At 36.8% G+C, this 225248-nt stretch overlaps 14 protein-coding genes across 25 annotated transcripts in view; 13 read left to right on the forward strand and 1 right to left on the reverse strand.

The window, feature by feature from the left end:
• The window catches only part of LOC106169502 (uncharacterized), a 6759-nt gene extending 3506 nt beyond the window's left edge, over positions 1–3253 (forward strand). Inside the window, exon 6 of the mRNA XM_013548964.2 lies at positions 2852–3253. Coding sequence (XP_013404418.2) covers positions 2852–2938 — 87 coding nt within the window. The 3' untranslated portion in view covers positions 2939–3253. The remainder of the gene's footprint in view (positions 1–2851) is intronic.
• A 137-nt stretch (positions 3254–3390) lies between these two features.
• LOC106169499 (slowpoke-binding protein) lies at positions 3391–15150 on the reverse strand. 3 transcript variants are annotated; one of them, XM_087014976.1, is made up of 15 exons: positions 14836–15150; positions 11913–11983; positions 11590–11687; positions 11248–11325; positions 10649–10806; positions 10295–10405; positions 9747–9842; positions 9267–9459; positions 8799–8893; positions 8432–8479; positions 7803–7868; positions 7397–7461; positions 7071–7127; positions 6404–6432; positions 4859–5029 (listed from the first exon to the last, which is right to left on the reverse strand). In XM_087014976.1, the coding sequence occupies exons 1-14, from the start codon at positions 14872–14874 to the stop codon at positions 6417–6419; spliced, it is 1191 nt and encodes a 396-aa protein (XP_086871102.1). In that variant the 5' UTR covers positions 14875–15150; the 3' UTR covers positions 4859–5029; positions 6404–6416. The 3 variants fall into 3 exon arrangements, with proteins under 3 accessions (XP_086871099.1, XP_086871102.1, XP_086871100.1); XM_087014974.1 differs by having other exon boundaries at positions 4883–5029; positions 6408–6432; XM_087014973.1 differs by lacking the exon at positions 6404–6432 and having other exon boundaries at positions 3391–5029.
• A 153-nt stretch (positions 15151–15303) lies between these two features.
• Positions 15304–28940, forward strand: LOC106169500 (uncharacterized). Of its 2 annotated transcripts, none has more exons than XM_013548963.2 (4): positions 15304–15658; positions 16096–16284; positions 16913–17084; positions 28025–28940. In XM_013548963.2, coding segments are annotated over exons 1-4 (561 nt in total). In that variant the 5' UTR covers positions 15304–15460; the 3' UTR covers positions 28027–28940. The 2 variants fall into 2 exon arrangements, with proteins under 2 accessions (XP_013404417.2, XP_013404416.2); XM_013548962.2 differs by having other exon boundaries at positions 15306–15658; positions 16913–17118.
• Positions 28941–38361: 9421 nt separating this feature from the next.
• Positions 38362–77221, forward strand: LOC106169476 (uncharacterized). 3 transcript variants are annotated; one of them, XM_087014821.1, is made up of 20 exons: positions 38362–38787; positions 41024–41095; positions 49637–49708; positions 52254–52325; positions 56176–56313; positions 57620–57763; positions 59873–60016; positions 60592–60663; positions 62978–63049; positions 63269–63415; positions 63666–63887; positions 64767–64930; positions 65179–65315; positions 65519–65696; positions 67009–67290; positions 67548–67994; positions 68332–68577; positions 74696–74968; positions 75276–75374; positions 75560–77221. In XM_087014821.1, exons 1-20 carry the CDS (start codon positions 38603–38605, stop codon positions 75985–75987), a joined length of 3594 nt encoding a protein of 1197 aa, XP_086870947.1. In that variant the 5' UTR covers positions 38362–38602; the 3' UTR covers positions 75988–77221. The 3 variants fall into 3 exon arrangements, with proteins under 3 accessions (XP_086870947.1, XP_086870948.1, XP_086870949.1); XM_087014822.1 differs by lacking the exon at positions 75276–75374; XM_087014823.1 differs by lacking the exons at positions 75276–75374; positions 75560–77221 and adding an exon at positions 75215–75248.
• Positions 77222–79645: 2424 nt separating this feature from the next.
• Positions 79646–85791, forward strand: LOC106178283 (malignant fibrous histiocytoma-amplified sequence 1 homolog). Its single transcript, XM_087015934.1, has 5 exons — positions 79646–79835; positions 81375–81465; positions 81719–81760; positions 82188–85082; positions 85502–85791. The coding sequence occupies exons 4-5, from the start codon at positions 82319–82321 to the stop codon at positions 85789–85791; spliced, it is 3054 nt and encodes a 1017-aa protein (XP_086872060.1). The 5' UTR covers positions 79646–79835; positions 81375–81465; positions 81719–81760; positions 82188–82318.
• A 214-nt stretch (positions 85792–86005) lies between these two features.
• LOC147760951 (uncharacterized) lies at positions 86006–89240 on the forward strand. 2 transcript variants are annotated; one of them, XM_087015941.1, is made up of 5 exons: positions 86006–86441; positions 86833–87078; positions 87361–87630; positions 87938–88036; positions 88222–89240. In XM_087015941.1, the coding sequence occupies exons 1-5, from the start codon at positions 86006–86008 to the stop codon at positions 88647–88649; spliced, it is 1479 nt and encodes a 492-aa protein (XP_086872067.1). In that variant the 3' UTR covers positions 88650–89240. The 2 variants fall into 2 exon arrangements, with proteins under 2 accessions (XP_086872067.1, XP_086872068.1); XM_087015942.1 differs by lacking the exon at positions 87938–88036.
• A 7540-nt stretch (positions 89241–96780) lies between these two features.
• On the forward strand, positions 96781–108369 carry LOC106174055 (uncharacterized). Of its 2 annotated transcripts, XM_087015932.1 has the most exons (5): positions 96781–97005; positions 98559–98649; positions 98901–98944; positions 99373–103317; positions 108101–108369. In XM_087015932.1, exons 4-5 carry the CDS (start codon positions 99504–99506, stop codon positions 108367–108369), a joined length of 4083 nt encoding a protein of 1360 aa, XP_086872058.1. In that variant the 5' UTR covers positions 96781–97005; positions 98559–98649; positions 98901–98944; positions 99373–99503. The 2 variants fall into 2 exon arrangements, with proteins under 2 accessions (XP_086872058.1, XP_086872059.1); XM_087015933.1 differs by lacking the exon at positions 98901–98944.
• Positions 103325–108082, forward strand: LOC112042442 (zinc finger protein 862-like). The gene is made up of 8 exons (XM_087015940.1): positions 103325–104913; positions 105210–105631; positions 105850–105968; positions 106058–106278; positions 106683–106794; positions 106886–107159; positions 107363–107566; positions 107753–108082. The coding sequence occupies exons 1-8, from the start codon at positions 104685–104687 to the stop codon at positions 107873–107875; spliced, it is 1704 nt and encodes a 567-aa protein (XP_086872066.1). The 5' UTR covers positions 103325–104684; the 3' UTR covers positions 107876–108082.
• Positions 108370–108980: 611 nt separating the features above from the next.
• On the forward strand, positions 108981–117114 carry LOC147760952 (leucine-rich repeats and immunoglobulin-like domains protein 3). 2 transcript variants are annotated; one of them, XM_087015937.1, is made up of 11 exons: positions 108981–109151; positions 109400–109621; positions 110489–110652; positions 110900–111036; positions 111240–111417; positions 112727–113008; positions 113225–113671; positions 114064–114309; positions 114593–114862; positions 115170–115268; positions 115454–117114. In XM_087015937.1, exons 1-11 carry the CDS (start codon positions 109054–109056, stop codon positions 115879–115881), a joined length of 2571 nt encoding a protein of 856 aa, XP_086872063.1. In that variant the 5' UTR covers positions 108981–109053; the 3' UTR covers positions 115882–117114. The 2 variants fall into 2 exon arrangements, with proteins under 2 accessions (XP_086872063.1, XP_086872064.1); XM_087015938.1 differs by lacking the exon at positions 115170–115268.
• Positions 117115–120154: 3040 nt separating this feature from the next.
• On the forward strand, positions 120155–140854 carry LOC106164331 (uncharacterized). 2 transcript variants are annotated; one of them, XM_087015945.1, is made up of 4 exons: positions 120155–120455; positions 135629–135719; positions 136522–137319; positions 140534–140854. In XM_087015945.1, the coding sequence occupies exons 3-4, from the start codon at positions 136655–136657 to the stop codon at positions 140625–140627; spliced, it is 759 nt and encodes a 252-aa protein (XP_086872071.1). In that variant the 5' UTR covers positions 120155–120455; positions 135629–135719; positions 136522–136654; the 3' UTR covers positions 140628–140854. The 2 variants fall into 2 exon arrangements, with proteins under 2 accessions (XP_086872071.1, XP_086872072.1); XM_087015946.1 differs by lacking the exon at positions 120155–120455 and adding an exon at positions 127099–128408.
• A 9962-nt stretch (positions 140855–150816) lies between these two features.
• Positions 150817–162095, forward strand: LOC106171431 (malignant fibrous histiocytoma-amplified sequence 1 homolog). Of its 2 annotated transcripts, XM_087015936.1 has the most exons (5): positions 150820–150844; positions 151208–151313; positions 158371–158461; positions 158715–158756; positions 159184–162095. In XM_087015936.1, exon 5 carries the CDS (start codon positions 159315–159317, stop codon positions 162078–162080), a length of 2766 nt encoding a protein of 921 aa, XP_086872062.1. In that variant the 5' UTR covers positions 150820–150844; positions 151208–151313; positions 158371–158461; positions 158715–158756; positions 159184–159314; the 3' UTR covers positions 162081–162095. The 2 variants fall into 2 exon arrangements, with proteins under 2 accessions (XP_086872061.1, XP_086872062.1); XM_087015935.1 differs by having other exon boundaries at positions 150817–151313.
• Positions 151321–154799, forward strand: LOC147760953 (uncharacterized). The gene is made up of 2 exons (XM_087015948.1): positions 151321–152485; positions 154207–154799. Exons 1-2 carry the CDS (start codon positions 152402–152404, stop codon positions 154522–154524), a joined length of 402 nt encoding a protein of 133 aa, XP_086872074.1. The 5' UTR covers positions 151321–152401; the 3' UTR covers positions 154525–154799.
• Positions 162096–166509: 4414 nt separating the features above from the next.
• LOC106178284 (uncharacterized) lies at positions 166510–170905 on the forward strand. 2 transcript variants are annotated; one of them, XM_087015943.1, is made up of 5 exons: positions 166511–167457; positions 167850–168095; positions 168379–168648; positions 168956–169054; positions 169241–170905. In XM_087015943.1, the coding sequence occupies exons 1-5, from the start codon at positions 167022–167024 to the stop codon at positions 169666–169668; spliced, it is 1479 nt and encodes a 492-aa protein (XP_086872069.1). In that variant the 5' UTR covers positions 166511–167021; the 3' UTR covers positions 169669–170905. The 2 variants fall into 2 exon arrangements, with proteins under 2 accessions (XP_086872070.1, XP_086872069.1); XM_087015944.1 differs by lacking the exon at positions 168956–169054 and having other exon boundaries at positions 166510–167457.
• Positions 170906–177191: 6286 nt separating this feature from the next.
• On the forward strand, positions 177192–195890 carry LOC106164551 (malignant fibrous histiocytoma-amplified sequence 1 homolog). Its single transcript, XM_087015595.1, has 6 exons — positions 177192–177400; positions 185530–185620; positions 185874–185915; positions 186343–189003; positions 193433–193718; positions 194036–195890. Exons 4-6 carry the CDS (start codon positions 186474–186476, stop codon positions 194190–194192), a joined length of 2973 nt encoding a protein of 990 aa, XP_086871721.1. The 5' UTR covers positions 177192–177400; positions 185530–185620; positions 185874–185915; positions 186343–186473; the 3' UTR covers positions 194193–195890.
• Positions 195891–225248: the final 29358 nt, after the last annotated feature.

Raw genomic sequence — 225248 nt, forward strand, 5'->3', positions numbered from 1 at the left:
GTGTTACCCTTCGGGTCATCTTTCATCTCCGTGAATTTGGGGTCAATCGGTGCATTTTCACGGGAGTAGCGGCCATAAGATATCGAAACTGAAAACTGTCTCTAATTCGGGAACCGTTAATGCTAGACACCCATTCTTTTTTGCATTTTGTAGAGCATGTAAAGCCCAACACTGGAGGTGGTCTCCGTTTTTTTGTATTCCATACGGTTTTCGAGTTACGCTGTATCAAAAAGTACATATTGGTGGTGAAAGCAAAATGTGCAGTACGGTAATGGATAATAAATTTTGAACTCTGGAAAAATAAAACATAAGGCTTGGCAAAGCAGACAACTTGTGGTCAAAAATGACATTATTTCATCAAATTTGAACTTCTGGAACTTCAGAGAACCTCCCATTTCAAGAATTTTGACCAAAATGACCTTTTCTTTATTTTAATTAATTTTTTCTGTAGGAAATTTATGGCACATTATGGTAACTCCAAAATTATAACATTTTGTCCCTTATATCTCCAAAACTGGCAGAGATAGGTCCATAGTTACTATTGAAGTTGAATAGGAAGTCATATACTGGCAATCTAAATGTGACCTTTGAAATGACCTTTGACCTACTTTTCACCATGAACTGAACTTTGCAAATTTTGCTTCCCTTTTATCTCCAAAACTGGCAGAGATAGGTCCATAGTCTCTATTGAACTTGAATAGGAAGTCATATACTGGCAATCTAAATGTGACCTTAAAATTGACCTTTGACCTACTTTTCACCATGAACTGAACTTTGCAAATTTTGCTTCCCTTTTATCTCCAAAACTGGCAGAGATAGGTCCATAGTCTCTATTGAACTTGAATAGGAAGTCATATACTGGCAATCTAAATGTGACCTTAAAATTGACCTTTGACCTACTTTTCACCATGATTTGAACTTTGCAAATTTTGCTTCCCTTTTATCTCCAAAACTGGCAGAGATAGGTCCATAGTTTCTATTGAACTTGAATAAAAGTCATATACTGGCAATCTACATGTGACCTTAAAATTGACCTTTGACCTACTTTTCACCATGAACTGAACTTTGCAAATTTTGCTTCCCTTTTATCTCCAAAACTGGCAGAGATAGGTCCATAGTTTCTATTGAAGTTGAATAGGAAGTCATATACTGGCAATCTACATGTGACCTTAAAATTGACCTTTGACCTACTTTTCACCATGAACTGAACTTTGCAAATTTTGCTTCCCTTTTATCTCCAAAACTGGCAGAGATAGGTCCATAGTTTCTATTGAACTTGAATAGGAAGTCATATACTGGCAATCTACATGTGACCTTAAAATTGACCTTTGACCTACTTTTCACCATGAACTGAACTTTGCAAATTTTGATTCCCTTTTATTTCCAAAACTGGCAGAGATAGGTCCATAGTTACTATTGAAGTTGAATAGGAAGTCATATACTGGCAATCTTAATGTGACCTTAAAATTGACCTTTGACCTACTTTTCACCAAGAACTGAACTTTGCAAATTTTGCTTCCCTTTTATCTCCAAAGTTACGCTGTATCAAAAAGTACATATTGGTGGTGAAAGCAAAATGTGCAGTACGGTAATGGATAATAAATTTTGAACTCTGGAAAAATAAAACATAAGGCTTGGCAAAGCAGACAACTTGTGGTCAAAAATGACATTATTTCATCAAATTTGAACATCTGGAACTTCAGAGCACCTCCCATTTCAAGAATTTTGACCAAATGACCTTTTCTTTAATTTAATTAATTTTTTCTGTAGGAAATTTATGGCACATTATGGTAACTCCAAAATTATACCATTTAGTCCCTTATATCTCCAAAACTGGCAGAGATAGGTCCATAGTTACTATTGAAGTTGAATAGGAAGTCATATACTGGCAATCTAAATGTGACCTTAAAATTGACCTTTGACCTACTTTTCACCATGAACTGAACTTTGCAAATTTTGCTTCCCTTTTATCTCCAAAACTGGCAGAGATAGGTCCATAGTCTCTATTGAACTTGAATAGGAAGTCATATACTGGCAATCTACATGTGACCTTAAAATTGACTTTTGACTTACTTTTCACCATGAACTGAACTTTGCAAATTTTGATTCCCCTTTATCTCCAAAACTGGCAGAGATAGGTCCATAGTCTCTATTGAAGTTGAATAGGAAGTCATATACTGGCAATCTTAAAGTGACCTTAAAATTGACCTTTGACCTACTTTTCACCATGAACTGAACTTTGCATATTTTGCTTCCCCTTTATCTCCAAAACTGGCAGAGATAGGTCCATAGTTACTATTGAACGTGAATAGGAAGTCATATACTGGCAATCTAAGTGTGACCTTGAAATTGACCTTTGACCTACTTATTATCATGAACTGAACTCTGCTAATTTCTTTCTCTTTTAACTCCAAACCTGGCAGAGATAGGCCCATAGTTTCTATTGAAGTTGAATAGGAAGTCATATACTGGCAATTAACTGTGACCTTGGAATTGACCTTTGACCTACCTTACAATGAACTTAACTTTGATTGTACCATTTTTAGTTATATATATATTTTTTGCATATTTTGAAAATTCTTGTTGATTGCATTTTTACAGCTTGTCAAGCACAAGACTGGTGGCTATGTTCCTTATTTTGTATATGTGGGGGTCTATACGAATGCGCTTGCTCCAGCTGGTGGTACAATATTTAGAGACGGTATCGCCTCTCTGATCCTCTAGTTCCTCATTCATTTACTAAATTAGTTCAATCTTCTACTCTTTTTCTATCTCTCTTCATTAAGAATCATTTTATTTCCTCTTCCTCATTTTAATCATTTACTCATATACATGTACCTGCATTTTTCAGGCTCAAGGAAAATGCGCAGAGGCAGCAGAGCTTTACCGCAAAGCCTTCAAGTTATCACCCGATATAGAAGACTCCTTTAAGCCATAGTCACTTACAATGTACTTCATTACAACTTAATAGATGAGAATTAACTTATTACCAAGCTAGTCAGTCAGCTAGGGCCATGGGGCAGATCAAAATTGTATTTACCATTTCTGACCCTCAATAAATAAGATTCTCCTATGCCCCCCCCCCCCCTCCAAGTCAGAGTTACACCAAAGAACGTTACAAAGTGGCACCTGATCAAAGATAGAAATATAAGATATGTAACTTGTGCATTACATATTGAAGTTTATCATTTATAACTTAAGTTTTTGCTTAGTTGGCAGGGTAAAGAAAAATAAAATATACTAGGTATCTTGATCCATGCACATTGAGTTTCTTTTATTTTTTTACCCAAGGATATCAATGAGGTCTGGATACCCAGAGTGAAGTGTTCTTTTTTAAAAATTCCTGGTGGCATTGTGCAAATATTTTTATTGAAAATGTAATAATAAAGATAAAGAATAAGTGCTTTATTGGCAGGACTACTTCATTCTGTAGTGATGAATAAGAATTCATCTGATGATACAAGCACAACATTATGAAAAAGTTATACATGTAGTGATGTTTTACAGAAAGTAAATGTTATAATTACTTGCATAAAATGCTTAAATTAAAATAGTTTGGTAAACTTCATATAATTAACAATACTCATTCAAGTAACACTATAATATTAGAATTTAAGTTAAAATTCTTTGTACAATTAACAAAAATAATGGTTTATGTCAACCAATAATTTAGTTTTTACAACATAACGTTTAATCTTGGTAACAAATAAATAAAATGCTGTGTATTTTCTCATTTTCTTTATTAATGTGGTGAACAATGTTAATTCCTAATTAACAGATATATCAAGATCATGCCACTGGTAATTAACAAACATGTGCAATTGTCACCCTCCTCACCATGTAGTGACAGGGTAATCAACAGCACATACATGTAAAACAGTAAAGCACTCCAATAGTATCTGTCCTTCTTTTTATAAAAAAAAAAAACCTTTCTGCAAAATTTGTTATTTTCTTCTTGGGTATTAAAACTTAATTAAAAAGAAAAACCTTCAATCCACTTTTAAATTAGTGTTTAGGTAAGTATTACACATTGACTAAAAACAAAGTTGCTTTTAAAATTCTTCAATGTGCACAAAGAGATAAACTGTACATTCAGGTACATGTACTGGTACAAAAACTGTACCTATACAATAACATTAAGGTGCTCTGACCTGCCACCTGGTGCAGTGTATATTAACTAGTACTAGCCACTAGTTTGTCATCACATCCCAACTACTGGTATTAACTATTAAAGCAAAACATTGCAGGTAACAGTAAGCATACTGTATGTATGTTTATTGCCTAAACAAAAAAGCCGCTTTGAAGAAACACTCTTAGAAACTAAAACAAAACATTATTATTAAGGCCAGTAATATCATTACCAAATTTATGGTCTCTTAAAACTGGCATCCAGCACCATCAAAAGCATTATTCCTATAAATATGTAAAAAGTTGCATACAGAATTCTGTATTTATGTCTTCATTTATAATAATAATAATAATAAAACAAGCCCTGGCCAAAACTAACTTTCTAACAGTGTAAATTTCAAGTTCCAGTATGTTAAAACTTGAGACAGCAAAGAAATGGTGACAAATAAAAACATGAGAACTTTCAAACTTTGAAGGTTGTTCCTTCTGTCGTTTTGCACCATATTGCATCAGTTAACATATCATCAATTATCAACCCAAGCACATATTGGCTCCTTTCTTCAACCTCTGCACCTGAATCCATCTGGTTCATGGTCAGCCCAACTGGACAATGGTCATCTGAAAGGTCTACACCCTGGGGTTACTTCTATCATTGGTGACCGTTTTCCTCAGTATCATTCCTTTCCTGATGTCACCCAGTAGTGCTCCCCTCCCTCCTGAAGATGGTGCTGTGGTCTGTGTAGGTGCTGGAGGTGGTGGTGGTGGAGCTCCCCCTGGTGGCGGTGGTGGAGGAGGAGGAGGAGGCTGATGAACTGTTGCAGATGATGAGACAGTAGTTGGTGTGGGAGACTGTATAGATCTCGTTCTGGATTTTGAAGATTTTGATTCTTTCCTCATTTCCCTGAGAAGAAATGAAGGATTGGTCATAATTTTGTCCAGCTTAAGTATGTATTTCATATCCTTGGCATATACCATATATAAGCAGTCGAGCAGTTTTCAGTGTTCTAACATATTACAAATCATCTTCAAAATTAAAAAATTTTAAACATCTCCATGTAAAATATTTGAACACCCATTTGTTAAAACGTGTATTTTACCCATACCCATTTTAGTAATGTACGTATTTGTGAACTAGAGGACTTTTTCTCACCTATATTAAAAGCAAAGCAATTAAATTTTAGACTTCTGAACTAATTGAGAAACCACAAAAACATTTTCATATTTAGTGAGTCTGTACATAAATCCATCTCACCATTTGTGCAGACAAAACTTGAGTTTTTAAAATTAAAGAACATGCTGTTAGTGTCTACTAGTATATAGCATCTAATAGAAGAAGAAGAACTTGAAACCTTCTGTAAAGTAATAGTGGGATATAAAAAGAACCCAAGTAAAATTATGTGTTTTAGAGTAAAGGAAGAAGTTGATAATAAAAATCTAAATACTGTAATGCCAGTGTTAGAAAACAGTGGGTTTTATAAATAGGTATCATGCATCTCACCAGTACAAGGTGACCATTCCATATATATATGCAATACTGAAGTCAAGTCAGTTGTAAACTATGTGACAAGGGGGCACTTTGTTATGTTCAGTTTATTAGTTGAATACTGACACCATTACAAGCAGGTAAGTATACATACGTTAGATCATGGAGAAGATAATCTGACTAGTCCAATAGTGCCAAACTTTGGGCCATATGCTTTTTTTTTTTTTTTTTTTTTTGTCCCTGGTCATACAATGTCAACATAATGTCACCAAACACTATGAATTCTGAGAAAAGGGCTTTCAAAATTGTACCAAATTAAAGCCATAATTGTTTTTTTTTTAACTATTGACATTAACATGCTTCTTTCAAACCCAATTCTCACGTTTACTTTGCATAATTAATACCACATAATTATGGCATGCTTTTTATATGATTTCATAAAACTAAAAAATGAAAATAATACCAATGTCAAAAAAGTTTTCTGTGTACTTCCACATAAAATGTTCACTATAATTACAAAAAATCTTCAGTTTACTACTGGCTGAAAGAAGTGCAGCCCATACTGTTATAGCTCAAGGTTCACAGCTCTATCCCTGAAACTGCAATGATAAACTTCATTGAAAATTTCATTCTCACAGAACAAAATGCCCAAAGTATGACAATTTTTGGAAAAAGGGGGAGTAAAATCCGAGCAATTCAGCACAAAAGAGGTTAGTTTGCCACCATTATTCCACCCAGTAAGTTGAGTTATCCTATCTCTGCTACATAGTACTTGTAAATTGTTTCCTTTACCTACATGTTTGTCTTAAACAAAAGGAAGACTGAACAGAAAAGAAATGGGATTAATTTAAAAAATGCTTTCAAAAAATAATAATTATTATAACAAATAACATACAATGAAAAATAAATTTCTACAAATATTATTGTGTATTTCTCAATCAGAACAGAGATCGTCTATTCATTTTATGAACATAGTTGTCCACAGACTCTAAACACGATGCAAAAAAAATTAATGAAGACTTAAAAAAAGAACCATCATACATTATTGTCAGTACAACAGGAAAATGACCTTATTTTAAATAAGGCAAAGCAGTTTGTACATGCAGAGTGTCCAGCATCAATCCATATTAGCAACACTTACGGTAATTACTAGATCTTTTCAAGGGGGAAAAATTATCAAACTTTCAGGTACAAATTATGATAGCCACAAAAATTATATTTCTGTATAATATATGTACTGGTAGTGCATTTACTACATAGAATACAGCTATAGAGAAGCCAGCATTTCGATTCTGATGCTATTGCGAAACAGGAATGTTGTAATTTTAAGTGACTTAAAAATACAGTTAACTGTAAAATTCACAATTTTCCCCCCACTTAAAAGATCGAGTAATTACCGTAAGCAAGTTTTACATTAGTGTCTATCACAATATAGAATGTATATATCTGGAATACTTACCCTGGTTTACTGTATGGTGGCTGCTCTGCTTCACTTGATGATTTCCTCTTCAATTTTCTGTCACATTTAAAAAGGTAAAGACAATGTGTGCATTAAAACCCTAAAATATTTTCCTTAAAATAATCACTATAACTATTTTAACAAAAAAATACAATGTTAAATAATAATACTTTAAATGATAATCAGATTATGTTTATACACTACAAACTAAAAGTTTAAAACTTCTGTGGTAAAAGATGATCATTAGAGGATTGCTTGAAAAGAGAAAAACATAAAAAATTATCATTTCAAAATTGGCCTCATTTCTTAGTAAAAAATTCACTCACTTTGATGATAATTTTCCCTTCTTTACACTCTTCAGTAACGCCTTCATGTTTGATGTGAAGTGAATCTAAACATAATTACAGTCATTATATTTACTGCATCCATAAGTCATCCAGTTTTGTTACTCCTCCCCCCCATTAAAAATACAGATATGAATAAGTAAATAAATAAATAAATATTATCTTAATTAATATATAAATGAATAAATGAAATATATTTAAAAAACAATAATGAATATTAGGCAACATGGTTCTGTGCAATCCTTAACACTAAAAACAAACATATACAGTTGTCAATATATTAAAATTGTAATACATTATGAACCAAAAAGTATTCAAATATTCTTAAGGTTTAAAGATAATTTGGTATGAAGGGTTTAAATAAGAAGTGGTTAAAAGCAACTCTCACTGGAACAGGGTTGTACAGCTTCAGGGCAGGCAGGATAACAGGACTGAAAAAACTCCATTGGTTTATCTAAAATATACAGGGGAAATAATGTTAAGTTGATAAAGTTATTTCTAAAACAAACATAAATATTTTTAAAAATTTTACATCTTGTAGCCATCTAAATTTACAGTTCAGTCAAATGAGAAATAATTGATTTTTATGCTCCTGAGGAAATTCATTTGCTAGTTAACAATATTTTGTATTTATGTTATGTTATAAATCTTAGAATGATGTAACTTTTTTATAAAGACCGAGGAATTAATCAGTTATAAAACATTGGACAAAAATATTAATCTGACTGAGATATGATAAAATTAAAAAAAAACTTGGTCTTCAGTATGGTTTATTACAAATCAGCATGCAATGTCTTCTAGTACAGTGAATACCATGTTAAGCCCCTGCATACACAAATTCTTAATTCTTTTGACAGTTGAAACAATTTTTTCACCCCGAGTTTCAAAAAATAACAGAAGACTCATCTCCACTATCAGTGAGTGTGCTAGTTAGAGTCCAAAATATCTGATATACAGGGGAATTATCTCTTGTATGGAGAGAATTGTTATTTATTTATTCATTTACTTATTTCTCACCTCTTGTATGGATGGAATAGTTTCACTGTGGAATATATAGTTCAGCACCTAAAAAATATTTAATCTGTTACAAATAATAATATTTCACCACTGAGGATTCTGTATGCATGCCAGCAATAATATGCCCCCCCCCCCCCCCCCCCCCCAACTGCCTAAAGTGGCAGAGGCTGTGCAATACCTTCTCTCTGAACAATGTTCTTTTAGATGGGGAGAGCAACTGACTGAACTGCTTTCTTTTGAAAGTTACCAGCCAAAAGCATTTAAAGTTTATTTTGTCACATTTCATCCACTTGTCACAATAAAGTCTGGAAACTACTGTTTAACTTTTGACCCCGGGTCAGATAAATAGTGACCACCACCACCTTACCTCTGCCACATGAGGGGTTAGTTTGATCAGGTGTCTCGCTTCCGGAAAGGCAGTATCGAGTTCAAAACCGCGTGACATCTCATAGAATAAATGACCTGTAGGATGAAGTGTATTATTCAATAAAATGTTCAGCATCAGCCATACATACGTGATGTAAAATAACTAACCTACTCACTTTGATCAATACTTACACAATACCCAATAATACACTTTAATGTATACAACATATGCTATCAATTACACATGTGTTACAGAGTAAATCTTGTATCTAAATCATCATTACAAAACTATTGCTGGCCTCAATAGTTGTGTGAATAAATTATCAACTTTATTATCCTTGGTGGTATCTGTGATGATGTGATTGTGTTGGTTGTGACAGTCAATTGTGTTAGTTGTGACAGTCAATTGTGTTGCTACTGCTAAATTTGGAAACAGGCTGATGTGGCATGTAGCAGAACTCGTTCTTACCAAAACAAAGTGAATCAATAGAATCCCTGCTATCCCTGAGCTTCTTCTTAAGAATTGGTTCTAATTTAGATTCCAGACCAAGGAAAGCGTTTTCATATCCAGCGAGTCTACATACAGAGTTCTGGATAAACACATTTCCTGAATGCACATGTCCGTGTGAAGGAAAACCCTTCTCTGATAAGAACAACAGAGCCTGAAAAAAAAATTAAAATTTCATTTAGGTTATTATCAAAACTTTTTCAAAATAAGAAATACTTTGAATTCAGACAAAATACAAGACTTTGAAACATTTGTCAGGGTGTTAATCAATATTCATTGCCAGGTAAACTATGTGTCAGTTAAATATATATACCAGGGGGTTAAAATTTAGTCGACTGCATTCAGCAAGAGTCCCTGCAGAATGGATCGATCTACTTAGACCGATAATTTCACTGGGAATGGGCCCTTAGTTTGAAATGTATATATTCCTGATACACCTACCTCTAAAATCTGCTTCCCAAATGTCTGTAATTGCTGTAATGGTAGACCACTACTTCTGAAGTTATATTTGGAGACATATGCTTCTGAACACCGTGTCTGCAAAAATAATTATACAAATTAATACCCATTACAGTAATAACCAGATCTTTTCAATGGGCTAAAATTATCAAAATTTTAGATACATAATTTTATTACCACAAAATTACATTTCTATGTAGCATTTTCGATGCTTTTACTGCATAGAATAGAGCTATTGAGAAGACTGCTTTTTAATTTTAAGAAATTATGACTTAAATACACAGCATATGTAAAATTCACAATTTTCTCCAATTGAAAAGTTGGAGTAACTGCATAATACTATGTACATACATGCTTTTCTTTATGTATATAATATAAGTACTGTATGAAATAGGTGATATTTATCCATATTAAGTATTCAGTCCATATTACTTAATCTCCAATTTTTCTGTGTTAATCCAAAATATCATATTTCATCATCTGACATTCATAACATTCAAATATAAAACTCAAATATAAAGCTCACATACCTTGTATATTAAATCTTTTAATGATCCCTTGTTGCTATAAGGATGTATAGCTACTATCAAGTCTTGTTCAAAAACAAAGTCTATATCATGAAGGGGAAATATAAAGGGATGCTGAAAGTAATAATACAATATAACTGAGAACAGTAATATAATTCCACACTTAACAATCTTTTTTACATTCTTTAAATTTTGTCAAACACATTTCAATATTGAAAATTACATTCCTTTAGACATCTTTTAATTTAAAATAACAGCTGCACACAACAGTGTACTTTGTGTGTGTCTGCCTGTCTGTCTGCCACCCATCTACCTGTTCTTTGTCTCATCATAAGCCGTGTAAGCAACATAAGCTACCTGTATCTGTATTGCTGTCATCACCTCTGACAAAGTCTTTTTATTGGCTGCAGTAAAGAACATTGGCATTGCATTCGGTTTGGGAACCATACTCAGCACCTTCTCTGTGCGGCTTTGGACATCTTTTATCAGAAACCAGTGCTTCCCAACTCTACTTCCTGAAATATTAAAACAGCAGTACTGGTTGGTTCCAAGTAATAAACACTTGAATTATGAATTTTTAAAGAGAAAAACAGTGTTCTATGAAACTAGAAGAGGGGGCATATAGTCTTGTTGGTAGGTAAACTTCATCAGAAAATTGGACAGACTAACCCAAGTCCATCATCTGGTTAGACCTGATGATTGTGCTAGATGTGACCAATCCTGCTGTTACTCAATAATGTGTTAGGTATGATTCAAGTTGTGTTAGACATGACTTAATTGCATTAGATGTAACTCATGTAAAGTTATATGTGACTCATGCCCTGTGATGTGTAACTCAATGTTATGTTAGGTCTGACTCATGTTGTGCTGAATGTGAGATGTGACACCAATGTCTTACGTGAGACTAGATTGTGTCAGGTGAGACTTGATTGTGTCAGGTGTGAAAACAGACTGACCTATGTCTTCCATCTGGTCCACCAGCACATACTGACCAAGTGACCGTAGGTAATACTGACAATTTAACAAGGCAGCCTCTGAAGTCAATAAACAAATGAATCTTTAATAAAACAGAAATATCAAAAAAGACATAAAAGACATAATGTGTGTAATTGTGTACACTTGGTTTCACTCGACTGTCAGCAGTCAGCAGAGATCAAGGACACAATGATAGTTGGGAACTGGGTACTTCATGTGATAAATAAATAATTGAAGTTGACATTGAAAACTGATAAGATAAAAACATAAAAATGTGATCAGAATCCATTGTCTGCATATTCCCCGCCACTAATTTTACTCACCTCTGACTGCATTTTGGCGTTGTTTGCTTTCTAACTCCAGTTTTGCTGGAAGTGCGATGTCCTCGTGAAGTGCAGTGTAGTCATAGCGAGCATTATGTCTGAAAAATAAGAGATCATTGTTTTGTTAAGCACAACATTCTGGAGTTTAATAACACATATTATTATGTAGTCAACAGATGGTACCAAATATAGCATAACTCTAAACAATTGTAATTGTAAGTCCAACACAACCAACTTAATCAAAAAATTGTACATGTACGAGCACACCAACATACACACGTGCAAACACTCACAAACACATACACATAAACATATAACATTACCTGCATTTACATATACAGTAGACAACGAGGATAATGATGACAACCAACACAATCCCCACAACTACCACCACCTGAAACAGTAACAGAATATTCAACAATATATATATTTAGCACATATATTCTGTATTAAGAAAGGTATATAAATTATCCTGTAATGAAGTTGCATTGCATCAGTTGTTATTATAATTCTTCATACAGATGTTATAAAAGATAGTCACAATGATGTGTGTCAATTAAAGTGAGTTATTGTAACGCTGAGCGATCAGTTCTAATTGGTGGTTATTCTGGCAATGTGCATTATGTACCTGACCCTGTTTGGTGAATAAATATGGAGTTGAGATGAAGAAGCATATACGGGGACTCCATAAAAAAATCGCACTCTGAGCTCTTAGTTCCAAAATAGAATGTATTGTTGCAGTCATTATGTATCTAATAAGTCACTGGACCACAACAGTGTAACACTGCATCAAAAATGAATAAAAGCTTTTGAAACTAGAAAAGCACTCCTAGAGCGCAGACCTCCGCCAAGGCAGCAATTTATTATTATTATTATTATTGCTTGATTATTGATCCAGATCACCACCAAAAACTAATCACTTCTAAGTTAACCCATTTCCCACCTACCCTGAAAATTTCATCAAAATCGGTCCATAACTGTTTGAGTTATGTTGATGACAAACAAGCAGACAGAAAGAAAGACAGACAAACAGGGGTGAAAACAACTTCCTTGGGGGAGGTAAAAAGTCTATAATATCACCATGGAAGGAGTACCTGTAATCACTGAAGTTGTTTTTATTTCACTTTTTGTCATTTTTTATTTTCTGTACTCCAGAAAATACTGGAGCACAAATTAGTTAGCTTTGAAAGTACATAAAATCAAAATTGTTTATATAATTAATTTTCTTTAACCTTTTATTTTATGTTGTAGTTTTGTTTTGCACATATTTGGATTTAAACTCTAAATAATAATAATAATAATAATAATAATAATATTATTATTATTATTATTATTATTATTATTATTATTGGATAAAATTCTACTTTATGTTCAGCAAAGAGAAGTATATGAATTTTTATGATACAATCTCTTTTCTTTCGGATAAAAAAATAAATGGTGTGGCTCAGATTTGTCCAAATACTGGGTATATATCATGACTCATAAACTACAAGCATGGTGTCCATATATATTAGTGTTGACGTGATCACTTCACACTGTCTAAACCTTTGTTTTTTTTAAGTATTTCATAGTTCTATAAAGAAGTGCCTTGTTTTATCTCTTAAATATGTATGACTGATACTTCAATCAAACATCTTGAATCTAAAAAATGCACAGCTGTATAGTACACTCAGGCTTTTTTAATTTCTGTGATGGTTGGCCTAGAGTCCTGCACCTTATGTAAGTGTTCCAGGTAAGTCCATGGGTCCCTTGATAATTCTCACCTCAGTCTCTTGATAAAGCTGACCTTAAACTTTTAACATGAATGACCTTATTCACAGGTCACTGCACCCCTACAGGGGGGGGGGGGGGGAGCGGCACGTACCTGTATACTGCACACACCTATCAACATTATGCTTAAGTACTCTGAGTCACCAACACTATAGTGTTTATTATCAATATGGCCATGGTTGGCCTGAATTTTCACAACTTGCGTAAGCTGTGCAGTAAAATCAATGGGTTGTGTGTGAGTTTAATGACCTCAATTATGGGCCATAGCAGGGGCAAGGTGGGCTGGTCTCAACAGGCCTCAATTACTATACATGTTTATTCCCCTGGAGATATATACTGCATTGATGGGAGTTCACTTTAATTTCCTCATATTATGTTATATAGTGTGCAGCGTGAGTGATGTGGTCTAAACCAAATAAATTTATGCTTTCACACATATATCACACCTGGTTTGGGGGGGGGGGGGTGTGCAATCAGCAATGTTTACTGCTGACCATGCTTAAACACAAGAGGTGATTAAATCTAAAGCCAGGGCTGTAGATAGACAGTACTTCTGTTCCTAGCCAATGGTTCTGTTCATTTTGGCTAAAAAAAAAATGGATTTTCCTGGGGTTTAAATCACTTTTCCCATCCTACCAACGTGTAATAAATCCATTCCAACATTCAAAGTAATTACTCCCTGTATTTTCTTAAAAGTTGGGCTTTTTGCAATAACCTCTTTTGAAATTATAACAGAGAGAGCCGCCTATGGAGGTCAAATAGTCTGAAGACAAGCACAGCTTCCAGAATAATTGAGACAACTGCCATTTTGGTGGTAAAAAAGAATTTATATAATATTTTTATGAGTTTTTTACAATGTAATTATTTTGAAATATGGATCTCATAGGGAGATTTTTTTTAATCCATTTAAATCATAGCTGGTTTAAATCATAGTTTTGGCATTGGGGGATACGTTAACCTATTTGAAATATCTATATTTTCTAAATATTATTAACAGATATTTATAGTATATAAAAAGTACTCATGTATTGTGATAATAGTAATTATTCTGTGTATATAATTAATGCTGTTTATATTTAAATTATTAAAACATATATGTTATACCGGTTTACCGTTTTTAATATAATAATAATAAAGGTGATCCAAAACTACCATAGTACAGCATTATTTTTAATACTGTACGTGAGGTTCGAGAAGAATTTCATCAGCTGTGTTATGTCAAAAGAATGATGTGATTTTTTCTTCAGTCATCAGCTAATATTGAGATAGTTCATCAGGGAAACCATTCCCTAATGACGATGTCCTGCTAGACATCGAAATATTGGAGGTAAAAACGATCTCAATATTAGCTGTTAACTGAAGAAAAAATCACATCATTCTTGTACATGAGGTTGCAATTGCTAGTATATACTAGTAATTATTTGCAGGTTGAATATAGTGTCAAACCACTGCTCACGATCAACTGCCATCACTTACCCAAACGTTATTATTAATGAAATTCTCAAAGTCTCCCATGTTGCGGTATGTGCATTTGACGTAAACAGCGTTGACGTTACTTCCAGTTCAAACGCCGAAATTAGTGACATAAAAACACCCGTCTCTCCCAGTCGAGCGTGATCTCTCCTTTCTGTCAAGAAGACTAAAATTTCGTCCAGGATCTACATATTGTCCGGATGAGCGGCTTTGACCCGTCAAGTTTCCATGTACGAAGTGAAAAGTGAACTTTTACCCCGCGATCAGCTGAACTGACATCACATCTTCAGTCGCAACATTTGGAGCACATGATCAGTCACGTGACTCAACCAAGTTTCGTGGAACAAACTTTTGTGCAAAAAATGGTAATTGTTAGGTCTAAATGTTTTCGCAAAATATGCATAAAATTATATGTCAACAATGACATTTATATTATGTTTCATATATTGATTTTCGCCTGTAAATGTAGAAACAAAGTTAGTCTTCCTTTTAGATTGAATACAATATGTCTGCGCCCTGTAAAATTTTTTCTTATGCAACTTGCAGTGTGCAACTTGTGTAAAAGACGCTGATATTGATTGGCTGGTGTAGATATTTTTGATCTTCCGTGGTGATTTTCAGAGGCGATATGTATCGCTACCGGCGATTTCTGAGAATTGATTTGGCAGTATCTGCCGTTAAACCCTCTGTGAAATCAAAATCATTCTTGACAGCATCTTTACCAAAAGACAGTGTTGTTGACAATTTGAAACCCTTATCAAGCTGTGTATATAGCAGACGCAGCTTTTCTTCAGATGGAGGATTTCAGTCACAAACAAAATACAAGGTATGAAAAATGACCAATATTACTTTGTCTGTAACTGTGAACGAACAAGAAATGTAAATATATGAAGACGCTTAGCATGGAGTTTGGCTCTTATGCAGGAAAAGTATGTTCATGTCTGGTAGATGAGAAAAATGAATTCCTGAGCAACAGTAAACACAAAGCAAAAGCAAATTCTGTTGAGCATGTGTATACACATTAACTCATTTTCTACCTCCTTAATTTTAAAGTATACCATCTCTCTCTCTCTCTCTCTCTCTCTCTCTCTCTCGGTGGGTTGGCAAACTGGTTTTCATTATACAGCTTTGGAGGCCTTTGCTTTCATGTGTTATTACAGCTAACAAATATACATATCGGAGCCTGAATTTGGTACTACCTAGTATCTTCGTAATATTTTCACTTATACAGTACATTGCTTTATATGTTTTATTTTGTTTCAGGTGTTATATGATGGTGAGTGCCCTCTCTGCATGAAGGAAATACGTTTTCTCCAGTATATGGATAAGCGAAGACAAAATAAGCTGGACATGATAGATATATCATCCGCTGATTACAGACCAGAGGATAATGGCGGGATCTCATATGAGACTGCGATGCAGGAAATGCACGTCATTGGGCCAGATAACAAGGTTGGAATTATTATTATTGGATGATGGAGTGAGCAACTTCATGTATACTTTGTGCAGTACATATATAAGCATATACAAACGTTCAAATGCACACAATTGTACATTTAATCACTCTTCACATTGAGGGGTGCAGTTTTCTGTGCAGCTCCAGTTTGACTAATCCTGTCGTGTAATTTTGTTATGGGGTTTTTTACTCCCTTTCACATTTACATGTACACACCTACTCAAAGTTTTTAAACGTAAGAACTTGGTTTGATTTTGTAAAGGATCAAATGTGCTAGTTGAGATGGCTTTATTGCATTGTGCTAGGCTCAACAGTATCACACCTGACACAATACTGTTCACTATGTCAGTTCATTAAGGGAATTGTGATTGTGTTTTTGGATAAAGTACAACTTACTTCCAGAACAGATATCAACCACCAATTGCCTCTGAATAAAGAACCCATAGGTATTTTAAATACATCTAGAATTTAATTTTTTCTTTAGACATTTGCAGAGAAAAGTAATAAGTGCATAACGTTGACTCTAGTTTAGTAAGTACTTATTAACCAAGCCTGATTCTATCTTTTTAAGACACCATCACAATTCCAAATAAAATTCTATCAGTGATATGTGGTTGTTGTCAGGTGTATACCAGGGTGCCAGCCTTCCAGCAGATGTATGGTGCCGTGGGACTGGGCTGGGTGACCTCCTTTACTAAACTCCCAGGAATGCCGCGCCTCATGGACATTTTCTATGGATGGTTTGCTAAGAACAGGCTGCGATGGACAGGAAGGCAGGTCTGCGCCACTGGGCAATGTAAGGTTGAGAGGAGGGATAAGAAATGAAAAAGGTAAAGACTGTCTGGAAGATGTTTCTGCATGCATGTACACCTGTGTGTGTGTGTGTGTGTGTGTGCGTGCGTGCGTGTGTGCGTGCGTGCGTGCGTGAGAGTGTGTGTGTGTGTGTTTGTGAGTGTGTCTGTGGTAACTGTAGGTGTGAACCTCCCCTGCCCCTGGGACAGCAACAAAATGTTGCTGTGGATGGCATGGAAATCTCTAAAAAAATTGTTACTGATAATAAAGCAAAGCATGTGTTTGTAACTGTCAATTTTGTGTAAGTGATGTTAAAAAAATTGGTTTTGAGTAGTAGTTTAATGTATTATTTTTGCGTTTGCTTGTTTATCATTATTGGGCATTATTGAGCAAATAATGGAAAACCGAAGAAATTGTTTTACGTGATATCCTCAGCTTCAGATTGGATAAGCTACCCTATTCGCAGACTGTTTCATGCTCTTATAAATATTTGATTTTGGAATTGAAAGCACTGTTTATATCACAGCCATCAAAGAGAAGAGAATGAAATATAATGTAAGCAATAGATTTGTTGTTATTGTGGTTAAGCAGTCCCGTTGGTGCGGTGTCAGTGACCTTGTAGCATTAGTACGTCATTCAGGGGGTTCCTTTTTTGTTACATAATTGCAAAGTGAACCATAAGGTACTGTGAAATATGAAAAGAGCTGCTTTGTTTTTTTATTGACAAATCATTGAGTTTTTTACAGTGCATTGATTAGTAGGAATAAAGATATCTTCATAATTGATGAGTGGAGTGAGAGTCTAAAAACAATGGTGCTTTTGAGATAATGGTATATGTATTGTTGTCAGACTAGGACAGCTGAATATGCTGTTAAACGAAAGGTTTCTTGTATTTCACATTTATAAAAAAACTGTTAAATCAGAAAAAATAAATAGACAAGTGCTATTAAAAGTAGAAAGAGCTGCTTTGTGTTTTTATTGACAAACCGTTGAGATTTTTTTACAGTGCATTGATTGGTAAGAATAATGGACTCTTCGTAATTGCTGAGTGGAGTGAGAGTCTAAAACACATTCACACTAGCTCTGTTCTGATACTTGTCATTAATGGTGCTTTTTAGGCAATGGTGCATGTATTGAATGCCATATTAAAAGGATAACACTTATTCATTTTGGAAAAAAATGGAATTTCCAGGGGTACTCTTAATAATTTTCCCACATTTACCGATGATTAAAGTTACCTGTCTTACATAATATACCTAAATGAAGCAAAATAAAATTAGAACCAGAAGAAATATTGCTATAGTTAAACCAGTATAAGTGTGTTATGAAGTATTGAGTGAGAAACGTCCGTGGAGGCGAGTATTCCACCCCAGACACCAGCTGACCTGCGCTAGAATTATGGTCAATTGATACAGATTTTAATGAGGCGTAAGATTATATTTTGTAGAGGTGTGGGTTTGGTTGGGCTAGGTTATTGAATAGCAGCATATTTCCAATACTTATTCATTGTTTTACTGTTAATCAATGAGGATTTATTTGTCTTGATGCCAGATATTGCAGAAGTTGGATCAATATTGAGGTGTGAACACAAACACCTTCAGTGAAATATATACACTGTATCATGCTGCTTTAGCTTGCAGGAAGATATCTTGGTGATTGTGACTGCTTTGGTTGTTTGTTCTATCCATTTCAAATCCGTTGTATTTGCATCACAAAACAGAAGAAGAAATCTGTATTTTTGTCATATTAAAAATATTAATATCTTTAATGTGTTATGTAGCCAAAATATTATCGTCAAAAGAAATGTGAATGTATTAAAAGCTATGGTAAAGCATGAATATAAACATACATCTTATTTCACTGTGTGGAATGAATGTGTCATTTGTTTGTGCCCAACCACATCAAATTTTCATTGATAAAATTGGAATGTATTTTTCCTTCATGATAACTGCAAAAAAAAGTAAGCTCTTTAAGTATTCAATGTTAGAGAGTGGGTGGGTCGATCTTAAATTATTTATTTGTAGGTTTTAATGCTGCAAGCATAATTTGACAATATTTGTGTTAGAGATTTTGAGGTTATCAGACATTTCTGATTTAACCCATTTTAAAAAAGGTGGAATAGATTTTTTAAAACTCTGTTACTGATGTTTCCTCTACCTGTTAAGTGCAGACTTGCGTGTACATGTGTGCTTGTTCCTGCTTGTGGGTATGTGTTTGTATTGATGTACGTGCTTGCATGCATCTACACGCGCTTATGTATTATATAGAGATAGAAATGGACAGAGCAAGAGATGGACAGAGAGAGAGAGAGCAAGAGGGAAAGAACGAGAGAGAGAGAGAGCAAGAGAGGAAGAGAGAACAAGAGAGAGAGAGAGAGAGCAAGAGAGGGAGAGAGAAAAAACGAGAGAGGGAGGAAGAAAGAAAAAGCCAGAGAGAGAGTGGGGGGATACTATAGGGAAAGGGAGGTGTTTATTTTTTGTCAGTTATTATGAGAAGAGTTAAAAGTACCCCTGCTACGTCCATCACTAAGACAATCTCCTCACAGTTTACCTGGGTGGTCCATCTCTGACGTGACCACCCATCAAAGAACCTGTTGCGTAATAACTCCAGAAAATTAATGATGTTCCATTTTTTCTACAACATTATTTGCTGCAGTCATGACAGTGGCTTGGTTTGAAGGCATCCTGTGTGGGATTTTCCTGCCAAATCAAATACTAGTACTAATGTAGCTTTGCAGGATATGTACAAATAAAAAGTATGATTTTGGGACATTTTTTTAACAAGGATATTGAACAAAGTACAGAATATTAGTAGCACAGGGTCAGATTGTGATAAGAGCAGTCCGCTGAGGACTCACATCTCTCAAAACTATATGGTGACATGCACGTTCAGTGTTCAAAGTCTAGTTTTTTAAACAGCATCTTGATTAGCTATGACATAAAACTGAGAGTGGTGTGGAAGAGTCTGTCTGTTTTAGACTACTGTAATGACTCCCATCTTTTTGATTGGAATTTATAGATCTTTCAGGTGCAAATACAGAGTACAAAATTTTGAAATCATTAAAATTCTTTTCTGGCACATTTTTATTTGTTGCTACCAATCAATAGGAATTGTATAATTTTTTTGGAATTTATATCATTAAAAAATGCAGTATCTGTAGAATTCACAATTTTTCCCGTTGAAAAGATCAAGTGACTAGGTATGATTAAAATTTTGGCAGGTCTTTCCCACAGTTTTCCTCAGCTCCAATAAAACCTTCAACACAAATGTAGAATGTTATGTGTTCTAATCCCTACCAAAGAAAGACATGGGCATTCTAAAACATCCCCTGTGTTATTGTAAGAAACGAGGATCTGTTTCAACACACAACATAAGTTGAAAATTGTTGTTAGCATAAATGTGCAAATAATTTTATTCAGCAAAGTTGTATAACATAAGGAATCTAATACATTACTTTTCTCATTGTTTCATTTTCTTTAAAAAATGCCCCTATACAATATGTGCTTGTCATCACAACTTTCTTTAGTTACATCACTCTGGCTATGTGAGACAGGTATGTATGTTAAACATTGGTCAATTGTTCTTAAATCTCTCATAGGTCAGTATCATACAGTTGTCTTTAAGAAGAAGTCAGCTATCGGTTTTTATTTCTATATAAAGTCCATCTCTCTCGGCTCTTTATGAAATATTCCATAGATGTTGTCTGTATATATTTGTTGGTACATTTCTGTGAATTAGAGGGTCGGGGTTCATAGGTCTTTGTCTCATTAGGAAATTGCTGATGGCGGAATTTTCAGTAACTGTGTGTGAATTCAGCTGTGGAATTGCAGAAGAAAATGTGTGGAATTATGAAATCTCATAAGACACCTGACCACAATCTAGGCCTCATTCAGAAGCAATCTCTATCATTATTAACACGTCTGTACAGGAAAATGATTCATCTCAGCATACACATTTCTCGTTTCAATTAGGAGACAAACAATTACGAACTGGACAGTTTTATTGCCCGCTGTTTGCAGCAGATATTTACTTAAACTGTGAGTAATTTCTGGATGTGGAAATCATTATCTTTTTCATGCTGCTTGTTTTAGTGTGCTGAGAAAAACTGTGGTCCTTGTACAGAATATACAGATTCCTGGCCCAAAGAACGATGTAGTGGCCATGTAACCATGATGATTTGATTTTTTTAAAGAAACTAATGAGCAGATATCTGTACAGATTCGGGGCCTCAAGGTTTTTAAATACAGCCTTGTTACTTTAACATTGTTTGGAATCTGATCCTTAGATTGTTTTTACCTGTCAGGTTGATTATGCAGATTCCTGGCCCAAAGGTAGAGATGAGGGCCATGGGGAGAGGATAGTGTAAAAACATGGCCCAGGTGCTGATAGAAGGCCAAAATTTCCTTTCATGTGGTAGAAAACATGTGAGAGGAAAACTTCATGTGATTTCAATTGTTCTAAGCAGCATGGATTTATTTAGTGGTCTCAGTGAAATGGTAGTTGATAAGGTATTATATGGAATCAAAGGGAACACAATTGGAACATGATGGCATCTATATTTAGACTATTGAACATGAACAAACAATGTTTTTCTTGTACAAGAGATATTGCTTTAGAAAATTGTCGTTTGTTTTCCATTCATTTTTCTTCCTGCTGTTGGTTGTATAATTTGATATGATTTGTACATGAAAAAAAAGATTTATATTGTACAGAAAGTATTATCTCTTAAAATAAATACTTTATTGTGTCTCTTGTGTGATTCATGCACAGTTTTTGATAAGCGATATTCTGCTTTTGCTTCAAAAGTTGATCGCGTGTTTGATATTCCTTGTACTGACAAAAGATGTAGTTTTTCCAGTTAAACCTCAGCTGCTGATTTGTCCATTAGCCATTTATCAGGAGGCAAATAATTCTGGATGCAAATAAGTCTATGTCATTAATAAATAATTGTTGTATTTCTTTGAAGGAAATGTTGTTGTTTTGTTGTTCTCATTCAGAGTTTTTTTTTTTTCATGGAAAATTCTCTTTGATATATGTCACTGTTTAAAAGAGAAAGGTTATCATTGTGCAGTGTTTTGTTCAGGAAGCTGCAGGAAAGAAACAAAATTTCCAGGAGACAAATGATGAAGTATTGTTGTGAAATGGTATCAATTACTCTTGCTGAGAGCCGTATCAGGGAATCTTCTGCATTGCAACAATATCTTTTATTACATTAGAGGCCCACTGCTGCATTGATGTATCATTTATAAGGTTGATTGAATTTATTTTCATACCATACCAGTTATAAACTCTAATCACAAAGAAATTGATAGCCTTGTTATATTGTTATCTGCTCTCTTTCTAGGAGAGTTAACCCAACTTGTACTTCACAGTTTACGCATTTTGTTTTGATTAATCTTTTTCTGATTCTAAAGAGAGCAACTGAGAAGGTGGATCATCTAAACATCAAAAAGAAAAAAAATAATTTCCTTGGCAATCTTATCTAATGTTCAACTTACTAATGATATTGTTGTACTGAACTGTTGTTTGCGAGGTTGAATTTCAATTTCTTTATTTTTTTTTACCATATTTAATATATAATCACAGAATTATTTGATAAAATGGTTGTATTGCATTTGCTTACATCTGAAATGTATATCAAAGCTTATATATTTCATTGGTTTCACATTGTCTTATTTCTTATTCTGAATTAAACAAAAATAAAAACTGGAACTAAAAACATCAAATGAAAAAAAAAGATTATTAACAGTACACAATAAACCAAACAAGTTGATACTTATGAGATGAGAAAATATATTAATAACAGATAATCTGCAACTGGGAACAGGAAGAACCGAGATTAACGTAATGGTATTGATTAAGATGTGTCCAGACACAACCTAGGAAGAAAAAAAAACTTCCTCTGTTAAAAACAGATTAATAGCAAACCCCCCAGGGAAAGCTGAATAGCTTGTAGTCCCCTTGGCTCCCATCACAAGGTGCAACTGAATTCACATTTAGCACCTAGCTTTCTTCCTTCCTTTGAAGACTGTGCCATCATTTTCTCATTACCTCTCGATCAGCTGTCCGTCAGGTTTCGGAGTCCAATAACACGCGTTAATCCTCATTGCTGTTCCTCCGTCACAACTGGTACCTGCTCTGTCTTGGCACGGACAGAGGCAGGGGGGTGATTGGGGGGGGGGGCACGGATTACAGTTATACCCTATGAAACAAGACAAATGAAGATATATAGAAGAGAACTTCACTGTAATATACAGGACACAGGAATGGATTATTGCCATTTTATCTCATTTTTGTTTTCTTACAGTAATTTACTCAATCTTTTCCATGGGGGAAAATGAATTTTACAGATACTGTATTTTTTAAAGTTATAATTTCTTATTATGAAAACATAGTGTCCCCTTCCCTCCATATCTTCCATTGCCTGGGGAGCTCTCAGTCAGAATATGTGCATGGTGGCCAGGTAGTAGATGGAGGGAAGTGGATATTTTGTGGTCATGGAATTATTTGTCTGTTGGAGAAAAAAAAGGGAGAGGGGAGGCCGATATTTTACTTTTGCACAGAGTTCAGAAAAGAAATGTGTCCATCAGAGTGGAGAAATGTAGCAGAATGTGTGGCAATATAAATTTGTTTTGGTAATTTGATTGTATATGTAGTGGATTTTCCAATTGTAATGTTTTTGTCCTCTCTCCTCATATTGAAATGAAATATTTATCTACGTATCTAGGGTTGTGGAAGTTGACTGAACTGTCAAACTTATATAGAAAAATGGATAAAAGAGGATGAAAAGAGACAAGGTATAGAGGGAGAGGGGAAGGGGAGAGAGATTGTATGCAAAGATTTTGTACTTAAGTTGCAGAATTCTCTGTAGCGTGCATCACATTTTAAAAATGTTTTTTAAAAATTTCCATAAACTAATCATCTATGACTGCACAGCTGTAGCACGTGGCTGAGGTTAACGTCTGATCTATGACATTGCTTTATTTCAAGTAGAGAAAATTTGATGATTCGCATATGACAACTTTTTATAAAGAGAGAAATGTGAGAGAGATTGTAATTTTGCTACAAACTTTTTTCAGTGCTGATGTGTTTCTGTGCACAGGTAAATATTATACAGATATCTTAAAAAGGACATCAGTTATCTTTTTTTTTTTCTTAGTTGTCAAATCCATTTTTTAACTTGGCTGTGAGAAAATGAGCTAATTAAGTTTACTTCTAAGAATACATTCATAATAACATTGCATCTTTCTGAGAAAGGTCGTCACAGAGCCTGAACCACAGCCGGAGAAGCCATTATGCAATATTTCACGTTACTAAGACAACATAAAAAATTCCTGTGTTACTTCTGCTTTCTGCTGGTTGTATAAGCACATATGTAAGATATAACCAACCTTGTTTGCAATGCTGTATGAGCCAAGGTGGAGATGTGTTGTGGAGTTCCGCCACCCTGCTGAGAGAAAATGCTTTCCAGAATTTCATCTGATATCGCCTGCAGAAAACAACAGCTAGACAGATTTTTATAGTTGTACAAGTTGATTTACTATGCTTCAGAATTTGATTGGAATGTTTCTTGTTTTCTTTGAAATGATTCTAGATGGGCTTTAGATGTGCTATGAATTAATAGAGAACTGCTTTCTTAGGTCTTACTTTCAAAATAATTTTTTTTTTTGCTGCCTTAAAATTCTAGCACGTGCATTCGTGTCTGCATGTGTGTGCATACATGCATGTTTCGATGTCAATTTTTCACAATAAGTGCCTAGTAGATAACCAATTTTATTCAATAAAAATGATGCAAGAAAAGTTGTGTAAAGCATGTGCCCAGTTCCTGGGCGGGTTGGGGAGGGAGGGGGAGGGGGGTGCTGACTTGGGATAGAAAGGATGCAGAATGTATGTCAACTTCCTCTACATCAGCCCAAGTTAATTTTCTCTTTGAAAATGGGGGGAAAATGGACCCCTCAAGGTCTACCAAGAATTTAGCTGCAAATTGAGTTGTCTTAGCCTACGTAGTTAATAAATCTCTTCAACAAACAAGATGGAGGAGCATTCAGAGACCTTGCCACAAACAATGTCATCAACAGATATTCTCCTGCTATAATCAGTAGGCACATTACTAAAAGGCTGTGATATGAAATACAGCATAAATAACAAATACTGCTTTTGTGAGACTTAGTGATGCAATCTTTTACCATGAACTGTTATATAATGTAACTATGATATGATGTATATGCTGTCTGTAATACCATTTTTTCCTGACACCAGCTTTCGTCTAAATAATGATTGAAGATAGAGTTGTGTATCACATATGTCTTAGTAGTGAATATTGCATAACCCACATAGTCCTTAATACAGTGCTCAGTCTTGCTGGCGTCGTGGCCCAGCATTTCTTCCACATCTGGGTGAAGCGTGTTGTTGTTGTGGCGTGTTCACTAGGCCGCGGAACGACATAAAATTTCTTCCTTGACAGATTTGTGCAATAGCGCCACCCAAACAAGTGGAAACAAATAGTTGTCAAACCTTTCACTGGAATGAGCCGTAGAACATGCTGCAGATTTTATGACATTGACACGTGTGAAATTGTGAATATGTGTGTGTGTGTGGGGGGGGGGGGGGGGGGGCTAGTTGAAATTTGGGGGGGGGGGGAGTTTAAAGAACGGGCAGCCAGCTCTAAGAGGAGATGGTTATGGTTGCGTTAAACTAAATGATCGACATGTTTTTAAGAGAGCAATTTTATAAAAATTATGTGACCGGACAAAAATTGAGATTTATTAGCAAGGAAGCATGTATGGAAGTCTGATGTGTTTTAAGAGGTGGGGAGAGAGAGAGAGAGAGAGAGAGAGAGAGGAAAAGAGAGAGAAAAAAGAGGGAGAGAGAGAGAAGGAGTGAGTGAGGGAGAGAAAGAGGAGAGAGGGAGAGAGTGAGGGAGAGAGAGAGAGAGAGAGAGAGAGGGGAGAGGAAGAAATAAAAGTACATGTGGGTGGGTGGGGTAGAAAATTAGTATAAAATATTGCAAAATTGGTCTCCACATCTGTTTGGTGCAAAGTATATTAAATTTTAGTCGCAGCTTTTTTACCATTTCCTTAAAGATCGATGGCTTTAATTAATATATCATGTGCCTCCTATGGCTTACATATATCTAGACAGCGAAGGGGAAACTGCGCTAAGACATGCCAAATAGCATATGTTATCCAGATGCGAAGGCTGCAATTTCAATAATTAATTGAAGACTATAAAAACTGCAATTGCTGTGGTGTCATAGTTTGGCAAGCACCTACTGTTTGTTGATAGTGTTGCTATGGTAACTGGTATGTGATTGTGGATTGATATTCTATGTAAATAACCACAGGACATGCAGGGAACCCATTATTATGTAATATAAAGAACATTTTCACATTGAGCAATGTTCTATAAAGGACAAAGCTGCAAGAATAATTAAGGGAATGAAATGAGAAATATAATAAAAAAGGTGGTAGAAATATTAGCTTTTATTACTCATATGAGGTGGTGAATTTTTTATTATTTTTATTTTCTAATTTTTTTGTAATTTATTTATTTATTAGGATAAATGCAACTGCCCGTTAAATTTATATAGCAAAAATTAAAAGATATTATATGTAAATAAGTAAATATTATACATGGGTTCAGAAACTGTATGCAAAAGTCAAACTGCAGAGAGAGAGAGAGATAGTTGGAGGGTTTATTTTATATATATATATATATATATATATATATATATCAATGTTACATCAGATTTGTTCCAAGTGTCAAGATATGTTATATTAGCCATTCCTAGAAATCACAGCCCTGCTTCTGTGTGCAATATTGGACAGAGACAACAGACCCACTTCATCTTCCATATTCAACTTCCATTATTCTAAATTGTCGACTTTATTTATGTGAGGCATTCCAGTTAATGCTCCAAATGTCCAAGAAAAAAATCCGTCTTCATTATGTTTAGTTGAATATGGTGGGTATGGGACTGCTGCATTTTGCTGGATTGGGAGACGATTTTCCATCATTTTGTCATCCATAATAGACGTTAATTTGTTCTTGGTCCCATCCATCAAATCGGCTTTCCCGCCACAATGCCCATTTAGACACCTTTGGTAGGAATTAACAAAATTTGCACTATGAGAGAAAATCATCACATCCGTCAATGACGGGAGATACTTCGTTTGAAGGGCTCGCGGGGCTCGTTAGGGCGGCCATTGCAATTGATTGGTTGTGATAATAGGGAGCGGAAACTGCAGATTCTAAGAGAATTTGACCAATTAATTGTTCTCATTCTGTTGTAAGGAAGTTTAAGACTGGATGAAAAAATGTCTTGGTAGCTGGGATGAACTGAATGTATTGTTTCAGAAGACATACTTGGATACCCTTTCTTTTTAATTGCTTCCTGGAATTTTGCCCATCCCTCATAGTGATTTGACTTTTATCTGTGATGAAATAGAAATAAGATAAGACAGGAGAGAGGGGTGTCCAAAATAGGTTTTGTGTTTTTAAGATTTAATCTTTGTTTAATTTTACAATTTTTCTCCAAAGAAAAAAGAATTAATGTTGAATATTACTACTGATGTGAAGCACCAGTTGATAGGAGTGACTGGGTTAGAGTAATGTTGATTTCTTCATGATTTTAACAGTTATGTTCAAAGAATATAAATATAAAATATGAGAGAGAGAGAAAGAGAGAGAGAGAGAGAGTGGAGAATAGAAATAAAACTGGTATCAGACTCTTTAAAACACACCCAACTCCAAGACTTTTGATGTATATCCTTGTTTCCTTCATTTCCCTTTCATTAAAAAAAAATAAATAAAGAATGCATACATCTTTAAAAGGTTCAAACATTATTCACTTGCAATTTTGTTTGTTTCTTCTTCAGAAAAAAAGGTTTCTCAAAAAATTTCAACACTGTTTAATTGTAAATTTATTTTCCTCTTTTCTTTTAGAAAAATAAAGATTTCACAAGGGCCATACACAGAGGGAGAGTGTGGTGAGAAAAAAGTTCAATGTCCAGAGGCCTTTTGTGGATGCCGAACACCAGAAAATTTCACAAAACGGTGTGAAAATGAACTTATTGCCTTCAATAAATGGACATTTAGTGGGACAAAGATGGACATTAAGCCAGTACTGGACACTCAGGACAAAGATGCACACAAAGTGAGACTTGGACATTAACTCCCCACTGGTCATTAAGTCAAACTGGCCATTGAGAATGTAATGGACATTAACAGGGGTCAGTTGACACCTGTCCTGGAGCTCTGGACAGGGGCGGGGTGGGGGGGGGGAGGACAGTGTCCAAACTGGACGTGAGATTGACCATCGCTGGAGCAGATATCAGGTGACACTGGTGACGTCATGGACAGGTGGCAGGATTCAAGACAAAAATCTGGGATTGCGCTCCGAGATAATGTCAGAATTTGATGATCATTGATCTGTATTAAGAACCAAACATCAGTTAAAAGCACCTGTGTGTTTATTTTAATTTAATTTATTGTTCATAACTGTGATATACCTGAAAAACATTTAAGCCATCGCAATTAGGAAATAAATGTATAACATGTTTGAGTAATGAAAACAACAGCATAGAATTTTGAGGTGTCTTTGGACTGTGGTAAGAGTTGGTTACGGTTGACTTGTTTTTTTTTTCCTTACACTGGTGAACATGCACTCAGTTTATTGGTGTTAACTAGCCCTCCCTGCCTCTCAGTATTAACCATAATTTATGTTGTCTCTTGGCTAGGTGTGGGGCAACACTGAATGGGAAATGTTTGAAATGTTGTTTTGCTGAAAGTTATTTTTTTTTTTTTTTTTTCTGAACTCATGTAAAGACATCATGTTTCATCAAATAAATGATAAAACAAATTGTAAAAGATTTTCTTGATTTTAGGGACTGAATAAAAAAAAAGTCATGCATTCATAATGATAAATAAATGGGATAGATACACAATTTCTCTGAAAAAGTGTGTGAAACAATCCGTAGTTTTTCCTTCCTCTGTACCACTGCTTTATGGCTTTGAGTAAAATACAGAAATTCTGGTGATTACAGGAGTACGTTGGAAACAAGAGGAGGTTTGCCATTCAGTTAAGCTGGTTGCACTCAGCAAAAGTCCCCGCAGAGTTGGATTGATCTCCGTAGACGATGGTGTCTACGTGAATGGGGTCTAAGATCTCTCCCAGAGTTGAAAAGCATTCAGTGAACATTAGATATAAAATGTACTGATATAAATTTACCTCATTTGATTAAATACAACACCAATAGTACACTGAGATTGGAGGGGGGGTGAAGGGAATTCACCTTGATCCTCAGGGTATTACTCTGCTGTCCTAGACCTCAAACTGCAGGGTGTGGAAATACATGGCTCTGTTTAACCACTGATTGAATTAACAACACTTTTAAGTCACTTTTAATTGAATTTAGTTCCATTATACAAAATGATGTGCTGGCAAGACTCCAATTCTCATCATACTTCTCATTAATTGTGTTGAGTCAGTGAACTAATGTAGTATTGTTTGTTATAATTCCCCGGCTGAGGTGACAATAGATAAGGCAGTGGAGAGGATGTTTGAGGAGAAGTGGGATGAAAGATGTTCATTAAGAGTTGGGCAACAGATGGCGAAGGCAGATCAAAGAAGATCATTGGGGAGTTGGATGAAAGAGAGAGGGAGGAAGGGAAGTCAGGAGGGGGGAGGAGAGAGAGAGAGGGAGGGAAGGAGAGAGGAAGGAAGGGAAGTCAGGAGGGGGAGGAGAGAGAGAGAGGGAGGGAAGGAGAGAGGAAGGAAGGGAAGTCAGGAGGGGGAGGAGAGAGAGGAAGGGAAGGAGAGAGCCAGGGAGAAAAAGGGAGGAAGAGGGAGGGTCCAACCCACAGGCAGGGGTTGAGGTTGGAAAGCAGGGCCCTTTTGGACAGATAAAGTCTGCTCTGAGTTGAAATTTATATTTAGATTCTAAAAAATTTTTCAAGTTGGGATTTTGATCAGGTATAACAAACAACAGTGACACATAATGTAAAACATTTCATGTATTTCTTACCATGTGCACTGCAGTAGAGGGCATGTGGAAGGCTTTAACATTATTTAAATATCATTAAAATATGGTCCCTAACGATTAAATCAATAACTGATTGTTTAAAAATAAGCCTCTTGCCCACCAACACAACCATATTTGTTGAAGACAGCTCCTTCAAGGTCTTATTAAATGTAAGTGGACAGTCATTTTCTGTCTTAAAAATAGCATAGTTTGAAAATCAGTTCAGGATTTTGACGTGTGCTTTTTGTAAAGAAATATTTTGCAGGTGAGGTTCAAATTAATCACATATTTAGAAGTGACTGCTTTATTATAGTTACACCAAAATATAACCTATTCTTTGTGGCAGGTTTTCAGCAAACAACTCAGAGTATGAAAATACTTCAAGAACTGAATCATGCCAATATTGAATTCCGACTAAAGCAATAGTATTTATTAAAGGCGGAGAGAACACAAAACATCCTGGCTGACATAGAAGCACATTTTTGAAAGCACCCACTTGAAATTCTGTAATATCTTCATGGAATTGTTCACTTAATCCCTCCTTGGCCTACAAAGAGACGGCGGATCAACCTGTTGAAAGTCACCTCTGACTGTTAACAAACCCCTCGAGTGTTTTTAACACCATTCTGATAGGCTGTCGTCTGCGAAATAATTTACCCAAATGTCTGCAATCTTGTGTAAGACATTCTTATTGAGCAGGATTTTGTTTGCAGGATTCCACCTGCGTTATTGTCGAGGTAGTTGTTACTCACAAAACCACTTTGTGGTCAAACATTTCCCATTTGATTAAAAACTCTGATTAAATTGAAATATTTGGATCTCCTGAATGCTGTGGTATCTTTCTGTTTTGTTTAAAAAAGGGCACCCACATTAAGTCCAGGTGCGAGAAATTTTTGTTGATTCTTTTGAAATAAATACTAATTTATTCATTTCTGTGGCACACATCCTGCCTTGATGTTTGCTGGAGAATGTTTAACTTGTGTTTCAGACGTGAGACGAAACACTGTTTACATTGTGTCAAAAATACTAATCTATTTTATTAACGTGTCAACATTTCATTTTTGCCTGTCAACCAATAAGAGGCGTATGAGAACTCTTAGTCACTTTTGCATAAGAGCTTCAGTACCTATTTTATGATAGAGAGATTTTTCCCCATTAGATGCTAGATATCTGGAAAAAAACATAGCTTTTATTAATTTTTTCACTTCTTAAATATTTAAGAAAAGCAGTAATTTATGCTACTTATCATTTGTAAAAGCCATCCCAATAATTTCATTTGGGTGTGAAGTCGCATCTTTTTACCAGTCAATAGTAATTTTTTTGCTCATCAACACCTTAATGCCTTGCTTCCTGATGATATTAGAGACATTTTGTAAAATCCATAAAAAAACTAGAAATATGTAACAACATAAATTATTTCTGACAGTCCATCTACAAATATTATCTAGATGATATTTTAATATCCACAATCATTACAGTTACAGAGAAGTTAACAATGACAATCTGGTGGTGAAATCAAGTTTTTCATCATCAGCCATCATTAATAGTGCACCAGTACTTAGTGTGATTCTTACGGTGTCTCTCTCTCTCTAATGATGTGACATTTCTTTGTAATTTAAGGACCGTTTAGACAAGGCCTGCTTTGGGTGGACATTCATCCTGGCATTAACATGGGACTGTTTCTTCAGGCCCAGTTAAAAAGACAGGCACTGATTTAGCAAGGAGGTTCAGATAAAAAAAATAACTCAACTTGCTGAACCTAGGTGAATTTTATTTTTTAAAGATTTTTTTTTTAATTTTTGTAATTTTTTTTCACCCATTGTGGTTGAGGGGTCTGGGACCATTTGCAAATGACTCCCATGTGATACTTCTGGTATTTATGTAGTTATATTGTAGTGAGTTGGTATTATATCTAGTCTAGAGAAACATTATTGTTTACATTCTTGCCAAACTGTACATTTTAGCAAGCACGTGCTGTAGCAGAAGTTCCAATAAATATTTATTATGTTTGGCCAGAGCACAATAAAATTTCTGGCCTTAAAGTTAAGACCTCCTCTAAATGTACAATATTTTGTGAAACTTGTCTCTGTTATATTATATGGTCATCCTGTTATGGAAATTAGTCCAATTTTTGAAGTCACCTTCCTCATAAAGTATACTTGAGATAATAATGCCCTCCAGCCAACATCATCCATCTTGAAATTCCCAGGAGAAGGATGACCCATTCTGGTTGGAGGAAGAAATTAACCTCAGAAATTACCGCTTTCAATCACGCATTATTCATATTGCTGCGACTATAGATTGTTAATATTGTGCAGTTTTGGAAAGTTCCACTACCACACCTTTTCTTTAGGAAGAAAATCACAGGATGGTGACCTTGCCCAATGAAGGTAAAGATGGTCTGTTATTCAATAATAACCCACAGTAATAAAGATTTTAAGACTTTCAGTCACAGTATCAAATATGCTGAAGATATGGCATCCTTTAATAAGAAATACATTAACATTGACAAACGTTTTCTTTCTTTCTTTTTTTTTTCTTTTTTGGAAAAAGATCATCCTGTTTTCTAATAGGGGAAGATCAATGAAGGAAATGGGTTTACCACAGGAGTGAGAGACTTCAGAATAGCACTAATTACTTCAACATCTGTGGAACATGGTGTAAGCGGCAGCACTGACCAAAGAAATAAGACTCCAATAACACTTTGGGCCAACTTAATACTCATCATGAAGGCTGGAAACCCAGAGTTTTCCTGATTGAGTTAACAAATGCTTTCTGCAGGACTGCAATGACTGCAATGAGAAGAAATCTTGAGAAATACATATCTCTCTAAAAATGTTAGAAGAAAGTTAATCATGTACAGAGAATTTACGGATATCACTAATAATAAGTTTTCCGTTTTTGTTTCTTTGTGCATATGGCCATATGCTCAGGATGTCATGAATTTTAAACATTTATATATATGATTGATATTATCCAGGCATTACAATTAAATTCTTTAAATTTTGATTATCATAAAAACCACAACTTTAAATCAAAAGATGGAAATGTGGGCAAACAGAAATTTTATTTTAGAAAAGTAAAAAATTAGGCTTATATTTCCAGGTATTCAAAGTTTTCAATAAACATAGATGTGTTAATTAAAGTAATTTTATTACTTTTTTATATTTAATTTTTTATTATTTTTATTTTCTAATAGCTGCTTAGTTAAAAATATTATAAAAATGTCAAGAATTACCCTGATGGTTTTGAATATATAAAAAAATGACATTTTAATTTTTTTAATTTAGTTGTTTATTTATTTAGGGAGTGGAAGAGGAGGGAGGGAGAAGAGGCAATATTGTTTTTATTTCTTTTTAGAGAGGTGCATGGAAAAGATTTTGAAAAAGTCTGCAAAAGATCAAACCCAGGCAAAGCTGGCCTCAGAATGTGCAGGGCAGAGAGAGAAAGCAATGTCTGAAAACAAAAATGAAGCATGCACCTTCTGAAAACACTGGGCCTTCTTCCATCAAATGAAAGTCTTGCGTAAGGTTGACTTCTGCCATGACTTAATCTGCCTCATCTGTTGCATGCATTGAAGTAAATCTAGGCAAGCTGAACGAGGCTCTAACTCGTGCTCCACACAGCTCCCAATGTGGAAAGCACATGATGAACTGCAAAAAATTCTCTTTTCTGGATAAAAACAGTGTTTGTGTGGTATTTAGATAGGTGGTGCACAGCCCGTTAAGCCACCCAATGTGTGTTTTCATAAAAATATTTGGGCATTCTTGGCTTGATTGTTGATAAATGTGTAAAGAAGGTCGGCAGATAGTTTGTCCTACCAGTGTTCTCCCAGCTTGTAGAGCCATAGGAGAGAGAGAAGAAAAAAAAGAGAAATGTCACTCCAAGATGGCTAAATGACAGGAGCGTATAAGCTAGGCTCTGTTGTTCACAGCTGAAGTGAGGAAAATGGTATAACCTTTATACACAGGAAACGCGGCTCAAAAATACAGGGAGAGAGAGAGAGAGAGAGACAAGCCTGACTGAGAGGTGTGATTAGATACACATGATGCTGTCAGTGTGGCGAATTTTCTTCTTCATTTCCTTTTTTGAAGGGATTTGTTTAAGCACATTCAGTGAAACATATTTAGTATGGGACCTTTGAAATATGTCTTTGAGATGTTATGTATCTCTCTGAAGGTTTGGATCCCTCTGGATGGAAGTGGTGAAGACACTGAAAAAACTTCAAACAAGATCCAAAAGATTCAAATTTGAAGAAAAAAAATTAGTATAAAAAATAAACTTAGACACACCCCTCCCTCACTGAATATAGACACACTTAAATGTTGCATGAAGATTTTTAAAATTGGATTAAATCATGAGAAATACTCAAAAGAAATGAATATTATTATTAATAATCATACAGGTAAAAACCTAGAAAGCCCCCAAAAATTACAGACATTTTGAAAGAATATTGAAAAGAACAAGGAAAGCACGGTCCCCGCACCTAGCGCGTCCCTGCCCCGCCCACGTGTGAACTGATCTATAAATATATTAACAGCAGGCTGCTGTGTAGACCCAAACAGCAGCATTGAACTTAATGCAATCTCTCCCTACCGCATCCAGGTAACAAATTTGAAAATAAGAAACTTAATAGACACTGTGCGTCTCCGCCACCGGTTAACTGCGTGCTAAACTTTGATTAAGATGGTCCTGTGTGATCGGTTGGGGCACGGAACACCACTTACGGTCGATATAGTCAATACACACCATTATCTAATATTGTGGCGTTTTCGGTGAGATATTGCCAGCTACTTGGGAGATGACACGTATGGCGGTGGCAATTGGGCCCACAGCCGGTTATCTGCCTTCCCCTGTGTTTACTCTTTGGGATACGGGGAGTTTACTCTCCAAGATGACACAAAAGCCCGATTTAGACAAATTGTTTTCCACTCTGACAAGTACCTGACATTTCTAAAGACGAGGTACAAGTTTCCGCAGAGCATTTTTTTATTAAAGGTTCTTTAAAAATATACTCGGGGAAAGGGCCGAGAAGTAGAAGCCTGTGGAATATCTAGAGTCGGGGAAAAATCTGCGGAGGTCGGAGTTACGATTCGATCTTCGATATTTTGCCTGTGATTCTTTCGTATGTTGACATGAAAGGGGATTTCAAAGGGCGTGAGAAACGATAGAAAACTAAACCTTACACAGAACCCTACATGCATAACATTCACTGACTGTACACATCTCTATATACCAGTAGGAAAAGCTATGTCGGAGTTCTCTGTGTGTCGTCTATATTATTTGCCTTTGATGATTATACAACGTACTAACTGCTCAGTTTTCTGTATGATTGTAGTTTTTTCTTCGGATAGTCACTTTAAACACCTCTGCATAGTTATACCCCCCCCCCCCCCCGCCATAAACACACACACACACACACACGCACGCACGCACGCACGCACACGCAGCTCTCTTCCAGGAAATGAGAAATGATGACAATTTTGGGCAGATTCATACTTTTGCAAACTTCAGAACAAAAAATCAACTGATTTTTACTTTACATGGAAAATGATGCTGATACAATACAATACAATACAATACAATACAATACAATACAATAAATTTTATTTCATGTCGGTTATAAATTGAATGGAAACATTAGCTTTACAGCTATTCTCCGACTGATGACGCAGTGTGACGGAGTGCCCTGTCTTTTCTCCCTCTCCCCCTCTCTCTCTCTCTCTCTCTCCATAACCATGGTGACAGCCTGTCAAAACCAACTTGATCATAAATGAGGCATTGCTAGAATAAAATAGGCAAGTTTATTTCAATTAGAAGAAAAACTGTACAAAATGTTTGTGTTTACGAAACAAAAATCTAAAACAATCCGACCGATTCCATCATCTGAATGATCACTCATGTAAGATTTACTTTGGCAAACAAGATGTGGAATGAGAAGAGTCTTTTTCATATATTGTTTTCAATTCCCCAAATATAAATACAAGATGCCCATTCTTCATTCCATCACCTGTGTGCAATTAGCATCACATCTGCAAAAATATTTGCCAGCTACTAAGCAAAAGGCGAAAAATCTGGGAGAAGAATTCTTTCCTCTCTTTCCATCCTGTGGCTCAGAAATAAAACATAATGGAAGAAGATGGATGTAAATATCTCACCAAATGGGTTACATGCGCCAATATGGAAGCAATTGGGCAAGGCCAGCGCATAAAAATGTACGTTACGCCGAAAATCTGACATTTTCTGATTAGCTGAATAAAACGTTAGTGAAAATAAGGTGATTTCGTAAGAATTAAAGAGGTTACAAGACGACCTCTCGGTGATACTGAAACATGTTTATAGTCTTTAAAGAATATCTCACATATTAACATTCAATGCATTGGACCTTACGGTTGGGTTCGAGGCAACAGGTCTTTTTTAATAACTTCAAAGGAAATTTTCGGGAATATCAGAATTTGGAATGGGACTAAAATGGAACTGTGTGTAAGATAGGGTGGGGGTGGGGGGGGGGGGGGGTTAGGGTTCTGCACCCGTATTATTGTAATCAAGGTGATAACGAATACGCTCCGACTGATGCAAAACTTCGAGGAAGTCGTGTTTTTACACAAATAAAATCTGCGAATTTGAACCAGCGTATTTGTAGGCCTACTTTAACCAGGATTTATCTGCTTTTGACACGATTTCAACACAGTTTCCTCAGTTTCCTTTGATCAAATATGAAATTAATACATATGTATAATGAATGTGAATGTAGCTTCATCTTAGATTAGCTAATGCTTTTATAATAGGTTGTAACTTTTGTAAAAATGTACAAAAACCAATAAAGATTGATTGATGTGGGCTCATTATTGCAGTTGTCTGAATGACAACTTGTTTTGAAATTTCCACGTCCAATCTTATTAATGGACACAAAATCAGCAAGAGATGCCCGATGTCTAAACTTTTTGAGCAAAATCTTTTGTTTATATTTATTTTCTCTCTCTTTGATCATGAAGACCTTTATCCTTTTTTCCTGTTTATAAAGCGAGATATTCTTAATCTGTGCATCCCGCATTATCGATATATTGGACCATCAAAATGTTTAGTGAAAACATTCACCAAACCATACGAATATTTTCTAACAAAATCCAAGCAGCAAGAACGTTTATTTCAGACTGTGTGGACTACATGCTACATGCTGGGTCTAGGCCTACATGGAAAAAGTTTTGTAACTTTCCTCTCCTCGCTGTATCATTTTAAATCATTTTGATACAGCGAGGACATAGAATTCGGGCCTTAATTGGTGTAATTTGTAGATAAGATTTGGTATTAGAGAGTCATTGCAGTAGATAATTAGTGGGAATTTTACGATATCTCTTCCACCATGTCTAAAGCACGTCTCTTTTCTTAGAAAGCGTTACACCTGGCTATGACGTCTAAATATCCCAGCTTATTTATCTATTCACAAAAATAATTTGTATCAAAAGGTGCGAAATGTTCTCACTTGCGACTTTTTCTCCTTCGTTTACGTCTTCGAGGCGCGTAATTCGTATTTACTATATATCGCGTCTGCTTAGAAGACATTCAACCCCCTGACACCTAAAGTAAATACCTCAAAATGTTCAACATTGAATTATTTACTCTGCCCTAAGCCCTGTCAAGACTATTCCTTTGCCAATAGCCAGACAACAAAACACTGAAAAAGAATGCTTGTATTGCTCTCATAATCTCTTCCCCAGGTGTTGGAAAAGCCATGTAACTATGGCGATGACACGACGCGAGCTTGAGAGATACTTTAATAAAGATTCATGGCAAAGAAATTAAGATGTCAGCCACTGGAGAAAGACAAAAATGCAATAAAGTTTTCTGCCTCAGTGAACATATTAAAGGGACTTACTCGCTCTGAATATTGATAGCTTCGTCATTAATCTGGAAAGGGCGGGGCGAATTGTGCCGAAGTCTTGAGAACCCGGCCGAGAAATAGGCTTTCTTTGATATATTCGTTATTGCGAAGATTGAAAGTTATTTCTTCTTGAAATATTTTTTGTTGGGCGAAACAATCCACGTAATAAGTCCGCAGCTGTAAAAATGACATAATTGTTTTTCATCCATTAACCGTTAGGCCTGGGTGAAAAATTGATCTGAAACTATTTCCCTAGCTTATTTTTCATCGCCAATGCATTGAAATTAATCAACCGACTGTGTTTTACACATTTGGTTGCGCGCGGTGACCTCTGGCAGCAGGGGTCGGCCACGTGACCGCGTCAGCCAATCACAACCCGGAATTCCAATGAATAGGAATGTATTTGGAGTGCGAACGTGGGACAGAGACACAATGTTGTGATCGTTCAATTCAGACACCATCCACTCTCAAATGAGACGATAGATCAAGTCACAATGATCGCCAACGAAACTTAGAACATTATAAGTATTGTGAGATGCACAGAGGAGTTAGTATTCGACAGTGATCGGGACTAAAAGAAGAGAAAACTTCGGCCTTCACAGCAGGACTGAATTCAACATGGCGGACCAGCTAAGCCATTGGGCTTTGGCACTCATGTTGTTCTCGGCGTTATTTTGGAGTTCTATATCAGCCCAAAGTGACCCCTGTCCATCTGCTTGTGGATGTCTAGGTTCTACGGTGGATTGTAGTGATCGTGGGCTGACGGAGATTCCCCAAGATCTTCCCCAATGGGTGACTGTGTTGTAAGTAGTATTTCTGTTGTGGTTTATTATCATGGCCGATCGCTGCGTCAACTGCATACATTGGTTTACAAAGTTAGTCAGTTTTCGGTCAAAGTTGGGTATATTCTCGTCTCGTTTTCTGCTTAAGAACGTTAATTACAGCTCATAGCTGCTTAGGGTTACAGTAGCATAAAAGGTGTACAAATACATGAAGTAGCTGAATTGTTGTGATATTTTACACATTGTAAACAATCTCCGAAAACTTATCAAATATGTATTTTCATAGACGTGAATCACCTTGCAAATTCGTCATTAGAATGAAGTTAAAAAGAGTATATTTTGGTTCAGAGTTTACTTAAACTGGTCAGATAGAAGGGTTAGCTGAGAGAGAGGAATGCTGAGAAGAGTTTTACAATTAACAAACACGGCATGAAATTGATCTGAAACAGTCTTTATTGAACGGGGCAGAGAGTTCAGCTTTCACTCCTTGTGTTATAAGTGTTATGTGGATGGAATCTAAATTCAATAAATTTGTTAAGAGATATTAAGAATATGACAACTAGAGTGAAAACAGCCTTTTCAGCTGGACATTGATTATTTGATTATTTTTGATGACTGAGTTGACATATTTTCTGGAATCAGTGAAATGAAAAAGAAACAAATGTCCCAGCATTGTCTACTCTCATAGCCTTTTGGTGTCTGTATAACAAGAAAAACTGTGTTTTAGATATATATACATATTATTAAAAAAATATATATGTAAGCTTAAAAATGTAATGAAGGATGAAAAATTAGAAATGATCAGAGTTGACAGCCCAGAGAAAAAAGATGCTAAATATTCAGGAACTGAGCACTTCAGGAAGAATGTTCTCACATATTTTAATAGACCAGCTGTTCGTCTTATCCGTCTTCTGCTTTTATCAGCTTCTCTTTACTATATAGAAATTGTCTCAGGGATGAAAATGTGCAACTCCCATAAAAAAGTTCTTCTAATAAGTAAAAGAAAGAAAAAAATTTAAAGGGGATGTAACACCTGCAAGTAAATAGTTTCAGCAATATTTTTCAAGGAATATTATGTCCCTGATTATGGCGGGGTCACTGGGGCCGAGCAGGAGAAACAGCCACTCTCCAGGTGCAAAAAATAAAGGTTTCAGCTTGATTTCCCCTATGCAGCAACCATGAAAGGCTCATGGGTGATATTGTTATTGTTTTCTCACTGGTGTGGGAAGCTATTGTGTGGGGTATTCATACCAGCCAGCTGCATTGAATGGCCCCGGCTGTTGTGATACCCCAGCTCAACGCAATCCAAATGTGAGTGCCCGGGTTTGAGGGAGAGGCAGGAAACCTCTGCTCTTTTCTCTATTGGCGCTATGTTGTGTCAGCCGGAGAAGTTCTGTTTATTAAGCTGCATTCAATTCTAAGGCTCTGCCAAAAACGGCAACTACAAACATGGACTTAGGGAGAAAAATATTACATCTATTTAGCTGTGCAGCTTGGAGAATTCTGCAAAGTATTGAAGCCATGCGGCTCATCTGTACCTAGTTCCCATAGAAAAACACCATTCATCGCTTCTCTTGCTGCTCTTGCCTGGCCAACACATGATGGGTGTTTTTTATGGTTTCCTGAGGCCAGGATAGAGAGTATGTGTCTGTACCACAACATGTACAGTTCAGAATGAATCAAATGAATTATACACTGTTTGCGCACTTGAGTGTGCGTGCGTGTTTGAGAGAGAGAGAGAGAAAGAGAGAGGAGTTTCACCAGTGTTGTAAACCACCTCCATGAAACATTCATTACACACTCACAGGGCCCTGATGTAAAAAATTAACACACTGTTGTCTGTGTAGTGTAGTTATATCTTTATCCATTCTCTGGTCTCTAGAGATGTTTCATCTTGGCCAGGGAATGTGTATAATCAATGCTACTAGATGTTCCTCACTGTTCAATCCAGCCTGCAGGTGAATTGAGCAATAAATCACCACCAAATAAGTTGTTCTTCGTTAGGTCCAAATATCATCCCCAGATTGGCCATATAACTGATGCAGATGTCCTGACCCCGAGTTCTTAATAATTGAATATGCTGAAATATTCTTCTTATGGAAAATGTGAAGACGTTTTGCCTCATTTCTCACTGACAGCTTGGTTTTTTGAAAATGATTTTAATCATGTTTGGGTAATAGGTTATTTATGGTATATTCCTTTCCATGGATGAAGTCAGTTTGTGGATATGGTTTAACAATTTTTATTTTAATTTCAGGGATATTCAAGGAAACCAGTTGTCTTATATTCCACCGACTGCATTTGAAGGTTTTCCAAATTTACGTGAATTGTAAGTACTGTTGTAAACTTTAAGTTAAAATGAAAATAAATGCCAAAGCATGAGGCATGTAAGTGATTACTGACACAAAATGTTGCAGAATTTATTGAAGGAGGTTTTCATGTGTTCAAAATTAACTGTTGGGAAATATTTAATCAATGCCCCCTTTATGACTCTTATCAAAGAGAATGGTATTTGTAAGTATTCTTTAATAACTTTTTATTGAAAACACAATGTATCATTTTAACAATAGAGATTAATCCTAAAAGATGCCTTCTCTTTACGCTGGGCTATTGAAGTGTTCATTTTCCCCCCAGACCCCCTCTCTATCAAACCTTTAATGTATTCACACATTTGTGGAAATTTCAAGTGGGATTTTCTCTGTATTGGAAGTGAACATCTGCAAGTAGGCCACACTGAATTAAAACATACAAGCACAAAGATTGTTATAAACTATTTAAAAGACCAAATGTATTGAGTCATTCATAGGGAAAACTCTTTTAATGTTTTCTGGCTTTTGTTACTGGCTTAAAGTGTGTACTTTATATATCAATAAGTTGTGTGACAATTCAGTTGAAATGCTTGCCACCTTTATTGAAGTGTTTGGCGGTTGCAGTGTTCACCACTTCACTAACACCTGGGCGGCCACCAAGAACGTGCAGAACTTTGTTTATTGTTGTGGAGCTTGTTCCCACTTCCCCATGCTTATATATTGAAAGGGGTGGTGGTGGTTGGGGGTGGGGGGGGGGGGGGGGAGGGAGATGTATCTCTGATGTTCCAAAGAAAGGTACCTTATTCCTGTCCCTGGTTGTCAAGTTGTTGTCTAGATCTGTGTGCTCATTCAACAGGGCTGTTTTCTATTCTACCCGGCTGTCTGGGCTCTTTGACATGCGGGGTGCTTGGTGAGCAATAAGCGAAGAGTAATCCTACCATTGAAATGCGGGGTGTGAAAAGATTGGCAGGAATAAAGGCTTAAATGGTTGTTGTTGTCACTGAGGCAGAAGTGAGTACAAAGGGGTGCAGTAAAGCATCACTTGCCCCCCTTTTGTCCCCATGTCACAGAGGACCAGGGCTTATTAAGACCAAAATATTAATTTTTTTTCCTTCTCTTCTTCTCGCCCTCTCGCCAACATCCCCCATTGGTGTTCTTACGTCTTGGTCCTCCTCGGCTTTCTTATGTGGGTGATCTTAGAGACTACAATTACTGGATGTGATATGTGAAGGGAGGGGTCATTATTTGGCACAGTTATAGTAGGGAGGGGTTATTAGCTGGCAACCTGTACATTTCAGCAGGTGTAGAAGCATGTGGAATTATACAATGGTTGTGAAATTTGAAAAGACAGATAGATGTTATGTAAAATTGCCATGGTTACGTCATATTGTTGGGTTAATGAAGTGATGCTCTGGGTGGTTATTACTAAGATGGGAGGTTGCTCTATGAAGACCAACGCTGGTGATGACATCTTGGTGGTGGTGTAATGACTAGTGTCATTCTGGAAGACCGAGGGAAAGTACAGCTAACCAGCACTTACATGTCATTTTAACCATGGTATCATAGATTGGGCTGAAAATTTGGGAATAATTGATGCTCCTATCAGATAATGATGCCATTCCTCTCTCCCCGTGTCCCTCCCCCCATCATTATGTCAGTGCAGTGATAATTACACCTCACGGTTGTCTTTATAGCCTTAAAATAGACATTGGAGCTGGTTTACACTGTATGCTCATGTTAGGGCATTTCATTAGCTTAGAAAATGGGATTCTAGTTGTCTTTTGAAAGAACTGGCACTATGAATTGTGCACTGTGGGGCCCTATTGATAAAAAGCTTGTTTGTGTTCAACTTACTCGAAATTGTAAGTGATAGTTAAACCAGTAAAAAAAAGTATATCTATCACTTGTGGAGTATTACATTTTCATCTTATTAATTATTTATTTTGGTATAATAACACTGAAAAATGTTACCTCTCTGTCTCTTGTTGGGTTCTAGATATGATTTTCCAGGCAGGAGTCGGCCACTGCTATGTGATATGGTTACTGTGGTAGATTGACTGTGTTTGTGGCTGTGGTGTTTACAACAGTAGTGAGATATTTGGCGCCGTGAGGTGTTGCTCAACCCTCTCAATCCCAACCTGAGGATACAGTGACGTGAATGCTGATGTTAACTCTTTTCGGGAACTCGCTGCCTGTTTCCAGTTTACCACATTGTAACTGCAGTTTGTAGAGTTGACTTCTATTTTAGGCACAAGTGAATTTAAGGTGTAGAGAGTAGGGTGGATTTTGTCCTAATTAGGAAAAATGATGTTTGTTTTTTATCATAAAAATTATCATTTTGCTGCACATGGGAAATACTTCAGCTAGGTAGGAAAAGTGAGCGCAGGGTGGTTGAGTTGGAAAGAGCCGTTTAAAGGAATACTTAAGAAAGTGTCACTTCCCGCTTCTAAAGAAAAGTTACAATTAACTCCTGAGCTTGCCGTCCCTAATATAAAGGGATTATCATAAAAGAGAGTCACAACGGACAACTGCCAAGGTTCTATGAGGCGAGGTTAATAAGCAAGCTGTTACAAAAGGTCCTCCTGACAGCTGATTGTCAAAGATGATAGATTTATTTTCAATCGCTATTGATACTGTCAGCTAAGGTGGTGCCCCCTGTGGGGAGGCTTTTGACAGAGGCGAGAAAGTCACAATGAGGATTCTACCTCATAGGCCCCTATCAATTATATTCTCATCAGCCCTGTTGCTGAAACCGAGAGATGACTCCAGAGATACAAAAGAAGTGCAATTTTCATAACAACGGGGTCGCCCTCTCACCAAGAATAGCTTATGTGCCTTGAATAAATCCCAAATAATGATTCTTGCTAGCTACTTTTTTTTCAATATGTTGATTCTTGAATTTTTTTGGTCTGGATTCAAATTTTTGTCTTTGAAAAGAAGTAAAGAAAAGGTGCGTGTGATGCTGCAAAGAAAGAAAAAAGAACAATACACCCTTCAGACAAATTTATTAATTTGTTACCATTTTTGTCCAAGATTGGAATTGAAGGCATTTTCCCAATTCCATTCCTTTCTGCCTAGTCTCCCACTTCCCTCACCACATATTGAATAGAAGTTTTTTGCGGGATCATGGGCTCCAGTATTTATTGCGAAGAGGCTTACAAAGAGTTATCAGTCTCCAAATGGGAGGGCGGCTCGTGTGGTTTTCTCATGCACCGACTGATTGGTGGGCAAGAAATGTGCGAAAAAGCTCCCAGTGAACTGGTGGATTGAAGCAAACAGCTGCGAGCCCAGTGCATATATCACCTATATCAACCTACATGGCCGGGAGTTCTTATTTCTATGAAATGTTACCACATATTAATGGCTCTGATTGGTTTTTCATTCCTACTTAACCATCGGGAAGTGCTGTCCCAGCTTTAAAAAAAAAAGAAGAAAAAGAAACAAAAAAATTAAGTGGCAGGAAAAAAATGTGCTTGCAAAAAAAATAATTGGTAATTGGTTAGAAAGTGTTAGAAAGAAACATGACTGTAAAAATGACAGAGATAGAAAAAAAACTTGATTGCAAAAAAAAAAAAAAAAAAAAAAAAGTTCAGTGGCTGAAGTGCTGATGTGTATTTTGGTTGATGGAGGTGGTGTGAAGTCACCTGTAGTAGTGAAGATACATAGGAGCCTGCATTCCACTTAACCTGTCACTTCTTATTAACATGGAGGCTCCTTAAACCTTGGGATATAGTCAATGAATTTGGGGGGGGGGGGGGGGCTTTTACTTCTTATCATTGAGAAAGAGATGCACTGAATGAGTGGTATAAATTGTTTTATATAAACAGTTAAACTAGGATTTCAGTTTATAGTTAATGTCTGAATTTATCAGAGAATCACTGTTACTTCAGGATGCTTTTTTCATAGATTTTAATAGCAAACTTGGGATACGTTTTGATGTTGTTCTCAAAGGAGGAGTAATAAAATTTTTGAAAAGGGATTTAGTGAATAAAATGGACCAGGTTGGAGGGGGGGGGGGACCTTGAATGGGGTGTGGGAAAGGGGGGGTGGGGTGAGATCAACATATTGCCTTGCAGAAGGGACCTATATTTCAGGTGTTCCAGGAGAAGTTAAAAGAGACAGGTGTGCATTCTTCTAGCATAGGTGGCTACTTACTGGTTAGATTGTATTCATTTCTATGTAGCAGTCATTTCTGGATTGCAATCACATCCAGGTGCCAAGTAATAAGAGGTAGAATTGTCAGCTCACTTTAACCAGTAATAAAGCAACATTGTGACCAGGAAAGAAACATTGTATCAATTGTGACCAGGTGAGGTAATTGTCCAGTTGTCCACACCTGGACAGAGGGGACAATTAAGACTGATTGAATTTTAAACCTTAATTAAGGAAACCTGTCAGCTCCATATCACACCAGTAGTTCTTGTTATTGATTCTAATCCACAATCAGGGCCCAGTGTGGCTTGGTTAGATAACAAGTGGTGGATAGTGACCTAGGGTGTAATTACATCCATGCGGCAGGTCCTGACAGGTGTCATGTATGGCCCCAGTTGTGGATAATTGCATGTTTAACTTACCTTTTTTGAACTAGCCTAATTTGTCCAGTTTTGATTTATACAAACTTCAAGGACCAATTACAACAGTTTTTGTTTCTGTCATGACTTGAAGAAAACAGGTGCTGGTTCCGATGCCTGTGACATCAGATTACACCACATATACTCTTTGTACATGATAAAATCAAAGCACCATGTTGTGGTGGCAGCCATGTTTGTCCAGCTACCCCCCCCCCCCCCCCCCCCCGTGCTGACCTAGCTACTGGTTCCACTTCACTGATTTGAGTGATTGATTCTGAAACAACTGAACCTTTACAGGTGTGAGGTGTTAATCAATATTTAGATAATTTTTCTGTTTCAGATAGTTTGTATTATGCCTATATGATAGAGTAAAAAAATTAAAGCTTTGTCTTACTGATTTTTCCCTTTATAATTTTTTTGTGATGAGAAGATAAAAATGTTGGAATTGTTGAGAGGGAGCAGAAGGTTACAGGCGTATCTAGGAAAACAAGATTGGCTTTAACTGGAATGAAATTCAGGGTAATTCAATCACAAGTCATGTTAACATATTTTGATCTTTTAACCTGCATTGATTTTGTCTGACCTAACTCAGCACTGTTCTAGGACAAGTGATTGCTGAAAATGGGGGAAGTGTGTTGATTTATTGTTCCAGCTAATAAGGCACATCTTTATTACTTTGTAGGCAATTCATCAATTTAATTAAAACAAATGTGTTAGATAGTCTGGCATAGGGGCGCAGATAGCTAGAAATCTTGTGACCTCAAGCGGCTTATATCATACTGCTGTGGTTGAAAACAGGACTAATCTAGATAACAACTTGTCTAATAGATAATCCTATTCAAAAGGACAAATTACAAAGCTTTCTTTATGGTAAGACTTGGTTAGCTCCCATTTGTGGTCACTGGTTAACTTTAGAGTGAATCTTGTAGAAAACAGCAGAGGTAATAAAATCTATCTGTACTATCCCCCCTGTCTCTCCTGGTGGCATGCTTGGTTACCTCTCTGCCCATTACAGGGTGAGGGTAATCACTGAAATTGGTATTTAATGGTTTCATTCCTACTTAGATTCTGGTATGGAGTGAGTGGGGAAACTATTGTGTTGAGTTGAAAGTGGATGTTTTTGAGGGTTGTGGGGGTATCCCTTAGAAACTCATGGGTTTAATTAACTTAAAAGTAGCGTGCTATTTCTTCTCACCTGGTCATTTACAACTTTGAATAAATTCGGATGAACTGTGATTTAAAATTTAATTTTATAGAGGTATCAGGGCCAGATGTCAACTGTTGTCATCTGGTATATGTGTATGTATAGAAGAAATCAAAATGTGGTGGAAGACTGCATATAAATGTTTAAAAATTGAATATGAAATCCTTATATTTCTATATTAAATTAAAGAAAATATATACAAAATGGACAAAAAACTTTATTCTCTGTTTATTTGCTTCAGAATAACAAAATGTTTGGTTTTATGTCTTAGTTTTTTTATAGCTGTTTGGTCTTCTGAAAAAATAAGAAAGAAAAAAAAAAGCAATAAAATTAATTTACCTCTATAATGGGAAGAAGTGAGCAATTTCCTCCTCATGGTTTATATAATCATAAGCTGTCAACCACAAGGCACAATTCAGAGAAAAGTCTTAGGAAGTCTACATATGACTGTACTAGAACACAGATCTGTGGACTTCTATGCACCACATGTACTCAACAAAATGACCTGTAAAAAATATTTATGGTTCGTAAAGAACTTTTACATTTTAATGGAGAGGCTATGAGAAATTTCTGCAGTTCAACTTATTGAAAAGCATCATTTAATTTTAGCTAGACTACGTGAAGCATTTCAAATTTCAGATATAATTATATGAAAATATTTATAATGTTGCTGTCACTTGAGTTTGATGAGTGGCAGTTGGTCTCCATGTTGAACCTGAGTCTAAACCATTGGTTGTATAAATCATACACAATAACCCTAGATCTTAATTGTTTACCTAAATATTTATCTTGCCATGATTAATGTGTTAATATGACATTAATGGTCAATATTGTTACTAGGATTGAGATAAACTGTTAACACCCCCCCCCCTTTCTTGTCCATATTGTTCATAACTGAAGAGAAACAAGGTGGTTATGAACTCTACATAGCTGTGATTTAGTTTATGTAAGTGGTTGGTACGATAAGTGTATTCACTTTCACTATTGCATGTTTAATTGATTCTAGGCAACAAATAGACACAAATACACAAACTGTAGCTGTTTTATATTTTATTGGCCAGCAGAGATGATAAGTGAAGGGGATAAAGGAAAAAAAAATTTTGAAGGGCCCTGGAAATGGTTTATGACAGTGTTCATGGAAGCTGGTTTCAAGCAGATGAAATGTGTAGGTTTAGTTAGAGATCAAAGTTGACCAGGCTCGGGGAGTTTGATAAGAGATTAGATCTGTGTTTTTGGTGGTTTTCTGAATCAGGCAGGGCACACATTGTAATTGATAGATTTCAAGGTTTGCTGCTCAACTAATTACCAGATAGTGCTGTTCAGGGGAGGGATGTTTCTGCACAGAAAATTACACTCAACCGAAATTTTTCCCCTTGGGGATATAATGTAAAAAAAGTCGTTTGGTTACAGATGTAAATCAAGAGAGCAGAGAGTGTTTGTTACTTAAGAGACATGACATTTGACTCCTTTTTAAACACACCTGGAAGGTAAAAATCACGCTATCCCTTGAGAAACAAGTTTTTTTTTTACTGTCATTGTACAAGAGACAATAAAAAAAAACTATTTCATTTTTTTGTTGTTTGGTTTTTTGGTAAGTTCTTTATGAAACAGAGGAGAACAGGTGGCATATACTGAAATAAGACTAATATTATAACTGGTGTCAGTGACTTGTATTGATCAGACGAGGGTTGGCTGTCATTCTTTGGCAATTTTAGAACCGTGTTTGATATCCAATGATGCAGCATCACAGGTGTTCCATGCCGTGGAGTAACATATGTACTGCTGAAGGAATTGAATTTGAAAAGCTGATGAAAAGAACGTCAACCACCTGAACAACTTTGAAGGAAAATTAATGTTTAATTTGCATGTGTGGATAATTTTTATATAGAAACCTGTTGATTGGTGTTGAACACTGTACATAGATTGTAATACGGTTGACTTTGACGTTAGAAGCGATTTCATAGTTGTGTGACATGGATGCTCTGCAGGTGTTGCTCTGTAACAAAAAAGGACTTTTTCATAAATTTTTCATAATGATTGAACAAATATGGTAATAGTTGACAATATTATGGGTTTTGTATTATACCAGTCATCCTGTTAAATAATTAAGCTTCCTGCTTGCCACAATTATGAATTAAACCGAAGTAAAGGGCCAGCCATTCAAGGTAGCTGGTTTTGAAGGAAACTGAGCATTGGTTGCATAATGGGTCCATTGAAAACAAACCACAAGTTTAAAGAGGCCCAGGTGTGAAGTGAATAGAGCGCATATCTTGGTAGCCAAGACTAGAGTGTGCTGACGGAATAGAATAACCCACTTCAGCAGCTTAGTGCTTATCTCCAGGGAATCTGATTGGGGCTTGGGGGGAATAGTTAAGTTTTGATTTGTTTTCTTACGCGGAGTGATGAAATGCATACTGCTACTATGGGGCAATGGTGTGAAAACGTGACTGAGAGGGGAAAGTTTGAGTTGCTATTGGGATTGGTTCTTTTAATAGCAAAAAGGCAATGCAATAAGTTCAATAAAGCTGGGCTGATATTACTCTCTCTCCTACCTTTTCTTCCATGATTTCTCAACTGTTATTTCCTTTTCAAAAACATGAATATATTTAGCATTTGCTGAGAGATCAGGATCTGGAGGCAATACTATACATTCTTTGGGTATTTCCCTCTCTCCCTCCATCCCCCATTAATGTTTCCTATCAGTAGGACATATTATGAATAAATGTCTGAACTAAATATGAATATATTAAGAGAAATCTAAAAGAACTGTATTTTTTTTTTTTCAGGAACTTAAACAGAAATCAGCTGACCAGCGTCAATGCATCAGTATTTTCACATCTACCAGGATTGCAGGAGCTGTAAGTACAGTTCAAAATCCTCATAATTCTTTGAAAATAATTCTTAATCAGTAGATTTTTTTCATTTTTTTTCTGTGGCTGTAATACTGTTATTTATTTATTTATTTATATTTTGGGGTGTGTGTGAATGGGTTGGGCGTGGCTAGTGAAAGTGAAAGTTATTTGGACCACAAATGTCGTGAAGAATACTGTGTGGTCTGTGTGTGTGCTAGTCTCAGGAGTCAGGGAGTGCTTTCCTCTTGTAAGATTTGATCTGGATTACAGGACAGCCACCTTTGGTCATCTCCAAGAAATGAGCTAAGAGGGTGCAGTCTCTGCCTCTTGAGGGTCTTTTTTATGGCTGCTAATGTCCATCTTGCGTTTGCTCTCCTTGGCTTTGGTTTGACCCGTTACATGGCCTCACTAGCCTCATGCAATCTCAAGATTTGACTCTCTCCGACTGATGTCTTATTGGCATGTTCCAGGTGGAAAAGACTCCCCAGTGTTTGAGCAGTTTTGATTATATAATTCATTTTCTGTAACCTGTGTATTGTGCTGAAGATGGTTTTAATCTAAATTTCAGTTCTAAGAGAGTTGTGCTGTGTGTGTGTTTGTTTGAGAAAGAGAAAGAGATGAGTGACTCCATAAAAATTCGTGAAAAAAATCTGACAGGTCAAGTTCTGTTTAAATCTGCACATTTGTGTGACATGTCAGTTTAACATCATATTTGGGGGATCATTTGTGTCCCAGATAGCTTACCATATTGAGTTGGGAGGCAAGTTTTTGACCTAATTTGATGTTTTCCCGTTCTACCTTCTTTTGACTCTTTACAATTTGGATGGTATCTTGACCCCTTCTTTTGTTCAGTTTTTATATGTTAGACCACAAATAAATTACCCCTTAATTTTTTGTTTCATTGAATCAACCCCTCTCAAATGGTTGATTTTTTCCATAAAATTAATCTATTCATTTCTTATGATCGTCCAAAAAAATTCGTAATTTCGTGATAAAAGAAACCGAAACATGCAAGAAGAAAAGTGATTGATTGAAATCCTTTTCTCTCTGAATCATTTAATTAGATTGTATTCATTCAGAGGTCACGTCTTGACCTGAGCACATGGAATGGGATGTTGTTTTACCAATCAATACAAAAGTTTGGTATCATTTTGGTGGGACGCGGGGGTGAGTGGGTGCAGAAATAGGGAGAAATGTGAGTTGTGTAAACACAAAGCCCTCTGTGGGACTGAGAAACATAAATAGCATTGGTTTTATTGAACGGGGCTTAAACTGTGGGTCTTATAAAGTGTCCATCAGGCAGAAACACATTCCACTCATTTTCTTTCACTTTTAAAGTGAAAATATGCCAGAATATTGAAGTTGAAAACAAAAAGTTCTGTTTTGTATGAGGTAATTACAGCAATAATCTCCCAGACATAAATATGTGACTTGGCAACAACAGGTTAAATTCTTAGCAGACGACACTGAATGGCTGCATTTCAGTTTATTTCATGGCTGAAGAACGGAAACTTTTTCAGTTCATCTCTGTTTCTCTCCCTTTTAACATCATAAATGCTGGTGAAATTATGTCAGTGATGACTTGGTCTAGTTTTATGTTTAATTTCGAGTCAAAATTACTTAGCATTTATCTAGAAATTGTAAGACATAGATAACAGATTTGAAGCAAAAGATGGTTAACCTTGTTTGCGCATATGCTGCCAATAATATAAATTTTGAAGTTTTATGCTCAAAATAATTCTTAAATTTTCTTTTCACAGTTCATACAAAAGAAAGAAAAAAATCAAGTAATGAAAGTATAGGTAGTGTCAGCAGATGTAGTAGAAATTATGTAGTTAAATTGACACCCAACACCTTGGAGCCAAAACAATTTACGTTCATCATTTGGCTACTGTGTCCAGTGTAGGGGTCCACTATGATGTTTGTTAAGTTAGTAGGCCTGGCGTAATTAGCTACCAGTGTGGATATGGTCCAGTTCAGCTGTAGTCTGCTGGTGGAGGTGACAGTGGCTGATGACACTACTTTTGACTCCTCAGCTGCTCAAAAACAACATTTAATGGCCCTGGTCCACCTCCTCCATCATGATACTCCATAGTACTGTCCCCGCTGGCCAAACTGAGCGTTGAGAGGTAGTGTGTGAGCCGTGGAAAAATGCGCCTGTATGGTAGTTAATCAGGGATTTTGAATGTGAGGGTATAATTTTCCCCTGTTTAAAATAATTAATTTTTTGTAGTTCGTTGAATAATTGTCTAAAAAAGATTATCAAAAGGTGAAAGGTGATGTGAAAATTAAATTACTATGAAAAGTTTTTGAACATTTTTAAATATTTTGTTATTACGCAAACATTCTTGTGAGAGAGAGAGAGAGAGAGAGAGAGAGAGAGAGAGAGCTAATAGTTTTTACCATATTCATTTATTTATTGACTTTTTTTATTGCATTGCCTGAAAGCACCCTTTTCTTCTTTTGTTTCATTATGCAAGTTATAACTCAGTAAGGCATCTTATTTGGTCAAAGTTATGACTGTACTGTATTATATTTTTTCTCTTTTCAGTAAAATTGGCAATAACATGTTGACTGCTATGCCAAAACTAAGATTGAAGACTGAACTGAGGGTGTTGAATCTGTAAGTATTACTATGGAGTGTCAGTGGTAGCATTTAAACTGGGTGTCTCTGTTCTTGACTTCAACATCTGATCTGCTGCGAGTCGGAGTTCACTAAGGCCGCATTGACAACAGCAGGCTAATTAGTCCGTGGATCAAATATGGCCGACCCACTTGTTTGCTTGTCGCATAATGATTTAATATATTCAGTGTCTATAAGGGGATTAGGCAACAAGATTTTAAGTGGGTCGCCATATTTGATCTAAATACTAGTTAGTCTGCTGTGCTGAATACAGCCAAAAACTTGGTCTTGAATTTTCAAGTTCAGTTACCAGTCTAAAGTCCTGCTCCTATACAGGCCCAGGTGTGTGTGTTTTAGGTGTAAATAAGACTGTAATGTCACCAAGCCTTGTCATCCAGGTGTCACAGATACACACTGGAACATGGTAGAGGTAAACATCTCCTCCGAGAGAGTGGCTCACTATCTGATTAAACAGGTGTTAGCAAGATAGGGAGACCTGTCCCCCCCCCCCTCCCCCTCCTTCTCTCTCCCCCCTTCCTTCCAAACCCTTTAGGTTTTTGAAATTGGATTTTAAAAGTGGGACAATTGATAATGATTATGATAATTTGATAATGGAAATGTTGATGCTTATTTCTTGCTGCTTAAATAAAAAAAAATAAAATGGAATAAAAAATATCAAATTTTAGCTAAAATGGATTTTGAATGAAGTATAAGTATTTTGAAAAAAAAAATGTAGAAGGCAAATGTTAAGTCTTAATATAACATGGCGAAGAAATAAATGAATAAATGACCTGGTAACATTCTTGGAATGTTGGACTGGAGTGAAATCAAAGAAAAGTGCCGTGGATGTCCAACATGGCAGCCATGCTTGGCCTCTAGCCACTGCGCTGTGAGCAGAGTTGTGTGTGGAACATGCTAGTAGACAACCTGTCCAGAAATGAATACGACGAGGAGATGATGTACACATAGTGACAGAGTACTGTGTGTGTGTGAGTGTGTGTGTGTGAGAGAGAGAGAGAGAGAGAGAGAGAGAGCAAAGGAGTGTAATAATTCTTATCTCAAAAGGAGAGGAATGTCCTTCATAAGTTAAGAAGTTTTCAATTAAAAAAAATACATAAAATTTGAGTTAAAAAGACAGATGCACCAAAAATATATATGGAACAAAAAAGAAAATTAGACCAGACATTTTTTGTTCTTCAAAACCCGTAGCAGAGTCTCAGTTACAAAATTTCCTCCCCAAAAAACACTGCATTCACCACTCTCTGCTTGAACACTGGTGGAAATAATTAGGTCAGAGCTGTCAGCGTAGCTGTCAAATCTGTGAAACTTGAGGCGAGCAGGGAGGAAGATGACAAGTCTTCAACGCCCTGAACACCACAGCAACAAATTACATCCAGTTATTGGCAGAGAGCGTTCCTGATATCCACCCTGAGAATGGCGCAGTCCTGAGAGGAGGATATTGGTGATCCACAGGGTTGACAGGGTACCCTTGGGGTGGAAACTTGAATATTGTTGAATTGTCAAATCTTAAAAATGTGTGAGATGGGACAAATGATTGAAGTTTTAAAAAATAAGTGAATGAATGGATTAAAAAAATAAAAAAAATTAATAAAGTAAAGTAGAAAAGCAGTCAGACATTGCAACCTCTGCCACGACGAATAATTAAGTAATATTAACCATAATTTAATTGATTAATTAATTATTTAATCAACACCAAAATCCGTCCATGACTTTATGCATAATGTTGGGCACAGGCAAACAAACAAACCAACCCACAAACAGAAGGGAAAACATAACCTCTTTGTTGGAGGTAGTAAATAAAAACTGACAGCTCAGAGCTGGACCAGAAGACAGCAGAGGGAGCTTCCTGCACTCTTCTCTTCCATCCTTTCTGTCTTCTCTCACCATGCCCTTCTCTTGTTGGACCTCATCTGAAGTCAAATTTCCACGTCACTTTTTCTAACCAGCTGCAGTTTATTTCTGTCCCTTTTACAGATGTCTTTATTAACTTGACAGTGACATATCACCATAAGTTGCTGACAATTTCATGTAATAGGCTTTTATATTAAAGAAAAGAGAGGGAGCAAGTGCCTTGGCTGCTGAATGAAAAAATGACACATGAGACATAGAAGAAGAAGAGTTTTTCTTTTAGTCTTTGTTATTTTGAGGTTTGGCGCGTTTAGAGCTAGCATGCTGGTAGGGGATTAGATTGGATTGGAGTGGCATGTAAGTGGGAGGGGGTAGAAAAATGGTTTGAGTCTTTCTTCCCATCTTTTTTTCTCTCTGTGCGTGTGTGTGCGTGCGTGTGTGTGTGTGTGTGTGTGTGTGTGTGTGTGTGTGTGTGTGTGTTTGTGAGAGAGAGGGTTCCTTTTCAAAAGATAAGAAAGGGATGAGGGGAAATCTCTGAATTGCATTTCAAAAGTTGTGGAAATTATATATGGAAATGAAATAGTGATACAAAGGAAATTTTTCAAAATAATTGAGTTTGAAATTATTGAGATATCTGAAATAATTTAGACATTCAAAACACGTGAATAGTTTTAAAGAATTTACAGGGAATGACACTTATCCTATCAAAATTCACAGTGAAATATCAGGAGGCAAATTTGACAGATTGCTGACATTTAGGGTTTCATATCAAAGTGGAGGTTGACTTCTCGCAAGAAAACAAACATAATTGGACAGTCTGTGCTTTATGAAGCATGTTTCTCTATGTTATGACAACATTTCAGTAACTTTTATGCCATTTAAAAAAGGAAAACTTCTAAATTGCCGTCAAGCCTGGGATGTTTTTTTCATCACTTAAACATTTTGCTTCTAAGGTCCATGGAAAAAAAATCATAGAGGACAATAAAAGTTGAACTGGACAAAATATCAGCAAATAGCCTGCGGCAGCGGCAAATATTATAATTTCGGTCCATCACTGATGTTGGCACGGAGAGCTTGTTGCTGATAAACATATCTACAAAACTTCACCTCGCGTGTTTTCTGCCTCACTACAGCAGTGTTGATCTCTCCCCGCCGGCAGTAACAGTATCATCAGCATTCACCACACCACTGGAACTAGTAACATTAAAGTGACTGCTTCCTTCCAGCTGCAGGGGCTGAGGCCTTGTGGCTAGGGGGAGAATTCCTCTACTCCTGTCTTCATCCCTCTCCAGGGCCAGGCAGAATAAAATAAAATGCCCTTGTCAAGCATTTGTATGATTTAGAAGAGAAGGGGTAAGGGGGGGGGGGGCTTGGTGTGGCATCGCATGTTTTAAGAAAAAAGAGAAGTCTTATTTATGAATATTTAAAAGATGGGCATTATCTGCCCTGCTGTGAGGTATGAGATTTATGGTGCCAGTGGATGGATTTGTGTACAGTGATGCTAAACCAGGGTTGATTTTAACCAAAGTTTTTCTGCTGCTGTGTTAGTAGTTAAACATGTGGCTGGCCATGCATTGAGTTTGTCTTGGGGCCCCCTGCAGGTCTAATGACACGTGCTGCCCTCGCATGAGATCTGCCAATCTGTCATCTAGCGATATCTCGGAGAAATATGATCAGTCCATGATGGAATGTTAAGGCCAGGGCTTCATCATCATTAAAATATTGTTGATTTTTGTAGGGTTTTCAAGATCAACTATTTTATTGTTCACCAAAATTTCACTTTAAACTTGGGGCATGTGTATGTTTTTTGTTTTTTAGTAAAAGCCTTTTTCTCCCCTCTAAAGTCTTAAAAAGACCAAAACAATCTTTCCTTGAATTTTTTAAATTGTCAATTCGAAATCTAGTTATATATTTGATTTTACATCTTATGGATGTCAAATTGATTTTTCATTAAGTGGAACCATCTCTTCCTCTTTTTCAGAGCCTCCAACAAGATTGATGCTATAGATGGCAGTGTTCTCCAAGACCTGCCTGCCTTGGAGTCTCTGGATCTCAGCATGAACAAACTGACAGAAATCAAGTTGGGGATCTTTGAGAATAACAGTGCCATGCAGCAACTGTGAGTAGCTTCTAAAAGAGATATCTTTCTTGCTTTCTTTCTATTTTATTTCTTATTACACTTCATTTCCAAACACCTCAATTAAAAGCAGTACAAGTGATGGTGACATATAAGGAGAAAGTTACTACACATGCGGAATGTGGTGGTTGCTTTCTGAGTGCTTTTCTAGTTATGATATTTTGCTGTGGGGAAATAAGTCTCATAATATTTCATGTCTCCCTTGGAAAAACACTCTCTGTTCTTACTCGCCTCCTCCCCCCCCCCCCCCCCCCCCCCCCCCTCCCACAAACCCTATCATTTGTCTGAAGGGAGGGACCCATAAGAGAATGTTAGTACAATACTTTTACACATTGATCAATCTGGTGTGGGGATTGGGTGGATAAAAACGTGTCAAAATCTTATGTTAATAATTGGAGGGGTCAGTGAAGTCATTGACTATTGATGATTGGATGAGGGCTTAGTGGAAATTCACTGAAGCGTATCAGAGGCGAGTTAAACCCTGGTATAGATTTCTTTAGGTGACTAAAATGTCGTGTTTTCAGAGAGGACTGTGAGGTTTTTTTGGGGCTTATTGCTTATCTGGTGTACAGATTATAGTGCATTCTAATTTTCCAAGATTTTTTTTCTACCTCTACAGTTCCTGTTCTTGGAATATTATCAGTAGGAGCTGTAAGTGCCTTTTTTTTGCACATAAAGTGATGTGACATTTTAGCACCTTTAGTATTTTGACAAGAGCTAAGAGAAAGCAGAAAGTATTGATCAAGATGGGGTTTGTGCGTTGGGTGGAGTGCTTGATGCAGCTTTTGAAAAATATATTGAACAACAATGATACAAGAATAATAAATACGTGCACATTTCTAGATAATTAAAGAGTGCAGCCATTCTGTATAGAATTCCCTCATACTCTTTGAAAAAGCTTTTTTTCTGTATATCTTGTAAATTTTTCACACCTGTGGGTTTTGATAAGTATTATGTCAGTGACTTTGTGTGGCAGTTTTGTGCCACTGTTCCCACTGAACTTGTATCAGGGACACAAACACATGAAATTCTATGATTAATTGATGGAAATCTAAATGAATTGAAAAGACGTGGAAACAACAACATCTGTTCTTTACATTTTGAACAATGGATCTAGTTGGTATTTTTTTAAAAAAAACTAGACTTTGATAAAAGTTCTTTTAATTGAATGTGTATTAAAAAACTTATTATTTATTTAGAGTGAACAGCAGATCAGTCTATTCACATTGAAGATCTATTTATGAGTTCATGAAAAAGGCATCCATTTTCTTTCTTTTTTATTCTCCAGAACATTAAACAACAACAAGATCAAGGTTTTGGAGGAGCATACGTTGGACAACTTAGCCAAACTGGAAGTTCTGAAGATCAGCAGAAATCGGTTGTCTGGGTTACCCAAAGATCTCTTCCGGCAGCTGAAAAAATTGAAATTTTTGTAAGTATTGCGCTCATCAACCTCTTTTTACACTCACTGAACAGGACGAATTGCGCAATTTATTTATTTATTTATTTATTTATTTATTTATTTATTTTTGATAAACAAATCCAAGGTGTCTGGTTGAAAACTGTAGAAAGTGATTCTTTATTTGATATTTGGGAGGAGTATTCTAAAAAAAAGATTTATGAATGAATAAAAATAAATTAATTAATAAAAGATTTTTCAATAGAAAAGAGGTATTGTAATAGAGTTATGGTGAGCCTGGCTACCAAAGCACTCTCTGCTACGCGCTGCAGGTGCTGCTTGTGTAACTAATTAAATCGTGAAAAAAACTTAGCGTACCAGGCTCCCTATTGTGACAGTTGACACGAGGTACGGAGGACACTCTCTAAACAATACCCCTTTTAACAACAGAAACTGCTGGATCTGGAAAACTCAGCGACAACTGATGTGGATCTCCCACTTCATACCAGCATCGACTGAGCAAAAATGTTTTTAACAATTATGAAAGATGTTTTGACGCATGAAGAAAGAAGCTCAAATGTTATACAAATGTTTTTTCAGTTAGTCTTTGTAACCTTTGAGACTGATAAATATTATTCCGGAGAGTATTATGCAATTTTTTTTAGTGTAAAGAAATGCGATTGTAAAAAAACATGCATAGAATCAATTATGACAGTTGTCCTATTGCGCAACAACATGACTTGTCAACGTCTGTGACAAAGTCTGAGGGTGCTTGGCCGAGTGACAAAATTACTAAATTGATTCACATGACAGTAATTGGATAGTGTGGCACTAGGGGCGGACTGTGGTGACAGGTGCTGTATTGGCTGTCATACAGGGTGGGGGTGGGGCTGGGGGGGGGGGGGCGGTAAGATAACCACAGAAAGGGCCATATCTTTTCTCTAGTCTCATCTCAGCATAATGTACCTTTTTGATAGGTCAACTAAATTTTTCATGTATTCAAATGTTTGGGCATGTGTGTGTAACAGTGCTTGGTTAAAAATAAGTACAGAACATTTATTTTAGAAATATATAATAAATAAGTTAAAGACTTTGTAAAAAAAAAACATTGCATGGTGTCATTGCATGTGTGACAGTTATATTCTGTATACACTGTAACAAGAAGCCCAAACATGAGGCAGTCGTGTTCACCCTCCACGCCACCATAATGGTGTGTTTGACATGGTGCTGGCCGCCATAATGGTGTGTTTGACATGGTGCTGGCGTTGTCAAAATTTTGGTGATGGATGGGACCCTGTGTTACCTCACAAAATAGATGATCATCCATGTTAATGGGCCCTGGTGCAGTACTGCCTGCCCTTGTCATGGATACTGTGTTAGATTTCAGTGTCCCAGGTTTTCCATGCATTGTAAAGAGGAAAAAAATAATGAGAAAGTTGCTTATTATGTGGAGAGTATATATATATATATATGTAGAAATGGCCACACATCGCATGATTCAAAAATATGACTGATTTTTTTAAAGAGTTTTTAAGGATACAGAAAAAGAGAAAGAGTTTGCAAGAGAGTTATAGGACAAATAAAACTTCTGGAAAAGATATTATATTTCAACATTTACATTTTGATCCCAAGTGAATAAATTGCAACAAAGGTAAATTGCCCCTCTCCCCCCACCCACCCACACACAAACACACACACACACACACACACACACACACACACACACACACACACTGACACTAATAGCCAGTTCTCTTCATCCAAACTCAACACATTTTAAGGTGTGAAAGTATCAACAAAGTAGACTTCTGTCAAAATATTGGGCTCTTAGTTGGCATTTTGTGTATATTTTTGGTAGGGAAGAGAGTTTGTGTGTCTTCTGCCTGGAAACAGTTTCATTCTAGTATTGTTTTAGCATGAAGTCATGACATCAGTCAATACATGCATCTGCCATGGGGATTTGGAAAGTCTTCGATAATCTCTTCAATTTTTAATTTGTCTGTGATTTTTTTTTTTTTTTGTAATGATTTTGACCACTTTGAATCATCCTGAGTTGTCCAAAATTTGGATCAGTTAATGTTAAACTATTAGATAAGTTCAATCTACATGAGTAGTTATGCACGATATTCTCATATTTTCTAGGGATCTCAGCCGCAATCGGTTCACAGAGATCAATGGTCTTGCCTTCAAAGGACTAGACAACCTAATTACGCTGAAGCTCAAGAAAAACCGGCTCAAGGCCATGGCGGATGGCGCGTTTTATGGACTGCATAATATACAAAATCTGTAAGTAATGTATTGTTTACTAGTATAGGAATTTCAGGGAAAATTTGTTTTGACATGTCCTGAAAATGAAGGCGTTTTAGAATTCATTTTTGTCACTATCTTTCAGTTTTTCCTTTTAAAAATGTCTTATTTACCCATGGGACCTAAACCTGAGACCTTTGAAACATCTTGTAAATGTTAAATAGTTTGTGACATTCAAGTTAAATGATAATTTGCAGAAAGACGCGTGTTGAAATTTAGGCTCATCTTGGTTAACAGACACATACATAGTTTCAGAAAGGGTTGATAGGTGATTGCTAATGTTTCTGCTGTTATAGTTTTTGTGGAGTGATGACTAAAAGCTGCAACAACGATTTCCTGGATTTTTGGCACATTTTAACTAAGTCATGACTTAAACCTCTGTATCGAAGTGAAATTTTTCTTATTTCTAAATTAGTTTATTCTGCTTTTAATTGTAACATTAAAATTTTTTGTCAGAAATTGTGTAAAAAATACTAAATGAATAAAGATATAAAATATGTACGTTATTTTTTGTTTTTGCTTTGTATTATACAGCTGTATTTTCTGATTTTCAGATATCTTGATGCCAATAACATCAGCGTGGTCACCAAGAAGTGGCTGTATGGGCTAAACAAAGTCCAGTTGCTGTAAGTTGACTTCTTCTATCACTTCTACAGAATATTTTATAATGTACACTGAGCAAAAATATGCCCCCCCCCCCACCCTCCCCAAAGTGAATTGTTTGTGTAATGTAATGGGTGACACCAAATCAACTGCTATTAATCTGTAGCACATTCAACAACCAAATTAATTTTTAAATATTTGAAATATTGCATTGAGGGTTTATATTTTTGCTCAGTATATTTAATGAGACACACAAATATCCCACATCCCTGAGTTTTTCCCGTGGAATCTTTTCACCTGATTACTGAAATGTTTGCCTCGCATTTTGATCAGTCCTACACATGGTTTACCCTTAAGAAGGCATTCCAGAGGTTTCTGTCTCTTCATAATTGAGTTTTCTGTTAAAAGTTTTAAGAAATTCAGGCATTATTTATCCTGCCTAGTTACCGTGGGTCCCTCCTGTAATGTATTGAGTTGAAGAGGTTGGTATAATCAGACAGGGGATGAGGCTTGTTAACTCAATACGAACAACATGTTCGAGAAATTTAAAGAGATGGCTTCCCAAACCGGAACCTCATGCCACTGGGTTAGGAATATATTGTGGAACAATTGATAAAATATGGATCAAAAGGTCGTTAATTCCTGCAGGCTGCAGATATCTTGGTGGAAAATATATTCCATCGGTGATGTTGCGTAGAGTGAGAAAAAGAATTGTTTGCTTGGACTTTTTTGGGGTTCTGGAAAAAAATCAGCAGATATAGATTTATTTTGCTGGTCCCTATTTTACTGGTGTGTTTTTCACCATGGTAGGGCAGGTGTAGGTTGAATTCTACAAATGAGTGATGTCTGCACCAGAGATGCATAGTGTTGAAAAATCCTGGATTTACTTCCAGATTGTAATTAATGGCTGCCATGCAGAGTGTTGGCATGGTCTAACACGAGAATGTTGGTATTTGGCAGTTAACATCACCTAAGCCATATTTAGATAATTAGACAACAAATCCTGGAATTAACACACATCATCTTGTGTCACGGCCCGGCAGCGAGAGAGGGGATGTTTACCAATATGTCCCATCACTCGGACTTCATTTACATTCACAACACATCCTGGGTAAGGGCTGATTTCGCAAGCTAAAATAAGCATGTGGGCCCGTTTTGGCGTTTGTTTCTGGAGCACGGTGTTGATCAGCCGGGTTGTTAGTCCACTTGTATAAACAATGCCGTGTTGGTTCTAGCCAGCTTTCTCACCAGGTTTTAAATCATTACTGTCTGCAACATGTGACCTCTAGTGGTGAGACTTGCGCAATCCCAACCTGCAATATCGTGATGATATTTAGCTCAAAAGAAGTGATGGGGAAGACCCAGCCGCCTTGTAAAAAAGGGCAAGCGTAAAGGCAAATGATGCAAGTCAATCCACATGGTTGATAACATTGATACTAGTGAAGGGGAGTTGATAGGGTCGGGGGGGGGGGAGCTGGGGGTTGTCTGGGAGCAGCTGTCTCTACAGGAGTACACAAGTTCTTGACCTTGAGGATCTGAACGAGATATCGAGCTCTTTTCAGTGCTGCTCCCTGCTGGTAGAGATATTGTTATCCTAGGCTGGCATTTTAGACTTGGGCCTTCATATAAAGAAGCTACTGCCTAAATTCACTGCCCCCCCCCCCCCCCCCCCCCCCCCCCCCTCCTCCTCCTTTGCCCCCTCTCTGAAGCAGTGATTAGAACTTGAGCTACAGGTGCCCTGGTTGCTGTTCTATTGTATAACCTGGCTGTTATTGATAACTGCTATAAAGTTTGTGGGGAAACAGTCTGATTATCACAAAGGCAAAGGGGACAGTGATCTAATGAGAGTTGCATACACACACTGGGTGAATACAGATATGGCCTTTGGTTTGTGAACATGATACGGCAGGAATTAGTCTACTTGTCTTAGGGTGCATTCCCAGAGATTTAGATCGATCCATAGATTTAGATTTAGATCGACCTAACTCCCTGGGGGTTCACGCTAAATTGCAATCAGTCAGTGCACCATAGTTAATTACCCCCTTACAGCTTTTAGTAGGCGGGACAGACACTTAAGCTGGCTAAGCTGATAGTAATCTAGTGAGACTCCTCACAGGGATAGATTGATCTAAAATCTATGGGAATGAGGTCTTAAACTCATCCTTAACAGATAACTGTAATGTTAAATATGCAAAAACTGCATTAAAAACATTGTTATATATATGTTAAGAAGTTTTCTGGATATTAATTGAATTTTGAATAAATTTTACATTATATAGTTTGGAAATTTTTGATGATTATGAAAAAGAAGTATATATTCATGTTTTATTTTTCCAGATCCCTGTCCCATAATGCCATATCAAACATCAGCAAAGGCTCATGGGAATGCTGCCCTATGTTACAACAGCTGTAAGTCCACTTCAACTTCAAAACATCAACTTTTTCTTCCACCTGATCAAAGAACTAAACTTTATAACTAAACATGGATTCATAAAAGAAGATTATGATAAAGAGCACCATAACAAGTCAAACTTTTTTCTGTATAGTATTTTCCCAGTAATATTGAAAATTATTCATGTAACAAGTTATTCAGGATAGTCATTAAGGTTATAATATCTGGCCTTGCAGTGACCTGTCCAGTAACAGACTGACCACAATCGTAGAGGACAGCACTTTCCACCTCCTGCCATTACTACGCGTTCTTACGTTGACCAATAACCAGATCTCGTACATTGCGGGAGGTGCCTTCAGGAGCATGGGCAATCTGGAAGTGTTGTAAGTATCTCAGGGTATTCATACAGCTATCAGCTATTGTGAATGTGAGATGGTATCTGAAGGGAATTGAATTAAGAAAAAATAATTATCAGAATCGCATAGGTTTCAGCCCATTCAGGCATGATTTCTGTTACTGCTGTAATTTAAATTGTTAATTTTTTATCGTGCCAGGTGTTCTTTGATAAGTAGATTATTTCAAAGGAAATGAATACACGTTTGAAAATGTAATCACCAAAATTTCGATTTTCAGAGAGTTGGCTGGCAATGAGATATCCTGGACTATTGACATGAATGCAGCATTTGAAGGTTTGACCAGTTTACTGCAGTTAGATCTAAACAATAATCACATCAAGTCCATCTCTACCACCTCCTTCAGCGGCCTGGTACAGCTGCGCCATCTACAGTTGGTTAACAACAACATCACCTCCATACAGGAAGATGCATTTGCTGATCTTGTGAGCTTGGAACAGATGTAAGTTTTCAATCATATTTGTTTGTGCGTGCGTGTGTGTGAGAGAGAGAGAGAGAGAGAGAGAGAGAGAGAGAGAGAGAGAGAGAGAGAGAGAGAGAGAGAAGAGCTCCACCATCATCTTTAGGTTAAACACTAAACAGATCAAATGTTTTGTCCATCCCTTCAAAATTTGAACTCTCAGAGTCTAAAAGATGATTAAAAAAACACAACTATCTCCTCAAAAACAATAGAAAAAATACAAACAGGAAAGTTCAAGGAGAACTTCATTGTTGGGCATAAACAGTGATTCTCTGTTTACAGTACTCCAAACGTAAAGTACATTGAGTCTTCAGGTCTTCTTTTTTATTTGGACAGTGATCAAGAAAGCAGTGTATTAAATAAGCAAGCCTGTTCTTCACCTCCACTGAGACAAGAGGTTACCAGACATAAGACTGAGTCATCTTAGCTTTAGAATTGTGAAAGGATGTTTGAATTGGCTGAAAATCTCTTTATCTTTATTTTTTTGTGATTCTCAGCCTGTAGAGCACCACCTATATTAAAATGTAATGATTATGAAAATATTTTGTAAAATGGCAATTCAATAAGAACAGTAACAAACAGATTTTTTTTTTTTTTTTTTTTTTAGATTAAAAAAACACAATCTCAGAAAAAGTTAATACTCTGAAAATTGTACTTAACAAGAAATTATCTCTTCTTGGTTAAATCTTATTTTAAGATTTATGTTACATGGAATTACATATGAGTTTATAAAAAATGAAAATCACAGACTGACGATCAGTCTGGTCTTACTTACAGTGGATTTAGTCACCGTATTCTGTGCCAAAAAATAAGGTAGGAGTCAAGGTGCTGAATGACAGCTTGGTTTATTTTTACTTTCAGTAAATTCAACACCAGCACACTCCTGTGTGACTGCCAGCTAAAATGGCTGCCAATATGGCTGCAGCAGAAGCAGTTTGAGGCGATGGTCAGTGCTCGATGTGGTCATCCAAGAACACTGCAGGGCTCCAGTATACTGGACGTGAGCCAGGAGGACTTTACTTGTAGTGAGTTGAAACTCCCCAACTTCACTTCTTGGTTTTTGATCCTTCACTTAATAAAAGTCTGAAAAAAAATTAATATTTTTTGGCATTTGTTCTTTCACAACTTTAGATCTGAAAAAAATTCAAACTTCTTTTTTTAATTAAAAAAAAATTTACAACATAAAAGATCTGTGAAAGGTTTGTATTCCAATTGATGATTGAAGCAATTTCTGTATAGATCTATATTAAAAAATAGATGTTGTATATTTTAGCTGACTTTCCAAAGCCAGTGATGGTGACTGAGCCAACAGCAGTCATTGCACTGAAAGGCAACAACATGAGCTTGTCTTGTGCTGTACAGAGCAGCAGTGACTCTCCCATGAAGGCAGAGTGGAGGAAGAATAGTGTGGTGAGTAGCACTTTTATGCATAATTTTCAAAAATAAAATTCTCTTTGTAATAAGATTGTGAGTTTAAATGTTTAAGTATTTTAAAGGATTTATTTATTAATTATTTATTTACTTAATTTTACTTGTGTTTTTGACTGTATTAGGATAATACTAAGACTATCACTGATATTTTACAATTTCATAATTTGCATTTTCTTTTTCAGCCAATGCATAATGCAAATGTAGAGAACTTTGCATCGCTGAGGAACGACAACGTGATCAAGTTGACATCCATCCTCCACTTGACGCATGTCCAGGATGTGGACTCGGGCAGCTACCAGTGCATTGTTACCAACCAGTTTGGATCTGTCTTCTCCAAGAAGGCCAGAGTTAATGTATATGGTAGGTTTCAGCATGTGTTTTGGATTGGAGCTAGTAACTATTATTTGACATATGTATTGTATATATGCTTAGTTTGGGAGGAGGGAAGAATTCATTGAGCTTGTGAATGGTTGATTTTCAAAAAGGTTAATCATTTTGGCCAATGAGAAGTGATTTATTTTTTTAACATCTTAACATGGAGACAATGAAAAAACCTATTTCACCATATAAGCATATAGTTGTCTCTATGTGTTGTGCCTAAGATTGAAACTGGGATATCTGTATTGATTGAAATTTGTCTGAGATCTCAGGACGTGAGTGACAGTGGGTGTTTTTGTTTGTGTGTCTTGGAGACATACTCTGTTATTCGTATCCAGTCTGTGTGTAACAATTGGAGCAGACGGCAGACAGACATTATCAATACAGTTCAATAGGGGTCAGCACTCCCAAGATAAGCCACACAGACTTTGAGGGGTTTGCTGTGAAGTTTTGCTCTGTGTGTGCCTAGATAAATAACTTACTACCTTTATCTGCTACAATTACTTCCCCCGATACTGCCTGGTGCACCTGTATGCAGGGGTTGTGTAATAGTCTCTTTTTCTCTTCCAATTGAGGTCGAAGAAGGTTTAGAATTGTTACGCATTTTCACACTTTGCTGCCTTCCTGTTATTGATTTTCTAGTGATTATTTAGTGGCTCCATTCATCTGTACTGGTGTCAGTGTCAGTGGGTATTAGCTCGGCTAATGTGGCCACAAAAGATGTCTGGTTTATTACCAGCTGTGAGAGAGGAGAAGCACAGTGGGGACAGGAGCCTGTCTTCTCAGCCAGGGGCAGGAGTTGAGGCCCTGTGAGGGGGGGGGGGGGGAGTTGTTAATTTACCTGTTTGGATATTGTGAGACTTGGGACTAATATATAGTAATGTGGAGTAATGTAGAGTGATGAATGCTGTTTGTTTTGTCAATGAAAGATGATGTCCAAGCAAGGTGTTTCATTATGGAATTTATTGTTATTGACTGACCTTGTGCCCATCCCTTTAACAGGAAATAATAAGACCAAAATGCTTCCTGCTGCAGAAACTGATACATGGGATTTTGTCCACTAACTTGAACAAAATAAAGATAATTTTAAGAAAATATAATAGATTGCTTCTTAACAGAAAATGAAAAACCATTTCACTGCATTAATGTGTCTTATTTGATCCAGTCTACCTGGAATCTATTCATTTCTATTCATTTTCTGAAATCTATTTTTTTACATGTGAAATTTAAAAACTATGTAATTGTCCCCATATTTATACAAAAGACACTGAAGAAACTGCTTAATTTTTTCCAGTCTATCCGGTGTTCACTAAGACCCCCCTCGATGTGTCCGTTAAGGCGGGAAAAACAGCCAGACTGGAGTGTGCAGCACACGGAGAGCCACAACCAGAGGTCTTCTGGCAGAAAGATGGGGGCGAGGACTTCCCAGCTGCACGTGAACGGCGCATGATGTTTGCTAGAGAGGACGACGTGTTCTTTATCTTAAAAGTGAGCAGTTTGGACCAAGGGTTGTACAGTTGCATGGCCAGGAATGGAGCCGGAACTATCATCGCTAATGCCACGCTGACAGTGTTTGGTGGGTAGAGTTCGGTATTCAAATCTCTCTAACCATGTTTTTTTGTGAATTAAATTCAGCTCTGGACTTAATTTGTTATTAGTTACACCATTTTTTGATTTGTCATTAGTTACACCATTTTTTGATTAATCTAGGTCTAATTTGTTCATTCTTACATTTGCCTGAAGTGTTATTCTTGAAGTTAGAGTATAGCACCTACACAGAAGTTTGGGTGTATTTGGAGAACTGTAAGATTATAAGTTGTAATTCCTCTTCAGAAAACCCGTCTTTTGTCAAACCAATGGAGGACAAGCAGACTAAGGTTGGGGAGACCACTGTCCTGGAATGCCTGGCTGCAGGGAGTCCCAAACCCAAACTGACCTGGCTCAAGAACGATAAACCGCTGGGGGTGACGGAACGCCATTTCTTTACAGCCAACGACCAGTTACTGGTCATTGTCCAGACACGGCCAGAGGATGCCGGGAGGTATACGTGTGAGATGTCCAACACTCTGGGGATGGAGAGAGGGACGTCCCAGCTGACTGTTATCAATTTGGAGTCCCCCTCACCTGGAAACAATGGCGGTGGATTGGATGACGAGTCCACAACGACAGGGATTATAATAATAGCTGTGGTGTGCTGCGTGGTGGGAACGTCCTTGGTCTGGGTGATTATTATTTATCAGACCAGGAAGAGGAGTGACACATACAGCAGTACACCTACAGGTGAGAACATGTGATATGATATTCCTTTATTGTTTTATTAGATGAAGTTGTCTGTTCAGTTCTTTATCAGTATTAGGGGAAGTCACAAAAAACTTTCATTGCGAAAGTCTGAATGCACTATATTTCATTAAATTAAACTTTTTATATATTTCATATTTCATATATTTCATAAGAATAAATTCTCCTTAATATATAAAGCTCTAGGTTTTTACTAGTTCAGCAATATTTCAGTGTCACAAAAATGAGGCTTTAGGAATGCTAATGCTGCTTTTGTTGCATAACACAGCTGTTGAAATTTTTTTGCTGGATCTTTAATGAAATATTGTAATTTCTACAGATGAGACAACTTTACCCGGTGACTTGACGCCATATAATCCATCAGATGAGGAACGGGAAAGCTCAAAGTCAGACCAGTTTCTGGAGTATCAGGGACATGTGTTACCCATGTTCCAGTCACACCCCCGGTACGCCAAGGCGGAGTGTGGGCGCTCGGCAGCCATCTTCCCAAGTGATGTGGAGGATGACGATCTAAAACAGTCAGTGCCGCTGACTTGTGATGAACACCAGCCGGCTGCAGAGTCAGGTTTGTGCTAAGATGATTTTAAAAAATTTAAACTCTTTTTTACATCTTCAGAATTGTTAAAAGTTGTGAAGATAATTGTACCACCAGCGTTAGCGCTGGCGGTACACATGGTTTTAGTCCCGTCCGGTCCGTTCCGCCGGCTCCTGCGGCTCCGCCGCCATGTTACCGTTACCGCTTCTCCTCCTAGACGGTAAGGGCCCCCATACCCATCTCTTGGATTTAGGTCACCTATAATCTCAACTCGTTCCACGTAAAATTTGGGCTTTGTCGGTATTGGGGTCTAGGTGTGGCACTCATTGCAATGCACCCTTGTCCAAAAATGGCAAAATTAAATGCTAATTATCTACCCTACGGAAGGAATTATGGGAAAAATTTCTACAGACAGCTTTCCAAAAGTCATATGTGTAGATTTCAAATATGCCCTTGGATTTGACCTTTGACCTTTATTTCAAGGTCAAACGGGCAAAAATTTTCAAAAAAATGAATTTTTTTACGAAAAAAAATTTATTTGCCCTGTTATTCAGACACCACACAGACTTAACCAATAATATTATTGGAAAATGTTACCCTTCAGGTCATCTTTCATCTGTGTGAATTTGGGGTCAATCGGTGCATTTTCACGGGTGTAGCGGCCATAAGATACCGAAACTGAAAACTGTCTCTAATTCGGGAACCGTTAATGCTAGAGACCCATTCTTTTTTGCATTTTGTAGAGCATATAAAGCCCAACACTGGAGGTGGTCTCCGTTTTTTTGTATTCCATACGGTTTTCGAGTTACGCTGTATCAAAAAGTACATATTGGTGGTGAAAGCAAAAAGTGCAGTACGGTAATGGATAATAAATTTTGAACTCCGGAAAAATAAAACATAAGGCTTGGCAAAGCAGACAACTTGTGGTCAAAAATGACATTATTTCATCAAATTTGAACTTCTGGAACTTCAGAGCACCTCCCATTTCAAGAATTTTGACCAAAATGACCTTTTCTTTATTTTAATTAATTTTTTCTGTAGGAAATTTATGGCACATTAAGGTAACTCCGAAATTATAACATTTAGTCCCTTATATCTCCAAAACTGGAAGAGATAGGTCCATAGTTACTATTGAAGTTGAATAGGAAGTCATATACTGGCAATCTTACTGTGACCTTGAAATTGACCTTTGACCTACTTTTCACCATGAATTGAACTTTGCAAATTTTGCTTCCCTTTTATCTCCAAAACTGGCAGAGATAGGTCCATAGTTACTATTGAAGTTGAATAGGAAGTCATATACTGGCAATCTAAATGTGACCTTAAAATTGACCTTTGACCTACTTTTCACCATGAACTGAACTTTGCAAATTTTGCCTCCCTTTTATCTCCAAAACTGGCAGAGATAGGTCCATAGTTTCTATTGAACTTGAATAGGAAGTCATATACTGGCAATCTAAATGTGACCTTAAAATTGACCTTTGACCTACTTTTCACCATGAACTGAACTCTGCTAATTTCTTTCTCTTTTAACTCCAAACCTGGCAGAGATAGCTCCATAGTTACTATTGAAGTTGAATAGGAAGTCATATACTGGCAATCTAAATGTGACCTTAAAATTGACCTTTGACCTACTTTTCACCATGAACTGAACTTTGCAAATTTTGCCTCCCTTTTATCTCCAAAACTGGCAGAGATAGGTCCATAGTTTCTATTGAACTTGAATATGAAGTCATATACTGGCAAGCTAAATGTGACCTTAAAATTGACCTTTGACCTACTTTTCACCATGAACTGAACTTTGGAAATTTTGCTTCTCTTTTATCTCCAAAACTGGCAGAGATAGGTCCATAGTTACTATTGAAGTTGAATAGGAAGTCATATACTGGCAATCTAAATGTGACCTTAAAATTGACCTTTGACCTACTTTTCACCATGAACTGAACTCTGCTAATTTCTTTCTCTTTTAACTCCAAACCTGGCAGAGATAGGTCCATAGTTACTATTGAAGTTGAATAGGAAGTCATATACTGGCAATCTAAATGTGACCTTGAAATTGACCTTTGACCTACCATACGATGAACTTAACTTTGATTGTACTATTGAAGTTGAATAGGAAGTCATATACTGGCAATCTTACTGTGACCTTGAAATTGACCTTTGACCTACTTTTCACCATAAATTGAACTTTGCAAATTTTGCTTCCCTTTTATCTCCAAAACTGGCAGAGATAGGTCCATAGTTACTATTGAAGTTGAATTAGAAGTCATATACTAAATGTGACCTTGAAATTGACCTTTGACCTACTTTTCATCATGAACTGAACTTTGCAAATTTTGCTTCCCTTTTATCTCCAAAGTTACGCTGTATCAAAAAGTACATTTTGGTGGTTAAAGCAAAATGTGCAGTACGGTAATGGATAATAAATTTTGAACTCCGGAAAAATAAAACATAAGGCTTGGCAAAGCAGACAACTTGTGGTCAAAAATGACATTATTTCATCAAATTTGAACTTCTGGAACTTCAGAGCACCTCCCATTTCAAGAATTTTGACCAAAATGACCTTTTCTTTATTTTAATTAATTTTTTCTGTAGGAAATTTATGGCACATTAAGGTTACTCCGAAATTATAACATTTCGTCCCTTATATCTCCAAAACTGGAAGAGATAGGTCCATAGTTACTATTGAAGTTGAATAGGAAGTCATATACTGGCAATCTTACTGTGACCTTGAAATTGACCTTTGACCTACTTTTCACCATGAATTGAACTTTGCAAATTTTGCTTCCCTTTTATCTCCAAAACTGGCAGAGATAGGTCCATAGTTACTATTGAAGTTGAATAGGAAGTCATATACTGGCAATCTAAATGTGACCTTAAAATTGACCTTTGACCTACTTTTCACCATGAACTGAACTTTGCAAATTTTGCCTCCCTTTTATCTCCAAAACTGGCAGAGATAGGTCCATAGTTTCTATTGAACTTGAATATGAAGTCATATACTGGCAAGCTAAATGTGACCTTAAAATTGACCTTTGACCTACTTTTCACCATGAACTGAACTTTGGAAATTTTGCTTCCCTTTTATCTCCAAAACTGGCAGAGATAGGTCCATAGTTACTATTGAAGTTGAATAGGAAGTCATATACTGGCAATCTAAATGTGACCTTAAAATTGACCTTTGACCTACTTTTCACCATGAACTGAACTTTGCAAATTTTGCCTCCCTTTTATCTCCAAAACTGGCAGAGATAGGTCCATAGTTTCTATTGAACTTGAATATGAAGTCATATACTGGCAAGCTAAATGTGACCTTAAAATTGACCTTTGACCTACTTTTCACCATGAACTGAACTTTGGAAATTTTGCTTCTCTTTTATCTCCAAAACTGGCAGAGATAGGTCCATAGTTACTATTGAAGTTGAATAGGAAGTCATATACTGGCAATCTAAATGTGACCTTAAAATTGACCTTTGACCTACTTTTCACCATGAACTGAACTCTGCTAATTTCTTTCTCTTTTAACTCCAAACCTGGCAGAGATAGGTCCATAGTTACTATTGAAGTTGAATAGGAAGTCATATACTGGCAATCTAAATGTGACCTTGAAATTGACCTTTGACCTACCATACGATGAACTTAACTTTGATTGTACTATTGAAGTTGAATAGGAAGTCATATACTGGCAATCTTACTGTGACCTTGAAATTGACCTTTGACCTACTTTTCACCATAAATTGAACTTTGCAAATTTTGCTTTCCTTTTATCTCCAAAACTGGCAGAGATAGGTCCATAGTTACTATTGAAGTTGAATTAGAAGTCATATACTAAATGTGACCTTGAAATTGACCTTTGACCTACTTTTCATCATGAACTGAACTTTGCAAATTTTGCTTCCCTTTTATCTCCAAAGTTACGCTGTATCAAAAAGTACATTTTGGTGGTTAAAGCAAAATGTGCAGTACGGTAATGGATAATAAATTTTGAACTCCGGAAAAATAAAACATAAGGATTGGCAAAGCAGGCAACCTGTGGTCAAAAATGACATTATTTCATCAAATTTGAACATCTGGAACTTCAGAGCACCTCCCATTTCAAGAGTTTTGACCAAAATGACCTTTTCTTTATTTTAATTAATTTTTTCCGTAGGAAATTTATGGCACATTATGGTAACTCCAAAATTATAACATTTAGTCCCTTATATCTCCAAAACTGGCAGAGATAAGTCCATAGTTACTATTGAAGTTGAATAGGAAGTCATGTACTGGCAATCTTACTGTGACCTTGAAATTGACCTTTGACCTACTGTTCACCATGAACTGAACTTTGCAAAATTTGCTTCCATTTTATCTCCAAAGTTACGCTGTATCAAAAAACACATTTTGGTGGTTAAAGCAAAATGTGCAGTACGGTAATGGATAATAAATTTTGAACTCCGGAAAAATAAAACGTAAGGCTTGGCAAAGCAGGCAACTTGTGGTCAAAAATGACATTATTTCATCAAATTTGAACATCTGGAACTTCAGAGCACCTTCCATTTCAAGAATTTTGACCAAAATGACCTTTTCTTTTTTTAAATTAATTTTTTCTGTAGGAAATTTATGGCACATTATGGGAACTCCAAAATTATAACATTTAGGCTTCGTTCACATGCAATGTCTATTTTCTAAATTCTATTTTCTATTCGCAGGTTGTGATCATGGTCTGTTCCCTGAATATCCCGCGGAGTAATTACTGGCAGCGCGAGCCAGTTACTATAAGTTACTTTAAGTAACAGGCTCGCGCTGCCAGTAATTACACGGCGGGATATTCAGGGCATAGACTGTGATCATAAGATAGCGCGAATAGAAAATAGATTTTTAGAAAATAGACATTCCATGTGAACGAAGCCTTAGTCCCTTATATCTCCAAAACTGGCAGAGATAGGTCCATAGTTACTATTGAAGTTGAATAGGAAGTCATATACTGGCAACCTTACTGTGACCTTGAAATTGACCTTTGACCTACTTTTCACCATGAACTGAACTTTGGAAATTTTGCTTCCCTTTTATCTCCAAAACTGGCAGAGATAGGTCCATAGTTACTATTGAAGTTGAATAGGAAGTCATATACTGGCAATCTAAATGTGACTCTAAAATTGACCTTTGACCTACTTTTCACCATGAACTGAACTTTGCAAATTTTGCTTCCCTTTTATCTTCAAAGTTACGCTGTATCAAAAAGTACATATTGGTGGTTAAAGCAAAATGTGCAGTACAGTAATGGATAATAAATTTTGAACTCCGGAATAAGGCTTGGCAAAGCAGACAACTTGTGGTCAAAAATGACATTATTTCATCAAATTAGAACATCTGGAACTTCAGAGCACCTCCCATTTCAAGAATTTTGACCAAAATGACCTTTTCTTTATTTTAATTAATTATTTCTGTAGGAAATTTATGGCACATTATGGTAACTCCAAAATTATAACATTTAGTCTCTCATATCTCCAAAACTGGCAGAGATAGGTCCATAGTTACTTTTGAACTTGAATAGGAAGTCATATACTAGCAATCTAAGTGTGACCTTGAAATTGACCTTTGACCTACTTATAATCATGAACTGAACTCTGCTAATTTCTTTCTCTTTTAACTCCAAACCTGGCAGAGATAGGTCCATAGTTACTATTGAAGTTGAATAGGAAGTCAGATACTGGCAATTTACTGTGACCTTGAAATTGACCTTTGACCTACCATACGATGAACTTAACTTTGATTGTACCATTTTAAGTTATATATATTTTTTGCGTATTTTGAAAATTCTTGTTGATTGCATTTTTATAGCTTGTCAAGCATAAGACTGGTGGCTGTGTCCCTTATTTTGTGTATGTGGGGGTCTATACAAATGCGCTTGCTCCAGCTGGTGGTACAATATTCGGAGGCGGTATCGCCTCTCTGATCCTCTAGTTTAAACCAGATCTATCTGGTATGTTATCTGCCTCAATAAAAATTGTACAATCCTTAGGGTTAAAAACTTTTTGTGAGGTATATTCTGGGGCGAGCTGAAGTTTCAGATTAATGCCAATCTGAAGTTATACATAAAACTAAGTTAAATTAACATCATGTCATTCTGTGAAGTTATAACATATTATTTTTCTCCTTTACACAGAGCACAGTATCAACAGTTTATCTCTGCCAAGCAGTGCGTCAGACAGTAGCTCTCCCAGCACACGGAGCACCAGCAGCACTGGACTGAACTCTCTGCAAACCTTTAACCCTCATCCTAATAAACTAGCCAATCACAATGGGGTCCGAGACAGGTCACCAAGCCCAGTGGCCATGATTCATCAGCCACCGCAGTGGTTTAACGCCAGCTCCCTGCCTCACACCAGATCAACAGCAGATAGTTATCACTGCTCCAAGTCACCCACAGACAATCCAGGTATTTTTATCATTTGAATGACATTTTCTAAGCCATTACAATTGTTTATTGTCTTTGTTTATAGACGAATAACATTTTTCAAAATGTAGCAGTAAAGTTACTAGTTGAGATTAATAGAACACAGATAGGTCTGATTTAAAGAAAATAGTTTGCTCTCACTGGAAAAGCACCCTGTATTTTAATTATTTTAATTTTTATTTTGTAATTTGGAATTATATTGAATTAAACCTTGCCTCCTTGCCACAGTACTCATGTGTCCCTGGACATAATTCTCACACCACATCTTTATATTTGTGTTCAATTTCAGAGTCCCCTGCCCCCCACACTGCCTCCTTGCCACAGTACTCATGTGTCCCTGGACATAATTCTCACACCACATCTCACACATTGCCAATACCATATGAAGGTAATGCATTTATTTATTTGTTTATAATTTTAAAAATGCTCTGTTAACATTATGATTATGTGAGGTCGTCATTATTTCGTAACTTAACTGTTGACTTTGGTAGTATTTAGACAGATTTTTTTATACCTATGATGCTTGAATTGATAAAAGTTTAGTATTTATGTAAATAATGTGAATTGTTCCAGATCTGTATCCAGACTCTGAGGTTCATCCCAATCATCACTCATCCAGTGCCAGTTCTCCAAAGTCACCAAGTCACCATACCAGTAGTAATAGTAGTAGTCATCCTCAGCTCAGCCATCTCAGCTCACATCATAATATAGACTCTGGGGACATCCCCAGTGAAAACAATCACAATCACAGACACTTTGATAGTGCTGAACGCCGCCATCGCGGAAGACAAGCGCCTCCTATAGGGGGCAGGTCACAACACAGACAACATGGCGGAAGGACTTTAAGTTCTCCATCTCAACAACACCATAGACACTTATATGTGAATCCAATGGATGAAACGTTAGAAACAGCAGGGAGCATTCCAGAGGTCGGTTTGAAATCACCTTCTTCAAAACAAAAGGTGGCGCTGCCTCACAGGACAGGAGATGACAGAGTTTAGCAAACAGAGTTGTGTATGTTAAGTTCTGGAGAGGAATGCACAGTGGAAAGATGACTGGATTTATTCTTTTGAGAAATAAGTTCACAATGTGATCACAGCTATGGCAGCCATGCTGCTTAACTGTTCACTTAACATTATGCAAATCAAGAAACCCATTTCTTTGCCAAATCTCACAATTGTATAGTTATTATTATATCTTACTACTTATTAAAGTGAATTGGTTGTTTTTCTCTTTTTTTTTACCCATACAAAGTAAGGGTAAGTGGTATTACTGTAGTGCATTTCTGTTTCATGTGTTCTTTCTTCACACTTTGTGTGTGTAAGTGTATAGTGATGAATTAACTTGACAAGGTTATGTAAATATTGTACAGGTATTCCTTGTATATTATGTACAGTGTATGAATCATGCAATATAATTTTTTGTTGGTGGGAGCTAAATTTGATCTTCTAAAAGATACTATATAAGGATGTATGGTGGATGTGGCATTTCTATGAAGTAGGTCAAAAATTACCTTAGTTGTATTGTTTCATATCATGATATGTTGCATCACAAAATCCTAAGACACCAATATTTTGATTTGGCTTTGGGGGATAAAAGTTGGCATTGTTTAGCCAATTGTATAGCATAATACTTTATCTGGTACAACTTGTTGAATACTTGTTATTTATGTTATGACCAAGGTTACAAGATCTAGACATTTCTTTAATTTCCCTATTAATCACTACAATCTATGATGTAATAGATTTGTCTACCATCTAATGTGTGCGTGCGTGTTTGTGTGTGTGCGTGTGTTTGTATGGCACATGATTGCTCATATTAAACCAGTCAAACCAAAGTATTGCTCAAAGATTCAAGAATCCATAACTTCCTAAAGTTGATGCAGTTTTTCTTGTTTCGTAGAAAGCAAATTTATAGCTGGGATGTCTCGAACTGAAAATAGTTATATGGGAAACACTAATCCTCAGAGAATCTAATCTCATGACATGAGAAGTGTTTCACTTCTTATCTCTTAATATACCACATCCTGCAAAGTGGAGAAGTTAATTGGGAAGTAATTTTTTTTTTGGAAACGGACCTAGTCATATTTGACATAAACTGCACTGACATTTGATTGAGTTTTTGAGCCATCTCTTGTTCCCAATATTTGTATCCTAATTAAGAAACAGTTCACAAACCAAGATCAGAGCTACCTCAGCCATTGTAGAACAAATAAAAAAGTGAATTTGAGAAATAGATCATGTATCGTGATTTTTTTTTTAATTTGGGGGCCTCTTGATGCAACTTTTGGTGTTTAACTGACATATTTTCTAAAATCTGCACATTTTCATAGATCAGTATTATTACCAGGCTTTATTTATTAGGGTATGTTGCCATGGATACTATGAAAACACTGGTTGTCATGGATACATGGTAAACAGCACAGTCAAACTGTCCCTGTACCAGAGGTAGTGGTATCATGTTGTTCCCAAGTTGTAGTATGAAACAAATATCTCTGTTTGTAGTGGATGAATTCTTTGTTATACAATACATAGCACAGATGGAGTGGACTAGATGTATGTACTGGGAAATATAGAAGTAGAAGGAAATTATGTCAAGTTTAGGATTCATAAATTTATGAGGAAGTCTAATGCCATCTACCATGTGTTAAAAATTGATCTTGAAATATAAAGAATGTTAGATTTATGTCAGCATGTCTTGTATACATTTTGGCCAGTTGAATGAAAGTCTCAAATAATAACATTTGATAAGTTCACTTAGGAGCAGAAACATTTTGTAAACATATTTGGTAGATAACATTTTTGGTTTTAAAATGTACATTATTTAAAGAGCACGTCAGCTTAATTTTAGGGCTGATTTTCCTCTAGATTTTGTTTGGCGGTGGTCATTAACCATCATCTATCAATGTTGTCTGTCCTAAGGTGAGATAGATCTGGTTACTGGTCATAAAGTCAAGGCATGCAGCACCCAGGTTCCTCTTTCTTGCAGCTCCATTCAGGTGCTAAAAACCCTTTGATAGTTGCTCAAATGCCGATATCAAGTCTTGCCATGAGGGGTTTGAACTGCAAGAATTGGTCACAACTATATATACAGGTTATATAGAGCTGGCTTTGTTTGTTCTAGAAAATGGATCAAGTGAAGTAGTATTGGTTAGATTTTAGGAAAGTGTGTAAAAAAAGTCCACTCCATCTGCTGTGTGAAGGTTTGGATTATGCTGTGCTAAGATGTTAACTTGTCTGTCCTTGAAATTATTTTGTAAAAAAACTAATTTTTGAAGCCTGTTTGGTTATTTATTTATTTATTTATTTTGAATTCCCAAACAAAAGACAGTTTAGATGTCTTAAATGCTTTTATTTCCATAAGACTAGGTAAGTTAATGTACATGATGTCTATGGATAAGACGCAATTAATATACATTTTATCATTATTTACCCAAAGTCATAAGTAGACTGGGATTTTTATACATCATATTTGATCAACATGTATTCAGAATGGTGACAACTTAGCAAGAGCATGTCTACAGTTTTCTGTTCATCACTTTTGTTACTGGTCCACGTGTCCACTTGGTTGGTATTTATTTGAAGTCACGGATACCACTTGACCAGTGTTCTCCCCACAGGATTTGTACAGCAAGAAAATAAAGGATTTAATAAATAATTTAAACTATACAAACTGACTTGAGTTTTTTTTTTTTTTATTTTTTTTTTCGTGGTAAATTCCATGCATGTTCCAGTTTTCTTAAAGTAAAAATTTACTTGAAGGGCTCATTCCCAATGAAACTACCAGTCCATGTTGTTCAAACAACTTGTTGGGGACTGTCACTGAATGAAATCAATTTAACAGATTAACATGTCTCCTTATTATGCTGTTAACAATGCAAAGACACCATAAAGAATGCTTCCAGTCAGGGCGTAATTAACACGGCGTCTGGGATTTTTATGTATAGGACTAGATTTGGTTGGGGCCTTTGACATATAAGATCAAAACTGAATGATGCTCTGCTGTCACCTTGATAGGTAAGAAAACGGTTGTCATAAATTGCAACATGATTTAAAAGTTGGGTGCATAAACTTTTAAAACCACATAAAACAATCTTAGAGTGCATACTGTTCTATCATAAAAAAATATCATTAAAATTTGTAAAAGTATTCACAACGTATGTCGTTAAATCCCCATAGAGTCAGTCGGGTCAAGTTGCTGCTCATGACGTCACACACTACCCCCGCCTGCTGTAAAAAAAATAAAACAGAGGGGTAAGGTAACAGACTTGTTATTTATTAATTTAAAAAGGATAAAAACCGATATTCGGTTAAGACCAGTTTAACAGTATTTTTGATACACGGTACCCAGACAGTACTTTATAATTACTTTTTATGAAGTGTCAACCACCTTGGAAAGTCACATCCGCATACTGTAAATATATTTTTAATTCTGATCGTAAAAAAAAATAGTCATGCCCACTTTTGTATAGTTCCTGTTCCTCCATGTGTTGTTGATCTATTGAATAACATACAAAAACAATTGAGACTTTACAAAGCACATCAACGCTTATTGGTTTATTAAGAATTTTATTTTTAAAAACTTATCAATTGATGAATATCATGTTTTCTGATGCCGCCTGAAATGAAGTGAGTGCGGAGTAATACAAATCTGCCTAGAGACGATAAACATTGATGCAACACTCAACGTTTAGCAATAATTAAATAGAGAAAAGCAGAAAATATATTAACAGTTAACTAGAGAGCTGTTACAGACTGTTATTTACTTCAGTTACGGCACCGAGTCCACACAGAAAGCACCTGTACGTCTTAGAACTGAAAGAGAAGGTACTGCCACTGACATAATAACAGTGAGTACTACAGGCTAGTGAAAGTTGAAACTGAAAGTACCTGTTTATTTTATAATGTTTCTTTTGAACTCTCACAACACTTTTAAATCTTAGTACAAGCTTCTGAAACAAGCAGGTACCGCGTCGCGGGTTCTGGGATAGTGGAAATGGACTCATGATATTGATTTAGCAAAGAGAATTTGAGAATTTCACTTCCTTGTTGCCGCCATTTTTAAGGTGACGGTATTGTTACGTAAACAAGCATGTCAATAAGCACCCACACAGCGGAGTTATTTTCAGCTTATCATTTTGATAAGTGTACCTTCTCCAAGTGTAAGGAGTTCATCTTGTTGAGAGATTGTCTTAGACACTGCCCCATATGGTGGTCTACCTGCACGTGTGTGTTGGGGGGGGCGGGGGGGGGGGGGCGTCCAATTTATTTAAAAAAAATCTCAATGCTGTAACTTTCAGGTGTAGATATGAATTTATATAAGAATGTTTTTGTTAAGTTTCTAAGAGTTGTATTTTTTCCCAAAGAAGCATAAAAAATCTCAATTAAAAAATTCATTAGTCTGTATGATACATATTTCATCTGAGGCAATACTTTGTTACTGACTGACTGATCTGATAAAAACATTTTTATTTATGTTTAGGTAGATAATTAAAAAATTATTCAGGCATGGATAGGTTTACACGTAAAATAACATTCTTATAACTGACAAATCTTTTTTTTTGTTGTTGTTGTTGTTGTTTAATTGGTTGCCTTTTATATTTGGGTGGTCATTGCAAAAATTGGCACAGTGGATCTAGGATATCTGAAATGACTTTTTTTTCTGTTTAGTGTCTTTTCAACACCTAAAGAGTTGAACCTCTCCTATAGAAAGCATTTCCTGTGGGCTCCTATAAAATTTCCATTTACAAATACATGTATAGCAGGCCTGTAGCCAGCAATTTCAGAGGGGGGGGGGGGGGGGGGGGTGTTCATTTTCTGAAAAAGTGGACCTTTACCATAAAATCCTCAAGTAAATAGATCAAATTTTACCTAGAGTGGACCTTTTCCCAGCAAAAAGGGTGGTTCTTTTGAACCCCCCGAACCCCCCTGGCTATATATGGGCCTGTATATAGGAAGCCAAGATCTTGTGGGAAATCATCAATTGAAAAGGGATTCCTGATTTTACCTAGTTAATACAACCCATGTAAAATGTATGAAAGAAGTAGTTCTTGTCTTTGATATTATCAAAGTTTTATCTTAAATATTTTTAGAATTTACAAATGTTCCTCCTTTAATTCCTATGGAATATTTTTTTATTATTATTAGATTGGCTGATTTTCTTTCTGATACATACTGTCTTAACACTGGGACAGGAAGAGTTCTTAGAAAAAAAATGTCAAGAAATCATTCTGTTATCAAATCTTTATTATTATTTATTATTAGGCTACCAGGCAAATACAATTTGAAAATTTCAACAATATGACCCAAACTGTACTCAATGTAAAGTACTAAGCTTAAGTTTGATATAGCCATGTTTGTTTTAAGGTGTATATTATTTCATATTTCAGGTACCCAAGACCTCCAGCAGCAGAAATGTTGGTAATAGCTGGTGTCTGACTTCACCTATCTTAATAGATATCCAGAACTAACAGACTGAAGGTATGTCATCATGTATGAACTGATATATTGCCTAATTAAATTTTATTTTATGTAACCTTTAATATTAAATACATTTAATTTGCTCTAAGTACAATTTTTATGTTAACCACCCCAAATCCTGATCATAAACTTTTGTGATGCAAATGAATATATTATAATTTATAACATTAATTTGAGAAATTTAAAAAGAAAGTCATTCATGAACGCTATCCATCCAGCTTTTCATCAGTCTTTTCCTTATTATTTTTTTCAGATAACTCATATTTTGTCCAAATGCACATTTAATCCACATAAGGTAATAGAGTTACTGCCTACTCAACAAAAATTGTATATCAAGTTAAAATGCTTGAAATACATGATTTACCAGAGTACTTATAAATGTAAACATGCCTTTTGTCAAGTGAAACCACATGGAAATAATTTTATTGTGGAATTTTTTGCCACAAAATACCATATATAATTATGTTGTGCATAGCTGATTAATTCAAACAAAAGAAGTGCATGTCACACTTTTTGTATCATATTATATTTTATTTCTTTCACACAAAGACAGCAAAACAGTAGACCTATGACTTAGTTATGTATTTTAAGATAAGGTACCTGTCATCAGAGGGAAGTAAAGATAAAATGTTTTATTTTGCCAACAAAACCCCAATACTGTGCATGACTCATTTTTAACAAAATTAAAATTTTGCTACCAATTTATCTTTTTTCAATTTCAGACAAAGAAAAGACAACAAAAGACATGTATGCACAGTAATGGAGGAAGTCAAAGAACATTTAGCACATTTTCCAAGTGACCATATATAACATAAAGCAGTGACATTTCTTCCTACTGCTCTATTCTTGAAACATGTCTTACAGACAAGTAACAGCAGGTAGAGAGAGACTTGATCTCTTACATGTGCTACAGTTGTCTCCACAGTCCAAGACACCAGACACTGTGCTGGAGTGGACTAAGCTTCATATAAGCCATGCTGGTATAGACAACCTACCAGATTCCATTGACAGGTGTAAAAATGTTAAGGAGTTGAATGCAGCAAGCAACAGGTTATCTTCTTTACCACAGTCCATATCCAAACTGCCACATCTCACAGTGTTGGAACTATCCCACAATGCCTTCACTACATTCCCCATAGCACTGTGTGGCTTGACTAACCTAGAGGTGCTGCACCTGGATAACAACCAGCTATCTGACATACCAGTGGATATCACCAAGATGAAGGGGCTTAGGATATTCTGGCTTCATAACAATGCCTTCACTACAATCCCCATAGCACTGTGTGACTTGACTAACCTAGAGGTGCTGTACCTGTCATACAACCAGCTATCTGACATACCAGTGGATATCACCAGGATGAAGGGGCTTAGAGAATTTCACCTTAGTGACAATGCCTTCACTATATTCCCCATAGCACTGTGTGGCTTGACTAACCTAGAGTTGCTGTACCTGGATAACAACCAGCTATCTGACATATCAGTGGATATCACCAGGATGAAGGGACTTGGCATATTCTACCTCAATAACAATGCCTTCACTACATTCCCCATAGCACTGTGTGGCTTGACTAACCTAGAGTTGCTGTACCTGGATAACAACCAGCTATCTGACATATCAGTGGATATCAGCAGGTTGACTGAACTTAAGATTCTTACCCTGAATAACAATAACATCACCCACCTACCACCTCAGATAAAGAATATGAAAAGTCTAACAGACATAGATGTGAAAGGTAATCCTCTGGTACAACCACCTATACATACTGCCGACAGGGGACTAGATGCTGTTAAGAGGTACTTTGAGGCATTAGCTGACACCAAGGCAATTCAGTCAAGTAGAGTACAGATCAACTTTCTTGGTGAAACAGAAGCAGGAAAAACTAGCATTTCACGTACATTACAACTTGGACAGTCAACCCTCACAACGAAGGCAGACAGGACAAGAGTGGTGGAGCAGGGAACATGGGAGTCTGACCAAGACATTGCCTTCAATATCAATGACTTTGGTGGACATGATGTCTATAAAATAGGTCATCCCATTTTTATCTCCACTAGGGGCTTGGTTTTTATCACTTTCAATCTGTCTAAATATGATCCAGAAAAGGAGGGTCATTATCAGCTGCACATTGGAGCCTGGATTGACAAGGTGCAAGCACAGATGCCAGGGATACAAATAGCTCTACTTGGAACTCACCTTGATGAGGTTGCAACCCCACATGCAGTAACAAAATGCTCCTCAATAACCAGGCAGCTTGAAGACCATGCAAGTGAAAAAAAAAAGTGGTATCAAGCACAAAAGGAGACGTGTGAGAACAAAATAAAAGAAATACCTGAAGCCCAAGCGTCTCTCCGCCAGGCCTACCAAAGCAAAGCAGCTCATTTGCAGACCTTGTATGGGCAGATAAAACCCATCTATGAGCATATTTTTACAGTGAGTTCAAAAACCCTTAAAGGAGTTCAGGAGTTGAGAGACTATCTACTTTCTTTTGCCAGGACAAGTGCTGAAGTTTTGCCAGAGATGTGGGTGGAAGCAGCCAAGAATATCTGCACCAAGAAAATTGAAGGCCCTGAGAACACACTTGGCTGGGAGGTGATTGATGACCTCATTCTGCAAAATGCACCAACATCATGGAAAGAGAAGCACACACAGGAAGAAAAAAAGAAAACAATTTGTGACATCTTAAGTTTCCTAGCTCACCGTGGAGACATAATATGGTTTGATAAAAGCCCTTCACTGATGAAAGTTGTTTTCCACAAGCAAGAGGTTATTGTGAATGTTCTCAAGGCAGTCCTCACACATGATCAAGGTGAAGTATCACAAAAGCTTCAAAAGTCCATGAAGATTACAAGAAGGAAAACACCCAAAATAGAAGAAGACATCTTTAACAGAGGAATTGTTTCTAAACAAGCTATGAGCTGCCTATGTGAGCCTTTCAAATTGTCAACTACTGAAATTGATGTCATGACAGAAATGATGCTGAAACTGGAGCTGTGCTATCAAGTCCAGGAAGATGAATCCCTTCCATCCAATACCTCATTCCACTTTCCATGGCTCCTCACTGAAGAAAGGCAACCTGAGCTAGACACCAAATGGCCCAGCAAGGTTCCCCCAGACACCACACAACTTACCCTGCAGGTTCTCTTTCCATACAAATGTCCAGATGGCTTATATGAGAAATTTTCTGTTCGTCAGCATAAACATCTTGGACTCATGAAGACCATGCGAATGGACTGGAAGGATGGAGTGTATGCAGAACTTGAGGGATGCAAAATGCAGCTGACACGGGGGGAAAATCCTGATCCAGTTAGCCAAGATCCAGACTGGGTTATCAGTATTGCTGTCCGTGGATCACATCTCTCAGACATGTGGCGTGTTCTCATGCGAGGTCACAGTGACCTCATGGCCATCATTGAAGAGGATTGGCCTGGGGTGTCATATGACAAGTATCTTGTGTGTCCCCACTGTGTGAGTGAGGACAGTGAGCACTCAACTCTCTTCCCTGGAGAGATACTTGACCAAACCATTGCAACAACTTCCAAACCAAGACAGGTGCCATGTGTCAATACTGGTGTCTCCATTCCTGCAGACCTAGTCTACCCACCTAGCTGGCAGGAAGGTAAGTACGATACTATAATAACATTACCACAGCACTTCTCTAGTTTCTCTTTTTTACGTACATATCTTTTCTGAAAAAATGTTGTCAAACTGCTCTCACCTGAACATGACATCAAAAAAATTCACTAAAGAGAAGAATCTGATTTTGTTAAGCACAGCGTTTTGTTAAAATAGCATTGATTTCTGTTACTTAGTATTTTTGTAAAAATGTTCACATATTATTTCCATGCACTTAGTAAACATGTTCTTACAGCAGTGTGGATATTTTCTTGTAAATATTTTGTATTTTTATACACTTGTCTCTGCTTATGTGTCAAAGCCTTGTTATTAATTATCAACTACAATTACTGTTTTTCATAATGATTACAGGAATTTTTTTCATATGTGATTAATTTTAAAAAACAGTTAAATTGTTTTCAGTTCTGCATGAAAAACAATCAAGGCTTTGTGAAAAAATCACAGAACCCTGTCTCAAGGACATGTTAAATGAGTTCCTCCAAGAAGGCATCATCACATACCGTGAAGCTGAAATGGTGAGAGCAGAACCTCCTGAACACCATGACCAAACCTCAACTACCAGGGTGGTATGTCCAGAGAAAACTGCTGTCTTCCTTGACATTCTCAAAACCAGAGGAGATGAGGCATTTGATTTATTAAAGAAATGTCTCACTGAAAATGGACAAAGTGAGCTTGCTTCCCTCCTTAAATAAACTAAGTGGTCAACAAAACTGACTGACTTTCTGCAGCAACCGTGCTACAAATTTAATTGTATTTTCAGAAATTCTTTGATATTATCAAATATTTAGGCCTTACATCTCAGTTTATAAAAGCTTTTAGAAATGGAAAAACAAACAATGAATCTTGGTCAGTTAGACTAAAGAACTGTTACTGCAGTGACCTTTATCCATCCATAGACAGTAAGCCATGAATGAGAAAGGGGACATCCCAGTTACTAAGGTTGGGGAGACCACTGTCCTGGAATGCCTGGCTGCAGGGAGCCTCAAACCCAAACTGACCTGGCTCAAGAACGATAAACCACTGGGGGTGACAGAACGCCATTTCCTTACAGCCAATGACCAGTTACTGGTCATTGTCCAGACACGGCCAGAGGATGCCGGGAGGTATACGTGTGAGATGTCCAACACTCTGGGGATGGAAAGAGGGACGTCCCAGCTAACTGTTATCAATTTGGAGTCCCCCTCACGTGGAAACAATGGCGGTGGATTGGATGACGAGTCCACAACGACAGGGATTATAATAATAGCTGTGGTGTGCTGCGTGGTGGGAACGTCCTTGGTCTGGGTGATCATTATTTATCAGACCAGGAAGAGGAGTGAGACATACAGCAGTACACCTACAGGTGAGAACATGTGATATGATATTCCTTTATTGTTTTATTAGATGAAGATGTCTGTTCAGTTCTTTATCAGTATTGGATGGATAGGGGGGTGAAAAATATCTCACAGTGGGATGCTGCTTGAGGAAGTTGGAGAGCTACTAAAAACTTGTCATTGAGAAAGTCTGAATGCACTATATTTCATTAAATGAAACTTCCTTTATATAAAGTTATAATAATACAAAAACAGCTATAAGTTTTTATTACCACTGCAATATTTCAGTGTCACACAAAAACGTGGCTTTAGGTGTGCTAATACTGATGGAAAAACGGAATATTGTAATTTTGAATGCATAACACAGCTGATGATTTTTTTTTCTGCTGGATCCTTAATAAAATATTATAACTTTTACAGATGAGACAACTTTACCTGGTGACTTGACACCATATAATCCATCAGATGAGGAACGGGAAAGCTCAAAGTCAGACCAGTTCCTGGAGTATCAGGGACATGTGTTACCCATGTTCCAGTCACACCCCCGGTACGCCAAGGCGGAGTGTGGGCGCTCGGCAGCCATCTTTCCAAGTGATGTGGAGGATGACGATCTAAAACAGTCAGTGCCGCTGACTTGTGATGAACACCAGCCGGCTGCAGAGTCAGGTTTGTACTGAGACAATTTAAAAGATTTTTTAACCTATTTTTACATTTTTAAGATTGGTTAAAAATTGTGAAGACAATTTAAACCAAATGTATCTGATATTTTATCTGCCTCAATAAGGACCATTCAAGCTTTAGGGTTAGAAACCTCATGTGAGGTATATTCTGGGGCGAGCCGAAATTACAAATTGATACCTGTCTTAAATAGAAAAAAATTGAATAGAAAAAGTAACTTTCATGTTATCCTGTGAAGATATAAAATATTATTTTTTCTGTTTTCCACAGAGCACAGTATCAACAGTTTATCTCTGCCAAGCAGTGCGTCAGACAGTAGCTCTCCCAGCACACGGAGCACCAGCAGCACTGGACTGAACTCTCTGCAAACCTTTAACCCTCATCCTAAACTAGCCAATCACAATGGGGTCCGAGACAGGTCACCAAGCCCAGTGGCCATGATTCATCAGCCACCGCAGTGGTTTAACGCCAGCTCCCTGCCTCACACCAGATCAACAGCAGATAGTTATCACTGCTCCAAGTCACCCACAGACAATCCAGGTATTTTTAGCATTTGGATGACATTTTCTAAGCCATTACAATTGTTTATTGTCTTTGTTTATAGATAAATAACATTTTTCAAAATGTAGCAATAGAGTTACTAGTTGAGATTAATAGAACACAGATAGGTCTGATTTAAGGAAAATAGTTTGTTCTTACTGGAAAAACACCCTGCATTTTAATTATTATAATTATTATTTTGTAATTTGGAATTATATTGAATTAAACCTTTCCTCCTTGCCACAGTACTCGTGTGTCCCTGGACATAATTCTCACACCACATCTTAATATTTGTGTTCAATTTCAGAGTCCCCTGTCCCCCACACTGCCTCCTTGCCACAGTACTCATGTGTCCCTGGACATAATTCTCACACCACATCTCACACATTGCCAATACCATATGAAGGTAATGCATTTATTTATTTGTTTATAATTTTAAAAATGCTCAGTTAACATTATGATTATGTGAGGTCGTCATTATTTCGTAACTTAACTGTTGACTTTGGTAGTATTTAGACAGATTTTTTTATACCTATGATGCTTGAATTGATAAAAGTTTAGTATTTATGTAAATAATGTGAATCGTTCCAGATCTGTATCCAGACTCTGAGGTTCATCCCAATCATCACTCATCCAGTGCCAGTTCTCCAAAGTCACCAAGTCACCATACCAGTAGTAATAGTAGTAGTCATCCTCAGCTCAGCCATCTCAGCTCACATCATAATATAGACTCTGGGGACATCCCCAGTGAAAACAATCACAATCACAGACACTTTGATAGTGCTGAACGCCGCCATCGCGGAAGACAAGCGCCTCCTATAGGGGGCAGGTCACAACACAGACAACATGGCGGAAGGACTTTAAGTTCTCCATCTCAACAACACCATAGACACTTGTATGTGAATCCAATGGATGAAACGTTAGAAACAGCAGGGAGCATTCCAGAGGTTGGTTTGAAATCACCTTCTTCAAAACAAAAGGTGGCGCTGCCTCACAGGACAGAAGATGACAGAGTTTAGTAAACAGAGTTGTGTATGTTAAGTTCTGGAGAGGAATGCACAGTGGAAAGATGACTGGATTTATTCTTTTGAGAAATAAGTTCACAATGTGATCACAGCTATGGCAGCCATGCTGCTTAACTGTTCACTTAACATTATGCAAATCAAGAAACCCATTTCTTTGCCAAATCTCACAATTGTATAGTTATTATTATATCTTACTACTTATTAAAGTGAATTGGTTGTTTTTCTCTTTTTTTTTTACCCATACAAAGTAAGGGTAAGTGGTATTACTGTAGTGCATTTCTGTTTCATGTGTTCTTTCTTCACACTTTGTGTGTGTAAGTGTATAGTGATGAATTAACTTGACAAGGTTATGTAAATATTGTACAGGTATTCCTTGTATATTATGTACAGTGTATGAATCATGCAATATAATTTTTTGTTGGTGGGAGCTAAATTTGATCTTCTTAAAGATACTATATAAGGATGTATGGTGGATGTGGCATTTCTATGAAGTAGGTCAAAAATTACCTTAGTTGTATTGTTTCATATCATGATATGTTGCATCACAAAATCCTAAGACACCAATATTTTGATTTGGCTTTGGGGGATAAAAGTTGGCATTGTTTAGCCAATTGTATAGCATAATACTTTATCTGGTACAACTTGTTGAATACTTGTTATTTATGTTATGACCAAGGTTACAAGATCTAGACATTTCTTTAATTTCCCTATTAATCACTACAATCTATGACATGTAATAGATTTGTCTACCATCTAATGTGTGCGTTCAGTTCAGGAGTACAAGAAGTTCAAACAGATGTGCGAGTTATACTTTGATGGTCCACTAAAGAACAAATCTAAGACTGAAAAGATTGCGTACCTCCAGATATGGGCTGGAGAGACTGGACGAGACCTAGTAAGCACATGGAACTTGACTGGGGATGAATCTAAGGAATTAAAAACCTACTTTGACAAATTTGAAGAATTTGTTAAGCCTAAAAGCAATTTTAGACTAGCCAGATTTAAGCTGAGGACCCTTACGCAAGGTAACGGGGAAACTGTAGATCAATTCTTGAAGAGAATTCGTTCTCTGGTCAGCGAGTGCAAGTATACCCAACCAGATGAACAAATACTTGACACGCTCATTTTTGGATGCAAATCAGCCCGCACGCAGTCCAAATTACTGGAACTGGGTGAAACTTTGTCATTGGACAAGGCGATCGACATTGCAAGAACTCAGGAAGCAACCTCGCAGCAACTCACAGACATCAATCGAGACGCCCAGGTCCATGCAGTCAAGCACAACAAACCGTTTCGCCCTAAACCTACATTTAAAGGGACACATAAGAAGAGAGAAACTTCTACCATGGCCTCAAAGTGCCACCCCACAATGGAAAATCAGTGCAATAACTGTGGATCAAAACATGATCATAGTAAAAGAGAGCTGTGCCCAGCATACGGGTCCACATGCTTTAGCTGTGGGAAACTTAACCACTGGAGAAAGTGCTGCCGCTCCGAGCACAAGCAGTCCACAATTCATCGTGGAAACAGGCCACACAGACACGCCGTCACTCCCAAGCAGCAAATGCATAGAGTGCATGCCTGCAGCGAAGACGACTGTGAGCCACAAGAGAGCAACGAGCTATATTTTAGCCCAATATACGTGGGCAGCATTGAAAGCAAGCGTGCTTTCATTAACCTGAAAATCAGCTCTGAGCAAAATAGTATCACTTTTCCGTGCAAAGTTGATACTGGTGCCGATGGAAACCTAATCACGAAGAAAGACTATGCCAAATTATGCCCTAATAATACCAATTTGAAACCGTCTGGCGTCAAAATTGTAGCCTTTGGTGGTCAACGCATACCTCATTATGGATCATGCACCTTGACACTGACGTATGGAGGTTCAAATACTGAGCATGAATTTCACGTTGTCGAAACCAATGGGCCGACTATCCTAGGCATAGACACCTGCCAGAAACTAGGCTTAGTTACACTTAACTATGCTGTTGATCTGGAGGACATACAGCACTCCAATGCTAACAATGCACTTCTGGAACAGTACCCCGACTGTTTCCAAGGCATTGGCTGTTTTAAAGGGGAATACCACATTACCCTTGATCCCTCGGTGCCACCAGTGGTGCATCCACCACGCCGTGTACCAGAAGCGTTACGTGAGCCTCTCAAAACGGAGCTCGAGTCTCTTGAAAAGAAAGGCATCATCGCTAAAGTAGAGGAGCCAACAGACTGGGTCAATTCGTTAGTCTGTGTCACAAAGGCTGATGGCAGCATACGCCTGTGCTTAGACCCAAAAGATCTAAATGCCGCGATAAAAAGGCCACATCATCGAATCCCAAGCTTTGACGAAATTTTACCAAGGCTTAGCGGAGCCCGCTATTTCTCAATTCTGGATGCTCGTAGTGGTTACTGGAACATTAAACTTGACCATGAGAGTTCACTGTACACCACTTTCAATTCACCTCACGGTCGATACCGTTTCCTACGACTTCCATTTGGCCTTGTATGCGCCCAAGATGTTTTCCAGAAAAAGGTAGATGAAGCCTTCGGAGACCTAGACGGAATTACAGGAATCATTGACGACATCGTTGTCCATGGGAAAACCAAAGAGGAGCACGACAGGAATTTGCATCTCCTCATGGATCGTGCCAGAAAAATAGGCATCCGTTTCAATCCAGATAAAATGCGCATCAGATGCAGCGAAATTCCATTCTTTGGAAACATACTCAGTTCGGAGGGTCTACAACCTGACCCGAAGAAAGTGGAATCCATCCACAGCATGGATCCGTCCAGCAACCTTGCCGATCTTCAAACGTTTCTTGGCCTCACCCAGTACCTCAGCAGGTTCATACCCAACCTGGCTTCCATTTCAGCAGTACTGTGGGACTTAACTAAGAGCAAGAATGAGTTCGTTTGGAGCCCAGAGCATCAGGCTGCAGTAGAGAAAATCAAATCTGTCATCACCTCACCAGAAACATTGCAATATTTTGACAGTAGCAAACCTGTAACGATTCAGGTTGACGCGTCGCAGCGCGGCCTCGGCGCCACTTTGATGCAGAACAATCGCCCTGTCGAATACAGGAGCAAATTACTAACAGAAACCGAGACGCGGTATTCAAACATAGAGCGTGAAATGCTTGCAGTTGTACATGGATTAGAGAAGTTCCATTACTACGCTTATGGCCGTAAAGTCACTGTTGAAAGTGATCATAAGCCTCTCCAATCCATATTCCAGAAACATGTGAACAATGCACCTCCCAGAATCGCAAGGATGATGTTGCGCATTCAGAAATATGATGTAACAATCAAATATGTGCCAGGAAAGAACATTCCAATCGCTGATGCTCTTTCCAGATTGTCAAAATGCGAAGGTGACACCATTCAAGGTGTAGATGTCACAGTGCATGAGATCGACATGCAGCTGAATGCAAGCCCCACCAGACTAAAGCAGATCCGAGAAGAAACGTCCAAGGATGAGACGCTTCACTCTCTTCGAAACTTCATCACAAACGGATGGCCAAACACTAGGTCAGAGTGTCCATCTCACCTCCACGACTATTGGAATTACCGTGATGAATTGTCAGTATTTGATGGCCTTATTCTAAAAGGAACTAGAATCCTGATCCCAACAACGCTTCAAGCAGCAGTGTTAGAACAGTTACACTATGCTCATCAAGGAGCTGAAAAGTGCAAACTCCGTGCCAAAGGATCTGTATTCTGGGTCAACATTAATCGAGACATCGAAAACATGGTTAAAGCATGTGCACCATGCCAACACAACCAGAAGGCAAACGTCAAACAACCGCTAATGCCACACGACGTACCACAAAAACCATGGCACACACTGGGAGCAGACTTATTTTTCATTGACAATGACAGTTACTTGCTCATATCTGACTATTACAGCAAATTTCCAGTAGTCAGAAAGCTGAACAATTTGCAGTCCAACACTACCATTGCTCACATGAAATCAATCTTTGAAGAATTCGGAATCCCGAGAAAGCTTATCACTGGAAATGACACTCAGTTTACTTCCGCTGAATTCCAGAAATTTAGCCACGATTATGGCTTCGAGCACGTCCAAACAAGCCCCCACTATTCACAGGCCAATGGATTTATTGAACGAGCTGTTCAAACTGTTAAAAATCTGCTGATTAAATGCAAGGAAGCTAAAACCGATCCTCATATGGCCATGTTGTGCCTTAGATGCACACCATTAGATCACAACATACCATCGCCAGCAGAACTCTTAAATTCTCGTGCTTATGATACCAATCTTCCTGCCATCCAACCCCACCTGTCACATGCCTCTTATGACGGTGAAATAAATGCATACATGCAAAGAAAAAAGGATAAAGAAAAGACCAGATATGATCAGTCAGCCAGAAATCTATCTGACCTACTTCCTGGTCAGCATGTGAGAGTACGACATCCCCAGAGTCACAAATGGGAACCAGCAATTGTAGATTCTACGAGACCAAACAGGAGCTATGTTGTAAAAACTAACAATGGTGGTCAGTATGTACGCAATCGTATACACATACGTCCAACAGGAGAGAAATTTAATCAGTCTGACTTTGAAAACACCCATCTGCAAAATCATTCACCAAGAAATGATCAGGAGCCCCGCTTTGAGAATTCAGAAGCAGCTCAGAACAAACAAGTGCCAAACACTGTGGATAACACTGTACCCCAATTACCAGTGCCATCACCACGACGATCTACTAGAGTAACAAAAGCACCTGATAGACTGAACTTGTAACTTGTACATATGCATGAACAATGTCATATAGCTCTACTAGCTAGGATTTTATTTATCACTGTATTTACTTTATTTTACTCACTTAAACTACATGCTTCACATGTGAGACTTCTCTTGCACAAGATGTTACTCAAGGAATTAAAAAGACATTTATTCTGTGTTGCCACTATCAACCCTTGATTTAGCACCGATTATCTTTTCTAAAGGAAGAAGGGGATGTTATGGTTCTTAACACTATCGGTCAAGCTTATAGTAACCCCAACCCTCTGTCATCAATTATCATTAAATAGCACTCTCACTAATGTACGTAGTATAAACACACTTGACAGTGATCCCTCTGATCAGTAGACACACAATGTATTTATATCTGCACACTGAGAAATAAAGTTAGTTGTTGCAGTCAAGTCCTTCCTGGAGTTGTTTCAGCGTGTTTGTGTGTGTGCGTGTGTTTGTATGGCACATGATTGCTCATATTAAACCAGTCAAACCAAAGTATTGCTCAAAGATTCAAGAATCCATAACTTCCTAAAGTTGATACAGTTTTTCTTGTTTCGTAGAAAGCAAATTTATAGCTGGGATGTCTCGAACTGAAAATAGTTATATGGGAATCACTAATCCTCAGAGAATCTAATCTCATGGCGTGAGAAGTGTTTCACTTCTTATCTCTTAATATACCACATCCTGCAAAGTGGAGAAGTAAATTGGGAAGTAATTTTTTTTTCGAAACAGACCTAGTCATATTTGACATAAACTGCACTTACATTTGATTGAGTTTTTGAGCCATCTCTTGTTCCCAATATTTGTATCCTAATTTAGAAACAGTTCACAAACCAAGATCAGAGCTACCTCAGCCATTGTAGAACAAATAAAAAAGTGAATTTGAGAAATAGATCATGTATCGTGATTTTTTTTTTTAATTTGGGGGCCTCTTGATGCAACTTATGGTGTTTAACTGACATATTTGCTAAAATCTGCACATTCTCATAGATCAGTATTATTACCAGGCTTTATTTATTAGGGTATGTTGCCATGGATACTATGAAAACACTGGTTGTCATGGATACATGGTAAACAGCACAGTCAAACTGTCCCTGTACCAGAGGTAGTGGTATCATGTTGTTCCCAAGTTGTAGTATGAAACAAATATCTCTGTTTGTAGTGGATGAATTCTTTGTTATACAATACATAGCACAGATGGAGTGGACTAGATGTATGTACTGGGAAATATAGAAGTAGAAGGAAATTATATCAAGTTTAGGATTCATAAATTTATGAGGAAGTCTAATGCCATCTACCATGTATTAAAAATTGATCTTCAAATATAAAGATTGTTAGATTTATGTCAGCATGTCTTGTATACATTTTGGCCAGTTGAATGAAAGTCTCAAATAATAACATTTGATAAGTTCACTTAGGAGCAGAAACATTTTGCAAACATATTTGGTAGGTAATTTTTTTGGTTTTAAAATGTACATTATTTAAAGAGCATGTCAGCTTAATTTTAGGGCTGATTTTCCTCTAGATTTTGTTTGGCGGTGGTCATTCACCATCATCTATCAATATTGTCTGTCCTAAGGTGAGATAGATCTGGTTACTGGTCATAAAGTCAAGGCATGCAGCACCCAGGTTCCTCTTTCTTGCAGCTCCATTCAGGTGCTAAAAACCCTTTGATAGTTGCTCAAATGCCGATATCAAGTCTTGCCATGAGGGGTTTGAACTGCAAGAATTGGTCACAACTATATATACAGGTTATATAGAGCTGGCTTTGTTTGTTCTAGAAAATGGATCAAGTGAAGTAGTATTGGTTAGATTTTAGGAAAGTGTGTAAAAAAAGTCCACTCCATCTGCTGTGTGAAGGTTTGGATTATGCTGTGCTAAGATGTTAACTTGTCTGTCCTTGAAATTATTTTGTAAAAAAACTAATTTTTGAAGCCTGTTTGGTTATTTATTTTTTTATTTATTTTGAATTCCCAAACAAAAGACAGTTTAGATGTCTTAAATGCTTTTATTTCCATAAGACTAGGTAAGTTAATGTACATGATGTGTATGGATAAGACGCAATATACATTTTATCATTATTTACCCAAATTCATAAGTAGACTGGGATTTTTATACATCATATTTGATCAACATGTATTCAGAATGGTGACAACTTAGCAAGAGCATGTCTACAGTTTTCTGTTCATCACTTTTGTTACTGGTCCACGTGTCCACTTGGTTGGTATTTATTTAAAGTCACGGATACCACTTGACCAGTGTTCTCCCCACAGGATTTGTACAGCAAGAAAATAAAGGAATTAATAAATAATTTAAACTATACAAACTGACTTAATTTTTTTTTTTCATGGCAAATTCCATGTACGTACAGGTTTTCTTAAAGTAAAAATATAGTTGAAGGGCACATTCCCAGTGAAATTACCAGTCCATGTTATTCAATCCAACTTGTTGGGGATTGTTGCTGAATGCAATCAGTTGAAAAGGTAAACATGTCTCTTGGCAGGATTATTTGAAGGGGTGGTATGGGCTTTTTGTTTGTTTTAGGAAGGAGAGGCCTTGCATGGGAAGATGACCATCACCCACCGCCTCTGATGAGGGTTCAAGGGCCCACTTAAGGGCTCTGGAAAATTTTGCTTTTTTGGAGGGAAAATTATGTGGAGGGCAAACAGGCTATTTGTTATAGTTGAGAAGTATGATTCAGCTAGTCACAATTCTAATTTCTAGAGGGGACTATTGGTGTGGTTGTTTTTTCAGAAACCTAAGGGGAGGGAGGGGTCCGGACCCCCCTAACACCCTCTTTCTAAATCCCTAAAGGGGTCCCATAGAGTCAATAAATACTGGCTGAGTTCCCAGTAATTTATTCCCATATACATGTACATTGTATACAGAGTCCCAGGTTAGTTCTTCACACCTGTCTGCTGGGCTGTGTTTGACGGTCAGGTTGCTGCTCGTGACGTCATATATTACCCCCCCTGCTGAAAAAAACATGGAGTGGTTGTTTTTAATTTATCAATTAAAAACGATAACTAAAAATATTTAGTCAAGGTCAGTTTTATCAGTAAGTCTTAAAAACATGTACATGGAACCAATGCAGACAATTTATTTTTTTAAAAAAAACTTGTTCACAGTATCTTGTTGATAGGCACCTTGGAACGCCACATCCGCGATACAATTTTTTAACACCATCGTGAAAAAATAGTTCTGCACACTTTTGTAGCACCTGTCCCTTTAAGTGTTGTTGATCTATTGAATATGATACAAGAAAGATAAGCACATCACAAAACACACCATCCCCAAGGAATAATTAGAGGAACTGTAATTTTTGAAAACTTACCACGTTTTCTGGTGCCACCTGAAATGAAGTGAGCGCGTACTAATACACTCTGTGTAGAGACGATAAACATTGATGTTGGCTGCAGAACTGCGATACATGAGCAGCAATTCGACAGAGAAAAGCGGGAAAAAATATCTACAGTTATCTAGAGAGCCGTTACTGACTGTTATTTACCTTAGTAACATTACCGAGTTCACACAGAAAGTACCTGTACGTCGTAGAACTGAAAGAGAAGGTAGCTGCCACTGACAAACGTAACAGTGAGTACTACAGTCTAGTGAAAGTTGAAACTGAAAGTAACTTTTTATTTTATAATGTTTTTTTTTTAACTCTCACAACACTTCTATATCTTAGTACAAGCTTCTGAAACAAGCAGGTACCGCGTCGCGGGTTCTGGGAAAGTGGAAATGGACTCATGATAATTATTTAGCGAAGAGATTTGAGAATTTAACTTCCTGGTTGCCGCCATTTTAAGGTGACGTAATTGTTATGTAAACAAGCATAGCAATAAGCACCCACACGGCGGAGTTATTTTCAGCTTATCATTTTGATAAGTGTAGCTTTTCCAAGTGTTAGGAGTTAATCATTATGATAAATGTAGCTTCTTCAAGTGTAAGTAGATGCCCCATATGGTGGTATACCTGCACGTGTGTGTGTGTGTGCGTGTGTGTGTGTGTGTGTGTGTGTGTGTAGGGGGGTGGGGCTCCAATTTATTAAAAAAATCTCAATGCTGTAACTTCCAGGTGTAGATATGAATTTATATAAGAACGTTTTTGTTAAGTTTCTAAGAGTTGTATTTTTTCCCAAAGAAGCATAAAAAAATCTCAATTAAAAAATTCATTAGTCTGTATGATATATATTTCATCTGAGGCAATACTTTGTTATTGACTTACTGATCTGATAAAAACATTTTTATTTATGTTTAGGTAGATAATTAAAAAAGTATTCAGGCATGGATAGGTTTACACGTAAAATAACATTCTTATAACTGACAAATCTTTTTTTTTTGTTTAATTGGTTGTCTTTTATATTTGGGTGGTCATTGCAAAAATTGGCACAGTAGATCTACTCAGTAGGATGACCTTTTTTCTGTTTAGTGTCTTTTCAACACCTAAAGAGTTGAACCTCTCCTATAGAAAACATTTCCTGTGGGCTCCTATAAAATTTCCATTTACAAATACATGTATAGCAGGCCTGTAGCCAGCAATTTCAGAGGGGGGGGGGGGGGGGGGGGTTCATTTTCTGAAAAAGTGGACCTTTTACCATAAAATCCTCAAGTAAATAGATCAAATTTTACCTAGAGTGGACCTTTTCCCAGCAAAAAGGGTGGTTCTTTCGAACCCCCCGAACCCCCCTGGCTATATATGGGCCTGTATAGGAAGTCAAGATCCTGTGGGAAATCATCAATTGAAAAGGGATTCCTGATTTTACCTAGTTAATACAACCCATGTAAAATGTATGAAAGAAGTAGTTCTTGCCTTTTAATATTATCAAAGTTTTATCTAAAATATTTTTAGAACTTACAAATGTTCCTTCTTTAATTCTTATGGAATATTTTTTTATTATTATTAGATTGGCTGATTTTGTTTCTGATACATAATGTCTTAACACTGGGACAGAAAGAGTTATTAGAAAAAAATGTCAAGAAATCATTTTGTTATCAAATCTTTATTATTATTTATTATTAGGCTACCAGGCGAATACAATTTGAAAATTTCAACAAAATAGCCAAAACTGTACTAAATGTAAAGTACCAAGCTTAAGTTTGATATAGCCATGTTTGTCTTAAGGTATATATTGTTTCATATTTCAGGTACCCAAGACCTCCAGCAGCAGAAATGTTGGTAATAGCTGGTGTCTAGCTTCACATATCTTAATAGATATCCAAAACTAACAGACTGAAGGTATGTCATGTATGAACTGAAATATTGCCTAAATTTCATTTTATGTAAACTTATGTGCATTTTATTACATAATTAGCTCCCAGTACAATTTCATTTTTAACCACCCCAAATTCTGATCAAATGACAAACTTTTGCAAAGCAAATTAATTTATTATAATTTATAATATTAAATTGAGAAATTTTAAAAGAAAGTTATTTATGAACGCCATCCATCTATCTTTTCATCAGTCTATTCCTATTATTTTTTTCAGATAACTCGTGTGATTTGTTCGAATGCACATTAAATCCACATAAGGTAATAGAGTTACTCCCTACTGAACAAAAATTGTATATCAAGTTAAAATGCTTGAAATACCTGATGTACTGGAGTACATGTAAAGTCAATGTCAAGTGAAACCACATGGAAATAATTTATTGGTGGATTTTTTTCTTTTTTTTTTTTTGTCACAAAATACCATATACAATTATGTTGTGCATAGCTGATTAATTCAAATAAAAAAGTGCATGTCACATGTTATGTATCAATTCATATTTACTTCTTTCAGACAAAGACAACAAAAGAGTAAACTTATGACTTAGTTACTTTCAGATAAAGTATCTTTTATCAGAGGGAAGTAGTGACAATATATTGTTTTATTTTGGTAACAATTAAATACCCATTTACACATAACCCATTTCTAACAATAAATATTTTTCTAGCAATTTATTTCTTTTCATTTTCAGACAAAGAAAAGAACAACAGAGGACATGTATACACAGTAATGGAGGAAGTCAAAAAACATTAGCACATTCTCCATGTGACCATATATAACATACAGCAGTGACATTTCTTCCTACTGCTCCATTCCTGAAACATGGCTTACAGGGAACACAAAGAGAGACTTGATCTCTTACGTAGGCTGCAGTTGTCTCCACAGTCCAAGACACCAGACACTGTGCTGGAGTGGACTGAGCTTCATATAGGTAAAGCTTATATAGACAACCTACCAGAGTCCATTGACAGGTGTAGAAATGTTAAGAAAATATATGCAGCATTCAGCAGGTTATCTTCTTTACCACAGTCCATATCCAACCTGCCACACCTCACAGTGTTGGACCTATCCCACAATACCTTCACTACATTCCCCATAGCACTGTGTGACTTGACTAACCTAGAGGTGCTGAGCTTGGATAACAACAAGCTATCTGACATACCAGTGGATATCACCAAGATGAAGGGGCTTAGAAAATTCTATATCAGTTTCAATGCATTCACTACATTCCCCATAGCACTGTGTGACGTGACTAACCTAGAGGAGCTGAGCTTGGATAACAACAAGCTATCTGACATACCAGTGGATATCACCAGGATGGAGGGGCTTAGAATATTTTACCTCAATGAAAATGCCTTCACTACATTCCCCATAGCACTGTGTGGCTTGACTAACCTAGAGAAGCTGAACCTGAATAACAACCAGTTATCTGACATACCAGTGGATATCACCAGGATGGAGGGGCTTAGAATGTTCTGGCTATACAGCAATGCCTTCACTACATTCCCCATAGCACTGTGTGGCTTGACTAACCTAGAGAAGCTGAACCTGGGTAACAACCAGCTATCTGACATACCAGTGGATATCACCAGGATGGAGGGGCTTAGAATGTTCTGGCTATACAGCAATGCCTTCACTACATTCCCCATAGCACTGTGTGGCTTGACTAACCTAGAGAAGCTGAACCTGGGTAACAACCAGCTATCTGACATACCAGTGGATATCACCAGGATGGAGGGGCTTAGAATGTTCTGGCTATACAGCAATGCCTTCACTACATTCCCCATAGCACTGTGTGGCTTGACTAACCTAGAGTGGCTGAACCTGGATAATAACAACAAGCTATCTGACATACCAGTGGATATCACCAGGATGAAGGGGCTTAGAAAATTCTATATCAGTTTCAATGCATTCACTATATTCCCCATAGCACTGTGTGGCTTGACTAACCTAGAGGTGCTGTACCTGGATAACAACAAGCTATCTGACATACCAGTGGATATCACCAGGATGGAGGGGCTTAGAATGTTCTGGCTATACAGCAATGCCTTCACTACAATCCCCATAGCACTGTGTGGCTTGACTAACCTAGAGAAGCTGAACCTGGGTAACAATCAGCTATCTGACATACCAGTGGATATCACCAGGATGGAGGGGCTTAGAATATTTTACCTCAATGACAATGCCTTCACTATATTCCCCATAGCACTGTGTGGCTTGACTAACCTAGAAAGTCTATACCTGGGTAACAACAAGCTATCTGACATACCAGTGGATATCACCAGGATGAAGGGGCTTAGATTATTCTGCCTCAATCACAATGCCTTCACTACATTCCCCATAGCACTGTGTGGCTTGACCAACCTAGAGGTGCTGTACCTGTCATACAACCAGCTATCTGACATACCAGTGGATATCGCCAGGGTGAAGGGTCTTACGATATTCTGGCTTTATAAAAATGCCTTCACTACATTCCCCATAGCACTGTGTGCCTTGACTAACCTAGAGGTGCTGCACCTGGGTAACACCCAGCTGTCTTACATACCAGTGGAAATCACCAGGTTAACTAAACTTAAGATTCTTAGTTTGGATAACAATAACATCACCCACCTGCCACCTCAGATGAGGAGTATGGAAAGTCTAACAGACCTAGATGTGAAAGGTAATCCTCTGGTACAACCACCTAAACATATTGCCAACAGGGGACTAGATGCCATCAAAAGGTATTTTGAGGCATTAACTGACACCAAGGCAATCCAGTCAAGTAGAATACAGGTCAACTTTCTTGGTGAAACAGAAGCAGGAAAAACTAGCATTTCACGTACATTGCAACTTGGACAGTCAACCCTCACAAAGAAGGCAGACAGGACAAGAGTGGTGGAGCAGGGAACATGGGAGGCTGATGAAGACATTGCCTTCAATATCAATGACTTTGGTGGACATGATGTCTATAAAATAGGTCATCCCATTTTTATCTCCACTAGGGGCTTGGTTTTTATCACTTTCAATCTGTCTAAATATGATCCAGAAAAGGAGGGTCATTATCAGCTGCACATTGGAGACTGGATTGACATGGTGCAAGCACAGATGCCAGGGATACAAATAGCTCTACTTGGAACTCACCTTGATGAGGTTAAAAACCCACATGCAGAAACAAAATGCTCTGCAATAACCAGGCAGCTTGAAGACCATGCAAGTGAAAAAAAAAAGTGGTATCAAGCACAAAAGGAGACATGTGAGAACAAAATAAAAGAAATACCTGAAGCCCAAGCATCTCTCCGCCAGGCCTACCAAAGCAAAGCAGCTCATTTGCAGACCTTGTTTGGGCAGATGAAACCCATCTATGAGCATATTTTTACAGTGAGTTCAAAAACCCTTAAAGGAGTTCAAGACCTGAGAGACTACCTGGTTTCTTTTGCTAGGACAAGCGCTGAAGTTTTGCCAGGAATGTGGGTGGAAGCAGCCAAGAATATCTGCACCAAGAAAATTGAAGGCCCTGAGAACACACTTGGCTGGGAGGTGATTGAAGACCTCATTCTGCAAAATGCACCTACATCATGGAAAGAGAAGCACACACAGGAAGAAAAAGAGAAAACAATTTGTGACATCTTAAGTTTCCTAGCTCACCGTGGAGACATAATATGGTTTGATAAAAGCCCTTCACTGATGAAAGTTGTTTTCCACAAGCAAGAGGTTATTGTGAATGTTCTCAAGGCAGTCCTTACACATGATCAAGGTGAAGTATCACAAAAGCTCCAAAAGTCCATGAAGATTACAAGAAGGAAAGCACCCAAAATAAAAGAAGACATCTTTAGCAGAGGAATCGTTTCTAAACAAGCTATGAGCTGCCTATGTGAGCCTTTCAAATTGTCAAGCACTGAAGTTGATGTCATGACAGAAATGATGCTGAAACTGGAGCTGTGCTATCAAGTCCAGGAAGATGAATCCCTTCCATCAAACATCTCATTCCACTTTCCATGGCTCCTCACTGAAGAAAGACAACCTGAGCTAGACACCAAATGGCCCAGCAAGGTTCCCCCAGACACCACACAACTTACCCTGCAGGTTTTCTTTCCATACAAATGTCCAGATGGCTTTTATGAGAAATTTTCTGTTCGTCAGCACAAGCACCTTGGACTCATGAAGACCATGCGAATGGACTGGAAGGATGGAGTGTATGCAGAACTTGAAGGATGCAAAATGCAGCTGACACGGTGGCAAAACCAGTCAAATCTTGATCCAGTCAGCCAAGTTCCAGACTGGGTTATCAGTATTGCTGTCCGTGGATCACATCTCTCAGACATGTGGCGTGTTCTCATGCGAGGTCACCGTGACCTTATGGACATCATTAAAGGGGACTGGCCTGGGCTGTCATATGACAAGTACCTGGTGTGTCCCCACTGTGTGAGTGAGGACAGTGAGCACCAACCCCCCTCAACTACTGCCCAAAATGCAGAAATACCAACCAAGAGAAAAAGATACTGTCAGAAAACACCAACACTCTTCCCTGGAGAGATACTTGACCAAACCATTAGAACAGCTTCCAAACCAAGACAGGTGCCATGTGTCAACACTGGTGTCTCCATTCCTGTAGACCTGGTCTACCCACCACACCTGGCCATGAGCTGGCAGGAAGGTAAGCACAATACATATCTCTCTGTACTGTTATAGTATTACCCTAAAGATTCACTAGTGTCTCTTTTTTATGTCTCTATTTTCAAAAATGTTGTCAATCGGCCCTCACCTGAATGTGACATCTAAAAAATTTACTTACAAGAATTTTTTTTTTACTTTTTTTTTCATTAAGTGCAGTATTTTAGCTATAATAACATCCCCCAATGATTGACCTCCCATATCATAGTTTATACCATCTCCATGTACTAACTCAAAATGCAAAAAAATTTTCTTACAGCAGTAGGGATTTTTTCTGTAAAATCTTTAGTATTTTTATTTACAGTTAGCTCTGCCTATGTGTCAAAGTCTTTATATTCTCCTAATTGTCCTCTAAAATCAATATTTTTACATAATAACAGGTAATTTTTATCTTTCTTATGCAGTCTTCGACGTTAAGCGGTGGACCGTGGACCGAGTCCACTAAATTTTCCGTCGGTCCAGTAAATATTGAAATTTATGTGGACCAACGGTCCAGCTAAAATATTGAGAGATGCATGGGTTGCGTTGAGCAAAATTTAGAGCACATAAAATCAAATAAAAATTGTGTTATCTTCGCGAATATATAGTCTAAAAGGTTGTGATAACGCGAGCCATAACCAAAATAAAATGAGTGTGGCAGATGAGCCCAAACACAATGGTTGTGCGCAATGTGAGCTTTGAGAATTCTGATTGGTCAATTATATTGGGTCATCCAATCACGGTCTTGAAAGTGTGAACCACGAGGTTTTACGAAATGGCGTTTCTTAAGCATTTTGCGGGCGTGAAGCCCGGAGTTAAAAGAAAAGTGTTAGATCTACAAAGTCAAGAGTACGAACGAAAAAGGATAAGGAAGTTTCAAAGTTCGTGGCAGCACAGTTTTTCCTGGCTTGTGTATGACACCGAGGCTAACAGCATGCATTGTAAAATCTGCCGAAGTCTGAGAAATGATTCTGATGGGGACTCCCCCTTTATCGCGGGAACGTCAAATTTTAAGATAGATGTTGTTAGGCTACATGCAGCATGTAAACAACACCAGCGGAATTCTGAACTTATCGCAGCAAAATCTACGCTATTTCCCAGAGTGTAGCGGCAGACTGCTTGGGGAAACTGAAGAGGGCTGAATATACCAGGCTGGTATCCAAGTTCCGATCGGCACACGCCATAGCCAAGCACCATCTGAGTTTCAATTTGTTTAAGACATTTTGTAAACTGGACACGGCCAAAGGCCTTGATGTTGGCACTTCTCACACCACTGACAAGTCCGCTGCACAATTTGTGTCTGCTATCGCAAATGTGGAAAGGAGAAGGGTAATTCAGAAGATTGAATCATGCAAATTTTTGAGCTTAACTATGGATGGGGCCACTGATTTTTCTGGAGACGATCTTGAAAACATTTATGTGAGGTCGTGCAACGATGGAAATATTGATGACATGTTTCTGTTTATTGGCCCAGCCCAATCATCTACCAGTAAAGACATTTACAATATGTTACACGAAGTCTTAAGAGGTTTGAATGTGGAACATGTGGTACGACAAAAACTGGTTGGCTTCACAGCTGATGGAGCATCCAACATGCAAGGTAAATGTATGGTGATAGCAGCTACATATGATAAAGCTTACTCAAAAAGTTATGTACCTCAAAATTGATGCATAATGTTATATAAAATCCATCAGAATGTGAATATTGCTTAGCTAGTGGTAAAGTAAGGAAATATTACAGCTCAAGCTAATTCTTTAAATATGTCACACTGCAGTAATGATAATAGACTGGTAATGTTAATGTAGGTGTAAATGTACAGCTGCACTTGTTATTCTCCACTAAAACATGGATGTTAAATGATATAGAAAAAGTACACTCTCCTGTTTAATTTCCAGGAAAAACGTCTGGTCTAGTTGCTCTTCTGAAAGAGGACTACCCATGCATTATCACAAACCACTGCTTAGCTCACAGGTTGGAATTGGCCTTTAAGGACTGTGTAAAAGAGGCAAGCCCCAAGCTGTATGATAAGTGTATAACCCTCCTTTTGGGTCTATATTACCTGTACAGAAAAAGCCCGAAGTCAAAGAAATCTTTATATAGAGCATTTGATGCTCTTGAACAGAAAGTCCTGCTGCCAACACGAGTAGGGGGTACTCGCTGGTTGCCACACATACACAGAGCATTGCATGTTTTTCTTAGAGGCTATACTGTGTTTGTCTATCACCTGCAAAATTCCTCCCATGACAATGCAAAATGTGAAGGCCTGGCTAAGCTGGCGACAGATGGACATGTTGTGGTTCATCTTCTGCATCTCAGTGTAAGTACATTTTATACTTTAGTGGTAGCACTAAGTGGTATATTGTGTGTTATAATTGGAGACATGACCATGACCATTTATTCAGTTTCTTTACTAAGTATGAAAAACCTCACTGTATATGTGTAAAAGATATGTAACCAATTATCTGTATACACCATTTATTATTTACAAACCAAGGATAAATTGATGTGAGGGTCATTCATTCTCCCTCTTTTTAGGAGGTTGTTGGTGTTCTACAAAGACTGTCCCTTGTACTGCAGAAAAGTGAACTGAGTTTAGCTGATGCCTGTGCCAGAGTGGATGCTACCTTAGAAACTCTCAAGTCCAGTTTGTCAAGGTACATGTAAATAAAACTGTTGTTTCAATTGTTATGCAAATATACATTTTCTATTTCATAAACAATAACAATGTTTATTGCTTTTTCAGTGACAGTGGTGAGGTTGCAGCAGTGCTACAGACCAGTGAATACAAGTCTGTAAATGTGACTTTTAAAGGAAAGAAGCCCAGCTCCAGTAATACAACCCTTTTGTCAAAGCTTATAGAATGCTTAGAAGCCAGATTTCCACCTGGAAGATCTGCTGTCATTGATGCCTCATGCATAAGCAGTTTTTATAATTGGCCTACATCAGGATCTGATAGCATCAAAGGTATTATAATTAAACAGGGAATGGTGTTTTTACTGTTTGCTGTGTAATATGTTTGAAAATGTGCTATGTTGTTACTAATTATTATTATATGCAGCCAATTTTATTGTTTATGTTGTGATATTCTGGGGGGGGGGGGTTGTCACTTTATGTGTTTTTTACTTAAATTAAATCAAGACATTGCTGTTGTAATAAAATGTTATTGCTGTGTGAATACTAATGAAATGTTTTCAAATAAAATTATCAAAATTTAATAGTCACTGTTTATTAAGTAAGGTTATGTATTATTTCTTTTTTTATTCTGTGTTATTATCATTTATTTATTTATTTATTTATTTATTCTAAAAAAAGATGAGATGTTTATAGTAAATGAAATTGGCAATAATTTAATTATTTATTTCAATCAGCGTATGGAGTGGCAGAGCTGACAGTCATACACAATCACTTTCAAGATCTGCTGCCAGACCTTGCTGTCATATTACAGGAGTGGTCCCTTCTTAAGGCCCTTCTTTACAAGAGGTAGGTTTGCTTTCCTTTGAAAATAAATTGCATGTGTTTGCATTTGCTATTAAAATGTCAAATATGAAATTGATTAATTTCCTTAATTTAGATATGGACAACAACTTGCCTCTGTTGCCTGGGAAGACGCCCTTCAAGGATTTAAATCACAAGACTTGGATGCGATATATACAACACTTGATCTTGTAAGATCACTGCCACCCACATCAGTGAGGAACGAAGCAACATTCAGTGCCATGAAATTGACAAAATCAAAAAGAAGGGGTCGGTTAAATGCATCCACTTTAAATGACTTGCTGCTGATTCACCTGGAATCCCCTGCGATTGAAGATTTTAATCCTGATGAAACTATCAAGGATTGGCTGGTAAATTACATGTTGAAATATATTAAGGCATTTAATTTTTGGATCAAAAATCAGACATGCATAGATTTTTAGTTATCAAATGACACGTCTTTGCAACATTCATGATTATTTCTGAGAAAAGCAACAGCTCTCCATGTCTATTAAGTATTTATTGTGAGCCTATAGGAGATTATGCATATTCATTTAAAGATAAATATTTGCAGGTCACGCCATCTGGAAGGAGCAGAAGGTTGGGGTATAAGAGAGATACAGTGAAGACAACTGTTACAGCTACAGATCCTTTTCCTTCCACTTCAACAGTGAGCAATGTCAGTGAAACTGAGGTACCTTCTACTTCAACAGTGAGCAATGTCAGTGAAACTGAGGTACCTTCCACTTCAACAGTGAGCAATGTCAGTGAAACTGAGGTATGTCTGTTAATCCCTAATTGATTTACTCTTTGTTTTATGTACCCCAAAACCACATAATGTAGGTTTTATTATTGACAGACAAATATGACAATCTTCACATATATTCAAAAACTTTGATGTAAACTGAATTTAAAGAAACTACAGAGATAGATAATAGAAAGGTGCCCTTTCTTTTTATTGCAGGTCACAAAAGAATGGATTGATTGTGAAAACTCTGAGAGTGACAGTGATGATGATGATGATGAGGAGGAGGAAATGTCGTACAACCATGTGTTTTCAATGCTCTCTGTATTCTGCAGGGAATAAAGCAAAATAATCTGTTGAAAAATAAATTTGGTACAAAAACATCAGCCTTATTTATTATTTTCTTTTTAAACAAATTTATTAGAATTGGTCCAGTAAAAGTTGGTTCGGTCCAGTAGGAATTGCAGTCTTGGTGGACCAAATGTCCACTAATTAAAAATTTTATTCGTGAAGACTGCTTATGTGTATCATTTAAAAAAAACATTGCATTTGTTTAATCATTTTCAGTTCTGCATACAGAAAAAGCAAGGCTTTGTGAAAAAATCACAGAACCCTGTCTCCTGGACATGTTAAATGTGTTCCTCCAAGAAGGCATTATCACCGACCGTGAAGCAGAGACAGTGAAAACTGAACCCTCAACTGACAGGGTGAAATGTCCAAAGAAAGTTGCAGTCTTCCTGGACATTATAAGCAGGAAACCTGTCAGGGCACATGTTACACTGTGTAGATGTCTTCAGGAACAAGGACAGACTGATCTTCTTGAATTGATAAAGTAAATTGGGACTTTCCTAGACCAATGATTATCAAACTTTCCTGGAAATTCACAGAATGAAAAGGGACAAGGCATTTACATGTAATTTATCAATGGAATACCTCAGGGAAAATGGACAAAGTCTGCTTCTTACCCTCAAATATTGCCTGTGAATTATTAGATGTCTCCGACAAAAGTGAGCTTGCTGTCCTCCTTAAATATAGCAAAAGGTCAGCAAAACTGACTGTATTGACTCACCACCTGCAGCAGTTGTGTCATGGAGTTGTATCCTCAAATGTTTAGCAGTCTTCAGTGTACTAAAAAAAATTGGACCATTCTGGCCTGCGATATCTTTTGGACAATCAATTAAATTCAAATAGTAAATCTTGGTCAACTGAACTAAGGCTCTGTTCTCACAACTTTTAGATCGATCTATCACCGCGGGGAGTCTCACTAGATTACTGTCAGATAATCCGCCTTAAGTGTCCGTCCCCTCCTACTACAAGCTATAAGGGGTAATTAACTTTCGTGTCCGCCCGGCTGACAGCTATTTAGCGTGAACCCCCAGGGAGTTAGGTCGATCCAATGTAGGTCGATCTAATCTATGAGAATGGGGTGTAAGGCATTATCCATGCACTAATAATTAACTGGTTGACTGGATGCCTTAAATGGCATCAGAGGAAGAGCCATTTAATCCATCAGAAGAGGAATGGGGGAACTCCAAGCATTTGAAGTTTACGCTGTCCATAACCAGACCTCGTACATTGTGGGAGGGGCCTTCAGGTGCATGGTCAATCTGGAAGTATTGTAAGTATCTCAGGATAGTCTCGCGGCTATCAGCTATTGTGAATGTGAGCTAGTATCTGAAGAGAATTGAATTAAGAAAATATAATTATCAGAATCACACAGGTTTCAGCCATATAGGCATTTCTGTTACTGCTGTAATTTTGAATTGTTAATTTTTTTATCGTGCCAGTTGTTCTTTGATAAGTAGATTATTTCAAAGGAAATGAATACACGTTTGAAAATGTAATTACCAAAATTTCAATTTTCAGAGAGTTGTCTGGCAATGAGATATCCTGTACTATTGACATGAATGCAGCATTTGAAGGCTTGACCAGTTTACTGCGGTTAGATCTAAACAATAATCACATCAAGTCCATCTCTACCACCTCCTTCAGCGGCCTGGTACAGCTGCGCCATCTACAGTTGGTTAACAACAACATCACCTCCATACAGGAAGATGCATTTGCTGATCTCATGAGCTTGGAACAGATGTAAGTTTTTTTTTATCATATTTGTATGTGTCTGTGTGTGTGTGTGTGAGAGAGAGAGAGAGAGAGAGAGAGAGAAGAGCTCCACCATCATCTTTAGGCTAAACACAAAACAGATCAAATGTTTTGTCCATCCCTTCAAAATTTGAACTCAGAGTCTGAAAGATGATAAAAAAAAAATTAAAAAAAAAAAAAAAAAAAACAGAACTATCACCTGAAAAACAATAGAAAAAATATAAACAGGAAAGTTCAAGGAGCACTTCATTGTTGGGCATAAACAGTGATTCTCTGTTTACAGTACTCCAAACGTAAAGTACATTGAGTCTTCACGTCTTTTTTTATTTGGACAGTGATCAAGAAAGCAGTCTATTAAATAAGCAAGCCTGTTCTTCACCTCCACTGAGACAAGAGGTTACCAGACATAAGACTGAGTCATCTTAGCTTTAGAATTGCGAAAGGATGTTTGAATTGGCTGAAAATCTCTTTATCTTTATTTTTTTGTGATTCTCAGCCTGTAGAGCACCACCTATATTAAAATGTAATGATTATGAAAATATTTTGTAAAATGGCAATTCAATAAGAACAGTAACAAACAGATGTTTTTTGTTTTTTTTAGATTAAAAAAACACAATCTCAGAAAAAGTTAATACTCTGAAAATTGTACTTTACAAGAAATTATCTCTTCTTGGTTAAATCTTATTTTAAGATTTATGTTACATGGAATTACATATGAGTTTATAAAAAATGAAAATCACAGACTGACGATCAGTCTGGTCTTACTTACAGTGGATTTAGTCACCGTATTCTGTGCCAAAAAATAAGGTAGGAGTCAAGGTGCTGAATGACAGCTTGGTTTATTTTTACTTTCAGTAAATTCAACACCAGCACACTCCTGTGTGACTGCCAGCTAAAATGGCTGCCAATATGGCTGCAGCAGAAGCAGTTTGAGGCGATGGTCAGTGCTCGATGTGGTCATCCAAGAACACTGCAGGGCTCCAGTATACTGGACGTGAGCCAGGAGGACTTTACTTGTAGTGAGTTGAAACTCCCCAACTTCACTTCTTGGTTTTTGATCCTTCACTTAATAAAAGTCTGAAAAAAAATTAATATTTTTTGGCATTCGTTCTTTCACAACTTTAGATCTGAAAAAAATTCAAACTTCTTTTTTTAATTAAAAAAAATTTACAACATAAAAGATCTGTGAAAGGTTTGTATTCCAATTGATGATTGAAGCAATTTCTGTATAGATCTATATTAAAAAATAGATGTTGTATATTTTAGCTGACTTTCCAAAGCCAGTGATGGTGACTGAGCCAACAGCAGTCATTGCACTGAAAGGCAACAACATGAGCTTGTCTTGTGCCGTACAGAGCAGCAGTGACTCTCCCATGAAGGCAGAGTGGAGGAAGAATAGTGTGGTGAGTAGCACTTTTATGCATAATTTTCAAAAATAAAATTCTCTTTGTAATAAGATTGTGAGTTTAAATGTTTAAGTATTTTACAGGATTTATTTATTAATTATTTATTTACTTAATTTTACTTGTGTTTTTGACTGTATAAGGATAATACTAAGACCATCACTGATATTTTTCAATTTCATAACTTGCATTTTCTTTTTCAGCCAATGCATAATGCAAATGCAGAGAACTTTGCATCGCTGAGGAATGACAACGTGATCAAGTTGACATCCATCCTCCACTTGACGCATGTCCAGGATGTGGACTCGGGCAGCTACCAGTGCATTGTTACCAACCAGTTTGGATCTGTCTTCTCCAAGAAGGCCAGAGTTAATGTATATGGTAGGTTCCAGTTTGTGTTTTGGATTGGAGCTAGTAACTATTATTTGACATATGTATTGTATATATGCTTAGTTTGGGAGGAGGGAAGAATTCATTGAGATTGTGAATGGTTGATTTTCAAAAAGGTTAATCATTTTGGCCAATGAGAAGTGATTTATTTTTTTAACATCTTAACATGGAGACAATGAAAAACCTATTTCACCATATAAGCATATAGTTGTCTCTATGTGTTGTGCCTAAGATTGAAACTGGGATATCTGTATTGATTGAAATTTGTCTGAGATCTCAGGACGTGAGTGACAGTGGGTGTTTTTGTTTGTGTGTCTTGGAGACATACTCTGTTATTCGTATCCAGTCTGTGTGTAACAATTGGAGCAGACGGCAGACAGACATTATCAATACAGTTCAATAGGGGTCAGCACTCCCAAGATAAGCCACACAGACTTTGAGGGGTTTGCTGTGAAGTTTTGCTCTGTGTGTGCCTAGATAAATAACTTACTACCTTTATCTGCTACAATTACTTCCCCCGATACTGCCTGGTGCACCTGTATGCAGGGGTTGTGTAATAGTCTCTTTTTCTCTTCCAATTGAGGTCGAAGAAGGTTTAGAATTGTTACGCATTTTCACACTTTGCTGCCTTCCTGTTATTGATTTTCTAGTGATTATTTAGTGGCTCCATTCATCTGTACTGGTGTCAGTGTCAGTGGGTATTAGCTCGGCTAATGTGGCCACAAAAGATGTCTGGTTTATTACCAGCTGTGAGAGAGGAGAAGCACAGTGGGGACAGGAGCCTGTCTTCTCAGCCAGGGGCAGGAGTTGAGGCCCTGTGAGGGGGGGGGGGGGGAGTTGTTAATTTACCTGTTTGGATATTGTGAGACTTGGGACTAATATATAGTAATGTGGAGTAATGTAGAGTGATGAATGCTGTTTGTTTTGTCAATGAAAGATGATGTCCAAGCAAGGTGTTTCATTATGGAATTTATTGTTATTGACTGACCTTGTGCCCATCCCTTTAACAGGAAATAATAAGACCAAAATGCTTCCTGCTGCAGAAACTGATACATGGAATTTTGTCCACTAACTTGAACAAAATAAAAATAATTTTAAGAAAATAATAGATTTCTTCTTAACAGAAAATGAAAAACCATTTCACTCCATTAATGTGTCTTATTTGTTCCAGTCTACCTGGAATCTATTCATTTCTATTCATTTTCTGGAATCTATTTTTTTCCCTGTGAGATGTAAAAACTATGTAATTGTCCCCAAATTTATACAAAAGACACTGAAAAAACTGCTTAATTTGTTCCAGTCTATCCGGTGTTCACAAAGACCCCCCTCGATGTGTCTGTTAAGGCGGGAAAAACAGCCAGACTGGAGTGTGCAGCACACGGAGAGCCACAACCAGAGGTCTTCTGGCAGAAAGATGGGGGTGAGGACTTCCCTGCTGCACGTGAACGGCGCATGATGTTTGCTAGAGAGGACGACGTATTCTTTATCTTAAAAGTGAGCAGTTTGGACCAAGGGTTGTACAGTTGCATGGCCAGGAATGGAGCCGGAACTATCATCGCTAATGCCACGCTGACAGTGTTTGGTGGGTAGAGTTCGATATTCACGCTTTTTTTGTGAATTAAATTCAGCTCTGGACTTAATTTGTTATTAGTTACACCATTTTTTGATTAATCTAGGTCTAATTTGTTCATTCTTACATTTGTCTTGAAGTGTTATTCTTGAAGTTAGAGTGGCACCTACACAGAAGTTTGGGTGTATTTGGAGAACTGTAAGATTATAAGTTGTAATTCCTCTTCAGAAAACCCGTCATTTGTCAAACCAATGGAGGACAAGCAGACTAAGGTTGGGGAGACCACTGTCCTGGAATGCCTGGCTGCAGGGAGTCCCAAACCCAAACTGACCTGGCTCAAGAACGATAAACCGCTGGGGGTGACGGAACGCCATTTCTTTACAGCCAATGACCAGTTACTGGTCATTGTCCAGACACGGCCAGAGGATGCCGGGAGGTATACGTGTGAGATGTCCAACACTCTGGGGATGGAAAGAGGGACATCCCAGCTAACTGTTATCAATTTAGAGTCCCCCTCACGTGGAAACAATGGCGGTGGATTGGATGACGAGTCCACAACGACAGGGATTATAATAATAGCTGTAGTGTGCTGCGTGGTGGGAACGTCCTTGGTCTGGGTGATCATTATTTATCAGACCAGGAAGAGGAGTGACACATACAGCAGTACACCTACAGGTGAGAACATGTGATATGATATTCCTTTATTGTTTTATTAGATGAAGATGTCTGTTCAGTTCTTTATCAGTATTGGATGGATAGGGGGGTGAAAAATATCTCACAGTGGGATGCTGCTTGAGGAAGTTGGAGAGCTACTAAAAAATTGTCATTGAGAAAGTCTGAATGCACTATATTTCATTAAATGAAACTTCCTTTATATAAAGTTATAATAATACAAAAACAGCTATAAGTTTTTATTACCACTGCAATATTTCAGTGTCACACAAAAACGTGGCTTTAGGTGTGCTAATACTGATGGAAAAATGGAATATTGTAATTTTGAATGCATAACACAGCTGATGATTTTTTTTTTCTGCTGGATCCTTAATAAAATATTATAACCTTTACAGATGAGACAACTTTACCTGGTGACTTGACACCATATAATCCATCAGATGAGGAACGGGAAAGCTCAAAGTCAGACCAGTTCCTGGAGTATCAGGGACATGTGTTACCCATGTTCCAGTCACACCCCCGGTACGCCAAGGCGGAGTGTGGGCGCACGGCAGCCATCTTTCCAAGTGATGTGGAGGATGACGATCTAAAACAGTCAGTGCCGCTGACTTGTGATGAACACCAGCCGGCTGCAGAGTCAGGTTTGTACTGAGACAATTTAAAAGATTTTTTAACCTATTTTTACATTTTTAAGATTGGTTAAAAATTGTGAAGACAATTTAAACCAAATGTATCTGATATTTTATCTGCCTCAATAAAGACCATTCAAGCTTTAGGGTTAGAAACCTCATGTGAGGTATATTCTGGGGCGAGCCGAAATTACAAATTGATACCTGTCTTAAATAGAAAAAAAATTGAATAGAAAAAGTAACTTTCATGTTATCCTGTGGAGATATAAAATATTATTTTTTCTGTTTTCCACAGAGCACAGTATCAACAGTTTATCTCTGCCAAGCAGTGCGTCAGACAGTAGCTCTCCCAGCACACGGAGCACCAGCAGCACTGGACTGAACTCTCTGCAAACTTTTAACCCTCATCCTAAACTAGCCAATCACAATGGGGTCCGAGACAGGTCACCAAGCCCAGTGGCCATGATTCATCAGCCACCGCAGTGGTTTAACGCCAGCTCCCTGCCTCACACCAGATCAACAGCAGATAGTTATCACTGCTCCAAGTCACCCACAGACAATCCAGGTATTTTTAGCATTTGGATGACATTTTCTAAGCCATTACAATTGTTTATTGTCTTTGTTTATAGATAAATAACATTTTTCAAAATGTAGCAGTAGAGTTACTAGTTGAGATTAATAGAACACAGATAGGTCTGATTTAAGGAAAATAGTTTGTTCTTACTGGAAAAACGCCCTGCATTTTAATTATTATAATTATTATTTTGTAATTTGGAATTAAATTGAATTAAACCTTTCCTCCTTGCCACAGTACTCATGTGTCCCTGGACATAATTCTCACACCACATCTTTATATTTGTGTTCAATTTCAGAGCCCCCTGCCCCCCACACTGCCTCCTTGCCACAGTACTCATGTGTCCCTGGACATAATTCTCACACCACATCTCACACATTGCCAATACCATATGAAGGTAATGCATTTATTTATTTGTTTATAATTTTAAAAATGCTCAGTTAACATTATGATTATGTGAGGTCGTCATTATTTCGTAACTTAACTGTTGACTTTGGTAGTATTTAGACAGATTTTTTTATACCTATGATGCTTGAATTTATAAAAGTTTAGTATTTATGTAAATAACGTTAATCATTCCAGATCTGTATCCAGACTCTGAGGTTCATCCCAATCATCACTCATCCAGTGCCAGTTCTCCAAAGTCACCAAGTCACCATACCAGTAGTAATAGTAGTAGTCATCCTCAGCTCAGCCATCTCAGCTCACATCATAATATAGACTCTGGGGACATCCCCAGTGAAAACAATCACAATCACAGACACTTTGATAGTGCTGAACGCCGCCATCGCGGAAGACAAGCGCCTCCTATAGGGGGCAGGTCACAACACAGACAACATGGCGGAAGGACTTTAAGTTCTCCATCTCAACAACACCATAGACACTTGTATGTGAATCCAATGGATGAAACGTTAGAAACAGCAGGTAGCATTCCAGAGGTTGGTTTGAAATCACCTTCTTCAAAACAAAAGGTGGCGCTGCCTCACAGGACAGGAGATGACAGAGTTTAGCAAACAGATTTGTGTATGTTAAGTTCTGGAGAGGAATGCACAGTGGAAAGATGACTGGATTTATTCTTTTGAGAAATAAGTTCACAATGTGATCACAGCTATGGCAGCCATGCTGCTTAACTGTTCACTTAACATTATGCAAATCAAGAAACCCATTTCTTTGCCAAATCTCACAATTGTATAGTTATTATTATATCTTACTACTTATTAAAGTGAATTGGTTGTTTTTCTCTTTTTTTATACCCATACAAAGTAAGGGTAAGTGGTATAACTGTAGTGCATTTCTGTTTCATGTGTTCTTTCTTCACACTTTGTGTGTGTAAGTGTATAGTGATGAATTAACTTGACAAGGTTATGTAAATATTGTACAGGTATTCCTTGTATATTATGTACAGTGTATGAATCATGCAATATAATTTTTTGTTGGTGGGAGCTAAATTTGATCTTCTAAAAGATACTATATAGGGATGTATGGTGGATGTAGCATTTCTATGAAGTAGGTCAAAAATTACCTTAGTTGTATTGTTTCATATCATGATATGTTGCATCACAAAATCCTAAGACACCAATATTTTGATTTGGCTTTGGGGGATAAAAGTTGGCATTGTTTAGCCAATTGTATAGCATAATACTTTATCTGGTACAACTTGTTGAATACTTGTTATTTATGTTATGACCAAGGTTACAAGATCTAGACATTTCTTTAATTTCCCTATTAATCACTACAATCTATGATGTAATAGATTTGTCTACCATCTAATGTGTGCGTGCGTGTTTGTGTGTGTGCGTGTGTTTGTATGGCACATGATTGCTCATATTAAACCAGTCAAACCAAAGTATTGCTCAAAGATTCAAGAATCCATAACTTCCTAAAGTTGATGCAGTTTTTCTTGTTTCGTAGAAAGCAAATTTATAGCTGGGATGTCTCGAACTGAAAATAGTTATATGGGAAACACTAATCCTCAGAGAATCTAATCTCATAACATGAGAAGTGTTTCACTTCTTATCTCTTAATATACCACATCCTGCAAAGTGGAGAAGTTAATTGGGAAGTAATTTTTTTTTGGAAACGGACCTAGTCATATTTGACATAAACTGCACTGACATTTGATTGAGTTTTTGAGCCATCTCTTGTTCCCAATATTTGTATCCTAATTAAGAAACAGTTCACAAACCAAGATCAGAGCTACCTCAGCCATTGTAGAACAAATAAAAAAGTGAATTTGAGAAATAGATCATGCATCGTGATTTTTCTTTTAATTTGGGGGCCTCTTGATGCAACTTTTGGTGTTTAACTGACATATTTGCTAAAATTTGCACATTCTCATAGATCAGTATTATTACCAGGCTTTATTTATTAGGGCATGTTGCCATGGATACTATGAAAACACTGGTTGTCATGGATACATGGTAAACAGCACAGTCAAACTGTCCCTGTACCAGAGGTAGTGGTATCATGTTGTTCCCAAGTTGTAGTATGAAACAAATATCTCTGTTTGTAGTGGATGAATTCTTTGTTATACAATACATACCACAGATGGAGTGGACTAGATGTATGTACTGGGAAATATAGAAGTAGAAGGAAATTATATCAAGTTTAGGATTCATAAATTTATGAGGAAGTCTAATGCCATCTACCATGTGTTAAAAATTGATCTTCAAATATGAAGATTGTTAGATTTATGTCAGCATGTCTTGTATACATTTTGGCCAGTTGAATGAAAGTCTCAAATAATAACATTTGATAAGTTCACTTAGGAGCAGAAACATTTTGTAAACATATTTGGTAGATAACATTTTTTGGTTTTAAAATGTACATTATTTAAAGAGCACGTCTTTTTGGTTTTAAAATGTACATTATTTAAAGAGCACGTCAGCTTAATTTTAGGGCTGATTTTCCTCTAGATTTTGTTTGGCGGTGGTCATTAACCATCATCTATCAATGTTGTCTGTCCTAAGGTGAGATAGATCTGGTTACTGGTCATAAAGTCAAGGCATGCAGCACCCGGGTTCCTCTTTCTTGCAGCTCCATTCAGGTGCTAAAAACCCTTTGATAGTTGCTCAAATGCCGATATCAAGTCTTGCCATGAGGGGTTTGAACTGAATTGGTCACAACTATATATACAAGTTGTATAGAGCTGGCTTTGTTTGTTCTAGAAAATGGATCAAGTGAAGTAGTATTGGTTAGATTTTAGGAAAGTGTGTAAAAAAGTCCACTCCATCTGCTGTGTGAAGGTTTGGATTATGCTGTGCTAAGATGTTAACTTGTCTGTCCTTGAAATTAATTTTTGAAGCCTGTTTGGTTATTTATTTATTTTGAATTCCCAAACAAAAGACAGTTTAGATGTCTTAAATGCTTTTATTTCCATAAGACTAGGTAAGTTAATGTACATGATGTCTATGGATAAGACGCAATATACATTTTATCATTATTTACCCAAAGTCATAAGTAGACTGGGATTTTTGTACATCATATTTGATCAACATGTATTCAGAATGGTGACAACTTAGCAAGAGCATGTCTACAGTTTTCTGTTCATCACTTTTGTTACTGGTCCACGTGTCCACTTGGTTGGTATTTATTTAAAGTCACAGATACCACTTGACCAGTGTTCTCCCCACAGGATTTGTACAGCAAGAAAATAAAGGAATTAATAAATAAATTAAACTATACAAACTGACTTGAGTTTTTTTTTTTTTTTTTTTTTTTTTTTTTTTTTTTTTTTTTTTTTTTCATGGCAAATTCCATGCACATACAGATTTTCTTAAAGTAAAAATTTAGTTGAAGTGCCCATTCCCGGTGAAACCATCAGCCCATGGTATTCAATCCAACTTGTTGGGGACTGTTGCTGAATGCAATCAGTTGAACAGATAAACATGTCTTCAGGATTATTTGAAAGTGGTGGGCTTTTTGTTTGTTTTAGGAAGGAGAGGCCTTGCATGGGAAGATGACCATCAACCACCCCTCTTGACGAGGGTTCAAGGGTCCACTTAAGGGCTCTGGAAAATTTTGTTTTTTTTGGAGGGCAAACAATGCTATTTGTTATAGTTGAGGACTATGATTCAGCTAGTCACAATTCTAATTTCAAGAGGGAACTATTGGTGTGATTGTTTTTCAGAAACCTAATGGGGGGGAGGGATAAGGCCTCCCCTGACACCTCCCCCTCCTAAATCCCCTTAGGGGCTCATGGCGTCAATAAATACTGGCTGAGTTCCCAGTAATTAATCCCATATACTTGTACATTGTATACAGAGTACATTGTATACAGAGTCCCAGGTTAGTTCTCCACACCTGTCTGCTGGGCTGTTTGTCAGTCAGTCGGGTCAAGTTGCATGTTTTAGTGACATACGGTTTCCACGACATAAATAATATGACATTATTCACTCGAAAAGTACCATGACCTTGAATTTTGTTTATAATCTTGGCCTTAATTTTGGTGACCTTGTAAATAGTTGCAAGTGTTTGGCAGTGGACGTCTCACTTGGTTGGTATTGTTTCTTATAACATGTTTCTATGACAATGGAAAACTGTAATATAGACATCATGGCTTTTTAGCTCCAAAAATGCCTTGACCTTGTAATAAATTTTAAAAGTCATTACCTTGACCTTAGGTGACCTTGGCAATAGTTGCAATAGCCTGGCAATACCTTACTTAGTAGAAATTGATACTTAAAGCATATTTCTGTGACATTGGGTTCCCATGCTATGGACTTCAAGGTGACCAACCCCATCAACTGGCGGCCTTTTTGGATTTTTGTGAAAAACAAGACTTTGCCATGGGGGGATTCATGGGGGAATTTTTTGGGCTATATTGGGCCTTCAACGGACCAGAATCAGTTGAGAAACCTTTGTCACCAATTTTTTCCAACCTAAGTTGTTTATTGACTGGCCTCGTGCTGCTCGTGTCCTTATTTATTACCTACCCCCACCCCACCCCCCTCCCTGCTGAAAAAACATGGGAGTGGTTGTTTTTTAATTTATCAAAAATATTTTGTCAAGGCCAGTGTTATCAGTAAGTCATAAAAACAAGTACATGGAACCCAGTAGACAATAATTAATTTATTTTAAAAAATTGTCTGGAGTGTCTGGTACATAGCCACATTGGAAAGTGACACCCGCGATATATATAGTTAATTATATTTAATTTGATCGTGAAAAAATAGTTCTGCACACTTTTGTAGCGCCTGTCTCTTTAAGTGTTGTTGATCTATTGAATATAATACAAGAATGATAAAAACTTAACAAAGTATACATTATCCCCATGGCGGTTAATTTATCAATTTTGATATTAATAATTTTTGAAAAATTATCATGTTTGCTAGTTCTACCTGAAATGAAGTAAGTGAGCGCGGCCTGATACAATATTTGTTTAGAGACGATAAGCTTTGATTTGACTGCAGAACTGCGACACGCCAGCAGCAATTAGACAGAGAAAACCAGAGAAAATATCTGCAGTTAACTAAAGAGCTGTTACTGACTGTTATTTACCTTAGTAACAGCACCGAGTCCACACAGAAAGTAACTGTACGTCATAGAACTGAAAGAGAAGGTACTGCCACTGACATAAGTAACAGTGAGTACTGAAGTCTAGCGAAAGTTAAAACTAAAAGTAGATGTTCATGTTGTAATGTTACTTTTAATCACTCACAACACTTCTAAATCTTAGTACAAGCTTCTGAAACAATTAAGCAGGTACCACATCACGGGTTCTGGGAAAGTGGAAATGGACTTGTGATATTAGTTTCGCTAACAGTTTTATTTCCTGATTGCCGCCATTTCTTATCCCATCGGGATCACGTAGTGCTGACATAGAAAAATCTGGGCCCAATGTTATCAGCCTGGGAACCGGCAACCGGTCTACCGCTAGGTGGATTTTAGACAAACCAGAAGGCTTAGACTTTTGAATTGGGTAAAATTTTGGAGATTTATAGGGTGTCAGAAACGGTGTAATATCTCAGTGTCGGCTGTTAACGTACTCAGGGTTACATTTTGTACATTTTCATATTGAGAGATACATTTTGAATAATGTGAGATGCACCGCTAATTGATCTAGAGCCTATCTAGTGTTAAAATGAGTTTGAAATTTTACCAAAGCTCTTACGGAAGTTCATCTTTAACTCGGATCTTTGTATCTGTAGAGGCCCACAATTCCTTTTTATAAAGATGACCACTTCAATTTTTACAAGTAATATAATTTAATAATCTTCCCTAGGGTTTGGTAGGTTTTCTTTCACTGATACCAGGTACCAATCCATATTTGCATTTGAATTCTTTTGTTTTATTTTTGATAAGAAGATTTTGTCTATAAGCCACATAGATGAAAAAAAGTTGCACAGAAAAATTAAAACAATATATATTTTAATTGCATATACCTTGCACCTTTAGCTAACTTTATGTGGTTAAAACCTAAAATGATTTCACAAACTGAATTTCTACCAGTATATACTGATAGCCAATAACTATTAATATTAGCAACAGCACAGCTCAAGAATATATTTTTTATCCCTTACAAGTATAACAAAGGTTGTAATGGTGCTTACTGCCACACAGCATTTGGAAATGATGGGTGCTTTTGTTATGTTAATTACAGGTCAAGGTGCGGTAAAATGATTAATCCTGATCCCATTCAGCCTACACAAAATTAATGGAGTCTTTAATAGAATATCTCTAAAATAATTTCTAACTGCATTTATCACATGCTCACACACATACACAGTGAAATAAATAATAATAAATTGCAATCTTTGTAATAGGTAAACTGCAACAATAAATCTTAAACAGCACTATTTACAATCAATCTTTATCTTAAACTGCATTGTCCACACTTAATTCATAACAGTATTGATAAACATAGTTCATCTGGAATTGAGCTTTGAGCAAACATGCACGCCCATCATCAATTAAAAACCCAATTTGAATCAAGGCCTGAAAATGTTAGAAAATAAATGCATGTCAGGGCACCACAAACTGATGTTCTCCACTGTCATGCCCCAATCATTGAAGGTCCTGCATCATTTAAAGTACAATAATTATAAATATAAAATGATGAGTTTTACAGATGATCTACATCTTCCCGTTATACAGTAATCACATTTACTTAACATTTTCAAAAGGGAAAAATTGTGATTTTAACACATGTTGTATTCAATATTTTCAAAGTCTTAATTTAAAAAAAAATCATAACATTCCTTGGATGGTACAAACAAAATAAAAAACGTGCTCCTATATAGCTACAGTAAAAGAACCACAAATGTAGTGGCGGATTTAGCGTTGGATGGGGGGGGGGGGGAATCAGGGGGGTCTTGACCCCCCCCCCCCTTCAATTTCTAAAAAAATCACAGCAATGGTCCCCGCTTGAAGTTAATATTTTGACTAGCTGAATCATAGTTCTTAACCGTTCCAAATGGCACTGTTCGCCCTCTAAAATACCAATTACCCACGTGGACCCTCCCTTGAAATGATCCTGTTTGTTTTTTATCCTCTATTTGTTTACTTTTTTCAATTCCCAAGCAAAAGACAATTTAGATGTATTAAATGCTTTTACTTTAATAAGACTAGGCAAGTTAATTTACATGGTGTCTATGGATAAGACGTACCATACATTATATTATAATCTTCCCAAATGCACAACTAGACTGGGATTTTTATACATCATATTTGATCAACATGTAATCAGAATGGTGACAACTTAGGAAGAGCATGTCTACAGTCTTCATCACTTTTGTTACTGGTCCACGTGTCCACTTGGTTGGTATTTATTTAAAGTCAAGGATACCACTTGACCAGTGTTCTCCCCACAGGATTTGTACAGCAAGAAAATGGGGAATTTATAAATAATTTAAAGTTAACAAACTGCCCTTTTTTTCTTTTCATGACAAATATCATGTACGTACAGCATTTCCTAAAGTATGGTAAAAATTCATTTGAAATGCCCATTCCCAGTTAAACTATCAGCCCATGTTGTTCAACCCAACTTGTCGGGGACTGTCGCTGAATGCAATCAGAAGAACAGATTAATACGTCTCTTGGCATTGAATAGAATACACAAACGCTGCATGCTGATTATTACACAAAGCATTTCTGAAAGTATTAAGTTTAAACCAGTGAAAAAGAAACTTTTAATTGCGTTACTTAAAAACAGGACAAAAACAAACAAACAAACAAACAAACAAAAAAATACATATACACATATTACACATGCTAAATTGCTATACCGCAGGGGCTGATCTAGGATTATTTGAAGAGTGTGGGCTTTTTTGTTGTTGTTTTAGGAATGACAGGCCTTGCATATGAAGCTGACCCTCGTATTCCATGGCGAGGGTTCGAGGGCCCGCTTGAGGGCCTTGGAAATATTTGGTGATTTGCAGGCAAACTGTGCCATTTGGTACGCTTGAGAACTATGATTTAGCTTGTCACAATTTTAATTTCAAGGGTGGAAATCTGCGTGATTTATTTTCAGAAACCTAAGGACCGCCTGACACACCCTCCTAAATCTTGAATTGTTGACCATTGCCCCGCTCATCAATTCCCATATACATGTACATTGTACACCGAGTCCCAGATTAGTTCTCCACACCTGTCTGCTAGGCTGTGTTTGACGGTCAGTCGGGTCAAGTTGCTGCTCATGACGTCATTCATTACCCCCCCCCCCCCCATGGAGTGGTTGTTTTTAATTTATCAATTAAAAACGATAAATGAAAACCTTAGTTAAGGCCAGTTTTATCAGTAAGTCTTTAAAATATGTACATGGTACCCATGCAGACAATAATTTATTAAAAATAACTTGTTTACAATGTCTGGTGGATTGGAAAATCACACCCGTGATATATAGATTTCAATTTGATCGTGAAAAAATAGTTCCACCAATTATTGTAGCGCCTTTTCCTTTAAGTGTTGTTTAATACAAGAATGATAAGAATTTAACAAAGCACATTATCCCCATGGGTTTATTAAGAACTGTAATTTTTGAAAAGTTTTCATGAATAGCGTGTTTGTTAGTTCTACCTGAAATGAAGTACATGTACATGTAGGTGACCGCGGTCTAATACAATATTTGTCTAGAGACGATAAGCGTTGATCTTGTCTGCAGAACTCCGACACGCCAGCAGCAACTAGACAGAGAAAACCAGAAAAATATCTACAGTTAACTAGAGAGCTGTTACTGACTGTTATTTACCTTAGTAACAGCACCGAGTCCACACAGAAAGTAACTGTACGTCATAGAACTGAAAGAGAAGGTACTATCACTGAAATAAATAATAGTGAGTACTAAAGTCTAGTCAAAGTTGAACCTGAAAAATGATGTTCATGTTGAAGTGTTACTTTTGAACTCACAACCATCTAAATCTTAGAAGAAGCTTCTGAAACAGGCATGTACCACATCACGGGTTCTGAGAAAGTGGAAATGGACTCGTGATATTGGTTTTGCTAACAGAGTTTTATTGCCTGATTGCCACCATTTCTTTTCCCATCGGGATCACGTAGTGCTGACATAGAAAAATCTGGGCCCAATGTTATCAGCCTGGGAGCAACCGGTCTACCGCTAGGTGGATTTTAGACAAACCAGAAGGCTTAGACTTTTGAATTGGGTAAAATTTTGGAGATTTATGGGGTGTCAGAAACGGTGTAATATCTCAGTGTCGGCTGTTAACGTACTCAGGGTTACATTTTGTACATTTTCATATTGAGAGATACATTTTGAATAATGTGAGATGCACCGCTAATTGATCTAGAGCCTATTTAGTGTTAAAATATGTTTGAAATTTTTCCAAAGCTCTTACGGAAGTTCATCTTTAACTCGGATCTTTGTATCTATAGAGGCCCACAATTCCCTTTTATAAAGATGACCACTTCAATTTTTACAAATAACATAATTTAATAACCTTCCCTAGGGTTTGGCAGGTTTTCTTTCACTGATACCAGGTACCAATCCATATTTGCATTTGAATTCTTTTGTTTTATTTTTGATAAGAAGATTTTGTCTATAAGCCACATAGATGAAAAAAAGTTGCACAGAAAAATTAAAATAATATATATTTTAATTGCATATACCTTGCACCTTTAGCTAACTTTATGTGGTTAAAACCTAAAATGATTTCACAAACTGAATTTCTACCAGTATATACTGATAGCCAATAACTATTAATATTAGCAACAGCACAGCTCAAGAATATATTTTTTATCCCTTACAAGTATAACAAAGGTTGTAATGGTGCTTACTGCCACACAGCATTTGGAAATGATGGGTGCTTTTGTTATGTTAATTACAGGTCAAGGTGCGGTAAAATGATTAATCCTGATCCCATTCAGCCTACACAAAATTAATGGAGTCTTTAATAGAATATCTCTAAAATAATTTCTAACTGCATTTATCACATGCTCACACACATACACAGTGAAATAAATAATAATAAATTGCAATCTTTGTAATAGGTAAACTGCAACAATAAATCTTAAACAGCACTATTTACAATCAATCTTTATCTTAAACTGCATTGTCCACACTTAATTCATAACAGTATTGATAAACATAGTTCATCTGGAATTGAGCTTTGAGCAAACATGCACGCCCATCATCAATTAAAAACCCAATTTGAATCAAGGCCTGAAAATGTTAGAAAATAAATGCATGTCAGGGCACCACAAACTGATGTTCTCCAGTGTCATGCCCCAATCATTGAAGGTCCTGCATCATTTAAAGTACAATAATTATAAATATAAAATGATGAGTTTTACAGATGATCTACATCTTCCCGTTATACAGTAATCACATTTACTTAACATTTTCAAAAGGGAAAAATTGTGATTTTAACACATGTTGTATTCAATATTTTCAAAGTCTTAATTTAAAAAAAATCATAACATTCCTTGGATGGTACAAACAAAATAAAAAACGTGCTCCTATATAGCTACAGTAAAAGAACCACAAATGTAGTGGCGGATTTAGCGTTGGATGGGGGGGGGGGGGAATCAGGGGGGTCTTGACCCCCCCCCCCTTCAATTTCTAAAAAAATCACAGCAATGGTCCCCGCTTGAAGTTAATATTTTGACTAGCTGAATCATAGTTCTTAACCGTTCCAAATGGCACTGTTCGCCCTCTAAAATACCAATTACCCACGTGGACCCTCCCTTGAAATGATCCTGTTTGTTTTTTATCCTCTATTTGTTTACTTTTTTCAATTCCCAAGCAAAAGACAATTTAGATGTATTAAATGCTTTTACTTTAATAAGACTAGGCAAGTTAATTTACATGGTGTCTATGGATAAGACGTACCATACATTATATTATAATCTTCCCAAATGCACAACTAGACTGGGATTTTTATATATCATATTTGATCAACATGTAATCAGAATGGTGACAACTTAGCAAGAGCATGTCTACAGTCTTCATCACTTTTGTTACTGGTCCACGTGTCCACTTGGTTGGTATTTATTTAAAGTCACGGATACCACTTGACCAGTGTTCTCCCCACAGGATTTGTACAGCAAGAAAATGGGGAATTTATAAATAATTTAAAGTTAACAAACTGCCCTTTTTTTCTTTTCATGACAAATATCATGTACGTACAGCATTTCCTAAAGTATGGTAAAAATTCATTTGAAATGCCCATTCCCAGTTAAACTATCAGCCCATGTTGTTCAACCCAACTTGTCGGGGACTGTCGCTGAATGCAATCAGAAGAACAGATTAATACGTCTCTTGGCATTGAATAGAATACACAAACGCTGCATGCTGATTATTACACAAAGCATTTCTGAAAGTATTAAGTTTAAACCAGTGAAAAAGAAACTTTTAATTGCGTTACTTAAAAACAGAACAAAAACAAACAAACAAACAAACAACAAAAAAAAAAAAAAAAAAAAAAAAATACATATACACATATTACACATGCTAAATTGCTATACCGCAGGGGCTGATCTAGGATTATTTGAAGAGTGTGGGCTTTTTTTGTTGTTGTTTTAGGAATGACAGGCCTTGCATATGAAGCTGACCCTCGTATTCCATGGCGAGGGTTCGAGGGCCCGCTTGAGGGCCTTGGAAATATTTGGTGATTTGCAGGCAAACTGTGCCATTTGGTACGCTTGAGAACTATGATTCAGCTTGTCACAATTTTAATTTCAAGGGGGAAATCTGCGTGATTTATTTTCAGAAACCTAAGGACCGCCTGACACACCCTCCTAAATCTTGAATTGTTGACCATTGCCCCGCTCATCAATTCCCATATACATGTACATTGTACACCGAGTCCCAGGTTGGTTCTCCACACCTGTCTGCTGGACTGATTGACAGTCAGTCGGGTCAAGTTGCATGTTTTAGTGACATACATGTACGGTTTCCACGACATTAATAAATAATATGACATTATTCACTCGAAAAGTACCTTGACCTTGAATTTTGTTTATAATCTTGGCTTTAATTTTGGAGACCTTGAAAATAGTTGCAAGTGTTTGGCAGTGGACGTCTCACTTGGTTGGTATTGTTTCTTATAACATGTTTCTACGACAATGGAAAACTGTAATATAGACATCATGGCTTTTTATGCTCAAAAAATGCCTTGACCTTGTAATAAATTAAGTCATTACCTTGACCTTAGGTGACCTTGGCAATAGTTGCAATAGACTGGCAATACCTTACTTAGTAGAAATTGATACTTAAAGCATATTTCTGTGACATTGGGTTCCCATGCTATGGACTTCAAGTTGACCAACCCCATCAACTGGTGGCCTTTTTGGATTTTTGTGAAAAACAAGACTTTGCCATGGGGGGATTCATGGGGGAATTTTTTGGGCTATATTGGGCCTTCAACGGACCAGAATCAGTTGAGAAACCTTTGTCACCAATTTTTTCCAACCTAAGTTGTTTATTGACTGTCCTCGTGCTGCTCGTGTCCTTATTTATTACCTACCCCCCACCCCCCCTCCCTGCTGAAAAAAAAAACATGGGAGTGGTTGTTTTTTAATTTATCAAAAATATTTTGTCAAGGCCAGTTTTATCAGTAAGTCATAAAAACATGTACATGGAACCCAGTACTTAGACAATAATTAATTTATTTTAAAAAATTGTCTGGAGTGTCTGGTAGATAGCACATTGGAAAGTGACACCCGCGATATATATAGTTTTTAATTTGATCGTGAAAAAATAGTTCTGCACACTTTTGTAGCGCCTGTCTCTTTAAGTGTTGTTGATCTTTTGAATAGAATACAAGAATGATAAAAACTTAACAAAGTATACATTATCCCCATGGCGGTTAATTTATAAATTTTGATATTAATAATTTTTGAAAACTTATCATGTTTGCTACCTGAAATGAAGTAAGTGAGCGCGGCCTGATACAATATTTGTTTAGAGACGATAAGCTTTGATTTGACTGCAGAACTGCGACACGCTAGCAGCAATTAGAGAGAGAAAACTAGAGAAAATATCTACAGTTAACTACAGAGCTGTTACTGACTGTTATTTACCTTAGTAACAGCACCGAGTCCACACAGAAAGTAACTGTACGTCATAGAACTGAAAGAGAAGGTACTGTCACTGACATAAATAATAGTGAGTACTAAAGTCTAGTCAAAGTTGAACCTGAAAAATGATGTTCATGTTGAAGTGTTACTTTTGAACTCACAACCATCTAAATCTTAGAAGAAGCTTCTGAAACAGGCATGTACCACATCACGGGTTCTGAGAAAGTGGAAATGGACTCGTGATATTAGTTTCGCTCACAGAGTTTCATTGCCTGGTTGCCGCCATATCTTATCCCATCGGGATCACGTAGTGCTGACATAGAAAAATCTGGGCCCAGTGTTATCAGCCTGGGAGCAACCGGTCTGCCGCTAGGTGGCTTTAAGACAAACAGGAGGTCTTAGACTTTTGAATTGGGTAAAATTTTGGATATATATAGGGTGTAATTGTAATTGTTACATGATTCATGTCAAGAAAATTATTACCAGTCCTTTGAAACTTCTCACCTTATTCCTGGAGTCAAGGCATTACTCCACTATTGTAGTTTTTTCACCCAATCCAGCATTCACGTTTATTTCAATGAAAAAAAATGTCCATTGAATTAAATTAAAATCCAGATACCCTTGTTAATATCAGGTAAAATGCTAAATTCAAAAGAACTGACATATAGTAAATAAATTAAGTCTGTAAAATCACAAAGTCTCTTCCTTCAGGCAAAATCTCAGACATTGTCTCTTTAAATAAAATCAGTGGTCATAAATTTGACGTGTCCTATTTTGAATCCAACCTGTCCAACAAAACCAATTTTTTTTCCATTCATACCTCTCGGTGAACTTTGTAAACATTAATATATGTAGTCATACACGTAATGTATTTATTACCCAGATATTCAGTCAAATGAGCCTGGAAAATGCAGTGGGTTTATTTTCAGATAAAAAGTGGTTTTTTCATACTTGTGAACTCCTGAATATTTAATCTTGCATATAAGTCTGATTTAACATGGTTTCAATCAGGCCTTTTCCCAGGGTTTGGGGAACAGGGTTCACTTATTGTAAATCTGAAATTTGATAACAGATTCACATGAAGTTTAACCAAGTCTTAAAAAAACTGAGCTGGAAGTGGGAGGGGGGCAGTGTTATATTATTTTATTAAAATATTCAAAATTTATAATGTTTGACTAAATTTCATTAAAAATTGAAGAATATAACATTCATTGTATAATAGTTTACTTATATAAATATCACTAATATTAAAGTTTTAAATTGATATTAATTTTAACAATTTGCTTTCTTTAGGGGTAACATGTGTTTGATTTTTTTAAATATATGAATTAAATAAAATCAGTCATTTAAAAAATTTCCCCTTCTTTTAATTTAAATTCTCATATTTTTATTAATTTTCTTCCTTACATCAATATCACACTGGTATATGACAGCAATGTTAATTTATCATATTCCAGCACTAAATTTTTAACTGTAAATAACACAGTGGTGCTAGAGTCATTAAATAAAACATCTTACAAAGTTTCAGGTTTTGCAAATAAAAAAAACAACACTTCGACAAGATCTTCAGTCCCAAAGTTTGACTTTCCAACTTCAAATGGTTGTAAGGAGATAGCGGCAACGCATTTGATTGACAGGCAGTATGTTGCCTTGACAACAAACTAGATACATCCAGTTCATCCAGTCCAATCTGGCTGTTGTACGCAGTACTTATGTCATGTGGTTTCTATTTTAGGAACGGTCTTTATTACTAGAGCACGTATATTTTTAAACAAATAAATATTCAGTAGTCAGCCTAGTGTTATGTGAATAAATTATGTCTGGTGAAGTTCTTGTAGGCGTTCACTTTCATAATTTGGCGGTAAGTTTGCTTAGACTTCGTTTTGGGACCACGTGTTTTGTACCAAATGCAGGTCACTCTTTTCAATGCCATCCAGGAAGAGACGAGAAGACGTTAGTATGGAACAAAAATTTCTTTTTCAAAATTTTTGTTCTTAAGTTCTAATAAAACATAATCTGTCCATCGGACAGCCCACCCTGCAAATTCACTTGTCCGAACTGAATTTTTACCTGTGGAGCCCTGTTTTGGTGTCATCACACACTTTATTTGACTGTCTGATATCTTCCTGTGTTCTTTTCTTACGTGCTGGGGCATCACATTCATTATTAGCACTAAAATACTTACAGAGTATAGACGGAGACAGGGGTAATCCAGACTGCGACTAAGGCGCAATCCTGTATATAATCCATGTGCGCCGTGGCGTCATTCAATTAATTTTTTTATGAAGAAAGACATCGTGCAATTACAATTACAGATTATAGAAGAATCAAACTGCGTAATTAGACAGGATTGTGTTGTTCTGAATTTGAATGACCACACATCGTTCGTTATTTGTCTCGTAAACAAGCATATATATATAAATGCCGCGTTTAATACTTTGTATCAGACGTACAGTGAAGCAAGGAGTTATAAGATACTCCTTGAGTGAAGGGTCTTTGCGCTAGGTATGCCGGGAAAACGGTGAATAAGCATGTACTTTCGGTTTCGTTGAGAGAGTCGATTTCTTGAAGGGTGAGCCTCATTGTTTTTGTTTTATTTCAACCAAATCTGCTTAATATGAACGTGCATATTGATATACAATTATTTTAGAGGCCAGAAAATGATGTGAAATGCCGATCGTCGCCCCATGGTGTGGGGTTTGGGGCCTACTCAAGGGCCCTGAAAATTTTTGATGTTTTGGAGAGCAAGTAGTGCCTTTGGTACGGTTTAGAACTATGGTTTATTTAGCTAGTCAAAATTCTAATTTCAAGAGGGAATATCGGAGTGATATATTTTTCAGAAATTGATGGGGGAGAAGAAGTAGTGGTTTTTTTTTTTTGTGTGTGTGTGGGGGGGACTTCTCAGTATCTAAACTGCTGGTGGTGGTGGAAGTGGTGTTGGTGATGCTGCTGCTGAACGAAGCGGCTGGGATTGACTTAGGTCAAGGGGGCTGTAAAGGCGTGTTCAGCCTTGTCCGTCATCGTCCAACACAGGACTAAGTGACCACAAGGGCCCCTAACATGTATGTGTAAAATATTGCAAGGGCAGTGTAGTAACCAATCAGAGGCCGTGGTTTAAGCCAGATACAAAACTCGTCGCCGAGCAATACTTTAAAATTGAATGTGAAAACGAAAGTTAAAAAATGTACACTTCCAAAATAAATTCCCTACTTTCTTTGACAATGACAATTTTCTTGATCTGTGAACCTGCGGCTCGCAATACCCATTGTAATATTTCACGTACAGCTCGGTGACTCGTATGGTATCTGGGGTGGCGCTAGCAATCTTTTTCATTCAGCCAAATTACTACTTTTTCATCAGTTTTCTTGTCCAAATGGTTTAAATTTGACTAAAATCAGTCAAATCAACCCTATTTTGTTTAGCCAAAGGCAATCAGTTTTAGCATTTGGCTAAATTGGCGAGTGTTAGCGCTACCCCAGGGTATCTATCACATACTGGCCTACTATAGTACAACACCTGTCAACTCCCCTCAATCTATCAATCACAAGCACTTGTCAGTGTCAGAATTTCACGATATTGACTGTGACGTCGGCGGAAGGGTAGCCAAGACCATTGACATGAGCGCCATCTAGTGTCAAATCGAGTTTTGACTTCTAGTTGCGTTTTGACGACTAGTTGTATTTTGCCGTCTGATCTGATAAGGAAGACGTGTAATCGTGTTTTTAATTCGTCTGATCTGAAAACTACGACATCTAATTGTGTTTTTAATGCGTGAAATTCAGAAATGCCTCGTTTAATTTGACAGTATCGCTGTCTGATCTGATAATGACGACGTCTAATCATGTTTTTAATTCGTCTGATCTGATAACGACGACGACTATTCGTGTTTTTAATTTTTGTATAAACCGCCGCACATACACTCTGCAATGTAGGCTTTTAGAAGTTGTATACAACAAATCCAGTTAATATCAAACGCTATTGATAGTGTCAAAAATTACTACCTAATGGTGGCAGTGTATTTGATGGCATGATTGAAAACCATTTGTGCTCTCTTCTGTAAAGTACAAAATTATCAAAGAATGTAAGGAGAGTTGATCTTGTTAAGTGATTGCCTTATACATTGTCCCAAGGTGGTGTACATGTGCGGGGAGTGGTGGGGTGGGGTCCAATTCATTTTTAAAATATTCAGTGTTATATAGTTGTTATATATCTGATAAGTGTAAATATGGATTGTAATTTGTTAGCACATTTCTGTTTAGTTTCCAAGAAATGTATTTTTCCTAAGGCCACACTTTTTAAATTTTATGGATGACATCCTGCGCGCGCACGGATTTTCGCCCGTTCTCCAAAAAAAAAAAAAAAAAAAGCCCCCCCCCCTCAGCCCCCAACGAAGTCGGTTGTCGCAAACGTCGTTATTGAATTTGCAAGGAAATGAACTTTCTGCGCATGCGTATTTTCGCTAGTTGAAATGCGGCCACTTTGCTGTCAAATTCTTTTCTAGGATTACTTTCAAATTACACAACAATTTCATAAAGAGAATGGGCGCCATCGTTTTGGATTGGTATGCCATTGATATTGGGCATGGAGATAGCACCTTTTTACAATTGTGCGAAAGGCTGGCGGCGGCAATTCTGACATTCTGTATAAAGCAGCACATTAATACCAGGTTTTCTGTAGCGAAAAAAGGGTCGACAAGGGCGTCGAGGTATTTGGTGGGCTGAAGGTCGGACAGGCCACCTGACAGTTTAGCTGCTTCGTATGAGTTGAAGTTGACAAAATGGCATCGTCCGAAATGACCTTTAATAGATTTGGTAGTATTAAAGGCCTACTGCGCTCTAGGAACACATAGCGTTCACTGCTTTTTTTACAGTATAAAAACTATAAATCCACGTCAAAAAATTGTTCTTTTTAAGTTTTAGAGAGAAAAGATGAGATTTAGATGAGAAAATTCTGATTGGTCAGTTTCTAGTGACGTAACCCGTGGAGTAGCTTCCCACAGCTGTACTAGTAATAGTATATACTATGCAGTAGGCGACTAAACATCCAGGTGTCAGAAAAACAAATGCCGCAAAGTTGTGTTGCTTCCGGGTGCCGTAATGTAGGTTACAATAAGAAAGACATCTGCTATTATATCCTGCCTGCGGATGCCGCTAAACGTAAAATTTGGCTCAATTCTCTGAAGTTAAAAAATCCCAGCACAGTGTCAAAACACGCGAGGATCTGTAGCGACCACTTCGAGCCGGAATGCTTCGTACGTGACCTGCGAGCTGAATTGTGCGGTGGAAAAGCACGGAGAAAACTAAAAGATGATGCTGTACCCAGTATATTCGATTTTTCGGAGTACCAAAATGCGACAGTAAATGCCAGAGCGCTGCCGACGAGAGTCTTACCTGTAGGATGTGTGCATGATGCGGCCGTCGAAAGGAAGAAGAGAGCAGCTTCTAGAGCCCAAAAAATAGTTCGTAGCAGAATTACGTTGTCGAATTTTTTGGTTATGTTAGTGAAAACGTTAATATTAACATGATAGTGGAATCAAATTTTTACTCGACATACTGCTGCACTGATCACGTGTAAGGCAGAAGTAGCGAGGTAAGTTGCAGAGGTGTGAAATGTAGTGTCCGATGCTATCAGTCCGATATCTTTGGCCTTTTGTCCACTGACCTGGCTCTCCCGGAATGACACTGGTAAACTGCACGGGTGTGAAAAATAATGTTAGCTGTCACACCTGCATGTATTAGGTAACTTTCTCTTATCAGTCGGGATAAGAACGTTCAGCCGACGCGACAGATGGGCAATGTGTGAAAAACTGTGTTCGCTGCCCTGCTTCCAAACCTTTACTGTTAACATAGTTTTGGTGTATTTTGTTGGTTAATAAATGATAATCACGTGGGGAATTCATCTTCTTTTGTGTATCTATCTTCATAAGTTTGAATTTATAAATGATCATGTAGTGATCAATTGCGTGTATCGCTTTTAGTTTGCACTGCTAGCAAGCGGATAGCTGAATCGAATATGGCTTTCTGAGCCTTGACGCTAGTGACGTCACTCGCCTTAAAGCGCCACCACGCGGGAGTATCATAAACTACATTCACACCTGCATAAAATCGGCTTTAAAAACTAAATAAACGTAAGAACTTTTTTTTCATTACTCAAAAATGACTTTTGGGCACCTAACGGATAGTTTTAACCCGTTTTTTCATCACAGTATACCTTTAAGCATATCTTTGCATCATTTTTTAAACATTTCTGTGAAGTGTTCAAAATGTTTTAATATTCTGAGAATACAAATAAAGACACACTGTTTGATTGATATTTGTTTTATTGATTGCTATACCAAATGAATGCATGAAATAACCTTAAATAGATTTGGTAATATGAAGTATATCAATTCATGACTTTTTTTTACATTTCTACGAAGTATACACAATGCTTCAATATTTTGAGAGCATGGATAAAGACATATTGTTAGTTTGATACGTGTTTCTGTGGTTAAATTTGTGTTTCCAGCTGTGTACTGACAACATTCCGTTACTTAAGCAGTTTTTTTTTTTTTTTTGGACTGTTTTTTTTTTTTCGCCCTCTCGCACCGATTTTGGGGTACCCAGAGGATGTCATCCATAAAAATAAAAAAGTGTGGCCTAAGATTCATCAAAAACCTCATTAGTCTCTGGGATACATATTTCATCTGTGGCAATGCTTTGTTATTGACAGACAGATCTGAAATTTAAATGTTTTGCATGTTTTTTGCTGTTTGGTGTCTTTTCAATATCTAAGGAGATAGTTGGAACCTTTCCTATAGAAAACATTTCCTGTGGGATCCTATAGAATTTATAGGAATGCAGGATCCAGTAGGAAATTTTCAAAAGGGATTCCTGGTTTAACCTACTTAATACAACACGTGTTAAATGTATGAAAGATGTAGTTATTGACTTTAAAATGATCAAAGTTGTATTTAAAATATTTTTTAGACTAACAAATGTTCCTCCTAAAATTCAGAGTTTAATTCCTATACAGTATTATTATTAGATTGGCTGACTCTCTGTCTGATACATACTATCTTGCCACTGGGACAGGAAGCATTCTAAGAAAAATATATATTGTCAAAAAATCATTTTGATATCAAATTGTTATTTCATAATTTCAAGATTACCAGGCAAAGATGTTTTTGATAATTCAAACATTTTCAACAATATGCCCTAAATTGTACTTAATGTAAAGTACTGGCTAGCTTACGTTTGGTATATAGCCACGTTTGTCTTAAGTGTACCTTGTTTCATATTTCAGGTACCTAAGACCTCCAGAAGCAGAAATATTAGTAATAACTGGTGTCCAACTTCACCTATCTTAATAGATATCCAGAACTAACAGACTGAAGGTATGTCATGTATGAACTGATATATTGCCTAAATTTTATTTTATGTAACCTTTAAGATTGCATACATTTTAGTCAGTTCATTTATTTGCTCTAAGTACAATTTACTTGTTAACCACCCTTAATTCTGCTGCATGGTCACACACTTTTGTGATACATTATTTCATTTATAACATTAATTTGAGAAAACTTTTAAGATAATATCATTCTTGTGGCCCACATATTTTTTCAGATAACTCATGTGGTTTGTTCGAATGCACAATATATCCACATAAGGTAATAGAGTTACTGCCTACTGAACAAAAATGTACGTTAAAATGTTTGAAATACAAGATTTAACAGAGCACGTGTATATGTTCACATAGTATTTGTCAATTGTACTACTGTCACAAAAACATATTTACATATTTAGTATTATTATTAAATATTTTCATTTTGTCACCATCTCAAGTAGCAGTCAAACTACAGAATTGTTGACAACCACATGGAAATTATTTATTGGTGGACTTTTGGCAACAAAGCCATATAAAATACTGTTGTGTACAGCTGATTAATTCAAACAAAAAAGTGCATGTCACACTTTTTGTACCAATTTGTATATTTTTAATTTTCAATATTTTTACAATGACAACAAAAGACTTACAACTTAGTTATTTTAAGATAAAGTACCTGTCATCTGAAGGAAGAAGAGATAATTTTTTTTTTTTGGGGGGGGGGGGGCAACAATACCCCATTTACACTACTGTGCATAACCCATTTCTAACAATAAATAATTTGGTAACAATTTATTTCTTTTCAATTTCAGACAAAGAAAAGAACAACAAAAGACATGTATGCACAGTAATGGAAGAAGTCAAAAAAACATTTAGCACATTTTCCAAGTGACCATATATAACATAAAGCAGTGACACTTCTTCCTGCTGCTCCATTCCTGAGACATGGCTTACAGACAAGGAGTACCAGGTAGAGAGAGACTTGATCTCTTACATAGGCTACAGTTGTCTCCACAGTACAAGACACCAGACAATGTGCTGGAATGGACTGAGCTTAATATAGATAAAGCTGATATAGACGACCTACCAGAGTCTATTGACAGGTGTAAAAAACTTAAGGAGATATCTGCAGTAATCAACAGGTTATCTTCTTTGCCACAGTCCATATCCAACCTGCCACACCTCACAGTGTTGGAACTATGGGGCAACGCCTTCACTACATTCCCCATAGCACTGTGTGACTTGACTAACCTACAGGAGCTGGACCTGGGTTACAACAAGCTATCTGACATACCAGTGGATATCACCAGGATGAAGGGGCTTAGAATATTCAACCTCAATAACAATGCCTTCACTACATTTCCCATAGTACTGTGTGGCTTGACTAACCTACAGGAGCTGGACCTGGCTGAGAACAAGCTATCTGACATACCAGGGGATATCGCAAAGTTGGTTAAACTAAGGGTACTTAGACTTGCACAAAATACCATCACCCACCTACCACCTCAGATGACAAATATGTATAGGCTAAGAGACCTAGATGTGGTAGATAATCCTCTGGTACAACCACCTATTCATACTGCCAACAGGGGACTAGATGCTATTAAGAGGTACTTTGAGGCATTAGCCCCATAGGATCCAGTTAATTCAATTCAATTCAATTCAATTCATTTCTGTACTGGTACATAGATTGCCATGACCTTGTACAATACGATATACTAATGACCATACAATACAATTAGTGCATTACCATTTCTCTAGTTGGTATTATGTTGCCTAGCCATTTGTGAAGGAAAAAATAATCTTTATATAATGAACATACGTACTAGTAAAATTACTCATAAAATATTCTATCTAAGCAATGAGATAAACCTTGGTGTGATTATAAATTTACCATAAACATACTAATAAATATGTTACACAAAAGGGTATGTTTAAACTTAAAACCACAGTTACATAGCTGTTTACATGGCTGTTTAAGGCCAGTTTGATGACATAGATAATTACTATTAATGACAATTACATAAGACAGATAAGTAAATAAGTTACACAGATATAAATATTGTGCCATGTTCAGTCCCACTGCCGAGTCACTTCTCACAACAGTGGGACCATACACTGACATTTTAAGGGATATGCTAAGAGTTACCAAGCAGAGCAACCACTTCACTTCTTTTCTTGAATGATTTGATCATAAAATTGGAGAGGGACACTAAAGTATCTTTGTTGGCGCTGTTAAATACATGGCATAATTGACTGTCTGGTGACCTTGTATCAGCTTTTAGGATTGAAGTTTTACTAAAAAAAGGTGACTCGGTCTGTTTTGTACATTGGGCATTGGAATATAAAATGGTATTCATCTTCAATTACCCCTTGTGTGCACAGGCGACAGAATCTGTCGCACCTTTCAGTTTTTGGCCTGGTGTGCCGCCCCGTTTCGATGTGGAGTTTATGGTCACTAAGACGTAGTTTAGCAACGGTTGACAAGGTGACATAATTTGTTATTTTATCAACATAAGCTGCCCTTTCACACTTTTGGTTAAGTATATGGAAGAGAGACAATTTACTGCTGGCTTGAAGTTTGTTATTGCATATTTGGGTAAAGTGGTCAGTTTGTCTTTGTTTGAAAATTGTGGTGAAGTTTTTTGGAGGTGACTGGCTAAGCCACACATCTCCAAGGCCAAATGTGAAAAGGATTTTTCGGATCCCCTCAGACTATAACATACAAGCTGGTCTGAGTGTGTGGACTGCGGGAGGAACATAAGGTGTTAGCAACTTGTACATGTAACTATTTATCTCTTGTATGTATGCTTGTTTCATTAGTGTATCATCAGACATTTGAATAATTTTACACCATAGTTTGACAGATGCAAACTGTATTTTGGTATAGAGGGGAAGGTGCCCAAGTTCAGTGTATACACCATAGTTTGATACGTTTTGATGGAGGCCAAGGATTTGTTTGCAAAATTTTAAGTGCAACTTTTCTGTAGGGCAGTTATCCGTTGACACAGAGTAGCCCCATATCTCTGAGCAATATGTAAGGATTGGGGAAATGAGGGTATCAAATAATTTCTCTTTTAAGGATGTGCTAACATTACTCTGAAGTGGAAGAGACTTGGACAGACTGAAGAATGCCTTTGTAGCACGTTGGAGGAAATTACTTTGGGTTTCTGTAAAGCTTCCTGATCGATTTAGAAGGAGACCTAGACCCCATTTCCAGAGATTAGATCGATCTACTTTAGATCGACCTAACTCCCTGGGGGTTCACGCCAAATAGCTGTCAGCCGGGTGGACACGAAAGTTAATTACCCCCTTACAGCTTGTAGTAGGCGGGACGGACATTTAAGCTGGATTATCTGACAGTAATCTAGTGAGACTCCCTGCGGGGATAGATCGATCTAAAAGTTCTGGGAATACAGCCCTAGATACATGTATTTGTTGACCTCTTGGATTGGTTTTCCATACAGAAAAAAATTTTCACTGTGAGATTTTGATTTTGAGTTGAAAATAACTATTTTAGTTTTGGTGACATGTACAGTCAGTCTCCACTTGTTACAGAAATTTTCTACAATTTCCAAACTTTGCCTTAGCCCCTTGGGGGTCTTGGACATAAGGATGAGGTCATCAGCATAGAGTAAACCTTGTATTGGTATTCCATTTATATCTGGACTTGCAGCACTTTCGCCATTAATAGATCTAAGAAGGTCATCAATAAAAATATCAAAAAGAAATGGGCTCAGTGTGTCACCTTGTTTTACACCTAGTCTTGTATTAAAGGCCGGGGATATACCACTACTTGTCTTAACACATGCTTGGGAGTTTTCATACATGCTCGTAATGTTTTTGTACATAAGTCCTCTTATTCCTAGAGTACTTAGCTTGAACAGTAGTCCATTCCTCCAAACATTATCGAATGCTTTTGAAAAGTCAATGAAACCTGTATAATTTTTTTCCTTTCATAAACTTTGTAATAATGGACTTAAGTATAAAGATGTTATCTGAAGTACCATGACCATGATTAAACCCAGTTTGATGAGGTAGGGGTACCCCTTGTTGTGTTGCATGTGCTTGAATTCTGTTCAACAGGACCGAGTTGTACAGCTTTCCGAGGCAGCTTGTTATAGATATTCCCCTGTAGTTGTTACCATTTGATTCGTCACCAGAATTCATTTGATTCGTTAATGCTGACCCATAAAGTTCTGCTGTGCCCAATTAATTCTGTGAGCTAGCCTTGAAAACCCGGGTCACTTCAGTAAATTGGCCATAATTTATTTGTTTGCCTTTATTACCCATACAAAGTATACATTTTTAAAAAGCCAATATTTTAAGCTAAATGAAAATAGAATTACATTTAAATTCAACATGCAGTATCAAGCGTTATGGCCGGTTAAAAACTACATTTTCATTTGGTAATGGGTGAAATAAAACAAAGTTGATTTATCTTATGCACATCAATTTTTTTTATTTCTCCATACATTTACCTGAAAATTCACATAGATGATGTCAATTATAGTAACTTTCAATCCAGGAAATTTCAGCAAGTTATCTCCATTAATTTCCAAGTTATGCTCGTTTTGCTATCAGGTATACCTACTTGACCTTGCCTCAGTTTTCGGCCTTACAAGCTCACGGTACCCTTACCGCTGGCAAGGCCTCATAGCAGTATGTACAAAAACCTTGAGACACTTAAGTACCTCGAAATGTCCACGTTCTGACAATCTCTGTGGGTCCTCCGATGTACCTTGTAGTATGTAAATCCAATTAAAAGTGTTTTCGTGTACCTTCAGGCACGATGTTCATAAAGTTTTGCTCTTTTTATTTCAGCTTCCTTCTGCACCGACACAACAGCACGCCATATTGTGGTACACTTGCGGAAAGGACGACCACCTTTTCAAGGTCGACCTCGAAATGGAGTTGACCTGTTTCATGTTTCAAATGTGAACTTTTAGCGCCCTCGGGTGACGAGTTGTGATAAATGGTGTTTGGTCCATGTAGGCGACCTAGCTCCAGTTATAATATGTTTTACAAGTATTTGGCCATCCATTTGCGCTTCTGTCGAATTTGGCCTACCTTTGCCTTAAAAGCTACATGAATAAATATTTGAGAAATTTTATAATTATAGTATTTTATAGCAATAAAAATATATTTAAAAATCATGTATTGTTTTATTTTTTATTATTAGTAGTATTATATTTTCGCTCTTAATCAAAAAACATACATGAATTACATTAAAAGAAAAAAAAAATTTTACTTATTTTTTCTATCAATTTCTTTATTTTTTTCCTTTTTTTCTTTATTTTGTTTATTTATTATTTTATGGATGACATGCTCGATCTCTGGTGTTCCGAACACTACTGGGAGAGGGAAAAAAATAATAAAATAAAATAAATAAATAAATAAATAAATAATCGGTGCAGAAGGAAGCTGAAATAAAAAGAGCAAAACTTTATGAACATCGTGCCTGAAGGTACACGAAAACACTTTTAATTGGATTTACATACTACAAGGTACATCGGAGGACCCACAGAGATTGTCAGAACGTGGACATTTCGAGGTACTTAAGTGTCTCAAGGTTTTTGTACATACTGCTATGAGGCCTTACCAGCGTTAAGGGTACCGTGAGCTTGTAATTAAGGCCGAAAACTGAGGCAATACTTGACCCAGCTTTTCAGCTCACCTGAACATCGTGGCCAGAGCTGAATAGAAGTCAAATTTTAACACCATCTATGACAAAAACATCTTTAAATGCAACGAATGCATGATGAGGTATTGGAAATCAGTGTGGTGGGTCTAGAGGACAGTGATCTGATATTGTCAATTCTCCTGAATCCACCCTGTGAAAGTAATAGCAGAATTTGTAAAAACTGCTGTTAAAATACATAGTTCAACTACAATTTAGTACATCACAGCCACTAATTGTTGATAATGCTGTGAATAGCTTAATTAATTAACCTTATAGCATAACATGCTTTAACACGTGTAATTTAAGCATAATACATATGTAACGTCGTATTAAACATAGAAATGGATAGAAATGGACCGACAAAGACCTCTAGGTAAGCATAGTAAGCCTCTCTAGGATTGTATTTGAGTTCTACATAGCAAAAATAAACATACTTCTGCACCAGAAAGAAGTTTTATTGACTTTTCTGCTGAGACACCCATGGAGGTTGTAATCAGGTCAAGGTCGCCATTTTCAAGGTGGATTCCACAACGAGTCTGTGCTTGGGTTGCTCCAGTAAACAGCTTTTACAAGCACAGTAAATACTTAAATTAAATAATTTAAACTACAAAGTTTAGACTAAACAACCAGAACAGAAGCTTCAAAAATGTGTGCAACATGACAATGCAATGTGTATGTGTAATGACACACTATTGAAGACAGTTTTAAGTATATGTACTCTTTGTAACATAACACTGGTTATGGCATAACTTATGTATGGACCATTCTCATTAATCTTAACAACTGATATTTTAGTGATACTATACTGAAATGTACATATATTTTGTGACAATTGTCACACTGTAACATAGAATGTTGGGTATAATTCTTTAATACTTGCAAATTTTGTGCAAAATTGACCTGAGTTTTTATAACTCTGAGGCCAGAACTTCAGATTGCCAGTTAACCATACCGTTGTTAATAACCAGTTAATGATATTTCACTGGCTGGTAGAGATAAAGATTATGATAAAAATGTGACAAGTGAGTAGTTGATTTCAGTGACAGGTACATGTAAGTCAGACTTCAGTTCTAGATTTAATTACTTCTGAGATTGCTTCTGAGAGCTTATTATTGTGAAGTAAACAGTTCATGATCAACACCTTGTTCAAATGTTCAATGTGATGATTTCTGTAAAATAATGTTAGCTAAACAGAGGGATATCTATTGAAACACGTCCAATATCAGATCAGGTCTCATGATAAGATATTTGTACCTTCACCACTTCTTTTATTGAACATTCTATCAGATATTACTTAAAGGACAATGTTCATGTAAAAATCCATTTCTCGAATTTTGAAGATACAGCACTCAATCTATACACTAGAGGTATGTTTTAATCGATCCCCGCCATTTAAAAATTATAAAAACAATCTATTAGTAGAAAAAAAAGCGTTTTAGTAAACCTCACCTCAATATGCAAAAATGAAGCAACAGATCTGGGTCACGTGGTACTGTGACGACAATCACGATAAAGGTCTATGAGACTCAACTGAGCTGCATGGTGCATACTATACAGACGTAGAAGTTAAGGAAAGTTGTGTTGAACGGAGTTGAGGAATTTTGCCTCGGTGTGTTGCCGTGGGATTCACCAAAATTGCAGCTCTCTTTGACAATCTTTCTTTGTCTGTGACGGTCTTCCGTGACTTACTAACTTCGGTGACAATAGTTGCGATGCTCTAGATCATGGTCACCTCAGGTGGTTTAGATCATATCAAGAGCTGGTAGTCTTTCAGATTAACTGTCATCAGTTGGCAAACTTACTGATTGCTGATGCATTTTAAATGCTTTGTAGTTGACCAAAAGCTCGTTTACAACAAACCTGTTAATTATGCACCGCTGCAATTCCCAAGCCAGGTAATAACAGGTATGAAACTCGTCTTGGTGGGCTTTCATATTTTTCAATATATCTCATTTATTTCATGGGGTTATTTTATTGGTATTTGTAAATGACGTTAAATATCAATACTTAAACAATTAAGTTCAAACACGGTCGCGAACATAAATAAAAGAAATTGCTCTCAGGGTATCTTGAAGCTTCCGTGGAAGAAAACGTGTTGAGGAAAAACAGGAAAAAGAGCGTTATATTAAAGAAAAAATGGGAACTTCTATAATAAAATGGTTCGTTATCCTAATTCGTTTATGCTTTGAGGATTTGTTTCTGAAGATTATTTCATCTGAAATATTAAATAATTTAAAAGATTGATTATTTTATAACTTGAAACGCAAATTCTGCGTCAGTACGCAATTTTTTTTTTTTTGCAAATTTGTAAGCTTATAACACCGTGCTATAAAGATCTACTCAAGAAAAAAATTTGCTTCGGTAAAATTGAGTACGGAATGAACTGGAGACACTTGGCTTGTCATTAAGTTTACACGAAAATATGTCAGGTAACTTTATACTGTCTTTGAAAGAGTAAAGATTGAAAGATAATTTTAGACAAACTTTGACGGGGGAAATACCTACAAAGAGTAATGGGCTACTTCGCCAACATCTTGTTGAAAATTTTACACTGCAATTCTATTCAAATAAGCTAAGGAACTAATTGCCAAATTAATACTCTCATCACATAACAGGGGGGTAACCAGACCTGCAAAAATTGTACGCACATATTTAAAAAGATTACAAGCACATACAGCAAAATGTAGACTTACGCAAAAAATGAAGGACAGCGTAATCACAGCAAATGTACCTCATATAGTAGCTTAATTTCCATTAATAATAAAATCATCATTTAAGTCAAAAATATTCTTGCGATTTAATAACTATTTTAATTTACCCAGAACGGTATATTTATTTTAAAGGCGGTTAACTGAAATATAGTTTTATGATTTGTTTGTGAAAATTGCCCATGTCACCCTGTTAGTTTGGAGGTCTAAGCTGGATTAAGTCCGTGTTAAAATTCCTATGAAGTTGTGCAGGAAAAATTCTTCCTTTCTTTCTCTGGCTCCTCGATAAACCTGGTGTTCAGATTTTATCTAGTACCCCCAGGTCTACGGGAGCTGCGCTTTGTAACTAACGCACAGGTAGATTTTTACCTGAGATAACTGGAGTAAAGCTTAGATAGAGAGTGCGTTCGATACAAGCAAGACAAATTGAATGCCATTTAACCCTCTAATTAAGAGGTAAAGGAAGTTCCAGGTAGATGGATGATTAAGATAGGACTTGTAAAGGTAACATGCATTGTTTACCTCAGTTTAATAGAAGTATGCAAGACGGAGTGTCAGCGGTTTAATAAAATAAATTGAATTTCACAAATAACATGGACCTCATATGCAATAATCAACATTTCCCTTAACTCATTCAAATGCAGTGTTTTATACAACTTGGGATAACCATAATGAAATGCTTGTTAAAGAAATGACTAGACGGGAAATGGTTTTACACAGCTTCACGAGGATTTAGACCCCTCGGGTAAGAGATTTGAATGAGTATAAACTTTTATCAGAAGCCAGAGAAGTCATCTTACAGGTGGACAATGCAGCTCAGTTTGACAGCTAAGCACGCTCTGTTCTCCAGTGGCTCGATTGTCGTCATTGGACCACGTGACCACATAGCTCATTAACTCCCAGGCCGAGCAAATAGGACGTTTTTTAAAGCCAAAAATTTACAAAATGAGCTTTTAATTTGTGTATTTGGATAAAGATATCGTTAGTTGGTCATGTTTTCTGAAGAATATGTTCCGTTCAGGCCATTCTGACGGCATGAAGCAAAGCCTTTAAATTGATAACACCTGTTCATTTTGGCAAATTAAAAAAAAAAAAAAAGAATTTTTACATACTGACTAATGGTAAAGAAATCTGACTCAACATTCAGAGTTAGTCCCTGTTTCTTATTGTACCACCAGCGTTAGCGCTGGCGGTACACATGGTTTTAGTCCCGTCCGGTCCGTTCCGCCGGCTCCGCCGGCTCCTGCGGCTCCGCCGCCATGTTACCGTTACCGCTTCTCCTCCTAGACGGTAAGGGCCCCCATACCCATCTCTTGGATTTAGGTCACCTATAATCTCAACTCGTTCCACGTAAAATTTGGGCCTTGTCGGTATTGGGGTCTAGGTGTGGCACTCATTGCAATGCACCTTTGTCCAAAAATGGCAAAATTAAATGCTAATTATCTACCCTACGGAAGGAATTATGGGAAAAATTTCTACAGACGGCTTTCCAAAAGTCATATGTGTAGATTTCAAATATGCCCTTGGATTTGACCTTTGACCTTTATTTCAAGCTCAAACGGGCAAAAATTTTCAAAAAAATGAATTTTTTTACGAAAAAAAATTTATTTGCGCTGTTATTCAGACACCACACAGACTCAACCAATAATATTATTGGAAAATGTTACCCTTCAGGTCATCTTTCATATGTGTGAATTTGGGGTCAATCGGTGCATTTTCACGGGTGTACCGGCCATAAGATACCAAAATTGAAAACTGTCTCTAATTCGGGAACCGTTAACGCTAGAGACCCATTCTTTTTTGCATTTTGTAGAGCATGTAAAGCCCAACACTGAAAGTGGTCTCCGTTTTTTTGTATTCCATACGGTTTTCGAGTTACGCTGTATCAAAAAGTACATATTGGTGGTGAAAGCAAAATGTGCAGTACGGTAATGGATAATAAATTTTGAACTCTGGAAAAATAAAACATAAGGCTTGGCAAACAGACAACTTGTGGTCAAAAATGACATTTTTTCATCAAATTTGAACTTCTGGAACTTCAGAGCACCTCCCATTTCAAGAATTTTGACCAAAATGACCTTTTCTTTATTTTAATTAATTTTTTCTGTAGGAAATTTATGGCACATAAAGGTAACTCCGAAATTATAACATTTAGTCCCTTATATCTCCAAAACTGGCAGAGATAGGTCCATAGTTACTATTGAAGTTGAATAGGAAGTCATATACTGGCAATCTTACTGTGACCTTGAAATTAACCTTTGACCTACTTTTCACCATAAATTGAACTTTGCAAATTTTGCTACCCTTTTATCTCCAAAACTGGCAGAGATAGGTCCATAGTTACTATTGAAGTTGAATAGGAAGTCATATACTGGCAATCTAAATGTGACCTTGAAATTGACCTTTGACCTACTTTTCACCATGAACTGAACTTTGGAAATTTTGCTTCCCTTTTATCTCCAAAACTAGCAGAGATAGGTCCATAGTTACTATTGAAGTTGAATAGGAAGTCATATACTGGCAATCTAAATGTGACCTTAAAATTGACCTTTGACCTACTTTTCACCCTGAACTGAACTCTGCTAATTTCTTTCTCTTTTAACTCCAAAACTGGCAGAGATAGGTCCATAGTTACTATTGAAGTTGAATAGGAAGTTATATACTGGCAATCTTTCTGTGACCTTGAAATTGACATTTGACCTTTTTTTCATCATGAACTGAACTTTGCAAATTTTGCTACCCTTTTATCTCCAAAGTTACGCTGTATCAAAAAGTACATTTTGGTGGTTAAAGCAAAATGTGCAGTACGGTAATGGATAATAAATTTTGAACTCCGGAAAAATAAAACATAAGGCTTGGCAAAGCAGGCAACTTGTGGTCAAAAATGACATTATTTCATCAAATTTGAACATCTGGAACTTCAGAGCACCTCCCATTTCAAGAATTTTGACCAAAATGACCTTTTCTTTATTTTAATTAATTTTTTCCGTAGGAAATTTATGGGACATTATGGTAACTCCAAAATTATAACATTTAGTCCCTTATATCTCCAAAACTGGCAGAGATAAGTCCATAGTTACTATTGAAGTTGAATAGGAAGTCATATACTGGCAACCTTACTGTGACCTTGAAATTGACCTTTGACCTACTTTTCACCATGAACTGAACTTTGCAAATTTTGCTTCCCTTTTATCTCCAAAACTGGCAGAGATAGGTCCATAGTTACTATTGAAGTTGAATAGGAAGTCATATACTGGCAATCTAAATGTGACTCTAAAATTGACCTTTGACCTACTTTTCACCATGAACTGAACTCTGCAAATTTTGCTTCCCTTTTATCTCCAAAGTTATGCTGTATCAAAAAGTACATATTGGTGGTTAATGCAAAATGTGCAGTACAGTAATGGATAATAAATTTTGAACTCCGGAATAAGGCTTGGCAAAGCAGACAACTTGTGGTCAAGAATGACATTATTTCATCAAATTAGAACATCTGGAACTACAGAGCACCTCCCATTTCAAGAATTTTGACCAAAATGACCTTTTCTTTATTTTAATTAATTTTTTCTGTGGAAATTTATGGCACATTATGGTAACTCCAAAATGATAACATTTAGTCCCTTATATCTCCAAAACTGGCAGAGATAGGTCCTTAGTTACTAAACTTGAATGGAAAGTCATATACTGGCAATCTAAATGTGACTTTGAAATTGACCTTTGACCTACTTTTCACCATGAGTTGAACTTTGCAAATTTTGGTTCCCTTTTATTTCCAAAACTAGCGAGATAGGTCCATAGTTACTATTGAACTTGAATAGGAAGTCATATACTGGCAATCTAAGTGTGACCTTAAAATTGACCTTTGACCTACTTATAATCATGAACTGAACTCTGCTAATTTCTTTCTCTTTTAACTCCAAACCTGGCAGAGATAGGTCCATAGTTACTATTGAAGTTGAATAGGAAGTCATATACTGGCAATTTACTGTGACCTTGAAATTGACCTTTGACCTACCTTACGATGAACTTAACTTTGATTGTACCATTTTAAGTTATATATATTTTTTGCGTATTTTGAAAATTCTTGTTGATTGCATTTTTATAGCTTGTCAAGCATAAGACTGGTGGCTGTGTCCCTTATTTTGTGAATGTGAGGGTCTATACGAATGCGCTTGCTCCAGCTGGTGGTACAATATTCGGAGGCGGTATCGCCTCTCTGATCCTCTAGTTATTATTGTTTTTTTTTTTCGTAACAATCTTAATAGATTACAAAGAAGTATAGACATCTGATCAATGATGGTAAGCACAGCTTTAAGGCTAACTGTAATAATTGTCCTTTTGGTGGTAAAAGAGAATTTATTATATTTCTATGAGTTATATACAATATATTTATTGTGAAATATGAATCTGATATAAAGAACTGTTATCCATTTAAACACCATTCAGTAAATTCTTTTTTTCACACCATATGGTTGTAATGCACACTGTGCATGTATACATAATGAATAACAAAACATTATTGTGAAGCCGGTGTGATGTCTATCCACTCAGGTGTCTAGATCTAGACGTGGACTTAAAGATGGGGAGGGCAAGATGGGATAGAATATCTGCTTTAAGTTTTCTGTTAAAATGCTGTGGAAGCTGTAAAAAATAGTGGTCTATGTAGGCCCAAAGAGATGATCACTGTCAGGTAATGTGCTTCATTTCTTTGACTTTGAACCAAGAACTTCAAATGCATTAAACCATTTTTGTTACATGTATAATGACCAGTTAATGATCTCTCACTGTCACTGAATATTTAAAAAAGTGGAAAACTCACCCTTCCGACAATAAAATAAGCATTAAATAACTTATCTGCAATCCCCTCACCTGTGCTTCAAGTATAATATCAGCAATGTCAAACTGTCATGGAAGCGAAATATATTTTTCGGATGGCAAAAGGAAACGATGTTTACTCCCTCTGGCACCAAATACTTTTTGACAATTTTTCCTAGTATTAATTTTTCCTGGTATTAGCCCTGACTCAAAGCCCCTTCAGTTAAATATTTATTAAAGAAAAAACTTACGTTATGTCTCATTCACTATATGACTGAACCACTGCAAAATATTATGGAACACACTGAAAAAAAATTAAATGACCCAGAACAAACGTAACCGTACATAAAATTTGGAACTCATGTTACCATTTCGGGTTCTTTGCATAATTTAAAGGACAAAGTAAAAATTATTTTTTAAATTTAAATTGAGAGAGTCATGGATACACTTTAAAAAGTTTACTTAATACACATTAAAAAATTGAATACAATTTTGATTTTTTTTTTTTTTTTTTTTTTTTTTTTGGACACATCAGCATGTGAAATGCACCTCTGGTTTGGGTGTGTAAAAAAGCATGTTCATGATTTTCTGCTCAACTCAAGTGGGGGAGAAGGGGTGGGACTCATTAATAAGCTATACCATCAAGTAGTCAGTGAGTAACAACATCCACTCACAGTCTGATGAAGGCCTTTGTCCAGGTTGGTCATAAGCTTACGATATAAAAGTTTTTTTCAGCTTGTGTGTTATAACTGTGGTATATGTATATGTGTATAATTAAAAACTTTACCTGGAATGAGAAAGAAGCTAAATAAAATGTGCGATGATACTATGATATGCAAGGGAGGGTTGGAAGTACCAGAAATAAACTTCTTTTCCCAAAGCACTGGAACTTTCTAAATAGACTTCTTGAAGTACAAAATAAGAGCAAGTGGGCAAGTGAAAAATGCATAGTTAACTGCCAGGAAGTACAGTTTAGTCCTTTGCAAAAGCCTTTAAGGTGTGTTAAGTAAGGCACTTTAATACAATCTCAGAGTGCCCTTCGCAAAAGTTACTGATTTCAAATGTGAAATATAGGAAAATACCAGCACAGTCCATGAAAAACATTCCAAAACTAATATTGTAAATTCCCATATTAGAATAAATTATACAACTTTTTAAAGACATGGCTTAAGAATGGTGAAGTTAATATTAATGAGGATTATAAATTGGAAATGCCCACTCAATTGAAACATATATGTATTTTTTTTTTATTATTTATTTTGGAGTGTCCAAATCAGGCAACTAAATGACACACTACTAGTAAAACTATAATTCACATGAAAAATTGCACACCATAACATTTCCAATTTAATTTCATTAAAAACCTTTAATCGAACTTCAAAATTCTTATTTCAAATACTGTCTTATTGAACAAATTCTGTTTTATTTATTTTATTTGAGTATTTACTGTGCATGTGAAAGTTGTTTATTGGAGCAACCAGTACTCTCAAGCACAGACTCGTTGTGGAATCCACCTTGAAAATGGCGACCTTGACCTGATTTCAACCTACACAAATGTCTCGGCAGAAAAGCCAATAAAACTTCTTTCTGGTGCAGAAGTAAGTTTATTTTTACTATGTAGAACTCAAATACAATCCTAGAGAGGCTTGCTATGCCTACCTAGAGGTCTATAACGGTCCATTTCTATCCATTTCTACCCATTTCTATCCATTTCTATGTTTAATAGGACCGTACGTGGGTTTAGAGTGCATACTATTCTATCATTAAAAAAAAAAAAAAAAAAAAAAAAAACATCATTAAAATCTGTTAAAGTATTCACATCGTATGTCGTTAAATCCCCATAGAGTCAGTCGGGTCAAGTTGCTGCTCATGACGTCACACACTACCCCCGCCTGCTGTAAAAAATAAAACAGAGGGAGTAACAGAGGGGTAAGTTCACAGACTTGTTATTTATCAATTAAAAACGATAAATAACGATATTCAGTTAAGACCAGTTTATCAGTATTTTTAATACACGGTACCCAGACAGTACTTTATACAAATACTTTTTATGAAGTGTGAGCCTCCTTGGAAAGTCTCAGCCGCATAATTTTTTTTAAATTCTGATGGTAAAAAATAGTCCACTTTTGTAGTTCCTGTTCCTCGATCCATGTGTTGTTGATCTATTGAAAAACATACAAAAATAATTGAGACTTTACAAAGCACATCATCGCTTATTGTTTTATTAAGAATGTTATTTTTTAAAACTTATCAACGAATATATTCTGTTTTCTGATGCCGCCTGAAATGAAGTGAGCGCGGAGTAATACATACCTGCCTAGAGACGATAAACATCGATGAAAGCACCTGTACGTCGTAGAACTGAAAAAGAAGGTAGTTGCCACTGACATAAATAACAGTGAGTACTACAGTCTAGTGAATGTTGAAACTGAAAGTAACTGTTTATTTTATAATGTTTCTTTTGAACTCTCACAACACTTCTAAATCTTAGTACAAGCTTCTGAAACAAGCAGGTACCACGTCGCGGGTTCTGGGACAGTGGAAATGGACTCAAGATATTGATTTACTATTTTAGCAAAGAGAATTTGAGAATTTCACTTCCTGGCTGCCGCCATTTTAATGTGACGGTATTGTTATGTAAACAAGCATGGAAATAAGCACCCACACGGCGGAGTTATTTTCAGCTTATCATTTTGATAAGTGTAGCTTCTCCAAGTGTTAGGAGTTTATCATTATGATAAATGTAGCTTCTCCAAGTGTTAGGAGTTTATCATTATGATAAATGTAGCTTCTCCAAGAGTATATAAGGAGAGTTCATCTTGTTAAGAGATTGTCTTAGACACTGCCCCATATGGTGCTATATACCTGGTGCTGTATAGGGGAGACCGGGGCTAATTGGACCCCGGGGTAAGTTGGCCCCCCGTCAATTTATGAAAAAGTAACTACGAGGCAGGGATCTCCCGAGGCTGCGTTTTTGCGCCATTGGCGCGCACAGATTTGTAATGACGCACTTTTTCAATAGCAGTGCGTCCCAAGGGCGCATAAAAAATAAATAACTTTAAAAAACGGAGTTTGTTTGTTCAACATATTTTAAACTTTTAAAATTGGGTATTTTTAAACCCACCAAAATTTTACTAAACTTGGAACAAGTGTCAGTTGGGAAAACCGAACTTAAAGTTCTAGTCTTACGTCTACTGCGTGCGTTCTCTGTGTGGAGAGTACCTTCTCTGTGTAGAGAGTACACCGGAAGTTCAGAGATGGCCGCGCCAAAAGTAAAGCAGCCGAAGCTTTCGTTTTTTTTGGCATACGAGTAATGTACCAGATAGCGGACGTACTAGTGGTAAAGTACCAGATAGGGAGCCTCCACTAACTTCCGTTAAGAAGTTTCAGCAAAGTTGGCTGCAGAGATTACCGTGGCTGCGCTTCGACAAGGAAAAGTCAACCACGTGGTGTGCACCATGCAAAAAGGCGGGCAAACGTAATACCATGGTCCGGGGGGTATCGTCAAACCTTCGCACCAGTACGCTCACCCGCCACGTTGGAATGACCGACCATGTGTGTGCTATCCAGGTAACTTAAATAAATTTATTCTGATTCAAAGTCAATTAAAAAACGAGTGATTTTCACCTAAAAGTGTTTCCACGTGTGCAGCCTACTTAGAGATGTATGCACTCGTACAGGGAGTTGAAATTATTTTGAGTTTCTTGTGCATTTGGCCTTGAGCAAGGTACTACGTTTTTGGTGGGATAAGCAGTCAATTAACACTATAATTATGTCTTCCATTTCTATTTGTGTTGTTTTGAATACAATTTGGCAGTTTATTGCCAAGTTAATGTACCGTATGATGTAGAAATCATTATGCAAAGTTATAGGATTGCATTTTAGTCATTTTAGTTTGAGCAGTGATTGGGAAGGTTCAAACCACCCATGGGACAATGGCCCCTCCTGGGTCACCCTTAATGGGCCATTTTGCATATCAATGGGCCATTGCTTGACATTTATGGGCCATTTTTAAACATGACAAATATATTTGAAATATCTGTATCAATATTTTTGGGAATAATATGATAAGGTTTTGCAGTTAAACTTTGTTAATATATTTATTTAGTTAAGACTTTTATTTGTCTTTTTCAATAAAACCATTACAATGCCTTCTTTACTGAACTTATTTGAAGACTAAATGAAAAACAAAATGATCAGAAAACATGTAATACTCATTAGTAATTGGTTTTTATTTGATGAAATCATCAACAAGAGGTAAACAATCTAGATCTCTGAAAACCTTGATTACTCAAAACTGAGAAAATGTAAATGAAATTGTCTTCACATACTGTCTAGTACTTATTAATCAGTCTTACTGAAAAGAGATTTCATTACTTAATGAAGTAATCTCTTTTTCCTGTGCCACACATTCAGTGCATCCTCATAACTTATCTTACTCCCAAGAATCTTAACTCTTACACTGTTCGCAGTCGTACTGGAGCCAGGGCCATAGTTGAAGCCATCGGGGTTGGAAACCTCGTGCGACCTGAGAGTGAGAGGTGCTAGCACTAGCAGTAACACTACTGTCAGTGTCACTACTACTCGTCGTAGTGCAAGGAGCGCTGCTCTCAGAAGTTGGTACATTTTCTTCCCCCGTCTCCTTTGAGACTTCTACCTGAACGTTGGACGGACCCTTAGACGAAGCGGTTGAAGTAAATAAGCTAACTAATGTAGGCTGGTCTGGCGAGATTTTAAAAAATCTTTTTCGGCGGCATTTTTCTTTTCACTTCACCAAAGTGCTGCTTGAAAAAATCCCATGTGCTTTCAGAACGAAAAGCAAGGTTACTTCTAATTGGATAAACATGACCTATAAACTGATTGGCCAATAAGATATCAGCTTTTATTTCATTAGCATATCTATTGGGACGATGTGCTTATTGCTCTCGGCAAACTTCGGCGATTGCGTTCGGTAGCTTCCGAATTCGTTCCTGAGACGTCTTCAGGTATGAGAGGAAAATTACGCTAATCAGTTGACGAATAGTTTATTGACGAGTAGACTCTTTTTAAAAACGCGAGGCATAACAAAATCACGCGCCCCCATGGCGCACAAACAGGGCTTTTTATGCGCCCAGTTACAATTCTATGCGCATATGGCGCAATGGCGCGTTCGTTCCCAATCACTGTTTCAGCATCACTGATTGTTATTATGGACAAAATGATTAGTGAATTTTTAAGTGTCTAAATATATATATTATGTAATTAATAAAGCAGTAGGCAGCATTACTGAATTGCAATGCTTATTTTAACAGGTACCAAAGGAACAGGTGTACATGAACACAGCAACTACCAAAGCCCTGAATGCGCAAGAGGCCATCATGACAGCGATGAAAGCAGTGTTTTGGATGGCCAAGGAGTGTATTCCACTTTCTAAGTACAGTTCTTCAATGAACTTTCTCCAAGCAGTAGAATTTCCAGATATAGGTCAGCTGAAGTGCTGCAGTGCAGTCTCATACTGCTGCAGTTACAATACTGCAACTGACATACTTGATGTTTTATCTTGTTTAATTGATGAGAACATTTCACTACAGATTCACCAGTCATTGCTGTCTTATGTGATGAAAGTGTAGATATTTTAGTTCACCATAAATTGGTAATCCACTAACTTTAGCCCCCAAAACCTTTTTTTTTTTAAAGACTTGTATATTTCTGATGGAACTGGAAAGTTGATATTTACAGATATAAAGATACACTTGGCATCCAGGAGAGTAAATCAGAATATAATTTTCTATTAAAAGTTATTTTATGAACACTGTTACACACATGCATAAGTGGATGTTGCTAAAATGTTGCCATGGGCTTTGTTATATTACACTAAAAAAAGAATAAAAAAAATTAAAAACCAGTTTATTTTTGTTTAGGTGTTTTATTCTGATTATTTATATGCTGAGAATACTTCTCAGATTTCATCTAAAAAAACAAGAATAATCTTTAATATTAATTATAATATAAATTGTAAATGCAATTAATAAGCGTCACAATTAAATTATACTGACTATTAGTGACATTATAAATAGACTTGTGGCCCAAGCATCCATTGAATGACTGGGCACAATGTTTCGCAAAATGGCACACTTTTCAATCTTGAGTGTGCCCAAATGGCACACTTGACCTTCAACCTTGGGAGATCCCTGACGAGGTAAAAAAATTGGCCACATACTCTTGTAAAGTGACCGTAGCCTACAATGCTAAGGAAGTGTTGGACGTTAAAAAGTTTTACTTAAGCAGTGAGTCGAAATAAACGATTTTTGCACCTAAAAGTAATTTTGTTTAAGAGATTTAAAAATCTATTTTCATAGGCTTTTGATCAAATATAATATATGTATAGGGCATCAAACTGAAGCTCATTGTTTCAAGTTTCACAGAGATGTATCATCGTTGCTCATTCTAGCACCATAAATGGCTGCCATCCTTTAAGATAAAAAGTGTGCACCCAGGGCTAGTTGGCCCCCTTGACTCGAGGCAAGTTGGACCATCATATTACCCACAAACCTTTGCGCGCAACAGAGCTAGAGACCATTGTTAAAACAAACTCGATGGTTTAAAACTGAACATCCCCAGAAATGCACTGCATGACGTCACGCTTAGCCCACTGCGCATGCGTGCACTTTTAATGAGTTGCTAGATTGCCATAGGAAAATGAATGGGTTCGCGATTCGTGGGTAATTCGTGATAATTGACTAACTATGGCCTGATGCTTATAGATATCAACGCTGTGCTATGCTTCAAGCAACTCCTGACCAAATATTGTTAGGGTTTTTAAAAAAATTCTGTTGTACACACGTACTAAGAAGTTTGCCGTGTATTGCCTAGCCTACCCTCAGCAAAATGCACATATTTTCAGAAATAGTGATTTTAGACGGTAGATTCACTCAGAAACAAAGGCAAACTAATTCGTTGCCGATAGCACCAGCAGATACCAGCACCATACAGAGTCTGATTAAAAACTTTCATGGCAATTGTAGAAATTTTACCACTGTACAATGGAGTCCAAAAAAGCACTTGGCACAAATGTGAAACTGCCCTGTGCAAGGTCATGAATTCAATCAGTATTTTCAATCACATTATCAGATTCTACATAAATTGACTGACAATATCACTACTCAGTATTTAACTAATCTCTTAATCCAAAATTCCTATCATCATTTAATAATAATGCAAAATTCTTCTTTAAGATTGCTATTTATTTTAAATTTTAATGCTGCAACTGTTCCAAAATAATCTTGTAGTAAAGAAAAAATGCAAATAAGAAGTGGAAGACCAATTTTACCCACATTATTCAATTATTTGAATATAAAAAGAATTAGATCACGATTTAACAAATTAAAATAATCTTTCATGAACTCTTTCATGAATAACATATTGAACAATATTAAAGTTATAAATTACAGGTAATGGCTTATTCTGGAACATATGACCTCTGCACATCATCAGTACCTGACTTGGTACAGTATAGTTACTACTTGGATACAGAGTTAGATTTAATAATGTAACAATAGGAACAATATATATTACAATAAACTTCTCTGCACATGTCAGACGCTTGTTACCATGAACTAACACTACTTGACAACGGGCTGAGCACTTATCACAGAGTCTGTGTGCGATGCAATTGTTGTGCTGTGATTGGCTAGTTGAGTCACATGAAGCCCTACTGTAGCGCCCTCGCGTATCGCGTGAATGCTGCACATTTCTGGCCATGATTTGTTACTTTCTTTTAAAACGAAAATTTATTATTCGTTTTCATTCATTAAAAACCTGCTTTATACCATTATTAATTTATTCTTTATTAAAGCAAAACAAATTCTATTGATAGATATTTTGGTTCTTGCAACACATAGACCCCCCCCCCTACAACGTGACGTACGGAAACCTCAATAAATCTGCCTCATTTGAACTATTTATTCATCAAAGACTCTCAAAAATCAATTTAATAAATTAAAAATGTATAAAAATGTTATTCAAGGCGTTTACATGGTAAATTTACTTCATTTTTGTATAGGGGGCCAACTTGCCCCAACCCTGGGGCCAACTTGCCCCGTGGCGGGGCAAGTTAGCCCCCCTGACGTCAACTGCGTTTTTTGTAAAATTGTGAGCCATCTGGGAAAAATAATGACGTTGCATACGTAGCTTAGTTCATGGGGCTTACTTTGAAACCGGTTTTGTTACTGTAACTCATTCCTTGTTGGCTCTACAAGGCCAAAAGTGTCTAACTAGCCCCGGTCTCCCCTACCTGCACGTATACACTGTGTGTGTGTGTGTGTGTGTGTGTGTGTGTGGGGGGGGGGGGGGGGGGGGGGGCGTCCTATTTTTTTTTTTTTTTAAATATCAATGCTGTAACTTCCAGGTGTAGATATGAATTGATATAAAAACATTTTTGTTTAGTTTCAAATAGTTGTATTTTTCCCAAAGAAGCATCAAAAGCCTCAATGAAACAATTCATTAGTCTGTATGATACATATTTCATCTGAGGCAATACTTAGTTATTGACTGACTTATCTGATAAAAACATTTTTATTTAAGTTTAGGTAGATAATTAAAAAAGTATTCAGGCATGGATAGGTTTACACATAAAAAACATTCATATAACTGACAAATCATTTTCTTTTTTTGTTGTTTAATTGGTAGTCTTTTCTATTTGGATGGTCCTTGCAAAAATTTTCACGTAGATCTAGGATATCTGAAATGACCTTTTTTTCTGTTTAGTGTCTTTTCAACACCTAAAGAGTTGAACCTCTCCTATAAAAAACATTTCCTGTGGGCTCCTATAAAATTTCCATTCACAAATACAAGTATAGCAGGCCTGTAGCCAGCAATTTCAGAGGGGGGGGGGGGTCGTTTTCTGAAAAAGTGGACCTTTAACCATAAAATCCTCAAGTAAATAGATCAAATTTTACCCAGAGTGGACCTTTTCCCAGCAAAAAGGGTGGTTCTTTTGAACCCCCCGAACCCCCCTGGGTATATATGGGCCTGTATATAGGAAGCCAAGATCCTGTGGGAAATCATCAATTGAAAAGGGATTCCTGATTTTACCTAGTTAATACAACCCATGTAAAATGTATGAAAGAAGTAGTTCTTGCCTTTTAATATTATCAAAGTTTTATCTTAAATATTTTTAGAATTTACAAATGTTCCTCCTTTAATTCCTATGGAATATTTTTTTATTATTATTAGATTGGCTGATTTTCTTTCTGATACATACTGTCTTAACACTGGGACAGGAAGAGTTCTTAGAAAAAAAATGTCAAGAAATCATTCTGTTATCAAATCTTTATTATTATTTATTATTAGGCTACCAGGCAAATACAATTTGAAAATTTCAACAATATGACCCAAACTGTACTCAATGTAAAGTACTAAGCTTAAGTTTGATATAGCCATGTTTGTTTTAAGGTGTATATTATTTCATATTTCAGGTACCCAAGACCTCCAGCAGCAGAAATGTTGTTAATAGCTGGTGTCTGACTTCACCTATCTTAATAGATATCCAGAACTAACAGACTGAAGGTATGTCATCATGTATGAACTGATATATTGCCTAATTAAATTTTATTTTATGTAACCTTTAATATTAAATACATTTAATTTGCTCTAAGTACAATTTTTATGTTAACCACCCCAAATCCTGATCATAAACTTTTGTGATGCAAATGAATATATTATAATTTATAACATTAATTTGAGAAATTTTAAAAGAAAGTCATTAATGAACGCTATCCATCCAGCTTTTCATCAGTCTTTTCCTTATTATTTTTTTCAGATAACTCATATTTTGTCCAAATGCACATTTAATCCACATAAGGTAATAGAGTTACTGCCTACTCAACAAAAATTGTATATCAAGTTAAAATGCTTGAAATACATGATTTACCAGAGTACTTATAAATGTAAACATGCCTTTTGTCAAGTGAAACCACATGGAAATAATTTTATTGTGGAATTTTTTGCCACAAAATACCATATATAATTATGTTGTGCATAGCTGATTAATTCAAACAAAAGAAGTGCATGTCACACTTTTTGTATCATATTATATTTTATTTCTTTCACACAAAGACAACAAAACAGTAGACCTATGACTTAGTTATGTATTTTAAGATAAGGTACCTGTCATCAGAGGGAAGTAGAGATAAAATGTTTTATTTTGTCAACAAAACCCCAATACTGTGCATGACTCATTTTTAACAAAATTAAAATTTTGCTACCAATTTATCTTTTTTCAATTTCAGACAAAGAAAAGACAATAAAAGACATGTATGCACAGTAATGGAGGAAGTCAAAGAACATTTAGCACATTTTCCAAGTGACCATATATAACATAAAGCAGTGACATTTCTTCCTACTGCTCTATTCTTGAAACATGTCTTACAGACAAGTAACAGCAGGTAGAGAGAGACTTGATCTCTTACATGTGCTACAGTTGTCTCCACAGTCCAAGACACCAGACACTGTGCTGGAGTGGACTAAGCTTCATATAAGCCATGCTGGTATAGACAACCTACCAGATTCCATTGACAGGTGTAAAAATGTTAAGGAGTTGAATGCAGCAAGCAACAGGTTAGATTCTTTACCACAGTCCATATCCAAACTGCCACATCTCACAGTGTTGGACCTATCCCACAATACCTTCACTACATTCCCCATAGCACTGTGTGGCTTGACTAACCTAGAGGTGCTGCACCTGGATAACAACCAGCTATCTGACATACCAGTGGATATCACCAAGATGAAGGGGCTTAGGATATTCTGGCTTCATAACAATGCCTTCACTACAATCCCCATAGCACTGTGTGACTTGACTAACCTAGAGGAGCTGTACCTGGATAACAACCAGCTATCTGACATATCAGTGGATATCACCAGGATGAAGGGACTTGGAATATTCTACCTCAATAACAATGCCTTCACTACATTCCCCATAGCACTGTGTGACTTGACTAACCTAGAGTTGCTAGACCTGGGTTCCAACCAGCTATCTGACATACCAGTGGATATCACCAGGTTAACTAAACTTATGAGTCTTAGCCTGGGTTACAATAACATCACCCACCTGCCACCTCAGATGAGGAATATGGAAAGTCTAACAGACATAGATGTGCAAGGTAATCCTCTGGTACAACCACCTATACATACTGCCGACAGGGGACTAGATGCTGTTAAGAGGTACTTTGAGGCATTAGCTGACACCAAGGCAATTCAGTCAAGTAGAGTACAGATCAACTTTCTTGGTGAAACAGAAGCAGGAAAAACTAGCATTTCACGTACATTACAACTTGGACAGTCAACCCTCACAACGAAGGCAGACAGGACAAGAGTGGTGGAGCAGGGAACATGGGAGTCTGACCAAGACATTGCCTTCAATATCAATGACTTTGGTGGACATGATGTCTATAAAATAGGTCATCCCATTTTTATCTCCACCAGGGGCTTGGTTTTTATCACTTTCAATCTGTCTAAATATGATCCAGAAAAGGAGGGTCATTATCAGCTGCACATTGGAGCCTGGATTGACAAGGTGCAAGCACAGATGCCAGGGATACAAATAGCTCTACTTGGAACTCACCTTGATGAGGTTGCAACCCCACATGCAGTAACAAAATGCTCCTCAATAACCAGGCAGCTTGAAGACCATGCAAGTGAAAAAAAAAAGTGGTATCAAGCACAAAAGGAGACGTGTGAGAACAAAATAAAAGAAATACCTGAAGCCCAAGCGTCTCTCCGCCAGGCCTACCAAAGCAAAGCAGCTCATTTGCAGACCTTGTATGGGCAGATAAAACCCATCTATGAGCATATTTTTACAGTGAGTTCAAAAACCCTTAAAGGAGGTCAGGAGTTGAGAGACTATCTGCTTTCTTTTGCCAGGACAAGTGCTGAAGTTTTGCCAGAGATGTGGGTGGAAGCAGCCAAGAATATCTGCACCAAGAAAATTGAAGGCCCTGAGAACACACTTGGCTGGGAGGTGATTGATGACCTCATTCTGCAAAATGCACCAACATCATGGAAAGAGAAGCACACACAGGAAGAAAAAAAGAAAACAATTTGTGACATCTTAAGTTTCCTAGCTCACCGTGGAGACATAATATGGTTTGATAAAAGCCCTTCACTGATGAAAGTTGTTTTCCACAAGCAAGAGGTTATTGTGAATGTTCTCAAGGCAGTCCTCACACATGATCAAGGTGAAGTATCACAAAAGCTTCAAAAGTCCATGAAGATTACAAGAAGGAAAACACCCAAAATAGAAGAAGACATCTTTAACAGAGGAATTGTTTCTAAACAAGCTATGAGCTGCCTATGTGAGCCTTTCAAATTGTCAACTACTGAAATTGATGTCATGACAGAAATGATGCTGAAACTGGAGCTGTGCTATCAAGTCCAGGAAGATGAATCCCTTCCATCCAATACCTCATTCCACTTTCCATGGCTCCTCACTGAAGAAAGGCAACCTGAGCTAGACACCAAATGGCCCAGCAAGGTTCCCCCAGACACCACACAACTTACCCTGCAGGTTCTCTTTCCATACAAATGTCCAGATGGCTTATATGAGAAATTTTCTGTTCGTCAGCATAAACATCTTGGACTCATGAAGACCATGCGAATGGACTGGAAGGATGGAGTGTATGCAGAACTTGAGGGATGCAAAATGCAGCTGACACGGGGGGAAAATCCTGATCCAGTTAGCCAAGATCCAGACTGGGTTATCAGTATTGCTGTCCGTGGATCACATCTCTCAGACATGTGGCGTGTTCTCATGCGAGGTCACAGTGACCTCATGGCCATCATTGAAGAGGATTGGCCTGGGGTGTCATATGACAAGTATCTTGTGTGTCCCCACTGTGTGAGTGAGGACAGTGAGCACTCAACTCTCTTCCCTGGAGAGATACTTGACCAAACCATTGCAACAACTTCCAAACCAAGACAGGTGCCATGTGTCAATACTGGTGTCTCCATTCCTGCAGACCTAGTCTACCCACCTAGCTGGCAGGAAGGTAAGTACACTATAGCTAATAAGTCCCCGGTCACTTTAATAGCACACGCTGTCTACATCAGACGCGCTAATGCGCACATCCCCGACAGTGTTAATGATAGGGGGATTACGATGGACAGCGCATGTTGCTCACAGCAGTAGGCACTGCCGCCGAAGTTAAACCGGTAATTATGTCTTTAACTTGACTAAACATGTTTTGCTTTGTAACTTGCGTCCTTCAGTCTTGCTGTTGCGGAAGCGCCGGCGGGACATATCTCCACCTTGCCGATATTTATCCCGACTCTCGACTTAAAAAGTATTATTGGTTTTGATTTTATCAAAGTCTTATTATATCAGAAAACCTGCATATTTTCAAACGTGAAGAGAATTATAGAAACTGTAGAAAAAGCTACTCGTACATCAGGGATAAAAAACAACACCTTGCAGCACTCTTACCTATTATTCATCACCAGAAGTTACTGTTTCACTTTTTTTCTCCCAAATTACAAAGTCTGATGACAACTGAAAGCCTTTAGCCATACCTCAGGGCAGTGGGAGATAGTCTGGATTTGATTAAATGTAATAAAAGTATATTTTGAAGAATTTTCTTTGCCTTCGGCAATTTCCGCAAAGCTTCGGCATGCGCGGCAATACAGAGCTGTCAATATCTGACTGCGTGAACAATAGAATTGGTGGAACAACGGTTAACGTCGTTGAGTCGTCTGCAACCTACCCGACGTGAGTTCGTGTCCCTGTTGGTACTTTTGAAGATTTTGAAATTGTCATCATTATAAATATCTATTAATATATAAAATAGTCGTGGCTAATTGTTTTTGCAACGGAAAGCACGGAAAGTAGGAAGGTTTGTTGTTATTGTTAAAGTTATTATTACTGGGGACATAAATTAGTATGCTAATCTCTTATCATGGTATAATGATTGATACGATGGGTATCAAATAGTTTACCTTTGATATAAACAACAAAAGAGCGGCCTTCCAAATATCTTTGCTGAATGTTTATAACGTAGGTACTATTATGCGCAAAAATATTGATACATGACGCAAACGACATTTACTAATTTTGGTAATATCAATTTTAATTAAAATTAAATTAAATTGAAATTAAAATTAAAATTTTCTAAACGTGCATATTACCTTTCACCTTGTTTAAAGGGTTCGCAACACTTTACATTCTAATACATTCTGCCAATTTTCATGTTTGCTAGTTTATTTTGATTTGAGAGAAAGCGAGAGAAGACCCTCTACTAGGGCCGCAAATTAATTATGAGTATTTTTATTCAGTGCAAGAGACTGTGTAATGAAAAATCAATCTGTAACTCTGGTATAGGGTGGCCTTGTGTGTGTAATAATATACAAGTAGGGGCAGGGGTACAGTTTTATAGTACAAATAGTCATTTTATACATCTTATTGATCTCATCGTCGGGTCATTGTTTACAATAGCGCTTTGTCGCTGTGCGTACCTTTTTTGCATTTGAGTTAGACTCAGTCAGTAACAGCTGGTGATTCTGTCTTTTTTGCGTTTCATTGACAATATTTTGGCCACCTAAGTAGGGAAATGTGGCTCTTTGTTTTGAAATGACATTTCCATTGTTCCTTTGAACATGCAAAAGTCAACACACTTACGTCAACATACTTACTTTGTAATACCAACCCAGGGGAAGAAACAAAAGCCTCATAAGGTGTCGTCATTCACACTGTAAAAGGTGTTAATTTCATGCTTCTATTGTTTGCCCATGAATCATTATGACAAATTTGTAGGGTTGCCAGATCACTGGCGCTTCATTCAATTCTCTATATCTGCCCTGCAGCGTGGGATGAGTGATACTTGACTGACCTTTGTTTACATCTGGAGATTTTCTTTATAATTCCATCAGTGTGCATAAATTATGATATTTTCCATCAGGAAAAATACGTGATAATGTTACGATTCTTATTTTACGGATACATAATTACAAAAATTAATTCCTGATTTAATACCCCCTATTTCAGCGCCTATTCCTGGCTGCGTTAATTATGGGGGGTTGGAAAGTAATCCGTTAGAACGCAGGAGTGATGATTGCTACTCTTACCAACGGTGCATCACCGATCAACTAATCTCAGCCACCTGAAGCAGAATCACCAACAAAAGACAAATTGGACTACATCTGCCTTCTTGTTGAGACATCTCAGTAAAAAAGGCGATAACGGTCAAAACATACGTGCTTCGTGGTTTATTAAATGTTCATCGTACTTTTTCGTTCATTATTCTTATGAGTTAAGCAGCTTCACCTCCGTGACACCCTTTTTATTTATTTAAACCATTGTTAGATAAACCATGGGTTTCACTCCAGATTTCACGATCGAGCAGCTGATCATGAGGAGAGTGTAGCATGCTATAGTAAACTACCCCAAATATATATACAACACCTCCAGGGTTTCACGATAGAGCAAGTGATCATGAGGAGAGAGTGTAGCAGAGAACTTCATTAATGGTCGTCATAATTGGTGGTTGCCTTGGGAAAATGAGTTACATGATTACATAATACAGATACATAATAACATAAGATTAGGCCTAATACTAAAATTTTCCCTGATACAAAAACCCCTATTTGAGCGCTTATTCCTGACTGCGTTAATTACGGGTGATTAGAAAGGAATCTATGAGGACGCAGGAGCGATGATTGCTACTCTTACCAACGGTAAATCACCGATTTACTTGACTCCGCTACTTCGAGCAAAATCACCACCAAAAGACAAATTAGACCATGTTCGTCCTCTTATTAAAACAAAGAATGTAAAAATGTGATGAAGAGGTCAAAGAAGAGGCCTAGACTACGTGCTTCATGGTTTATTAGATAGGCCTATTCATTGGATTTTTTTAGTTCATTATTATAGCTTCACCTCGCGAGACCCTTTTTTATATATTTAAAACACAGCACCCCACTGGTTTCGCGATCATGAAGAAAGGGAGTGTAACAAAGAACCTCATTAGGCTAATGGTCGTAATAATAGGTGGTTGCATTGTAGGCCTAACCTTGTTCATTTTAGTCGACAGACTAAGCTAGAAGAAAGAACAGATCATTATCGCCTCTCTTTACTTAGGAACAATAAGGATGGCTAGTGGCAGCATTTATAAGTTCTTTTATTTAGAAACTTTCCGATCCCTTGTCTGGGACTGCGTCCGGGAAACGGCGATAACGACAGAGACGTCCTCGAACATTTTGGACTCAGTGCAAAAAAAAAAAAAAAATCCGTTAAGAAGTAGCCTTTAAATGTCCTGGCAAATAACTTTGCGATGGCTCAGAGAGTTCTAGAATGAATGACAAGCAACGACATTAGGGTTAATAATAGACTAAAAACTATCAGAGTGTAGGCCTGTCTTACTTCATTTCTAAGGCCATCTTGTGATACGAGTCATGCTACACTACAAAAGAGGGGGTAGCAGTGGATGATTTAATACAGGGATACCATCGATAGTATATCAATAGAAAATCGCAATCCTCAAATGTTTTTAATTCATTAAATATAAACGGTCTTTTCTCGTACAATGGGTCTGGTATAGTTGTATTGGCCTATCAGTTGGAAACACGTGGTTCGTCTACAATTGCAAATGGCGGAGGTGCCGTGGTAGTTATTGTCGTAAAATTAGCTGGATACGGTGCACGTGAGAAAAATATTCATTAAATTTAGTTTTCGAGCGTCAGCTTAATCTGGTAAAATGCGAGACGAAAAAAATGATAGATAGAGCCTTATGACCCACTGTAGAATGATGCCGAATAATACATCAACGACGTAGTTTATCGGCAGATAAACGTGTTTTCATTCTCGGCTGACTGAGGAAAGGTTTGAGAGAGCATTTAAGGAAGAGGCGGTCGAACCAATAGTGAGTAGGAAGTGTGCTGCAATCAAGACGCACAATACCGATCATAAGTGGACAGCTAATAACCCCTAATTAAGCCCGGGTTACGCGCTGCTGTGTTAAGTCCTTGCTGGGAAGGGGTAGCGGCCTCCTACTGCTGTGCGTAATCAAACATTGTCTTCTAACATGCGGCTACACGACGGTTGCATTGTATTAATAAAGTAATACCTATTCATAAGGAAGGGGGCGGATGGTAATCTTACGAGAATTAAATCAGTTATCGATCACACGCGTACCAATAGTCGTGTTTTTTTTTAGCTATACGGTACGATACTATAATAACATTACCACAGCACTTCTCTAGTTTCTCTTTTTTACGTACATATCTTTTCTGAAAAAATGTTGTCAAACTGCTCTCACCTGAACATGACATCAAAAAAATTCACTAAAGAGAAGAATCTGATTTTGTTAAGCACAGCGTTTTGTTAAAATAGCATTGATTTCTGTTACTTAGTATTTTTGTAAAAATGTTCACATATTATTTCCATGCACTTAGTAAACATGTTCTTACAGCAGTGTGGATATTTTCTTGTAAATATTTTGTATTTTTATACACTTGTCTCTGCTTATGTGTCAAAGCCTTGTTATTAATTATCAACTACAATTACTGTTTTTCATAATGATTACAGGAATTTTTTTCATATGTGATTAATTTTAAAAAACAGTTAAATTGTTTTCAGTTCTGCATGAAAAACAATCAAGGCTTTGTGAAAAAATCACAGAACCCTGTCTCAAGGACATGTTAAATGAGTTCCTCCAAGAAGGCATCATCACATACCGTGAAGCTGAAATGGTGAGAGCAGAACCTCCTGAACACCATGACCAAACCTCAACTACCAGGGTGGTATGTCCAGAGAAAACTGCTGTCTTCCTTGACATTCTCAAAACCAGAGGAGATGAGGCATTTGATTTATTAAAGAAATGTCTCACTGAAAATGGACAAAGTGAGCTTGCTTCCCTCCTTAAATAAACTAAGTGGTCAACAAAACTGACTGACTTTCTGCAGCAACCGTGCTACAAATTTAATTGTATTTTCAGAAATTCTTTGATATTATCAAATATTTAGGCCTTACATCTCAGTTTATAAAAGCTTTTAGAAATGGAAAAACAAACAATGAATCTTGGTCAGTTAGACTAAAGAACTGTTACTGCAGTGACCTTTATCCATCCATAGACAGTAAGCCATGAATGAGAAAGGGGACATCCCAGTTACTAAGGTTGGGGAGACCACTGTCCTGGAATGCCTGGCTGCAGGGAGCCTCAAACCCAAACTGACCTGGCTCAAGAACGATAAACCACTGGGGGTGACAGAACGCCATTTCCTTACAGCCAATGACCAGTTACTGGTCATTGTCCAGACACGGCCAGAGGATGCCGGGAGGTATACGTGTGAGATGTCCAACACTCTGGGGATGGAAAGAGGGACGTCCCAGCTGACTGTTATCAATTTGGAGTCCCCCTCACGTGGAAACAATGGCGGTGGATTGGATGACGAGTCCACAACGACAGGGATTATAATAATAGCTGTGGTGTGCTGCGTGGTGGGAACGTCCTTGGTCTGGGTGATCATTATTTATCAGACCAGGAAGAGGAGTGACACATACAGCAGTACACCTACAGGTGAGAACATGTGATATGATATTCCTTTATTGTTTTATTAGATGAAGATGTCTGTTCAGTTCTTTATCAGTATTGGAGGGATAGGGGGGTGAAAAATATCTCACAGTGGGATGCTGCTTGGGGAAGTTGGAGAGCTACTAAAAACTTGTCATTGAGAAAGTCTGAATGCACTATATTTCATTAAATGAAACTTCCTTTATATAAAGTTATAATAATACAAAAACAGCTATAAGTTTTTATTACCACTGCAATATTTCAGCGTCACACAAAAACGTGGCTTTAGGTGTGCTAATACTGATGGAAAAACGGAATATTGTAATTTTGAATGCATAACACAGCTGATGATTTTTTTTTTCTGCTGGATCCTTAATAAAATATTATAACCTTTACAGATGAGACAACTTTACCTGGTGACTTGACACCATATAATCCATCAGATGAAGAACGGGAAAGCTCAAAGTCAGACCAGTTCCTGGAGTATCAGGGACATGTGTTACCCATGTTCCAGTCACACCCCCGGTACGCCAAGGCGGAGTGTGGGCGCACGGCAGCCATCTTTCCAAGTGATGTGGAGGATGACGATCTAAAACAGTCAGTGCCACTGACTTGTGATGAACACCAGCCGGCTGCAGAGTCAGGTTTGTACTGAGACAATTTAAAAGATTTTTTAACCTATTTTTACATTTTTAAGATTGGTTAAAAATTGTGAAGACAATTTAAACCAAATGTATCTGATATTTTATCTGCCTCAATAAGGACCATTCAAGCTTTAGGGTTAGAAACCTCATGTGAGGTATATTCTGGGGCGAGCCGAAATTACAAATTGATACCTGTCTTAAATAGAAAAAAAATAGAATAGAAAAAGTAACTTTCATGTTATCCTGTGGAGATATAAAATATTATTTTTTCTGTTTTCCACAGAGCACAGTATCAACAGTTTATCTCTGCCAAGCAGTGCGTCAGACAGTAGCTCTCCCAGCACACGGAGCACCAGCAGCACTGGACTGAACTCTCTGCAAACTTTTAACCCTCATCCTAAACTAGCCAATCACAATGGGGTCCGAGACAGGTCACCAAGCCCAGTGGCCATGATTCATCAGCCACCGCAGTGGTTTAACGCCAGCTCCCTGCCTCACACCAGATCAACAGCAGATAGTTATCACTGCTCCAAGTCACCCACAGACAATCCAGGTATTTTTAGCATTTGGATGACATTTTCTTAGCCATTACAATTGTTTATTGTCTTTGTTTATAGATAAATAACATTTTTCAAAATGTAGTAGTAGAGTTACTAGTTGAGATTAATAGAACACAGATAGGTCTGATTTAAGGAAAATAGTTTGTTCTTACTGGAAAAACGCCCTGCATTTTAATTATTATAATTATTATTTTGTAATTTGGAATTATATTGAATTAAACCTTTCCTCCTTGCCACAGTACTCATGTGTCCCTGGACATAATTCTCACACCACATCTTTATATTTGTGTTCAATTTCAGAGCCCCCTGCCCCCCACACTGCCTCCTTGCCACAATACTCATGTGTCCCTGGACATAATTCTCACACCACATCTCACACATTGCCAATACCATATGAAGGTAATGCATTTATTTATTTGTTTATAATTTTAAAAATGCTCAGTTAACATTATGATTATGTGAGGTCGTCATTATTTCGTAACTTAACTGTTGACTTTGGTAGTATTTAGACAGATTTTTTTTATACCTATGATGCTTGAATTGATAAAAGTTTAGTATTTATGTAAATAATGTGAATCGTTCCAGATCTGTATCCAGACTCTGAGGTTCATCCCAATCATCACTCATCCAGTGCCAGTTGTCCAAAGTCACCAAGTCACCATACCAGTAGTAATAGTAGTAGTCATCCTCAGCTCAGCCACCTCAGCTCACATCATAATATAGACTCTGGGGACATCCCCAGTGAAAACAATCATAATCACAGACACTTTGATAGTGCTGAACGCCGCCATCGCGGAAGACAAGCGCCTCCTATAGGGGGCAGGTCACAACACAAACAACATGGCGGAAGGACTTTAAGTTCTCCATCTCAACAACACCATAGACACTTGTATGTGAATCCAATGGATGAAACGTTAGAAACAGCAGGGAGCATTCCAGAGGTTGGTTTGAAATCACCTTCTTCAAAACAAAAGGTGGCGCTGCCTCACAGGACAGGAGATGACAGAGTTTAGCAAACAGAGTTGTGTATGTTAAGTTCTGGAGAGGAATGCACAGTGGAAAGATGACTGGATTTATTCTTTTGAGAAATAAGTTCACAATGTGATCACAGCTATGGCAGCCATGCTGCTTAACTGTTCACTTAACATTATGCAAATCAAGAAACCCATTTCTTTGCCAAATCTCACAATTGTATAGTTATTATTATATCTTACTACTTATTAAAGTGAATTGGTTGTTTTTCTCTTTTTTTTTACTCATACAAAATAAGGGTAAGTGGTATTACTGTAGTGTATTTCTGTTTCATGTGTTCTTTCTTCACACTTTGTGTGTGTAAGTGTATAGTGATTAATTAACTTGACAAGGTTATGTAAATATTGTACAGGTATTCCTTGTATATTATGTACAGTGTATGAATCATGCAATAGAATTTTTTGTTGGTGGGAGCTAAATTTGATCTTCTAAAAGATACTATATAAGGATGTATGGTGGATGTGGCATTTCTATGAAGTAGGTCAAAAATTACCTTAGTTGTATTGTTTCATATCATGATATGTTGCATCACAAAATCCTAAGACACCAATATTTTGATTTGGCTTTGGGGGATAAAAGTTGGCATTGTTTAGCCAATTGTATAGCATAATACTTTATCTGGTACAACTTGTTGAATACTTGTTATTTATGTTATGACCAAGGTTACAAGATCTAGACATTTCTTTAATTTCCCTATTAATCACTACAATCTATGACATGTAATAGATTTGTCTACCATCTAATGTGTGCGTGCGTGTTTGTGTGTGTGCGTGTGTTTGTATGGCACATGATTGCTCATATTAAACCAGTCAAACCAAAGTATTGCTCAAAGATTCAAGAATCCATAACTTCCTAAAGTTGATGCAGTTTTTCTTGTTTCGTAGAAAGCAAATTTATAGCTGGGATGTCTCGAACTGAAAATAGTTATATGGGAAACACTAATCCTCAGAGAATCTAATCTCATGGAGTGAGAGGTGTTTCACTTCTTATCTCTTAATATACCACATCCTGCAAAGTGGAGAAGTAAATTGGGAAGTAATTTTTTTTTCGAAACAGACCTAGTCATATTTGACATAAACTGCACTGACATTTGATTGAGTTTTTGAGCCATCTCTTGTTCCCAATATTTGTATCCTAATTAAGAAACAGTTCACAAACCAAGATCAGAGCTACCTCAGCCATTGTAGAACAAATAAAAAAGTGAATTTGAGATATAGATCATGTATCGTTATTTTTTTTTTAATTTGGGGGCCTCTTGATGCAACTTTTGGTGTTTAACTGACATATTTGCTAAAATCTGCACATTCTCATAGATCAGTATTATTACCAGCCCAGATAGCAAGCATACGTTGGGCCAACGTAAGGGAATCGTTGGTTTGGTGGCACATGGTTGGCGTTGGTAGTAATACGTTGGCCCAACGTTGGCCCAACCACATCATAATATGCACAACATAACTGCAATATGCTCACGTTGGCCCAACGTTGGGCCAACGTGTGCATATTTGTTGCATACGTTGGCCTAACGTTGGGCCAACGTATCTAATTAACAACTCAATAGAAATGAATAATGTTTCTGTTATAATAAAAATGTTTCTGTTCACAACTGAGAATCACATGTGCTTATCTATTGATCAGTAACATATAGTTTTTAGGATTAATTTTTTTTTTTTATTAAGAGTTTGTCAAATTCCTTGGGCTAAAAAACAGTGTTCTACTTTTATTTGTCTTCCAAGCTATATACTCTCATATATATATATTTTTTTTTTTCATTTTGTCTTTTTTTCTGAATGGATATAGTGTATAGTACATAGACTTCACCTATAAAAAAATTACTGAGTGAACAGATTTATATTTTTAAATAATGCTGTGAAACATATTTATTATTATTGCTATTATTATTATTGTTATTGAAATCAGACAAATGATTGAAATCTTATTATAATGTACAATTGCACAATATATAAATTTTAAACTTTATAGTTAGCATCAATTGACTTTTGATTAAAGTACACTGGTAACTTTCACTGGACCAGATTCATTACAAGCCAGGTGTTTATCTTAACTGTCAGTTTGATATAAACAGTCTGCCTACTGCCTGCTCAAACAGGTCAAATAACTATACATAGCACAGTCTTAAGCGCGCTGACCGCTGACCGTTGAGCCAATTCAAAAATCTAAGCCAGAAGGTCAGAAATGTTCTAAGGAAGAGGCAAGAATTACGGCTGAAAGCATTGATTTCTGGATATAAAAAGAAGACATCTTTTTGGAAATTAGAAAATGAAGAGATAAAGAGAGAGGATAAGAAGTGAGCATGTACTGGTAAGTGACTTTTTAATTGTGTATTTTCCCATTATTTACTGATGCACCAGGATCCATACAGCCTTGAAAAGTGTTCAAATTTAGACCAGCACTTTGGACTAGTTTAAATGTAACTAGTTTAAATGTAACTTTGAAAAGTACTTGAAAATGCTATTAGGCTTGAAAAAGGTTTGCATTTCAGCATTTTGTCTTTGTAAAAATATTATTTAGAACTTTGTAGTTTATTGAGATGAATACAGACAATAATTCACAGATGGGGGTAATACCTTTTAATACATCATTACTTGTACTTTTATTTTCAACTTTTCATCATCAATGTGTTACAAAGACAAAGTTTAAATGAAATGAGTCCTTTTTCCTTTGGTATGTACACTTTAATATAACTGTATTAATGTATAACTTGCCCTCATTAGTTAAAATCATTGAAAATGATTTGAATTAGAGCCTTAAAAGTCCTTGGAAGCCAATTGTTCTTATGTGTCTGTATGAATCCTGGCCAGTAAATTCTGTGATAGAGTTGTTGGAATGATTAAATGATATGTAATTTAGTGGTACATTACAGTTGTCTAAAAAACGAATTCATGGTCAAGTGTACATGTAAGAACTAATTTAAATAAATCACTATAAATTACTGCACACAAGACACACACTTTTAAAGTTAAGATATTGGCTTTTGCCTAACTTAGAAAAGGTGGGGAGATTATCATATAATACACACCTACTAGTACTAGTATGTATATGAAATATGGGGGAAGAGGTACAGTCATGTTATGTACCATACCAATTCTAGCATTATATTTCAAGTGTTTTTAATATTTAAATTTGTAGGTGCAGCACACTCTTCTGTGACTGTTCAGAAAAAGATGTTGAAGATACACCTAACTACTCGTGCTTTGCCAAAGATCATGCAGGTGCAGGACAGGAAAGAGAGAAAAAAAACATAAAGATTGAACTCATATGACCACTGATTTGATTTTTAAAGAGACAATGTCTGAGATTTTGCCTGACGGAAGAGACTGTAATTTTATAGGCTTGACATATAACTTATGAAAGTTCCTATGAAAAGCATCTTACCTGACATTAACAAGGGTTTCAGGTTTAAAATTTAATTTAATGAAAATATTTTTAAAAATTGAAATGGGGCAAAAAAGACTTTACTAGTAGAAAAATGCCTTGACTCCAGGAATAAGGTGAAAAGTCATAGGACTGTTAAAATTTTTTTGATGTGAATCATTTAACAATTGATATAAGACACACTTATTAATGTTTAAATTTAATATTATAATATCTTATAAAAATTTTCTTTGTTGTCTTTTTGTATTATATTTCAATTCACATATCATTATTTAGTTGGTGTAATGTATTTGTTTTATGTTATGTTATGAATTAATTAAACAGTTCAAAATATATCACTAATCTTTTTGTTTCAACTACAATTATTAATTGACAATTTTCCAGGTGTAGTGTAAATGATCACAGGCAGATCAAGTCCTCTAAAGGATTCATCCCTTAGAAACCTTGCCAATTTTTCAGCCATATCTTGCAGTTTGCAGATTTCAGATGCTCAAGATATTTCATCAGGACATTGATCTGCCTGTGCATCAGATGTGTAATTACAGTGCCCTACTACTAGTACGTATGTGATTCCAAAATAAAAAGATTATGCCTTTAGCTCAATGTTGGGTTACTGTAAATCACTGTGCCCCTGGTTTTAGGTTGGATCATAATTTGTTGTGCAAATTGCAGATAACTTGGTGACCAGTTGGCCTACCGTTGGGCCAACGCGGATACATTGTTGGTTTGAGGTTGGGTAATTGTTGGACTGATGTTGGTTATTAGTAGAACCAACGTAATTGCACTGTTGGTTACAGGTTGGGTAATTGTTGGACCAATGTTGGTTATTAGTTGGCCCAATGTAGGGCCAACGCAGTTTGGTTGGGTAATCGTTGGACTGATGTTGGTTATTAGTAGGACCAACGTAAATACACTGTTGGTTACAGGTTGGGTAATTGTTGGACCAATGTTGGTTATTAGTTGGCCTAATGTAGGGCCAACGCAGTTTGGTTGGGAATACGTTGGCAATGTGTTGGCATTAAAAAAACGTTCAGCCAACCGTTGGCCAAAGTGAGCACTTAGATGGAAACCCAACGTTGGGCCAACGTTGCATGGTCAACCAAGGCAACATTGGGCCAACGTTGGCCCAACGTATGCATGCTATCTGGGAGGCTTTATTTATTAGGGTATGTTGCCATGGATACTATGAAAACACTGGTTGTCATGGATACATGGTAAACAGCACAGTCAAACTGTCCCTGTACCAGAGGTAGTGGTATCATGTTGTTCCTAAGTTGTAGTATGAAACAAATATCTCTGTTTGTAGTGGATGAATTCTTTGTTATACAATACATAGCACAGATGGAGTGGACTAGATGTATGTACTGGGAAATATAGAAGTAGAAGGAAATTATATCAAGTTTAGGATTCATAAATTTATGAGGAAGTCTAATGCCATCTACCATGTGTTAAAAATTGATCTTCAAATATAAAGATTGTTAGATTTATGTCAGCATGTCTTGTATACATTTTGGCCAGTTGAATGAAAGTCTCAAATAATAACATTTGATAAGTTCACTTAGGAGCAGAAACATTTTGTAAACATATTTGGTAGATAACATTTTTGGTTTTGAAATGTACATTATTTAAAGAGCACGTCAGCTTAATTTTAGGGCTGATTTTCCTCTAGATTTTGTTTGGCGGTGGTCATTAACCATCATCTATCAATGTTGTCTGTCCTAAGGTGAGATAGATCTGGTTACTGGTCATAAAGTCATGGCATGCAGCACCCAGGTTCCTCTTTGTTGCAGCTCCATTCAGGTGCTAAAAACCCTTTGATAGTTGCTCAAATGCCGATATCAAGTCTTGCCATGAGGGGTTTGAACTGCAAGAATTGGTCACAACTATATATACAGGTTATATAGAGCTGGCTTTGTTTGTTCTAGAAAATGGATCAAGTGAAGTAGTATTGGTTACATTTTAGGAAAGTGTGTAAAAAAGTCCACTCCATCTGCTGTGTGAAGGTTTGGATTATGCTGTGCTAAGATGTTAACTTGTCTGTCCTTGAAATTATTTTGTAAAAAGACTAATTTTTGAAGCCTGTTTGGTTATTTATTTATTTATTTATTTTGAATTCCCAAACAAAAGACAGTTTAGATGTCTTAAATGCTTTTATTTCCATAAGACTAGGTAAGTTAATGTACATGATGTCTATGGATAAGACACAATATACATTTTGTCATTATTTACCCAAAGTCATAAGTAGACTGGGATTTTTATACATCATATTTGATCAACATGTATTCAGAATGGTGACAACTTAGCAAGAGCATGTCTACAGTCTTCTGTTCATCACTTTTGTTACTGGTCCACGTGTCCACTTGGTTGGTATTTATTTAAAGTCACGGATACCACTTGACCAGTGTTCTCCCCACAGGATTTGTACAGCAAGAAAATAAAGGATTTAATAAATAATTTAAACTATACAAACTGACTTGTGTTTTTTTTTTTCATGGCAAATTCCATGTACGTACAGGTTTTCTTAATGTAAAAATTTAGTTGAAGGGCACATTCCCAGTGAAATTATCAGTCCATGTTATTCAATCCAACTTGTTGGGGACTATTGCTGAATGCAATCAGTTGAACAGGTAAACATGTCTCTTGGCAGGATTATTTGAAGGGGTGGTATGGGCTTTTTGTTTGTTTTAGGAAGGAGAGGCCTTGCATGGGAAGATGACCATCACCCACCCCCTTTGACGAGGGTTCAAGGGCCCACTTAAGGGCTCTGGAAAATGTTGTTTTTTTGGAGGGCAAACAGGCTATTTGTTATAGTTGAGAACTATGATTCAGCTAGTCACAATTCTAATTTCAAGAGGGGACTATTGGTGTGACTGTTTTTCAGAAACCTAATTATGGGGGGGGGGGGGGGGGGGGGGGAGAGAGAGAGAGGTCAGGACCCCCCTGACACCCCCTCCTAAATCCTCTTAGGGGCCCATAGAGTCAATAAATACTGGATGAGTTCCCAGTAATTAATTCCCATATACATGTACATTGTATACAGAGTCCCAGCTTAGTTCTCCACACCTGTCTGCTGGGCTGTTTGACGGTCAGTCGGGTCAAGTTGCATGTTTTAGTGACATACGGTTTCCACGACATAAATAATATGACATTATTCACTCGAAAAGTACCATATGACCTTGAATTTTGTTTATAATCTTGGCCTTAATTTTCGTGACCTTGAAAATAGTTGCAAGTGTTTGGCAGTGGACGTCTCACTTGGTTGGTATTGTTTCTTCTAACATGTTTCTATGACAATGGAAAACTGTAATATAGACATGCATGGCTTTTTAGCTCAAAAAATGCCTTGACCTTGTAATAAATTAAGTCATTACCTTGACCTTAGGTGACCTTGGCAATAGTTGCAATAGACTGGCAATACCTTACTTAGTAGAAATTGATACTTAAAGCATATTTCTGTGACATTGGGTTCCCATGCTATGGACTTCAAGGTGACCAACCCCATCAACTGGCGGCCTTTTTGGATTTTTGTGAAAAACAAGACTTTGCCATGGGGGGGATTCATGGGGGAATTTTTTGGGCTATATTGGGCCTTCAATGGACCAGAATCAGTTGAGAAACCTTTGTCACCAATTTTTTCCAACTTAAGTTGTTTATTGACTGGCCTCGTGCTGCTCGTGTCCTTATTAATTACCTACCCCCCCCCCCCACCCCCCCTCCCTGCTGAAAAAAAAACATGGGAGTGGTTGTTTTTTAATTTATCAAAACTATTTTGTCAAGGCCAGTTTTATCAGTAAGTCATAAAAACATGTACATGGAACCCAGTGGACAATAATTAATTTATTTTAAAAATTTGTCTGGAGTGTCTAGTAGATAGCCACATTGGAAAGTGACACCTGCGATATATATAGTTTTTAATTTGATCGTGAAAAAATAGTTCTGCACACTTTTGTAGCGCCTGTCTCTTTAAGTGTTGTTGATCTATTGAATATAATACAAGAATGATAAAAACTTAACAAAGTATACATTATCCCCATGGCGGTTAATTTATAAATTTTGATGTTAATAATTTTTGAAAACTTATCATGTTTGCTAGTTCTACCTGAAATGAAGTAAGTGAGCGCGGCCTGATACAATATTTGTTTAGGGACGATAAGCTTTGATTTGACTGCAGAACTGCGACACGCTAGCAGCAATTAGAGAGAGAAAACCAGAGAAAATATCTGCAGTTAACTAGAGAGCTGTTACTGACTGTTATTTACCTTAGTAACAGCACCGAGTCCACACAGAAAGTAACTGTACGTCATAGAACTGAAAGAGAAGGTACTTCCACTGACATAAGTAACAGGGGGCCGTAGCGATAGTCCGAAGGTTCAATAGTCCGAAGGTTCATTGGTCCGAATGTTCACTATAAAACCTTCGGACCAATGAACCCTTGATTAAAAAATCGATGAAAATGTTACCACTTTTCGGACCAATGAACCTTCGGACCAATGAACCTTCGGACTATCGAGACGCCCCCAGTAACAGTGAGTACTGAAGTCTAGCGAAAGTTAAAACTAAAAGTAGATGTTCATGTTGTAATGTTACTTTTAATCACTCACAACACTTCTAAATCTTAGTACAAGCTTCTGAAACAGGCATGTACCACATCACGGGTTCTGAGAAAGTGGAAATGGACTCGTGATATTAGTTTCGCTAACAGTTTTATTTCCTGATTGCCGCCATTTCTTATCCCATCGGGATCACGTAGTGCTGACATAGAAAAATCTGGGCCCAATTTTATCAGCTGGGAGCAACCGGTCTGCCGCTAGGTGGCTTTAAGACAAACCGGAGGTCTTAGACTTTTAAATTGGGTAAAATTTTGGATATATATAGGGTGTAATTGTAATTGTTACATGATTCATGTCAAGAAAATTATTACCAGTCCTTTGAAACTTTTCACCTTATTCCTGGAGTCAAGGCATATTACTCCACTATTGTAGTTTTTTTTCACCCAATCCAGTATTCACGTTTATTTCAATGAAAAAAAAAATTCATTGAATTAAATTAAAATCCAGATACCCTTGTTAATATCAGGTAAAATGCTTTTCAAAAGAACTGACATATACTAAATAAATTAAGTCTGTAAATTCACATAACGTCTCTTCCTTCAGGCCAAATCTCAGACATTATCTCTTTAAGTGGTCATATGACTGCAATCTTTGTTTTTTTTCCTCTGTACTAATGCTAGAATTGGTATGTGCATAACATTTTTACATGCTTGACTGTATCTCTTTCCACATCACTGTGTTCATATATATATACTAGTAGTTGTGTATTATATGATAACCTCCCCACCTTTTTTTAAGCTAATATCTTAACTTATAAAGTGTGTGTCTGTGTGCAGTAATTTTAGCAAAATTTATTAGTTCCTGCATATACACTTGACCATGAATTTATTGTACCACCAGCGTAGGCGCTGGCAGTACACATGGTTTTAGTCCCGTCCGGATCGTTCCGCCGGCTCCACCGGCTCTGCCGGCATGTCACCGTTACCGCTTCTCCTCCTAGAAGGTAAGGGCCTCCGTACCCATCTCTTGGATTTAGGTCACCTATACTCTCAACTCGTTCCACATAAAATTTGGGCTTTGCCGGTATTGGGGTCTAGGTGTGGCACTCATTGCAATTAATGCACCCTTGTCCAAAAGTGGCAAAATTAAATACTAATTATCTACCCTACGGAAGGAATGATGGGAAAAATTTCTACTGACAGCTTTCCAAAAGTCATGTGTGTAGATTTCAAATATGCCCTTGGATTTGACCTTTGACCTTTATTTCAAGGTCAAATGGGCCAAAATTTTCAAAAAAACGAATTTTTTTACGAAAAAAAAATTATTTGCGCTGTTATTCAGACACCACACAGACTTAACCAATAATATTATTAGTACCACCAGCGTGTACGCTGGCGGTACTCATGGTTTTAGTCCCGACCCGTCTCGTACAGCTCCGCCGGCTCCTGCGGCTCCGCCGGCTCCTGCAGCTCCGCCGGCTCCGCAGTCGGGCGCCGGAAATAAGTCACCGTTACCGCTTCTCCTCCTAGACCGCAAGGACCTGTGTCCCCATCTCTTGGATTTAGGTCACATATAATCTCAACTTGAACACCCTGGCTTTTTTGTCTCCGTCGGTGCACTGGCCTGGGCGTGACGCTTGTTGAAATGCACCCATGTCAAAATTTTTGAAAATTCAATGCTAAATATCTCCCAAACCAAAGGAATTATGGGAAAAATTACTACAGAAGTCTGACTGAAAGTCATATGTGGAGATTCCAAATATGCCCTTGGATTTGACTTTTGACCTTTTTTTCAAGGTCAAACAAGCCAAAATTTTCTAAAAATGGGAATTTTCTGTAAAAAAATATTTGTTTGTGCTAATTTTTGGAAACTACGCAGCCCTAAGCTCTCCTGTTATAGTGAGGGGTTACCATTGGGGACTCCTTTCATCTGTGAGAGTTTGGGGTCAATCAGTGCATTTTCACGCGAGTAGAAGCCATTAGATACTGAAACTGAAAACTCGCTCTAAATCTGGAACGGTAAATGCCAGAGACCTCTTTTTTATTGCATTTTGTAGACCTTGTCAAGTGCAATACTGGGGGTGGTGTCCATTTTTTGTTTTTGATATGGCTTAGGCGTTGCCCTATATCAAAAATTACAACATTGCAATATTCAGTGGGGAAAATGTGAAATACTCCAAAATTAGCAGAGATACGCCCATAGTTACTATTGAACTTGAATAGGAAGTCATATACTGGTAATCTAACTGTGACCTTGAAATTGACCTTTGACCTACTTTTCATTATGAACTGCACTTTGCAAGTTTTCTGATCTTTATATCTCCAAAACTGGCAAAGATATGCCCATAGTTACTATTGAACTTGAATAGGAAGTCGTATACTAGTAATCTAACTGTGACCTTGAAATTGACCTTTGACATACTTTTCAGTACTGCACTTTGCAAGTTTTCTGATCTTTATATATCCAAAACTGGCAAAGATACGCCCATAGTTACTATTGAACTTTAATAGGAAGTTATATACTGGTAATCTAACTGTGACCTTGAAATTGACCTTTGACCTACTTTTCACCATGAACTGAACTTTGCAAATTTTTCAACCCTTATATCTCCAAAACTGGCAGAGATACACCCATAGTTACTATTGAACTTGAATAGGAAGTCATATACTGGCAATCTAAATGTGACCTTGAAATTGACCTTTGACCTACTTTTCATCATGAATTGAACTTGGCAAATTTTTGTTCCCTTTTATCTCCAAAACTATTGAACTTGAATAGGAAGCCATATACTGGCAATCTAAATGTGACCTTGAAATTGACCTTTGACCTACTTTTCATCATGAATTGAACTTGGCAAATTTTGGTTCCCTTTTATCTCCAAAACTGGCAGAGATAGGTCCATAGTTACTATTGAACTTGAATAGGAAGTCATATAGTAACAATCTAAATGTGACCTTGAAATTGACTTTTGACCTACCTTTCATCATGAATTGAACTTTGCAATTTTTGTTCCCTTTTATCTCCAAAACTGGCAGAGATAGGTCCATAGTTACTATTGAACTTGAATAGGAAGTTATATACTGGCAATCTAAATGTGACCTTGAAATTGACCTTTGACCTACTTTTCATCATGAATTGAACTTTGCAAATTTTGGTTCCCTTTTTATCTCCAAAACTGGCAGAGATAGGTCCATAATTACTGTTGAACTTGAATGGGAAGTCATATACTGGCAATCTAAATGTGACCTTGAAATTGACCTTTGACCTACTTTTTATCATGAATTGAACTTTGCAAATTTTGGTTCCCATTTATCTCCAAAACTGGCAGAGATAGGTCCATAGTTATTATTGAACTTGAATATTAAGTCATATACTGGCAATCTAAATGTGGCCTTGAAATTGACCTTTGACCTACTTTTTATCATGAATTGAACTTCGCAAATTTTGGTTCCCTTTTATCTGCAAGACTGGCAATGATATGTCCATAGTTATTATTGAATTTGAATAGGAAGTCATTAAAGTCAATTTACTGTGACCTTAAAATTGAGCTTTGACCTACTTTTTACCATGAACTTAACATTGCAAATTTTGGTTCCCTTTTATCTCCAAAACTGGCAAAGATACGCCTATAGTTACTATTGAATTTGAATAGGAAGTCACATACTGGCAATCTAAGTGTGACCTTGAAATTGACCTTTGACCTACTTTTTATCATGAATTGAACTTGGCAAATTTTGGTTCCCTTTTATCTCCAAAACTAGCAGAGATAGGTCCATAGTTGCTATTGAACTTGAATAGGAAGTCATATACTGAAAATTTACTGTGACCTTGAAATTGACCTTTGACCTACCTTACTATGAACTAAACTTTGATTGTACCATTTTTAGTTATATATATTTTTTTGCATTTTTTGAGAATTCTTGTTGATTGCATTTTTTTACAGATTGTCAAGCACAAGACTGGTGGTGGTGTCCCTTTTTTGTGTGTGTGTGGGTCAATACGATCACACTTACTCCAGCTGGTGGTACAATATTTGTAGGCGGTATCCAGCGTTTGACACTCACACTCGCCAATGCGAGTTAAAATTAAATCTGGCGAGTGAAAATTATGGTGCAAGTCGCCATTTTGGCGATTTATGTCAACTTACTGTATTAATTATGTTTATCGGCAAAATTTAGACCCAATTTAAGTCCAACTCGTATGCCAAAATTTACAGGGAAGTTCATGGGATTACCCTTACTGCTAACCTCGTTTTCACTTTCATAATCGTGATTGGTTGAAGTTGGGGAATTCCGTAATGACGTATTCACAGTCTCGCTGTTGTTTTTGAAAGCATCTAGCCTTCGTTTGCACGCCGGATTTTGACGAAGTATAGGAAATGCTGTCTGTTTCGTTTCACTTACGTCTTGCGATTTTGCGCAGTTGACGCTTCCGGGAGAAAACGTGATGCACGTGGATCATCAAGCTGCATGGAGAAGTTTTTAAAAATTTCAAAACGCCAAGTAGAAGAGACTGAGAGTGAGAGCGTTGCAGAATCAGCTTCAACTTCAAGTGGTAAGGCCACACTTTTTTATTTTTATGGATGACATCCTGCGCGCGTACCGATTTTTGCCCGTTCTCCAAAAAAAAAAAAAAAAAAATCCCCCCCCCCCCAGCCCCCAACGAAGTCGGTTGTCGCAAACGTCGTTATTGAATTTGCCTGGAAATGAGCTTTCTGCGCATGTGTATTATTGCCACGTGGAAATGCTGCCGCTTTGCCGTCAAATATTCATCTCTAGGATTACTTTCAAATTACACAACAATAAAAGTCATAAAGAGAATGGGTGCCATCGTTTTGGATTGGTATGCCATTGATATTGGGCATGGAGATATCACCTTTTTACAATTGTGCGAAAGGCTGGCGGCGGCCAGCAATTATCGCCCGAAAAATTTCTGTGACATTCTGTACAAAGCAGCACATTAATACCAGGTTTTTCTGTAGCGAATAAAGGGTCGACAAGGGCGTCGAGGTATTTAGTGGGCTGAAGGTCGGACAGGCCACCTGACAGTTTGGCTGCTTCGTGTGAAATGAAGTAGACAAAATGGCATCGTCCGAAATGACCTTTAATAGATTTGGTAGTATTAAGCATATCTTTGCATCATTTTTTAAACATTTCTGTGAAGTGTTCAAAATGCTTTAATATTTTGAGAATACAAATAAAGACACACTGTTTGACTGATATTTGTTTTATTGATTGCTATACCAACTAAATGCATGAAATAACCTTAAATAGATTTGGTAATATGAAGTAGGCCTATACCTATTCATGACTTTTTTTTTACATTTCTAGGAAGTATTCACAATGCTTTAATATTTTGATAGCATGGATTAAGAGATATTGTTAGTTTGATACATGTTTCTGTGGTAAAATTTGTGTTTCCAGCTGTGTACTGACAGCATTCCTTTACTTAAGCAGTATTTTTTTTTTGGACTGTTTTTTTTTTTCGCCCTCTCGCACCGATTTTGGGGTACCCAGAGGATGTCATCCATAAAAATAAAAAAGTGTGGCCTAAGTACACAAAATCAAAGCAGAAACGAGTCTGAGCTCTTTGACCCAACGCATGTTTTTGACGTTTTCTGATTTTTTTTCCTGAGCGGAACAAAAAAAAAAAAAGGGGGGGGGGGGAGGGGGTTAAATGCGTGCGATGTGCAACGTGTGTAGGGTAAGAGAACTTGAATTACCTAGCGCACGCTATTACAGTACAGTGCAATACTATACAAATAATACAAAATAATGAATTTTATTTCAACTCATATACAATTGAATCTCAATCTCGTTAGGTTTTCAGCAGTTCACTGACTGCATCTCCATCAGAGCAACTTACGGAGTTCACCCTGAATATCACAAGTTCTCTAATAATGATAGTGCTTAATTTAACCTCATTTTAATATTTATTTTGAAACGAGTATTTCTATATATATATATATATATATATATATATATATATATATATATATATATATACACATTTATTAAGACCCCATATCTGAATGGTCTACTGGTTTGTCCCAATTGTTGATTTTAACGTTGTTAAATGTTTAGCTCTTTATCACATGTACCAGTAATTGATTATGTTTATAAATAGATAAAATGTATGTGTACTTGAACAATACTAAATTATTTTCAGGTATAAAGATGATGTACATAGTTTGTCATGGCCTCTGGTTTGGAGAGAATACCACTTCCCTGCAGTTCAATCTGTCATTGACATTTGTCTGACTTTGCCGTCTAGCAGTGCCGAAACTGAGCGGGGCTTCAGTGTTATGAAGAGAACCAAGACAGATGGCCGAGCATGCCTACTATCAACAGCCCTCAATATCTGCATGTCCGTTGATATGCTGACACCTTCTGTGAGAGATTTTGACCCCACACCAGCTGTTGAACATTGGCTTTGTAAGTCAGTTGCTCCAAGGAGGCCACTCTTCATGGAGAATAAGAAGGGTCCTCAGATTAAGGCATATCAGTCTGAGCCATCCATTGATGTGACAACTTTCAGAGTCTTCCAGTGATGTGACAACTCCCAGTATCCACTCTGAGCCATCCATTGATTTGACAATTTCTGAGTCTTCCATTGATGTGACAACTCCCAGTATCCACTCTGAGCAGGCAGAGATGTCAGACAGTGACAGTGATGAGGGGTTTGATGACTGTTATAGTGATTCAGATGAAGAGAATGAAATGACTGAGAAGGATGTGGAGCAGTTTTTAAGACAAAATTGATCTTTATACTGACTTTTATCTCTTCATCAGTATCAGCTAGGACAATTTTCCCCCGGCCGATTCCCCCCAAAGAATATATATTTATGTACAAATATATAGTAAAGAGCATGAAGCTTAAATCCTTCTATCTATCCATCTATTGTATGAATATTTCTTGGTGTGATGATGCAACTTAAAGATACAAAATATAAATTTCATTAAACAAATTATGTTCATGAAGTACAAGTTAAGAAAATTTTAGAAATATAAGTACAGAAAATTTTATTAAAAATATAATCAAAGTATCTCTAGGTAAAGTGGGGTAAATAAAGATGCATATAGTTTATGTTTAATTTAGATTAGAATGTGCAAAATCTGTAGACTAAAGAATAAACACAGTTCTAGGTTTAAAAAAGGTTTTAATTTTTTTTTCTTTATTTGCATATGATAACATCTCCATCATGAGTCATTACCACATTGGCCAGTAACTTCGTAATAAAGCTGGCCAAAGTCTGGCTTGTGCATTTTCGGTTTGGCCAGTAACTTTCAGAGCACACTGGCCAAATTGGCCTGTACTATTTCAAACGAAGGTCAAACACTGGGTAACGCCTCTCTGATCCTCTAGTTTTTAAAGGGTTCAAAATTCCATACAACTGTACTGTACGTACCACTGAATACTATATTATTTAATCATTCCAACAACTCTATCTCAGAATTCACTGGCCTGGATTAATACAGACACATAAGAACAATTGGTTTTCAAGGTCTGTTAAGGCTATAATTCAAGTAATTTTCAGGGATTTTTAGCTGTTGGCCCAGGCAAGCTACTTAAAATTTTTATATGTTCAGAAATGATTGCCAAACTATGAAAAAACAGGAACAGGTTAAGAAAAAACCCTTTAAGCTACGTTTGGCACTATTCAAAAGTCAATGTTTACAATGATGTTTTGTGTGCAGCCATTTTGCTACTCGCCAGTTACTTAAGAGAACTTAGTGAAATCGATATGTGCATGGTTTATAAAATGTTATGCAATTATATACTGTTTAGTCTGTCAAGTTCATTAGTATAAAACGCGAAAGGCCACTGTATAAACATCTCTACATCTTACCGGTTTCTGTGCCATGTTTGTGTTAAGGTGTATATTGTTTCATATTTCAGGTACATAAGACCTCCAGCAGCAGAAATGTTGGTAATAGCTGGTGTCTGACTTCACCTATCTTAATAGATATCCAGAACTAACAGACTGAAGGTATGTCATCATGTATGAACTGATATATTGCCTAATTAAATTTTATTTTATGTAACCTTTAATATTAAATACATTTAATTTGCTCTAAGTACAATTTTTATGTTAACCACCCCAAATCCTGATCATAAACTTTTGTGATGCAAATGAATATATTATAATTTATAACATTAATTTGAGAAATTTTAAAAGAAAGTCATTCATGAACGCTATCCATCCAGCTTTTCATCAGTCTTTTCCTTATTATTTTTTTCAGATAACTCATATTTTGTCCAAATGCACATTTAATCCACATAAGGTAATAGAGTTACTGCCTACTCAACAAAAATTGTATATCAAGTTAAAATGCTTGAAATACATGATTTACCAGAGTACTTATAAATGTAAACTTGCCTTTTGTCAAGTGAAACCACATGGAAATAATTTTATTGTGGAATTTTTTGCCACAAAATACCATATATAATTATGTTGTGCATAGCTGATTAAGTCAAACAAAAGAAGTGCATGTCACACTTTTTGTATCATATTATATTTTATTTCTTTCACACAAAGACAACAAAACAGTAGACCTATGACTTAGTTATGTATTTTAAGATAAGGTACCTGTCATCAGAGGGAAGTAGAGATAAAATGTTTTATTTTGTCAACAAAACCCCAATACTGTGCATGACTCATTTTTAACAAAATTAAAATTTTGCTACCAATTTATCTTTTTTCAATTTCAGACAAAGAAAAGACAATAAAAGACATGTATGCACAGTAATGGAGGAAGTCAAAGAACATTTAGCACATTTTCCAAGTGACCATATATAACATAAAGCAGTGACATTTCTTCCTACTGCTCCATTCCTGAGACATGGCTTACAGACAAGTAACAGCAGGTAGAGAGAGTCTTGATGTCTTACATAGGCTACAGTTGTCTCCACAGTCCACGACACCAGACACTGTGCTGGAGTGGACTGAGCTTCATATAAACTATGCTTATATATACAACCTACCAGAGTCCATTGACAGGTGTAAAAATGTTAAGAAGATCAATGCAGCATGCAATTGGTTATCTTCTTTACCACAGTCCATATCCAAACTGCCATACCTCACAGTGTTGGACCTATCCCACAATGCCTTCACTACATTCCCCAAAGCACTGTGTGGCTTGACTAACCTAAAGATGCTGTACCTGAATAACAACCAGCTATCTGACATACCATTGGATATCACTAGTATGACAAGACTTAAAATATTCAGCCTCCATCACAATGCCTTCACTACATTCCCCATAGCACTGTGTGGCTTGACTAACCTAGAGGAGCTGTACCTGAATAACAACCATCTATCTGACATATCAGTGGATATCACCAGGTTAACTAAACTTATGAGTCTTAGTCTGGGTTACAATAACATCACCCACCTGCCACCTCAGATGAAGAGTATGGAAAGTCTAAGACAACTAGTTGTGAAAGGTAATCCTCTTGTACAACCACCTAAACATATTGCCAGTAGGGGACTAGATGCTATCAAGAGGTATTTTGAGGCATTAGCTGACACCAAGGCAATCCAGTCAAGTAGAATACAGGTCAACTTTCTTGGTGAAACAGGAGCAGGAAAAACTAGCATTTCTCGTACATTGCAACTTGGACAGTCTGCCCTCACAAAGAAGGCAGACAGGACAAGAGTGGTGGAGCAGAGAACATGGGTATTTGACCAAGATATTGCTTTTAATATGAATGACTTCGGTGGACATGATGTCTATAAGATTGGCCATCCTATTTTTATATCCAAACATGGTTTGATTTTGATAACATTTAACCTTTGTAAATATGACCCAAACAATGAGGCTCATTACCAGCTCTACATTGGAAACTGGATTGACAAGGTGCAAGCACAGATGCCAGGGATAAAAATGGCACTTGTTGGAACTCATGTTGATAAAGTTGATGATGATTTGAGAAGTGCAAAATGTTTGGTTTTAAAGAAAGAACTTACAGTTCACAAGAGGAAAAAGCAAGAATGGTTTGAAACTCAAATGAAGAAAACCAAGCTAAAAATATCAGAAACAGATCCAACACAAATTTCCGTACTCGAGGCCTACAAGAACAAAGTTGACAAGCTGCATACCTTAAAAGATCAAGTAATTGATATCCATGAGCATATATTCCTGGTGAGTTCTAGGACCAAAGAAGGACTTAATGAGCTAAAACACTATCTTATTTCTTTTGCAAGACAGCATGCAGTCATTCTACCAGGGATGTGGGTTGAAGCAGCCACTGCCATCTATGAAAAAAGGCAAGATAGTGCTGAAAATACACTTAACTTGGATACTCTTAAACAGGCTCTAAGCATACAGTTTAAGCCAAAATCTTGGAGGACATTCATTATGAAGTGGGTGCGCTACTCCAAACAGGATATTGACCAAAGAGTCTATGAGATCCTTTCCTTCTTGGCCCACCGTGGAGACATCATCTGGTTTGAGACAAGTCCCTTGCTACAACAGACAGTATTTCACAAGCAAGAGATCCTTGCAAATCTTCTCAAGGCAATCCTAAATCATGACATGGATGCTACCATCAGGACCCTGCAAGATTCACTGACAATGACAGCACCCAAAAAACATGATTTAATTGAAGATCTGAGAACAAGGGGAATGGTTTCCAAAGAAGCCATGTTTTGTTTGTGGCAGTCTTTCGATCTCCGTACTGAAGAAGAAGATGCCATGACAGAACTCCTGAAGAAACTGGAGCTGTGCTATCAAATCCAGGATGAAGAATCCCTTCCATCCAATACTTCATTCCACTTTCCATGGCTCCTCACTGAAGAAAGACAAGCTGAACTAGACACCAAATGGCCCAGCAAGGTTCCCCCCGACACCACACAACTTACCCTGCAGGTTCTCTTTCCATACAGATGTCCAGATGGCTTATATGAGAAATTTTCTGTCCGCCAGCACAAACACCTTGGACTCATGAAGACCATGCGAATGGATTGGAAGGATGGAGTGTATGCAGAACTTGAAGGATGCAAAATGCAGCTTACGCGGGGGAAAAATCAGCAAAATCCTGATCCAGTTAGCCAAGATCCAGACTGGGTTATCAGCATTGCTGTCCGTGGATCACATCGCTCAGACATGTGGCGTGTTCTCACACAAGGTCACAGTGACCTCGTGGCCATCATTAAAGAGGACTGGCCTGGGCTGTCATATGACAAGTACCTGGTGTGTCCCCACTGTGTGAGTGAGGACAGTGAGCACCCAACCCTCTTCCCTGGAGAGATACTTGACCAAACCAATGGAACAGCTTCCAAATCAAGACAGGTGTCATGTATCAATACTGGTGTCTCCATTCCTGCTGACCTGGTCTACCCACCACACCTGGTCATGAGCTGGCAGGAAGGTAAGCACAGTACTATTATGGCCTTAAGTTTAACCCAAAGATTCACCAGTTTCTATTTTTAATGTCTCTATTTTCAAAAATATTGCCAATCTGCCCTCACCTGAATGTGACTTCCAAAAAAAATTTACTAACAAGAAGGGTTATTTTGTGTGATTTTTCTCATTTTAATGAGAAAGTGCAAAAAAAGTGCAGTATTTTAGTTACATGCATAATAATGCCCCCAATGATTGACCTCCCATATCATAGTATGTACATGTGTCATCTCCATGCACTTACTTTTAACTTAAAACATGAAAATAAGTACTATGAGAACATTATCACAAAGATTCACTAGTTTCTCTTTTTTATGTACATATCTTTTCTCAAACATGTTGTCAAACTGCCCTCATCTGAACATGACATCCAAAAAATGCACAAAAGAGAAGAATCTGATTTTGTTAAGCACAGCATTTTGCTATAATAGCACTGATTTCTAGTGTTTAGTATTTTTGTGAAAATGTTCACATATTATTTCCATGCACTTAGTAAACATGAAAATAAGTGTTTTTACAGCAGTGGGGATTTTTTCTTTTAAGTGTTTTGTATATTTATAAACTTGCCTCAGAATCTACCTATGTTGAAGCCTTGTTATTAATTGTACCACCAGCGTAGGCGCTGGCGGTACACATGGTTTTAGTCCCGTCCGGTCCGTTCCGCCGGCTCCGCTGGCTCCGCCGCCATGTTACCGTTACCGCTTCTCCTCCTAGACGGTAAGGGCCCCCATACCCATCTCTTGGATTTAGGTCACCTATAATCTCAACTCGTTCCATGTAAAATTTGGGCTTTGTCGGTATTGGGGTCTAGGTGTGGCATTCATTGCAATGCACCCTTGTCCAAAAATGGCAAAATTAAATGCTAATTATCTACCCTACGGAAGGAATTATGGGAAAAATTTCTACAGACGGCTTTCCAAAAGTCATATGTGTAGATTTCAAATATGCTCTTGGATTTGACCTTTGACCTTTATTTCAAGGTCAAACGGGCCAAAATTTTCAAAAAAATGAATTTTTTTACGAAAAAAAAATTATTTGCGCGGTTATTCAGACACCACACAGACTAACCAATAATATTATTGGAAAATGTTACCCTTCAGGTCATCTTTCATCTCCGTGAATTTGGGGTCAATTGGTGCATTTTCACGGGAGTAGCGGCCATAAGATACCGAAACTGAAAACTGTCTCTAATTTGGGAACCGTTAATGCTAGAGACCCATTCTTTTTTGCATTTAGTAGAGCATGTAAAGCCCAACACTGGGGGTGGTCTTCGTTTTTTTGTATTCCATACGGTTTTCGAGTTACGCTTTATCAAAAAGTACATATTGGTGGTGAAAGCAAAATGTGCAGGCTTGGCAAAGCAGACGACTTGTGGTCAAAAATGACATTATTTCATCAAATTTGAACATCTGGAACTTCAGAGCACCTCCCATTTCAAGAATTTTGACCAAAATGACCTTTTCTTTATCTTAATTAATTTTTTTCTGTAGAAAATTTATGGCACACTATGGTAACTCCAAAATTATACCATTTAGTCCCTTATATCTCCAAAACTGGCAGAGATAGGTCCATAGTTTCTATTGAACTTGAATAGGAAGTCATATACTGGCAATGTAAATGTGACCTTAAAATTGACCTTTGACCTACTTTTCACCATGAACTGAACTTTGCAAATTTTGCTTCCCTTTTATCTCCAAAACTGGCAGAGATAGGTCCATAGTTTCTATTGAACTTGAATAGGAAGTCATATACTGGCAATCTAAATGTGACCTTAAAATTGACCTTTGACCTACTTTTCACCATGAACTGAACTTTGCAAATTTTGCTTCCCTTTTATCTCCAAAACTGGCAGAGATAGGTCCATAGTTTCTATTGAACTTGAGTAGAAAGTCATATACTGGCAATCTACATGTGACCTTAAAATTGACCTTTGACCTACTTATTATCAAATTTATTTCTCTTTTAACTCCAAACCTGGCAGAGATAGGCCCATAGTTACTATTGAAGTTGAATAGGAAGTCATATACTGGCAATCTTAAAGTGACCTTAAAATTGACCTTTGACCTACTTTTCACCATGAACTGAACTTTGCATATTTTGCTTCCCCTTTATCTCCAAAACTGGCAGAGATAGGTCCATAGTTACTATTGAACTTGAATAGGAAGTCATATACTGGCAATCTATATGTGACCTTAAAATTGACCTTTGACCTACTTTTCACCATGAACTGAACTTTGCAAATTTTGATTCCCTTTTATCTCCAAAACTGGCAGAGATAGGTCCATAGTTTCTATTGAACTTGAATAGGAAGTCATATACTGGCAATCTACATGTGACCTTAAAATTGACCTTTGACCTACTTTTCACCATGAACTGAACTTTGCAAATTTTGCTTCCCTTTTATCTCCAAAACTGGCAGAGATAGGTCCATAGTTACTATTGAAGTTGAATAGAAAGTCATTAGTGGCATTTTATTGTGACCTTAAAATTGACCTTTAACCTACTTTTCACTATGAACTGAACTTTGCAAATTTTCGTTCCCTTATATCTCCAAAACAGGCAGAGATAGGTCCATAGTTACTATTGAACTTGAATAGGAAGTTATAAACTGGCAATCTAAGTGTGACCTTGAAATTGACCTTTGACCTACTTTTCATCATGAATTGAACTTTGCAGATTTTGCTTCCCTTTTATCTCCAAAACTGGCAGAGATAGGTCCATAGTTACTATTGAAGTTGAATAGGAAGCCATATACTGGCAATCTAAATGTGACCTTAAAATTGACCTTTGACCTACTTTTCATTATGAACTGAACTCTGCTAATTTCTTTCTCTTTTAACTCCTAACCTGGCAGAGATTGGTCCATAGTTACTATTGAACTTGAATAGGAAGTAATACACTAGCAGTCTGTGACCTTGAAATTGACCTTTGACCTACTTTTGCATGTTTTCTGGCCTTTAAATCTGCAAAATTGGCAAAGATATCCCCATGGTTGCTATTGAACTTGAATAGAAATTCATATACTATGATATTGAAATTGACCTTTGACCTACTTTTTCACCATGAACTGAGCTTTGCATATTTTCTTGCCTCTCATATCTTTAAAACTAGCAGAGATGTGCCCTTTGTTTCCCCTAGGTTTTCTCTTTTGTCAGCATATATGCACCATTGACAACACATTTCAAGGAAAACCAATAGGCCTTTTGTCTAGATAATACAGTAGTGATCAAGGGTAGGAAAATGCAAGTCAATTCGAAAATCTGCTTGATTGTACCATTTTTAGTTATATTTTTTTGCATATTTTGAGAACTCTTGTTGATTGCATCTTATAGAGCTTGTCAAACACAATGATGATGGTGTCCCTTTTAGGAGGGGGGGGGGGTCCATACGAATGCGCTTACTCCAGCTGGTGGTACAATATCCGGAGGCGGTATCGCCTCTCTGATCCTCTAGTTTGTTTAAGTGGAATCTAACTAGGACATGAGCCGACCAGCCCCAACACAGCGCCGGATACAAGTCAGCGTTACCGTTTCTCCTCCTAGACCGCAAGGACTGGTGTCCCCATCTCTTGGATTTAAGTTGCATATAATCTCAACTTGAACCTCCTGTTTGTTTTTTTTTGTTTTTTTTTTTTTTGTCTCAGTCGGTTCATTGGTCTGGGCGTGACACTTGTTGAAACGCACCCTTGTCAAAAATTTAGAAAATTCAGTGCCAAATATCTCCCAAACCAAAGGAATTATAGTAAAAATCACTACAGAAGTTTGCCCGAAAGTCATATGTGAAGTTTCCAAATATGCCCTTGGATTTGACCTTTGACCTTTATTTCAAGGTCAAACAGGCCAAAATTTTCTATTAACTAGAATTTTTTTCAAAAAAATATTTGTCTGTACCAATTTTCAGAAACTTCAGAGACCTAAGCTTTCAAATTATAGTGATGTGTTACAATTAGGTACTCCTTCCATATCTTTGGGAAATTTTGGGTCAATCAGTGCACCTTCACAGGAGAAGCAGCCGTTAGATAATTTTTTCCATACGTGTTAGGAGTTGTGCTGTATGAAAAAGTACATTGCAATATTCAGTAGTGAAATAAAATGTGAAATACTCCAAAATTGGCAAAGATACACCCATAGTTACTATTGGCCTTGAGTAGGAAAAATGATGATTATCTACAAAAAATGAAAACCCTTTTTTACTGCATTTCCTACATGTCCCCCCTTCTTTTTCTTTCCCATACGAATGAGCTAACTCCAGCTGGTGGTACAATACCAGGAGATGGTATTGCCTCTCTGATCTTCTATAGCTAGTTATCAACTATAATTAATATTTTTACAAACTGACTATAGGATTTTTTTTCCTTAATGAATAATAAAAAAAAAAAACAGTTTATTTGTTTTCAGTTCTACATAAAGAAAAATCAATTCTTTGTGAAAAAATCACAGAACCCTGTCTCAAGGACATGTTGAATGAGTTCCTGCAAGATGGCATCATCACCCTTCGTGAAGCTGAAATGGTGAAAGCAGAGCCTCCTCAACACCATGACCAAACCTCAACTACCAGGGTGGTATGTCCAGAGAAAACTGCTGTCTTCCTGGACATTATAACCAGGAAACCTGTCAGGGCACACGATACACTTTGTCAATGTCTTCAGGAACAAGGACAGACTGATCTTCTTAAACTGATCAAGTAAGGGAAATTTTCCTAGTCATGCATGTCATTTCACATTTGATTACTGTTAGCTAAGCATTACATGATATTGCTGCTTTAGTATATTAAAAATTTTGTATTTCTGACATTGTCGCATGCCTCTATATGAAGATACACTGTCACTGATATCTATTTTTCTGATCTGATGGGTCACTTCCTACTACCAAAAAGAGGGCCATGAGGAAGACAGCTTTGATATTTACCATGTTTTAACATTTAACAATGATATAAAAAAATTAAAAAATGAAATACCCATAACCTTTATTTGCAGACAGTCAAAGATATCTATTTTTCAGGCCATCAGTTGACGTGTTACTTCCTGTTACCAAAAGGACTGGCAGGTCTTTGGAAAGCACAATTGTTCCTTCAGCTGAGGGCAGAGAATATGAAGTTGACACAGAAATGGCCTGTTTTTCTAGATGTGTCAGGTTTTTCAGTTGTTGCAAAAGATGAATAAGATTTTTAATTTATATTTTGAGGTTCGTTACTTAATTAATTTTAGATTTGAAATTGTCAACGTATGGTTTATGGAAGGTCAGCTTTGTAATATATGTTTGCAGAGAACACTTTGGAGCTGATATTGAATCTAAAGTAGTAGATGTATTAAATACCTTAGTTGAGGATAGAATGGATTACTATGTCATTGTATGTGCCATCTGCTCAGTGGCGGATATTCGCCAGCTGTTTCAAGACACCACCCAGGTCAGGGGCAAAAAGTGTTACAGTAAGAGTGAAGAAGATTCAAAAGTTTGTCCTCACCAAACTGCATGTTGCCTTCTTTTTGATGCAACCAAGTGGCCCTCACAATCAAGTTCTCATGTATACCTGCATGAATATGTTGGAAAACATTGTTGGGAAATCAATTTTACATGGTGAGGTTATATGGTTCCTTTTTGTAATACGCCACACAGATTCACGTATCTATATATGGTGGCCTTCTCCTTGTAAAAGTAGCACTAACATGTATTACATTATGTATGCTATAAAAGGGTCTGTATTTCGTTTATTGGGATAATTAGTTTTTCTAGTGTTTACTCGATCAGCATTTAATGCCAGATTCAAAATTGTATATAAATATAAATATATATATTTTACTAATAATTTACTTTATGATACATGTATATCATTTTGCTAAAAAAGATACAAGCTTTTGTTAAACAGTAAGTATATATAGCTGTATTTGACTGAAAGGTTTGTGTCATACATGTTTAACATTGATAATCCATCATACATGACTGTGTATTTGTTGGAGCTTGTTATGAATAAAAAGCTTTAAGTTATTTCTACTACAGTCAGAGCTGGGACACAACAGTAAACAAAAATGAGCATGTAAAGTGTTTGCTCTTGAAATATTTTGAGGGCGCAGGCTCTGAGAGATCAATATCATTTTTACCTTCAGTAATATTTACCTTGATTGTCCCCTTTATTTAAAACTGGTCAGCATGATGAAGAGCTCTAGTGCTGGCGAGTGTTACCATTATGGACATTATATATGCTAGATGTTCTGGCAATGAAGGGATATCATCTTTTGTGAAACAAAATATGTTTGTGGCAAAATCTCCCCATGATGGAGGGGGTGGGGGAGAATGGGTATTCTTTTCATTTTTATTTACAACTGTACAGTATAATATATTTATCTAACATTATTGCTAATTATAATGATTTTAACATGTATTCTGCAGTAGAAACTACTTTTTGGTATATAACATTTTTGGTTTTAAAACGTGCATTATTTAATGAGCATGTCAGCTTAATTTTAGGGTTAATTTTCCTCTAGATTACATTTGGTCGTGGTCATGAACCAACATCTATCAATGTTGTGAGATATTGTTTTATTGTTATAAGACTATAGGCAAGTTTAGATACAAGATGTCTATGATAAGACGAACTATACATTTTATCATTTATTTCCTAAACGCACAACTCGACTGGGATTTTTATACATCATATTTGATCAACATGTATTCAGAATGGTAACAACTTAGCAAGAGCATGTCTACAGTCTTCTGTTCATCACTTTTGTTACTGGTCCACGTGTCCACTTGGTTGGTATTTATTTAAAGTCACGGATACCACTTGACCAGTGTTCTCCCCACAGGATTTCTACAGCAAGAAAATAAAGGATTTAATAAATAATTTAAAGTAAACAAACTGACTTTTTTTAAATTTTATTTTATTATTATTTTCATGGCAAATTCCATGCCCGTACAGGTTTTCTCAAAGTATAAATTTAGTTGAAGGGGCCATTCCCAGTGAAACTATTTGTCCATGGTATTCAATCCAACTTGTCAGGGACTGTTGCTGAATGCAATCAGTTGAACAGATTAACATGTCTCCTGGCACTGAGTTGAATACAGAGAAGCTGCATATGGTGATAATTACACATACAGCATTTCTAAAAGTTTAAGCCAGTGAAAACGAATGCTACCTGAAAAATAGAAAGGCACTTTTTAATACAGATGCTTAAATGGATAATATTAAACTCTTCGTATGAGATCTATATTTCACAATAAAAACATTGTGAACAACTCATTGAAATATAATATATATTCAGTTGTGCCACAAAAATGGCAGTTATAGCTATTATCCTGATATCTGAGCTTGTCTTTAGACCATGTGACACCCCTATATGGCTATATACTCTCTTATAATCTCTTAAGAGATTATTACAAAAAAAAAAAAAAAAACAGGTGTGCTATTAAAATTTGACCCCCCCCCCAAATGTGACTCCCCAGTCAGATTTTCATTATGAAATTGTGACTCACCAGTAAAATATTGAAATGAAAATTTGACTACCCCATTAAATTTTGACTCCCCCCACAAAACTTTATAAATCTGATTTTATTTGAGTATATGACATTTATATTGTATAATGGAGGATTTTCATGTTACAACGGTACCCGACATCACAGCACCTACCACTGCGAGATTGCTATTTGATGAAATAATATGTAAGCATGGGGTACCCAAAACACTTTTGAGTGATAGAGGCATCTAATGACAAACGACCAAGTAGAGAGATTAAATGGGCTGATCATGAAAACATTGAATTTTAATTTATTAATTTAGTCAATGTGATATCGTGTATTTTGGAATTAGATTTCTCTCTGTTATAATATCTTATCACGGCAGAGAATTCCTCTATAATCTTATGGAAGAAATCTGCAGTAAAACCAAGAATGAGAGGGAAGTGACAAGGCCTTATCACCCACAGTTTAAAAGACTAACTGGTACGTAAACATTCAGAAAACAGTTTATATTTCATGACAAATATACAAAACTATGTATCCATTGTACCTTTGTACACCTCTCTTGATTAACAACATGGCTTAACGTGATGCTGCTTAGTAGGAATGATTGGTAGGAGAATTTCTGTGCACTGAAATTTGAATTGTTTTTATCTGTAACCATCTGATTACCATATTAGCCGATATACCACCACATAAAATGGTTCACTGAATGGACAGTTCAATTAGATATTACAGTAAAGTATGACCAAACTGTCCAATGTAGGCTATGGTTGGTAAATCTACTTGGGACCCACAAGAGTGGGACCAGGTCCTAGCAGAGTGCGTGCTTTCCTACAGCACTTCCCAGTAAGAAAGCACCTCATGTTTTTTTTTTTTTTTTTTTTTTTTTTTTTTTTTTTTGCATGTAAGTAAACGAGTAAGCAGGCACCATGTATAAAAACAACACATGTACATGTACTGTTTATGATCTCTCTCTCTTTCTCTCTTTCATTCTAGTATCTTCTGCATGTACATGCGTGAATGCATTTTTAAAAAATTTTTTTGAATGATGTGGCACTCCGAGTCCCCACACTAAGTGTGCAAACGAAGCCATAGGAAGCATTTCGGTACAGAAAACGAATTACGACAAATTTCGTTCAAATGAGATATTATTTTTTATGTTATACTTTATTGTAAAAAGCCACTTTTAATTTGTATTGAAAAAATACTACTTTATAATGAAATGCTAAAAAAGTTGAAAACCATTATTAGGCAATATATTTTAAAATATCCTTTTTATTTAGAAGTTGATATTTTATTTTGGACAAAATTTAATTTTTTACAAATTAACAGACGGAAAAAGACAGATGTTAGAAGTCCCTGTCAGTTCTATGAATTTAAAAGTATACAATATCAATGATAAATAAACGAATGAAATTGATATTCATTGTTAGTAAATGCATGGCGGTTTGACATTTGTGTCTTTTTATGTAATATACTAATAGGCATCCCTACCACATGTTTTCATGCATTTATGAATGGGACTCTTGGTTCCAACTTGGAATCTCTGTTTTGAAAATGAGAGCCCCAGGATTCTTTGTTCAAAATCTACCGTTACCCGGACCCTGAGATTTAAAACTTAGCGTCCTGAGGCTCCTAGTTTAAAAATGCAGTCTGTTGGACTGCTAGTTTAAAAAAAGGCCCCGACGGAGACTGACCTGACTGAATATGTACTGTCGCGTCACACAGGTATTCCGTTTCACGACGTTTGTACGTTTTTAGACTATATATTTAAATTGATCACCACAAGCATCATATGATGACTATAAGATTAAAACTTTTTGTGTCCCATTAAAACCCCCAATACTTTCTGTTAAACCATATAATTTGCACTGATTCCACGGGACTCTGAGCTGCCATTTCTTGTTCTACCATTTCTGTTCAGCAGGTTTGTGTAGAGGTTGTATACGGACAGATCTGGGTTCATTACAGAGTATGTTTTTTTATTTATTTTGTTGCATGTATGATCAAAGAAATGGCGTGCATGAAGGTTGATGAAGAGAGTCGCGTTCTAATCACTCGCTACTGGAAGTCTCTGCATCCAGTGGCGGATTTAGGGGGGGGGGGGTTCAGAGGGGTTTCGACCTTCGATTTCCTAAAAAAAGTGGTTCCTCTTGAAATCAGACTTTTGACAAGGTGAATCATGGTTCTAAACCGTACGAAATGGCACCTTTCGCCCTCTCAATTACCAACACTTTTCAGAGCCATTCAGCAGTCTCCGAACCCAACGCCAAGGGAGGGGGGAGGGTCGGCTTTGTATCCGCGGACCCCCCATCCTGGATCCGCCCCTGAATTCATTATGTCGCACATAAAAAAAGCACACTAGGTGATCAACAAGACGGCGGTGATCTCCAACTCACGAACTCCTGTTGACGTGGATTACTCGAAATAATGAACTAATTATTCCAATTAGCGTGACGGTTACAACGGCATGCCCTACCGTGACTCTAAGTATTCTTGTTTGCCAGCGCTCAATGCACGCTACTCGAGTGTATACCTCAAGACTTATGCAAGGCCGGCAACGTGATTCAGTAATTTCTTGCTCAGTGGCTAGAAATCGTATCTTCCAAGAAGAGTGGGAGATGTATAAATGACCAGCAAACGCTGATCTGCGTCACTTATGTGCAACGACTGCACAGAGTTTTCAAAGTCAAAAACATGATGATCATCCGCCTTGCTTTAAGCGCGCTGATAATTGTTCATCTTGCCCATGAAAATGGTCAACTTGCCGGATTAGCCCAAAAGTCGCCCAACGTTGAGATTTGGACGCTTGCAGGACTCACGGGGGACCCAAAGCGTCTACGAGATGGAGTGCAAGAGATAACCACTAAAAGGGCGCCCATTACTGAGGGAAGAATTCACAGGGGAATCACACAGGAGTCGTCCACTGATGAGGGTAGAATTCAAGAGGGAACCACAGAGAAGTCGGCGCCCACTACTGAGAGGGGAGTTCACGTCACACAAGAGATGCCAACCACTAAGGGTGGAATGCACAATGAAGTCAGTCAAAAGGATACATTTCGTGAAATATCTGATAACGGCAGCGAAACCTCTTCTTTCCCAGACGTCACTCTGACGCCGTATAGATGGCTCTGTGCAAAAAGTGGTAAATACAGCATCCAGGTCCACTGCAACTGCGATCCCGTGTGTGTCCTGTATGGTGACTGCTGTTATGGGGTGATAGAAAATGCTACTGTCTGCGCTGCCTCTGTCAGATTAAGAGGGACATACGACACAATGCAATCTGCAACTGTTCCTGGAACCAACGTGGCAGAAGTTCAAAGTGACAGCACCACCTCGCCTGCATCCCCAAACAAAACATCTTCGATAAGGGGGAAAAAACAAGTCGATCCTGTGTCTATTTCTCTGGCACATAAAAGCTCCTGTAGAAAAAGTCCAACATTATATCTAAGAAAACGACAAACCACACCACCCTATGTGGATAATTATGCACTGAGTTTTTGGATGGTGGACCAGTGTCCCAAGTCTTGGCTGGAAGAGGAAAGTCGTATTAAGTGCACTGATACCTCAAATAGTAGCTTCACAGAAGAACCTCTATTGTACCAGCCAGTCACCGACCCGGATACGATGATCACTTTCAAGAACAAGTACTGTGCAACCTGTAATGGTATCAAGGGTGGTTGGGAACCGTGGGAACTCGCCGTCTATTCCACTAAGTACTTACCATTAGACTTCTTTGCAAATTGCAGCTCCTCGGATTGCGCGTTAAAAAGACTAAAAGATGTCGGAGGTAATGCTATTTTCGAGCCGAAACCGGAATGGAATTTAAGAACATGCTTCAAGGAAGTTGGGGACGATGTCTTTGGTCCTTGTCAGTTCACTTTTATCAATGGAAGCGTGCGTCGTGTACCTCGTCCACTCCCCCTGCACTCAGCTTTACGAGATGCCTGTATGACGTACAACAACCCTGTTGTCATTGGCGCTTTTGATAACAGTTACAAGAACTTCCACTGCCTGGTGTGTTATCTGGGTGATTTTCTACTCTGTGAAGGTGAGTGGTACGTTGAAATATATAAGACGTCATATGTAAACAAATTAGAACCGTGTATTATTGGCGTGAATAATTTTCAATAACCATCCTTGCCTCCTTCGTAATATCAACTAGTAGGATTGTGGAACCTAAGAAATAAAATATACTTGATCAGGAAAACATTTTTGTTTTCTAGAGGCGTAGGTTTGGCCTGTGTTCCCTAGATAAATGGTATAATTCAGTTTCGCCAATAATATCACAAAGAAAATGGCTTAATGTAATTGATATTGCCAAGATTCATTTTATGTTGTGTGATATCTTTTGAATCAGTTTATGTGTGGAAATTACATACATACCTGAAGGTAGGAGAAATATCAGTTTAAATAAGATTTCATTTATAATCCAGCAAAGGCAACTATTGATTGTATATTGACGGAAAACTGACATGAATTACTGAGAAAGTTGCGTTTATTTGTGGAGATATGAAGGAAGCCATTAGCACTCCGATATAAGGTATATTAGCTTTTGCAGCTTGGGATTGAGCGTTATGTACTACACTTGTTTTGTATAATAGCAGTCAGTGTTAAGATCGAGTATCTGTTAAGTTAGACGTAAACGAGCGTGGATTCCAATTGACGTACATAAAAAACTTTTAATAGTGTCCCAAACGACAAAAATAAAATCGATATGCCAAGGGATAAATAATAATAATAATAATAATAATAAAAATAATAATAATAATAATTTTTATTATTTATTTATAGTCTAAAATCCATATATAAAATGTTCAGTAGACTTTACATGGGTAAAATGACTAAAATAAATGAAAAGGTAGTTAAAATTATAAGTTATGAACTAAAGATGTGAACTAAAATGTAATTGAATTGATAAGATATCAAAAATAAACTGTACAGTGTAAAAGACAACAGCCAGTCAAATCGATTGTAAAGTTTTTTGAAGATATAAGTTTTTAATTATTTTTTAAAATTGTCCTCAGACTATTGTTTTAAAATAAATAGGGAGATCGTTCCACTCAATTGGCCCATAGACCTGCAGAGCAACATCACCGTACGCTCTGAATCTGGAATTACAAGGCGTTAAATCGAACCGATCACTCCAAAAAGCATGGAACGATGTCCTTTGGACTCTGTAGTGGCCGTACTATTTGAAAGCCTACGGTGGCGTATTTCAGGTTTTGAGTTAAAACCACGGACTTTAAATGCGCCTGTAGATGGGAGTATATTTTTGAACATCAAAAATGGCAGAATTTTGTTATTAAAAAAGGGCTTAAATGTCTCACACGCGTTTTTGGTTTGCTAGGGAGTAATTAACTAATTAAATTGCTACTCAAGGAGGCGTGTTAGACAGTTAAGATGATTACACTGAATGCATTTTAGCAGCTCGATCCATCTGTAGTCCAGGAATTTGGTGAAAAATTGTGCATTTTTTACCTACAAGCATGAAATTTGGCACACTTATGGACAATGAAATTCTAAGCAAATCTGGATATATGTGCATGTCTGAAAATTCAAAAATGGCCGTCAAATCCAAGATGGCCGCCGAAATACCTTTTCAAATTAAAACTTCAAGTACATAGTCTTCTAATAACTTAAAATATCATATAAAGGTTAGAAAACACCATGGTATAAATCCTTTAGGTGTGTAAAATCCAAAATGGCCGCCAAAAGTAAACAAGGCAGCAAAGCTGTCAAATGTACAGACAAAAACCAGAAAATAAAAACGCAGGAAATAGGATACTGTCAATTCTGATGAACTAATGTATTATGCTTACTGTAACTGCATAGCCAACATCAAATTCTTATTCTGCATAACATTGGATTAGGATGAAAGTAAAATGTGTATCAAGCATTAGACTAAGTTCCCATACCTAGATCAATCTAACAGGATCAATCCAACTCCAAGGGGTTTCTCACTAAATTGCTTTCAGTTTGAGAGTCTTAGGATTCTGGCATGCCAGTTTCAGTAGGCGTGACAGACAACTAAGCCACTTACATTGATTGCAATTTAGCGAGAATTCCCATGGAGATAGATCGATCCACAGTTAGCGTGATAGGCTCTGGAAATAGTCCCTAAGGTGTCAGGCTGATAAGAGTTAAACTTTGGAAATGCCAGAATGAGGTACAGTGAAAATTACACACAAAAAAAAAAATTGCTTAAACTCATAATATATATATATATATATATATATATATATATATATATATATATTTTTTTTTTTTTAATTTTTTTTTTTTTGGCTGTATGTCAATCCTAAGAATCATTTTTGTAACTTAACAAAATACAAAAAATGTTACAAAGTAAGAGTACAGGGCTCCTGGCAGATGGGAGTGATAAGTCACAACTTGAAAATGCCAGTATAGCACTCTATAAACCTGCATTGCCTCCAAAACAGAAAACAATCACACTGGTTTTAAAACACAAGCTGCGCACTTCTGTCTTATGAAACTTTTCACTAAGTTTCAGTATCGTAAGTAACATGGTTTTCCCTTAATCGCTATCCTGGCAGCAGTGTCTAAAATAGGGTTTTCTTCAACTTTCATGCAATAAAACATGACATAATGACCATCAAATTTTTTATAAAAAAATAAAAGTATCATGAATATTCAGAAAATGTGATTTGGGAAGGTCTTCAAGGCCATGGAAGTTCAGAGTCACACTTTCAAAATGCCAAAATGTAAACAACAGATAACTGTACTAAAATGATTTTCTTTCCATTTTCAACACCTTTTTTAAAACAAAATGATCAATAAACTGTCATTTTTAAATGTTCAACTAGGAAAATTGTTGACATAGGAAAAATATCAATAGAACAATTTTCAATGTCCAATTTGCTCCATTTGCAGATGCTGAACATAGTGAATGATTAAATCTGACAAACTGCAATGATGAGTTCCTTTCCATTTATGATACTTTATTACACAATGCACAATATTATAACAGGTTTACCGTCATTTTTATATAATCAACAAACAATATTGTTAAGAAGCAGAAAATGTCAAAACAACACTTTTACATATCTTATTAGTTCCATAATGAGACTGTTAACATGCCTAAGAATTAAATCTGAAGAAATAACAATTATATACAAAAATACAGAAAATGCACAGCACTTCTGGTGGATGGGAGTATAAAATCACATCTTGAAGATGCTAGTGTTTGAAAAATAATTTTAAAAAAATTTTAAATAAAACGTAAAAAATTCCAATAAAGCTGCTATTCAAACTTTTAATCTAGCTGTATTAACTTGATATTAATAACCCCACTAAGTTTGAGAAAAATAAAGCACTGTTATGCATCTATAGCATGTTGGCATAACACATTCTTTTTGTTGTAAATTATTTGCAATGTTAAACACCATTTATCTGCACAATTATCACCAAATCCTAATTTTGTGACACAGTTAAGAGAGCTAAACCTATGGGACTTTACAGGGAAATCTCAAGGAGTGTTTTATGTAATCTCATTTAATGGCCAATTGAAAATTAATGAGTAGGCAAGTGACTTTATAGACCTTAATTTAATTAGTGATCACCCAAGGGACAATTTTAAAGACTGCTATCCATACAGTACCGTCATATAGCACAAAGGTGTTGCATACATGCTGAAAAAAGTGAAAAAACAGCATTACTTCCCTAAAAATGACCCGATCATGCTGATTTTCAAACTTGACCTGCGTATTATGAATATTCATTAGTTCTGCAAGTTTCAAACCAAAAGGTTAAATGGTTTTCCACTTATCATGTTATCAGTGTTGCATATATGCTGAAAAAAGTTAAAAACAGCATAACTTCCTTAAAAATGACCCAATCATACTGATTTTCAAACTTGACCTGCGTATTATGAATATTCATCAGTTCTGTAAGTTTCAAGCCAAAAGGTAAAATGATTTTTCACTTATCATGTTATCAGTGTTGTATATATGGTGAAAAAAGTGAAAAACAGCATAACTTCCCTAAAAATGACCCGATCATGCTGATTTTCGAACTTGACCTGCGTATTATGAATATTCATCAGTTTTGTAAGTTTCAAGGGAAAAGGTAAAATGGTTTTCCACTTATCGTGTTATCGGTGCTGCATATATGCTGAAACAAGACAGCACTGTTCTGCAATGGGTTTACTTCCATTTTTAAAACACTTTTTTAACATAAAACAAAATAAACAGTTTTCTACCATTTGTATATGATCAACTAAGAAAATTGATGAGATGGGAAAAATATCAATAGAACAGTGTTAAATGTCCAATTTCCTCCATTCTGAGATAATGAATATAGTAGATGATTGAATCTGACAAACTGCAATGATATTTGTTTATTTCCATTTTTGACACTTTATAACATAATACACAATAACAAGTTTACCATCATTTTTACATAATCAACTAACAATGTTATTAAGATGCAGGAAATGTCAAACAAACACTTTTACGTATCTTATTAGTTCAATAATGAGACTGTTAACATGCCTAACAATTGAATCTGAGGAAATAAGAAAAAACAGCATAACTTCTAAAAGAATGGCCCGATTATGCTGATTTTGGAACTCAACCAGCATTTTAGTTAGTTTGACTACTCCTGTGAGTATAATGACAATTGGCCTATCTGTTTTTCTTATATTGTGTTATTAGCGTTGCATATATGTTGAAAGAAGTGAAAAAACAGCATAACTTCCCTAAAAATGGCCCGATCATGCTGATTTTCGAACTTTACCTGCGTATTATGAATATTCATCAGTTCTGTAAGTTTCAAGCCAAAAGGTAAAATGGTTTTCCATTTATGGTGTTATCGGTGCTGCATATATGCTGAAAAAAGGGAAAAAACAGCCTAAATTCACTAAAAATGACCCAATCACGCTGATTTTCGAACTTGACCTGCGTATTATAAATATTCATCAGATCTGTAAGTTTCAAGCCAAAAAAAAAATGGTTTTCCACTTATCGTGTTATCGGTGCTGTATACAGTCATAAGATTATGTATGTGTGCATTTATTCCATCTAACGTAAGAAGATTAGATACAATTATAACGTCAGAAAATACAATAGAGGGAGTGTGATAATGATAGGGTCGCTAAACGATTTTGACGGAATATAGTGACTAGCCTAATCCTCTTGTCGCCTGTGTAGGCACGCCCCCTTAGAGTTCTTATGTAAACAAAAGGTCTTCCATAGAGAACTATCCTTATGTTCAACAGCGTCGCGCGTGCAGCGGATTATGTATATAGTGACGCTATACAGCTACAGGTAAATGCAGTTAAATCTGTGAAAGCTGTTACTTAATTTATTCTGCTGTGTCGGACGTTGTGGGCCAGCCCAATGGTTCATTCACTCATTCTTTTCTGAAGATTGGTGATGCATATTTCGAATGCTTAATTATTTGCCCTCCTTCTTACAAGAGAAAGGAAAAAGGGAGAGAAACGGAGACAGTGTCAAATAAAAAGGGTAAAGAGTAATATAATACATTAATCTTGGACCTAAATAGAGAAGGACAAGTAACGCGGAGAAAGATCAAAGGATAATCGGCTTAGCGCGAGCTCTTCGCGAAACGATGTGCGTTCGGATCACGTGACCTCCCGTACAGGTAGCGAGCATATCGCGGCTGTTGATGACTTTTTGTGTCATTTGGACAGGTAGCTGGTGATAACGCGAGGAAAACGTTCGGGTGGATGAGTCAAGACACTTATAGAGATAAAATGTAAGTACAATTTCTTTTGCTATTTTGGATGCTAGATGAGAATAAGGTATGTTTGTTCATGGAGGAATTCAAAATGCCCAATATGGTGAAGGCAATCGTGTTTGTTGCCGTAAAATGAGTGTTTAAAATTGTACAACTGCGGTGTCGAATACTTGTCTTTAGCTATGATCCGATAGAAAAATATTTCTAGTCTCGAAATTTTACCTCTATGTAAAGAATTAGCCTTAGATGCGGCAATAATTTAACCTCAAATCGTGTTTTGAATTAAAATGACGCAATTCCTCTCCGATTTATTCGACTCGCCGACATCGTTTTAGGTCTGGTATTATTTACGTACGGTTTAGATAAAGGTGTCATCAACACCGCTGTGTACTATATGTATAGGTTTATGTTACTTGCTTAAGTGAGCCCGAATTATGGAATGATAATTAATATTTTTAACTCTTAATATGGGCTCTCGTTGCAACATGGCACCACACATGCAATTGTGACACACAAAAACGCACCTGTGATCCTTTTAATATCCTTTTATCAAAGTTGACATTAACACTGCTCTGAAGTATATATATATTTACACATTACCGGCTACAGTCAGCTCCGGTCTGAGAATGATAATTATTATTTTGATAACTCTCAATATGGGCTATCATTGCAATATGGCACAACACATGCAATTATGACACACAAAAACGCACCTGTGATCCTTTTAATATCTTTTTATCAAAGTTGACATTAACACTGATCGAAAGTATATATATATTTACACATTACCGGCTACAGTCAGCTCCAGTCTGAGAATGATAATTATTATTTTTTTAACTCTTAATATGGGCTATCATTGCAATATGGCACCACCCATGCAATTGTGACACACAAAAACGCACCTGTGGGCCTTTTAATATCCTTTTATCAAAGTTGACATTAACTCTACTCTGAAGTATATATGTATATTCACATGACCGGCTAAAGTCTTCTCCAGTTTGAGAATAATAATTATTAGTTTTTCATTTTTAAATTGGATTCCCTAAACAGAATAAAGACGATTGACAAACACCCTCATTGGTCTTATAGTGAAAGTGTATATGTGGACATGTACACATGCAAAGTTCATGATTATATTTACTCGGGTAATGGTCATAAAAGTAGATCTTGATCACATTTGTGATAAGAGTCTCACCTCTGTAATTGCCTTGCTACATTGCATTATCTTGTTATCAGGTGCTTGAAATCTTTGAAATAATCCTGAGACATGCCTTTGGATAGCACCTAGCTGGCTTTATCAAATCATCAAAGGGCCAGACGGCTTTGTTACCTGGCTGATAATGATCTAGAAAGTCCATGCCTAACAAGGGAAGTAAATTTAACTAGAGCCTAGTAGAGGGAAAATCTACCTGACAGGTAGAATCTTGAGATGCATTTGATAAGGCTTACCTGTGGCTCAAATGTCCAAGTAGAAGTAAAAAAGGCAATTGCCATTTATAGTAGTTTGTGATAAAAACATTCTTATTCTCTTCCAGATTCTCTCCACAAGATGCCGGAAAGTTAAAATTGGACAATGCACCATTACCCAAGAGGAGACTCACTAATTAAACATTTGGACAGTAATTCACATAGGTCAATGAGAAATTAGTTTATACCTTTTATAAATAAGTTAATACTACTTGGATACAAATAGGAAAGAACTCCAACAAGCATTTTAAAATTTTAATGTTTACTTTTTTAATAATAAATATTGGAATGTACTCAAGTTGTTTTATATTTCCTATCTTATAATGAAAAAAAAATCAAATGTAAAAAACATGGATTATATGTTTAGACAGTTTTTTCTTGCTTGATTGAAATTGCATATTCAATTACCTCAGAATACACTAACTACAGGTTTAAAAAATCTGATCCTGATAAAATTCATACTCACATTTGACATTGACCCTCTTGCAGTGATATGCGTCTTATTTGTCAAATCTTTTATTATTTAAAGTTGTGTAAAAAAAAGGAAGTGAAAAGAAATAAAAAGAAGATTTTTATATCAAATATATGCATTTTTTTATCTCACGGACAGGAAAAGACAGCAGGTATTGCAAACAAACTTCACAACCCGTTTTTATAAGGTAACGGGGGAAAAATGCCGAAAACCCCTCAATAAATTTCCACGTGTTGACGGAAACCTGTGTGCTCGCAACTGCAAGATGGTGGCAATGCTGTATCATAGCAACCACGAGGGACTGCGAGAAATTGCGTTATCAATGCAGAGAAACAATAGAAATGCACTGAAGCACAGCGCGCGCTACCTTAATAATAAGCTGTTCAGACGCCCGTGGAGCTATCAAAACAGATTATGTGAGACAATGGGCGAATGTTTACCCGAACGCACATAGCTTCAAAGGAAGATGCCGCGTTACTTGTCCTTCTCTATTTAGGTCCAAGCATTAATTAAAGGGACTCGAGGTGGAAGAAACGATAGACTGTTTTGCATCAAGGTAGGCAATTATAATCCCACATGGCCATCGCATATACGGCCGTAGTTTAAATACATTACTCATAGTTGTATTTAATTACATTATTTTGCTGAATAGACATACATTTAAAAGTTGGTCTTTCAGGAAATCGTTTTGTTTGAAATAACACACACGACAGAGGTAAAATCACATATAAATTTATTTTGAAATAAAATGTTTCGCTAGATCTTGTTAACACTCAGCGAAATGCACCTAGTGATTATATTCAATGTGCCATCATTTAATTGCTTTCTCGGTTTCATTAATGGACGATAATAATTGCAGTAAGCAAGAAGGAGGAAATACTGAAGACAAAACAACGCCGTAGGTATGTGTGACTTTCTCCCTTAACATTTTCTATGATGCTGTCAAAGAAAAAGGAACCGAGATAGCGATCATTTAAACCGCTGCTGTTTACAGGTGGACTTCTTCGTTTACCATTTAAATGCCCCCCTCCCCCAGCAGACCCAACTTGAGGAATGCCATTGTAGCTACAGTACACTGTATATCAAACTTCGGTCCAAGTTATGAAATGTTTAAGCACAAAACGATAATTTGAGGGTATTTTTTCATTCAAGACAAAATTCAATAACTATGATGTGTGACAAAAGAGACTTTATAAAGCTTTACGTGTACTTAGATATATTCCAGTAACCTATGGAGATAGGCTAGCGACGTAATTGTAACCTCAACAGGCAGTGTCCCCGATGAAAGCAAGCACCACAATAAACACTGAAAGGCGGGGTACAAAAATTAACTTTTTTAAATATCGATTACAACATGCTGTACAATGACTGAGTCGTGAAAGGGGTTTTGGACTTCTTTGCGTTAAAAACAAATTCATTTCGAAATCAAAAGAGCATTTTTTGGGGGGCGCGTGGGGGGGATAAATAGTAACTCATTCCGTAATCCTTCCTGAACATTTATTTAATCGTATCAGAACGTTTGATACACAATGTTCACTAGTGTCATAATTTTGGCGATGTATTAAAACCATAATTGTACAAAGTAGGTTAGCATAAGTTAGGCAACAACCAGTGTGAAGAATAACTCCCTTTTTAAGTGAGGCAAGACAACCTATTCAAACTGATTATAACCTTGATAAAGACACAAGGTAAAGGAGTTATGTAAACTAGCGTGTGAAAACACATTCTTTGTCAGTGTTACAAGACAATGGAGGCGACCAAGTGGGGTAATTACAATATACCCCTGTACAGTCAAAGAGAAATTTGTTATGAAAGCTTACATCGGGTCAGCCCTTAATTTGCTTGTCCGAAAGAAAGAGATAGATGTCGCAACGCGAATCCTTTTATTAACCCTTCATGAGTTTGTGTAAAAGTGTGAAAGACAGGCCACGATCTCGAGTCGCTGTTGATATTGTTCGCAATTAATATTGGAGTATACCGCCTACATGTAAACATCAGACAAGGCGTTGAGATTGATAAAAGTGCAGGTTTATCTGAAAAATTAGATGCCATTTTTGTGATATGACTTATTAAGTGATGTGCATGTACCGAACATGTTTAAATTCTTGATTTTTATTATTTGAAACATCTTCATACACGGCCTCATATTTATATTTCTCTCAGGCCATACTCATTTTATTGTATAACATGGGACTCTAAAGCACAGGACATTGTGAAAGTTAATTGGCTACAGAGACTTGTTATCCTTTATGCAGTTTTATAGCGTGGATAAACTAGAAACAGGCTTTACTTAGCTTTACTTAATTTACAAAAATTTAAACAAAATCAATCTGCAAGGCTTGCTTTGACTTGATGTTAACCTAACACTGGTTTTAAAAGGAGAAATATAAATATGTTGGATGGATTAAATCACCGACACCGTTCTATTTTAACTTAACGTGGTCATATACACAGTAACACAGATAATATTTATAAGTTGTCTGTCGTTCAGCACGCATTATAGGCGAGTAGCCAAACAGTGACGATGATCAATCCAAGTAAAATCTAGGCAAGTATTGTTTACAAAATAGATCATGATGAATAAACCTACGCTTTAATAAATAATTACCACACGGTTCTGTTTTTGTCTCTTAAAAAACTTTCGTTTAAAGACGCTCAATGATATCAAAAATGATTCGACGCTTTAAAAATGGACCGGTTCAAGGGGCATTTTTTGTTTCAGCTAGGGACTTCAGGTAGAGGATTCAGTGTAGGTGTTTCCTCGGATGATAACAGCATCACACCCTAGGTCTAAGCGAGTTGACTAGAAGCTTTTTGTCCAAGCATCCTATTCCTACTACTAAACTAATAACTCTAAACCACAAAGGTTTGTGCGGTAAAAATATTTAAACTAAATGAGGTGCATTGACAGAGGCACAAGTACAATCCAACGCCAACGTGCAACAGGGGAAAGTCTGACAGTGAATTACATAATATATGAAAGTGCGGTCAATATTAACAGTGTAAGACATCAGTTAAAGAGGAGGGGGTCTTACTATCTTTTGTTAAACGCGACTGTTATTATCTCTCGAACAAGCTTAAACCATGCCTTATACAATTACTGTGTCTCCGGCTGTCGTGCAGAAACGGCATGTCGAACATATTTTGCTACAGTTACAAACAGGGAAAACTAGCGACTTAGTTGTTCTAGATCGCTCTAGTAAGAAAGCATAAGTGCGGCGCCCGGGCAAAACAATCAACTACCCGGTATAACATTCATATCTTAGCGTTTACATATGACGCGCAAAGAGCTAAGCAATTAGCCTTGACAAAGTGGTCCGTTTTTAAACAACAACGAGAAAAAAGAACACCTTGTCACAGTTATGAGACAAATCGCTTGCAACGTGCAACAAGGGGGATGGCTGACAGTGTGGTCACACTACATGTTTATGAAAGTACGTTGAATTAACAGTCTTCGACATCGCCCAAAGAGGAGGGACTTACTGTAGCCCTCAATCTATTGTTAAACGCGATCATTATCTTTTCTCATACAACCTTAAACAAAACCTAAACAATAAGATTGTTAAATCAGATAAGTGATGTAAAATCATATTGGAAATTTACGTTGACGACGGAGACTTCCATTCGCAAAGTTAATGAAACAAGACTGGTCCAAGTTAACTGCCCATATTGAATAAATCTTGGACTGTTAAACCTAAAGCCATGCTTCACTTTGGTAATAGTTATTTAGTAAGCTAGGTTTATTCACATATATCACAAAGCATAAGGGCGTTATGCTGCAAACAACCCATTTTGAACGCAATCGTCATCGCTGCCGTACAACCTGAAATCATGCCTATACAATATTAGGAGATGCACGTCGAGTAAAAGATTCAACACCTGGGTGCCCAGCACTATTATGAAAAGGAAAAATGACTTGACGTTTCATGCACAATCATCATGCATGCGCAATATGCTGCATGCGCAGTCGATTTTTATCAAAATAAAAAGTGTGTTTCATACAAGCAAAATCTAACTTTCCTTTATAACTGTTACTGAACAGCGAAGAGTTACATAAACCCAGTTATAAAATTACAAATGAAATTATGAGGCTAATTTCTCTAATGTGGAATGAAATATTTTGTTGGCTTTCAAATGATATGACACTCACTTTAATCTTAAAAGAAGTTAGTTAATGTGCTCGTTCCCCTAACGCGCGTGCCAAAAGGTCCCATCAAATAACCAGATACACATCTGTCTATACTGGTAACTAGTGAAAATCTATCTGTGGCTTTTGATAATGGGTAGACACTCACCGCGTTAGTTGCGACAATGATTATTTCTTCACAGCGATTTATTCATTTAATTATTAAATCATAATATATTTATTAAATTATTTGAAATAATTTACCTTTTTTAATGATTTATACCATCTAATTTTTATCTTTTTTATTTGATTCTTAATGTCATCAAATTATTTACTTAATTCTTTAAATAATTTATTTATTTATCAAGCCTGTAGCCAGCAATTTCAAAAGGGGGGGGGGGGGGTCTTTTTCTGAAAAAGTGGACCTTTTACCGAAAAATCCCCATGTACTTTATGTCCAGTGAAACGTCTGACGAGGAATATGATAGAAGTGGGAAACTAAAAGTAGGTAACTGAATCGGCATAACATGTGCCCATGCGATATTCATTAAATTTCGGGACATTGCGTCCGCCTATGTCATCAGGTGACTGGAGATTCTACACGCAAGGACCCTTAATTTCTTTGTGCAGTCGCAGTGACCGCTATCGGAGCAAACAAGCGACTCCTGGATAAAGAACATATTGTCAACTGCAACTGCTAAATAGCTAGAGAAACTAAAACTTACCGCATCCATGTAACAGTCAGCAATTTGTACTGTTGATCCTTGCTTGAAGTTGTGCAGAATCTGTCACTGTACGCTTCAACAGATCGAGTGAACTGCTGGAAAGTTCTCATAGAGGTAAAATGAAATTTTTTGAACTGAAGATTTCAGTTGCAGATTTGAGATAACTTGTAGCTTAATTGTATCATGCTCGTGAACAGAATGAATCAAGCAAAATGAGGCCAGGCAGTGATGCCCCATGGTATAAGTAGCACCAGGCTGCAGGCCTGTTTATTTATTTATTCATTTATTTTTTTTTTTATTAAGATTTTCTATTATTATCCTTTTACGGATTCGCTCTATTATTTTATATAAAATGTAACTTAATGTAGTAATTGAGGCAACACGCCAGCTTGTAATGTGAATAAATTGTTTTAATATTGTTTCTTTGTTATTTCTTTAATATTGTTTCTTTGTTATTTCTACCCGCACGAAAATGCAGTAGTATCGAAGTAGCAAAAAAGCATTAACGCGGTAGTGGTGTGGAGCATATTTGCAGTAGAAATGCAGTATAGCCTACTGCAATTCTACTTCAAAAATTACATAGGGTTGTACAGAGGAGGAGCATTAATGCAGTAGATTAGCAGCATGATAGAAACATGTTTCAAATATGCTAATTAGCTCCCCTATCGAAGCAGATTTTAAGCATGTTTGCAGTATGATTGCAGTAGTCTACTGCGCTGGAGTATCTACTTCGTTTTTGTGCGGGTAAACAGTAATCTATTTTTACACAGGTCGCGATGATGACAATTTGTGTACGGAGCATCTTTAAACTTTTTGAGACGGGGTGATTTGTTGATCATGCTGATGTACGATGTTGATGCATGTTTATCAAATTCAATTTTTGACTACAGAACACTTCATATTGAATTAAATAACTGATACTAAATTAAACTAGCAGTTATCTTGCAACACTTAAAACATGATCAGCTGCGCGTGCCAAGCTAGTGAACATAAGGATAGGTGGCCACGGGAGTGGCACGCGTTAGCATGGGTTCTAGCATCTTAAAGCTATAATCCTATCGCCGCAACAAACAATGGGCACCTTCTGGCTGATGTATCCTGCTGTTAATTACACCTAGTCACAGCGGATTGTCGCGCTCGCGCTGGACCACAGAAACAGGCGTCATGGGGTTCACTCGCCTAAGGTATTGTGTGTTATTACGTCAAACTATTGTGTTTTTGCGTTCGAATTTTGAAGGGATTAGACGGCTTTCCATTGTTTGTCCGCCCCCTTCTATTCACAGGATAGGGATTAAAACATTCTGACGCTTTTAAAACGTCGTACAACGGAAACATAATTATTATTTCTACTGTATATGCCGAAAAAAGTGAAAAAACAGCATAAATTCCCTATAAGTGACCCGATCATGCTGATTTTCGAACTTGACCTGCGTATTATGAACATTCATCAGTTCTGTAAGTTTCAAGCCAAAAGGTAAAATGGTTTTCCACTTATCGTGTTATCGGTGCTGCATACAGTGGTCGGAATAATTTTGTTTCCGTTGTACACCGGTGTGACCACGTTCGAAATGTTTTAATCCCTATCTTGTGAATAGAAGGGGGCGGACAAACAATGGAGGGCCGTATAAATCCCTTCAAAATTCGAACGCACAAACACAATAGCTTAGGTGGAATAACATAATACTTAATACGTGTGAACCCCATGACGCCGGTTTCTGTGGCCCAGCGCGAGCGTGACAATCCGCTGTAACTAGGTGTAATTAACAGCAGGATACATCAGCCAGAAGGTCCCTATTGTTTGTTGCGGTGATAGGATTATAGCTTGAAGAGGCTAAACCCATGCTAAGGCGTGCCACGCGAAGAGAACTGTCCTTTTGTTCACTAGTTTGGCACGCGCAGCTGGTTTTTAGTGTTGCTAACAAACTGCTAGTTAAATTTATCAGTTATTTCATCCTATATGAAATTTCCGCAGTCAAAAATTGAACTAATTATTGTTTGTTTGGTTGAAATGCATGAGCGTCAGCATCAATCTGTCTCAAAAAATTCCTATTGCATTAATTTATAAATGTATAATTTATTTATGTACTTACGTTTTAATGTGAAATATCTGCATTCAAGCGTTCAAGTATTTATAAAACATGAATGATAATGAAAGAGGAATAAGGAAATAACATATTACTTATATTATGCTTATATTATAATATTGGAATTAAATGAGGTGCATTGACATAGGCGCAATGACAATCCAACTACAACGTGCAACAGGGGGAAGTCTGGCTGTATGATCATACAATATACGAAAGTACGGTCAATTAAAAGTGTAAATCATCAGTTAAATAGGAGGGGGTCTTACTATGGTCGCTTTCTATTGTTAAACCCGACTGTTATTGTCTCTCGAACAAGCTTAAAGCATGCCTATACAATTACTGTGTCTCCGGCTGCCGTTCAGAAACACCATGTCGAACGTATTTTGCTACAGTGAGAAACATGGTACACTAGCGACTTGTTTTAGATCACTCAAGAAAGGATGCATACGTGCGACACCAGAGGAAAAACAATCAAGTATGCGTCTGATCCATTAATAGTAATTGCACAGTGCATGTTACTAGACCTTTGTCCTAACTCAGTAGTTAGGAATAGGATGTTTGGATAAAAAGCTTCTATTCAACTCGCTTAGACCTAAGATCTAATAAACAGAAAGATTGGACACTCGGCGATTCTTCAAAGGGTAATCCGATTAACTGTGGAAAGACGTTCGTACGGCGGAAGTAGTCAGTCGCGTTGTGATCGTGCGCAGGTAGAGCTCTGTTGCATGTGGGCGATTTCAAGGTAGGTAAATTACCTCTTTTAGTCTTGTAGTTTCCATGAGAATGTTTGTGCAGAAGGGAAAACTAACAGTGTTCACTTGTGTGTAAAATATGCAATATTTTGGAGCAGATATTATCGTGAAAATTTGCCTTCAATCCGTTGTTGCATTCAAATTAGCAATATGGCGACAGACAAGCGAGTTTGAATGCTTTAATTGTTACCTAAGGTCTAACACGAGGAGTTTAACTTTATGTACGTTGGTTTTTATATTACTGATGACTGAATAACACTGTCGTTTTATTGGTTGATAATTTAATTTATAGTAGCTTCGTTTTCTATGAAAATTTAAACAATACTTCGGGCAATAAAGCAAAATGGCGGTGCTGATCATAATCGCCGGGGTTAAAATGCACAGCCGAACACGAAAGTGGATCTAAACAATGCGTTGGCAGTTTAACTGTGTCCATCTAAACAAGTAGTGGAAGGTCGTAGGGTCAAACTTAGCTAAAATTTAGCTTTTTTTCTTAAGAATATTTAACGGTAAAAATGACAATAACACAAGATGGCGGCGACTTTTGTTATCGATGGGCTTCAAATGCATAGCCGAACACGAAATTAGATCTGTACTATGCATTGACAGTTAAACTGTGTTCATCTAAAAAAGTAGAAGAAGGTCGTAGGGTCAAACTTAGCTAAACTTAAGCTTTTTTTCTTATGAATATTTAACGGTAAAGATGACAATAAAACAAGATGGCGGCGACTTTTGTTATCGATGGGCTTCAAATGCACAGCCGAACACGAAATTAGATATGTACTATGCATTGGCAGTTAACCTGTGTTCATCTAAAAAAGTAGTGGAAGGTCGTAGGGTCAAACTTAGCTCAAATTTAGTTTTTTTTCTTGGAAATATTTATCGGTAAAGATGACAATAAAACAAGATGGCGGGGACTACAACTGGTGATATTTTTATCCAGGATTTATACCTAAGTAATGAGAAGATTGCGTCAAATTGTGCCTCACATCCTTATTATTATTATTTTTTGTTTTGTTTTGTTTTCAGATGCCATTAAAATGGGTCAAGGCCCGCAGGAGAAAAAATAAAGAGCAAAATCAAAAGGTAAGCTTTCTGGTCTATAACTAGGACTTTTTAGTTTATGGAGTTGAAAGTAAAATGTCTTACATACATGGGCACTATCAATCTGTCCCTTGTGTGTCATCATCAGTAAGATATTTCCACTGTACCGACAACATTATTACAAGTATCGGATTTCCACTGTACCAACAACATTATTACCAGTATCGGATACAAAAAGGCAGGTGCAATCACCACAGTGGATTGAGTGGAATTATACAAATGACAAATAATAAGAGACTAGCACATGTCAGAACCTTTTTAACAGTAAAATATTATTTTATTATTTCGGGTGAATGTCATAATGCAAGTGTTGCAGATGATTTAGATGCACCACTGTCAAGTTTGCAAAGTGATTGTAAACAATCAAAAAGACACACAGATGTATTAAATAAGCAAAATGGTAAGCTGCCCGAAATTAATTATTTAATTTTTGCTCGATAGTTTTTCAAGTGCACGAAAAGCTAGGTCAGTGTTGTCCGTACAGTGGACTTTAACATTACATGAGCAATTAACACGTCAGCATCTTTTTAACTGTGTGATAATATTTTTTTCAGATATATGTTGCAATGTAAGTGATTCTGATGACGACGTACCTCTGTCAAGTTAACTCGGTGCTACTCAAGAACCTGACAGGCACATTGATATTTCAGCAAATGGACCACCTTGAAACTAGCCATATGTTGTTCTTCATGAAAAACAAATATATCACTATAAATTGTCTCCCTTCTGTCAACTCTGAAGTTTAGTTTACTGTCAAGTCTAGGTTGGAATTAGTCAGTAGTGCTCTTAGCAATAGATAAATATTATCATCACGTGCATAATTTTTATTGAATGAGATATTAATGTTGAAACAAGTCAAAATAGGGGGAAAATGCTATAATTCTTTGTCATGTGAAACTAGTACTCCTAAATAAATAACCTATCTGTTGTGATTGTGTAACAGTCAGTGGTATCTAAAGGTGTTAACATTTTTATTTGCATTTCAATATCTGTGCCTTATTAAATCTATAATAAAATGCTTATGGACAGAATATGGATTGTATTATGTTACTATATCAGCCAGAAATGAATGATCAGTTTTAAATGCTGAATCTGATGAAATATTGATAATTTTAGCAATCACCTTTTATTTAGTCATTTTTAGTGAGATGGCAAACAAAATTGTTACACATATTATTCTTCCAATACATTCTGTGGAAGATGTTCAAAAGACATATGTTTCAAAACAGATTTTGCAGAGTTTAAAAATATGTGCATGATTATGAAGTCACAAGGAAACTATATTGCATGTGTTCTTTATAAATATGAAAAAACGAGTTTACTTTTATTTGATTGTCAGTATAAAGATATGTCTTACCTTTCACTATCATTATGAAGTAGGTTCCCAAATTAGTGTTTGTGAAAGTGAAATTAAAAACTACTTTTTCTTTAAGGATTTTTTTTTCAGTCCATTTTGTTTCACTGATTTGCTACGAATATTCTGGTGAATTTGAATTGATTATGCTCTAAAGGAATGACCGCCAGTAGTGACAAAGTTTTACAAACATGCATAATAGATCAAGTTTCTGTTTTGGTGTAGCTTCACCATTCAGTTTTCTCCCAGTGATTAGCATGACCTTATTGTCCAAAACGGCATCGAATATCACTATCTGTTACGTTGATGATCTCGTCACGTTTCCGGCTATATCTCCACGTTGAGTCAATTTCTATAAAATGGCAGCTGTTGTTACAGGTAGTGCGCTATTGGGTATTGCCTCCTCTGAATATAAAATATTAAGACAACTACGAAATGTAAACAAACTGTACATCTTTAGAACTTTTTAATAAAAAAACTCCACGTGTGCCATTGCTTATCCAATATGGCGGATCTACTTGACGACGATATGGCGTCCGCGAGAATGCACGAGAAATCACGCTATTAGCTAAACACGGGTTAGGTACAATGGGGATTAAAATTAAGCCCGGCTATCAAAACAACTTAAGGGGAACAATAGAGCAATGTTTACCCGTACGCACGTCTGGTCAAAGGGAAAATGCCGCTGTCCAATCTTTCTGTTTATTAGATCTTAGGTCTAAGCGAGTTGAATAGAAGCTTTTTATCCAAACATCCTATTCCTAACTACTGAGTTAGGACAAAGGTCTAGTAACATGCACTGTGCAATTACTATTAATGGATCAGACGCATACTTGATTGTTTTTCCTCTGGTGTCGCACGTATGCATCCTTTCTTGAGTGATCTGTTTATTAGATCTTAGCTTAGACCTAGGGCGTGATGCTATCATCCGATGAAACACGTAACTGCACCCTCTACCTGAACCTGAAGTCCCTTTATCTGAAACAAAAACTGCCCCTTGAACATGTCCATTTTTTAATCGTCAAATGATTTGTGATTTCATTGAACGTCTTTGATCGAAAGCTTTCAAGTGACAATAACCGAACCATGTGTTGATTATTTATTAAAGCGTAATTAAGTTTATTCAACATGATCTATTTTGTAAACGATACTTGCCAAGATTGAGCTTGGATTGATCACCGTCACTATTTAGCTACTCGCCTATAATGCGTGCTGAACGACAGACAACTTAAAAATATTATCTGTGTAACTGTGCAAATGCAAATGTTAAAATATAACAAAGCCGGCATCTAATCCATCGAACATATTTATATTTGTTCTTTTTAAACCAGTGTAAGGGTAACGCCAAATCAAAGCAAGCCTTGCAGACTGGTTTTGTTTAAACTGTCGTGCATCAAGTAAAGCTAAGTAAAGCCTGTTTCTACTTCGCAGTGTTCATCCCAGCCATAAAACTGCATGAAGGATAACATGACTCCGTAGACCTGTGCTTCAGGTTTCCAGGAGTCCCGTGTAACACAATAATATCGAAGGCCTGAGAGTAATACATATATGAGGCCGTGTATGAAAGATTTAACAAATTAGAAATTCAAGAATTTAAACATGCTAGGTACATGCACATCACTTAATAAGTCATTTCACAAAAATCGCATCTAATTGTTTAGATTAACCTTTACTTTTATCGATCTCATCCCATTGTCTCAACCACCTAAAAGAAATATAGAGAACATGAGGAAAAGTAACACGTTTACATGCAGGCGAAGGAGTTATACTTCAATATTAATCGCGAACAATATCAACAGCGACTAAAGACCGTTGCCTGTCTTTCACACTTTTACACAAACACACGAAGGTTTAATAAAGGGAGTCGCGGCGCGATATCTACAGGTATCTCTTTCATTCGAACAAGCAAAGGGCTGACCCGAAGTAAGCTTTCTATACTAATGTCCTTTTTATTGTGTATTGTAATTACTCTACTTGCTCGCCTCCATTGTCTTATAAAAGTGACAAAGACTGTGTTGTATTCACACACGAGATGAAAGAACTCCTTTACCTTAAGTTGCATAATGTCTTTCTCAAGGTTATAATCAGTGTGAAGAGGGTGTCTTGCCTCATTTAAAAAGGGTGTTGTTCTTCATACTGGTTGTTGCTTAACTTATGCTAATCTTAAACTTTTATGTACCAATATGGTTTTAATAAATCGCTAAAATTATTAATTTAATGAACATTGTGTATCAAACGTTTTGATACGATTTAAATAAATGGACGAGGAGGATTACGGTATTAGGTTCTATTTACCTCTGGCTTTAACTTCGCCCTGCTATATAAATGAACAAATGTTGCAGATCGTAACAAAAAACTTTCTTATAGTGTTTTATGACATATATGATTTACACATTTGATAGTGAAACACTCCTCGACTTTAACGAATCACCTGACGTAAACTGTCTACCCGCGCTCCCCGAAAAAAACTGTTTCTTTTAATTTTGAAATGAATTGCTTTTAAGGCAAAGAAGTCCATTAAACCCTTTAGTCTCAATATCATTGTACAGCATGTTGTAATCGGTATTTAAAAAAGTTAATTTTTGTACTCCGCTTTCATCGAGGATACCTCAAGTTGAGGTTACAATTACGTCGCTCGCCTATGCTACTGGAATATATATTTAAGGACAAATTAAGCTTTGTAAAGTCCCTATTGTCACACACCATAGATACTTTATTTTGTCTTGAATGAAAAAATAGCCTCAAATTATCGTTTTGTGCTTAAACCTTTCATTACTTGAACCAAGATCTGTACTATAGCTACCAAGACGTACATGCATCAAGTTGGGTCTGCTGGCGGAGGGGAGCATTTAAATGATAAACGAGGAAGTCTACCTGCAAAAGCAGCAGCAGTGGTTTAAATAATCGCTATCTAGACTCCTTTTTCTTTGACAGCAACATAAAAAGTGTTTAGGGAGAAAGTCACACAAAGACCCGACGTTGTTTTGTCTTCAGCATTTCCTCTTCCTTGTTATCTGCAATTACTATCGTCAATTAATGAAATCGAGAAAGCAATTAAGTGACGGCACATTGAATATAGTCACTAGGTGCATTTCGCTGAGTGTTTACAAGATCTAGCGACACATTTTATCGCCACGCGTTCTAGTTTGATTAGTTTAGAAAATTAAACAGTTACTCTGTCGGCTCTCCGTCATTGCTATGAATCTGACATCGAATTTAGTCCAAAATATTAGTAAATTCAGAATTATTAGCTAAAAGGTAAATTGCCCTAATTTGTCAGATAATCAAAAATGCCGGTGATCCACGCGGAGGGTACGCTTTCCTGAAGGTAGCGGCGACGAACGGCGACGATATTTTTCTGAATAGTGAACCTTTATTAGTTACGAAAAGCCCCCTTTTCAACAGGCGCGTTTTATTAATTACTTCATGTCACAAAGTTAATTTATACAGGCAAAACTTTATTTTAAGGAAATAGTTTCACGAAATGAACGAGAGTAAAATATTAGTCGGCACAAATATAAGGCATACAACAATGAGTCATGTTATGGATCATGTTATGGGCCATGTCGGATTATAATGGCATACCTTGATGAAAAACAGTCTATCGTTTCTTCCACCGCGAGTCCCTTTATTTAATGTAATGTATTACTCATTACCCGTTTCATTTGACACTCTCTCTTTTTATCTCCCTTCCCCTTTCTCTTGTTAGAAGGAGGGTACATAATTAAGCACTCAAAATCTGCACCACCAATCTTCAGAAAAACAGAAGTCAACGAACCAGTGGGCTGATCCACAACATCTGACACAGCAGAATGAATCAAATAACAGCTAGCACAGATTTATATGCAGTTAGCTATAGTGTCACTACATACATAATCAGCTGCACGCGCGAAGCTGTTGAACAAAAGGATAGTTCGCTACGGGAGACCGTTTGTTTACATAAGTACTCTAAGGGGGCGTGGCTACCCAGGCGACCAAGGGATTAGGCTAGTTACTATATGCCGTCAACAATCGTTTAGCGACCCTATCATTATACACTCTCTCTATTGTATTTTCCACCGCATTAATCGCAGTGTAATCTTCAAATGGTCCACGGGGTAAATGTACACATTCTTAATCCGAGTACGGTATATGCTGAAAAAAGAGAAAAAATAGCCTAAATTCACTAAAAATGACCCAATCACGCTGATTTTCGAACTTGACCTGCGTATTATAAATATTCATCAGATCTGTAAGTTTCAAGCCAAAAAGTAAAATGGTTTTCCACTTATCGTGTTATCGGTGCTGTATATATGCTGAAAAAAGTGAAAAAACAGCATAAATTCCCTATAAGTGACCCGATCATGCTGATTTTCGAACTTGACCTGCGTATTATGAATATTCATCAGTTCTGTAAGTTTCAAGCCAAAAGAAAAAACAGTTTTCCACTTATCGTGTTATCGGTAAAAGTGCACGGCGACGACGGCGACGGCGACGGCGACGGCGACGACAGACGCAGATGATGGCTATATGTACAGACACATCTGTGTCTGTACATAAAAAGCAGACCATTTATTCAAGATATCCATTAGAATGGCGAATTAATCATGCACTTAAAACTACAGGCAAAAAGTTTGGCACATTTGTGGAAAATGAAATTCTAAGCAAATTTGGATATATGGGCATGTCCGAAAATTAAAAAATGGCCGCCAAATCCAAGATGGCCTCCAAAAATACAGCTTCTAATTAAATCTTCAAGTATATAGTCTTTAAAGGGCTTAAATATCATATAAAGGTTAAAAAACACCACAGTATGAATTCAGCATCCATATCTGCTTCTTTAGGTGCATTAAATCCAAAATGGCCGCCAATAGTAAAAAGCACTCTATTAATCCAAGATATCCAGCATAGTGGTGAATTCATCAAAAACTATAAGCATGGCATTTGGCACAGTTGTAAAACGGGATTCCAAGCACTTAAAGGTATATGGGCATGTCTAAAAATTCCAATATATGGCCCCCAAATCCAATATGGCCACCACACATACCTGTTTAAATTAAAACTTCAAGTATATAATCCTATCATAGCTTAAGATAACATTTTATGGTTAAACAAAATTATGGTATGCATGAAGTATCAATATTTGCTTCTTTAGGTGTATAGAAATCCAAAATGGCCTCCAAAAATTAGAAAACAGACCACTCACAGCAGCAGTATGGTGAATTCATCATGCATTTAAAACTACAAGCATGAAAATTGGCACAATTGTAGAGAACAGGATTCTAAGCAATTTTTTTATATAGGGACGTGTCTGAAAATTCTAATATGGCCACTAAAACCCTTTGAAAGTAAAAATTCTACTTCATAATCTGACTTATAACAGTCTTTAATCTTTTTTCGTTTGAAAACAATGCTCAGTTTAGATGAATTATCAAAAACCGCTCCTTTAGTTACATTAAGATCCAAATGACCATAAAAAAAGGAACAGGACTCCTTTTGGTCCAGTTGTGACACCACATGCAGCAATTATGTAAATGCCAAGGATATAAAAAAGGAAAAGTTATTTTCACAAATAAGTATTCAAGTTGGTGTTGCACATTTTATGGGCGAGCAACCTATTACTTTAGTAAATGGACAATATCTCAACAGAGGATATCAGCTTCTACTTATTTGGTTAAATAATATTCATTCATTAATGTGTGCCTAGCTTTAGTTGTGTTTCCCTCAGCTTTCCCAGAATTTGCCTGAAGCTATAGCTTCTTCATGTAATCCACTTTCCCCAACAAAATACCAAGAGGCATTGGTCATTTTTAACACCAGAAAGCATCAGTTTACATGCATGAGGGGCAATATGAATATGAAAGTGTGGTAGGGCATATTAGTAGATGTAGGTTACTAGTGTGAACCCATATAGGACCAGTCTTCCAATGCTTCTGACTCCCCTCACCACAGTTAGCAATTGCACACATAACTACGAACAAATGTGGTAGGTGCTACATGCGAAAGGTAAGTTTTGTTATCTGGGTAAGTGAATACTCCTCATGGCTTCATTCTGGATTGTTCCACAGAGACAATGATGCCGGAAATCTCGATGAATATTTACCTTTCAAAGTCCATATCGCAATAAAATTCTTGGTATAATCCTCAGAATACACCGTGAATTTTTGAAGCTTTGTATGTATTAACTTTCTGAAGGATTTTAATTTTTTTATTATCATGTTCAGTTATTTGAAAGTATAAGTTTGTAACTAAACAATTTGCCAAATGGTCAAATGAAAACCAAAGTTTGGTGCCTACTTTTTTAGTGCACGAAGTTTGAAGCCTGCAATGCAACTCTTGGATACAGCACGTATCAACACCTGCCCTCTGTTTGGGGTATTTCTTTGCTCATGAATTTTCACTAAATTCTCGGTATCCAGTACTGCGGATGTACTAAATCCATTTCTTGAAATTAGAAGCTTTTCTTATTCACTTTTGAAGCACAAGATAACATCATAAGATTACCGAGTGCAAATGTGCCCCTGCCTTTAGTACTTTACCAATGCACCACACCAAATTGTTGAGACCTGTATGTTTGATTAGCTGTCATTTTTGTTATATTTGTGAGCATTTGATGAAGCGCCATGCACTGAGCTAGCTGAAGAATAATAACCAACAGACAAAATTGGTACACCCCAAGCTTTTTTTATATTTGCCTCTTTGAGGCTAAGTTATTTTTGTTTCTATCACATTTTATGGATTTTGCACGATACTTTTTTTTCTTAGAAAGGGGGAGTTGCCCATGAGTGCCATATAAGTAGATCGCTAACTGGGAATTGATCTAAATGAGAATCCAGAGCAAAAAGCCAAACTACTTATTTTGGTTTAGCAAAATAAGGACTGTTTTCAGTATATAATAAATGTATCATGCTTGATGCTTTTTTACAAACTCTGTAGAATAGCTCCTGCACAAGTAGAAATATGCTGATTATAC

Source organism: Lingula anatina, chromosome 6 (genome assembly GCF_051362555.1).
Source record: "Lingula anatina isolate TDL-2025a chromosome 6, LinAna3.0, whole genome shotgun sequence".
Classification (NCBI taxonomy): domain Eukaryota; kingdom Metazoa; phylum Brachiopoda; class Lingulata; order Lingulida; family Lingulidae; genus Lingula; species Lingula anatina.

Coding starts and splice junctions, on each gene's coding strand:
- LOC106169499 (XM_087014973.1), bottom strand. CDS start 14,874: ATGGGAGACTTTGAGAATTTCATTAATAATAACGTTTGG. Junction 10,406..10,648: donor TGACAGCAATACAGATACAG/GTAGCTTATGTT, acceptor TATTACTTTCAG/CATCCCTTTATATTTCCCCT. Junction 7,128..7,396: donor AAGGGAAAATTATCATCAAA/GTGAGTGAATTT, acceptor TAAATGTGACAG/AAAATTGAAGAGGAAATCAT.
- LOC106169500 (XM_013548962.2), top strand. CDS start 15,461: ATGTATCGCTACCGGCGATTTCTGAGAATTGATTTGGCAGTATCTGCC. Junction 15,659..16,095: donor AGTCACAAACAAAATACAAG/GTATGAAAAATG, acceptor ATTTTGTTTCAG/GTGTTATATGATGGTGAGTG. Junction 16,285..16,912: donor TCATTGGGCCAGATAACAAG/GTTGGAATTATT, acceptor GGTTGTTGTCAG/GTGTATACCAGGGTGCCAGC.
- LOC106169476 (XM_087014821.1), top strand. CDS start 38,603: ATGGCGGACCAGCTAAGCCATTGGGCTTTGGCACTCATGTTGTTCTCG. Junction 52,326..56,175: donor GAACTGAGGGTGTTGAATCT/GTAAGTATTACT, acceptor CCTCTTTTTCAG/AGCCTCCAACAAGATTGATG. Junction 60,017..60,591: donor CTGCATAATATACAAAATCT/GTAAGTAATGTA, acceptor TCTGATTTTCAG/ATATCTTGATGCCAATAACA.
- LOC106178283 (XM_087015934.1), top strand. CDS start 82,319: ATGTCTTACAGACAAGTAACAGCAGGTAGAGAGAGACTTGATCTCTTA. Junction 85,083..85,501: donor CCCACCTAGCTGGCAGGAAG/GTAAGTACGATA, acceptor AATTGTTTTCAG/TTCTGCATGAAAAACAATCA.
- LOC147760951 (XM_087015941.1), top strand. CDS start 86,006: ATGAATGAGAAAGGGGACATCCCAGTTACTAAGGTTGGGGAGACCACT. Junction 87,079..87,360: donor CCAGCCGGCTGCAGAGTCAG/GTTTGTACTGAG, acceptor TGTTTTCCACAG/AGCACAGTATCAACAGTTTA. Junction 87,631..87,937: donor GTCACCCACAGACAATCCAG/GTATTTTTAGCA, acceptor GTTCAATTTCAG/AGTCCCCTGTCCCCCACACT.
- LOC106174055 (XM_087015932.1), top strand. CDS start 99,504: ATGGCTTACAGGGAACACAAAGAGAGACTTGATCTCTTACGTAGGCTG. Junction 103,318..108,100: donor GGCCATGAGCTGGCAGGAAG/GTAAGCACAATA, acceptor AATCATTTTCAG/TTCTGCATACAGAAAAAGCA.
- LOC112042442 (XM_087015940.1), top strand. CDS start 104,685: ATGGATGGGGCCACTGATTTTTCTGGAGACGATCTTGAAAACATTTAT. Junction 104,914..105,209: donor TGGAGCATCCAACATGCAAG/GTAAATGTATGG, acceptor TTTAATTTCCAG/GAAAAACGTCTGGTCTAGTT. Junction 105,632..105,849: donor TTCATCTTCTGCATCTCAGT/GTAAGTACATTT, acceptor CCCTCTTTTTAG/GAGGTTGTTGGTGTTCTACA.
- LOC147760952 (XM_087015937.1), top strand. CDS start 109,054: ATGGGGGAACTCCAAGCATTTGAAGTTTACGCTGTCCATAACCAGACC. Junction 109,152..109,399: donor ATGGTCAATCTGGAAGTATT/GTAAGTATCTCA, acceptor TTCAATTTTCAG/AGAGTTGTCTGGCAATGAGA. Junction 115,269..115,453: donor ATTGCCAATACCATATGAAG/GTAATGCATTTA, acceptor TAATCATTCCAG/ATCTGTATCCAGACTCTGAG.
- LOC106164331 (XM_087015945.1), top strand. CDS start 136,655: ATGGCTTACAGACAAGGAGTACCAGGTAGAGAGAGACTTGATCTCTTA. Junction 137,320..140,533: donor GGACTAGATGCTATTAAGAG/GTACTTTGAGGC, acceptor TTTTTATTTCAG/CTTCCTTCTGCACCGACACA.
- LOC147760953 (XM_087015948.1), top strand. CDS start 152,402: ATGGTCCGGGGGGTATCGTCAAACCTTCGCACCAGTACGCTCACCCGC. Junction 152,486..154,206: donor ACCATGTGTGTGCTATCCAG/GTAACTTAAATA, acceptor TTATTTTAACAG/GTACCAAAGGAACAGGTGTA.
- LOC106171431 (XM_087015935.1), top strand. CDS start 159,315: ATGTCTTACAGACAAGTAACAGCAGGTAGAGAGAGACTTGATCTCTTA.
- LOC106178284 (XM_087015943.1), top strand. CDS start 167,022: ATGAATGAGAAAGGGGACATCCCAGTTACTAAGGTTGGGGAGACCACT. Junction 168,096..168,378: donor CCAGCCGGCTGCAGAGTCAG/GTTTGTACTGAG, acceptor TGTTTTCCACAG/AGCACAGTATCAACAGTTTA. Junction 168,649..168,955: donor GTCACCCACAGACAATCCAG/GTATTTTTAGCA, acceptor GTTCAATTTCAG/AGCCCCCTGCCCCCCACACT.
- LOC106164551 (XM_087015595.1), top strand. CDS start 186,474: ATGGCTTACAGACAAGTAACAGCAGGTAGAGAGAGTCTTGATGTCTTA. Junction 189,004..193,432: donor GGTCATGAGCTGGCAGGAAG/GTAAGCACAGTA, acceptor ATTTGTTTTCAG/TTCTACATAAAGAAAAATCA. Junction 193,719..194,035: donor GATCTTCTTAAACTGATCAA/GTAAGGGAAATT, acceptor TCTATTTTTCAG/GCCATCAGTTGACGTGTTAC.